This window comes from Microcebus murinus, chromosome 4 (genome assembly GCF_040939455.1).
Source record: "Microcebus murinus isolate Inina chromosome 4, M.murinus_Inina_mat1.0, whole genome shotgun sequence".
Classification (NCBI taxonomy): Eukaryota; Metazoa; Chordata; class Mammalia; order Primates; family Cheirogaleidae; genus Microcebus; species Microcebus murinus.
Window position 1 is genome coordinate 23,508,143 of NC_134107.1, and position 246,574 is coordinate 23,754,716.

Consider the following 246,574-nt stretch of genomic DNA (forward strand, 5'->3'; position numbering starts at 1 on the left):
CACGGCCCTGTCTCTCCAGGGACAGCGGGAACTCAGCTCTGTGCTGCTCCAGGTGCCACGTGGGCTTAGCCGCGTCCACACCTTGACACAATTAACTGGTCAGTCCGGAGGACGGGGATCCCCCATGGTGGCACCTGCTGCTTCAACTGCCCGGTTGCTTCTTCCCTTGTGGTGACAGATTAAAGCAGTTTGAATTTGGTTTCTGCCACTTGCAACCAAGAGAATTACGGAGATACCTCTTCCCTGTTAGCCAAACAAGGGGTCTGGGCTCTGGCATCGCCTGGGTTCTTTCCTCCCTGACAGCCGCCCCCCGCCCAGTTCCCCCCAGAACAGTCTCCAATGATTGACAGCCCACTGCCCCCAATCCTCGGCTCCCTTCCAGCTCGGGCCTCAGGCTGCAGAGCCCTGGCGCGGAGTCCCAGGCTCCCAGACTTCGGGAGTCCTTCTCAAGCAACTTCCAGCCGTGGTGATGACTGGGCAGGGGACTCGGGGCAGCGGCTGCCCGGGCTTCTGAAACCCGGACCTTAGGAAACCTAAGCCAGAGGCAAGATGCTTCTCTATTGGCTGTAGGGGAAATTTTCTTTTACATAGAATCATGGAATCTTCATTTTTTCAAAATGCCAACATATCATCTATTTTTTTTTTTACTTTGCCAACTGTGAATTTTGTGAAAAGATGGGCATTTTTGTACATTGTTTTAGTTCAGCTTCTCCTTTTGCCCGGCATGGAGATATTTTGAAAGCCAAACATAGAGGTAGATTGGGGCCTGGGGGCTGAAGGGGAGGCAGAGAGACACTCCAGGGAGAAAGGAGGAGCAGTCCCCGGCCTGCCTGATGCAGGCGCTCCAAGTCATGGGTGGCCTGGCCGTGCTGGAACGCTTCCGCCCCCCAGTCCTCAGCTCCACCCCCGGACCCACCCGGCCGCCATCACCAGCTCCACGGTGCTTCCCTCGCTATCTGGGACAGGTTTAGACTCAGTGCAGGCCAGCAAGATTGAGGAGAAAACTTCTGGGGCTCCCAGGAAGGGTTTCTCTACTGATTTACAAAAAGAGCAACAAGGAAGAGACAACCCTCTTATTCACTGGCTGGTGTCATGTCTGCCTGCGGTGCCTGGAAATGCTACAGCCACTTCAGCCACCATGGGGGGACCCATCTGGAGGAGAAGCCGGCACTCTGAGGATGCACAGCTCACTCATTCCACTCCAAGCAATGTCCTGCCCCAGGGCCTTTGCACATGCAGTTCCCTCCGCTCTCACCTGGCTCTTTCCTCCCTTCATAAAGGTCTCTGCTCAAGTGTCAGCTCCTTAGAAGGACTTCTCTGACTTCTCTGCCCTCTGCCCCTCACCATCCCCTGGCTTTGTTTGCTTAGCTCCTAACCGACATTATGTTTTATATATACGTACATATATATATTATATATAATAGACATAAATTGTGTGTGAGGTACACACACTGTGCATATATATAATAAATATATATGTGTATGTATATATTATACAGGTTCAGTACTCCTTATCTGAAATGTTTGGGACCAGAACTGTTTGAGATTTTGGATTTTTTTCAGATTTTGGAATATTTGTGTATATATAAAGAGATATCTTGAATGGGACCCAAGTCTAAAGACAAAATTCATTTATGTTTCATATATACCTTATACTCATAGCCTGAGGACAATTTTCTTTTTCCTTTGGGAACGCCGAATAAACTGTGTGTTGCGCACCTGTGTTTTTACTGCGATCCATCAGATAAGATCAGGTGTGGAATTTTCCATTTGTGGCATCATGTTGATGTTCAAAAAGTTTGGATTGTGAAGCATTTCAGATTAGGGATGCTCAACCTATATACAGTCTATACATGCTATATATACATATTGTATATAATATATATTTCCAGTGTACATGAACATGTGTGTTTATTATCAGTCATTCCCACAGGAATGCAAGCTGCATGAAGGCAAGGACTTTGCTCTTTTACCACTGCAACCCCAGGGCTCAGGAGTGTGCCTGGCACATAGAAGGTGCCCAGTAATATCTGATGGATGGAAGGCAGGAAGGAAGGAGACCTGTTATCTTTTTTTTTTTTTTTGAGACAGAGTCTCACTTTGTTGCCCAGGCTAGAGTGAGTGCCATGGCGTCAGCCTAGCTCACAGCAACCTCAAACTCCTGGGCTCAGGCAATCCTCCTGCCTCAGCCTCCCGAGTAGCTGGGACTACAGGCATGCGCCACCAGGCCTGGCTAATTTTTTCTTTATATATTAGTTGGCCAATTAATTTCTTTCTATTTATAGTAGAGACGGGGTCTCGCTCTTGCTCAGGCTGGTTTCGAACTCCTGACCTCGAGCAATCCGCCTGCCTCGGCCTCCCAGGAGACCTGTGATCTTGATGACACTGTGGAGCCTCCCAATTAAGTAGCCCTTGTGACTTCTTGTTGCTGGCGATAATAGAAATTCCTTATATGAGTGTAAGCCGGTTGATGGGGTTGCGTTCTCAGCTGAAAGCTCCCTATTTCACATACCTGTGCAGTCCCCGCTATCTCAGAAGCCCTTCCCCGACAAGTCTCCCTGCCGGCGCCCCAACATCCAAGCTCAGAGCGCCGGGGGGTGGGGGGGAAGGAATGAGAAGGACGGGGTGTGGTAGGAGCCAATCTAGGGGTCAGATCCCCGAGCTCTGCCACTCAGAGGCTGATGGGACTCCTCTGCAAGCTCCTTGGCAAGCTCCTCTGAGCTTCAGTCCCCTCAACAGTAAGACTGGATCCACAGTGACACCACCCACCTTGGGGACATATCGTAAGCATTCAGCAAGACAATAGGAGGGTTTCAGAGTCGGGCGGGTTTGGGTAGAAGACCCAGCGTGGCCACTTTCCAACAGCGTGGTCTTGAGCAGGAGACTTCTCCTAACTGTTCGCTTAGCTCCTCATCTGTCATTTGGAGACAACGGCGGTGCCGACATAAATGATAAAGGAGGTGCTAAGTGTGGGTTGCTTAGCACTGTGCTTACCAAGATACTCAGTGTGTGTAGGGACCCCCATAAACATTCCCTCTCAGGGACCCTCTCAGGGACCCTCTCAGGGACGTGGGGGCCACAGGACCCAGCTGCTGCCCTCAAGAGGCCACAGAGGATGGGTCCAAAGAGGTGGGGGGCGGGGAGCAGCTTTGGTGGGGCGGACCAAGGTGTCTGGGTGTGCCCACAGGGTTAATTTCTGGCCCTCGCAGGTGGGGTCAGCCTCATCCACCCCTGGAAGCAGTTTGCACAAGGCGAGCATCTCACCTAGGTGGGGGGCCCGTGAGCCCCTTGGCACTGACCTTGCGAATTTCAGCCCCAGGTCAGCGCCCTCCACCGCCCACAGGAAGTGGCAGAGGCCGCTGGCTCATCCCTCTGCCCTGCTGGCTTTAAACTGGAGGCATTAGGCTCCCTAATCGCCTGTAATCACCTTGTTTGAATTAGCATGGCAAGTGCTTCCGACTAAACGGTCTGTTATTCCAAATAACCCTCAGTGGTTTTAATTACGTCCCCTGGAATGCGTGGCCTCCTGGCCCTCTGCTTTATTAGGGAGAGGTCCTGCTAACCTCGGGGCGGGGCGTGATTCCTGACCTGCCCTCCGCAGACCCGTAATAAGGAGAAGCAGGAGAGGGTCTCTGCCCGTCCACACTCTCCCTTAGCTCTATTTTTAAACCCGACACAGGATGGAGGGATGACCCCCCCCCGCCCCCACTCTTGGGTTCCATCTGCTTCCAGCAACCAACAGAGCCGTGGCCCTCCGTCCCTTTCTGTTCGGCTTTGGAACGTGCCATCCTGACGCTTTCCATCCTGACTCAATTTCCTCGTTCTGTGTGGCCCATGCCAAGGCTGGGCGGTCGTTATTATACTAGTGACAGCGCCCCAACCTGCAGCTGAAGAAACAGGCCCAGGGAACCAGCAACGAGCTCAGGGGCAGGTGGTGGAGCAGCCACTCCAACCTGGACGTGCCTGCAAAGCCGGGGACCGTGGCAAAATGCGGAGTTTGTCTGGACGGGTCTGGGGTGGAGCCCGGGAGTCTCCATTTCTAACCAGCTCGAGGGGCCGAGGACCACACTTCAAGTAACCAGGCTGCTGTCATGCGGGGCAAGCCCTGTCTTCGCCGGGCGCCATGTCACAAGCGTTACAATCCTTGCTCCCATTTCCTACCTGGTCTACACCCGGGATGGAGGCATATGGATCCCCACTATCTCACCTGAGAGGTGCAGGCAGTGACGGGGGAGGCCAGGAGCAGGTGGCTCACCCAGCAGGCCCTGGAGGTTGGGGGTGTGGGCGTGGATGGGGTAGGGGACAGGGAAGGAAGAACTGATGCCCGTTTCCTGAGAGAGGCGGGCTGCTGAGGGCAGAGCTGAGCCCAGAATTCAGAACTCCTTGTTTTCTGAGGCTTCCTGCTCCAGGTCCTGTGTCCCACCCACGGTGTCTGAGTTGCTTGGCAGGGGCCCGTTCCACCCAGGGCTTGGCCCTGCAGAATGGGGTCGGGGCGGGCGGGGAGGAAGAAAACATTCATTCAACAGGCATGTCTCAGAAACTGGGAGCGGTAGTAAATTGCCTGTAGTCCCAGCTACTCTGACTGCTTGAGTCTAGGAGTGAGTGCACTATGATCACGCCTGTTAATAGCCACTGCACTCCAGCCTGGGCAACATAGCAAGACCCCATCTCTAAAAAAATAAAAAAAATCTGTCTCGAGCTCAGGTCCTGGCACATGGGAGGCCTTCAATAAATGCTTCCTATATGCAGGTCTGTGCGAGATGCTGGAAATGCCCTAGTGAGCAGAACAGACACTGTGCCTGCCCTGTGGGGTGTACAGTCTGGAGAAAGTTGAGCAGAGTACCAGGGCTTGAACTGAGGGCGTATCAGGTCCAGGCCCTGTGCCCCTTGTCTTTATCCCATTGAACCCTCATAACCACCAAGTGAAGTGGGTATCGGTGTCCTCATAATGGAGGCAACTGAGGGCCAGCGTGGGTGAGCCATTTGCTCAAGATCACACAGCGCTGGTTAAATGGCAGAGCCAGAGTTTGAAGCTGGGCCTCTGAATCCACAGCCCACCCCCTCAGTGCAGCCATCAGAATCATGCTGGGGAGGGAAGGATCCCAAAGTCTTCCCAGTAGAGCTGCCACAAAGGAATGGTTTTATTTAATGGCACGGGAGAGGGGTACGTTTTCCCTGTCCCACCCTGACGACACCACGGTGAACCTTGAACTGCTAAATTGAGCGAGATGGGGCAGGGCAAAAGGTGAAGGGAGCCTGCTCACAGCCCACGGGTCTGGGAAATGAGCTAATTAGGATCTTTCAGCCATGCCGGCCCACAGCTGGGCAGCCCAGCTGGTTCTGGGTGGACAGAGTCCTCCCTGGCCCTGAGTTCAGAGGGTCAGCCCTGCCTTGGGAGCAGGATGGCTCTGTCCTTGCCTGTCCCCCACCCCCCACCCCCAAACCCTCAGGTGCTGCAGCCAGGAAAAGGAGCCAGACTCATGCACCCCTGTGACGGACAGCTAATGTATATCCACGTCTTTACCTTGGAGATGGCGGCTTTCAGGCAGCGTCTGGCAGGGAGGCTTGTACCCTTGGCCTTGTGCCCACTAATTTATTGGACTGAACAATGAGCTCCAGGACGCGGGAATGAATCTGTCCAGTTCGCCACTGGCTCCCCAGCACCCAGCACCCAGTACCTAGCACCTAGCACCCAGCACCTAGCACCCAGCACTTAGCACCCAGCACCCAGCACCCAGTACAAGGCCTGGCACCACAGTGAGTGCTCAACAAATATTTTTTGAGTGAATTAAGAAAGAAATTGGCTGCGTGTATCCCAAGGGTGTATACCAGCCTTTTCTGGCCAGTGTAGGGGTTGATTTGGGGTTGATTTGGTTTTGTTTTAGCAGGATTCATTCAAGCAGCACTTGCTGGTGACTGTGTCTGGACCAAAGCTTCCATGAGCCCCTGGGGAGCTGCAGCCCAATGAGCAAGACTCACAGTTATGTCTAGATATCTAAGTCTGTGGTAGAGCCTGTGCTCACAATTATTTTTAAATATCTAAGCCTATGACAGGGAGTCAAAGAAGGCTTCTTGAGGAGGCGACATGGGAGCGCATCTCTAAGGAGTGAGGTTGGTCAGGTGGAGAAGAGGGGGTGGCCCCTGAATGTGCAGTCAGCAGCAGCAGCACGGACACAGGGATTGTGCTCGTTGCAGTCAGGAGAGAATGTCCCTGCATGGCTCAAATGTCTGTAAAATGGGCATAAAATCCCTGTGCAATGGCCTCTACTGCTAGTGCTGATACAGGGTTCTCTGGGAAGCAAGGGGAGCTCTGATTTAATTCAGAAAAGGGACCCAAGGGAGATGGGAGCTGGACGCTGATGTTGTCGAGTACCTAGGTAGGCCCTGGAGAAATAGTGAGAGTGGAAGCACATACAGCCCTGGCTCTCTGGGAGCTGGCAGTGGGGAAGAGTGATGTCAACCGCTCACACAGCACCCAGTAGACACAAACAGGGTGGGAGCTGTGAAGAGAAGACACCTGCTATATGGCAAGGGAGTTGGCCCTGCCAGTGGGGTAGGTGTGGGAGTAGGGGAGCCTTCCGGAATATCTGGTGTCTAAGTTTTCACATTTACTCTTGTGCCTAGCGCTCAGGACAGCGCCCAGCCTAGCAAAGCTCAGTGAATGCTGCCACGTACAATGTCGCTAGGAACTCACTTCCTCTAGACCATCATCCTGCGAGGAAGGTTCCATGATGATCCCCATTCTCCAGATGAGGAAATTGAGGACCAGAGGTGTGAAGCCACTTGCCCAGGGTCCCAGTGCAGGCGTGGGATGGAGCTGGGATTTGAACCCGGGCAAGTCTGCCCGGCTCTCCTCCGCAGCACGCTGCCTTCTGTTCCGCAGCACTTAATCTGGAGAAGGGAGTGGGGAAGAGTCGGTCGCTCGGTCTCCCTCATGGAGAACCGAATCAATTTACCAACAGATCATTCCGTTCTTTAAACACACAGTGCACGAGGAAGCACCCAGCACGGGCCAAACCCAACAAATCGGACTGTCACAACTCTCAGGACCAGAGGGGCCTTAAAAAAGAAAGTGGCACAATAAGGAATTATTCTTGTCATCTCTTGGAAACACTTTTTATTTTTCTAAGGCAATCCGCTATTAAAGAGATGGGTAAGAACACAGGTTAAAGTAAAGAAAAAATGTTCTAATCATAATTTTAATAATCACTGTTCTTGTTTGCAAACCTTGCGCTAAGTCTGTGTGATAAAGACCTGGGAACACAGCTATGGAAAGGACTCTGGTCCTCACGAAAGTCACATTCCCAGCTGAGGAGACACACAGGAATGTCTGGATGTCTGGAAGGCTAAATAACAATACAAACAACAAGGGGCAATTTGGGAAAGCCACATTACCCCATTAATTGTAAACGGAGTGCCCCAGGTGGATGACTCTGAGGCCGGAGCCACCACGGAGGGGGGCAGGTAGAGGAAGGTTTCCCATGGGTGGAGGGGCGTTGCTAGGTCTTGAAGAATGGGGGGAGCTTGATTAGACAGGGATGGGGCCTGGGTCGGGAGAGCCATCCTGTTGTTTCCTGTCATCCTTGAAATAAATCCCTTTTGGGGTGTAGCAGCCTGCATCAGCTCTCCTAAGAACAAGACAGATTTTGATTAAGGAAGAAAAATCCCATTTGGGGTCAGTGGCCAGCCTGGCAGCACCTTCCCCAGTGAAAGCTGACACGGCTCGTCCATTCAGAAAGTGGCACGTCCAGACTCCGGAGAAGGTGGCCCCACCAGCAGGAAGGACAAGTGGGCCCCAGGCCTGGTCTCATGGAGCAGAAATGCCAAAACTGGCCAAAAAATTTTAAAGTGGGAGTTTTCCATGTAGAACAGTTGGAAAAACCTAGAACTTGGGGAGCAGTGCGGCTCCTCTCGGGACTGGATCGTGCCTTGTCCTGTAAGAGTGACGCAGATTGTGGCTCTTATGATGGCTGGCACGCTCTGCACTCTGCAGGCACCGGGTTCCCAGGAGTGTCCCTCTGCCCCTCTTCAAGGTCACGAGCTCAAGCTCTTGTCCCGACTCCCTTCATCAGGGAAGAAGCAAGGCAGATTGAAAGAGCCCTGTCTGGCGGGCTCCCCCGCCACGCTGAGTCCCGCCGCGGGCGTGGGGCATGGGACAGGGCGCGGGGAGCTGGCCATCTGCCCTGCCTGTCCCCTCTCTGTAGCAATCAGGCCCAACGAGGCAGCACAGGCCGACAGGGCGGCGTTTGAGTCAAACCCTCGCATATCAGTTTTGATTTCAACTGGAATCGCCTCCGTCGGTTGGATTTCAAAAGACAGCGTTACTAATGAGAAACACACAAGTTCTTGAAATGAAGTTAACTTCTTAAAAAGAAGGGGGGGCGCTTTTCTTTGGCTCTGTTGGTATATATTAGAACCACATTGTCTAGGGGGGGAGGAAAAAAGGCCGTTCTGCTTCTGAACAGAAATACAGGAGTCCTTGTACTTTGGAAGATGCAGGGAGCCCGGTGTCCTGGCCTGTCATATCTCTCCAGACTTGGAGGGGGTTTTGTATTTTTTTTTTTTTTAAGGCACTGGGAATTTGCAACTTCGATTTAAAACAGCAAAAAGGGGGAGAACGACATAGAGTATCTGGAGTGGGCAAACAGGAATACCGAGGAGCAGTTAGGATTTTCTTAAAGAACACATTTGTTTTCAAGAGAAGCAGCAGGTATGGACTCAAGGGCAGGCTGGGCTTGATAGTCTGTCCCACGCCCTTCCACTGCCCGGCTCTGTGCATCTGGGCAAGTCACGTCCCGCTACGTGACTCTGTTTCTTCCGTTTGTCTGTGGAGGGAACCCTGAAACGCCCCCCTCGCAGGGCGGCCGGGAGGACTCAAGGTTACCTGCCAGGGTGTGTCTGGCATGCGGGACACGCAGTCCCTGCTCAGAGAATGGCGCCTGCGTTGGGGGCGTCATTGTCCTCTGGGAGCGGTTAGATCCAGAGAGCCCTGATTTAGGGCCTGGCTCTTTCGGGACGCTTCTGTGGAGTGCTCCCTGGAGCCCCCCGGGGATCTGATAGCTTCTTCTAAGGAAAACATTCTCATTTCAGAGCTGACAGAGGAGGAAAGGAGGGGGACCCCTCACCTGTGCTCCCGACAGGCAGAGCCAGCAAGACTTGAGGAGGGGAGGGACTCCTGTCCTTGGGAAGCCTGAGGCAGGGAGGCCGTCCCGGAACATCCAGAGCGTGTGGGCCCCGCTGTCCACCACAGCCCCATTCTCGTCGGCTCATCCCCAGAAAGGCAGCGGGGCCCGCTGGAAGCTCTCCAGTCCCTGACTGGGCAGTGCCTCAGTTTACCCATCTGTGCCAAAAGGAAGTTCGATGGGATGACCCCGAGGTCCCTGTCAGTGTGGGTTATTTGCCAGTCTGTGAAGGGCTGAGACACCCTCTGGACTGGCAGACACATTCAGAGGGTCAAGGGGGAGCCCCAGGGGCTGGCATCCCCATCCGAGACCCCACCCCAACCCCGCCCCCGCCAGCTCACGGCCTTCAGTATCTTCAGCGACTTCCCAGTGTAGCTGGGTCCCTACAAACACTGACGTCGGCCGGAGACAGGGGCTCCTTCTTCACCCTGGAGTGGCCTCGGGGGCTGAAAGGTGCATTTGTCTGCACACCCAGCCATTGCTTCCCTGCCGAGGAAAGCCAGGCTCCCCAAGGGAGCAAAGCGGGTTCCATGTATCCCAGAACACACCGCAGGGGCCTTTCTTTTGGAGGGACGAAGGCCAGTGGTGATGAAATCCGGCTGGGATAGGGAGTAGGGGTCCCACCATGATCAGGGCCTGGTCGTGGCTCCATGTGGCTTTGATCTGTTCCTTTAGCCTCCCTGGGCATTAGATCTGAAAAAGAGGACCTTTGCCTCTCGCAAAAGCGTCCTGGGGACAACCGACGGGCGCTCTTCACCCCTCCGCTCTGCCCTCCCCGCGCCAGGTCCCGGGCCTTTGGGGCTTCTCCTGGCGTGGAAGGGAGCGGACGGGGGCGTCATAAATCACACAGGGTTTCTTTCTCTGAGATCAGAAACCTGCGCTCAGCCCTGGTTCTCTCGCAGCCAAGTGGCTTCAGGCCTCACCCTTTCAGAGCCTCAGTTTCCCCAGCTGTGGAGGGGGATGCCTGCCTGTCGGGGCTGTTGTGAGGACGAGCTCCGTGCTTGGCTTTCTCTCATCGGGAGGATCCCTGACTCAGTTGCCTGTCGGATGTCCTGCAGTCTTTGAAAGTCTAGAAATCATCTAGAGGCAGAGGCAGGAGAGGAGCAAGGAGTCTCTCGAGAAGCCCAGGCTAGCACTCCCGCCTTGGCGGGTTCCTCCTCCACGTCAGAGCCTGGGCCCAGCACGTGCCATCTGGGTCAGCCGGCTGCCTCCAGCAGGGACACACATGAAGTCGGAGGCAGGCGGGGAGGAGCGGGCGGAATCTTTGCAAACTGAGGCCAGGGCAGCCCCAGCCCCTCAAGATTTGCTGGCCCCGGAACCTCACAGCTGCCCCATTCCAGGTGTGGCTTCGGAGTCGGGCGTCTTTGGGGGTTGGTGGCCCCTACAAGGGCCAGGTCAGCTGGGCCTGCACCAGGCTCCTCCCTGCAGCGGAACCGCGCCCGGCCCCTCAGCATCTGGGGGACTTGTTTTCAGCCAAAGCCAGACCCTGACCCAACAAGCCCCAAACCCTTGCAGTCACCTTGAACGGGGAATGTTTTTTTCATTAACATCCTATTCCTCTGCTCCCCTCCTCGGCCCCCCAAAGAGGCCCCCAAGCTTGAGCTTCCTCTCCCTGTCTCTGCAACCTCATAATATCCCCAGGCAGCTGGAAGGGGGAAGGCAGTGATCTCAGCTGACAGCCACGCGCTGAGCCCTGCCGCCCACCCCGACCCCTCGGCAACAAGCTGTTTTCCTTCCCGTCGCCCACGGTGGAGACAGCTCCGCGCCCAGAAGACTCCTCCCTGCAAGGTCTCCCGGGAGCTTCTACCCCAGAGACAAGCTCTGACACAGGAAGGGCAACCGCCCTTTTACTTGCCAGATGTCTTCTCGGACACTGTCTTGTTTAATCGTGCTTGCCCCCATTTGACAGATGAGGAAACTGAGGTGTCTTGTTCTGGCGACTCTCCGCGGGGGCAGATATTCTCGGCGGAGGTGGGTGGGGCTGGCTGCGGGCTCTCTGGACACCCCCTTGGCTACTCCGAGGGGCCCAGGGCCCTTCGCCGCCTGCGTGTGCTCCTCGCCAGCTGTCCCCGGCTGTGCTGACCCAGCACTCCGCCCGCCTCTGCTCCCCTCCTCCGCCGTCCCCATTCCTTCCTTCAAAAGTGCTGACCGCAGCTGATAACAGGAACTGTTCTCTGGAGGACACTGACGAGCCCGTGGCCTAAGGAGTCATGAGCGGGGCACATTTGACTTTAAAACAGAAAAACCTGGAGACACTTTGGCTTTTAGAGTCATTTACAAGACATCTTGGTTCAAATTCCAGCTCTGCCACTCACGGGGTGTGTGGCCCTTGGCAAGTCACTTCCCAGAAGGCGGCTTCTGTTAAGCGGGTATATTAGGAAAAGTACCTACAGCCAAGCGTCTGGGGGAGACGTGGGAATCGTTCAGTGCTCAGCAAATGCTGGCTGCGACGACGATGAAGGAGAAGAGAAAGGACGGAGAGGAGGAGGAGGAGGAGGAATTTGTGAAGGCTCTTCTTGATACCTGTTGCAAATTGCAGTCAACTACGCTAATGTGCTACAAATTTCCTCCTGCCAAGGTCAGGGATGAGAGAGAGGTGGCCAAGCGAGAGGGTTTACAGTTGTGCCGTCCAAGAGAGCGGCCACTAGCCGCACGTGGCTATTTACATGAAAATTAAATAAAATTAAAAATTCAGTTTCTCGGTTGTACTAGCCACGCCGTAAGCACTCAGCAGCCACGGGGGAGCCGAGATCGGACAGCACAGCTAAGCCCTAAAGTGCTGGGCAAGAGCATAAGTCCCCACGACAGGCCGCCTGGATTCAGATCTTGGCTTTCCCCCACTTTGTAGCCATGGGACTCTAGGCAAGTTACTTTGTTTCCATCTGCCTCCGTTTCTCCACCTGCAACCCGGGGATGATAGTAGTACACACCAGCTAAAGTTGTCATGAAGATTAAATGAATTAGTATTCGTAAAGCCCTTAGCACTTAGCACATCATACGGGCTGTTAACTAAATGATAACCATTTAGAAATTATGAAATTCTATGCCCCTGTGTATAAATGTCAGGAAGGGCTGCCCCTCCCCCAACACACAAACACCTCAGTACTTACCAGACTCCATACCAAGTGAGTCATCCTGCATAATAGTGTCTTTAATTTTAAGGCTTATATATAATTTGAGTGACAAATCGGCTCAAAGGAAATGTGAAAAGAGAAATGTGTCAGAAGCCAGAGATCTGAAAGATACAGCAACTGAACACTGGGTTTTTACCCAGAGCTTCCTGGCAGCCAAGGTAAAAAGGAAAACATGGCAGATGGTTTCATTCTTACCTGATGATCAGATGAGATCATGTGTTTTCTCCTACCCAAGATCTGATCAAAAAGGTAATCTTGATACATATGTGTGTCAACAACGTAGTTGGTTTTAGATTTATGATTAGCCCTCTTTTCAGGCAAATCCCTAAATTTCAAAGCTCCTACGCACGGCTAAGAGATGTAAACCCCACCAGTGTCAGATTTTGTTTCCCCAGAGCCTCTGCCCTAAAGAGTGTTGTCAGTTCTCATGCCCCAGAGTGTTCTAATAACCTCTGAAGTGTCTCCACTGGACCCAGATCCTGACCCCCAACCCCTCTTTCATGAAGCAAGTACTGTGGCCTTCAGCTAAACCACAACCTGGCATGCATCTGTTCCGGGCACAGAAATCACCAGGGAGGCTCACAGACCTTTGTCGTGGGATCCTACAGCACTGCCCATTTCACAGCCCGAGAAAACAGGGCCACAGACACCCAAGTGTCTTGCCCTTAGCAGAGCAGGTCAGTTGCTGGGCCAGCGAGAGGCGGCAGGGATGCCCGGGGCAGCGTCTCTGAGGTCCAGGGATCGGAGCCAACCCTGGGCCTCACTCCTGCCTGGCCTGCCTCTGCCCGGGAACGGGCATCAGGCAAGGGGGTGGAGAGGAGCCTCAGAGACACGGGACATGGCTGCTAACGGGATTAGCCTGCAGCTAACACCATCCTGCCCGGCCCCACGGGACGTCTGCCAGTCTGCCCGTCTCACCAAAACAGCGTCTTCTCCCCGGTGTCCCACACCCGAGGCTGGCAGCCCAGCGAGCTGGGAACAGCAGTGGCATCTAGAAGCCTGCAACGTGGCAAAGGCAGGGCTGAAGAGACCCTGCAGGAGTGGCTGGGCCCAGGCCCGGCCACAGGGCCATTGTAACACAGGAGACGTGTGTAGGCTCTGCGGTGGCTGGACATCAGCCCTGGTTAGCGAGCTTCTCCCCCACCCCCAATCTGGAGCCCGTCCCAGGGACTCCGCTAATCTCTGTTTTCGCGTGTGAGGCTCCACCCTAGAGATCGGCCTCTTTGCAAAGAGAAGTCCTGGAGCCCAAAATACCTTCAAGGCCCGAGCGAGGGAACTATCATTACGAGTGGCGGGCACAGGAGTGCACTGGGTTCATGCCCCTGTTGTAAGCCGGATTGCAGCCCCCGGAGTCACATGGTGACGTCCTAACACCCAGTTCACAGAACATGCCTGTATTTGGAGACGGGGTCTTTTAAGAGGTGATTAAGGTAAAATGAGGTCATATGGGTGGGACTTAATCCAGTGTGACTGGTGTCCTTATACGAAAAGATTAGGAGACGTACACACAGCAAAGGCCATGTGAGGGGACAGGGAGAAGGTGGCCGTCCACAAAGACGGAGGCCTCAGTAGAAGCCAACCCTGCCAGCGCCTTGATCTCAGGCTTCAGGCCTCCAGAACTGTTAGAAAATAAACTTCTATTGCTTAAGCCACCCAGTCTGCGGAACTTTGTTATGGCCTAGAAAACTAACACAGGCTCTGGTTAGTCTCCCAATAAATTGAGCTGCACACCCCAAACAAGGCTGCCGAGTCGTTCTCGTCACTCAGGTAGGAGAGAGAGAGAGAAAGAGCATGCATTGAAGGCCACCGTGTGCCAGAGACAGCACACGGAACCCTCTCGACTCTGCCAGGCAACTGAGGACACTAAGAGCCCCCCGAACGGGAGCTCCTCTGAGCTGCGTCTAAACTCACGTGTCCGATTTCAAAGCCTGGGCCTGTTTCATCAATTATACTAACAGGTAAAGGGCTTCCTTAGCCAGAACACGAATAGAAGCTGGGTGGTCATGGGGCCACTGGGTAACAGAGGGATTCCTGGGGGTGTCTAACCACAGGCATTCATGAGCTCTAGGCACCACGCTGGGGGGCAGCCACCCAAAAAGCAGCCCAAAGCATTCCGTTGCTTGCTGCTTGCAGGGAAAGAGGGCCTGGGAGAAAGAATAAAAGGAGAGAACGCCAGACAAAAGGGATTCAAGATGAGGACACAGAGGTGGGTCCAAGACCAGAGGAATGCTCTGTCCACACTGGGAAATGTTCCCTAAAGCTCCTCCCGCACCCCCAAATCCTGCCAGCCCCCCCACTGAAGTAATGACCCACACAGATGAAGTTACTGCGAGCCGGGAGCCCTGCTCCATGCGGACCCCCCTCACTGCACCCTCTCTCCCGCTCGGGCTTCTCCCAAACGCAGATGGGGGAGCCAGGCACTGAGGGCTAAACCATTTGCCCAAGGACCCGCAGTTCGTCGGTGAAGAGGTAGGACTTCAATCCTGATATCTGCAGCCGGAGCCCCACTCTCAACCACTGCCCTGCACCTGGGGAGGGACCAATTTAGAAGTTTCCTTGTTTTCACTATAAGAAAAAATACCGTGCATCCCACTGCAGGCAGAACGCTGTAGGCTACCTGTCATTAATGACCTCGCACGAGAATGCATTCCCTTTCGTTGGGAGGGGCAGAGCAAGAGAGAGCTGAAAAATCCTACTTAGAGCAACAGGCCCAGAGCTTGGCCCAGGCCAGTCTGCACAAGGCATGAGGGCCTTGACCGCACAAGCACCCACCCAGCTGCTCACTGGAGGGGCCGTTCCCCAGCGTGCTTCTGGGGGTCTCTCCCTGCGTGGTGAGACGCAGCTCGTTTGCCTAATTAAAGTGAACTTCCCGAGTTAATCTGTGGCCTAGAGCAGCGGTAATCGTGGAAAAACGCCTGAGATTTATCAACCAACAAAATATTGCATGAGAGAGGTGCATCGTAATGGCCCCATTACGTTAAAATTGTACCTGTATTATAAATATACACATCTATGACTATATTATAATGAACATCCATTCACCTTTCTCTTGGTATCTCACAGTATCTCAATTTTTCTCTGGGCACACCCCTTCCCCACTCTCGGGCAAGGTGCTTTTTGAGTCGGTCTCAATTACATACAGCTAAGTGGATACATCTTCCGTGTCGAGTCTATACATTTTTACACACATATCTGCCTGTGTAGCCACCCCCAGATCAATGTCCCCCTGGGGACATAGTTTGAGCCCCTAGATCAAGCTGCAGCCACATGAGCCAATAAAATCTCTTTTGCTTAAGCCATTCTGCTAAAGAATATGCACCCCCCCCATAATCAGAAAGAATAGATATCAATTGTAAATTTAATCATACCCACCTTATTTAAAAGTTTATGGCTTCCTTTGCTCTTAAGGTAAAGACCCCCAAATCTTACCATGGTCTTTACAGCCCTGACCCAAATGCCTCCTGCAGCCTTGCTATGCACTAACTCCTCCTTTCACACAGATCTGCTCCCTTCTGCCACAGGACCTTTGCACAGGCTGGTCTCATCCTTGAACACTCTTCACTCCTATCTTCATATATATTTAATAGATCCCAACTCCATTTTAACTCCTTCAACAAACCGTCCCTGAGCTCCTTGTCAAGGTCTCTCTTCCTAATTTTATGTCTTCATATCTCTCTTTTTTAATGTAAAACACAGTTGAATTTTCGCAATTTGTGTGATTTCATATCTCTTCCAACTGTGAGCCCCATGAGGGCACAAACATCTGTGTCTGTTCACTGTTGCCCCAGCATCTAAAACAGAACCTGGCACTAAGTAGGTTTGAAAACAAATTAGTATTAACCATGCTTGAAAACAGGTGTGGTGGCTCACACCTGTAATCCCAGCTACTTGGGAGGCTGAAGCAGAAGGATCACGTAATCCTGGGAGTTCAAGGCCAGCCTGGGCAACATAGACCTCATCTCTAAAAAAATAAAAGTTTTAACTGTGGTTATTGAAACATTTTCTAAGTTATGTAGATTTCTATAAAGTTCTACTTTTTCAGAAGTACCTATTTCTTTTATAATCAGAAAACAAATTAAAGATTTATTTTTATTTATTTTGTTTGTTTTTTAATTTCCAAATTTTATGTGGGTACAACTGTTTAGTTTACACAGATTGCATTTGCACCAAAATTATGGGTCTTCTTTTCCCCATAGAGATCTCATTGGCCAGAGGTATTTATTCTGTCATCGAAACGTATAAGAAATGGTCCTTTTAATTTTTTTTATATTCACACACCATTATGCTAATGGACAGAATTATTTCTCTTTTTAAGTTTTGCTCCCACAAATTTTCCTACAAATTTTGGTGCCTTCTACCATGTATCTCCTAAGGAGCTCCTCTGGGCAATAACATAAACGAACGAGTAGCCAATGAACGCGAACTGAGAGACTCAAAGGGAAGTTAGTTTCTGGGCTGGGATGTCCCCCCACGTACATGCACTCAACGTAGGGGCACTTGCTACACGCCTCCAGGAAGTCGTGTCTCCTGCTAGTAAAATGGTTCCTGATTCCCATAGTGGGATTAAGGCGTGGTGATCCCCGGAGCTTCTCCGTGAGCTCCAGGACACCCAGGTGCCCCGCCACCTGGTCACAGCTGAGAGCATGGCACCATTCGCTGCCAAGGCCACACAGAGCAGGCTGGGAGTCAAGAGACCAGTGTGCGGGTGCCAGCCCTGTCGCTGTCTCCATCTGCGACCCTGGGCAAGTACCTCTGCTCTCTGGGCCTCAGTTTCCCCAAATGGGGAGGAGGAGTTTGATCAGACCAGCCGTTTCCCAAACTGATTTTGGCTGGAGGTCTTATTTCTTTTCAAACAAAGTCAGAAGCATAAATTCCATAGATAAACAGATAAAAGCAGAACTGCTCTGTTTGGAGGAGAATGGGATTTGTCCCTTTGCCATTCTTTTCGCTGCCTGGCCCCCACCCGCAGCACCTGCGTGTGTGTATGTGTACATGCACACACGTGTGCACACACATGTACACACATGCACACACACATACATGTGCACATGCACAGCAGCAGCCTTCATGACACCTCCGCAGAGGCGCAAGGGAGCACGTTCTGCAAGTTAAGGACCAGACTGTCCCCAAGCCCCTCCCAGCTCTGGCATGTCATAGACTCTGTGATTGTGTTTATTTCGATATTAACTGTGCCTGGTGCCTGGCTTCCCCCAACTGCTTTTTACTTCACTCGTTTCCTCATCAGACACTTACAGGTCCGCCGAGGCAGCGAGCGGTCAGTGGGAAGGACGACACGCCAGGCGTTATGCTGGGGACAGTGGCGCCCAAGGTGGGCACAGCCCTGCCCTCGCAGAGCTCTCGGTCCTGGGGGGGGGGGGAATTAATAGTAAACCAGCAACAGCGCAGGTTGTGCTTGACTCTAGGGGCAGGCGCCTTGCGGAGAAACTCCACCTTCTAGAGATCACGTGACCCCAGGGCCGGGCTGGGCAGAGGCAGGCAAGTGACACTCCAGTGGAGACCTAAAGGACGAGGAGGCTAGGAGAAAAGGGAGGACATACGGAGAACGGGAACAGCACGTGCAAGAGCCCTGAGGCCAGAGCGCAGCACATCTGGGCTAGGAAAGAGGGCAGGGTTGCTACAGCCTCCTGCAGGGGACCACGGGCAGAGTTGACAGGGAGGGGTCCAGGAGGCTGGCCTTCCTCCTGAGAGAAAAGCAAAGCCCTGAAAGAGGTAGGGACCTGGGATTGACAAACATTCAGCAACATTTATCGAGCTCCCACTGTGTGCAGCCACTGTTCTGGACCCTGGGGATAGAACAGGTGGAAAAAAAAAAAAGACAAAAACCTCTGCCCTTATGGAGTTCACAATTTAATGGTAGACGGAGAGACATAACAAAGTAAAAACAGGTAAGTTGCCCGGTGCAGAGGCAGCAGATCCAGGCTTTAGCAGAGCCTGAAGCTCATTCATTCGTACAATTTGGGGTTAAGGGGGATGGACCCTTTAAGATAAAGAAGGATAAAAAGGTATCAGTATCAGTTTAGGTATAGAGCCTTGGAACCTACCAGCGAGGGGCCCTGAAGCTTAGGAATCGGGGGGGGGGTCGTGGGGGCACGTTGGGAGTGTTGGGGGAGGGGCTGCAACTGAAAAGGGGTTGACAGACAAAGTCTCATTGAGAAGGTGACCTTGGGAAAGCCTGGAGGAGGTGACGGAGCCACCTGGGTATTTAGGGGAAGGGCGTTCCAGGCAGAGGGAACAGCATACGCAAAGGCGCTGAGTGAGAAGCGCTCCTGGGGGAGGTCAGTGTGGACGGAACGGAAGGGCGAGGTGGGAGAGGGAATAAGATGGTCTGAGAGGTAGCCTGGGCCCCTGCGGCCAGGATGGCATTGCTACAAGGCACTCCTGAGCACCCTGAGGACGCAGGGGACAGGTGTGGAAGCCCAGAGACCAGGCACCAGCCAGGCTCATTTCAGTGAGAGACGCTGCCCCAGAGCCTGGGACATAGGTTGGCCACAGAAACAGAGAGAGACACGGGCACATTTCAAGAGCTCTTGGAGCCCAGGCATGGTGGCTCGCTCAAATCATAGCAGTTTGGGAGGCCGAGGCGGGAGGATCGCTTGAGCTCAGGAGTTTGAGACCAGCCTGAGCAAGAGTGAGACCCAGTCTCTACAAAAGATAGAAAACTTAGCCAGGCGTGGTGGCACGCACCTGTCTGTAGCCCCAGCTACTTGGAAGGCTGAGGCAGGAGGATCGCTATAGCCCAGGAGTTTGAGGCTGCAGTGAGCTATGATGATGCCACTGCACTCTAGCCCGGGTGGCAGAGCCAGACTCTGTCTCATAAAAGCAAAAACAAAAACAAAAATGAGCTATTGGAGGGTTGATTCAGTGGGACCCGTCGGCACAGCTAAGGGGTGGCTGGCTGGAGGGAAGTAGGAGCAGAAATCTCTGAGTGCAGGGAGGAGGGGACAGAAATCTTCCTGCATTATTTTACTCCCACCCAAAGGAAAACAAATCATGAAAGGAAACAAAAATGCTTTCTGACACGTTAAATTGTGATCTTCTCTATGCAAATGTGACTCTCTCCGCAAAGGTTGTTTATCATCTTCCAAGATGGCAGGGCTTTTGGGCATCGGCCACAAAGAGCCCATCTGTGCCCCCACCGTGATACGCCCAGGCCTGTAAAGCCCCCAAGGGGGCCGCAGAGGGGAGGAGCGGCAGATCCTTTTTGAAGACAGCAAAGTAAACCTGACGCTGGCGACACCAGGGAACACAGGGCCATTGACCGACCTGGGCCTGATTTCCCCTCTGCCAGGGAAGGAGGGAGGCGGGGGGTGGCCAGGAGGGGAGCGTGTGGCTGTCGTCCTGAGGCTGGCGGTTTGGGTGTCAGAACAGACCTGGGGATTGAGCAGGGCCCCGTGAGGGTTGGACAGGCGCCTCCAACACAGCCCCAGGCCGTTCTGCCCCTAACAGCTCACCTTTCACGGCTCCTCCTGAGCGGGCCACGGTGACCAGCCCAGTGATGCCGCCAGCCATTCACGTCTTCCAAAGCCGGGGTGGGTGGCTGGCTGGGGAGTTCCTCACCCTCCCTATTCCAGATGGGGAGCAGCTCCAGGGAGATTTGGGGTCACCAGGCAATGGAGGCCAAGGGGTCCTGGGGACACCAGTCCTCCCTTGTCCTAATCTCTGCACCATATTTGGAAGCAGAATGGATGGTTCACCTGGCTCTGTGTCCCAGCTCTGCAACTGTTAGCTGTTGTGGACTTGGGCATGGTACTTAACTTCTCTGAGCCTCAGTAACCTCATCTGTAAAATGGGCATTGTACTAATAATGCCATCTCCCGGGGCAGCTGTGAGGATTGGGTAAGTGCCCAGAACAGGAAAGTACTCAATCATTCCAGGCCGGTATTATTATTTGCAGATCAAACTTCAAGGCTGACACTCACAGAGGGACAATGGCACTGAGGGTTTAAAACCATAGCTGGGGCCGGGCGCAGTGGCTCACTCCCATAATCCTAGCGCTCTGGGAGGCCAAGGCGGGTGGATTGCTCGAGGTCAGGAGTTCGAAACCAGCCTGAGCAAGACCCCGTCTCTACTAAAAATAGAAAGAAATTAATTGGTCAACTAAAATATATATATACAAAAAATTAGCCGGGCATGGTGGCGCATGCCTGTAGTCCCAGCTACTTGGGAGGCTGAGGCAGGAGGATCGCCTGAGCCCAGGAGTTTGAGGTTGCTGTGAGCTAGGCTGACGCCATGGCACTCACTCTAGCCTGGGCAACAAAGTGAGACTCTGTCTCAAAAAAAAAAATAAAAATAAAAAATAAATAAAACTGTAGCTGGAAATCTGGGACACACAATGCTCCACCGAGGGGCCTCAAGCTCTAGCACGCTGATGCAAAAATCGAAAACCCGAAGACTGTGGGAACTCCGTGTGACTGGGAAAGTCTGGCCTCGCCAGCCCTGGGAAGACGGAAATGGATCCAGTCAGTTCAGAGGCAGGAGGCGATCGGGCTTGGCAGGCACGGGGAGCGCCCTTGGGAGGCGACCAGATGCTAGTGTCCACTGCGGGGAAACCTCTGCGCCCAGACACAAGGGCTCCTTGCAGAGCAAGCTGGGGCAGGTCAGGACTCCGGCTCAGAGCTCCAACGGCAGGACAGAGACTTGACATTAAAACTGGCAGGAGTCACCGTGAAGCCAAGTCCCATGTGGCATCTGAGTAGGCCTCGTTGAACCGGAGCCAAGCATTGTGCTAAGTTGGGAAGAACATGAGTAACGAGGCATAGCCCTGTCTTTGTAAAAGCTCAAGAAAACTAATATATTCTGACCTCCTCTGTGAGTTGCTGCAAACATTATCCCCTTTAATCCTCAGACCCGCCTTGGGAAGAGGCGTGAGGATACTGGAGCTCAGAGAGGTTAAGGAGCTACCCCGAGTCACCCAGCAGGTGTGTGGTGGACGCAGCCTCCAGGCAGAGACCCGGCTGCTCACCACCCCACGGTGTCTTCCAGCCCCGGCTCTGTCACCGTGCATTCCCCCAAAATCACCTCTCGGGCTGTCCGTGAAAATCGCATCCAGGCATGCGCTGTGATAAGGAGTTTGAGGGGAGAGCAAATTCCCCGCCTCCCAGTCCCCAAAACAGCCCCAGGCCCCTCCCCTGGACCTTGGCCCGGGCCAGCCCTGCCAGCGGGGCACACCCGGGCATCCCTCACTCAGACCCACGAGACTGAGCAGAGGCCTCGCTCGGAGCCACCCAGCCGCCACTGCCATCAAGCACGCAAATCAAACCCAACTGTGACCCCAAACCACAGTGATTTTCTGAACCTTGAAATGAACACAAACCTTCCTGCATTACAGAAGCTCAAACCCAGTCGGAGGTTCACACCTCCCGAAGGCAAAGCCAGCCAACAAACAGAAAACGTCCCGACAGATCCAAACCCAAACATTTGCTCCCAGAAGAGTGTCAGGCCAAAGCCAATGCCCCCAAACTTCTGGTCATGGTTTTGAGCCTTTGAACGTGAGAAGGAGGGTGCTGGGAAGTTGGACCACACGAGGACTGAGGCCAAGGGCTTGGCAGGAGCCGGGGGAGCCGTGACATGGAAAGGTACCAGGTGCAGGAAGGAACCAGGACAAGGCCTTTCTCAGCCTCGGGGGCCTGTGATGGCGATTCCCCAGGTGGAAACAGGTAAGGGTGGTTCCGCCCCCAAGGAGGCTGCCGGTTACCACAGGAGCCCCTGGGAGGGGAGAGAGACACAGTGAGGTAGGCTGTGGCTGAGACCTTCCTGGCAACGTGAAGTCACCTCCTCACGAGGCTTGGTGTATGGTGGGGGCAGGGCCTGGGCCACCATCTTGCAACCCCTCTTCTCTGTCCCCCCAGGCAGCAAAGGGCCCTCCCCTAAGGACAGGAGGCAGCGGTGCAGGGTTGGAGGCCTTTACCCCAGGTAGCACTGAGGCCCCAGCCTCAAGGACTCTGGCTGGGTCTGGCCCAGCTTTGACACCTGGTGAAACAGAGCCAGGAGCGGCCATGGACTTGGCAAAATGGGAGGTAGCCGGTCAGCACTGCAGGCCCTCGAGTCTCCTGAGGGTGCATTTACAGTGAGACCGGTCAGCGTGGTGGCGTGGTGTGCTTTCCAGCCACCTTAGCCAAGCAGGACAGGTGCAGAGGAGACAGGAGCAGGGAGACCAGCGATTGAAGTCACTGGAGTTGGGTGGGCCCTTACAGCCCAGAGGCTGGGGGAGGAGGGACATGCAGAAGTTGCCAGGTGCAGAAATCACCAAGCCGGTCCCCAAAATGAGGGGCCTGCCCCACTCGACCAGACCCTGGGCTCATGGCTGGAAGCTGAGAAACTCTGCACTGAGTGGGGACTTTCCCAGGGCTGTCCCTTCCCACAGGGAGCCAGGCTGCTTCCCTGCTGGGGCCTGCCGGGAGGCTGGAGCTGGGGGTGGTGGGCAGATACTGGGAGCTCGGTGGGCCATGGAAGGGGAGTGGGGGACAAAACCCACTTCATAGATCCTCACAGTGGCAAGAGGGTATTGGGGGGGGTTAAATCCACAAGGATCCCAGAAACTGACAGAGCTGGCAGTCTCTGCTACCAAGCGCTCTGCCAACTTAGGTCACCTCAGTCCAGGCTCAGCCCTTTCCCTGAGACAATGAGCCATTTTCTGGGTGAGAAAACCTTCCAGAATGTTCCTGACAAAAAGTAGATAGTGTGGAGCAAGCCATGAGGATACAGAAAGAGATAAATTTAAGTCCTCACTTTAATCCTGGGCTGGCCCGTTATTTAACCTCTCAGTTCTTCTTCAGTGTCCCAATCTGTAAAATGGGGACAAGCACGCATGGTTGGTAGCACTGGTGTGAGGACTATAGCATGGACAAGGCGCCAGGCACATAGTAGGAGCTCTAAACAGTTGAGGTCTGGAGGGCGTGGTTGCCCCACACTGCCCGGAGGGACTTGGCGTCCTGAAACACCCACCCACCCTCTCAAACAGCACAGCCGGCCTGCTCTGGGTAGGGCTCAGCCCTGCCCAGTGCCCGGTGCCTGGTGCCAGCCGAAGGAGGACATTCCCCAGTCGCCAGTTTCTGATGGTCGAGCCCCTCCACGGAAAAACTTGGATGGGCTGGAAAATCCCAACTACAGTTACATTTTCAGACCTTCTCACAATCCAAATGTCAACACCAATCGAAACAATATGTTTATTTTCAGACCTCCTGCCAGACCGGATTAATTTCTACAGGCTCAAAGCCCATTTTGGAACTGTAATGTCTCAATTTTACAGATGAGAGGAGGGAAGGGAAAAAAAGCCAAGCCCTTCCCTGCCTTCTTGACTCGGGAAGTACGGGGGAAGCTAGCACTGAGCAGGTTTTGTGGTCAGCCGTGTCACCCAGAGACAGCACCTGGGGGCCCATCTCTCCCGCCACTCTCATCTGCAAACACCTCTCTTCTCCCTGCCTCCGCCCCAGGGTCCCCTCTGCCTTGACTCTTGCAGGTCACCAATGCCTCTGCTTGTTGGGGTCTGCAGGGGTGGCAGGTGGGGGCAGGGTGCATTCATCCAGGGGTGGGTGGACGAAAGCCAAGCGGAGGGATGAAATTCCTCTGGAGCCCCGGGGTTCACGTGGGCCCCAGATGGGCCAGAACCTGGCCGTGTGGCTTGGGATAGGAGAATGATGTCTTGAGTCCAGACACTGGGCCCAGCTGGCAGAGGACCCAGCCCTGCCTCAGACATCCTGGCATGTGCTAGGCATTAAGTGGGCGCTTTGCACCATCTGGAATCCTCATAGCAGCTCAGCAAGGTGGGCATTGATTGCCGTGATACCCATTTTACTGGCAAAGAAACTGAGGCTCACCCAATAGCACCAGCATGCACGTGACAGAGGCAGGGTCGGAAGCCTGTCTTTTCAAAAATCTTGTTCTTTTCAGCAGCAGGGCCCCTAGCAGTGGAAAAGTAGGGTCTTCTGGGGAAGTTCTCTTGGGGTGACCTTCATGCTCCCCCTCCCTGAAGCTGAAGGGGCAACCAGTTCTTGGAAGGGAAGGTGCAGCTCTAACATGGGGGAAAGACTTTCTTCTCGTTTCTCATATTCTTACTGAAGAATCATTTCAAGGGTGGCCGGGCACGGTGGCTCACGCCTGTAATCCTAGCACTCTGGGAGGCTGAGGCGGGCGGATTGCTCGAGGTCAGGAGTTCAAAACCAGCCTGAGCAAGAGCGAGACCCTGTCTCTACTATAAATAGAAAGAAATTAATTGGCCAACTAACATATATAGAAAAAATTAGCTGGGCATGGTGGCACATGCCTGTAGTCCCAGCTACTCGGGAGACTGAGGCAGTAGGATCACTTGAGCCCAGGAGTTTGAGGTTGCTGTGAGCTAGGCTGATGCCTCGGCACTCACTCTATCCTGGACAACAAAGTAAGACTCTGTCTCTAAATGAATGAATGAATGAATGAATGAATCATTTCAAGGGTGTTATGTGCCAGGCACTGTTCTTCTAAGTATCGTACAAATATTCACTCACTCATTTCATTTACTTTAAAAATACTTCTATAGAGTTTTAGTTTCTTACCAGGTGTCTGTGTTACTTTTGTAATTAGAAGTGAGTTTATCTGCATCCATTGAAGAACATAAAAAAATAAAGGCCAAAACAAGATAAAAATGAATTTAAATGCACACATGTAATGAACGGCTCTCCATGTCAAATAATATCCACTTACATATCACTTTTACAAGCCGCCCAGAGTTTTCCATTGCTCGGGGTCGCGGGCCAGGCCTATTTAAAGGACAAGTCCAGGAAGGACAAGGCCAGACGCACCTGCTGCCTTGAAGAGGCGCAGATGCCAAGAGAGAGACACGCCCCATGCGGGCAGCCGGGGCTCTACACGTTTCCCGGCAGAAACTCTTCTCTGCCCTTGAACCAAACCAGGTGGCAGACAAAAGGCCAGACAAGCCATGTCCACTTCTTAAACTTCAAACCAAAATGACCCTAATCATAATTCTCTTTAAAAAAACAAAATGTCACTGGAACCAGAGCTATTTCCCTAAAAGCCCTGGGGGGCCGGCTCGAAGTGGGACCAGTGCTCTGTCTTTTCTTAAGCAATTTAATTAGACCACTCCTCAAGTGTTTGTCTTCGAAGATCTATTTCAGCCTCTCAGGGGCCTGCTTTTTAATCAGCTTAAGGACACCCTAGAGCATCTTACATAGAGGTAGGGCTAAAAGTTCAGGCCCAAAAAGCCAGGGTTCTTGGTGACCTTGAAGGAGTTATAAACTGCTCTGCGTCCCCGAATCCTACTTCCTAGGGCTGACAGGGCATTAAGCAGCCCTAGGAAGGGAGCTGAGGCCATGGAGTGGACTCCAGCCCTGTGGTGAAGGCCCAGGTCATTCTGAGGCTAAGCCACAGACCCGCTGGAGTAGCTGAAGGCCTCAGACAGCACCCCAAAGCCCTGTCCCTCAGGCCTCCTCCAAGCCTCTCGGAAGCCTCCTGTTCTGGGCCCCGAATGGCACAGGTTGAGGGGACAGTGGCAATGCCCCCAGCTGTCCTGCCCTCTGAGGCCACACCTGCTCCAAGCTGCCCATTCCAGATTGCAGGCTCGGTCTAGGTGATAGTAGCACCAAGGTCACCCGTCCGCTGGGAGAGAGGACCTCACCGAACAAAAACAGGCCGTGACGCTTGGCCTGGGGAGCCCCCCTCCCCCCCCGCACCCACACATGCGCACTCACACACTGCCCGTCTGCTCGCATTGAACCCTAGTGGGGGCAGCCCCCCACGCCCGCACATGCGCACTCACACACCGCCCGTCTGCTCGCATTGAACCCTAGTGTGGGCAGCTGCCGCTGTGACAGCCTGCAAGTCGCTGCTTCTGCACCGACTGCTTGCACCACCCCTCCGCCCCGACCAGGAGAAGGCTTAGCAGAGCTGTGGGAAGAGGGGCTGAAAACTCTGTGCTCTGGTGCCCCAGAACCCTACCAAGGGGAAGCGGCTCAGACCTTCTTAGAGGGAACAGAGACTCCCAAGGGAGGAGAGCTCCCAAACGTGCCCCGAGCCCACACAAGAGCCCCGGCACCCCAGCAGCGAGCTCACCCGGCAGCCCAAGGCTCTCCCCCTCTCCCAGCCACGGGAGAAGGAGGAGCTTGAGCAGCATCTTCTAAAAAGGTGTTTGTTTTTACCAGGCTTCCAGACAGCATGGGTCACCCCTGGGAGGGCGGAGCAGTCATAATCCAGGCCCAGCTGTCTGCGTGGAGGGAAAAAATAGTTCTGCAGAACAAACCAGCACCGTAGCCTCTCCTCTTTCGGTGTTGCTTTCAGTTAAACATTAGAACGAGAGCTGACCCCGAGTCAGGTCCGCCTCCACAGCTAAGCCTGGAGAGAGGGGTCAGGGCCGGGGCCCCTGTCTCAGGCACCAGGCCTCATCACCTGGAACTGTTGTGACAGCTCAGGAAAGGGCTTTTACCTGAAACACGGTCCCAATACTCAGGGAAGACTTTGATCGCTGGCAACGCCCAGTGAAAACCCTCTTTATACCCCCAGGAGACTCCGTGTCCCCATCAACTGACAGGACACAGGCCCTCCAAGGAAGGTTCCGGAACTCAGAATGCTCCCACAGAGTCCCAGCTGGCAAAGGAGTCACAGAGAAGTGCCATGCACAGTTGTCGAAGCAGAAGCGGCAATGGTAACACCGTAACACCATCACAGCCCCCACCCCCTCCATCCCAGCTCAGGCTGCAAATACTTCGCATTCTTCCAAATTAGAATGGCCAGTCCCTATTTCGACCAAGATGCAATTTAAGACTAAAATCCCCCCAGTCAAAAGGAGGCACCCCACCCCAGCCCAGGCCTCTGGGAAGACAGCACTGAGCTCTCTGCCAGCTTTGTTTAGCGTCTCTCTCACCAGCTTCGGTTTGCTGGGGGTGCTTGTGGGGGCCTGTAAGTACCAATAATATAATAACTACTCAGAGAAATAAGTGCTACCTGGACCTTGCTCACCAACCTGCAATTTAGGGCCGTTGATTTCTGGGCTAGGCAAATACAAAGAATGTACTCGCTGCAGCCTTGCCATCAATCTACACAGCAGACATGAGTTTTGTTGCTGAACACAAATGCAACTGTCGAGCCCGGGCTTGGGTCTACTCTAAAATGCATACACAATTCATAATGATGCATTTGATTAATGGTAAATGAGCATGGAATTCTGAGGGCCAACCCCATGTGACGGCCACATTAACACCAGATGAAACTGTCATGTAGGGTGATGTGACAAAAAAACCAAGAGCAAGTGACTGTGATTGCGGGACCCTGGCTGCACGGGAGGAGAAGACCAAAATTTTCTACAATTTCTTTTTTTCTTCTTCTTCTTCTTTGTAAGAGGGGAAGGCAGAAGAGTCATCCACAAATGAACGTAAAGGAAAAAAATGAATCCAACTTTGCCCTTCAAAACGGAAAAGTGAGATTCCAATGTCCAAGGTTGATTTCTTTTTCTCTGCTATCAACAGTTCGGCTCATAAAATGCAAAGCCATCATACTTGGTAAACGGTCTCTTGTGGTTCTCTGATAAGCCCAGCTCTGACTGATGGTCAGGGAACTATTTGGAAAAAAAAGAACAGAGCTCTTAAAACCAGTTTGGCGATGAAAACAGTGCCGGAAAATGGAGCCATGGTGAGCACAGAGCCACGGGCAGCTGCCTGGCCTGTGGCCGTCCTGGCCGGCCGGCTCCGTGGCCAGGGGCTCGGCAGCAGCGCTGCTTTCAAACGCCTGCGCTTTGCCGGGTGTGGAATGTCTCGAACTTCAGCCCCTGAGAGTCTTATTGAAAACATTATCTTTTCCATCAATAATACCTCGAAGTTCTTTATTAGCAAACTCACTGGCAAAAGCTGACATATTTACAGCGCGCAGTAAACTTTACGTATCTGCAACAATATTAAAGGAGAGGGGGTGAAAGCCCTCACTCAGTGACCACGACAAATCATTCCGTCTTAAAATGATCAAGCAGGAGGCTAATTGTCCTGAAGAGAAGGGCTCCTGACGACTGCCGTCCCATCCACCGGCCAGCAGGAACATTAACAGAGATGAAAAAAGTATGTTTGAGGATTGGAAACATAAGAATACATATTAAAAAAAAAAAAAAGAAAGAAAGAAAGAAAAGAAAAGAAAACCCAACTGATATCACCATCTAGGCTGAAGGAGAAACCTGATCTTGAGATGGAATGGTTAACATTTGGGGTTGTTTGCAGAGAATTGCTCCAAGCTGTTTTTGTTCAAAATGTATAGATTTAAGGTAAGAAGTGCGGTGTAGGCGGTGCAGGTCATAACCACTTTGGAACAAGTTCCCCATTACTTTTCAACTGACAAAGGTAGGGACGAATTTTGTTTTTCCCTTTCTCTAACCGGGTAGCTTCCTGGATTTTCGCTTGGAAGCGTGCTAGGAAAATGTTTACTTGTCTCGTTCTGTTTTATCACTCTGCCAATGTTTCCTCCTTTTGGGTTGTGTCTTTCTCGAGGCTTCTCTTCTCCTTCTTCCTTCTTGCCTTCAGGCCAATAAAGTATTGACCCAGGGCCTCGACTTTCTCTCTGCCAGCCCAGGGCTCCCTAGAGAAAGAACGCCAGCTCGGTGGGCATTGTCCTGTTTTCTCCCTCATTGGACCGGACAATTTTATACATACGTGTGCCCAGTGCAATCGCTGGATTCCCAATGGAGAGCACTTAAGAAGTGAGGGCCCTCCTCTGCTTCCCAAACTTGTAGCCACAGAGAAAATTATTTGTTTTGATGAAAATGGACCTAGATGCATGTTTTGGGGGAGGAATCACATCAACAGTCTTATGGGAAGTATTCGATTTTTAGTTGTTATTTGCAAATCCAAACAGAGAATTGGGTACCCAGTGAAAGCTTCTGTTTTCCATCCATGTTGTTAAATGAGTTTCTCTTCCCCTTAAACTCTACATTAAACCGTTTTCCTCAAGGAAAAAAAAAATAGAAGAAGAAGAAGAGAATATTTTCAACTCTAAAAGCATAAATATTTCTTTAGAAGAAAATATCAAAGGTATCTTAGGGAGGAAATGAAAATAATTGTGTTATAGAAGGATAGTTTTTAGAAGGGTTTTGGGCTCTGCATTTGAACAGAAAGACTTTGGAAACTTGTATTAATAAACTGGCTTCCCTGGGGCTGTTCATTTGCAAGGATCGGCTCCTACCGTCAGCATTTTTAAACCCCTCTTCGAAATATCTGCATTCTTTTCCAGCTTCACAAATGGATTGTCACATGCCTCTACCATTCACAAAAAAAAAAAAAAAAAAAAAAAAAAATAGGGGAATAGGGTATATTTAAGCCAGAAAATTTATCCTCAGGTGAAAACTTTTAGGAAATAAATCTATATTCAGAGCTCTGTTTTTAAAGGCAGTGGTTGGGGCAGATTAAAACACAAATTGGTGACAATAAAATGTCATCAGATTCTTATGCTTTTGCTGTACAAAACACCATCAAAGTTGCCCCATATGTTAACATGCTTTTTATATATCTTTTGGATGTGGCATCAATTTAATTTTTATCAACAATGACAGTCCCAATCTCCAAATATTTGTGTCAGGGGCAGGAAAGGGATACACACCCAAAAATACCCTCAAAATTATATACTGATGTCAACACTGCTCTCTAGAGCTGTTATGTTTTTGTGGTTTTTCTTTTGTAAAAACATCTTCTCCACGAGCTTTTTGTCCATACCGTATCTATATAATTTTTTTTTTTTCTTGCAGTAATGGGGACCACGGCTTTAGGCTGCTCCAATACCAATATCTTTTAATTTGTTCTTTCAACCTCGGTGAAGCCATGCTATTTCTTTTTCGGTTGATCTGTGCTGGAAATGAATTCCACAATTTGCAGTCCCAGGCATCCCTGATCCCAGAACAATACGAGATGTGGAAAATGTGCTTAAGATTGAAAATCGCATTTTGAAAATCCAAGTGTTTCTCTTTTTGGTCTTTTGCTAAGCAGCTTATTGTACAAATCCAGGTATTGCTTAAATATCTCTAGGGGTAAAAATAAAATAAAATAAAATAAAAAGCATGATGTACTATTTATTATATTTCATTAGATAAACCTCAAAAAAGTAAACATTTTCCCCCTCGATTCACCCACTGCCTGTTTCAGATTTTAATGCAATGATATGTTTTTTCAGGATCTCGAATATTTATATTTCAAAACTTAAATATCTTTATTTAAACCATACAGTCTCGATCTGCAAAACCCCGGATTTTTAATATTTTGGCGACTGAAACCTGGCATGGTGGAAGGTTCGCCTCCCTGCAGAAGTCTCTGGTTATCCGAAGTAGAAAAACAAACCAGGGGCAGATTATAAACTGCCCGACGCTGGCTGCTAGCGCAGCGAAAACACTGCCTTCGACCCCCGTTATGCCCTGCCCTGGGGACAACCACTTTCTTAATAATAAATAGGGAAAATGTAAAATGTTTTCTTTAAATTAAAAATCGAAACGAATTGTTTTAATGAATATCTCTGGTTATGAGGGTAGCGCATGCCTTCGTGTGTACACTTTCTGAAGAAAAATTTCCTGTGTGGTTTTCCCTGTGAGATCAAAAGGAACTAATTAACTTTTCTATAAGGTAAACAAAACTTTAACTTGAAATATCCCCATGAAGTATGAGGGAAGTAAGCTTTTGTGCGGGTGAACGCAGGAGGGAGGGAGGAAGGAAGGGAGTTGGGTTTAATTTTATATTCAAAATCATCTCATGCTCAGAAGGTATTGGAAACTCTTCCCCGAGAGTCAGCCTTCTTTTTTCTACCCCATTACCAAAACGATATTTAAATCAAAGGCTGAAATGTTGCCAAGTTCAAATCCCTCGTAAGATTAATAGGGCATTGTTCTGCTCATGGAAAATGCGTTCTTCTTAGAGCCCCTTTAAGGAGAACTGGGTGTGTGAAGGAGCATTTGGGAAAGAGTGTGGGAAAGGGAAAGATTTGGAAAACGGGCCCTGGGAGTGTGGGAGGGGGAGAGAATCTTCAAGGGGACAGACAACCGCTGCCCCACCCCAGCCAGAAGTGACTGGGGTCGAGGGACCAGGCCCCCGGCTGGAACCCCATCTCCCCAGGACGCTGCTCTCGTTTTCTCAGGTTTCTGGGATGAAGGAACGAAAGGGGGGGAGGAGGCAGCTCTGAGAGGTCTGGAGGTCTCTGGGGTTGTGTCCCCCCTCCGGGCGCGGACCCCTGGGCGGCCGGGGCTGTGTGTGAAGAGGCTGTGAGAAGCTCCTGCCTGCCCCTCCCAAGAGCAGCAGCTGCAGCCCGGGGCCTGTCCCCTCCCAGGACAGCCAGTCCTGGGCCTGTTTCGGGCGAGCCGCCTGGGGTCAGGGGCCCCCTGGCTGGGCCTCTTCTTTGCCCTTGCCAGGGTGGAGACGGGCGGCCAGCCCGAAGGACAGAGATTGGAGGAGGCGGCGTGTGTGGGAGGGGAAGGCTTCGCTGGACGGCTCAGCAAGGCAGCACGCTGTGTCTGTACCTTCCCTCGGCCTGGCGTCCCCAGACCCGGGCCACCGGGCACACACGCCACCCAGACACACACCGCGCGTGGGCAGCCCCTCAGCCCGGAAGGCTGCCCCGGTGATGCCGGCCGTTGCTGTAACAGCTCACATGGACTCCTCGCCTCGCAGGGGCCAGGCTCGGCGCTGTACCTGCTGTATGTAAAACCTTACAGCAAATGTGTCAGGTACTGCTACGGCCTTCGTCCAAGCAAAGAAGGAACCGGGGCAAGAGAGCTGAAGTAATGTGCCCAAGGACACCCAGGCTCTTACACTCAAAGTCACTAAGCTACTAAGAACCAAGCTACCTGCCCAGACTCTTGGCCACTAAGCTGGGATGGGAGTCAGGGGACACACCAGCGTGAGGTCCCTGGGGACAGCCTCACCCCACCCACCCCATCGGCACAGGCTCGGTCCCCCTATACGGCCTGTCTGGATCAGTCCTCAGCTGTGTGTCAATTATGCAATCAGTGATAAGACACCCACTTGGTTTATTTGTTCATTACCCAGCACCTAAGTTCGCAAATAATCTGCTTCCATGTCGGCTGGCGGGGACTAGAGGTCACCCCTGCAAACCAGCCCTCTCGCTCACAGCAGCATCCAGGGAGCTCTCCCTGAGAGGACGAGGAAGGGCGGGCACCTAGGGGCCGAGGGGCGCATCACCCGAAGCCCATGCTGTCTCTGATGTAGTCAGAAAAGGCTAGAACCAACTCCACTCTTCCTAGATGGCGTGCCAGAGGGGGAAAATTCCAAATTTTTGCATGCCCCAAATGTACCCTTTTTTCTATAGAGAATAATTAAATCCTTACATTAAAAAAAGTAGACGGGGAGGAGGACAGGCAATAGCTATTACACTAGATTCGGTTGCAAGACCAGAGGGATTTTCCCTAAGATCGTGTAAGGGAGTTGAGTCAGACCAGTGTTGCACATCCTGGCTGTGTGACCTTGAGCAAGTCGCTTTACCTCTCTGAACCTCAGATTTCTTCATCTGTTAAATTGAGATAATTCTAGCTATCTATCATGGAGTAAAGTGCATCCAGTCCCTAGAGGTACGTCTTCATGGTGGCTTAAAGAGAGATTGTTCCCTTCCCTCCCCAACCCCAGCCCTTAACTGCTTTCCTGTATCTAAAACCAATTTCTGTGTTTAAGCTTTCACTCTTTTAAAATTGTTTCATTATTGTAGGAGGTGTCCTTGAGTGGAGCCCCTTTGTCACAGCCAAATCCCACTCCTTTTCAGTTTACCCCGCAGCTAACTCCTGCTCCTTGCTGGCTTGGGACCCTCCCTTCTCCCCCAAGACCCTGCTTTGGCTTTGATGACTTATCGGGAGAATTCTCCGTCTACCAGGGCAGAAAACACGTCACTCGGTGCCCTCGCAGTCACTAACACCCAGAGCTCTGTCTTAGGGCCCCTAAGTCATCCATTCTGGCAGCAAGCACCTGCTACACAGAGTGCCTACTGTGTGCACGTTACTGCACTGATTACTGGGACTTCAGGTGTGGACCCACAAGAGCTCAGGGCAGACAAAGACCCCGCAAACGTGCACACGTGGCGCAAGGCAGGGTGGGGGGAGGAGCTGCCTTATTTCTCCCGCAGGGAATCCACTCTGAATAGGGGATGTGTGTGCACACAAACCCCGCTCCACTGCCTGCCGACCGCAGACAAGGCCCTTCACCTCACTAAGCCTCCGTGTTCAATATTCTATGGAGGGTCCCCCATGGGGCGGGCTCTGCTGGAGTCTAGGGATAGGGCGGCCGGTAGGACCCAGCAGCCCCTCCTGGAGCCTGGCAGGGAAGTCAGGGGATGAACACATCACTTCGGTTGTAAGGGGTGGGAATCTGTCCTCCTTCTCACAGGGCCACCCCCAGGGTGCCCTGACTTTGTCTCACCTGGCCTGGCCCCATCGGGAACAGAAGTGCCATTGAGGAGGAGGTGGGAGCTCACAGGACAGCAGGAGCCTGCAGGGGTCTGGTCCACCTGTTTCCAGGAGCAGGGTGGGAGGCAGGGGCAGGTGGCAGAGGCCCCCAGATGCTCCTGTTCTCAGACACTGCTTCATTCAATGTCTCCACCATGACAGGGACAGTGACAGTCTGGGTGCAACTGACCTGAAGGGCTGGTAGCCCCAAGCTTGACCCTGTTTGCATTGGAGGGGACCCGAGGCCTTCCTCCCACACCCCGAAGTCAGCTCTGTGCCCCTCCCCCGTTTCCCACCTCTCTCACTGGGTGCTGGGTTCGCTGCCAGGCTTCGGTCTGCCTCCCAGCCCCGGGGGCCGGGAGCGTGCCCCACAGCAGTGCTTACTCTCGTCGTCCACAGCCCGGTCGGCTTCTGGTGTGATCAGCTACGTGTATATGTTTATTTATGGACAAACACATTATCCTCTGTATCGGTACACATGCATATATGCACACATGCCCAGATAGAGCAAACACTGAATAAATATTTGCTGGATGGAATTGTCGAAGAGAGATATATGTATGCATCTGTTACGAATCTATAGGTATCCAATGTGCATAGAGAGACACATATGGTTTTATATACAAGGACAGAGATCGGTTTATGTGAGTGTATACACATACATAACTTTATTTCCAGTTGGCACCAGGCAGACAGCTGGCATCTGGTACAAACTAACTGTTCATTCGGTTGGCGCAGCGTGTAATCTGTGTGTGCCCAGAGTGAAAAATATGACCGGTCTTTTCTTTGTCTTCAAAATGTTGAATATACAACTTGTGATATTTTGAATAGAGATGACATAAATACGATCAACTTTTAACCTAATTGTTAACTTGGATTTCTAAAATTAACCATAAAAATATAACATGGGGCTGTCTTTCTCTCCGTAAACAATTGGTGAGCCCAACCCTAAAGAATTATGTATTTAAACATACTGGAGTTAAATTCCACTGCCATTTACCAAGTCGCTCCTTGTTTGTATACATCATTTCATTTAATTCGTGCAACACCCTGTGAACGAGGTACTACTATCCTCACTGTAAGACAAGCAAACCGAGACTTGGAGAAGCTAGTGACTTCTCCAAGCGCATCCAGCCCGTAAGCGATGCCATCACAAAGCCCCACAAACAAGGTGGCTGGAACCAACAGAAACTTACTCTCTCATGGTTCTGGAGTGCAGCATCAAGGTGTCAACATTCTCTGTCTCTAGGGAAAGAATCCTCCTCCTAGCTCCTGGTGTTTGCCGGCTATCCATGGCATGCCTTGGCATGTAACTGCATCACTCCAGACTCTGCCTCCATCTTCACGTGGCATTCTTCCTTGTGTGTCTGTGTCCCAATGTCCCCCTATTCTTTCTGAGACAGAGTCTTGCTCTTTTGTCCCAAGTAGAGGGCAGTGGCATCGTCATAGCTCATTGCAACCTCAAACTCCTGGGCTCAAGGGGATCCTCTTGCCTCAGCCTCCCAAGAAGCTGGGACTATAGGTAGGCACCACCATGCTTGGCTAATCTTTCTTTTTCTTTTTTTTTTTTTTTTTCAGTAGAAACAGGGTCTCACTCTTGCTCAAGCTGGTCTCAAACTCCTGAGCTCAAGCGATCCTCCTGCCTCAGCCTCCTAGAGTTCTAGGATGACAGGCGTGAGCCACCATGCTCAGCCCAAATGTCCCCCTTCTAATAAGGATGCCAGTAGTTAGATGAGAGTGCAATCTCATCCTGTGTGACCTCATCTTAACTAATTACACCTGCAAGGACTACACCCAAGTAAGATCGCATTGGCAAGTTCCAGGTAGACATGAGTTTGGGGGAACACTATTCCACCCAGGGCAGCAGGGATTTGAACTGGTCTGTATGACTCCAGTGCTCCTGCACTTCCAGTATAGCCCGGGCCCAAGTCCTCCGTTTGCAGGGTGGGGGCAGCAGCTGTGCCCTCTGGCTGTCCCTGCCTCTGGGCAGGGTTATACACGAGCACAGGGTACTACTCTTTCCTTGGAGCTGTGTCCAAGTTGCATGGGAGGACATTTATGCGTGTCAAACTCTGACAGAGGGACAGGGAGGAGGCATAGGACCCTTGGTGGCAGCTGACCCTGAGGCATCCTCTCAGACTTCTGCCACTGCGCCAGCCTCAGTCTGATATCCCTGCAGGTCCCAGGAAGCCGGCTCCCTCTCCTCCTTCCCGCTGCTCCCTGCCATCTCAGACACTCGGCCCCTCCCCCCAGGACCACACCCGGGGAGCTGCGGTGGGGGCCCCACAGCTTCAGGAGTTGGACCAACAGGTGGGACAGACTCCGCAAGTGGGCCTGGGCTCGTCTAGGGAAAGCTCATGACCCCGGCCACAGCTGCCACCTGGGAACAGAAAAGTGAAAACTAGGCAGGCCCCATCCGTGGGTAGCCCACAGAGGACGTTCCTGGGGCTGCCCCACAGGTTCCTTAGGCGACAGCCATTGGCCCCCGGAGGTGCCTGCTCTACTCCTCTAGTTATATGTGGCCTCATCACATTTGCTGTTAGTGCTACTGCTCTAGCAATGAGGGGCGGGTGTTCCTGAGCTGACTGCTGGCGTCTGACGCTGGTGCTTACTAGCTGGGTGACCTTTGACCTCTCAGCCTCGGTTTCCTCTTCTATAGAATGGTCTTAACAACAGTATCTATCTCCCAGGGTGGTGAGGGTTGGGCATGTCTCTGCACATATGACCTGTGGCAGGGTAACAGGTCTGTGGTGACAGCCCTCACATGTCCGTGTGAGCCGTCACGACCGTCACCACCACGCGACAGAGCTAATCACAGTGAACCGACCCGCAGCCGGCCTGGGGAACGAGACTCATATGCTGGGTCGCACAGCTATCACGGTTTCCATATGCAGATTTGTTCTTGCAGAATTAGATTTTTATAGCTGGAGTATATGGTCAAGCCACCAAGGCTCATCCTCAGCGCCCCCCGCTCTGCCCCGCGTGAGCTGCGTGGTGGCTCGGGCGAGTCGGCGGGCCCCTGAGCCTCCGTTTTCTTGTCTGTACAGCGGTTCCTTCAGGGACTGCGGTCTGGAAGACGGGAGAGTGTAGCTAGTGTTGCCCTCTGTGACTGTCAGCCCCCGAGCTCCAGCCGAGTGGCGTCACCCGCCCGGCCCCCCAGCTCCTCCCACGCCACGGGACTGCAGGTAGAATTGGAGACGGGGAGCTTGTGAGTGTCCGGCACGCGGTGGACATACAGTGAACGATGGTGCATATTGTTCAGGATCCGCTCACCTTCTGGGGTAAAGAGTGGGGGCTCCAGGGAGCGGCCTCGGGGAGCAGGGGATTCTGGCTGGGGACTTAAGGGGAGGCTGGAGTGTCACCCACGCCCCACCCCTGCCCCCGGCCTCTGTCAGTGTCTCTAACGGGGTGGTGCCAGAGTGGGACCGGGACCAGGCACCAAGGCCCTGAAGGAAGTGGGAGGAGGCAAGGAAGCAGGCCCGCAAGGGTGAGTGCTCATAAATTCATTGGCGAGTAATTTATGGCAGCCAAGTATAACACCTACTGCCTGCCAGTGTGAGAGGTTAATAGGGGAGGTTAAGGAGCACAGGCCGGCTGATTTATGGGCCTGGCCAGCCACTTTCATCCCCGCCAGGGCTCTGGCTCTGGGGCAGGCCTGGCCGGAGGGGCTGGAGGGGCGGGAGGCAGGGTCCAGAGGAGAAGTGGGATGAGAGGCGGGGGAGGGAAGAGCATAGAAAAAAAGGCAGGAAGGAGCCAGGAATGCAGTGGCCTTGCTGGGAACTGCCCACTTAGAGATCCCGGAGGGTTGTCTTGTCTGCGGCCTTTGGTGGGTTTCCAAAGGGTCTGCATCCATCAGCATGGCCAGAAACACAAAATTTAACATGTGCATTCAGTGGTGTAAATGGGGGCAAGATTTATGCTTGCAAGGAGTGAGGCAAGCGACAGATACTGTCATCATCAGCATAGCATTACTATATGGTCTGCGGCTGAGACCAGCTAGGAGCTAGAAGGCTTTGGGACAGTCTCCTGGCGCTGCCACCTACCAGCTGAGTGTTTTGAATCTCAGTTTCCTCACCTATAAATGGCGATGTGATGCCTGCCACCACCAGCGCCTCTGTGCGTTCACGGAGGTCTCATGGGTGAGGACACCTGCCAAGGTGTGTCTGTCCTGGAGAGGGCAAGATGCAAGAGTCGGGTCTGAGGGGACACCCGGGGCAGCCTTTATAAGGTGACACTGAAAAGAGCAACGAGCAGCCGGCATAGCCACCCGTCACTCCCTGGCACTGCAGAAGCCGTCCCAGGGTGTTTGGACAGGCAACCAGGCTGGCCTCCTGGATCAAGCATTAGGCTGACGTTGCCAAATTCAGAATGATTAAGTACAAGGAAATTCATGTTGAGAGGATTCTTTAGATGATCTTACAGATAACTGGCACCCTATGTCCTGCCCACTGGACCCAGACTCCCCTGCGGGCCCAGGACGGGGTCATAATGACGGCGGTTGCCGGAAGAAACCCAGAGAGCACTCACAGAGTGCACTTCCCAGCCGCCAGCCCTCCCAGTCCTCCCGGCCTCCCTCTGCGTGAGTGAAACCCAGGAAGCTGGGCTCAGAGGGGCCAAGTGCCTTGCCCAAGGTTGCACAGCCAGTGACTGAGTGCAGAGCCAGGAGGACACGGAGGTTTCTCGGCTCTGGGCTTAGGGCTTTCTCCTGTGCCCAGCGCCTTAGCTGCATAGCGCCATGTGCTTCACTGTGTTTTCCCAGAGGGCCTCAGCTGCCACCACGAGTCCTGGGAGGTCAGGGCAGGGAGGAAGACAAGGACAGACTAGCTGGACACACCTCCAGAGTCTTCCACTCTGACCCCAAGAATTATCACCCCCTTGCCGGGCTCCGACCCTCTCTGCTCTCTCTGTCTCTCCTAAATGGCCACTAGGGGCCAATTCGTGTTTTCTGCCCCTGCCAGTGTCTTCCCCACATCCTGTCCCACCCCATACAAACAGCAGGCCCCCAAAGGTGGAGGTGGGGGAGCTTTTCCTGATTCAAACCTTTTGGACAGGGCCGGGTTCACAGTGTTGGGCTGGGCTGTCAGTACCCACCAGCCCAACACACACACACACACACACACACACACACACACACACACGCACGCACCCCTACCTTCAGTGAGCGCAACCTCCTACATGCACATGAACACACACGTGGGCACACATGTGCACCCAGGTAGAAGACACACATGCACACAACTTAATCCTTAAAAGCCTTGCAGTGTGTGGCCCCTGCAGACACAAGCCACAATCCAACAAACAGCATCCAGAAGTCACTTGAAATTCCATTAAAATGTTCATTGCAGACTCACAAGAAAAGGGAGATCATATTCATGTGTTCCTTACATATTGCAATTCATATATTCATATGTAAATAACACGGAGAAACGCCTTGGCAACACTCCCTCTGCCCCTAGCCCCTAGGGCGGCGGCCCCACCCGAGCTTCCCTCTCTCTGACTCCAGATCCTTGAACCCCCACTCTCCCAACCCCATTTTCCTACTTCTCGTGAGCTCTGCAGCCCCTGCCACACCGGAGTTTTTTGGCTTCTCTGCCCTCCCCCTTGCTCCACGGTTACTCTAAGGCACAGTGGGTTGGGTGGCGTAGACTGAGAGGCTATGAATGCTCAGGCCTGGGCATTTTACACACACGCGTGTGCACGGGCACGCACCCAGGGGCTTAGAGGACCCCTCCCACCTTGCTCACTCCTGGCCTTCGGGCCAACCAGCCCCGTGTTCAGTCAGGGCCCTCACACCTTCCTCCTGCCCACCAGGCTTCCCGTGCCTGTGAGGCCAGATGTGCGCAGCCTTTCCAGCCAGATCCAGACAGAATGCAGGCTCTCCCACTGACTTCCTTGCTGTGTGTCTTTAGGCAAGAGCTCAACCTCTCTGAGCTTTAATTTCTTTATTATATTTAATAAAATGATGTATGATGATAACAACCAGACTGGTTGCTGTAAGAATTAAGGAAAATACAATATTGTAGGATTGTGAATATACGTATATGGGAAATGTTTCTTCAAACACAAGAAAGGCTGCAAGTTTCCAATTTTGAAGAGACCTTCTGTTTCCAACAGAGTAGTCGCCTTAAGGGAAGCCAGGTAGGTGAGATGAGGTGGGGTGGAGTAGGAGAACATCACAGATGTCAGCAAATGTTCAGAGTTAGAATTCTAGCTCTGCCCTTCCTGTGTGCCCTTTGTCAAGGCTCCTGGCCTTTTCTCTGCCTCAGTTGCCTTATCTGTAAAATGGGGGTGATCGTAGTACGCCTATAAGATCGCTCTGAAGATTTCCATTTATTCAGGCAAGAAATAACCTATTCACTGAGCACCTGCTCTGTGCCAAGCACTTCTCCAGGCCCTGGGGACAGAGCACAGGTTCCTCACGTTGTAATGTGGGAGACAGACAGCAGACAAGGAACGACATAAGCAGACCAGATAACTGCAGCTGGCGCTAAGTGCTCTGAAGAATTAAAGCAAGATGTGCGACAGCCAGTCCCCGTGGCGGGGGCTAACTTGGACTGGGTCGCCCAGGAAGGGGGATCTGCAGGACAAGCCCAGCATCGTGTCTGTCTCATAATAGCTGCTCAGTAAATGGTACAAAGGGGTGACCGTTATTACTAAGGACCAGACACACAGCTTGAACAAGAAGTTCAAGTTTGCCTGACAGAGCAGGCCTAGCCTTCTCCGTTTGAGGGGTGGCATGGCCGGGGTGAGGGCCTGGCTTGCTGCAGCTGCCACGCTGTTTCTGGAAGCTCCTGCGCCCGCCGCCTCCTCCAGCCTCCATCCGGCTTTCATTTCCTAGGGCGGAGGCTGAGTGCCAGCCCCCGCTGCTGGCCTGGACCGCACATCAGAGACCCGGACCATTTGCCGCGGGTTTCACGGGGTGCAAAGTGCTCAGCACCCATTAAAGCTAGTGGGGTTGCAGGGTGGGGGCTGGGATCCTGCCTAAAAGGCTCAGAAACACTTTAGAAAGAGCCAAGATCTGCCCTGATCCCCGGCTTTGCCCTGGAACTGTTTATCTCGGCTTTCAAATGTCACGGGCCTGGCTGAGAGCTTGTAAAAGGGAAAAATGCATATTGTCCTCGTGGAGCTGGGGCGAGTGAAGTGGGCTCTCTCTGAGAGCTCCCCAGTACAGACAATGCAGCTTCTCAACAGCCCATCCACCCAGAGCAGCTATTAGGCACCATCTGTGTGTAGGCCCTAAAAGAGACACTAGAGCATCAGATCAGACATAGTACTTGCTTGTCAGGTACTTGGGAAAAGGGGGGTAAGAAAAGAACATGTGTAGGTGCCTACTGTGTACCAGGCCTTCCCTCATCTCTTTCAGTCCTCACAACAACATATCAGGGCCCGTATTATCATCTTCATTTATCAAATAAGAAAATAGAGGCCCAGAGAGGTTAAGTAACTCCCCTGAGGTTTCACAGCTAATAAGTGGCAGTGGCAAAATTCAAACGCTTGGTAGAAGAACTGTTTTCCTCCACAGAGAAGATGGAGTAAAGCAGTTTGAAAGAAGTTATTTCTCCCTTCTAAGGAAGGGCATGGGGTTGAGGTGGGGGGAGGGAGGGAGGAGACCCCATGGATCAGGGAGTGACAGGTGTACAGCCAGGTCCCCCCCCATCCTGGGTAGTGACAGTGGAGCACTTACCTATGCCAAGCACTTCCCATGAACCTTCTCAAATAACCCTTCTTCCCCCACCCTTCTACCCCCCCACCCAATTAATAAAGTTATTCCCAATGTACAGATGAGAAAACTGAGGTCCTGTCCTATCAGTGGCAGAGCCCAAATCATGCTGACTCCAGTGTCTGACCCACTCACTACCCATGTGACCCACACTCATTGTGTTAAGTGCCACCCTCCAAGTCCAAGGCACTTTGCAATTTTCAAGTATTTTTTCCGGTCATTTTCTCCACTGACGATTTGAGCGAGCCTTGGTGTCGTCCCCCAGAACTCAGGCTTTTAGCGGTGGCCCCGAGGAAAGACAAGCAGAAGGACTGTGAGTCCCTAAACAGGAGAGGCCGGTGGCAGGAGGGTACTAGGGATGCCCCACAGCCAGGGATGGGGAGACTGAGCCCCAACCATCATGGAAACCCTAACCCTCAACTCCGCAGGAAGCAGCCCCCACACCTGTGACACTTTGGAGTAGCCTCCCGCCCTTCCTTTCTACCTGGAGGCAAAGGAATCCACTCGGTGACCTAAATGACCTCTCTTCTGGCCTGTGCCCTTGGTGTGCCAACACTGGAATATGGGGCCTGAGAGTGAGAAGTGGCTTGTGAACCGGTTTCCATCTGATTTTAAACTATTCAGGTCCGTTTGTAAACAGGGAAAACAATTAACCGTTCCCCAAACAGCTGCTGTCAAGGCAATAACTCTGATTCAGTGGAAGGGAATTCTCCAACCAGTTCCATTTAGTTCATTTGTTCATTCATTCATTCCTACATTCAACATTTCCTGCCTGAGCCATTCGGGCCAAGGAACGGGCGACAAGTGGCTAGCATGAATGCTGTTCAGGGCAGGGGCACATAGCTGCAGTAGAGAAGGGTATGGGAAACTTCCAGAAGATGAGGCTTGAGCTACGCCTCAGAAGCTGCTGGGGAGAAGGCAGAAGGACATTGCAGGCATAACACACAGCATGGGTGATGGAGAAATTCCAGAAACCCTCTGGGGACCCATACCCAGCCAGAACCTCACCCCAGCTACTTCCTAGAGCTGAGGCCACTACCCCTTCCTGATAAGGTGTCATGATTTCCCTCCTTCCTTTCCAAGTGTTGGCTCCCTAATTTGTGGGGACTTTATTAAAAACACACAGTTAATGGTTAGGAAAGAGGAGTCATTTTTGCCTTCTCTTTCCCTACCCCTCCCCACCCTAGCCCCCACTCCAGCTGGAATGTAGCCATCAAAATAAACATTAAATGCAAAATGCCAGAGCTGAGTTATTACTTGTGAGGGTGCTGGGAGAAAAATTTATAGCAACATTACAGTGTTTTGTTAAAAATCTCTTAATGCACCAAAATGGGAAGGTGTGTGTGTTTTTTATTAAAATGTTACACTCTATAAATCCGATCTGCAGGAAGGACACAGGTGGTGACCCAGGGACTCAGCTGAGGAAGCTGTCACTTCTATCTTTGGAGCCGCCCTGTTCTTTGGCTATGGAAGTAGCCTCTTCCCAGCCCCAATCTCTCTCCTCCTCCACACCAGCTTCCCTGCACTGGAAAAGAGCTTGCTCCCGCTCCCCACCACAGGAGGACAAGCCAGGAAAGGGTGTGACCATCTTTGTGCGACTTCCCGATACCCTCAGGGTCTGGCTGAAAGTTGCAATTTTCTTAAAAAGCCTCTCTGAGTGGTAGAGCCCCCACAGAGCCCTTATGAAGTCTGTCTGAAGTGGGGTGAAATTTCCTGTTGATCCATTTTCACAAATTTAGATTCTGGCTGATGCTGCATTTTTCAAGGGCTTCTTTAGAAAAAGGCAACCAGTTTCTGTCTCTAGTCTTCTGTTCTGGAATGTCCTTGCTCAATATGGCGCATGATATCACTGGGGCAGGAGAATGGGACCCTTTTCTCCTCTTAAAGAAGGGGTGTCTTTCTTTAAAAGAGGAGAACTACAGAAATTTGGATTTACATACAGGGGCAGTTGTTTTTCTCTCCACCTTACAAACTGTGATGTCGAAGGATTCCTTAGTGACATTAAAACAGAGACTCCTAGCTTGGACAGGAGCCTGAGAGCCCCTCATGTTGCATGTGCAATTGAGAGTATGCGCCTGTAGTGAGTCGAATGCTATCCCCAAAATGATATTTCCAATTCCTAACTCCCAGTACCTTCAAATGTGACCGTATTTGGGAAAATGGTATTTACAGTTTAATTGAATTTAAGGGTCTCGAGATGAAATGATGCAAGATTATCTCGGTGGGCTTTAAATCCAATGACCAGTATCCTCATAGGAACCAGAAGAGGAGGAAACAGAGGAAGGCTAAGTGAAAATGAAGGCAAACACTGGAGTAACGAAGCCACAAGGAAATCCTGGAGCCACCAAAGGCTGGACCAGGCGAGGAGAGATGCTCCTTGGAGGGTAGCCTGGCCCTGCAGACACCTTCAGTCTACACTTCTTGCTTCCAGAGCTGTGAGGGAATCCATTTCGGTCCTTGTAAACCACCAGGATGGTGGTAACTTGTTAAGGAATCTCTAGGAAACTAATACAGCAACTATTAATATCTGCATCTGATGTAGAATGTTTACGTGAAATTATACATACAGTATTTGTGGAGTCGTCCCTCCGGCTGGATGGGAACTGTGCCTATAATTTGGAAGGCAGAGTCACCAAAGACCCTTAACCTGGGCCAGGTGTCAGAAATCTCTGTCCCATATATAGTCCCTTCCCACTCCCCTCCCTACTGTTTCTCTCCCGGTGATTCTGTGGGTTCTGAACAAGCATCCTATCCGACTTGCTCAGTTCCCAAGTCCTCTGAGACCCACCCTGCAAGTCATCTGGGAAACAGCTCTTTCTAAAGGCATCGAAAGGCCAGTTGGTAGGGGGTGGGGTGGAGCCCTGGCATCTACGTTGTCTGCTTGCCCAGCAACCTAGCTCTGAGGGTCAGCAGCCCTTAAAAAGGAAAAGAGATCCTTTGAGGGTGATGCAAATGTTTTGGAACCTACCTAGACAGAGGTGGTGTTTGCACCCCACTGCAAATGCACTAAATGCCACTGAACTGTTCACTGTAAAATGGCTAATTTTATGTGATGTGAATTTCACCTAAAAAAGAGGAGTGAGGGGAATAGGCTTCAATTGCTTTTCTAGGTGCAAAAATTATAATAGCAAAGCTCCCCACCAAGAGGTTGAAATGGGCCAGTTAGCTTGGCAAAGGAAAGGGCGAGGCCAGTGAATGATTTTAAAGGAGACCAATCCTGAAAGAACTCAGCTGGGAGCAGAGAGTCATCAAAGAGCAGGTCAGTGGTCCTGGGGACAAGGGGGGAGGACAATTGCGACTTCCTCCAAGCAATCTACAACCATCTACAACCAATCTACAACCATCACTAACAAGAACAAGAACTAGAGTTCAGGGAGCGCCTACATGTGATTGCTAATCCTAACAGCTTTCCTGGGAGATAGAAACAATCACCTCCATTTCGCAGGTGAGGAAACTGAGGCACAGAGAGAAGTGACTTGCCCAAGATCACACAATGGCAGATCAGGGATAAGCAACCAGCTCTGCCTGGCTGTAGAGCTTGCAGGGTTTTCAGTTATCCCTTGAAAAACCGGACCTGGACCTGGAAACGAGTGCGATTTACAGAAAGCAGCCAGGAATTTCTGCGCTCCCTCCCCAGCACGGCAGAGCAGCTGCAGAAAATAGGTTGAGAAAGAGGAAGTTCGGCGCCCCAGGCCCTGCAGTGTGTCACTGCGCAGATGTAGCCAGGATACCAGAGGTTGGCGCCCCAGCCAGAGCTCGTTCCACCGCCAACTCCGCAGGGGTTGCATTTTCCTGGGTGTTTCAGCGGGCGGCTCCTCCTCGTTTACTGGCACTGCCTCTTTCAGACTCCAGGACCCTGGGTGAGGACAGAGGGAGAATGCGTTACGCAGATCAGCTGCGGTGCTCGGTGTTCGGGGCTCCGAACTAGCACCGAGGAAACAGCAAAGACAGCTTCTGCATGCAAATCTGCTCTTCCAGACCTTGCTTCTGTCCCCTGGGAGTGGCCCGGGCAGGACTCGAGGCCATGGATTTGGCAATTTTTTTTTATCCCGCCGGCTGCCTGTTTTGGTTTTGCAAGTCCATTTGCTCTGGTCCCCAAAGACCCTGGAGAGTGCGCCATAGGTTCCCCCACGGGCTAGGAGTGGGAACCACACTGCCGTGCTGCACTTCTGCCCTTAGATGGGCAATCAAGGCCCTTGGACCACCGCTCTGGAAGGAGCAGTCAACTCGAGGAGAAGTGTCCTCAGTCTTTCCCCAGCTGCGTGCTCTGGGCCCGCTCCTGGCGTGCAGGGGGAGCCTGGAGAGGCCAGGTGTGTGCCCACGGGTCCTGGGCAAGGAAGGGCATCAGGCGGGACGGGAGAGAAGGTTGAGGTCGGCCACTGGAGTTGGAGGGACTGGGGGACAGCTAATGAGAGCAGAAGGCAATATAAATATAATAACCATCACCATTTACTAAGCACCTACTATGTGCCAGGCACTGTGCCAAGTGTTGTTTGTGGTAGTCTCTCTCCTTCTGTCTGTTTCCTTCAGTGGCTAAGGTTACCCAAGTATTTCTCCTGGGCACTCCCCTGGGCTCGGGCCTCCCCTCCTTCCAGCCCTCCTCCCTGCCAGTCTCAAGCCTCAGGATTATGTGATCAGAATGTGTGCTCCGGCTGCCTCCTGCGACAGGTGCTAGGGCCAGGACCCCTCCCTCTGGAGGCTGCAGCCAGCGGAGGTCGGGGAGGTTGCAGGGAGGGGGTGCTAACGCCAGATGCCTGCCCCCTGTCTGTGAGGCCTCAGGGCACAGTGGCTGCCAGGACAAAGATACCAGGCCTGGGAGCCCAGAGCCCTGAGCTCCAGGGTCAACCTCACCTCCTGCTGGTGGGGTACTTCCCGCAAGGGGCACTGCCGCTCTGGGCTTCGGTTTCCCTAGCTGTGAAACAGGGACAAGGCAGTGATGAGCTTACACAGCAAATCAACAATGGAGGTGAAACACTACTTAGAGTGCCAGGTGGGGTGGAGCTGGAGCAAGGGGACAGCATCGACCCTCCTCCCCTAAAACCTCCTCCCCTCCAGCACACACCCTCCACCTAAGGGGTGCACAAATTGACTGGAAGGGCAGGATCCAGGGAGCTATGAATTCCTTTTGCCTGCTCACTTCTGGTGCTTTGAAAGGACCCTGACCCAGGCCGGAGCTGGGGCAGAAGAGGAGTATGCACATGACCTATTTTCCCAACTGTTGAAGTGCAGGACCCCTAATGATCACTCAGGGGCTTAAGGTTGGGCTACGGGTCCAAAATAGCAGAGTCTCCAATGTGTAAAGACGTGCCGGATGCTGTTACTAGAAAGTATCTGAAGTGAATGTGATCTCATGTAATCCTTGCAGCTATCCTATGCATTAAGTACTGTACTATTAGCCCCATTTTACAGAAGAGGAAACGGAGGCTCGTGAAGACAGTCACTTAGCAGACATCAGCACAACTGGGATTCCAACCTGAGTCTAAAGCTGGGCTCTGGAGCATGCATGCAGTTGACCTTCAGGACGTTAAGCTGCCTCCTTCCTTTCCACCTTCAGCAGTCCCAGAGGCCTGCCACTGTCACAGAGTGCTCAGCCCAGCTCTGTCCCAGAGGGACGCCCCCCCACCATCCATGAGGACCACACTGGGGGCGGAAGGAGGGTTGAAACTGGAGTCAACACAGCTGCAGCTGGCTGCCCACCAACTCCCAGGCCAGGGGGTGAGGGCAAGTGGACAGATAATGGAACCTTGGAGGAGAAGGACTTTTGGGGGCCAGGCTTGTGGGGGAGGAGAAAATGGAATTAAGGTCCATGTGCCTCCTGTAAGTGAGGCAGGGGTGCTAAGATTGCACAATGGGCACTGCAGATTGGAGGAGAGGAGGAGGGGTGGGGGGAGGAGAGGAAGGAGGGTGGACCCAGGCGGAGCTCAAGGATGCCAGAGACAGGCAGGAAGCCAGCCCTCTCCTGTACCCCTGAAGCCTGTCCCTTCGTCCCTCCCTAGTTCCAGCTTGGTTTTCTGGGTGGTGAGATGGGAAAACCACCCCTTAGAGGCAGAAGTGCCGTAGACCTCAGAAGGGCCCCCTAGGCTGTCAAATGCACCCTCCCAGGCTGGCCTGGGATGCTGGCCTGGGTTGCTGAGTGCAATGGAGGAGGGGTTGGAGGTGAGGTCCCAGTCTGAGGGAACAGAGAGGACTCTGGGGACAGGCTGCTTTGTTCCAAAGGGTCAGCTCTGCCCAGACCAGTGGAGCTTAACCTTCTGGGGGTCGTGGGCTCCTTGGAGACTGTATGGAATGATTTGAACACCCCCTCCCCCACCAGGCACATGCAGACACGCAGTATGAGGGGGTCTTTGGATCCCTCTGGCTGTGGACACTCCTTTCTCTCCCCATTACTGAAGCCTCCACTTCCCCAGCTGGGAAATGGGTAGAAAGTTCCTACCTGCTTCCCTGGAACTAAGGCGGAACAAAGGCAGATCCACCGCCCCACCTCCCCCACCCAGGGCAAGCTCCTCAAGAAACTTCGACCTCGCTTCTTCGGCCTGGAGGTGCCTGGGGACGCTGTACACGTTGAGATGGTGCATTTGGTCTGATCTCCCACCCCCAATCTTTTGAAGCCACATTTTGAAACCTTAGAGGACCAGCTTCCAGAAGAAGAGGACAGAGGAGAAGACAGGAAGGCACAAGGGACTTCAGGCCAAACACCTGGCCGGGGATTTGGCTAACGACATTTGGGAATTATTTGTGGATTTAAATTATCTGTTCTCCTCTGCTGTAACCGATACGCAAAGGGTGGACAGGCTCAGACCCCAGGGGCGGACTTCCGGTTCCAATAACTTCTTCTCTGGGTTGAGAAGAATTTAGGTGGTCCAGGGCATTGCAGAGACTTGGTCTCTCGCGCTTGCCAGCCAGGTTTTCCGCGGGGCCCACGGGCCCCCTCCTGCTCCCTGTGCTCCCAGCGCTGGCCCAGCCTGCGTCGCGCAGCCCCAGCCCCCAGCAGAAAAGCACGGGCGCCCGGCGCCCCGAGAGCAGGGACGCAGAGCCCTGAAGCGAATATGGGTGGAAAGGTGCGCGCCTCCAGGGCGTGGGGACTGAGGGGTTGCTCATTTTTGTTTTTTAAATCTTGGTGGTCTCTGCTTTGCACTTCTTAAACGCTGGAGATGGAATGGCATGTGAGCGCTGGAACTCTCTGGAACGGTTTGCTAATCCAGCACCTCGGGAATTCACGCTATTCCAGATAATTGAAGATGTGCCCCTGAGTGCTGGCTTCCTTTACGACCCCCGTGCTCCCCTGCCTTGTCCCACGCGATACTCGGGAGCCAGGAGAGCGGCGGATGCTCCCAGCGCCTAGTCCCTAAACGTTCACTAGTCCGAGTTCCGGAAACGGCTAAACGCCTAGGCCCCCGGAATGCAGGGCCCAGGGCGAGGTGGGTGAGGACAAGGGTGGGCATCGCGGGGCTCCTGGTCCCGCGCCTCCTTCCCCTAGGTCTGGCTCAAAGCGCCCAGACGACCCGCGCCTCCTAGGCAGGGGAGCGGGCGCTCACCGGCCGCGGCCTCAGGGCGCAGGGAGAGCATGGTGGGGTGCAGTGCTTTCCTCCCCATCGGACTGGGGCGCGCGGCGGGAGGGTGCGGCGATTCCTGGGAGATCGGGTCGGGGCTGGGGCGGCTGGGGCCCGGTGGCGGGCGCCCCACGGAGGGCACAGTGAGTCGCCAGGGCTGCGGGGGCTGACGAGCGCGCCAAGTACCCGCGCGGACTCGCTGCTCCTGCGCCGGCTCCAGCAGCACTGGGGTAGCGGGAGCTTTTCTGCGCGCCCTGCAGGCCCGGAGGGGTTAGGGACCGTCCCATCGGCTGGCCCCCAGCCGGTTTGGCTCGGGGGATCTCTCAGAGAACGCGCAGTGGTTAAGAGCGTGAGTTCCCACGTCAGAACCCTTACGTTGGAACCCCATGTCCTCTGCTTTGCCATATGTAGACGCTGAGCAATTACTGCACTTCTCTGTGCTTCGGTTTTGTAATCATTGTAAAATGAGAATAATAGTACCACCCTAAGGCTATGGTGAGGATTGCAAAGATCTCGATGTGCAGGAGCTCACATGTAACGTAGCAGTTGTCCAGTACACGGTTGCTGTTATGTTATTTCTAGAGTGTGAAATTTGTGCACGGGGGCTCCGGGACAGGAGGGGACGCAAGATTTTTAAGCTTCTGGGCTTCATGTCTTGACTCTTCCCGTGTCTTCTGCGGGTTTCCAAGATGTCCTTTCAACTGCCCCAAACTTCTGAGCAGTCTTCATGCCCTCCTGCCATTTGCAGAGAGGCAACTTTAAGCCAAGTAGTATGCACGGCTGGGGTGGGTATGGTCCCCATTTTGCTCACAGGAAGCTGAGGCTTGAGGCAGTCAGGCAAAGTTTCATAGAAGGTAAGTGCCAATCAGGCTCTGAAGCTGGGGTACCCCTCTCCTCAGTGCCACTGTCCGCCCAGTCAGGGTGGGAGTGCGTGGAGCACTGGGGAGTGGGGGCAGCTTGGACTAAACGGGGCGGGCGGCTCCACATCTGTCCTGCTCTTCGAAAGAAAGTAGTGTCTGCTGCGCCCTCCCCCCATCAGGGACCCTCTAACCAACTCAGCCCTCCACTCCTGGGCTCTGCCTTGACAGCTCAGCCTCTAGCCACAGGGACCCGGCAGTTACGCTCCAGCCTGGGGTAGTGCTCTCTGCTGTTCATTCGTTCATTCATTCGTTCAATCACCCATTTGGCAGATATTTTCTGAGCAGCGCTGTGTGCCAAATACCGTGCTCAGCACCGGGGTGACATGACGATGGCCATGGACTCGCATTCTAGCAGGAAGACAAACAAAGCAAGTAAATTCACAAATGTGGGAGATAATGCCAGATCACAATCGCTGTTACGGAGGGACAGGCAGAGGTGACAGGGGTTAGCTAGGGTGGTGAAGGAAGCCCCCCTCCCCCCCACAGGTGACATCTATCTAGCACTAAGGTTGAGGAAGCAAGACATTTCTTCCCCACTTCCCACCCCCGCTGTCCTGTGCAGAGCCCCCAGAAGGGGCAAGCTGCTTCCTGGAGGGCTGCCTGGGAGAAGCAAAAGAGGAGGGAGGAGAGGGTAGCCAGGGGGCAGTGGGGGGCAGGACCTGAAGCAGAGGGCCCCACGGATCCCCAGGGTTTCCAGTACACAGCCAAGAAACCAGGTGTGCAGCGACACTGCCTGGCGTGTTAGGGACCTGGTGGGAGGCAGACAGTACGCCAGGGCGAGCCTTAGCTTCGGGAGAAACAACACACCTGCAGAGCAGAGGCCTGGCCAGAACCGCACTCGGCACTCTCCCTGTGGGCACAAGGCTGGAAGGGCGCCCTGCACCCTTGCTGAGGAACCGGTGGGAGCCGCTCAGCCTTCAGCTATGGAGAGAGGGATGGCTGGATGGACCAACAGATGAACAAATGTCTGGGCACACACAGAATGACCAGCTACACTTCTTAGCATGGTGTTTCGGAAGGAACCAGGAGAGGGGGGTGATGGAGGTTTGCTTGAGGGCTTCAGGTCACACACTCATCCAGAATGTTGTCACACAGACTTGGCCAAATCTCCAGGCACTTTCTGACTCCAAATGCACACACTCATTCTTCCTGGGTCCGTCTAGAGGGTAGAGGGCCCTAGTTCTACGGGTGCAGGGTCTCTTCCAAGGATGCAGGGTCTGGGGAGAAGGAGAGGTACTGGCTGAGAGCACGAAATGCTGTGCCAGCCATGAGTGCTCTGGTTTGAATCCAAGGGTGGCTGGGAAGAGATTGAATAATGAAGCAGTAATTAAACAGGTAAAAAAAAAAAAACTCAGGGTGAGCAGGTGGTGAGAAGTGGTGCTCAAAAAAGCTTCCTAGAATATGGCAGATTTTTGTGTTGCACGGGCCTGGCTTGGAGGTTACTAGGACTATTGTGTAATTGCAATTGTCCTTGGCCTGGGTCACTCCCCCGCCCTACCACACCCACTGCACCACAACTCACCTCTCATAGCCTCCCCCTGTTTCTAGGCCAGGAATGGAGGTGGGGGGAGGAGGAGTGGGTTACTGCCACCATCTGCATGCCTGCAGACAGCTGGTGGGCAAAAGGGACCAGAGCAGCCAGCTCACTTGAAACTCCATGACAAAGATGGATCTCTAAGCCCCTGGGACCACAGGAGATTTTCATTCATTCCTTCAACACACGTTTTATGAGCACCAAGTCCTGTAATGAACAAGACAGACCTGGCCCCTGCCACGAGAGGACTGACTATTCTCCAATCACCCATCCAGGAGGGGCCAGCACACTGTTCATTTTGTCACTTGGTTCTCCAAGAGGGAGTGGGTGGGCGACCTGTTGTCCTCAGCTAGGGGAAACCAAAGACTCAGAACTTGGTGCTGCACTGAGCAGTTGAAAGGAACCATAGGCTAGAGTCCTACAGACCTGGGTTTAATCTTTTATTTTAAAAATTATAAATATTTGTGGGGGCACCAGGCATGTAGGACCTGGGGGAGCCACCGACCAGTGGGGTTGAGACGCACAGGTAGCCAGGCAACCGACAACCAGGAAGCCTGGGACAGAGACGAGGCAAATGGACACATCAGCCTGGCCAGGGAGAGATGGGAAGGCTCCCAAGAGGAAGGTACCCTAGACTGAGCTCTGAGTCATTAGCCACATGCAGGTGCAGAGGTGAGGTTGGGGAATGACAGGTGGAAGGAGCCACCTATGCTGTGCTGCAGTGGTCCCCAACCTTTTTGGCACCAGGGACCGGCTTCATGGAAGACAGTTTTTCCACTGACAGGGGCAGGCAGAGCTCAGGCGGTGATGTGAGTGACGGGGAGTGGTGTAAATACAGATGAAACTTCCCTGGCTCTGCCGCTCACCTCCTGCTGTGCACACCCCCTTTCCTAAGTTTCACAGAAGATGATTTTTCCACGGAGGGGGGTGTGGGTGCAGTGGAGTTCTGCCACCCAGTCCCTACCAAGCCACAGACCAGCCAGGTTGGGGACAGCAGCTATGGTGCACAAGCCAGAGAACCTGGCAGGGTTCTAGGAACTGAGAGAAACTTCCGCTGGACTGGAGCATTTAGGATGATGGCAGGCTCACCCACCTTTTGCTATTTGACGTTGAAAAATAATCTTACTGCTTTGAGTCTCACTCTACCCATATGCAAAATGGGTATGATAAGGCATGTGTGGCCAGATTGTTGGCACAACAGGCACTCAGTAAATATAGAACCCTCACAGTTCCCAACTGGTGGCGGGGGAGGGGTTCGGGCCGTGTTCTCCTGGCTGCATTTGCGGAATATCTTTATTAACGAGCACTTCAAGGTAAGCCCACGATGGAAACCATATGTGGGATCTCGCAGTTGGCCTCGGAGCAAAGACCACAGATACCAAGGAGTGGGGTGGGGGCAAGGATTAGCCCAGATAAGATTGGGGGTAGAAGCACTACCGCCCCCCAGATATTTTTTCTTTGGGGGACCTTAGGTGCAGGAAATTGACATCTGATCCACATTCCTGGGTTTAGGTCCTGTTCATTTTACTTCGCCCTTTCACCTCTCACCCCACTCCCAGACACCCTGGATGTCCGTGCTCCATCTATGGATTTTCCATTCGGTTCCAGGACGGCTGCTCCAACTGGGTTCCTTCTATATGAGCCATTCTGCAGCCAGAGGCCGGTTTTCTCTTTGTGCCTTCCCTGTAGGCATCGCTTTGTCAGGTCCGGGGAGGGACTAGCCTAACTAAGCATAAGTTATAAGGCCAACGCTGCTACTTCTCAGCTGTGTGACCTTGTCCAGGTGACCACACCTCTCTGAGCTTCGGTTTGCTCATCGGAAAATTGAGGACCCCAGTCGCTATCACTCACGGTTGTTGCGAAGCGAAATGGAAGATTAGCCATGTGGAAGGGGCTCCACGCACAAAGTGCTTTCCCCTTGCTATGGCAGGCCGTGGGGTCCTGAGGCGCACGTGGGTGGGGAAAGCATAACCCATCAAATCTAAGCCCTTCGTTTTGCTCTGGGGCAGTGAGGCCAGAGAGGGAAGAGACTGCCTCACCATCTCCTCCCGAAAACAAAGAGCAAGTAACAGCGCGACAGTCTGGCGAGGCCAGCGGGTCTCCGGACTCCTCACACTCAGCTTTGCCTGCCAGAAAGCCCCCCGGGCTGGGCGCAGACAACTAGCGCGAGCGTCTGGGCCTCGGGAAGGGAGCGGAGGGGGCCGCGCTCACCGCTTCTAAAGCCCGACCCAGCCGAGGGCTTCTCCGGGGGTCGAGTGAAAACAGACCCCGCCGCCTCCCAGCCCAGCGCCCTTCCAGGGAAGGGAAATAGTTAACAAGACGTGAAAGTGACCGTGCACAGGATGACTACGGCTTGCGAGTGTTAATCTCCCGGAGGAACCGGGAATGGGAAGGAGGGGTGGGAAACCCGACGAAAAGGTACCCGCGGGAAGGCCCGCAGCTGCACCTCCAAGTTCACGCGCGCGCGTCCAAACCACTTGCCTGCAGCCGCAGGCCAGCGGTCCCTCTGACTCCGAACGTCAAAACCTGTTAAGTTTGTTTTTTGGTGTCTTTTTTTTAAAAAAGCCCTGTCATTAAAATTTGCATTCCCCCGTCCCAAGCTCGGACTACCCGCCAATTCGCAGCCTAGCCTCGGGAGCCCTGGGGGTCCTGGCACCTCTCCAGCCCCGCCTCGAATCCGAAAGGCCCTCGGGCGCCTCCGGGTTGAACCCGCGCTAGCGAGTTGGTAGCATCTCCTGAAGAGAGGAAAGGAGGAAGGGAGGGGCAGGGGCTGGTGGAAGGGGAATAGGGAGCGAGGAGGAGGGGAAGAAGGAGGGGAGAAGGAAGGAGCAAGTCAGGGGGAAAAAAAAATCAATCTTTTTTTTTCCGCTTCAAAACCTTAAGAGGGTTTGGGAGATCTGGTCAACTTTCCGAAACATCTGAATCTTTTTACAGCCCTCGGTTCTTTCCCTGGGCCAGCTGTGGGGAGAAGACGGGGGAGGAGGGGAGGGAGAGAGAGAAAGAGAGAGAGAGAAGCGGTGTTCAGGGGGAGGAGGGGAGCGAGCGGGCCGCGCGCGGAGTGCAGGGCCACCGCCTCCTCGCCTCTCCAAACTCCCAGCCTAGGCGCGCGGTGGCGTCCTCGCGCCCTCGCTCGCGCCCCCGCCCGTCGCCCGCGCGAGCCAGGCATGAATGTTGAGACTTGCGTCTCTTACTGCGAGTTGCCGGCCACTGCCATGGACGCCTACTACAGCCCGGTGTCGCAGAGCCGGGAGGGCTCCTCGCCTTTTAGGGCATTCCCCAGCGGCGACAAGTTCGGCACAACTTTCCTGTCGGCCGCCGCCAAAGGACAGGGATTCGGGGACGCCAAAAGCCGGGCCCGCTACGGCGCGGGGCAGCAGGACCTGGCGGCACCCCTGGAGAGTGGCGCCGGGGCGCGGGGCTCCTTTAACAAGTTCCAGCCGCAGCCGCCGACCCCGCAGCCCCCGCCGCCGCCGCCGCCGCAGCCGCAGCCGCCCGCGCAACAACCGCATCTTTACTTGCAGCGCGGCGCCTGCAAGACGCCCCCGGACGGCAGCCTCAAACTCCAGGAAGGCGGCAGCGGCCACAACGCGGCCTTGCAGGTTCCCTGCTACGGTGAGTGCACGTGCGGGTCACCGGGGGCTGGGGACCTCGGGATCCGCGGCTTCGGCAGCCCCCGAAACCTACTCGGCTCGCGGGAGGTAGGAGTTGGCGGGCAGGGGAGGCGCGGGACAAGCGGCGGGTGACTCCAGGATGGAAAATGAAGATCGACTGCGCCGAGGGGGCCGAGGGATCCGTTCTGCCTCCTTCCGGCCTAGGCGCGGAGCGTTTTGGCTCCTAAGTGAAATCTGGAGCTTGTTTCTCCTGGTCTCTTCGGCGTTTCCCAGACCGCCCCTCTGCTCTGCCCGCGGGGCCGGGTTGGAAGCGAATGCTTGGTACCAGCTCCGGGCGAGCGGCGGGACGGAGTCTCCGCGCAGCGCTGCGGGCGCCGGGCCCCGGGCTGCGGAGGCCTCGCTCCTCGCCGGCCTGGAGGCTCCTCGGGCGGCGCCGCAGGTGAGAGCGCCGCAGGTGCGGAGCACGGCTGGGAGCCCGGGGCGCAGCTGGTGGAGCGCGTGTGGGAAGCCAAGGCACAGCCGCGTGACCCAAGTGTGGGTCCGGAGACCCTGGGGTCGCAGAAGACCCCGGGATCCCGGGACCCAGGGCGCTGCTTGCGGCGCGGATTCGGGCAGGCCTGACTTTCCCGGCGCTTCTCCCTCGGCCATCCTTGGAGGCGGCCGGCCTGGGAACAATGGTTTAGAGCCAAACGGGAGGAGAGGTAGGAAGCCGCGGAGCCCCAGGTGGCCCAGGGCTGTGGGGAGAGAGAAAGGTGTAGATCCCGATTTGGGCCCACAGGTAACCCGAGGGAGGTGGCCTAAATGACCTCCAAGCCCTCTTGAACGCGGCTGCAGAACGCAGGCCTGGGTCCCCGAGCGCGCAGCACTCACTGCGCGGGGAGAGCCTCAAGGGCATTCCGAAGCCACAACGGTTTCGGAGTTAGGCCTGCTTTTCCTCCACAACGTTGGGCTTGGCGGTCCCCAAACTGGAAGGAAGGGCAACTGAGAAGGGAGGGAAAAGCCTTTTCAGGGCCAGGAGCCCTTGGTCCTCACTCTCCCCTGAGCCCTTGGCCTTCAGGCAGGGCCCTGGTGAGATGAGGGTGGTGACAGAGCAATGAATTCCACTGTGCCAATGCAGGCAGGATGGAGAGGCGCTGGGCCTGGGGACAGAGGAGGGACATGGCGGAGGCCTTGGTGGCTAAATAACCTTAGGAAAACATCCCACGGCAAATGCTTTCTCATATTCAAACTCACTCCCTCATGGGCTCAGAACTAGTTCATAGATGTACATACATGTACGCAGTCATACACTTGCCTACACTTGCATTTTACACACACACACAACCTCCTGTTTATGAGCAAACATGATCACACTCTAAAAACACACTCATGTGGCCCCATACAAGGCACACACTCCCAAACCCGAAGGACAGGACTGCGAGGAAATTCAGAAAGATCCAGTGGCCTTTTCCCACCTCCTCCACCTTTCCCCTCCACGCCAGTTGCAATGAGGTCAGATCACACGCACCACACAGGTGCTCCTTTCCGAGCTCAGGCCGATGGGGACTCGGCCCTTTCCACACACGCCGGCCTTCCAGGCCCTGGCTCAGGCCCCTCCTCACCCCTGCCATGCAGGACTGTTGGGTGAGAGCAGGTCACTGGCCTGTGGGACCCCTGGAGGTTCGTTGTGCACAGCGTGGAGACTCACATGTTTTCTCTCCCACCGCTCTGGTTTTCCTATTTTAAGGAAATTCACCAAGGAGGCCTCTGAGGAAGCTGAGACGTTAGGCAAGAGGAGAGGCCACGGAGCTCCCAGCCTCTTGGGTATAAGATGCAGTCAGATCCAGAGAGCAGGGGACAGGGCTGGCCCCCTCTGAACACCCTCTTTGTGCCCTGCTGGGCCCCCACAGCCAGCCTGCCCCTTCCTCTACTTAGGGAAGGGGCCAGCCACTTGACCTGGGACCCCCCCATAACCCACCGTGTGCCCTGAGAGCAAGTACCTTGTCTAAGCCCCGTATGCATCATGGGCAATAGTAGGAAGGCTTCACTGGGTCGTAAATGTCCCCTCATGGGGAGAGCAACAGCCTCCCTCCTCCACATTTTGGCCAGATCTTTGCGCTGTTTGGAACCTAAGAGCATGCAATTCTGAGGACAGGGCAAGCCCTTGCCGCTGCTCGGGCAAAGTCGAAAGCTGCAGGTTGGGACCAAAGGCAGCCCTCTACCCAGGGACAGGGCCCCACGCCCACGCAGCCTAAGATGGAGGCACTGCTCGGGCAAAGCCACCCACAGCCAACAGCAGGTCACTGTTGTACTTGGCCCTCAGCAGCTGCGTCCCCCTGGCCAGGAGATTTCTGGTCCTTGTAGGAAAGAGATTGGGCACATTAGGTCTAAGATGGGAAAAGCGAGTCTCCCAGAGGCAGGGCTCTACCTTCTTTACAGAGGTAGCCAGGAGGAGGGTCCCTGGACTGGGCTCTCTAAACTGCCAGCAAGCAGGGAAACCGAGGCACACGCTGACAATTGTTTTTCCCCACGCTGTGAGAGTGTATACTCCAGAGCGGAGAAATGGGGTTCAAGGGAAAATCCTCTGGGGTTTCCAGGAGCTTGGGGAAAGTCAGAGGCAGAGAGGGCCTTGGTGCCAGGCCTGGCCTCGGCTGGTCCTAGACCCTGAGACCTTCTCCGGCTCTGGGGGTCCCTGGCAGAAACAGAGGGGAACAGAGGGGAGTCTCTGCCGGCTCGGTCCGAGTTGCCCACAGAGGAGGTGAGAGAAGTCCTCCCTGGCTGCCAGCGTCCTTTCCCATCTGGGCCCTTCGTTTTCCCACCAGTACTAAAAGGATGATCATTCCTGGGACTCGGAAGTCTCCTCGGGGTGCAGAGACATCTGCGTTTGTATAAAAGAGCCCGCGGAGTCCTCCTGCAATCCCGACCCGGCCAGGCTCCTGGTCCACACTTTGGCCCCCCGCAGTCCCTGCCCGAGCGCAGGGCAGGCCCGCGGGCCCCGGGCAGGCGTCGGGTTGGAGACCTGACGTTTCTCAGCGACGCGAAGATCCCCTCTGTCGCCAGGACGGGGCTGGGCGCCTCGCCGTCGCCGTCGCCGCAGACCTCCAGCCCAGTCCTAGAGCCGCAGTCGGCGGGACGCCGGGACGCGGGGCGGCTGCGGGAACTGCCCTGCCGCCTCCTTCCCTTTCGCTTTCGATTCGGTGCACGCAGGTTTTTGTGGAGAGCAGACTGCTACCCTCCCCACGGACCCGCTCCCAAAGGCAGCGCTCTCGGCGCCGAGGGCTGGGGACGGGCCTGGATGGAGCCCCGGTGCCTCCGAAGGGCCCATCCCGACCTTTCGAATTGGATGCGGTGTCTAAATGCTGTTTCCCCTGCGCTGACACAGTGCACACAGCGCGTGGATTCCGCTGGGGCCCTATTGGAATGTAGTCGAAGAACCGGGGTGTATTTTCGCATTTGAGGGAAGACCTCAAAAAGACAGGGAGAAACGGAGACTGGGGCAGAAGCGGCGAGAACGCGCGGACGGTTGCGCGGTGATGGAGGGAAAGCTCGAGCCTGGGAGCTGACGCCTGGTCGGGAAGGGAGCGATCCCTGGTCAGTTTTGGAGAAACGGGGAAGGAAGATTCTTTTAATTTTTCACTTTGTTAATTTCCATAGCCGCCAGCCTGTTCTTAAATAGAAAAACAGAAGGCCTGGATTAAAGGTCGAGTATTATTTTTAAATCAATAGACTTGCACAAATTTTCCTTTATTGTAGTTTACATACGTTGAAGCACACAGCTCGTACATACGTGGAAATTGAGAGGAATTGTCCCGTATGTGCACCCTGGTAGAACTACCGTCTGGGTCGAGACAGAGACCGTTTACGTGTTGTAAACGCGCACGAATACTTTTGAGGAAGAAAAACTCTTTGTAAATTGTTTTAAGAAAATTTCAAAAGAGACTTCAGGGCGCCAGGGACCCTGTCTGGTTGCGGACGGTGGCGTTTCTTGAGTAGGGTGACCTGGTCCTCCCTGGCATCCCCGCGGTCCCTCTTGTGACGCGAGGTTAGAACCCGCTGCGCCGGGACCGTCGCCTGGGCCGCCGGGCTGTCCAGGGGTCACCGACGCCCCAGCCGTGCGCGCTGCGATGCCGGGTCGCGGCAGGAAAACAAGTTAAAATACCGAACATGAAATTTCGCCCAGGTCCCTGAGGACTTCCGTTTCGAAGAGCAGCTGAGCGCACGTTCCCGGGACGTACCTTCATCTGGGCCTCAGCCCCTTTCTTTCTGCCCGCAGCTGCGCGCGGCTTCGTTTCGGTGGCAAATCGAAATATGAAATGGAGACAAGTCGGCCTTCGCAGCTGCCGGGGGTGGGGGGAGGTTGGCGTTCCGGGGCGTTCGTCCCGGGTTCTGGCTTCTCTGCTGACCCCCTGCACCCAGGTGCCGGAGGCAGTAGGCCAGGGGAGGAGGGACAGTTGCCAGAGCCCGGGAGGCTCCGGGGATTTGGAGCGGGGAGTGGGGAGCCGCGCCCGGCGGTGCGCTCCAGCGCTAGGATTGGAGAGGTGGTGGGTAGGGGAGTGTGTGCTCCAGGGGGGAAAGAACCCCGGACCGGAGAGACCTCCCTGCACCCGGAGCCTGGGCGTCCTCAGCCCCGAACACCCCTGCTCAGGAAGCCGAAGGACCTGGCGCTGTTTGGGGTGGGGTGGTGAGAGCGGCTGTCCCGCGTGCAGAGGGACGTCGCCCGCTGCGCGCCACCTGACCACAGGCCTCCCAGCTGCGGGCGTCTCCAGCCGCAGCTACACGTCCTCACCGAGGTAACAAGGAAGGTCATCGGATTGGAAACCAAAACTGCGAGGACCTGGCTACGTGATGCCACCGTCCAGCGAATGCACAGTAGAGGTCAACCGTTCCGCGGTGCCACTAGCCAAGTGAAACAAGGCCATTCTTCCAAACAGGGCCCTTAGGGGGAAGGAGGAGACACCTCTCTCCACCCAGCAAACCCTCCCAGCTCTTTTTTCCTCGGAGAGCAGAGTTCCTGGTGGCCTCCCAGGACCGCCCCATCCAGAGGTGCAGCCCTGCACACCTCTCATCTACAGATGTATAGATGGGAGACACCCCCATCTGCATTAGAGATGCTCCTTCCTCACCCAGGGCAGGGGTGCTGCCCTGAAGCCGGTCCCATCAGGAAGGCTGACAAAGATTGAGTGGTGCGACAGAAGCCTCCAGCGTTTCCAGGAAAGTACTGTGTGGTCCCCAGTCACCCACGAGAGCCATTCTCTCCATCAGTCAGCGCATCCTGTCACCTTAACAAAGACTCCGTTCTCCACCCATCTCCCTCGCACCTGCCAGCACCTAAGGGGAGAGGGGGGAGTGGAAAGGAGCTGATGCTCAGCGGAGAGAAGACACACGCAAAGGGACCGTTTGGCAAGCGTGGCGTGGAGCTGCTGGCAGGCTCGGAGGCGGACGCCAGAGGCAGCTGGCAGGGTCACCGCTGCGCTCCGTGGCCCCCAGAGTGCCCTTTTGGACAGAGCTGGCAACTAGGAGATGCCGGCAGGGGTGAGAGGGGCCTCTGCCTGCCAAGTACCTGTCCCTCCTGGTGACCTCCCCACGTGTACTTGGGACCCCAGGGTCATCACTGCCCTGCGTGGCTGCCCCTGGCGCGCGTTCAATAGCGAGAGGGAGCCCATGCGATCTTCCTCAGATTCTTAAAGCAGATTCTTTTAGGGTGAAATCTCATTGTGAACTGGGGGCCACAGAGCGTGGGTGTTGGCCCCACGTACAAATTACAGGGACAGGACCAGGCGACCCTGCTTGGAACGGAGCAGCTGGTTCTCCGTGCGCTCCGAAGGCCGAAACCGGGAAGGTGGGGAGGCTGTGGGCAGTTTGGGCCCGACGCTAACGTCTGGCTTGGCGCACAGCCCGGTGTAATTCGCGACAGGGCTCCACCGTGTGTTCTCTGCTCCCTGCATGGCCTTGGAGAGGTCCTCTCTGTTTCTGGGTCTGCATTTTAGCTCTGTGCAGTGTGGCAGTTTGGACAGTTTCCAGTTGAAACCTTCTCAGGGTTTCTGCGTTTGTGCCAGTCTGGGCCCACCTCTGCCGCCTTTCCCTCCCCTCCCATACACTTTTGTCTGGGAGAAATCAGGGTAGCGTGGGTGGAAAAGGCTTCCCTAAAAGCCCAAGCAGGTCCTGAGTGGGCAGCAGTCCCAGGGCACAAAGAGGGCTGGGTCTGGAGGGTACATTGAACGCAGCGTCTAGGCTCATGTCTGGTGTGTAAATGTGGAGAGAAATGAGCCACCCACGTCCCTGGTCCCACATGTGACCAGGCTCACGCTGAGGCCCCCAGATCCCTGGCTCCTCTGGGCTGCTCACGCCCTCGTCTCCACTCAAGTCTCCATCTCTGCGTTGTTGGAGCACCTAGTATGGGCCAGGCCTTCTAGAACAAACCCAGCACCTCCCTCACGCGCTGGAGCTTGCATCCATCCTTCCAAGCGTATTACATAGCTGGGCTTAATGAATGAATGTTCACCGGCTGGAAGGACAGATGAAGAGCTGGTGTCTCGAGCAGTGTTGCTCCCAGCATGGTTAAGTGCATCCGGCAGCCTATCCCAGCACCCTGGGCTGTGTGAGTGTGGACCTGGGGACTTGTGTGAGTGCGTGCACAGCGTGGATGTGGGCAGCTGTGTGCCCCACACAGCTCACTGGGTCCACACTCACTGGGTCATACTCACTGGGTCCACATGCTGCAGTCTGAGTGTGTTCCGGGCTGTGGCTGAGAGTACTAATTTGTGTGCACGCTTGTGTGAAAGATGTACAAGTCTCCCAGTACTTGTGCCTGTGTACCTTAGTGTGTGAGTCACATACGTGCAAGGGTGAGCACCTGCACACAGCCCACAGGCCCCTCCAGGCCTGCGTGTGGCATGGCCTCTGCCTCCAGAGTTGTGTGCCCAGGGAGACAGTGACTAAGAGCCCTTGCATCACAGCCTGTGGCCTTCCTGCTGCTGGTCTCCACTCCCAGGGGAGGCTGACTCATTGACTGGCAGGCAGAATCTCCCTGTGGCCAGTCCCCGGTCCCCAGCGTCACCCTGGGGCCCTCAGGCATGGACCATTCGGCCCACCCACAAAACAGGGGGGCCTTCCCCTAACCCGCCCACTCTGGAATGTACGCTCGGTCCTGCATGGCTCACTGTGGAAGAGAGGCCATCCTCAGCAACATCTTTATGCATGCTGCAGACCCTGTTTATCATCTGGACAATGGCGCCCCATAGCTGGGTTAGTGGGAGGACGGACCCCACTGAGTTCTCCTCCTTCCACTGCTGGGGCTGGGAGGCAGAAGCGGTTGGGAAAGATCTGCTGAGGCTCGCCTACTCAGGCTTCCATCCAAGTCACACACTCTGTGCATCCAATAGGACAGATGCTTGTAGTCCACCTCTGTCTCCTTAGAAGTAAAGCAGACTCCACCATGAGTTCCTGGGGCTTAGAGGGCCAACAGGAGAGCACCCGGGGAGTTCCCGGTGGGATTGCAGGGACCTGGCTTGCACGTAGCCCTGCCGGTCTGGGACTCCTGCTCTCTGCCAAGCTGCCTTTTCTTCCCTACGTTCATGAAAACCACACGCCAAGGTTAGCTGAGGCCAGATGACCAACTTACTCCATTGCACGTGACTGTCCGCCAGGCCCGAGGGCCTCTGGTTGCATCCAGGAACCCAGTACCCACCCCCTGCCCTGCAACATGCACGACGGGTCATGGCATGACGGTGGGGTCCCGCCCAGTGCTGGAAGAGATGGCAGTCATCTGCTGGCCCAAATGTCCTGTGTCACAGACGAGGGGACTGAGATGCCTGATTCCACTTACTCATCACCCACCAAACTTTGCCTGTCGCTGTGCCAAGCCTTGTGGGGGATTCTGAGAAGCTCTGGACACAGCCCCTGCCTTCAGGTCCGGAGGCAGTGACAGAGGGCTGACCTTGAAATTCCAGTTCAGTGGGACCAGGGCCTGGATGGGGGAAGCCCTGACTCAGGCCCTGCAGGGAAGGCCGGGTTGGCTTGCCCTGGGGTGTGCAAGTGGCAGGAAGGACACCCCCAGGGCTTTGTGGCTCACTGGAAGCCGCTTAAGGGGAGGGCTCAGGGAAGTTGGGAGTTGCCCAGACCGATGACTCTTCTCTGGTGACTGGAAATCTCGTGGAAATCTCTTCTTAGCTTTCTCCATTCCTCCCACCATGCTTTCTCTGCAGGTCAGGAGATCTGGGTTCGAGTCTTGACTTTTCCAAGGCAACAGCCATGTGTCTTTGGCACAACGGTCCCCTCACCTCTCTAGTGCCACTCAGTTTCTTCATTTGTGTGACAGAGCCATTTGGGTCTGTCCTGCCGGCGAGGGCAGTGCGAGGAGGGTGTGATCACGGGGGTGGGGGGTGTGGGCAGTGTGCCCGCAGGTGCGTCCTGCACTGCCAAGCGCTCTTCCCCGCCCCTCTCGCTGTACCCTGCGAGGGTGCTGGGATATTGCACTTGGTGGTGGCGGGGGTCGGATCAGGTGTCAGAGTGGGGATGGAGACTTTGGGGTCCTCCAGGGTATGTGAGCCCCCTCGATATCCAGGGCTCTACCTGGACACGTGGGTTCACTCACTTCCGGTTCCCGTCCCAGCACTGAGCTGGGACAACTCCAACTCCGCGGCCTCTGCTTTCGGGGAAGGAGCTCACCCTCACACAGGGTGGGACACAGGGAAGACAAAGTACGTGCGGCTCGGCTGCATGGGTCCTCTTTGGGGCCTCAGTCTCTCTGTCTGTGAAACCCCAGCATGGGATGGTTTCAGAGGCCTGGGGGTCCTGGGCTATTCCAGTCATGGGATCGAGGCACCCAGAGAGGTGGATGGGTCCTTGGGAGGCCCCCACCCTTCTGCCTGATTCGTTTTATCGAGGGAGGGAGAAGCTTGGTCCAACTTGCCAAAGGGTAAGGATCTGGCGGGCCTCGCCCGGCTCCTTGCCTCGGTTTTCCCATCTGCAGGACAGAGATGATGACTGGGTGCGAGGCAAAGGAGGATTGGAGCTGGCAGGGCCAGACCTCTGCTGCTGCTGAACCCTGAGATCGCCCCGATGTCCCGGGCACTCCTGCCTGGGCACCAGGCCGTGTACCAAGGATTTCTTGTGTATCGTTTCGTGTAATCCCCATGACAACCCTATGAGATGGATACTGATATCCACCCTATTGCATGGATGAAAATAAACTCATAGAGGATATGTAACTTGTCCAAAGGTGGGCAGCTAGGAAGGAAAAAGGCAAATTTTTGATGGCCAAAGGCTCCACAAACCTCAAAGGCATGCTTTTTCAGGATGATGCTAACTAGACTTGAGGTCACCCCAGTCCTATCCTAGATGATGGGGAGATGAAGGATGGGGTCTTACAAACAGGCCCCACAGAGCTCTTCTCAGCTTCACAGCTGGGGTGCGGTGGGGGTGAAGGTGTGCTAAGGGCTGCTTTGGCGGGTTGAAGTTCTGATCCTGAATCTGTGACCTCAGGCACAGCTTCTCCACCTGTGCCAGGTGAGAACAGGTTGCCAGACCCGGCATGGGGCCTCCTAACTGGAGTGAGGGGTTACTGCGTGAATTTCCAGAGGCCCCAGGAACATGCCAGCACCTCTGGTCAAGGTAGGCTGGCGCCGAGGAACACCTGTGGGACCCGACAGGGGGGAGACCATATCTTCCCCCTAGGGAAGATGAGGACTGCGTGAGGGTTTGTCTGTTTGCTTTCAAACTGGGTCTCCAGGGCTGGGAGAAGGGCTTTGTGTATGTAGTAGGTGCTCAATAGATTTTTGTTAAGGAGTAAATGAATGAATGGACGGTATGGGAAGTGAACATGCTAGGAACTCTGTATCTTTCCATCCTCTCTTCCTTCATCCTTCTCCTGAATGGAGGCCTGGGCTGAGGACCTGATTCATTCTCTTGCACCCTGGTGGGAAATGATTTCCTCCCTGTGGGGGTGGGGGGATCCCTGTGTGTGTGTGTGGGGGTGGGACAGGCAGGCCTTGGGCAGCCCTGTTTTGCATAAACCTTGGTCCTCTCAGACTCTGGCAGTTGGAAGAGTGTCCCTTTTCCCCACTGCTCCCTGCTCAAGTCTCACTCCTGAGGTCACAGGCCTGGGGTCTGGCGGCCACACCCGGGGCTGGCTGCAGTCAAGTGGCGATCTCTCCCCCCATCCCGGACTCCCTCCTCAGGCCTCCCCCATTCCCTGCAGGGAGTTCCAGGTCCTTCCTGCCTGCAGTCCCATTCCGGGCCCCTTGCTCCTCCCTGCTGCCCGCCCAGTGGGGCTGCCTCTCCGGGCACCCCATCTACTCAGCCACCACCTGGGGTTCCGAGATCCACCTGCAAGGGATGCCGCCCTGTGGTCTGGCCAGGACGCCCTCACCAGCCTCCCCGGGTCTCCCAGCGGTGCCTCCCGCTCTGCACTCTCAGCCCCTGGGTACTTGAGTCTCACCAAAGGCCTGTTTGGGAGGAACTGTACCCCCATTTTCAGATCCACACCAAGGCTCCGAGAGGTGGAGCGGCTCTTAACAAACACACTCACGTGGGGTGCACACCGGCATCGTGCCGCCCAGCCACCTGGGTGTGCGTCCCTGCCCCGCACTCAGGAACTGTGTGACTTTGGCCACATTTCGTGCCCTCTCAGAGCTTCAGTGCCCTCACTTGTAGGAACAAAGTGAAATTATTCGCGTGAAGCATTTGGAGCTGAGCCTGGGGTGTAGTCAGCGCTCAGGGGGTGATGGCCACTATTACAGAGAACCAGGCACTTGGGGGATGCATGGACAGAGAGGCAGAAGAGACCCTTCTGGAAGGGCTCCCTCCTCCCTCTTTAGGTAGACAATTAGGCACAGATCAAGTGGAGAGAAACGCCACGGCAAGAGCTTCTCCTCCTACCCAACCCGAGAGACCCCTCCGCGTTGCACCCCTGTGTCAAGCAGGGGCCGAGCGAGCGTTTGGCAGTGAATGAGCTGCTCGTGCCCGCAGAGAGCCAACAGCCTTGTTAGAATGTGCTGCACGTGCTGGCAGTCCCCAGGGAAGTGCAAATGGACTGGGGCTTCCTGAGCATGGATATTTGAAGTGGACCTCTGAGCTTGAATAGGAGCTCGTCAGCTGAGGGAGCTGGGCACGGCCCTGTGGACTCAGGCTGCAGCACAAACGGAAGCTTCGAGCCCGGGAAGAACGTGCAGCGAACGTGTGGCTGCAGGAACATGGTGGACGCTGGGAGGTGGGCTGAGGAACGGGAGGGCAGGAGCACAGCCGGGAGGGCCGTTCGTTTTCTGCCAAGGGGTTCAGACTTTGGGGAAGCTGCTGCAGAACTCTGAGCAGTGGGAGAGAGGCAAGCCCCCAAGTTGAGTGTTCTTTGCTCTGCTCAGTGTGGCCTTTATGTTTTTTTAAAGTGAAAAATCTTTATTTTAAGTAGGAATGAACTATTTATTGTGGTAAAATATATACAACATAAAATTTACCATTTCCACATTTATGCATGTATAATTTAGTGTCATTAATACATCCACAATGTTGTGTAACCATCACTGCTATTGCCAGAACTTGTTCATCATGCCAGACAGAACTCCTGTCCCCAATAAGCAGTAGCTCCCACCCCCTGCTCCCCACGGCCCATGGGAGCCTCTGTTCTACCCTCTGTCCCCATGAATTTTCCTTCTCTAGGTGCCTCATATAGGAGGAATCACACAGTATTTGTCCTTTGGGATCCAGCCATTTGTATATATCTTTGAAGAAATGTCTATGCAAGCCCTTTGCTCATTTTTGATTTTGGTTATTGTTTATTTTTTTGTTGTTGAGTTGTAGGAATTTTGTTATATCTTCTGGATATTAATCCCATATCAAACATATATTAATAATTTGCACATATTTTCTCTCATCCTGTGGGTTGTCTTTTGCTGTCTGGATAGTGTCCTTTGATGCACAAAAGTTTTCAATTTTGATGAAGTCCAATTTATCCATTTCTTCTTTTATTGCCTGTGCTTTTGGTGTCATATCCAAGAACTGATAACGCCAATGCCCTGAAGATTTCCCCCTATGTTTTCTTCTAAGAGGTTTAGAGTTTTAGCTCTTGGGTTTAGGTCTTTGATCCATTTTGAGTCAGTTTTTGGACATGGCATAAGAGAAGGCTCTAACTTTATTCTTCCACACTCAGATATCCACTTTTCCCTGCACCATGTGTGGGAAAGACTGCCCTTTTCCCTGAATGGTCCTGGCACCTCTGTTGGAAATCAACTGACCATACATTTGAGAGTTTGCTTCTGGGCTGTCCATGCTGTTGCATTTGTCTGTCCCTGCAGCTGACCGTCCTATGAGGACATGGCCTTTGGGGAGGATTCTCATGTGCTCTTAGGGTCCACACACCCGTCCCTCAAGACGCCTAAATCTGGGACCACTCCCTTCTTCAGGATGATTCCAGAATCCTCTCCCGGTGGAGCTAGGAGGAGCTCCAGGAGGGAAACCCGCTGTCCATTTCTGTTTGGTTCCCACAAGAGGCACTTGCAGCTCCCTGTTTCCACCCTGGGCCAGCCAGTGAGCAGCACAGCCAGGGGCTAGGGCTCTGGGGTGGGGGAAGGGGCAGCTGCAGAGAAGCAGCTGTCCCCCATTTCCCGCCTTGGGGCCCCCCAGCCCATGTTCCTAAACAGAGGCGTGGTTGAGCCTGGCCTCCCAGCCGGGTGCCCCAAGGCAAGTAACAGGCACAGTTTCCAGAGTTCCTGGAAAGTCACAGAGGCTGTGCTCACCCCACAGCTGGGCTGCGCAGGCTGCCTGAGGCTTCAGATGCCTGTTGTCTGGGGAAGCCTGGTAGCTCAGGACCTGCAGGCAGATTGCAGCCTGGACAGCTGAGTGACCTTGGGCAAACTACTTGACTCCTTTGCCTCAGTTCCCTTATCTGTAAAGTGGGGATAAGAATAATATCTACCTTTTAGGAATATGGTGAGGCTTTGATAGGGTAAAGTAGGTAAAGAGTTTAGAACTTCCCTGGAGCAGAGTAAATGCTCAGGAAACATAAGTTATTATGGTTAAGATTTTGCTAGAACCCTGCGTTGGACTAGCCAGAAACCTTGAGAGGCAGTTACAGTTGACTTGGATGCATAAAATTGGAAAATCGGCCAGGGGAGGTGGGCTCATGCCTGTAATCCTAGCAGTCTGGGAGGCCGAGGCAGGAGGATCGATTGGGCTGAGGAGTTCAAGACCAGCCTGAGCAAGAGCAAGACCCCGTCTCTACTAAAATGGTGTGGTGGCATGTACCTATAATCCCAGCTACCCAAGAGGCTGAGGTGGGAGGATCGTTCGAGCCCTGGAGTTTGAGGTTGTAGTGAGCTATGATGACACTACTGCACAGTAGCCCAGGTGACAGAGTGAGAGTCTGTCTCAAAAAATAAATAGATAAAATAAAATAAAATTGGAAAATGAACAAATGATTACTGAGTCTGCTATTACCCTGTGGTTGACAATGTCTTTTATAATATGGATTAGTGATGGAAGGGATGGGGGCTGGCTATCTACATGGCAGGAGGGAAGAAGGGCACCCACACCCCTCCCCGCCTCCCCCCATGTCGCCCCAGGCTGCTGCACCTTACACCAGGCGTCATGAGCTGGGGCATAACTTGCCCCCTTCCCCTGCTGAATGTCTGTTCTCTGCATTTACCTGACCCAAAGCTTCAGGCCAGGAGGTCCCCAAGGGTGGGGCTTGTGCTATGTGCATGTCTGATGGGCACGGGGCTGGGCACAGAGAATCGGGCTCAGCAGTGCCAGGGAGGCTCTGTGCCCGCTCCGGGCCCCAGGTGGCTTGTCTGCAATTGAGGAAGCACCCGGCGAGCGTCACCCTGGGCCAGCCCTGGACTGGGATCTTTCACTCAAACCTGTTGGGAGATATTAGTGTCCTCAATTCACAGGTAGGGAGGTGAGGCTCAGAGAGGGGCAGGGACTTGCCTGAGTGTCCTGCTGAGAATCGAACCTAGATCTCCTGAAGCCAAAGGGCCTTTTTCCTCTTCACTGCTCTGCCCCGGGGCTAATGCCGGGCCTGTGCGCCCACCGGACAGCGCCCGTGTGTGCGAGCGCTCTGTACATCCCAGAGGGGCGCACGTGGGAGGGGATCTCAGGACACAGCACGCCGGACACGGGCCGCACGTCTTCCCCTCCCCCACGGGAACGTTGAACACGTGCCCGACCACCCACTCTCTCCCCGCTCCAGAGCCATCCTCAGAGCCGGCCCAGGACCCCCGCTGCGGGGGCAGCCCCATGGGTGAGGAAGGGGGCCCTGACTTACCTTTCCCTAAGCCGTGCAGCAGGGGGACCGTGAGGGTCCCGCTTCCTTCACGAGCACACATGCCTGGCCCTTGTTTGCCTAATGAGGCTGCAGGATTCGGCTGAGAGAGGAGATTCCACAGAACCCAGCCTTGTGCCACGCAAAGTACATTCTTTGGCTTCAGGAGATTCCCCACCCCCAGAAGGACTAGCAGGTTGAAAAGAGATGTATTTCTTTCTCATCACTGTGCACTAAAGTTTTCTGGGTAGATGGTACACGTCGTGTGTTTTGAAGCAGAGATGTATTTGAATTTTGTTTCAGTCCAGATGAGCAGAAGTCCAGGAAAGAACCATTTTCAACCAACACATTGAGAATACTAAAGTACTAAATGTTGTTTACATATATAGACTGACTACATGTGATGGGCAAAATGCTTGGAACCCAAGTCTCAGCCATTCACACAGAAACTCTAACAAAAGCTTACATATAACTGTCCTTCAGAAATTCTGAATTTTAAACCACTTTATAGCTATAAATGTGAGATTTTTAAAAAGCAAATACTGAATGATCCTTTCCATCCTAGTCAACCTCACAAAACTTTAACTATTAAGTAGCAGCCTTATAATTAATTCAAGCATTATTTTATCCTCCTTGTTCAAGGGGAGAAAAGTCTTCACGTTTTTTCAGTTTGTAAATGATCGTTTAGGTTAGAATAAACACGTCTGAGAGAGAAAACACTCGATGTTGGTGAAAGAAGCAAATTCTTGCCCGGCTGATGTGCTACTTCTGCAGGCTGAGAAATTCAGTTGCTCAAGATGAGTTCGATTCAGCAGCTATCTGTCGGCAGACACTGGCCGGGGTGAGGGGCTGCGTTGCCTGGTAACGCATCTTCCCTGGCCTGAGTGAGGCTACTAAGGGCAGAGGCTGTCACAAACTCATTCTTTCAAAGCATACATAACAGAATAAATTTATAGGTCACATCTGATTTTTACAACACTTTTGCACGTTTCACCCCATTTACAGTCTTTGTTACTTGTATGTGGAATGGGCCCTAAATCGAAGGGGACCCTGGGAGCTACTTTGGACAGAGGTTTGTGGTTCGCAAATGCCATGCTGGGCAGCTGGAGCTGGGGAGCTTGAATGCACCCGGGGAAGGAAGGGGGGATGACACGTTTGCAGGCTGAGTGACTTTGCCTTTGCTTTGCCACCGCCCTGGCCGAGCTCGTCCCCAAATAATGACTGCATTCATATATGACGGAGCCGTGCTGTGGGCAGCTGTGTGCGTGTTGGGCAGGGCATGTGCGTTCATGCAGTCTGCTTCATTCGGACCTGGTAGCCATTTTGGGCGGTGGGTATTTTCCATCTCCCTTTACAGATGGGGAAACTGAGGCACAAAAAGGCCACGTCACTTTTCCAAGGATACCTTTCTGGGGCAGAGCCACGGAGTGGCTTGGGAGCCTCCTTCATAATCTCTGTTAGTTTCTCCCTGTATCTTTGATGGGGAAAACCGGCATCTGCTAGTCTTGGCTACAGTGCTGGCTAAACACGGCTTCGACAGGTCTCTCCAACCGCATCACTGCCTCCAGGCCCCTCCTAGAGGGGGGCTGGAGTTGCCCCTGGAAGCACATGTCCCTGCTCTGCCCACCACCCTGCCTCCCTCAGCAAGGAGAACCTTTGGAGGGGAGGGGCCGTGTTTTATTGGGCTTCCTGTTTTCACCACCTGGAACTTTGCCCAGCACATAGCTGGTGCTCCAGAAATGTTGCTGAATGAATGAATGAGTGAATGCATGATGCAAATAAGTGGCAGAATCAGGGGTCAAACCCAGGCCTGTCCTACTCCAAAGACTTTTCATTCGTTGCATTTCAGCTCGTGCAGGATTTAAGCTTCTCTGTCTCACCTGGCTCGGGCAGGAAAGGACACTACAGTGTCTCCGTGGGGTGGTGGGGTGCAGGGTTTCTGCCTGTGCAGGGGAAAGGTGGAGGCTCGGGGAATTAAGAGATGGGAATTGGGAATTAAGAGATGTTTGGGAGCACATCAAGGGTCACATGGTGTGGTGGAGTTGGGAGGGGCAAACAGACCAGAGGGTTGGACGTGGGAAGTGCCGGGTTCGAGTCCCCATCCCTCCACTATCAGGCCGTGTGACCTCTCTCTGGCTCTCTGTACCTCGCTTGCAAAGGGGAGGGGCTGGCCCGGTGTGGTCTTGGGCCCCAGTGCTGATTGCTGGATGAGGGGAGAGTGCGGGAGGCTCTTTCCGCTTCTCTGATGTTGGACCCGGCTGGGGCCACTATCGTGGGCAGCCACCTGAGCCATGAGATGGCACCCAGGGACAAGACCTGGGCTGGGCCCTGCAGCTGGGGACCTGAGAAACTTCTAGTCTCCTAGAGAGCAGCTAACGGGGGTGCTTCGAGTCCTGACTGAGTCAAAGCCCCATCCCACCCCAGGAAGCTTCGGGAGGTGAGCTCCAAGTGCTAGATCGTCAACAGGGCTGCTCTTGGTGACTCAGTTTACACTAGTCCTCTGAGATAGAAATGACACCTGTGGCTCAACGGTGCCTCCCTAGGACAAGATGAAGCCTGCCCATGCTCCTCCCATGCTCCTCCTCCTCCTCCTTGAGCTTGTCTATGTAAGAAAAAACCTTATCACTGCCTTGAGAGGCAGTGGGCTTGGAGCAGGACCATCTGGGTTCAAACCCCAGCTTTGCCCTCCTAGCTACGTGATCTTGAGCAAGTTATTAAACTTCTCTGGACCTAAGTTTTCTCATCTGTAAAATGGGCATGGTAATATTGACCTTAAGGGATCTGGAGAGGATCCAATGAAATAGTGGATGGGATCACATTACTGTCGTTGTCTTTGTCACCTGCCCTGGTTGGAGACCCCCTGTCTCAGGCTTCTCACTTGGTAATTTAGGACTTGCACAATTTGGGGGTGGCAGTGAGGTGGGGGTGGTGTCTTGTTGGACCGTAGAATGAAATATGCCTTGCCAAGACTTTCCTTGGCCTTCAATGCTCAGTTCAGGAGCCACTGTGCTACAGAAGCCTTCTCTAACCTTTTCAGCCGAAACCACTGCCCCTTTCTACAGGCCCCACCATGTCTGGAACATAGCACGCTTATCCCATCCATCCCGTACCACTTAACCATGCTTGTTCCTTGTTCTTCCCTTCCACGGACTGAGATTCTGGTGGGGAAGCTCTGAGGAGGTGCCCAATGAATGAATAAATGAGACAAGACCCAGGGTTGGGGGAGAGCAAGACAGACAGGCACGAGCTGGGGGCTGGAGGGGGACCCAGGGCTGCACGGAGGGGCCATGGGGCTGAAGGCAGGACACAGGCCCTGAAGATGGTCCTTCCTTTAGACCATGTTTTCAGACACAAGGAAACCTTACTCGGTTGGACTAATTGAAGGACATTTGAAATTATAGTAGATTTAAAAAAAAAAATAAAGTACTTTTTAAACTTTTAAGTTCCAACAGTAGCTTGACCTTGACCTCCTATAGGTCTCAGAAGAGCTGTTTAAAGCAACCACATGTTCTGATCGGGGCACAGTTGCTTCCACAGAAGGGAGGGTTTCCGGAGGGCTGGGGAGGCAGGCTGTTCCCGGAGCTGGCCTGGCCTGGCCATGCTGACTCCAGCGGGCAGGCCACTTGCAGGGGCCGGGGCGGGCGGCGCTGAGCGGGACGGCAGGGAGGTTGCCAGCTAAACTCCACCCAGGGTCCCCTGCAAATGGTTGCAAACGCCAGCTTCACAAGAGGGGTTCCTGGAGAAGGTGGTGGCTTCCCGTGAGTCCACATACTTTTTCTCTTTAAAAACTTTGTATTTTGATGTAATATCAGATTGAGAGAAAAGTTTCTAATACAAGAAATTCCCAGACCCCCTTTATGACGACTCCCCAAATGGTGATGTTTGACTGTATTTGCATTGTCATTCTCAGTCTCTCTCTGTCTCTTTCCGCGGGCACCCGTTGCATGTAGGTATTGCTATGTTGCATACAGACATAGACATATTTTTTTTTTCTGAGCTGTTTAAGAGTAAGCTGCAGACATATGCCTCTTTGCCTCTAAGTACTTCAATGTGTCGGTCCTAAAACAAGGCATTGGTCCACATTTGTGGTCCCAGATGTTCAGTGAACCTTGTCTTAGGTCAGGTGGTTTTATCAGCCCTGGGTGCAACGGGGCTGATCTTAGAGGCAGCTGAGAGGAGCCATTCTCCTGTGACTGCATCTTCTTCCCTTCCTCCTTGACCTTGTCTCCTGCCTGCCTGTCCCTGGCCCATCCAAGGCACCCGCCCCAGGAGGGCCCAGTGGAAGTGCCCCAGGCCTAGGGTTCAAATCTTAGCTCTACCTCTTAATCCACTGTTTATTCTTAGACAAGTCATTTACCCCTCTGGCTTCATTTTCAGGGGCTGTAAAATGGGGATATTTTACATGGTGGTTGTAAAGAGACAATAACCCTAGTGGCGGCATAATACGTGCCCTAGAACTTTGTGAAGTACGCAGCACAGTTCCAGGTTTTTCGTGAAAGCTCAGTGTCAATCTCTTTTCCTTCCTTGCTCTGGGAAGCCCACTCCACCTCCAGACCAGGAGAAAGACCCTCCCCTCCCCTCCATTGTGGGGAGAACGGAGAGAACTTGTCTAAGGGTGGAGCCATGGAGAAGGGGGTGTCAGCCCCTGCCTCTGCCGGGGGCCCCTCCACGAACCCAGCAAGTCTGCCAGGCACACAGAGAGCCACTGGGCGGGGCAGCGGGGCTGTCTCGGGAGTTTTGCCAGGCTCAGTCGTTTGCACGTTAGTCCCGTTTCCCGAACACCTACTGTGTGCCAGTGCAGCCGGAGGGCCGAGGAATCCCCAGGGCTCTCCACCAGGAGAGGCAACTCTGGGAAATGAAAATGGGCTCAGTTGCCGGCAACATGGGCTGGATCCCTCCTCTCGAGCCTCAGATTGTTTTGCCCATCTGTAAACTGAGGATGCTAATAAGGGCCACCTTATGAGAATCCAGAGGGGATTGGAATGAGCCAAGAATGTTCCAAAAATATTCCCAAAAATGGGAAGAAAGAGCTTTGCAAGGAAGAGCAGGAACCTGCCTCAGCGTCTGGGCCCCTTTAAGTGCTGGGACAATGGCAGGCGCATAGTAGGGCTGAATAACTGCCTGGTTGGCAGATCCTTCCAGGTGGGGCCTGGGTCTCCAACCAGACTTCTGGAAACCTCCCTGGGCACTGGGCTCCCCCCAGGGCGCCACCTTCAGCCCAGACTTTGTTGGAACTACAGTGCCTCCTGGTGGCCAGTGTGAGCAACTGCAGCCTTGGTCTTGGCCCGCTGGGAGCTGGGTCCTAGAACCTAAACGCCCAGGCCCAGGAACCAGCCCTTTGAGCCAGCAGCCAGGGCTGGTGACTTCTCCTCAGTCTTGGCTTCCCACAGGGCTGTGCCCCTCCATAACCTCCGCCCATCCCTTCCCTGGCAGGAATTCACTTAGCGTTGCTGAACTGAGGAAACGGAAGCCAAGAGGTTTGTCCAGGGCCACAGAGCTGCAGGGTCACCTTTAGTCCTTCATGCCCTGCCCTGTGGCTGGTTTCCTGGAGCCCCCTCATCCTGCAAGGCCCATCCTCCCGCCCGTCCCGGCCGCACCAAAGGCAGAAGGAGCCCCAGAAGTCTCCGCCCGCCCAGGTGCACGCGTGCGTTTGCACTGACTCCAGGGCACAGTCTGAGCACCTGCTCCCCCGAGGCCCGGGCTCACCCTGACCTGCTCAGGAGGGGACAGGCCGGGAAGCCAGTGCTTTAAAGTGGGGGATTCAGTGTCTAGGAGGTGAGCCCAGCCTGGGGTCGAGCAGGAAGAAGGGGGACCCTTGGCTGAGTCTTGGAAGCCCAGGAGATGCCATTCACAGCAGAAGAAATACAAACGATGGAAGGTTTCACTGTATTAGAAACAGAAAAATGTAAACTAAGACAGGGTCTCGCTTTCACCCAGCACACTGGCAAAGGCCTTGAAAACACTACGATGACTGGGGTTGGTCCTGAGATGGGGGTGGCTGAGGAAGTTGGCACCGTTCTAGAAGAGAACGTGGCCACGTCTATCAGAGGCCTTAAGCTGTGTGCGTGATTTATCTCAGTAATTCTAGTTCTTGGAGCTTCTTCTAAGGGAATTACCATGAATGTATCAAGAGATTTAACTACGAGGATGTTCATCACAGACCCGCTATGATTTCAACAACAGAAACCCATGTACCCGACAGGGGAGGATTGACTCAACAAAACAGAGCCTGTCCGCACGCTGGAATACGAGGTAGCCATTGAAAACGGTCTGACAGAATACAGAACAGCATGGGAAGGTGGACAGGACATAGTACTCGATTGGGAAAAAAAACGTTTTGCATAAAAATGTGTTCTGTGTGTGTGTGTGTGTGTGTGTGTGTGTCTGATAGTTTTCTTTTTGTCTTGATTTTTAAAATTTTTCTATAGAGAACATAGATTATTACTTGTAATGATTTTGGAAAGCCACAAAATTCGCAGAGAAAAAGAAAGCTATCGTAGTAGCTGGCCACAGGTAGGAGAGGTGAAGGACGTGTGGGTAGAAGGAAGGGTCCAAGGGAGGGTGGACACAGGTCTGTGGGGCTCAGGCGAGGGGGGGGCTGGGTGTGAGTCAGTGAGGCAGGAGAGACCCCGAATGCCACATAAGCTCGATTTGTAGGGGTGACAGATTTAGCAAAAAGCAAGCAAACAAACAACAGAGCCAGGACACTCAGTCAAATCTGAATTACAAATAAACAATGGATATTTTTTAGTGTAAGTATTTCCCATGCTTTAAGTATTTGGGATATACTTATGTTTAAAAAGTATTAACTGCTTATCTGAAATGCCAATTTCATGAGCCGCCTGTATATTATCTGGCCATCCTATGGAGGGCTCGGAGAGCCAGTGAGAGCCTTGGGAGAGGTCCTGACGGCTCACGTGTGTGTGTTTTCCACCCTCGCTGGTTGTGTTGGAGGGTGGTGAGCCTGAAGGTGGAGACACCAGCTGGGTCTGGACTGGAGCCTGAGCTCTGGGGGTCACCAGGATCCCAGAGGCCTGAGTCACGGGGGTCCAGTTTGTAGGGACAGTGGCCAATCCCTACCACAAAAGGGCCTTCCTTTCGCTGCAGCTTCCTTAGCCTCCTCCACCCCACTCCGAATGGTGCGGGGGCCACACTTCCCACAGTCCCCCCGGCGCGGAGCCCAGCGCCCCATCGGGGGATGCACCATCCGGGACTCTAATCAGCACTCTCAGATGAACTTCAGATAGCATTTCAGCCTGTCAGGAGAGAACAAACAGAAAATTAATTCAGACCAGCAAAATAAATAAATAAATAAAAGAGAGAGAGAGAGAGAGAACAAAATCAATCCACATTATCTATGTTCCTACTTCTGGAAACTGGAAACTTCTAGTATTTTCTAAGGACAGAAACTCCACACCCTCTCCCCTTTTCTTGTCAAAATAAGATTTACTTAAGTCGAACATCTTTCCATGTATTAAAATGCTATTCTTTCATAACATCAATTTCATTCATTTGTCCCTCAAACGTTTATTGAGCACATACTGTGCACCAGCTATAATACCAGGCACTGGCAGAAGGGGCAAACCAAGTAAATATATCCAGATATCTTCCCTGATATGTGAGAGGGAGAGAGAAACAATAAACAAAGGGAAAACAAAAAAGCCAAATAAATACATAATAACATATGTTAACTTCCAAGAAAGAAACAGTGTGCGGAATACAGAACTGTGAGGAAGGATCTCCCATTTATGGATCTATCACCCTTTATTTAAGCAACCCGATATTGCCAGATATTTTGGTTGTTTTCAGTTTTTCTATATATGAAACAATGCCACGATGAACTTTGTCTCTAGTTAACTCTTTGACCCATCATTCATCATTTCTTTACAATAAATTCCTCGAAGTGAGCTTGCTGAGTAAAGGCTCATAAACTTTTTTTTTTAGTTTTCTTTCTTATATTTGAACACAACTTTGTGTTTTCTCTTTAGGGAAAAAAATATACGTATTTTTAAATTAACATGCTATAATTTAAAGTTACAATTTAAAGCTTAAAGTTTAAGTTTTTGGGTCTGTAGTTTTATGAGGTTTGACACATTCCCGTTTCATGTACTCGTCACCACCACCAGGACACAGAATGGTTCCATGACACCCGTGCAAACCCTTTGCCAACAAACCTTCCCCTCCTCCAGCCCCTGGCAGCCAGCGATCTGTTCTCTGTCCCCATAGTTTTGCCTTTTCCAGAATGTTCTATGATAACTAAGTGGGGTCATACTTCACGTAAATGTTGAGACTGGCTTGTTTTACAGATCACAGTGCCACCTTGGAGGTTCACCCGCGTCACCGTGTCACCGTGTCACTAGTTCACTGCTGAGTCGGTCCTAGCACGTGGCTGTCCCCACCTTGCTCAGCCATGCACCTGTCAAAGGACACTCGGGTTGTTTCCAGGTTGGGGTGATTATGAACAAAGCTTCTGTAAACATTCGCATACAGGTTTGGGTTCCCCTCTCCTGAAAATAAGTCTTTATTTCTTTGGGGCAAACGCCTAGGAGTGGGATTGCCGGGTATGAGGTCCGCGTAGGTTTAATCACGAAAGACACTGCCCAGCTGTCACCGTGATGCCCGAGGGTTCAGCTGCCGCTCACGCCCACTCTGACGGGACACCGGCAGGTGTCCTCACATCTGCTGTGATAGGTGCGCGGCCGTCGCGCTGTGGTTTCCATCTGCCTTCCCGTGGCGGGTCATGATGCTGGGCACGTTCTCACGCTTACTTGCTGCCTGTGTATCTTCTTTGGTGAAGCGTCTGTTCAAATGTTTTGCCCACCTTTTTTTAAACATTACTGTTAACTAAACTCCACACTTTATTTGGATTTCGCTAGTTTCCCCCTGACGTCCCATCCCCCTGATGCCTCCAGGATGGGACAGTCCGCACGTCTCCCCTGCCCTCTGTGCTCTGTGGCAGCTTCTCAGACTTTCCCTGTTGGGGAGCGTGTTAGGGGCTTGGTCAGGGGGTCTGGGTGGGCGGGGGCCCCTGTGCCGCCTTCCCGGTGGCTGGCCTGAGGACCGGCGCTGCCCCTCTAGCCCGTACTCTGCGATTGGCAGCCCTCGAGGGCGGGACACTGTCCGTGTCTGTCCGGTGCACACGGCTATGCTCCACGCACGTGTGCTGAAATGCCCCCCCCCCCCGTCACCGCTGACCCTTCGGCATTATTTATTGGGCCCGAAGCTACATTAGGGACATCCAAGTTGAGCTCTGGACAGAGCCCAGTGGCAGATGAGGTGGGGTGGGGACGTGATCAATGGCTAACCTTTGACCCCCGCCCCACCCCCACACGACTGTTTGGACAGCAGCGGGTTTAGTCAGTGCCCTTTAAATAGCATGCAGGGGCCCGGCTGGCGTGTTTTGTTTGAGGAGATTACATCGGTGCTGTGCGCTCCGCCACGGGCGTGTGGGGCCAGCTCGCCGGGAACAGAGCGGGCGGCATGTGCCCCACAGAGCAGATGTTTGCAGGGAAAAGAGATGTAATCAAAACCACGGAGGATAAAGTTACGGAGACCCTGAGCCCTACACGCCACATGCACGGGCCGCACACCGCTCCGCGCAGACACACGCCACCGCCAGCATGGGGGGGGGGGTGGGACACGCACCCACACGCAACTGTGGGCACACCCTTGGGCACACGCATCCCACTGCGTGCCTGCGCTTGACACTCCACAGACCCACCCGCGAGCATCTACACGCGTGTTCCCGTGCCCACTTACGACGGCAGACCCGGCCACACGCCCTCGGGTGCCCGTCCGTGCTCGCAGACGCTGCCCGCACCCTTCCCCAAATGGCTTCAGAAGTTCGTTCTCTTTAAACCGTCACTTTCGGAAACCTCTCAAGGCTTTCATGTTTAAAAAAGGTGAAAGTAGATCAGAGCGATGCCACTGGCTGAACCGGGACCGTGGGGAGAGGTTGAGGGATGCCGGCAGGTTTTCCATTTCTTGCATTTCTTCCGCTGCAGTGCGACAGCCAGGGTGCCCAGCACGGGGGGGGGGGGGGGGGGGGGGTGGCTCTCACAGTGGGGGGCTCGGCCCTGGTGGGGTCCCGGCAGAGGTCGACGGGCCCTCTGTGGCTCCTGATTAAAAATGTAACCTTGAACCAAATGCCTCCCACTTCATCAGAAGCCATGTATGGAAATGATGTTGGCCTAGGGTTGTGTGAAGGCCATTCAGTGCCACAGTGGCCACTGTCCAGCACGCACCTTCTGCGGGGCAGGCGCTGCTCTTGGCGAAGTGTGTGCATTACTCGACAATTCTGAGTAGTCTGGGGTTTATTTCCAGGTTAAGACTGGGGAAGCCGCACATTGGGAGGACCTTGTTTTGGCCTCCAAAGCCTGGGCCCGGGGACAAACCCCTCCAAGGGATCCCCTCCCCACCAGGGCAGGGCCACCAACATACAGCCTTTCCAGATCCACACGGAGCCACTCCCGGGAGGGTGGGGAGAAGGCGGACCTGCAGGCAGGTGGTCTGGACCCAGGCTGGGTCCCTACGGGTGAGCTGAGACTTCCCCTGCGGCCTTTTCTCTCCCCAGCGTGGCATCAGGGGCGGGACATGGAGCCAGTTCCCGGCAGAGCCTGGAGCCGCTTTCCTGGACATTGGCTCCAATCCTCGAGCCTCCCATATCAATCTTGTCCCTTCTTCTTCTGTCTCCCTGGCCCTCCTCGTTTCTGTCCTGCTCCCTGCGTGGAGACGTCCCTCAAAGTCTGCCTTGGTCTGTCCTCTCCCCTCTCCTTCAGCCATCTCCGCCACTCGTGCCGGCAGCCTCCGCGGTGGCATTGCTGCTGTGCGCCTCTTTCAGTGCCTCCCCCCGCCCCTGCCTTGCCGTGTAGCGGGATGAGTTGGCTCACGCATTTGCCCCGCAGACACATTCTGCACGTGCTCCACAGGGGACCAGAGCAGCGCAGACGCACGGATAGCTGGGCAGGGCAAGAGCCCAGCAATGTTTGTTTCTTCGAAGTCGTTCATTTATTCTTCAGCAACCTCTTACCACATTTCTGCTGCCTGCCCTGTCCTCGGCTCAGCCCCGGGCTGAGAAGGGACAAATGGCATGAGGTGCCATCCCCTGGGGAACTGACATTCTGTAAGAGGATCTGGCCCTTTAGAGCTTGATTAGAGACCAGGCAGCAAACAGGCGCTAATTGGAGAGAGGGAGCAGAAGACAGAGGATGGTTGCAGTCTGGGAGGGCTCCCTGGAGGAGCTGGTGCTTTACTGGATCTTGGAGGTCAGCTGGAAAGGAGGGGACATTCCAGGCAGGTGGCAGGAGGCAGGGGAAGAAGGGGACCAAGGAGGTCAGTGGTTTCCTTTGGTCAGGAGTAACCCAGCCTGAGTTGTGGGACCTCTGCTGTCAGCACCCGTCCCGTTGAGGACACTGCAGGGTGAGCTGGATTCTGACCAGCACCCAGGCCCCGGGCCACCTCGCTGGAGAGCACTCTGCTGGCCTCGCCCCGGCCTGGCCCCACCCAGACAGGCTCGGTGGACTCCGGGCCGCCTGAGGAACAGCAGTGGGGATGGAAGACTCAGAGAGGGAGGCGTGGCCCCCGCATTCACATGGCCATCTGGGGAAGGGGCACCAGTGAGCCAGACCGGCAGGAGACGGGCACGGCCGGACCTAAGGGCGAACAGTCCAGTTGTCCTGCGGGCAGTGAGCTCCCTGTCACCCAAGGCTGACGGCAGCACTTGGCGAAGATGCCGCAGGGTGGAAGGAGTGGAAATAGCTGAGCTGAGGCTGGGATCGTAGGCCTGAGGATTCTGAGCGGTCAAGTGCAGCCACAGAACTTTCTGGAGTTTGCCTGTGTTGTCTAAATTAGGAACCCAGCCTCAGAATTCAAAGCAAGATGACTGATGACCCAGACTGAGGCTGGAAGGACCCAGGAGCATCCTTCCCCAGGTCCCCCCGTCTGCAGCATAGACACGCCCCTCCCCCCACCCCAGGTCCTACGTGGGGGGGGCCTGCAGGTGAGTGGTGGGGGGACACACCCGGCTAGGGCCACAACAACCACGGCTGCAGGCTCTCCCCGGAGGCAACTGGGTCATCTGGAGTCACGGGTGGAGTGGGCAGTGCAGGCGCTGACAGCCGGGCTCCCAGCTCTCGGGCTGGTGGCCTTTGTGTGCCCTGTGCTGTGTCCACTTCTCCCCAGTGGCTTGCTCCCAGTGGGTGGCTGGAGGTGGGCAAAACTGGATTCTCACTGGTCACCATGGACGCCTGGACGTTCCACTGCCTACCCTGCTAAGCTGAGCCACTCAGTGCCGAGGGGCCCTCTGAGGGCCACGTCCTTGCTCCCGCGGACTCAGGGCTGGTCCTTCTCCCCACGGGATGAACAGGACAGGACTCTGTGGTCATGTGAGGCCCCTGGACTCCTTCTGTCACTACCTTTCTCCCTGGGAATAGGCCCCAAGGCCATGGAGGGCAGGGAGCAGAGGACGGGCCCTCTGTCCATAATTAGGGCGGGTTCCCTTCTCTCTCTGGCCTCAGTTTCCCCTCCAGTTAAAACTAGGAATCGGGGCAGGTCCCCACCAACCCTCTGCTTCTATAGCGCGGTGCACCCCTTGCCAGCCCCAGACCTCCTCTTGTGGGGCGGTCCCAACCCTCACCCGATGCAGAAGGGTGCTGTAAGGGTCCATGGGCGATGAGATGGGGCCTGGGGGTTTGTGCCGGGGCAGGAGGGGGCAGGGGCTGCCTCCCCCCCGGCCTGGCCTCCAGGAAGTTGCATAACTGGGATGTTTATTTTTGGTGAGGCTGGGTGGGATTTCTTTCCTAAAAAAATCCCAAAAAAACAAAAAAATAAAACAAAACCAAAAAAAAAACCCCAAACATAAAATTTGTCTGCCAGGAAGATAAATATCTTTGCTGAAAGCTCTTGGCCTGGCTGCCAGCTGCAGTTTGCATAATGCTGTCACTGAAGCCGTGGCTGTCCGCCTGTGCCTGGGCTCACATGGGTGTCATGCGTGATGCCTCTGGGCTGGTCCGCCACCCCCATGGCGTCTGCACGCTCAGTGGCCCCCAGGAACAGGCTCTGGAAGCTGCTTCCAGGCCTACTCTGGGCACTCACCTCTGTTCCCTTTCCTTGGTGCCTTGGAGAGGAAGGTGAGAATGACAGAGGCAAGATGTCCCTCTCAGCTTCCCCCGTGTGTGCACAAAGCAGGGATGAGCTCGAATCTGAAGCCTCAGCCCCCAGGATCTGGATGGAGTCAGAAGACCTGGGCTAGCGCATCATCCTGCCCCTTAATGCCTGTCGCTTGGACCTATTTCCAGAAGAAGAAACCGAGGGTCAGAGTGGTTGATGCTCATACCTACTGCACATGCTTGTTGTGGTGATCAAAGCCTGTGCATGTAAAAGGTCTTGTCAAATGTCCCCTCCCACGTCTTATTAATCATGTACATTCTTTCACTCAACAAGGTTCCTGTTCTCTAAGTCACAGACCAGGGAATGTGCCTAAAGAGGTTCACACCCACATCTCCAGACACCCGTTGGATGCCCTTCCCAAAGTGTCTGCGCATGCTCCTGCCCGAGCCTGTGCACTCAGGGCCTTCACACTTGGAGGACTTTTCCAGGGTCGGAATCCTCTAATCCTATCAGGCCCTTTGGGCTTGCAAGTCTGGACCAGCAATGTGGATAATGATAATGGGCAAACCCTACATAGCCAGCACTGTGCCGAGTGCTTTCCACGCGAGACTCTTTATTTCCCACAGCTACCCCACGAGGAAGATCTACAAGTATCTTCACACCCATTTTATAGAGGGGGAAACTGAGGCACAAAGAGGTTAAGTCAACTGTCCAAAGCACAGAGCTGCAGAGTCACAGGTGCAGGATTCGGAGCTGAGTGCCTGGCTACAGAGTCCACGCTCTAAACCCTCTATCGGGAGGCGAGTGTGTCTGCCAAGGGTGCTAACTGGGCTCTTTAGACTTGGACAAGCTACTTCCCACCCCACCCTCCCATCCTGGCCTCCCCCTCCTCCCCCTCCTCCTCCATCCTTGCCGGTTCTGAGCTCCTGGGAGTTGGCCCGTGAGCCCCGTTCTGGCAGAGGACAGAGGCTGTGGGCCCGGGCTGTGAGCTGTGTCCATGTAGGTCTCCCAGGCCCAGATGTCAGCACGCTGACAGTGACAACGTCCGTAAGCAGTGGGCAGGACGCTGCGTGTAAAAGGAAATGTGGCCCCTGCCTCAGGCATGCCCACCCCCAGGGGAGAAAGACCCCTCTGTTGGCCAATAAGTGAGACTGCTGTGGAGGGTGGGGTGACAGGCATGGAGAAGTGACCCCTCCGCACTGGGTTCTTGGGGCAGAGTCTCCAGGGCTTCTGCTGAAAGAAGGGACATTCCTCTCTGCCACGGTGCTGGCCCCTCCACCTCGCTCCCAAGCCTCCCAACCCAGACATGGGTTTTCGCTTCCACCCAGGGCCAGCATTCTTCATGCCCTAAAGTCTTGACAAAGGGACTCTCTCTAGAGAGAGGTGCTCAGGGTCAGAGAGGTGAGGATTAAAGGGCATAGAGGTCAAATTGGCTGGCCCAGGGCCCATAACATTGGTGCTGGAAGGGACCCATTAAGATGAAGAGGCTCAGAGAGGGGAGGGGACTTGCCCACGGCCACGCAGTATGGTAATGCCAAGCCAGGATGAGAACCCGAGTGTCCTGACCTCGCATCTAATGAGCCTCTGAGTGGGGAGGGCAGATGGTCCCCGACTGCCCCCCTCCTCTGTTGCTTGGTTCAGCCATTGGTTTCTGACTTTGTTTCCTCCTCCTCCAGCCAAAGAGAGCTCCCTGGGAGAGCCAGAGTTGCCGCCCGACTCTGACACCGTGGCGATGGACAGCAGCTACCTCAGTGTCAAGGAGGCTGGGGTGAAGGGGCCCCAGGACCGGGCCGGCTCCGACCTCCCCAGCCCGCTGGAGAAGGCCGACTCGGAGAGCAACAAGGGCAAGAAGCGGCGCAACCGGACCACGTTCACCAGCTACCAGCTGGAGGAGCTGGAGAAGGTCTTCCAGAAGACCCACTACCCCGACGTGTACGCGCGGGAGCAGCTGGCCATGAGGACGGACCTGACCGAGGCCCGCGTGCAGGTGAGTGAGCGAGGCCGTCTGCGCGTGGGCAGGGGGGTCTCCTGACCGTCCAGCAGCCACGCCAGGGCTTTCTCCACCTCGGTCCACGGAGCGCTGAGACAGGTGGGCGCTCAGCCTGCCCCTCATGCCCTGGCCTGCCCAGAGCAGCTCTGCTGTTATCCACGATCGTATCAGGCTTCTGTGTCACCGGTGGGGGGGGGGAAGGGCCCCCAGTGCAGGGACAGGACAGCTGCTGCAGGCTGCTGGGCTTGACACGGTATGAGAGTCCAGACCCTTTCACACCGGGAAGGACAATGGGTCCCTGCTCTGGAAGGCACGTCTGTTAGACGGGAAACAGTACAAACACAAAGGTCCACAGTAATCCAGTGGGCAGAAACAGAGAACAATCCAGCTCTTCCTTCAGCCTGGGATGGCTGCCCCTCCTCCACCTTTCAGGTCCCAACTCAACATTCCTCCTCTGAGAAGTCCTCCTGACCACCGTGGCTAAAGCAGTAGCCCCCTACTGCCACCCAATCACCAAAACACCCAACACAACACAACATAATGGAACCCAACACACTCGATCCAACTCAACCCAACATAACCTAACTCCATGCAACACAACACAACACAGCCCAATAGAACCCAACACAACCCAACTCAACTCAACCCTACACAACTCAACCCAACACAACCCAACTCAACCCAACACAACCCAACTCAACCCAACCCAACACAACTCAACTCAACCCAATATAACACAACTCAACTCAACACAACACAACACAACTCAATTCAACCCAACCCAACACAACTCAACTCAACCCAGCCCAACCCAACGTAATTCACACCAATACAACACAACCAAACCAGGTCACCTTCTACCCATTGTCCCATTTTATCTTCTTTATAGAATATATGACTGGCTTAAGTTACTTTATTTTCTCTTGCTACTGGAATGTTAGCCCCTTGAGGTCAGGTGCAGCCTGAATGTTTGTCACTGTATTCCCACCAATCAGAGAAGGCCAAACTCAGCAACAAAAGCAAAAAATAAAGATTTGTGTCAACCTCCTTTGTCCAGAGAGGTGTGTGACCCCCACCCCCTACACACATGAAATCATAACAAAGAAAGAACCAGAAAGAAAGCAAAGACCTCGGAGTAGCCAAAACACATGCACTAAAGTTCAAACTTCAATTAACCACAAAATAAACGTCATGCTCAGCCTGCTTTTCCAACCAAACCATGTTAGAAACAGCAAATGCAGTGTTGTCATGTAGCAGTTTTCTCTCCTCCGGTGGGCAGAGAAATCAACGGATTGAGAGCAAAGAGGGATTTTTAAAAAGTCAGCACAGTGCAGCGATCTGGGCCACTCAGTGCCAGGACAGAGAGGCCTTGCCCTCCCCGGCAGGCCCCACGGGCGCAGCTGCGTTAGTTCATGAAAGAATCTAAGCAGCGTGCTTCTAAGGCGTCAATAAAAGGTTCTTCAGTTTCAGCCACATTCTGTCCAATAAGGCAGAGGCATTGGCAATGCTGAGAAAGGACTGACGGTCACTGGTAAATATGCAGCGTCTGGGAAGGGCAGCTGCCCGAGGTGGGGCTGGAGCGTGCCTGGTGGTGGCCGAGGAAGGCCGCAGGGCAGCGGGGGCTCTCCTGTGCCCCAGAAGCCCTGGCACACGCACGCTGTCATCTGAGTTGGGGTGACCAGCCGCCCACGTGGCCTCACATGCCAGAATCCGGACAGGAACCCAGAACCAGCCTGGGCTCCAGCAGCGGGTCTGGGAGGATCTGCAGGGGAAGGGGCGCGGCAGGCTGGGCACACCCTGTGGGTGCTGTGTTGCTAGGGGGATAAACCGCTTCGGTTTCTGTTCAGTGCGAGTGTGCATAGGTGTGCGCCTATGTGTGTTGCACACGTGCTTCCTAACAAACATACGAGCGCCCGGGAGTGGAGTTCCCCGAGTATTGAAAGAAAGGTGGCCCTTTCAGTACAAGACATGGACGTGACACCGAGGCACGCAGATCATTTTTCAGTCACCTTGCAGCTAAACCGGAGTGTTCTCTCTGAACACACATACGCGTGTGCACACACACACACACACACACACACACTCATATTTATGCCTACTGCCCAAATAGAGTTGGGCAGCTTACAATTAAAGATGTATCATTTCAATTTAAGAAAAAGAATCACAGCATGAAATGGGGAGGTAATTTGGTAAAAATTTAGGCTAAGGATCGTAATTGCCATTGAGCACAAACTTCAAGCCTGAGCTTCCTGGCAGCCAAGGCAGAAAAGGAAACCCTGATATGTTGCATATCTTATCATGAATTGGGAGGGTCATAGAATTATAGAATGGTAGTGCTTGATAGATGAGGAAGAAGAGGCCCAGAGATGGGAAGTGATCACCTGAAGTTACCAGCAGTGGCTCAGTAGCAATGCTGAGACTAGAGTCTAGGAGTGCTTCTGTGACTTTGGCTTGCTGTACCAGGACGCATGCCAGATTGTTCAGAGGCTTTTCTTTGTATACAGGCAGCAGGGTGGGTGGGATCTTCATGTGCGTCAGACCTCTGGGTTGAGCCCTGAGCCTGGCAGTGCCCTCAGGGGGTGAGGGGGCTGCAGTGGAACCCCCTGCCTGTCTCTGCTGCGTTTGTTCAGGGCGCGTACTCAGCTGGTGGCCAGCCAGGTGCCTGGCGTAGAGCGGCAGTGGGGACAGGGTGGGGGGCGATGGGAGCCCCAAGATGGACTTTTCCTGGGAAGAAGCCTGGGGTCTGGCCCTGCTCCAGGGGCTGCAGGGGCCTCTCTGCTGTCTGGGATTCCAATCTCCGCAGCTGGTGTCTGAAGACAATAAGACAGAGGCCTCCCCGCCCTGGGCCACCCCGCCCTGGCCCCAGATGGGCTGCGGTTAGCGAGGCCTCCGCCAAGACAGTTGGTTCCTTGCACAGCCCCGTCCTCGGGAGAGGCCTGTGCTGAGCAGGCCCAGGCCAGGGTGGGCCCGGGACCGGGGTGGTCCTGGGGTGCGACGTTCAGGACGGGAGAGCGGCCGGCGGGGACCTTGCGGTTGGCTGTCCTCCCCGGGGCTGTGCCCTTGCGGTTGGCTGTCCTCCCTGGGGCTGTGCTGCAAGACTGCTGCGGCTGCAGAGCCTGAGGCACCGAGCGGCGGTGGGGCTGTGTGGCCTCTGGAGGGGAGGTCTCAGGGCCCCGGGCTCCAGGGCTCAGAAATGGAAGGGTACCCCTGCCACATTTATGGGGCAGGATACTGAGGACCAGCAATGCTAACTGAGCTTAAGTCTCAATTTGGGCAGAAAAGCCGGAGCCAGGGCTACTGCCTCGTGCACAGGGTAAGGCCAGGACAAAGGAACCCCCGCAGGAGGAGGTGGCAGCGAACTCCCACCCCCATCAGCGGCTCTCCCACCTCCCTTATCTCCACCTTCAGCCCTCCCTTAACCCCGAGCCTGACCCTCTTCCACTCCCGTGCCAAAGACAGCTCTCTCTGCTGCTCTCCCCCGCCTGGTCATTCGGTCATTCGTCTTCCCCAGATAACCGCCTCCTCCTCCCTCACACCAGCCCCGCCCGCCGCGTTCTATCCCCACTGCTCCCCTCCCGCCAGCCCCCTTGCCAGACACAGGCCACCTCCTTCTCCCCTCGGGGTCCCTCCCAGCCCACCCCTGGGTCCCCTGTTCCAGAGCCTGCAGGGACACCTCCCACCCCGACGGGGACCTGGGACCCATAGGGGCACAAGGGGACCCCCGGCAGGGGCAGCAACATGAAGAAGAGAGGGAAGCCATTTATCTCTGTGCCTCTAGTGGGCTCTCCCCTCCCCCTGGCTTCTCCCGCAGAAAACCCTGGGAGGCTGAGGAAGGAGCGGAAAGACGGAGCTAAGCCTGCAGGAAATTAAACATGAAATGAAAACAAGCTCCTCTGATTCATTCTCTCATCCTGGCCCCGTCTCCCATCCCAGGCCGCTGATAAAGGGGGATCCCGTTTCAGCAGCGCAGAGCAGAGACCCCACCTGCCCCCGGCTCCCAGTGGGAGGCCTGGGCCTGGACCCCAGGGGCCCTGGAGGAGGACGGCCCTGGGAGGCCCGGGGCAGGGCCGAGGCCCCAGGCTGCGGAGAGGGCCTGTCTCTAGGGAAGACACAGGAAGAGCGCTTCTCCTACACTGCAGGCAGCATGTACACACGCACACGTGCACACACGCGTGGGCACACTCGTGCACACACATATACTTGGGCTCAGGCAGGGGGGAGCGAGTTGAAGCAGGAGCGGAGAACGCACCCATGTCCCGCCCAGCCCCAGCTCAGCCCACCTCTGTTGACCTCGCCCCCTAGCAAAAGACAGCCAGAAATGTCAGGGCTATAAATAAGCAGACGTGGTGAGACGCTCTGAACCTCCCTGATTCGTCTCCTGTCTGTGTCGCCTGCCGCTCCTACGAGGCACCATTCCTGAGAGGACGTAGGGGCAGACGGGGCCCCATCTTCCAGGTGCAGAGACTGAGGCCTCGGCCAAGCCGGCGCGCCCGTGGGCCCTTCTGTTGGCAGCCCTGTGGGCACCTGTCCACACCCCTGGCCGGCGCGTCTCCCCTCCCCACAGCGAGGAAGCTCAGGTGCTCTCAGGCAGAGAAACTTCCAGCAACGACTCCTCCTAGCTAGCTTGGCAGCCATGAGCTAGGGAAAAAGTGTTTCCAGCCGGAGGGCAGGGACGGTTCCTCGGCTTTCTCAGTGTCTGCGCCCAGAAGAGCCTGGCAAGACCCTGCTGGGGCTGCTGTCTGGGGGGCGGCCCTTGCGTGGGAGTCTGCAACGCCCGCCCGCAGGCAGTCACCTCGAGCCGGCAGGAGGGCCCTCGAGAGGAGGCTGAGCTCTGCCTTTGACTCGGCCAGACGCCATTGCTGGCCTGCAGGCTGACCCCTCCCTCCTCTCCCCGCGCCCTCACCCCTCCCCAAACCCCACGTCAGGGGCCAGGGGTTGCAGGCCCCAAGGTGGGCCCTTGCCTGCGAGCCCTGGGAGAGTTCTCCCTCTCCCAGAAATGCTCCTGCAAAGGGAAAGCACCCACCCCTGCCCCCGACCAAAGACGCTGGTGTGCACATCTGGCTCAGAGACCTCTCCTCCCCAGTCGAGCCAACGTCCCACCCACCCATGCTCAGTGACAGGTGGCCCTCCACTCCTTCCCAGCATCAAGCCTCTGCTCTGTGCAGATTTTGTAGCGGCCAGCTCTGTGGACAGCACTGAGGCAATGCCCTTCACTCGGCATTCGAGGCCCTCCATAATCTGACTCCAGCTTCCGTGCTTCTGTCTTTCCCACCCTGTGCCTCAAACTGGCCTCCTCAGGTCTTCTGAATGTGCCTTGCTGTTTCTAAACTCAGGCCTGGGCTTTCCTCCTTCCAGCCAACCACCCTAGGCCCAGCTCCCGTCCTCTCCTCCAGGAAGCCTTCCCTGATTGCCTCTGTTGCCTGGCAGAGCTCTTCCTATCCCACAAGGCCTCACCCACTTTAACACATGGGTGCTGTGAGCTGGGAGACTTTGTTTCCTACAAGAAGGGTGCAGAGGGAGAGGATGCATGGAGGTAGGAATTCTGAGCCATGAGCCTTTTGGAGAACTGGCAGAACTATGTGTGATAGTCTAGAATGAATTTCTGGAGGAGCATTCGTACTTTTTACCAGATTCTCCATGTGAGTCTGTAACCCATAGAGGGTTAGATGGCTACTAAGATGACCTGTGACTTGTTTCGTGGGTGGGCTACATTTGCCTGCTCTAGATTCTGAAGCTTAGGAAAATGAAGCTACCGACCCCAAATCACAGCCCTGGCTAGCTGGGGGTGAGCTACCTTCCCACTCAGTCGATGATTCTAGACAGTAAACTCTTGAGGACAAACCGAGGCTGACACTTACCTGTGGCCTCCTGGCTCCCACGTGCTCCTCCACTGGTGGGTCTCAAGGAACAGTTTGCAGTGCCTGCTGGTGAGGCCTCCAGGTTGGCGTCTGACCCTTGTGACAACTGCTCTGTCCTGCAGGTTTGGTTCCAGAACCGGAGGGCCAAGTGGAGGAAGAGGGAGCGTTTTGGGCAGATGCAGCAAGTTCGAACCCACTTCTCCACTGCCTACGAGCTGCCCCTCCTTGCCCGAGCTGAGAACTACGCCCAGGTACGTCCCACCCCAAGCTGCCCCCTGTGACGCCTAGCCCCTGGCACTCTGAGAATGGGCCCCTTGGAGGACAGCCCAGGTCCCCTGCGACAACACTCAGGGCCCCAGGCTGCCCATCAGTCCCACGCTGGGGGGGGGGGTGCCTGTCTATACCAGAATGTGGGAGGCGCAGGGCTATTTCGGGCCAAGCAGTCGTTGATCCAGGCTTGGCTGGACTTTGGGAAAGGAAGCCTGGAGCGGTGAGAGCAGCTCTTTCCTCTGCTGCTTCGGCCCCTTGTGCTGTGGCAGCATTGGGACCGAGGCAGGAGGAGCCAGGGGTCTCCAGGCCATCAGAGATCACTGAGAGTGTCCCCTCTGCAAGGGCGTTCTGGGGCCTGGAGGACTCGTGGCCAGGTTGGATTGAGCAGGGCTGCTCAATCCCAGACCCAGGTCCCAGACCCAGGATGCCTTCCCAGCTCCGAGTCTTTCTCACTTCAGGCGAGGCCCGAGCTCTCTGAGCTTCATTTTCACCTGGAAATTGGACATGAGAAAAGTATCTGCCCAAGGCTTTTACAAGGCTGCTGTAAGGTCCAAATCAGATCACGCAAAAGTGCTTGGTGAATTGCACAGTGTAAAAACGTCTGTGCGCCTGCGCTCGGTGCTCCCAGGCTCTGTCCCCACTTCTGCCTTCCCCGAGAGCAGCTTCCTGGACGTCTGGTTCTAGTATCATTAGTGAGGTGCAAAGGGACGGAGGCATAGTGAGCAGTGTCAGGCACCCAGGACGCAGGAAGAGGAGTGTTTCTGGCCGAGTCTGCTGCAGACGCCCTCCGCCTGTCCCGCAGAGGTAGCCGCTCCCTCCCTGCTCATCCTGGGTGGCCTCTGCCTCAGCTCCAACCCTGGCCTCGCCCAATGGCCAGCAGTGACACGGCATTCCCGAGTCTCCTTTCCTCCTCCCTGCTCTGGCACCATGCTGGCAAGCGGTCTCGGGGCTCCCCACCCTGACCAGCGCTGTGCCCGCCCCGCAGGATTCATGGGTGGGGCAGGCCTGGAGGGGACACTGAGGAATGTGGGGGTCTCACGCGTGCCATCTGCATCAGCTCCCGCTGTGTCCTTTCATTCTCTTTATGCCCCTCTCCCTCCCCACACCCAGCCTTCCTCTGTCCCCCAGGATGGAACGCTGGTGGCTCTGCTGCCTGGCTTTGATCTCTGCTGCCAGAGCCACCAGCTGGGGGGAGAAAGCCCACCCAGGGCCCCGCTCACCCTCTCCCCGCAGCACCACCTAGCGCACGCCCAGGCCTCTTCCAAGAGCGGGCGTTGTGATGCCCACCAGCTCCCCATCACCCGACCAGCGGGGAGGAGTGTGGCACGCCAGGCTGCACACAGCCCTTGCTGCCATTAGGAAGCCCGTGGGATCTGGGATCTGGGGCCAAGCCCCCTCTCCACTCTGCTTTTGAACACCTCCCCTGGGCGCACTCCAAACACTCAGGGAGGGCAGGGCGGGCCGGCAGAAGCCTGCTGGGGAATACTGACATTCCCGTGCGCAAAAGCTGAGGGGAGCACGGGTCTCCTCCTCCCAGCTGCTCCCCCACACCCCATAAATGCTTAGGGGGCAGAGGAAGATGGAAGCCCTGAGGTGGAAGCTGGGGAGGGAAAAGAAGTACAGTGGCACAGATGGAGGACGAGACGTCCGAGGACGAGACGTCCAGTGCACCCCTGTGCCTGAGCACCCTCTGCAGCTCGTGGCACATGGGTATCCAGCCCCAGCTCCCACTGTCCACTCCTGCGGCAGCTCCTTCCATCCCAAGTTATTCTGACACCTCAAGAGTTTGGTCTGGAACCTCAGCCACTGACCTTGGCTTCTGGGAGGATTCAGACCTCTGCTTCCTGCCCCCACCCCTCCAGCCCTGCAACCTGGAAGCCCCCTGCCCCCACCCCTCCACCCCTGCAACCTGCAAGCCCCCTGCCCCCACCCCTGCAACCTGCAAGCCCACTGCCCCCACCCCTCCACCCCTGCAACCTGCAAGCCCAGAAGCTGTGTGCCCAACGCCAAAGCTCTCTGAATTGAGGCCAGCTCACCTTGGTCAGGTACCTGCAGACGTGCCAGGCCTGTGGCAGAGTCAGAGGTGAATAAGACACAGTTGCTGTCCACAGATGGAGCGACAGAGCCCACAACTGTGTCTAAAATTAGGAAGCCAGCTGGGCTGAGGGGATGCCGTGCCCCCAGGGGAGCCCTTTCCTGGCCCCTTGATGGAGCCGGAAGTCAGTCCTGACCTCTGAATGTCTATCCGCTGCTCGCCTGGCCCTACGAACAAGGCTCCAAAGCATAAAACCCAGCCCCCCGGGCAGTCTGGACATCCATCACGGTTAGACTCTCAGGAAGGGTTTCATTGTCATCGTGGACTCAGGAGGGGCAGAGGTCATGTGAGGGGCGAGGCCCCTCCCATGCCATCCCTCCACCAGCCTGTGACACCCGTCCCTTCCCTCTCCCCAGATTCAGAACCCGTCCTGGATCGGCAACAATGGGGCTGCCTCGCCAGTGCCCGCCTGCGTGGTCCCCTGTGACCCGGTGCCTGCCTGCATGTCCCCGCACGCCCACCCGCCCGGCTCTGGGGCCAGCACCGACTTCCTGAGCGTCTCTGGGGCCGGCAGTCACGTGGGCCAGACACACATGAGCAGCCTGTTCGGAGCGGCCGGCCTCGGCCCAGGCCTCAACGGCTACGAGCTCAACGGTGAGCCGGACCGCAAGACCTCGAGCATTGCGGCCCTGCGCATGAAGGCCAAGGAGCACAGCGCGGCCATCTCCTGGGCCACATGACAGGGCTCCTCCTGCCCCGTCCCTACCCACCCGGGGCCCTGGCCACGCCCGTGCTCTCCAGGCCCCCAGCCCCCACTCGACTCTCCTCTTAGGAACCTGGCCTGGGCCGGGGGCCTGACCCGCAGCACTTTCAGCCGCCCCAAGTCCGAGGCCCCGTGGACTGCGGGGAGGGAGGGCGGCAGGCCCTGAGGCCATGACCCCTGCTCCTGGCCACAGGCCATGGAAAAAGCCAGGTGGCCAAGCTTTGTGGCTTCGAGTCCATTCTGAGCTGAAGGCCCTTTCTCCCCCCTCACCGCCTGCTCCTCCACCCCGCCTAGTTTGACCTTGAGTCAAAGTTAGAGTCCTGTCTAGACCCCGCCGCACCAACAGTCCAGCCTTGTCCATCCTCCCCCTTCCTGAGGGATCCCTCGTCGCCAGGCTGATGGCTGTGTCTGCAGAACAGCTGCCCTGCAGAGCCCTTCTCCTGCCCTTGCGTCTTCCTCTCCCAGAGAGCACGTGGAATCCGACCTCCTGGGCCAAGCCCTTGCCTTGCCCTCACCCTGAATGGTGGCAGGTCTGACAGCACCTTGCCTGCGGCATCCTGGCTGTCCCCTGTGCTGGACACAGCTGGAGGGAGTGGGCAGAGGAGGAGGCCAGTCCCCAGGGGAGACATGCCAGCCCCTGCACCCCGGAGACCCTGGTTCTGGCTGGACCTGCACGGGAGGGGCCGGATCCAGGGAAGCTGAGAACACAGGTTCCTGGAGGGCCACCATGGTGCTGGAAGAAGAAAAGCTTCTGGGGAAAGGGAGGGCTGCAGGGAGGCGACCACGTGGGGGTGGAGGCTTGGCAGCCCTTCGGCTCTCCTGGCAGCGGGACGGTGGGAGGTCCGGGCAGCTTCATTCTCTATCCAGTCAGTGCTGGAGTCCAGTCAGGGCCCCTCCAGGTGGACCTGGAGATGCCTGTCCCTTCCCATCCCACCCTGGTCACTCATGGGGCTGAAGTGGGAGGACTTACAACTGGGACACATAAGCTCGGGCTTGGGGCTGTGGCGGCAGAGGGCAGGAGCAGCGGGCGGGCTTTGCTAGGAGGCGTGTGGCTGTGCCCGGACTCCAGGTCCTGCCACGGTCTCAGACTGACTGCCTCACCTGCCACCTCCTCCGGCACGGTGATCGCCGCCCAGAGCCGTCCACAGCAGGTGGGGCTCCGCGCTCCTCCAGGCACAGGGACAGCCTGCTCTTCTCCTCTCCGCCTTCCGGCTCTCAGAGAGCCTGCCCCGCCTCACACCTGTCCCCTAGGGCATCGGGACTCCCAGACCCTCTCTCTGGCCTTGGGAAGAGTTCGTGGGGCTGAGCGCCTCTGGGTGGCTTGCTCTGTGGCAGTGGGGTGCCAGGGTGCCCTCGGGAAGGCAGGCGCCCCACCTGTGGGAAGGGGGCTCCCTGCCCGCTAGACCTGACACCTGCAGCCCGGGTTTGGCGCCAGGGCCGGCCTGCACCTCAGCCTGCAGAACACCACGGCCTGTCCTTGAGGCAGGCGGGGCAGACGCAGGAGGCCCCTCTGGCAGGAGCCCCCGGGGAGAAGCACCTGCCTTTCCTACCTGCTACTTCCAAGCCTGTCACTGAGGAGGGCCGGGCCCTCCAGGCTCAGCGGCCTGGACACAAAACGGCCTCTTGGGTTGGGCCGAGGGAACCTTGGCGTTGAGGAGCGAGAGCAGCTGCCCGGGCTGCCCAGGGCTGGGTGGGGAGCGCAGCCTGGCGTCCTCCGCTGCTGGAAGCAGGGCCGGGAAGGATCTGGCTTTGGCCTCCCGTAAAACGTCCAGACCTCTTTGTGAACCGTAGCTCTATGATTGATCTTACAGAGGTGAAAGGGTCTCAGACATTGAATTAAATGTTCTTGAAGCCTTGGCTTTAAGTGTTTCAAATATTTAAGGATCTTGGAGTGACTCTCGGGAAGCTTTTTTCCAGTTCTGAGGCCCACTGAAATAACTCAGGCTCCCCGAAATGTAGCAGAGGAAAGGAAGAACTTAAAGCTGGGAACAGTCCCGTTTCCCTCAGAAATGCGCTCCTGGCTGAGGAAGGTCAGGTCGAACTTTCAGCACGGGTCTCCCCTCCCCCGTGAGAGAATCCAGAATCCGAAGATGTGGGGGAAACCAGGACAGGCCCAGAGAGGAGGGAGGGAGAGAAAGGCCTTTGGGTGGGTTCTTCTGAAGGGGACGCCTGGCCGCCCTTCCTCCATGTGTCTGCATTCTGGCTGGGCTAGACCCAAATCAGGCAAATTTCAACCCAAAAGCTTGAGAAGAGAAAGCCTTGATTAGAAGAAGGCCTGTCCCAACAGCACAGCCAAGAAGTGTCTGTGACTGAGCATGTCAGTGTGGACATCCCTGTCCCTCTCTCCAAAGCTGGCTGCTTACCCCAGGCCTGTCTTCTGGGCCCTATCCCAGCCCTCTAGGGCCACCTAATCACGCTAAGGATCACGGAACCGAGTTGGAAGGGAGCTTAGAAACCCTCTAGCTAGTCCAGCCCCTTCACAACAGAGAAGACCCGGCCCGAGAGGAGAAGTGGCTGCCCTGTCCTTTGCCCTGTGGCAAGGCTGAGAGAGAACATGCTGCCTGGGGTGCGAGGGTCTCGGCCTCGCCTGGCACCGAGGGTGGCCGGTGCTGTGTGGAGCTCCCCTTGCCTCACCTGCATCTACTCAGCAGCTCGGTTCTCTGCAAGAGAACCTTGGGGGCCCTGGTTCCTTCCCAGCTGGGTGGCTGGGCCCGGCCTTCCGCACTGTGGGCTCCTTGGCTGACTAAGCAGGTTTGGGCAGCTCTCCTCGGCCACCTGGTTTCCTCAGGAGCTAGGTCTCAGGAAGGCAGGAGGAGAGGAGAATCCACCTGCTGTGTGGTTCACTGCTAAGTGAACAAGCTAAGAGAGGTGAGGGTCTCCTTTGGCTGTTTGCCTAAGATCTCAACAGAAAGGGCAACTTAAACATGGAGGATGGGCAGCTGGCAGATGAGTGGGTGGCCTCCCAGCATTGACAGCCTCGAGCCCCGGCCGGGAACGGGTCTCGGCGCGCCCGGGCTCAACACTAAGGTGCTGCTACCTCCCTCCAGGTGCCGTCGCTGCTCCCAGGGTGTGGGAGCAGACGGATCTGGGGGGCACACAGAGAGGCTTGTCTCCAGGTCTAAAACGGCACTTGGAGCACACAGGCTTTTACCACTTTCCTTGAATCCTTTTAACTATACTTGATTCTCAGCTCTCACCACTGAGCCTCCAGCTCCGGGAAGCGTGGTGGCCAGGTTAGTTCAGAGACACTGCCAGGGGACCGGGGCTGCCAGAGCGGGGTGGGTCCCCTCAGCGCGTGCTGCTGTGACCACACTGGACCCAGCCCTGTGCTTCCCCCCACCCTGTCATTTCGGCCGGGTAGACGAGAGGCACGTTTCCATGACAACTCCCACATACCCTGCTTACATAGTCCGTCACCCTCTGGGCTGCACGGTGGGGAGACCCTCTTCGAGGACTCGAGAGACACTTGGGGGCTCCTGGTCTGTTTGGTGGCCCTGGTGTCTGGCGCAAAGACAGACAGGCCTCGCTGGGGGAGGATGTTGGCAAACTGGCCCCCAGGATAATGATCTGTGACCATCCCCACAAAAATGAGAAGGCGACAAGGACCCATCACCCGCACTTCACTTCTTTCAGGATGCCGCAGGGAGAAGAGGCGCTTCCGCTGGACAGTAGCCACGGCATTGAACCAACAGGACCTAACCCTGCCCTCTCCTTTCCTCCCCCTTCACTTACATACATAGAGCTAGGCCTTTATACTACTGATTTTGAAGGACAGTTTTCAATGTCTAATACTCTGTTTGGGTGTGCAGTGGTTGAAATAAGAGCTGAGTGCTAGAAGGAACATGGACCTCAACCAATACTTACTGTTCTCATTGTAAGATATTTTAACCCTGTATAAATGCAACTTTTCCTTTAGCTTAATGGCCTGGGGTGGAATATTAAAAATATATATGTTAAAAATACACTAAAAATCCAGAAAAATGTAAAAAAAAAAATGAGGTCAGTTCCATAAAGTTTTACTGCCTATACCACCATGTAACTACATTATAGCAAAATATTAAAAGAAATGTTCTTGCCTTTTAAAGTAAGTTATTGCACTTACATGTTTTTTGGGAGGGGAGGAATGTTGGTGACAAGGAGACTTAGGGGCCCAGGCATGGGGCAGAATGGAGAGCGGAGCCAGCCGGACGCTACCCGGACACCCTTTGCTGGGCACAGCCCGAACTGTCTGTTTGGTTGTTGTTGTTGTTTGCAATAAACTCCTTCTCCTTCCTCCTCTCAACTGGAATCTGTCCGTTTTGTTCCTGACTTGTGACAGATGAAATGTGATCAGAGGGGCCTCTGAAATCTCACGTTAATTGAAGTCGGCAAAAAATACTAACAGTGCCCTTTTGAACTGCTGACACAGTACAGAATGGATTACCGGGGCTAGATTAACAACAGGTGGCCGGCTGATGCTCCTGCACAAAGAGGGGGTGCGTGGCCTTCAAGGGTCTGGGCCATACCCCCGTTTGTCCCAGAGGACCTGCCTGCACAGCAGACAAACTAGCGGGGGTAAGGGGGGTGCCAGGGCCCACTTCTGAGGCAGCAGGAGGGGTCACAGCAGCAGCCTGTGCCTCCCTGCATCTGGGGTGTGCTGGGGACAGGCTGTGCCTTTGCAACCAGGCTGCCAGCCCCTCGATGTCACCGTGCACGCTTCTCTTTCCAGCGTCTGTTCTGAAAGCAGGAGGAGCGCCAGAGCTTGGAGGCCCAGGCTGCTTGGCACCAAGAGCACAGGGCAGGCCTCCAGGACAGGCAGGTCCCAGTCCTGGCTCTGCCACTCGGTGGCTGGGGGAACTTTCCCTGCAGGAGGTATGGCCAGATGATTTTTAAAGCCAAGCTCTAAAGACAAAATATGAAGCAGGAGGGGCCCAGGTTCTGCTGCAGAATAGGTGCTTCCGTGCGTCCCAGTGTGAGGGTGGCCCAGGGAGAGGCAGCTAGCGTCCAAGGGACCCCGTGGGGGGGGGGGGGAGTCGTTTCTGTTGACCAAACCAGCTGACTCTCAGTCCTCACACCAAAAGGATAGAAATAACCCCCGTCCCTGCTTAGCTTACCAACGTGGGGGAAGGATCAAATGGACAAAGTACGTGCACGGGCTCTGCAGGCCAATGTAGCATAGTGACAAAAAGGACAATGATTATTCATTCCTGAGGGAAAGGCCTCTCTCCCTCTGGCTCCCAGCTGCAAGTCTGGTAGGAAACGCCTTTGCTTTCTCCAATTATTTGAACGTTCTTTTTTGGAGCCACATCTCAGATTTGATAGCTGGGAGGGCGGGGGAGGAAGGTCACATTCAGCATAGACCCAGCTGGGTTTTAGGTTGGCTTGGGTGGGGGGACTTGTCTTTTAAAAACAGCACTTGTCATCTATTAGGGCTCAGGATCATGGTAGCACTTGGCCTCTCCACACCAGATCACTGCGGAGTCACAGGGCAGGAGAGAAGCAGAGAGAGGGAAAGCAAAGTGCAAACCACACGGGATGCCATCCGTCCCTCGTGCCCCGACTTTTTCCTGTGGGAGCTGGGAACACCCGAATCCCCGAGTGCAGGTGAGTGCCCTGGTAAAGGGGAAGACTGGCCCGACGGGGCGTGCCACTGGTGACTCAGGTGGCCCATCCCTGGGGCCCGTGCTTCTGAGCAGTCTCTGGGGAGGAGAAGGCCAGCAGGGCCTCCTCCGACTGGTGCCCATGCCTCCCCCGTGCACTGTCGGGTTGCCCGGAACAGCTCATTGTCCCCAAAGCCATGTGGGACTTTCCACTTGTCCCCACTTGTCCCCATCACTGGACTTACTGTCTCTTCTGCTGAAAGAGCCTGTATCTCCTCCCCAGCTCCTCTCCACCAGGCGGGCTCCTCGTCATTCTGTAAGGCTTCCTCCGGACGGTAACAGCCTCTGTGAAGCTTTCTTAACCCCATGCTCCCACCCCAACCTCCACCCCAGTAACCCGCCGCCCCATGCTTGCACCGAACTGTCCGTACACTGTAACACACACAGCATGGGATACTGCATATGGTGTCTATCTATCTGCCCGACTTCCCCACAAGCCTAAAAAGCTCTAAGAGGAGACTGGCTGCACTGACGTCCAAATGCCTCAGAGAATAAGAACGTCGAGGAATGGACTGAGCGAACGGCAAGGTGGGAATGCTGAGATGTTCTGTTCTGATGCAGGGTGGGAGGAGGAAGGTCAGAGGAGACTCAGGGACTCATTTTAAAGAGAACTGGATGCTGACTCAGGTCACTGGAGATCAGCCTGGAGTGAACTTGGAGCCTCTGCTTGACCAGGGACCCTGCCCACCCTGTTCTTCTAGGGCTCATGTGCATTTGCGACGAGTCATGGCCAAGACAGGAAGGCCGGCCGCTTGACTTAGTGTTGCTTGGGTTGGGCCAGCACAAAGCCAGCTCCCCAGGATGGTGCAAGAGGTCCTGTGTCCAACAGTCCTCATGTTGGAGCTTCTCCACCTTGCCTTGGGCTCAAATCCCGCTTTGTCCCGGTCATCCCTAGCCAATCCTTGTGCCCCTAAACCCTCCACTCAACCCCTGCTTCAGGGGCAGTCTGCAGATGGCTCTTTCTCACCTTGGTGCCAAACCCAGCATAAACTGCTCTCGCCTTCCCCTGATCACTGATCCCATTGTCCCAGGTCTTGGGACAGCAGTCCTCAACTTGACCAGTGGGAGTGCAGTGGTGGTGGCACTTCCCCCTCCACAGCTCCAGATGTGCACACTCAGCAGCTAAGGAACAATAGGCCCTCCACAAATAGCTGGTTCCCCAAAATAGAGCTGACTGCAAACTGTCTCTGTGTTCACAAGTGAGAAGATGCAAGCTAGTGCCAAAAGACAATGGGGTGTGAGAGTTGAAATTTTCCCAGGAATTCTGTGTGATTCCAAACAGATTCTTTTTTTTTTTTTTTTTTTTGAGCTCAACACAGACCAACAGGCTTGAGTAAGGGCAAACTTCCACAAGGAGCTTCAGTTTATAAGCATGTGCACACCATGTGTTAAGGTGCTGCCTTCACTAGTTGGGAGCAAACCCACTGTGATGCCTGCATGAGATCTCCCCGGAGCCTCAGGCAGGACGTAGTTCTTAGATGTGCAGGCGGTTTTCTTGCATTGCCTCTTGGGATTTCTCTTTTGGGTGCATTTCAAGCCCTCTCCACATCCTTCTGTCCTCTACCCACAAAGTATCTCTGTCATTTCCAGGGTCTTTGGGCAGGGAAGGGCTCCTTGTGGCTGTGACAGTAGGGCCAAGCTATCCCATGGGGGGAGAATGAAAATAAACGTGTGTTGGGAGGACGAGGGAAGGGGATAAGAGCGTAAGGAAGGATGAAACACAAAGGCAGACCATACCTCCTCTCCAAGGTAGGTTTGGACAGAAAGCTCTGCCCAGAAAAAAACATGGAAACGCAGTGCCCAGGAATCCATGCGGTGAAGTGAGAGGCAGGAGACCTGAGTTTAAGAACTGACTTTGCAACTTACTAAGTAAGCTCTGTTACTTTAGGCAAGCCACTAAAATGCTTTCATTTTCAATGCTTTCATCTGAAAAATGGGGATAACCAGCTGTTTCCTGATTGTTTCGCAAGGCAGTTGTAAGTCCAAAAGAGTTAAAATATTTGAAAGTAGTGAAGAGAGTTGTACAAAGGAGGAATGGTGCACAGTGGAGGAGTTTGGGAGGGGCCAAAGGGGCTGACTTCCATCCAAGTGGCCAAAGGCAGGAGGGTGCTAAAGGCTGGGGTCCTATGACACAAGCGTGACAGCACACGGTGGAGCACTGGGAACCCCTGGTGTTATATTTATAGGTTGGTGTGGGCTGGGGGGCGGCGAGCAGTGTGTTAGCCTATTCAGGCTGCCATAACAAAATACCACACGCTAAGTGGCTTAAACAGCAGACATGTATTTTCTCACAGTTCTCGAGGCCAGAAGTCCATGGTCAAGACTCTGGCAAACCTAGTTTCTGGCGAGGTCTCTTTCTCTGGCTAGTGGATGACCACTTTCTCTGCGTCCTCACACGTCCCTTCCTTTGTGCATGCACAGAGACAGCTCTGGTGTCTCTTCCTCTTCTTATAAGGACACTGGTCCTACTGAATTAAGAACCAACCCTTGTGACCTCATTTAACTGTATTCCTCTTTATAGGCCCTATCTCCAAACACAGTTCACTGGGGGTTAGGGCTTTCATATGTGAATTTGGGGGGCACAATTCAATCCGCAAGAAGCAGTGTGGCTGGTATGTGTTGTACGGGGGTCAGGGAAGCACAGAAACAGATGGGTGGTGGCTCTTCTCATCCCCATATCCCAAAGGGTCTCCATGGTTCCCAGCAAGTTCCCAAATGGGCCCAGGAATCATGGTGGTTCAGTGCCTTGTCACTTCCTATCAAGGCTTTAGCTAAGTGGTCACATCCCATTCCTAGCCTCTCCCTGCTCCACTCCATCAACAATTGGGATGCCAAGACAGCTCTGATCACATCATTAAGCAGAACATTAACCTAAAAACCCACATGCTGTCTACAGATGACAACTCCAGCTCTTTCATTTAGCCCTAAACTCCTGCCTAGCCTCCTCATTTCTAATTCCTCAACCTGGACTTGGCGCTCCTATAAATTGAGGACATCTGTTATACTTTTCCATCTTCTCATTTCCTTTCACTCCACTCAGGTTAAAATGCCTACCTCAACCTCCCAACACACCCCTGTCCCCCCCAATGCTCGTCTCCACTCACTAACTCTCCATAGCCCATTTCAAATGCCATCTCCTGCACCAAGTCAGAAGCAATCGTACTCTCCTTCCAGGGGAGGGAACGTGTGCAATGCATTCTGTGTCATGCACTGCCTTATACAGCAGAGAGGACCACAAGTGATTAATCTCCTGTAGTAAGTCAATGATAAGCTCCTTGAAGGCAGAAATGGGGTCTCCTTCACCTGTTTATTTTAAGCTTCTGGCATAGCATCTTTCAAAGCATTTAGTAAATGTCAGCTGGATAGCTGGCAAGTCTGCATTCTATACCAAGAACACGACAGAAAACACTAGGTTGAGACAATGAGACTAGAGGCATCCTAGATCCTGAAGCCCTAAGCAAACATGCACGTTAAGGAGAGAATGGGATACTGGCCATGACAAAACTAAGGAACTATGAAAGATGACAGTTTTTAGCCATGAGTTTCCTTTTTTTTAAATCAACACCTCATACATATGTGTCTGGCTTTTTTTGCTCACTTAGTTTGGAAACTTACCCATGTTGTGTAGATAGATCGGTATTTTTATTGCTGAGTTATAGTCTACTGTATGGACATGCCAGAATTTGTCAATTCATTCATATGTTGTGGAACATTTATTTATGTTTTTTGGCTATTATGAATAAAGCTGCTATGAACATTTGTGTGTAAGTCTTTGTGTGGGTATATGTTTTCTATGTTTTTTTTTTTTTAATGATGAATGGGTGTGGAATTTTGTCAAATGCTTTTTCTACATCTAGCGAGATAATAATATGGTTATTCTTTTATTCTATTGTGAATTATATTGATTTTCAAATGTTAGACCAACTTTGTTTTCTTTAGTCATGTTGCATTATCCTTTTCATGTATTGCTGGATGCAATCTGCTAATATTTTTTAAAGAACTTTGCATCTATTTCAGGAAGGCTATATGTCTACAGTTTTCTTTTCTTGTGATGTTTTTGTCTAGCTTTGGTATCAGGGTAATAGTGGTTGCTTAAAATGAGTTGAGATATACTTCCTCCCCTTATATTTTCTGAAAATAGTTTGAATAAGCTTGGTATTATTTCTTCCTTAACTGTTTGATAATTCACTGGTTAAACTATGTGGACGTGGATATTTCTTTGCAGGACATTTTAAATGACAGATTCTTTAATAGATACAATACTATTCAGATTTTCTATTTCTTCTTCAGGCAGTTTTGTCAATTTGGATTGTGTCCATTTTATCTAAGTTGCAGACTTTATTGGTATAACGTTCACATTTCTGTCTCAATCTGTTCAGACTGCTATAACAGCCCCAAAATATCTTAGACTAGGTAATTTGTAAATAATAGAAATTTACTGCACACAGTTCTGGAGGCTGGGAAATCCAAGATCAGGACACCAGCAGATTCCGTGTCTGGTGAGGGCCCATTTCTCATAGATGGCACCTTCTATATCTGCCCTCACATGGCGGAAGCACAAGTGAGCTCTCTCAGGCCTTTTATATAAGGGCTCTAATCCAGATGCCCCACCTGCCAACACCGCTGCAGTGGGGATTAAGTTCCAATTTATGAAGTTTTGGGGAACACAAACATTCGAACCATGGCAATGTATTCCCTTTTAATATGTCTAGAATCTGTATCAATGTCCCCTCTTTGATTCCTGCTATTGGTAATTTGTATCTTAGCTTTTTTCCCTTGAATAGTCTTGAGCAGTTAGTTTATTTTTTTTTTCAAACAACCAGTTTTTAATTGACTTTGTCCACTGTTTCCAATTTTCCATTTCATTTATTTCTGCTTATTCTTTCCTTTTCTCCTACTGACTTTGGGTTTATTTTGTTCTTTTTTCTAGTTTCTTAAGATGGAAGCTCAGATCATTTTAGTCCTTTCATCTTTTCCAATTTAAGCATTTCAAGCTATAGATATCCCTCTAAGTACTCTATCCCACACATTTTGATACACTGTTTTAATTTTTACTCAGTTCAAGATATTTTCTAATTTCTGTTGTGTCTTTATTAGTCCATGTATTATTTAGAAGTAGGTAATTTAATTTTTAACTCTATTGGAGATTTTCTCAGATATGTTTTTGACTTCTGATTTCATTTCATTGTAATCAGAGAACCTATTTTTTGTTTTCAATTCTTCTAAAATTATTGAGATTTAATTTTGGTGCAACACATTTGTGGTGAATGTTATAAGTGTACTTAAGAAGAATGTGTGTTCAGCTAGGTGGATGAAATGTTCTATAACTATCAATTAAGCCAAGGTGGTTGATAGGGTTATTCAGGTCATCTATGTTTTCCTATCAACTTGTTACATTGATTACTAAGACAGGAGTGTTGAAACATATATAATTGAGGGTTTTCTATTTCTCTTTTGGTTATTAGTTTTTGCTTTACATATTTTGAGTCACTGTTATTCAACACACTCACATTTAGGATTCCCCTGTTCTGTCTTCTTGAGTTGACTCCTTTATCACTATGAAATATCCCTCTTTCTCCCTGGCAATATAATCACTTTCACTTTCTTATGACTGATATTTGCATAATACATCTTTTCTACCCTTTTACTTTTTAAACTTAACTATCTTACAGTGTTTTCCTAGCAGGTAACATATAATTGCTCTTGCTGTTTAGTTCAGTCTGATAATCTCTGCCCTTTAATTACAGTGTTTAGGCCATTCACATTTAACGTAATTAGTGATATATTTGGGTTTACATCTATTTTCTTTCTATTTGTTCCACTTATTTTTTGTTTACTCTTTATTCTTTTCCTGCCTTCTTTTTGATATTTTTAGTATTCCATCCCCAGAATTGCCTTATTGGCTACGTTTCATTTAAAAATGTTTTAGTGGTTGCTCTAGAGTTTATAATATGCATTTTAAATTTATCACAACCTATCATAGACACCTTCCTTTCTTCCTAATTCACTGGTAAGTCCTTAGTCTCCTTTGCTGGTTCTTTCTTTTCTTCTCCATCCCATCTTTATATCTTCTTTACCCACCTTGACTCTCTGGGTAATCTCATCTAGTCCTGTGGTTTTAAGTCTCATCTTTATTTTTAGTCCCAACTTTTACCCTAGCTCTAGCTATCCAACTGTGTAAATGACACTAAACGTTAGATGTCCAAGAGACATCCTAAACTTAACACGTCTGAAGTAGAGCTCTTGACTTTCCCTCTCAACACTTCCCTGCCCTCTCTGCTCAGTCTGCCATATTTTAATTAATGGTATCACTCAGAGTTGTTCAGGACAAAACCTAGGAGTTAGCTGTGAATCCTCTATTGTTTTCTTCTCTGATATTCAATTTATCAGTAAATCCAATAGACTCTATGCACCAACTCTGCTGCTACCATTGGAGTTTAAGCCACCACTGTCTCTTACTTGGGCTCCCTAAAACAGTGTCCTGATTTTCTTTCTTTCACTCTTGCTTCCTGCAGCCTATTCTCCACACAGTGAAGAATGATCTTTGAAAAAATTCCATTCATATGTGTCACTCCCCTGCTTAAAACCTCTCAGTGTCTTTCCACCACACTCCAACAAGAATCTAGAATCCTTTTGGCCTACATGGTCCTAATAGAGTTTGGGCCTGCCCTACCTTTCTAGCTTCATATTCTATCATGCTCTTCACACTCAACACACTATAGTCACTGTTCTTACTGTTCTCACAATAAGCTAATCTTTTTCCTGCCTGGGGGCCTTTATACCCTTCTGTCTGCCTGGTATCCTCACAGCTCAGTCCTTCTCAACATTAACATCTGTGCTTAAATGTCACCACTGACCAACTTATCCAAAATACCTTCTCACACTCAAGTCACTATCTGTAGCACTCTGCTTTATTTTCTACATAGAATTTATTGACTTTTCACATTGTATTCATTTACTTGTTTTCACTGTCTTCCTTCTTATAATGTGAACTCGATGAAAGCAGGCACGTTATTTTGTACGATGCAGCATCCTCACACCAACGACGGTATCTAGCACATACTAAGTGCTCAATAAGTATCTGTTGATCAAATGAATCCATTGCATCAGTCTTTTTATTTTTTAAGGGAAAAGAATCTTTTGGAATCAATCAACAGACTAAAAACACAGGTGAAATTTTACTTTTTCCTGGTCCTTTCTCTGAAAGTGAATTAAATCTTCTTGTTGGATACAATTCTCTTCAGCCTTCATGTTCAGGTTGTGACCATAAAAAGATTTCTTTACTGAGTGACTTACCAGGCTAATCCATCCTGAGAAATAGATAATGGTTGTTAGCCCAAGTTCTGACAGACAATGCTGTATCCCACTCATGGTTTCCTGGGATACTTTTGGTATGTTATGAAAGCCTGAAGGAGCCAACAATCACTCTTTAGGAAGTCCTCACTCAGAAATCTCCTGCTTCCAAGACTTCCACCCAGCATACATACAATATACTGCACTGGGCTTCCAGATGTTTCCTTTCAATCCCAACAATGCCCCAGATCATCTTCTCCATTGAGAAAGTACAGATGACATGAGACTAAAAGGAGGCTCAATCTGTTATTTATGGATGTACATCTCTACAGATTCCAAGGATGGGCCAAGGTACAATTGGCAAGTAGAAGGTGCTATGAAAAGAGGAAAAAAAAACAACACTTCAAATCTTCCATGCATTGCAGAAGATGAAGTTAATGGAATCCTCATTTGCCCAAGTTGTCAAGATACCAAACTACACTGGTAATAAGAACAAGGCTGTTAGAAGAGAAATTATTGGGACTATAATCAGAAAACGAGGACAGAGTATTTGGCACAAGGTAGGCAGAAGGGAGGAGGTGAAGGTAAGCTCCTCAGGATCTACTAGAGAAAGACTGACTATTGGAAATCCTATAGGAACTGCTGCCACCAATACACAATTTTCGTTAATTATCTCAATTGTGGCTGTTATCCCCTTAATGAGAAACACAACTTCACTTCTAAGCAGGCAGTGAGGCTGGCAGAAAGCTGAAACCTGAAAATCAGCAGACACAGGGTTGCATACAGCCCTTTCCATTGAAATTAAGCCACATCCAAAACACAGGGAGAGGACTCCAAATAGCTTCAGACAGCAGCCAGCCAGGCAGGGCCCTCACCAGGCACCGAAGAGACGCTCTCTGGACTCGTCAAAAGAGGCCCAAATCACAAGTGCTCATTTCAATAACATAAGAAAATAAACATGGGGCTTATTTATAGCACAGGAAAGGGACTGGGGCAAAAGAACTGCTCATTTGGTAATCCAGCCTGACGGGGCCAGATAGGATCCAGACCCCCAGGCTCTCTGGTAACAGGGTAAGTAGAAATAGGGGCCGGAAGAGGGCTGGCTGCCAGCATCACCAGGTACAATCTGGTAAAAGTCCTGGTTAAGAGAAGGGGAAGAGATCTGATACATCATTCCATCTCATCACCCCAGGTCTAAGAGCTCTTGCTACCTCTAATTCCTGGTTGAGGAAACTAAGGCATGGGAGTGGACTCCCTTAAGGTCCAGAAAGAGCCAGAGTACAACTCAAGAGAAGTTGCTAGGAGAAAAGGAAATTGAAAAACTCCTTGCATTCTCCACATTGGAGAAGATGGGGTTAATGGAATCCTCATTTACAGCTGGGACTAAAACATCATGTTTGGAGTCCTAGGTCACTGATGGCCTCACTCCATCTCACAGAGCTCAAACACCCCTGCTGGAATTGGAGCTCCTCAAGGACAGGACAGCATCTTAGTCAACTCTGTATCACCTGGGCCTGGCACACTGCCTGGCCAAGAGTACATTCGGATGGATGGATGGATGGATGGATGGATGGATGGATGGATGGATGGATGGATGGATGGATGGACAAATGCTCTCTTTCCTTACCTGGATCAGTAAATAGTTGTTTTTCAGCTGTGCTCTCCAGAAAACCAAATGTCCCTTGAACTTATGCTTGTGTGTAGTAGCCAATGATATAAGTTTGTAGCTATAAATAAAAACCAAAATAAGCATATTTTGAAGGGAAGGCTCTCTATGGTGGCAAGGCCTGACTGGTGGCTTTGGTCTAAGACATATGGATCCCTACTCTGTTGGCAGCTCCCACTCCAAATGCGGTTCCTGAGAGGGCGTGGACAGGACAGGGCTTTGCTAAGGGAGCCTCTAGCAGACACAGCTGCCCGGCCCCTCCTGAGAGCCGCCCTATCTTCTGCCTGATGGCTCTGTGCCTTTAGAGGCAGTGGGAAGAGATGCAAACAGGGGTCCAACCCCTGAGAGCAGAAGAAAGGCAAAAGCTCTACCCTGACAAGGCTGCAAATTTGAGGAAACCAAATGCCAGACACAGATCCTGGTGACTCAACTATGTCTTGAAAAAGAAAGAGGCCTGGAAAGCTGGGAAAGGGGGCCGAGCCTTCCCTAGTCATCTTCCCCTGTTGCCAGTAATGGTGAGCCAGAAATGGAAAAGCCACAGCACAAGGTTGCCTACACAGCCCCACACCCCCTTCCAGGGAACCTGGGACCCACACACACCTGTGGCTCCCTGAGAGTCCATTTAGTGGAGGTGGGAGAGGCTGTGGGTTGAGTTTAGAATGCTCTGACCTGGTCTTCAGATGAACGCACAGCTCTCACCCTAAAGAGAGGGGAAAACCTTAAAATTTGGAGTGGGTCCTGCCTGTCTGACTTTCCTCCACCAAGAGAAGCTCGGCGAAGCCTGTTCACAGATGGTCAGGCCACGCAGGGTTGGTATAATGGGGCCAAACACCGTCCTGGTTTTACTCAGCAGTAGGAAATGGGTGAGTACCAGACACAGGGCTCAGTCAGAGCTCTGGGGTGGGGTGGGTAGGGACAGGCCCCACAGGTTTCATATGCTCCCAGGCCCTGCAGTGGAAAGCTCGAGTTGCTTCCAAAGTCTTCCTGGATGGAAGTTGCCTGCCAATATGGTTAGCACTCCTGCCAGAACTGCCTCTCAGGAAGAGGCGAGAGGAGGTTTGGGGCCAGTTAAGTATTCTCTGTCTCTGCCTCTCCATGCCAGAGCTGCTTGGGAAACTGCCTGCTGTGGCTTCTCTTACTGCAACAGAAGACTACCTGGGCCAGGAGAAATGGAAAAAGCAGCCTGACCCAAGAGAAGCTACAAAGCAAACGAAGCCCATCACCAAATTCAAGACGGGTGGCTGATGGGAAACCTCCAACCCCCAAAGCCTCTGCTCTGTCCGCTGGGCCCTCACAGCGACTTCTGACTGCAGAGCCAGGAAGACTCTTCCCAGAACCCGCCCACTTCCCAAACCCCGTCTCTGCTTCTTCTACTTCTTGATGACTACCTTGGCTGAAAACCACCGAGGGTTCTTGGATTTTAACCCAAACTCACAACTTCAGGACCCATGGCTAGAAACCTGCTGTCTTTCAGTGATAAGGACACCCCGTCTCCTTGCTGGTTTGGTGCCTGTCAGAGACCATTATCCTGAAGAAGCGAGGATCTCAGAGTTATTAGCAACTCCTTCAGCCAATGCGAGCACACAGGGAGCCTGCCCCTCCGGCTCCCAGTCCTGGTCAGCAAAGCCAGTATGATGGTCACTTTTTCCAAAAACAGCAGAGAAACCAGCACTTAAAAGCCAGGCATTCAAAGCACAGTTGGAAGTTCACGAGGCTTGGCAGAGAAGCCAGAGTAGTCAGTTTTGAGCTTGGCGGCACTGAGTAAGGAGAGGAGACGGCAGAGTATCACCGGCAGGAAACAACCAGAGATTTTGAAAACTGAAGTTGCTATTTTCCTCTTTAGTTCTCTTAGAAAAGGTTTTTACCTAACGTGTGAGGCTTAGTAAAATACAAGAGATAAAAATATTAACTGTCTAATGGTAATCAGTAAAAAAGTATTTCCAACCGTGGCATTACAAGTGGGCCCATCCCAGTTATGTCCCTGGGGGCGAAGGCAGTGGCTCAGGGCACACACTTGGGCCAGGGCCAGTACGAGTTCATCTTCCCTATAGGCCAAGTAGTATGCAATTTCTTTAAAAAGATTTCTTAATCTAAACCCAGCTGTTGTCTGCTGTAGGCCAGAACATTTTAATTAGCTTTATTGTTCCGCTTCTGAAACTAGGCCCTGTGGCATCCCAAGGGCAGATGATCCTGACCCACACTTAGGGGTGAAGCTTGCTGGTTAGCAGCTCAGAAATACACTAGCAAGGCAGTGGAGTCCCCAGGTCCCTCTGCACCCGTGGATCATGATCGCCGCTATATTCCTGTCCTGAATTTCTAGTGACTATACTATTTATCTGTTCATAAGGTAGAAACTTTGAGGTTTGTTTCAAGTGCCTAGGATATAAAACTTCTATAATATAAATTGTTTTATGCTATGTTGCAAGATGTTTCTGGGAGAAGTGAGGTACTTGGAGTGGCATTTTAATGCCTTTCAATTCCAATGAATCCTAAGAAGACAACAAAGTCACACAGCTCTTTAGAGCTACCAATGATCTCAAATGAAAGAGTTCTTTTTCCAAAATCAAAGGGCTAATAAGGTTTCTTTAAAAAAAAGTTAAGAAATGGGAGGGAAACTGGATCAGAAACCAGCCATAAGGCAGTACATTCGGTGATGAGCCAAAGAACAGAAATATCTGAAGCAGCTAGGGTGACAGGACACATACATAATGCTAGCACAGTTCGTGGCTTTCAGCAGGGAGTTAAACGTGAGGCCTTCACCTGAACCTGCTCCACATCTTGGAAAATAAACTAGAGAACCCCTGGACAGGTCAGAAGTACTCATTGTTCTTGTCAGTTTCTGGTATCTGGAAGGCAGCAGAGAAATCCCTTTCTCTTGCTTTCAATCATACCATCCCCAGTATTACGAGACCAAAATACTTTCCAGTATCGCCCACTGACCAGTGCATATTATCCCAGTGAAAAGTATTTATTGAGCACCTGTGTTTGCAGCTGTCATATACTGGACAAATCACGGCTTCCGTGTCTGCATCTGCAAAAAGAACTGGACAAGAGGATCCCTTATCCCTTCGGGCAATAACAGTCCATGATTCTGTCACTCCTTAAATATGAAAAAAGATGAAACCCTCGTGATTTCCACTTTCAGTTTTGCTACTTCTGAAATTTTTCTTTGACTTCTCAAAGTCTATGGAACACATCTGAAGTGGCTCTTGAGGAGACTACAGCATACTACTCACTTACCTTCATGGCACACAGGAGGACAATGGTTGGTGTATGAGTGACTTCGACTGGCATACAACTAGGTTTCAGTAATGACATCCATATTCTAAGCAAATTGTTATGTATTTTGTGTTCTGGGGACATATGTTATGGCTAAAGCCCAAACTGTGGCTAATCTTAATATTAGAGCCAGATAAATCTGTTTCGAATCCATAACATTTAACATTTGCCAGAGTAGATTTGTTCATCAACTGGGCTTAAAGAGGTATAATTCACACATGTGCAGTATTAGTAAATGCTGAAATTTAATGATTTAAATATACCGGCAACTGTTGCAAAGCCGTTGTTATAGCAGCATTTAACGTTAGCCAGAACCTTCCTGGCTAATGTTAAGTTTATACCAAAAGAATGAAGGAAATTTTGGCATCCCCTTGGGGTAGGGGTCACAACTCCCTCGACTTTCACAACAGGTACCAGCTAAAGTGACTCAGTGTATGGCTATTAGAAACCCTCTGTTTTTCCCCCAAGAACATCTACAAAACATTGACTGGATCTAATCAGGAACCGAATGGATTCCTCTGGAGGTTTTTGGAGTCATCTGCTCTTAGAATGTTTATGATTTGGGACCTTCCTTATGCTCAATGTACATGGTACCAGATATTCCTCCTGGCTATGTATTTTCCCAGATATGGGCAGAAGGCAGAGTTAAATTACACAAAAGAAGAAAGATGGTTCCCTGGACTATCAAGAATCAGTATTTCAGACACAGTAGAAAAAGGAATAAAAAATAATTTTAATCATATCAAAAGGCCAAACCAATGAGGACTAGTTCATGGAACTGACAGATCCTGACTCAGCAGCTGGTGCTCTTCTTCTGCACGAGCTCAGCATCCCCGGTTCTCAGGCATCCATCAAATCCCACCAAGATGTTCGGGTTTTACACCAAATTCTGGGCTTGGCTATTTCTCCAGGAAACTCAGTGATGTGAAATAAAGCGAGGTATGGTACCTTGTACGTGACTCTCTGACTCTAAAAGGAGTCAAGAGGTTTCTCTTCTCCAGCAGTCCTACAGTCAGTGAAGTTTCCTTTCCGATTGTTATACTGGAACGGAAAACAAAGGGAGCCTTGAGCTCGATTTAAATCTGGACGATGCCACAAGGGCTTCCATTTGGCATTTTCAAAAAGAACCCATCGGAGATTCTAAGAAACACAATTTAGAGGCTGCACAGCTTGAGGGACTTAGATATTCCTTCCAGGTTCCTGCTCTTGAGAAAGTAGGTTAGGTGGGTACATGCCAAGGTCCAGGAGGTCACCTTCCACCCTAAACCCCCTACCCCGGTATCAGCGTGCTGGGAGGTCTTGTTCCCTTCTTCTGTCTAAGCCTCACGTTCAGACCTCCACCAACACCACGTTTCATAAGCTGCCAATGTTGGGGAAGCTCTTCAGTTTCTCAGGAAAGTCGTCTTTGTACAGGACAGGATCGGCCCGGTGTTCCACCACCTTGAGAGGCATGGTCCCGAAGACTGAAGCAAACTTGTTGATGCACTCAGACCTGTAGGGTTTGGGGAGGGGAGTTGGGCAGAATGAGAGGGATGGGGGCAGACAGAAAAGAGAAAATGTTCAAGAGGCTGAAAGATGACAGCAAAATACATAATGTTCAACATCAACAAAGAACCTCAAAGTCCTAGTCTGCTCCCAGGTTCTGAAAAAGGTGGAAAGGAGTGAATAAAAGAGGTGATCTAGGGGTAGGTACCTTAACTACTAGTTCAGTGGGAGCAAGTGAACAGGAGATGCAGTTTGAAGGCCATGGGCCTGCAGAGGTCAGAATATCTTTTCCCCTCCCCCTCAAATTCCAGTCATTCTTCCCGCTCAGTATGAGCAGGCCTCAAACCAAGGTGGATTAGCTGCCAACAATTCTTAACCCCATCTCTGCCAGCTACAGAGAAGGCGAAGGATGGAAAGGAAAAAGCTATTTTGGACCTCAGCATCAGCTTATTGAAGTTTAAATGGCAGAAGGGAAGACCTTATTCATGTAGTAATGGAAGGCAAAGGAAGATGATGGGGCAGTGAACCCAAATTTTACGCACTAAACACTTCATTCCACTAACATTTATGGAGAGCCTGTAAGTGGCAGTCTCTGGGAGTTAGCGGTCAACGTGCACAAGCTCTTCTGTGAGAGCTACGGCTCACACAGGACCGCCTTCATAATTTCTTGTCAGTCCCACACAGCTTAGTGGCAGAATAGCATGGCACGCTGGAGGAGGGGAGGGCCCGTCTCCTCACCTCCACTCCACCCGCAAAGCCCAGCGAGCCACCTCCTCAGAGGCGACCGGTCAGGCGCCTTTGTGGAAAGGTTCTGGTCAGTCAGGCCAGCTGAGCGTGACAGCTGGTAACGAGGACGGTGAGCACCAGGCCAGAGGAGAAGAGCCTGGAAAAGCTGCTTTTGAAGTCAAGGGGACCTCAAGGATGCATTTCAGAAAGGTCAATACCCTCCCTGTCCTCAGGCCCAGGGCTCCTGAGAGAGCTACAATGAGAACAAACTAGTCAGAGGCTGAGCCATTGACCAAGCCGGAGCTGAATTTCGAGATACAGACAACAAGAAGTCTCTCTGTCTTCAGACATCTTGCAAGTATTATTGCCAATTATTTTAATCAACAAGTTTTTATTCAAGTGCTTTGGGCTTTAGGAAGCCCAAACCTTCCTAAATTAATAGGGAAGAGTGCTATCAATTCTTTTCTCTTGGTCATTATGTTTCTAAAAAAGTTTGTTACCATTTCATTTTGGGCTTTTAGCTAATAACATCACTGTACCCACCAATACCACAAATCAACAACAGCTACTATTATTATATGTTCCAACATATTATATATCAATAACTCACTTAATCCTCACAACCACCCTATGGGGCAGGTCCTACTATTACTCCCATTTTACAGTGGGAAAACAGAGAGAGAGAGGCCCAATAACACGTCCAAAGGTCAAAAAACTAGGAAGAGCCAGAGCCAAGCACAGGCATTCTAACTCCTGAGGCTGAAGTCTTAATTATGAGATGACTCAAATTTATTTAGTAACATAGTTGTAGGGTGCAATGGGAGCGACTGGAAATCAACAGCTGTTGGATAATTTACATACATATCTCACGGATTCCTTAAAGTACGCCTCTCCCATCCTCACCCTTCTTGCCCAAAGGTTGGGTTTATAGTAGCTTCACATTATGGATTAGGAAGTTAAGGTTCAAGAGGTAAAGAAACTTGTCTAAGGACTCTGAGCTAGAAAGTGGTGGAACTGGCTTAAAAACTCAGGCTAGCATTGGTGATAGAGACTTTGCTCCTTGTTGGACACTCTACCGTAACTCGATAGTTCCTAAGTTTCCCTCCTGCTGGACTCAGAGGGTGGTGCTCCCAGGTTCCAAATTGAGGGGAGATTGGGGAAAAGACTAATGATGGGTTTTAACAGAATAATACAGATCAAGCATTGGACAATAGCTTCCCTCACTTCAAAAGACGGTGTCAAAGAAGTGGCAGACAAAGTCAAATCTCTTCAAGGTTTTACTTTTAACAGTTGTTCTGCCTGTAAACATGGACAGATTATTCTAGTTTCCAGTTATTATGCATGCGGACTCTGGCCAGCAAAGCTCAACTGTGCCCAGTGCAGGTACTAGTGAGTATGTACAAAAGAAGAATCTGGCTCCTGGCAGAGGACAGTGGCTCCACAGCCTCACGAGAGTACTGAGGACAATGTCTCCTTTGTTTTTGTTTTTTGGGGGGCGTTCCTACAGAAGTCTCTGCCACATTTTACGTTATTTTCCAGTACTGTTTAACAGTTTTTACAAAGAGATGAAAAAACCCACAAGGATATAAAATTTTAAATAAAATAAAATGAATAAAATAAACTTTGGAGCAGGCTTATTCCCTTTCCCTATCTTAAGCTGAATGAGATGGAACAGCCCAGGAAATTTAGGCAAGGCAAGGTCATGAAGAAAGAAGTCTTCCTGATCCTTGTGTGGTCTAAAGAAAGACAGCAGGCACCATTTTTCCTTCTCTTGAGAGCAGAGAGGGTGGGAAAGAGCTGGAGAACCCAGAACATCCCATGTTCCCCTCCCTGCCCTGCCGATAAGGAGGTGAATGACCGCCTGCTACTCCAGAGCCTCAGTTTCCCCACTTGCCAAAGGGGTATGAGAATAGTTTCTCGATTAGATATAATCTAAGTTAAACATTACCTGACCAGCCATAAATTGTTCTTTGAAAACATGGCTTTCTCCCTTGGAGACTCAAGGCTGTCCTTTCACTGTATTTAGCCCCTCCCTAAATCAATATTTTCTGAATCAACTGGGCTCTAACCCCGAAGGACAACCCAGCCCTGCTCTAAGGGGCTTTCTGACCATCTAGGGGAGAGGTACAGGTCATTTTTTGCTCCAGGCTGAAGGAGAGGTACAGCTTTCTCAGCCCACTTCCCACATACAGTCAGTCCTGGCTCCGTTCATTCATGAAAAGTACTGGGGCCTCCCAAGCCAGGGAAGGGTCGGCTGAGTCTAGAGTCGCGCAGGACGTTCCAAAGGAGCAGCTGGGGTTCGCACTGCAGCCAGCTCCACTGGAGAGAAACCGGGGCTCAGAGACAGTCACAGAGAGCAGCCACCTACGCATGCGCCATCCTTTGTAACCAGACGTGCAGACGAGCCATGGGCCACCGGCAGGAAGCCACGCCGGCTCAGGCCAGCTCGATTTGTTGACAGCTGCCCCTGGCTAACCCAGGTCTAGTGAGTACTTCTTTTTCCTTGCACCGCCATGCACTGGAGAAGTGGCAGGCCCCTTCTCCATGGTCCAGGTCCTTAACTCTCCTGCCAGGTGATGACGGTGTTTCCTACCTTCTTTTCACACAGGGGATCTGGGCTGGGGAACAGGTTAAGGTAGATAATGAGTTTGTCTGGTTGCTGGTGGCCCACCTGAGTGGTTCTGTCAGGGGTCCAGCTACCCTTTCAGTAACTGTTCTCCAAGGCTGTTTCCCAATCAAGTACAAACACACTAAGAACTGCCGATGTCTATCTCTGAGGTAATGAAAGTGTCTAGGGAGGAAAGGATTATAAGTTTTCTATTTTCCTTTCAAACACATACTATTACTTAAAGGAATCAGGAGCCTTTAAGACGAATGCCAGGGAACCTAGAAAGGAAGCGAACACGGCCAGGCACCGTGTGACAGGGTTTTGGGGATCATTACTTCATTCATCCTTGGCATATGACAGTTTGGTACAAATATGCTCAATCAATACTTGTTGAACCTGTGAATGGACATCACGATTTGATAGATATTAATATCCTTATTTTAAGAGATAAAAAGACGGAAGTTCAGATAAGGTAAATCAACTTCCTTAGGAAAGACAGCCAATAAGTAGCAAATTCATAATTTGAACAGAGAGTGGCCTAAATCAACACTGTTCTTTTTCTGAAATCAGGGCTGTCTGCCTGATGGCCCTGACCTTGGGGAAGACACTGGTCAAAATGACAGCTACAAATTCTTCTGGCACTTAAAGAACTACCTACCAGTGCTGGAAATGGATGCTGGGTAGTAAAAGCTACTCTCTTATGCAACTGACATTTCTGACCCCAAACCACAAATATAGGACTAAATAATCTCACTGAACCACAAAACCCAACACAAGGTCATACTTGTGAAGTGGTTAATGCTTTCACTGCTTTGTGTAACTGTGTCTTCTGTAAAGGAAACTATTAAAAGCCAAAACAAACAAAAAATTCTATAGTTGTAATCTCTTTGTCTACCCAAGATAGCTTAAATCATGTCTTCCTCCCTCCCAATATGAATACCTCATTTAATAATTCAGTGACTCAATCTTTAATCCAATAGTTTCGCTCCCAGTTGCTATTTCAGGATTTATTTCTATCTATTCCCTATTAAATTTCTCACAAGGGTAATTTAATTCACTAACTGTATTTCTTCACCACTGACTCATGCTCTATGACCCTTTGGCTTCATCACTCTATGCTATTATGATTATTATTATCATTATTATTATTACTATTTTCGAGATGGGTCTCACTCTGTTGCTCATGCTGAAGTACAGTGGTGAGATCACATCTCTCTGCAACCTCAAACTTCTGGGCTCAAGCGATTCTCCTGCCTCAGCCTTCTGAGTGGCTGGGACTACAGGTGCATGTTGCCATACCTGGCTATTATTTTTTTTAAAGGTCCCTAATAACCATTTAATTCAAAGACCTGCTCTCAGTTTGCATGTTTCTCATTCCTCCCTTGCTTCTGAGCACTGTATCTGCCAGTTTTTCTCTTGGCTTCTCCAGTGGTTGCTTCTCTCTTTCTGTCTTCAAAATATCAGAATTTCTCAAGATTCTGCCCTTTGCTTTCTTTAGTCAACTGCTGTCTCTGGGCAGATGACTTCCAAATACAGTTGGCCGTCCATATCTGTGGGTTCTGCATCTGTGGATTCAACCTACTGTGGATCAAAAATATTTGTGGGAAAAAACTGCATTTGCACTGAACATGTATAGACTTTTTTTTCATTATTCCCTAAACAATACAGTATAACAACTATGTACATTGTATTAGGTATTATAAGTAATCTAGTGATGATTTAAAGTATATAGAAGAATGTGCAAAAGTCATGTGCAAAGCCTGTGACATTTTATATAAGGGACTTGAGCATCTGTGAATTTGGGTATCCTTGAAAAGTCCTGAAACCAATCCCCTATAGACACCAAACTTCTTTGTAAAGTTCTAGCTCCACATCTCAGTATACTCATCTCATACACAGAAGTCAAGACCCACAAATCACCTACCTTATTGTTCTCCAATTTTACCATCAAGATCTCTTCCTGTTCTCATTAATTACACTGTCTTAACAAACCTTCCCCTAATTAGCATCTCCTCCTAACTATATCATTTACACTTTTAAAGGTACTACATTCCTCTTAACTCAAAATCTAAGAGTTATCTCTGCCAACTCCTCCAACTCCTCCATAACCTTCCCACATCTACTCAATTGGAAACCAAGTTCTGACATATCTTCCCTTGGAAAACAAATCTCTTATAATTTAATTTATTCCTTCCCTTCCACACTGAGCTTAGTTCAATGGTCTCCTTTCTCCAATCTCTTTATCCTTCATTCCATCCTTTGAAGTATTTCCAAATTAATCAGAAAGAGATACTTTGATCAAGCTAGTTTCCTGTTCACAAACCTTTCATGGGTTACCAGAGGCTGAAGGAAAAAGTTCAAGCTCCTTAAATGGGGACTCAAAGCCCTTTGCAGCCTGGTACTAACAGGCCCGCAGCATTCTAGGCTCTAGTCAAGTTGGACTTCTTATTGCTTGCCAAATGAACTTTGAACTTGTTTATCAGGCACCTTTGACCCATCTTCCAGTTGTCCCTGCCTAGAATCCCCTCTTCTTGCCCAGAGTTTTACTGGCTGGGATACTAGTTATTTTTGAAGGTTCACTTCAAATGTCACCTCTTTTACAAAGTTATTCTTAATAATCAATCTAGCAAGACGTTAATTCTCTTTCACCTGATCCATTATAACCCTTTGAACCTCCCTCAGGACACTTATCATGAATAGCTTTGGATTATGATTTTTTATATGTATATAAATGTATGTTTGTGTATGTACATATATGCATATGTTGTTGTTATTGATAATTACAAACTGACATAATCTGATTCAAGCCTAACAACATCTAGGTAGTTGTCTATTCTATTTTCTTTCTTTTTTTTTTTTTTTGAGACAGAGTCTCACTCTGTTGCCCAGGCTAAAGTGAGTGCCGTGTGTCAGCCTAGGTCATAGCAACCTCCAACTCCTAGGCTCAAGTGATCCTACTGCCTCAGTCTCCCGAATAGCTGGGACTACAGGCATGCACCACCATGCCTGGCTAATTTTTTCTATATATAGTAGTTGGCCAATTAATTTCTTTCTATTTTTAGTAGAGACGGGGTCTCGCTCTTGCTCAGGCTGGTTTCGAACTCCTGACCTCGAGCAATCCGCCCACCTCAGCCTCCCAGAGTGCTAGGATTATAGGTGTGAGCCACTGCGCCCTGCGTATTCTATTTTCATAAGTCTCTTCCAAAGAGGAAGCCTCCGTATCTCCCTTAGTTATTTTCTTCAGTGTTTGATAATAATTATATCTAAGTTAAATCTCCCTCACTGACTTTTAAACCTCTTTAAATTTATTTTAATCTCAGTGGTGCTAGAGAAGAGTTGTTTAGCATCACCATGAACTTGAAGGTCATTATCAGGTTGACTTTTCTCCCTACACCTCCTTTCCTGGACCCCTAGCATTTTAACTAACCACTTGGCTTGCTGTTACGAATTCTCCCCAAATACAGAGAATGGGGGAGGTTTAAATAAAAATTTCATGTACTCCAACAGAGGTACAAGTAGGGTCCTCTCCCAAATGAGCCATGACAGTTAATGTGACTGCCCTTAACTGTGTGAAACATATGACACTAGGGGCAGTGGCAGATATTTCCAAAATCGTTATAGTGTATTATTTCACACTGACAGTTGGTAAAAGTCATGCCATTTGGGTAAGATGTTTATATATGAAAGAGATAAAAAAGATTATTTAGGGAGTAAGAAGGAATGAAACATGATAGAAGAATCCATGCCAATCGAAACAACTTTCTGTACAAAAAATCCTCCAGGCTTGAAGGATTTTAATATAGCAGATATATTTTAGAAATAAATTCTGCAAGTAGATGCATATGACATCTATGGAACTTGAACTAGGTATCTCATTCTGAAGGTCTGCTATAACATTCTCTTAGTGCATTTTGGTCTCTTGACAACAGTGCTACTGGGATGTCAGAGCTTGCTGCCTGTGTAAGGAGCTGCCATTGGAAAGAATTAGATTTGATTCAGACACTTTGAACCTTGGGGTCCTTCTTGGGTACAGGTGAGAGCTATTAGGTCTAGTACAAGGTTATGAGTCTTAAGGGAAGACACACATCTCCCACCCCTTTTTATACTCACCTACGAGGCCTAGGATTACATGCCACACAAAGGTGTGCTTGTTGAGTAACTGACTGAATCGAAGTAAAGGTAGTATTTCAGACTGCCCTGTCCCTCTCTCTGTAACATAAAGAGTTTTGCTTTCGATCCTGTTCTTGGCAGGCGTTTCAGTAGTGTCAGCAAAGGTAATTTGTCTCTGGTGGGTTTGGTTTAATTCTTTCTAATCAAGCTTTTACTATAACATGGAGATATTATCCTGAAAGCCAATCCAGTATTTCCTTGGAATTAACTAGCTTCCACTCAAATGACTGTAGATGGTTAACTGCTTAGTCCACACAGAGATCTGGCTTCTGGAGCTTAAGGCCAGCTATATTTTTAAGACCCTTCCAGCCATTACAAATTGAGTGAGTAGCATTCCAAATTAATTCTTTGGGTGACCTGGGCTTGAACTAACCCAATTCCCACAGTGCAAATGGAGGTGACTATGGCTGCCAGCTGCTGTCCTTATATCTCCCACAAAGTCCCATAAACAGGCCCACGGCAGGAAATGGAGATCAGAGGCTAGGGTGAACTTTTAGTTGGAGGCTCACCCACCTCTCCACCATGTGTGTCTGGTCTAGTGAAAGCCCATCAATGGCTGTGCACTCAGGACACTTGAATTTCTTTCGTGGAGTTACCTGCCAGAAGAAGACAAAAATATACCTGGATGTCAGTGCCAAGGACAATAAAATCATGCTGTGACACCACCTTGGATGCTTGTGCTGTAAGCTGAGATGTTGCACACACGTGAGTATACACACACACACACACACACACACCTCGCCATTCCTCCATTCAATTCTGTCTGGCTCAGCCAACGGCAGAACTCACAAGGGCCCAATAAAAAAGGCTTGGAGGGGTTTTGCCTTCTGTAACTGGAAAGAAGTGGTGATGACAAGCTCCTTAATTCCTGCTTAATGACTGTTTTCTCACTGCCAAGGTCCTTGTATAAACACCATTTGTTCTTGCAGCCATAAGGGCGATGAAATACAGCTTCCCATAACTTTCGCCGTAACCTTAGTTCCAACAGGCACTCTTTCTCCTCCTTCCAGCTAATGGCACATGCTATGCGCAGCACCATGCTCTTGAAGATGCCGGCTTATTCTGCAATCCCTTGAGTCAGGAAAAAATTCCAGTGGTTCTTCTGAATACTTTTCCCTGACTTCCCACCACCCTCCCAAGCCCTCAATGTCTAGTGATCTTTCTAGCAAACTCAGGGGAGGCTGCTATCCAATAGTGAAGGGATGGGGGGAAAGAAAGCTAGACAACTAAGGCCAGGCTGAGAAGCAAAGAGACACTGGGAATTACTGTCCAGGGTACATAGCCACAGCTAAAGACATGTTGAAAAACAAATTTGGGATTTGGGGGATGGGGGGTCCCTTAAAAACAACCCTCACAATTTACATCCTTTAATTTTCCTTGCAGTCAGCTGTTTACTGAATTATTTAGAGAGCTGGGGGATAGGGTGGAGATTGGGGAAAGTTTGGTGAACATGGATAGTGGTTTTTCCTCTTCTCTTACTCAATCTGGCTTCTCTCATCAATTAACAGCATGAGTAATCAGCGGGCAATGCCATATCATGCTTCCAGTGTAAACTCCCCTAGGAATCTAGCTTTTCTAGGCAGATTCATACAGGAATCTGGCATTGCCCATTTTTCCACATGGAATTCTAATCTACAAGAAAAAAAGGTCAAGATGATTCTATCCCTATAAAGAAGCATACTTTCTCTACATATCTAGGGATCTTATTGAGATCTTTTACAGATATAAATACCTCCCATAGGATTTTTATATATTCTCAGCTTTTAAAATGTACTTTTAAAAACTGGTAATTGGCATTTAAAAATAATGTTTAGGACAACTGTAGTTACATAATTATACAAGGCATACTACCTTCTCAACATAAAACAACAACAACAACAACAACAAAAAACTCCTGCTACCTTACGAAATATATAAACTGCATCCTTTAGCTAACAGAACTAGATTCCAAATCAGCTTTGAAAATAAAATTAAATGTTTTCTTAAAACATGATTTATAGATTGATCATTGTCACCTTTATTTCTGATGCTGTAGGTTAAAAACTATAACTAAAGAAACTGTATAAAAAAAGAAAACTGTTTAAATTGTCAAAGCCTAACTTCAATTTTCTAATATGACAGCGTCATTCACAGAAAGGGAGCTTAAAGTTCATCTAGTCCAATACTTCATTTATAGTTACAAGAGCTTCTCACAGAGGATCACAGAGTAGAGACCTGCCCCAAAATTACAAAGCAAGTGAGTGGCAGAGACCCCTACCTTGATGACTGCTTTCCCTGTGACGTTAGCCACCAGGAAATTCATGGCAATGTCTTCACAATTCATATGAGCATCCACCCAGTTCTTAATATCCCCAGGCATTTTGTAGGTATACAGGTAATTAAAATACTGTCAGGTGAGACAAAAAGAAGAAACATTTAAATAGTAGTTCCCTTTGGCTAATATATAAGAGGCAATGTAGCCACGGCACAGGGACTAGCTTTCTCCCTTAAGACTAATCACTGTATCAGAGCTGTATCAATAGAAAGGGCAAAAGGAAGTATTAGAATGCTGTTGGTCAAGTGACTAAGCATCTTTTATATGGTCATTCTTTTTCAAGGGCATGTACTTTTCAAAGTAGAACAAAAATGAGGCAATTCTGAAACTACCACAACCTACATGGATGAAATAGTATAGAAATTAATGGGTCAAAAAAATAAAATGTATACGACCTTTAAATTCCAAGAATTAAAAACCTTAGCTTTTGGGAATTTTTTTTACTAAGAACAAAAACCCATTTCTGGATCTGGACCATCGAAAAACATGAGGGCAGCAGTGCTGAGCTGACAACAAGCAATCAATATAAATATAGATAAACTAAATTAACTGTGCTGAGTTGAACAGACCTTTCTCCTGACATCAGTTCCTTATGTTACTGCTGACAACGAATAAGTTGTTGTTTGATTAAACCATGCACTACCAGGGTGCACTCTATCATCACACTGAATATTTTAAAATCAAATACATATTATCCAATCTCTCCCTAATTAAAAAAAGAGTCAAAAATATGAAGGAATGATTCGTAGAAGAGAGGAAGTACAAAAGGCTAATAAACATACAAAAGAATTTCAACCTTACTCATAATCAAATGAAAGTTTAAACAATAAGATTCACTTTTACTTTTCAGAATAGCAAAGTTTAATGTTCTTAAATATATATATATTTCATGCAAGAAACGGTATGGTAAAAGAGTCAGTTTTTTATTTTGCTGGTTAGAGTGTAAACTGGCACAAAGAATACTGAAACCAAAATATGTATCTCAAAAAACCAAAATGTTAGTTTCCTTTGATATAATAATTCTTCCTCTAGGACTCTATAACACAATGGTCAAGAGTACAAACAGTTATAAAAATGGGCATTAATCACTATTTAAGTATTAGATATTAAGCATTATCTAAAATAGCAAAACATTAGAAACTTAAATATCCAATGATAGAGAAATAGTTATACATGATTTATGGAATGTGAATATAATGGTATTTTAATAATTATGCTAAGAAGTAATGGTTTATGAAGAAATGTTAATGACATGAGAAAATGCTTACAATCTAACACATGAAAAAAGGAGGCTGATGAGAATATTTACAACTGCCTGTGTATAGGTATGAATAAGTAAATAAATAAAAGGCAAGCTGAAAAAACAACTAAACAATAATAATGGCTATCTCTATGTGACAGGATTACAAATAACTTTTCTTCTTAATTTTATTGTTATAAATGTTCATATTTTCTACTATGAGAATGTATTACTTTAATAATTAGAAAAACAAAAGCTTTATTTTTAAAGGAATATCACACCACCTGGCTTTTCTAAGCCATCTGAGTAGAACATTTTTCCTAAACCCAGTAGCAGGTATGGAAAATTAAACTGGGTCAAAATTAAATGTGTGTCATGCTCTCAGCTTTGTCAGCCCAGACCCACCTGCCCCAGCCTGCCCCACCCCTTACCTTGTGATAAAAAGCTGCTCCTGTGAGCACCATGGACACCTCATTAGTCCACTCAGACTCATACTTCCACTTACTCATCTCATGGTCCCAGAGATGCAGACGACCTGGGTAACCCACCAAGCGGTCAGGAAATTCCCGCCAGACCTAAGGACAGAAGCACATTAATAATCCATTGCCAAATCAGACAACAACCAATCACAGTGCTGAGTTACCCAAATAGATATCAACATACTCCCAAGGTTTAAATCGTTATAACTTAGGAGGGTCATAATGGGCTTCCGAAGATGTTTGATTAAACATGTGCTAGTTATTTCACCAATATTCAAAGACAGATGTTGATTCTGATTTCCTCCAAATCTTCCTGTGCATGCTTGGAAATTTCAAGTAGTGTGGAGTAATAGCTTATTGAGTTGGGCCAAAGTGAATGATCTCTTAACATATGATTAATGAAATAGGTTTGATTCTTAATGAATGAACAAATGAAGAATAAATGGAACCCTGCAACAATTGCCCTGATTTGTATTAAATTGGTGGTTACAAAAATTTATAATCTCCATTTCCTTAAAAAAGCATCTATTTCTCCTGAGCACACACCCATTCTTATGACGTACTGGAAGCCTAAAGTATAGAGGACTTCTCTGATTCTATCTGCAACATAATGAAAATAAACACTTTATTTCCATATTTGGAAAGGTTCTTAGATACAGTTTTATTGGATTAAACAGAAGAATTGGGTATACTGGGGATGAGGCACCTCCAATACCTTTTCCCATGTATTTGTGTATAATTTAGTTATACACAAACCTGCTCAAAAGTGAGCAGGTCCATAACACTAGTGAGTATTGACAATCTGCTGTTGTTCATGGTGCCTCCTCTCCCTCTCTCTTGCTGGTTCTCACCTTACTAGACTTCTAAATAATGAAGTTCCTGAGGGTTCATGCTGAGGCCCTATTCCCCTCATGAAACTCTTTCTTTTTAAGTAATCTCATCTAGTTACCATCACATTAAATAACACCTATAATCTGGTGATCTCTAAATTTATGTTTAGCCTTGAACATTCCTGAGATAACCAACCACTTACTTAATATCTCCACCTGGATAAACGACAGGCACCTCAAACCTAACATGTCTAAAACACAATTCTTGATTCTATATCCCTGCAGAAGTCATTCTCCCAATTCTTTCCATCTCAATAAATCATCCAGCCAATTGCTCAAACCCCAAAGGCTAGGAGTCAGCCTTTATTCCTTCCTTTCCTCTCACCAATCCATTAGCAAGTCCTGCTGGCTCTATTTTGACTATCTCTTCCCATCTCTAATGCCACTCCCTCCAGCTCTGCACCATCACCTCTCACCAAGACCACTGTGCTAGCCTTCTAACTTGTCTCCTTGGTGCTACTCTTGCCCTTCCAAACCATTACTTGCATAGCATCCCTAAAAGGACCATTCCTAAAAGAATATTAGGGTATTTTGCAGAGGATATTTTAACCAGTGGGCTCTATTCTATTTTGTATATTTTTTATTACAATTATTTTCATCATATATTTATCTAAACACACACACATATACACATGCATATATATATATACATACATATATATATATACATATATATATATATATATATATATATATATATATATATATATATATATATATATGTCATATGGTCATATGCCAGAACAACTTGTGGTTTCCACAACCCACAAGTGTCGCTAGGTCCAGAGAGGACACTTCATTATCATTCCCCATGGATCCTCCTCTACCTTTTAAGTTTCCTAGGACTGTTATTAACAAAGAACCACAAACTGGGGGGCTAACTTGAGGATAGAAGTCTGAAATGAAGGTATTATTAGGGCTGTGGTCCCTCTGAAACCTGTAGGGGGAGAATCTTTCCTTGCCCTTCCTAGCTTCTGGCAGTTGGCTGTCAGTCTCTGGCATTCCTTGGCTTGTAGATGCATCACTCCAATCTGCCATCTTCCCCTAGTGCAGGTCTGTGTCCAAATTTCCCCTTTTCATAACGACATCAATTATATTGAATTAGAGCCTACCCTGATGACCTCATTTTAACTTGATAACCTCTGAAAAGACCTCATTTCCAAATAAAGTTACATTCTGAGGTATTGAGGATCAGGACTTCAACATATCTTCCTTGGAGGACACAATTCAATCCATAACATCCCCCCAACAATCTTTAGGTCATGTCCCACCCTTAGAAAATGGCTTCCTAGCACACTAATAATAAAATCTGAACTCACTCATGTGTCCTAGAGGGTCTGCCTACTCTTCACCTCTTCTCCTACCGTGCTCCCCACGCTCCAGTGGCCTTTCTGTTCTTCAACTACTACTAGATCTCAAGCCCTCTGCACTTGCTATTTCTTCTGGCTAAAATGTTCTCCCAGTTCTTCCAAAGTCTGGGTCATCTCATCAGTCAGGTCTCTGCTTAAATATCAACTGCTTCGAGAGGCTTCTCAGACCTTCCTAGCTGAGGCAAACACTGTCCCCAACCAGCCACTCATCACATCCCTTAGTCCCATGCTTTTCTTTTACCAAACGCTCACTTTTTGCAATTGTTAATATTTCGGTTATTATTTATTTATATATTACCTATTTTCCTCCTACAGAATTTAAACATGAAGTGGACAGAGACTGTCTGATTCATGCGGTATCCCGAGCACAGAGAACAGTGCCTGGCACATGATGGCACTGCACCCACACTTGCTGACTGCATGCGTGGGCAGACCCTTAGCATATAAAAAGCTCGGAATAATAGGGGACCAAAGATCCTTTTCTCTTCTTCACAGCCAGAGCCAGTATGCTCTCTAATTCGAGAAGGAAGCCTGTGCAACAATATTGATCAAGCATTACCACTAATAATAACGTCATATCCTTTGTGTGTGAAGAGCTTCATACTCATTCGCCACCACCAGAGCACGTTTTAAATTGCTCTTCCAGAAGCGGGTCAGCGGGTGTTTGCTGAGTCATCACACTGTCTTGCCTAGTCCTCCTGGTGATCATCTCCATGCTCTTACGGGACGTCTGACCTGTGTCGGCGTGGCCTGGGACAAAAGAGCTTTCGTTTGCGTAAAACCAGCTCACCTAACAGGACTCTCCAACCCACAGCCTTGGCCTCATTAACACCATGTCATAACCAACAGAGTTAATCGGCCACAGGCATCGTCATCATAGCTGCAGACAAATGGATCCATGTCAAACATTTTCTCAGATGTGCAATGCTGCTGCTGTAGCCTCTCTGCTCTGAGGTTTGTATTTCAGCAGCTTAAAATAATATGATACGATTACAGTTTTATAGAGCCCAGAGCAGCAAACACAGTATGTGAGCCGTAGCTTCTGTCTGGTTTGTGGGCCTGGGCAGATGCCATTCGGTGCACTGCCAGCTTCCTTTTCTCAGCACCAAGCACCTGCCTGTTCTAGTCACACAAATGCCACGATCACTGATTCGCCTCAGTGGAGTAAAGAGATTTCTGAAGGGACCAAAGCTCACATAACCAAATGGCAGGGACAGGCAAGGTGGAGGGAAAGGGGCAGGGCCCGGGGAGGGCAACTTCCAATTCAGCTGGCGCTGCCTCTGAAGATGGAAGTTGCATTTTTCCGCATTTACTTTGAGTCAATACATCTCTCTACTCCATGCGAAGGAAGTTCAAACCACTTTCCCAAGGGACACTTCTTTGTAAGCCCCCTGTTTGCAGCCATATTATCATTATTGTTATTATTGTTAGCTCAATTTTTAGGGTCAAATGCTGTTAGGATTTCAGTCCTCTTACTGTTAGCTGAAGTCACTTACTAGACTTCTCTCAGGGACTAAATCTGGCGACACTGGGTCATAGAATGCTAAACTATGCTGCTTTAAAAGGCATCAGAGGTGTCCTGAACTTCAGATTCCTCTGGAGCCTTTAGAGAGCGCCGCTCCCTACGTGGGGCCTCTCTGCCCTTGACTGATTCCAAGCAGCTGGATACAATCAAGGCACCATCCTTGTCACTTCATCTATAACTCCGCAGCTGACTATGGGATCAAAACGGAGTGAAAGAGAACGGGATGGGCCCTCGCTAATCGAGCCCTAGTGTAGCACGAAGTCGATTATGTATATAGTAAAGCATTTTCCCAGCCAGAAGAGCAAGAACTCAAACTTCACCCCCTCTCCTCATGGTTATCCACCTTTCACTCTAATTCAATGTTTTTTTCTTTTTACCTCAGAGAAATGCTCTGAGGTCAGCCTTTTGTCATTACTACCAGATGCTTTTATATATTGTGGTGTGGGCATTTGAAATTTCACATGACCTCCCTGGAGTTCTAGTACTAGTGCTGCCATAGCTATATTTGAATCACAAGGTCATTGTTAAATTGTTTGTCTACACCATCGAAGTCCTTCATGTATAGTGTCCTCATCTATTTTTAATCACACGCATCTTCGAGGACAGAAGCCTATCTCTGTTATAATAAACTCTATGCCTTGTTTAGGGACCTAGCGACAACTTGGACAGTCCTTCCATTTCGGGCTACTCCACACCATTATTTGAATGGGCTGTAATAATGTAACACTATGCTCCAAGTGTTTCTGTCCTCTTTGCATTCTAATTTTTATAATCTTGGTCCTAAACCCTTCTTACCTGATTCTGGGAAATTTTCTCTCTTCTGGACTCCCAGTTGTGCCTACTTGGCCATTTTCAAAGTTGTTTTCTTTTTTTTTAAACTTCTGGAGGTCTTTTGTGGCTTCTCATTACTATAGGATCAAACTAAGAGCTCCTGCCTTTGTTTGAAAGCCCACAGGAGGCAGCCTAGACGGACTCTTATACCCCACAGAAAGTACATCGGGGGGCGCCTGGCTAAAGGAGATCCAGGACTAGCTCTGTCACTAATGAGATGTGCAAGGACCTATTCAAGGTGTCCTGCTTCTATTTTTCCATCTGCAAAATGAGGAGTTGGATTAAGTGACTTCTAAAATTCTTTTAGAGCTAAAATCTTACATCTTCTTCCTCACTGACCTGTTCCCAAAAAACTAACCCATCAACTGTGATCTGTTTCAAGTTGTAACTTTCTAAACAGCATGGCCTGCATTATTTAACTATGTTTAAAATGCCATACACATATGGGCACCCAATAAATGCTCCTAAAAAGAGGATAATGCACTACATGCTAAGCCAGCTTAGAGAGTGCATTTTAAACTCAAGGTGTGTGCTAACCGCAGTCAGACTCAGGAAACAGTCTGGGGGGAGTAGGGGGAAGGTGTAACAACAGGTGGTGCCCATCTGGGATGTACAATTATGAAATCACAGGTCAGCACTAGGAGGAAAGTCACTCTCTGAAGTGGCTGCTACGGTTGTTGCACTTTCAAAGGCAGATCTTCACAGGGATATTAGCTAGTGGGTGAGCAACCTATCAGGACTTGTGAGCCAAGAGATGGACTAAGAAGTGGTGAGGGAAATGGGCAGTACATGGATCCAAGGTGCATGAAACTGGGCAATGGTTTCATTTCTTTGTTTGCACACCCGTCCCCTGAGTTTGGTCAATCCTTCACCATCAAAGAGGGGCAGAACTCTGAACCAGCTCAAAACCTGTGGTCACATGCCTGGGCCAGTCAAGATAGAGCTGTGAGGAACCCAACATGCAAGCATCTTTGAAATAGTGGCCCTTTCCCCCTCAGGCTCTGTCTTGCATGCTGCCCAGATGGGAAAGGGACAGCTGGCTGGCTTCCAATTCTGAACTAGTTTCCCCAGACAGCAAGTTACAGGAGTCACTCGTAGCCCTCTGGGAACATAGCTCCCCTTTTACATTTAGAATTTCCTGAAATGAAGTGGAATGCAGAGACTGGCTTCATTTTCACCTTATGATTTTAATTGCATTGGTAGTTGGCAGTTTTTGTCAAGGGGGTCCTTTACAAAAAGCCAAAGAGCCTTCATTTGCCCCTGTGACACAATTAAATGCTGATGCTAAATATCTAGAGCAGAGGAGGTCAGAAATCATCACCTGGTTTCCTAATGCTGACTGGCTTTGACAAATACATGGGCAAGCTGTGTTATGTGTTAAGATCTACCTGTTAGATCACTTCAATCTGCCTGAGGGACCTTTCCAACCCAAGGTGGGATTCTGCTTAAAATAAGCCAAGTGGGAAGATCAGTAACGTGGGGAGGCTTTTGGGGTGTGGGCAGCATTCCTGTTTGCTCCATTCTGGCTTGAGGTTGGGGCCCTGGTGCTGGGCACCTGATCTCTATTCCTTTCAAGTTCTTTCCTCAGGCCAGGGGCAGTGATGAGGCAAAGAGACAGACTGGGGCTGGCCACAGTTGATAGAGGAATGTGTGCCATTAAATCTTTCAGTGGTTACCACTATTGAAGACACTACCAAAGAAGGTGGCTTTAAAACACGTGTCTCACCCTTATGTCTGTACCAGCTCATCAGATGGCACAGCCCAGTGCCTTCTGTGGGCGGCAAGGAAAAGACTCACACTTTAGCAGTGGGAGCTGATTAAGCCGTGCATAAGCTATCTCAAACATTTGCAACCTCAGAGATAATTTAGAAGGCAGAGATCATTCTATCCAATTCCCTCACTGTACAGATGAGAAAACTGAGACCTGGACAGGAAGTGGCTCTCCCAAGGTCACACTACTAGGTCGAAACTAGATTGGTCCTAACTCCATAGTTCAGTCCTCTGTCATATGAGAAATCTCATCTGGCCAAGCTCAGTGCCTCACCTGTAAAACAAAGAAGTCACATCATGGTGTCTAAAATCACATTCAGGGTCAGTGTTGTTTAGCTCTGTGGTGCCAACGCTGGATACGGTAGGAGCCACAGGTGCCCACTGAGAGACCAGGCTGGGACTAGGACGGGTTGGGAGAGGAAGTGGGGAGCATGACAAAGCCCTTTGCTCCCATTAGTCCTCTTCTAAAAGCTAGAGGCTCTCTGTGAATGTGGTTTCCATTTAGCAAAGAAAGCCACATGCTCACATCATTAAAAGAAGGAACTCCCATCAGCTGTGCGGCAAGCTAGTGAGATTCCACATCTGACGTCTGAGGGCCTACTGGAACCTCGTAATCTGTGAGGCTCTGGGGCAGAGGAGGAAACGCAAGCAAAAAGCAGCTAAGTGAAAGATTAAACCCAACTACTATTTTTCATGAGACAATGAATCTCTTGGGAAATAATAAGGAAGGGAAGGAGAGATGTCAGTCTGAGGGGACGAAAGGAGGAAGAGATGGGCCAGGATCAGGTCATGGGTTTTCTAATTTTGTGCTCCTTAAGACCCACTAAACATGAAATCATTTTTATTTCCATGACCTCAACTCCAGTGTGGGTCGTACTATTTTTAAGTCTGATCTCAGGAGATTGTTTAATGAAGTTAAAAGAAGAAGAGTGATCATAAGCCAAACAGCTATTCGCTTTAAATCCTGCACAACAAGTGGAAACAGAGACTCTAGATTCTTATAAATAACCATTATTGAGCCTTCAAATTTTTAAGTTGATTTTGGTAAGGCTCAGTTTAAATGACTAAGGATCAAAGAGATTAGCTCTGTCCAGCAAGGGGGAAATAAACTCTCCTTACTTTAAGCAGCTGCCCTCGTGACTTCCATCACTTGTAGTCAGGGATGCTACTGCAAAACTGGCCAATCCCCTTTATTTTCTTCTTACTATGCAAAGATAGGAAATGGCCTTAACCATAAACTCTGCAATCCTGGCTAACGTCAAAGCATAAATCTGGTTCCAAACAATTATCTAAAGAGCGAATTCATGCTAGTGCTCTATAGTGTGTGTTTAAACCCCATGATCTCTTTGTGGAGAATAAAGCAGCACAGAGACTTTCAAATTACTTATATATTAATCTATCCCCTCTATTTCCAAAAAGCGACTTGGGTTGGCTTACAATAAAAGGCAAAGCTAGAATGATGTCCAAACTGTCACAACAAATGTACTCAACAGCATTAAAAATATATATCCAGAGATATTCCATCTACCTTTAAAATCTTAATCATGATATCAAGTTCTAGAAAGACAATTCAATATCAAGTTGAAGTCATACAAGATTAGAGATGGAGAGATTTGAGTATTCTTACTTTAACTCATTTATGAATTTAACTCACAGATACTTATTGAGCTCCCAATATTTTTTAAATTAAACAATTTATTTTGAGATAATTGTAAATAATTGTAGATTCAAATGCGGTTGTGAGAAAGAATGCAGAGATCCTGTGTACCCTTCACCCGGTTTCCCCCAATGGCAACATCTTGCAAAACCATGCTATGATACCACAACATGATATTGGCATTGATGCAATCAAGGTACAAAGCATTTCCATAACCAGGAGGGTCCCTCCTGTTAATGTTTTAAGACACAACTGCCCTGGCTCCCTATTCCTGACTCCTGGCAACCACCCATCTGTTCTCCCATTTCAATAATTTTGTCACTTCAAGGAGGTTATATAAACGGAATCATATAGTATATAACTTTTTGGGAGTGACTTTTTTCACTTGTCATAATTCCCTGGAGATTCTTCCAGGCTGTTGTGTATCAATAGTTTGTGCCTTTTTATTGGTGAGTAGTATTCACAGTACGCATGTATCACGCAGTCACCCACTGAAGGACACTTGGGCTGATTTCACTTTTTGGCAATTACAAATAAAGCTGCCTGCAAACATTCACATACAGGTTTTCATGTAAGCATAAAATTTTATTCCTCTGGGATAAATGCCCAAGGATGCAATTGCTGGGTCATATGGTAGTTGTATGTTTAATTTTATAAGAAACCACCAAAACTGTCTTCTAGAGTGGCTATACCATTTTACGTTCCCTGCAACAATGTATAAGTGATCCAGTTTCTCTGTATCCTCACCAGCATTTGCTATTGTCATTATTTTTATTTTATTTTTTTAGCCATTCTGACAGGTGTGTAATGATATTTCATTGTGGTTTTGTTTTGCATTTCCTTAATGGTTAATGACGTTGAACAAGGTTTTCATGTGCTTATTTGCCATCTGTATATCTTCATCAGTGAAAAATCGACTCATGTCCTTTGTCCATTTTCTAACTAGATTATAGGTTTTTTACTGTTGAGTTTTGAGAGTTTTAAAAAATATATTCTAGATCTTTAGTCCTTTGTTGGATGTGTGGTTTGCAAACATTATTTCTCAGTCTGTAGATTATCTTTTCATTCTCTTTACAAGGTCTTTCTCGGAGCAAAAGTTTTTAATTTTGATGATGTTCAATTTATCAGTTTTTCCTTTCATGAATAGTGCTTTTTGAGTCAAGTCTAAGAACTCTTTGCCTACTCCTACATCCTGAAGATTTTCTTCTCCTTAAGTCTCTTCCTAAAAGTTTTATGGTTTTATGTTTTGCATTTAAGTCTGTGATTCACTCTCAGTTTTTGTACGGGGTGTGAAGTTCAGGTCAAGACTAAATGTTTGCCTACGAATGTGCAATCTTTTGGCACCATCTGCTGAAGAGGACAGCAAGGAGAAGACCAGGACTCTGTAAGGAATACAGAATCATTTTACTTTGAACTCCTTATAATTCTACTCACAGGAAATATACATTTATAAAACTAAGTTCAGTGTCCAAACATATCAAATTCATTCAGTGAATAAATACTTATTGAGCATCTACTACGTGTTAAGTACTTAGGCATACAGTAGTAAACAGGCAGATACAATGCCTGTCTGCACAGATCACACTAGAGGGGATTTTTTCAATCAAACCCAGATTTCTGACATGGATGTAATTAGTGGTCCTGGTTGTGAGAAGTTAGCCTCTTCCTTTCCTCTCTAAGAGCAGAGTGTCAACATGTGGTCGTGACCTCTGCCCAACCCCTCAAATCTTCAGCCCAACCCAAAGGCTGGTTGGGAATCTAGAAATATTACTTGTAAAGTTTGCCAACTCTTGATCTAAACCAGCCAACAGACAGTAGCAAATACACTGCAATCATGATTAATGTGAACACTAGGCACTGATTTTCAAACACCAAGAATAATGTGATCTGTGCGATGAGCTATAAATCCACATTGATTAGTTCATCTTGCTTACTAGAGACTCATTTCATAGTTGTTAACATTTCTATGGTCAGGGACTACTCTGACCCTTCAAGTTTTCTCTCTTTTTCAAGTTTTCTCTCTTTTCTCCCCAAATGTGGAATCTCTATATCTAGTGCAATAGCAATCACAAACACTCGATTTTGCAAGGAGTTGTACCATTTTGCAATGCGTGTTCAGAAGCAATGACACCGAGCTTTCCTCTGAAACCTACAGGAGCTGCCCTTCTGCGGGGACTGGGGAGTTCAGCCTGGGTGCTGCTCTGTCCTCTGTTTCCCCTGGCCCTGTGCCAAGCCCTGCCCACACACCTCCTCTGAGCATCTCTGTCATAATCAAGGCAGACAAGCAGCCCATGATGGGAAATTCCCCCTATCCCCAAACCATAAGCCAAATTCTGAAGCTCTGAATTCCTGAAGCAGCCAAAGTTCCCCTGTAATCAATCCCAACGAGACAACAGGCAGCTTTTGGAACAATAACCCTCAGACATATGGATCCTTTCAGGGTTGGAATATCAGTGCAGATATCTCCTTTTGAATTGGCGGGGAGGGGGAGGAAAGTACACATTCTTTAAACTATCAAATGTACCAACACCTCTTTAAAATAACTACCCCATATTATGAGCACTGGCTCTCGAGGCACAGCGGTACAAAGCCAGGTGGCCTGGATGGTGCGGCAGACAGGAAAGATGCCCAGGCGTGGTGAGGAGAGGCGGGGTGGGGCACCCAGGGCTGGCCGTGGGAAGGTCAGGAGGCGCTTTCTTACCAGGGCTGCCTGGCACAAAACGAGCTCTCATGGAAAACATACTGAAACCAACCGACTGGCCTTGCTTGGGATGGAAGTCCGTGAAGACTGACCCTCCGACGGGCAGGTGTGCCAGCGGGCAGCACGCGCCCTCCTCTGCGGGGCGGGGAGCCGCTAGTCCTATATGGATGTCTCATTGACGGCTATGTAAACAAATTCTGGACTTGCTGTTTTAATTTGCTCAGTGGGGAAGAAAAACGTGCCACTCTATTGTAATTCCCAACTGGGTGCTTTTTTCAACGATCAGATGTTATTTCAATGTTCAGCATACATATTCGATTTCCTTCCCTTAATATTTGTTTGACTTATTCTCCAATGGGGACTGGGTGCTTTAGAAAAGCTCCGAGAGGTCAGACTTCACCGCAGCTTCCCTCAGCACCTCCCTGGCTTCTGGCAGGCTACCCCGGATCTTCTTTCAGCAGCGCTTGCCGCCGCCACGGTACACATGGACTATTTTCCCTCCAGGTCCCGTGAGTCTTCAGGGTGTAAATCAATGCAAGCTGGAGATAGGACAGACCTAACAGATTATTCAGTTCTCCTACAGGCTGAGAAACAGAGAGCCTGAAGCAATGTAGAAAATGCCCCAGGGAGATGATCCTCTAAGAAAGAATGACTCACCTCTGACCGCGGTCTTCCTCGTGTCTCCTCTGGGAAGCCCTGCCTGTACCTTACAGGTGGAAACACTCAGAAATGAGCTGTTTGGCCATTCTCTCTTCTGAAGACAACAGTCTCTATAATGGCAACTCTTCACGTACTTCAAAAAAGTGAAAAACGGAAGAGACAGACAGACAGATGTCCTTTTCAATATGGTACTGACATTACTGCCAGGCTCAGGAAAGGAACTCAGGGGGAACTGTCCCTCACTCAGATATATACACATGGCTCAAAGAAGCTTACAGCCATCAATTTCTTTAGACATTTAACGAAGAGGGCACACCATAAGGCCTAAGAAAGTTACAGTTTTCGAAAAGTTCAGCTTCAGCAAAACGGTTTGAGTTACAGCATAAAGCTTTAGTGTCAGACCTAGCACAAAAGCTGACCCCGAATACCTCTGGCAAGGTCTGACTTTGTACACGCCCAAACGGGTCTGGCTCACTGTGGTCTGAGCGCCTGCAACACACCAGTAGCCACGTGAACTGACTAGTGGATCCACAGTGCGCTCCAGGTGTAGCCATTGTCCAGATAAAAGACAGAAAGACTCTACTTCCAATCTTCCCAGTCACTACCAGTTCAGACCCTGTGAATGCTCAAGGACCTGAGTCACCTAAGAGGTCAAGGGATGTAAACCTAAGGTGCTGGTACTCACTGAAGGCTGACATACTTCCAATAATGATATTACGCACCCACTGCAGATATGTGTCTTGCGTTTCAGCTCCCCCATTACGATGCTCCCATTTTATTAGTCTTGGCCATGTAAGACCTGAGTCTCTCAGTACCCTAGATGAATTCAAGGGTGGGCTTGCCCTGGAACCCATGCAGGATGAGATAGGTGATTTCATGTAAAATCCTTCTGCAGAGACCCTCCTGGATTCCTAACAAATCTGGGCACATTTTCATATTTAGGACTCTGGGGCTTAAATCTAGAGACGTAAGCAATTAATTCCCTGTTAGAAGGATCATAACCACAAGACTGTGAGAAGCAAGTTCGAAGCTTGTTTGACATTTATTTGTTCCCCAGACCCAGTATTTATAGCACCTCCATTGGCAGAAGGTTTGGGGATGGCTGAACTGAAGGACAGGGATAGACTATTCTTTTTTTAAGTTCTCTACTAGTTTTTAAAGGAGGTTATTATAAAGTCTAATTCTAGGATGGGTTGTTTCTTTCAGACATCATAGTGAAAAGAAAAAAAAGGAGATACTTTATTTAGAATTGCAGATTATATCATCTCTCCTGCTCTCCCTGGATACACATATAGACAGCTATAAATTTTACTAATTATGTTTAAAATGTAAATATTATATGTAGAGTCTCAGCTCTGGAATTCTCTAACTAGCCACGCTTGGCCTCTCAGCCTGTCCATTAGCTGGCCCTCTGTTGCCTGACCAACCTGGCCCCCACTGCTCACCAAAACCACAGCCCACCCTAGTCACACCCATCAGCTGGCGACTCCCCCGTGCAACCACACGCACCAAGCTCATCCTCCCGCTGGTGCCCAGCCTCTTGGTGCTTCTATCAGGAAAACCCATCAAAGATGATTTTCTGTTCTCATGAAAAATTGGGGCATTCCATGCTACTATGCTGTCTTCCCATGACTCTTTGAGAGCATATACTGCTACTACCTTGGGGAGCTGTGTAACAAAATAATACAGATAAATTCTCACAATCTGTTAGCACCCAAGAGGTTTGACCAATGCTACCAGCTACAGCAGGGGTCCCCAACCTGCGGTGAGCTGTATAATTATTTCATTGTATATTACAGTGTAATAATAATAGAAATAAAGTGCACAATGAACATAATGCTCTTGAATCATCCCCAAACCATCCTTCCCCTGCTCCCCAATCCGTGGAAAAATTATCTTAAATGAAAACGGTCCTTGGTGCCCAAAAGGCTGGGGACCACTGACCTATAGGATACCCAGGTTGTAAAAGGAAGAGCACCAGCATTTTGTGTGCCTCTCAGCACACAGGTAAGCTCTTAGTGGATTCCCATTCTCACATGAAGTACTGACTTTATAAAGAAGATTACTAGCCAAGAGCACTTCACATCTCTCAGGTGAAAAATGTTCCAACACTTAAGTGCTACTAATAATTTTTATGGTTGGAAATGAGGATCAAAGTAGGAAAGGAAAAATAAATTCACGGGTTCATACATTCAGCCAACTCTCCACGGCTCATTTTCTGCCACATGTTTTAAACTGTCTCTCTCAAAGGTGGGGGAGGGGAGGAAGAATAAGTTGCTTTTTATTTTCCAGCTCCTTAGGTCTGAAATAAAAGCAGACAGACGTGGGGGGAAAAAAAATCAAACATTCGAGTAACACTATACATTGCTACTGTTCCCCTAGGAGTTCCCCGCAAATGAGTATCAAGAACTCAATAGATACTTTCCTGGTAAAATACATAAACAGATAAATAAATTATCCCAGGCTGAAAAGAATTTCCACATCTGGTAGCTCACTAGAGCTTGTCAAACAAGTCAGAAACACGCAGGGCCAGAGAAGATCATTCCTAGCTCCTGATTTCAGGGCTGGAGAGGGGATGGAACATTTCCCAAAGCCCTTTGCCTTCCAACAGGGAATATGACCCATCTAGATAGACAAATAACCTCTCTGTTTTCTTCCAATTAAATAAATAATGACATCCAGTATGAGGTCCAAAATGTCTGTGTGCTCAAGTCACAGACATTGGGGAAAAAAGGCCTTCCCTACAGATCTAGCCTTTCATTCCCAAGAGCTTGCTATGGTGCACCTTTAAGGGTTATATTTGATGTACATTTAACACTTTAAAGAACTAACTTAGCCTCTTTGCAGTTACCTCAGCAAGAAAGCCTGAAGTGACAAGACGATCTCTAAGGTCCCTTCACATTCCAACACTGTGTTTCTTTTTAAAAGAGCGTCCCAACTGGGGTGCTAGGAATGGGTTACAGGCGTGCGGAGATCTGACCCTCTTACTGGATCAGCCGTGAGGCCTGGCGGTGGGTCACACCTAGCGTGGGAGCCGCCTTGCCTGTGTATCCAGTGCAGACTATTAACACCACCTGTTTGTGCTATGGTTTGACCAAGGCTGGACAAAGCACTGCTGTGGCTCTAATAACTTCCTCCAAGAAAGGGATTCTAGACTTTACCATCAATTTTCAAGCTAATATTCCAGGTATTTACCTTACATCTCTTACCTCTTAGATTAGGCCCAAATTTCTTTCTCGTAACTTTGGTAAGTGTGTAATCTGTGAGCTGGCCTTTAGCCTCTGCTCTATGTTCCTTAAGCAAGCCCTGGGGCCTGTTTCTCTAAAATGGTCTCTGTAAATCAATTCTTCCAGCCCTTTAACACAAGCACTGCCTCAGGATGCCTTCGCACTGGAGAAAACTGCGCTGGAACGCTGGGGCCTGAATCTACATGTTACACCTCAGCAAAAGTGTCATCAGGAGCATGAACACAATAGACCCTGGTTCACCATATTCTGCTCCTGCTCCTCCATGAAAATAACTTCTGTAGTCTCCTCTCAGTCTCTAACATGCTGCTGGCTCTCGCCTACAAATATCCCCAGATCCTTGCACATGTAATCTGTGTTTCACAACAAAGGGAAGGAATTTGACACTTTTTATGCACACAAGTTTGGTACTTTTCCCACAAGGAATCGCATCTCATGGGTTTGCCTGTAATTCTGATCCCTTGGAATCATAACACCCAAAGGGCTCTCAAGGAAGTCATTTGGTCTATTCTCCTGTCTCCACGTAGAACTAGCAAAACCACTCTAGATGCCAGAGGATGGCTTTCCTCTTCTAAAAATTTCCCAAATGGGAGACTCCTCTGTTCCTCCAGGTTTCTCTAAAAATTCTTTGCAGCAACAATTAAAAAGATCTGTTGGCCGGGCGCGGTGGCTCACGCCTGTAATCCTAGCTCTCTGGGAGGCCGAGCCGGGCGGATCGTTTGAGTTCAGGAGTTCGAAACCAACCTGAGCAAGAGCGAGACCCCGTCTCTACTATAAATAGAAAAATTAATTGGCCAACTAATATATATAGAAAAAATTAGCCGGGCATGGTGGCGCATGCCTGTAGTCCCAGCTACTCGGGAGGCTGAGGCAGGAGGATTGCTTGAGCCCAGGAGTTTGAGGTTGCTGTGAGCTAGGCTGACGCCACAGCACTCACTCTAGCCTGGGCAACAAAGCGAGACTCTGTCTCAAAAAAAAAAAAAAAAAAAAAAAAAGATCTGTTGCATGGTTTCTCTTTGATTCTCACATAATACGTTGTTTAAACAACTTTTTAATTTTAACTAGGATAATGAATCTATTACAGAAATGATAAAAGCTATAGAAAAAATAGAAGAAACGGAAATGCTTATTTCAGAGAAAAGCAACCAGGGGGATATCTGTATTATGTTAAAAGTGCTGAGGTAGCTAACCTTACCTCATTGACATAGTAAGAGCATTAAATCTACAACTACAAAAATGTGCCCTCTTTTAAGGTGCACATAGAACATTTACCAAAATAGACTTTTTATGGGGCCATACAGTCTTAACACATTTCAAAATAATAAAAATCATACAAAGCATATTTTCTGAACACACAGTAGAATCAAACCAAAAATTAGTAAGAAAAAGATTTAAAAATTTGACAAAAGCTATGTACTTTTATATAACTATGGATCAAAAAAGATATTACAATTGAAATTCTTTCTTTCAGCTTTGTAAAATATTTGTTATTGACTAATAATGATTGTATATATCTATGGGGTACAATGTGATACTTCAATACATGTATACATTGTAGAAGAGCAAATCAGGCTAATTAACATATCCATCACCCGGACACCTTGAAGCTCTTACTCGAGGGGGGAGAGGGACATGGGCAATATGTGTAACCTTAACACTTGTACTCCCATAATATGCTTAAAAAAAAAAAAAAAGACAAAAAAAAAAAAGGGAGATGAGCTTGTAGCTTTGACTTGGGAGGTGCAAAGGCAATTTATATGACTAAAGCATTTGTATCCCCGTAATATTCTAAAATAAAAATAATAAATGAATACAAAAAAATATCCATCACCCAACATACTTATCATTTCTTCATGGTGAGAATATCTAAAATTCACTCTTTTAGCAATTTTGAGATATACATTAACTACGTTCCCCTTACTGTACAATAGATCACCAGAATTTATTCCTCCTAACTGAAAGTTTGTGCCTTTTGACCAACATTTCCCCTTTCCCTGCCTACCTCCCCAGCCTCTGGTAACCACCATTCTACTCTCTGCTTCTGTGAATTCAAACTTTTAGATTCCACATATAAGTGAAATCATGAGATATTTGTCTTTCTGTGCCTGTCTTATTTTAGTTATCACAATGTCCTCTAGAATCATCCATGTTGCCACAAATGACAGAATTTCATTCTTATTTTACGGTTGAATAGTATTTCATTGTGAACCACCACATGTATCACATTTTCTTTATCAATGCATCTGTTTATGGATAATTAGGTTGATTCCATATCTTGGCTACTGTGAATAGTGCTACAATGAACACGTGGGTGTAGATATCTCTTGGCCATACTGACTTCAAACCCATAACCAGAAGTGGGATTGCTGAATCGTATGGTAGACCTATTTTTATTTTTTTGAAGAACCTCTACACTGTTTTCCAACATAGCTATATTATTAGGTTGGTGCAACAGTAATTGTGGCTTTGGACCTTGAATTTTATTAATAAATCATTATAACTAGGCTCCAACACATCTTTATTAATCAAAATAGGAACCACTACAATTAACACATTTGCGCCAAAGAGAAATAAGTTTGTTTATTCCTGTAGCATAAAAATCCGCGCTTTGGGATTCCATAAACTCTTGAAAAGCATTTTCTGCATCATGCTGGTTGTGGAAGTGTTTTCCCTGCAAAACATTGTTGAGATGCTTGAAGAAGTGGCAGTTGGTTGGTGAGAGGTCAGGTGAATATGGCGGATGAGGCAAAACTTCGTAGCTCAATCCGTTCAGCTTTTGAAGTGTTGGTTGTGCGGCATGCGGTCAGGCGTTGTCGTGGAGAAGAAGTGGGCCCTTTCTGTTGACCAACGCCAGCTGCAGGTGTTGCAGTTTTCAGTGCACCTCATAGATGTGCTGAGAAGATTTCTCAGATGGAATGGCTTCGCAGGGATTCAGAAAGCTGTAGTGGATCAGACCGGCAGCAGACCAGCCAATAGTGACCATGACCTTTCTTTGGCGCAGGTTTGGCTTTGGGAAGTGCTTTGGAGCCTCTTCTCAGTCCAACCACTGAGCTGGTCATCGCTGGTTGTCGTATAGAGTCCACTTTTCATCACGTCACAATCCAATTGAAAAATGGTTTGTTTTTCCAAACGAGAAGAGAAGAGGACGACTTCAAAACAACAGTTTTGTTGATTTTCTGTCAGCTCATGAGGCACCCACTTATCAAGCTTTTTCACCTTTCCAATTTGCTTCAAATGCTGAATGACCACAGAATGGTCCATGTTGAGTTCTTCGGCAACTTCTCGTGTAGTTGTAAGAGGGTCAGCTTTGATGACTGCTCTCAATTGGTCGTCGCCAACTTCCGATAGCCGGCCACTGCGCTCCTCGTCTTCAAGGCTCTCGTCTCCTTTGCAAAAGTTCTTGGACCACCACCGCATTGTACGTTAGTAGTTCCTGGGCCAAATGCGTTGTTGATGTTGTGAGTTGTCTCTGCTGCTTTACGACTCATTTTGAACTTAAATAAGAATTTGCTTTTTGTCTAACATCATTTCCATAGTCTAAAATAAACATCAAATAAACAGCAAGTAATAACTCATTAGCAAAAAAACACAGCAGGAAATGCACATTAAAATGATGTATAACATAACCACATTTATTTAAGAATGTATTTCAATATCAAAAGGCAAATCTCAACAGTGCTAAAACCACAATTACTTTTGTACCAACATAATACATTTCTACCAACAGTGTATAAGGGTTGGCTTTTCTTCACATCCTTGCCACTTATTTTTTCATCTATTTGACAGTAGCCATCGTAAAAGATATGAGGTGATATCTCATTGTGGTTTTAACTTGCATTTCCCTGATGGTTAGTGATGTTGAGAATTTTTCACATATATGTTGGCTTTTTGTATGTCTTTTTTTGAGAATTATCTATTCAGGTCCTTTGCTCATTTTTTATTGACTAGTTTGAGTTCCTTACATATTTTGGATACAAGCCCCTTATCTGATGTATGATTTGCAAATATTTTCTCCCAATCTGTGGGTTGTCTCTTCTTTATTGTTTCCTTTACTGTGCAGAAAGTTTTTAGTTTGATGCAATCCCATTTGTATATTTTTGCTTTTGCTGCTCTATATCTTCTTTTCTGAAGTAAATGCTCAAATATTTTGTTCAATTTTAATCAGCTTGTTTTCTATTTATTGAGTTGTGAGAGTTCTTTATATATTTTGGATACGAGTCCTTTATTTATAGATGTTTTGAAAATATTTTCCCCAGTCTACGACTTATGTTTTTATTTTCCTAGAAATGTTTTCTTCCCCAAGTGGTATTAATTTTGATGAAGTCCAACTTATCCATTTGTTTCTAAGTCATACAATTTGTTTCCCATCTAAGAATTATTACCTAACCTAACCACACTAAGATTTTTCCCTTGTGTTTTCTTCAAGAAGTTTTATAATTCTAGCTCTTGCTAATACTTCAACTTTTTTCAATAACATTTTGTAGTTTCACCGAACTTATCTGGTACATATTTTGTTACATTTTCCAGTATTTCATATTTTATACTATTGCCAGAATATGACTTTTTAAATAGATTTTTGGAAATATAGTTGATACGTAAAAAACTGAACTTAAAGTGCATAATTTGATATGTTTTGACATCTGTATATCCCAATCAAGATGAAGAACATGTACATTTCCACTGAAAGTTTTTTTTCTTCTGGCCCTTTGTTATTGTTCCCTCCTGCCCTTCACAGTCTTACCCTCCCCCCACTCCTAATCTAGGCAACCACTGAGCTTTCATCACTAGGAGTAGTTAGCATTTTCTAGAATTTATATATATATATATATATATATATATATATATATATATATATATACATACATATGTATATATATATATGGAATCATAAAGAATATTCTTTTTCAGCTTGCTTCATTAACTCACCATAACTATTTTGAAAAAATGTCCATGTTGTTGCATGTATCAATAGCTTATTCTTATTTATTGCTGAGTCATGTTCTACTATATGGATGTACCACAATTTGTTTACCCATTCAATTGCTGATAGACTGGAGTGTTTTTCCCTCCAGTTTTTGGCTATTACAATATTTACAATATTTATGGATGCCATAAATATTAATATTAGTGTACAAGTATTTGTGTAAACATATGTTCTTATTTCTCTAGGGTACATTCCCTTGGGAAGAATGGCTGGGTCATATGGTAGATGTATGTTTAACATTTCAAACTCCAAACTTTTCCAACATGGTTGTATCCAGATTAAGGATCACAGTAAAGCTGAAGGGCATGCAGGTCAGAATAATCTGTTCCATATCTTTCATATGCATGTTGGTAATGGAGATTTATTCATTCATCAAGTATTACTGAGTAACTGCCAAATGCAGTTACACAATGAACTGGGTTAGGCACAGAGGATATGGCAATGAACAAGACAGCCATGGTTCCTGCCCTATGGTGCTTATATTCTTGGAAAAAGCAGACATTAAACAACGAAGTTCACAATGAATTATTTTTTCACAAAGAGGTACCGAGTGCTCCGAATCTATTCTAGACTGGGGACTTTCTGAAAACTTCTTTGAGAGAGCAACAGCTGGGCTGAGTGCTGAAGGCTAAGCAGGGATTAATTAAACAGATACAACCCCAAGAGACTGTGATAAGTGCCACAAAGTAGTAAGTTCTGGGTTCCAGTATAACTCCCCTAGGAAATGCAAATTTTTATTAACAGATTTATTTATTTATTCACTAAATCAGTCAAGCCTATCCCAATTTCTGCATGAAAATTAATCATAGTCTTTGGCATAAAAAACAGAATTTTAGGAGCACTACCATCTTTGTCTCCTGAAACAACACTCGATTTGAGTACCCTCTCCAGGAGAGAAATATCCCTTCTGAATAATGAAAATGACAAGCAATCTCTCTCATGTATAACAGATTCATGAATAGAATAATGAAAATAGCAGTAGTAGTCATGATAATAATAGTAGCAGCAGCTAACGTGGCATCTGTAAAGTACATAATCCACTGTCCATCTCATATGTGTACTTACTGAGTGTTTTCCATGTGGTAGGTACTAGGTAATTTTACCCAATGAACTTGATAACTTCATGAAGTAGATATTATTTTGTTACCATTTTACATAGGAATAAACTAAGATCCAGAGAGATTAAATAACAGTACAGTTATTTAATCTTGTGACAGTACAGAAACTTGTGACAGTACAGAAATCTGGGCCCAGAGCCATCCTAACTTATCCATTATAGTAATTATTACACAAGAAATAACTTTACAAAGACCCTAAAGCACCAATGGTAGGAGGACCTGAAAAATTTGTTTGCCTTAGCATCAAAATAATATAGCAATGGATAAACGATATGCTGATAGCTGTTTAAGTACTACTTTTAAGGACCAGTGGTCTCTGACAAACACCATTTCTGGTAAAAATCCTCAGGGAAGATAGCATGGTATCAGGCAAACTTAGATTTAAATCCTAATTCTTCCCTTTATTAGCTTCGTGACTTTAGGCAAGTTATTTACCTTTGCTTCGTCTTGATATAAAATGAGAAAAACAATCCCTTCCTTGTAGGTTTGGGGAAAGATCTCAGGGAATGCACGTAAACACTTAGGACACTGACAGGAACATTATACATTACATATAGAAGGCAGTTAAGAAAGTTGCTCATTGCACAGCATCTGGAGATGCTGATTAATGGACAGGAGGCAGCTTTCTGATATCACCCCTCTAATAAAGATAATATGGAATCAAACACAAGTAATCAGAGGAAAGAGGTAAAGATTCGAGCTCATTGGCATTCTTTGCCGCTTGAAACAAACTCAAGGTTGGAAGAAATCCCAGGGATACATTTAATCCACCTTTCTTTTATTAGACCTCTTTTAGACCAACTGAAAATACTGAAGTGACAGTACTCTGCCCATCTTGGCCAGATCAGTACTCTGCCCATCTTGGCCAGATCATTTTGAACATTCCCTTTCCCCACCTTACTTTTGCCACAAAGATAAACACACAGGTAGAGTCTGAAGCCATTATTTGCAAAGAAGAGAGAAAACACTGACAGAAAAAATTAGCCTTTTTGCCATGACTTGGCTAGAGAAACAAGCAGGCAATTTGCTTTTTTTAAAAATGGAAAGGATCATATATTAAATATCATCCAACACCCTAGAGGCTATGATGTAAAAAGTCATCTCCTAAGACTGAAAATAAATCCAAAAGAGATGAATGTATGTTTTATTAGCTATTCTTATGCCTTTCATTAGCCCATAACTGTATCAACCAGGGCATCAGACATCAATCTATTTCATAATGATTTCTTTTACATTCAAATGAAGCTATGCATTTTTGAAAACCTGGGAAAACTTGAGCCTTTAATTGCTGTTGGTTGTGATGGTAGTAGGAGGGGGGATTCCTATTGCTTTCCCTTAAAATCTGGCTTTAATTAAGGATTTGGAAATAAATTTCTACAATAAATATATGCACCAAATAGGGCTTCATTTAATAAAATTTTACGATTTCTTAAAAACCCCCAAATCTACAAATCTTGAGTTAACTAAAGAAAATGGTTACTTCTCTCCTAAAAGCAGGGTGACCACAGGGATAAATTTTGCCCTTTTCCCCTGTGCCAGCTGTAGCTAACCGACTCGTACACTCTGCGTGCTTAGGTCCGATACCACCTTTGCCCGCAGCCACGGGCCCTGCCTGTGGCCATCATGCATCTCACGTACACCCTGACAGGGCCCATCAATTCCTATTGCTTTTCACCAGGCCTGGGCTCTGCCACTTTCCCCTGGGAAGACCTTTACTGGTCTCCATACTTAACCCCTGAACCCAGCCTAATCCATCAGCCACATTGAATGAACGGTGATAGGGAATGTTTCTCCCTAAAGACAGGCAGCCGGCCTCTCCACTTAAAACTCAGAAAGAAAGCCATCAACAGGGTCTGCTCTGTTTGTCAGTGTCGCCAGCTTCTTCACTTACTGATGTTTTTATTGTTGCGGTGCCCAGCTGCTTGAGTCAAGAGAAGTGCTACTCAGGGAGACATCAATTAAGGGCTTGTTAAATGCTATAAGATGGTCTTTTGAAAATATCCCCTGGGACTCTCCTTGGGAGTTCCCCAAGCCAGTGGCGGGCACAGTCGTCATTGTGCAACAGAGTTTCCCCAAGGTTTTAAAGAGCAGCTTATAGCTTCTGGACTCCACTGGGAGACTTTGAGAAGTTTTGACTTTAGAGAATGAAATATAATACTTCTTTAGGAAAGATAAGCAATAATAGACAGTAAATATCCAACAAAAGAATATATTGTTTAAAACCTCCTTACCTCATAGCCAAACTGCAGCTCGTCGGAGGTCAGCATGATGATGTCATCGTCAATGGCCAGGACGGCCTCTGTCTCGATCTCATCGTACGGGAAGAAACGGTTACTCAACTTGTTTTCAGCAGTCCTCACAACTTTTAATGGAACCCGGATTTTGGGCCAAAGAGAATCTGGCAAAAGATAAAGCAAGGTATTTACTAATCCCCTAACTCTCGTGAAGAGAGAAAGTGGTGAAAGTGTCTTATCACAAATGAGACTGAAGAATCAACTTATATCCATGGCTCTCTTCAAATCCAAAGGCACGACTGTGCAAGGGGAGATTCTTACAGATATATTTCTATTATAATAAAAATGTACGTACACATACATACACCACACAATACAGATATACAGCACGTACACACATACACATATATAACGTCTCTAGATCCTTACAACACTACTAACTCTCAGTACTGTCTTAATTAGAACGAACAAACTGGCTTCAATTCACAATTGAGAGGCAGAGGGGCAAAATGACTTGACCAAGGTCACAACAACAGAAAGAGAAGTAGAGTCTGGATTGCCTTATTCTCAGGACCATGGCTTTAATATCAGACCTCTACCACCTCTAGTAAATACTCTGCAAAATACTTTCCCAGCTCAAAACTTGCCTGTAGCTATGCTACAAAACACAGTGCATGCGTGAAGATGTCTGCCTTGATGTGCCCACCGCCACAATGCAATCACAGACAGCTATCAGTTCTGCTGAAGTCCACCCCTCACCAAAGTATGCCTCACTGCAAGAGTGTGGCTTTCTTAACTCAGCACTCGCAAACCCCTCTCCCTGACTCACTAGGTTTGGTTTCTCATCATGACCAATTTAGACACTAAATATCAAATTTCTAGGTCCAATTATGTGGGATTTTCTAGTATGCTGAAGAAACACCGACCCATGATTTGCCTTACGTTTTTTTCCCATTCTACTTTGAAATGATTGGAGTAATTCAACCATAGTTTTATTTTAAAATGCTGCATTTAGCATAGCATGAAATTAATACTCCTTTGATGCAGTACCCATGTCCATAGACCTCAGAGGGCAGTTTGTTCTTGATACATTTGTCAAATGAGAATAGCAAACCAAGGCATCATACTGCTCTCAAAAAGTCCATCATGAAATTGTGGGAAGATCTCATTTTTGTGGGTCTGGAAGCCCCCAAAATCCCATGGCCGCTCCAAAGTCACTACACTGAAGAAGAAGTATGACAGGGGGAAAACTGGAAGAGAAAAAGGCTGTCTTATCTAACTGCAAATAAAATGTCTTACTTCTGCACATTTCATAATATAAACATATAACAAATTGTTGGGCCACCCCCAGGGCCTTGGAAGGGTCCTGTGCAAATAAGAGGCCCTGTAGGTGAGGAAGGTAGTCTTAAAATAAGCCCGTGGCACAGAGCCTAAAAAAGAGCAGTCAAATCCAAAAGCAGCATTGGAAAAGGGCTGAACCAGAGACAAAAGAAATGATCCTATGGGCCACTGCCTTTTCATCAAAAGCAATAGTTAATTATAGTTCCATTCCTGGTCCATAATCAATAAATATCTTTAGAATAAATGCATGGACACATGAGCGAGATATTAGAAATTTGAATTTTGCACTAGCTATTGGATCTTAAGCAAGTACCTTTTTCTCAGGATAAGAACAAGCAGAGAGAGAGACAGAGACAGAGAGAGAAGGGGACCTTTATTAAGCAGCTAGTATATGCCAGATGCTCTATAGAGACACTGTCATTCAATCCTCCTGACAACATTATGGGGCAGAAATTACTTACAAAGTAGTACTTGCCCAGTGATACACAGTTAATGAAAGATAAGGGTAGTATTTGAACCTAAGTCTGTTTAGCATCAAAGACCAAACAGGAGCTGTACCATATCCACTGCAGCCTCAGAATCCTGTGTTTCTATAGGCCTGGAACACAACTAAGAAGGTTCAATAACTTTCTCTAGCAATCACCCGTATTCTCGCTTGCTTCTCTCTCCCTACTACAGACAAATAAAATCTCTGTCATACATCTACTCTTCCTAAATCCTTATGAAACATGAATGGACTGTAATATCTAAAATGAAAGAGGTTATAGCCTCACCTACTAGACCAGTGGTTCTCAAACTTTTTGGTCTCAGAATCCCTTTATGCTCTTAAAAATTATTGAGAATCCCAAAGAGGTTTTGTGTATATAGGATGGGGATACACACACACACACACACACACACACACACACAAACACACACATTCTCTCACTAATTACCGTATTAGAAATTAAAACTGAGGAAATGTTAAAACATGATAATATACAACACAAGTTCTATTAAGCTGTGAGAGTGATAATGTAACTCATGCCATATAGACTCTGGAAAACGCCACTAAACATTTGTGAGAGAATAAAAGAATAAGAAAGGGAAAGAACAACTTAGTCTTATGATGAAAATACTACTACTAAAGGATCTCAGGGATGCCCAGGGTACCTGGATCACACTTTGAGAACTGCTGTGCTAGACTCTGAGTTCAGATTTAGGTACCTCAACATAAGAAGTACCAGGAGTAAGGAAGGCAGTGCAAGCATTTGAATCCAGAATTTCTATAGAATGCTTAAAGAAACTAAGTGTGTCAGTTATCAATTTATTGCCTCTCAATTTCAAACTTAGTCTTCATTGTCCTATTTGCAATATTAGAACTGGACCCTCTAAACATGTCTCCTTTGCCAGAAGGCATGATGTTAAGCTTTGCCAGTAGAGGGCACTGAAGAGTCACTGCAGGAGGATGGGGCTTTTCTCCCTGGTTCTGGTGTGTCTTTTTAATTTCCTGCTCCTGCAGTGTTTGGCCAGTAGGCAGGCAGTGGCACTTACCTCCAGGAAGTATAAGTGGCGCCCCTGGGGGCAGTTTCCCAGTGAATTTAACACACTGCAGGCAGCTTCCCAGCAAGTTCTGTGGAAGCCCCACCAGCAACTTAGCCAAGGTTATGCCCATGGGTGGTTCCAGGTGAGCTCTACTAAAGCCCCGGCCAGTTTCCCAGCAAGTTCAGTGAGACCCCCTGGGAAGCTTCCTGCTGAATTCTGTGGGTATCCACGTGGGTGGTTGACTTCCTGCTTGTCAGCCTTAGCCTGTGGCACCTCAGCAAACTTCACCATCCAGTGGGCTACAACCCTACCCTCCAAGCAAGGTCTGAGATTCAGACTTAGCTGGGGAAGGGGCTCTTCCGAGTTTATTTCCTGTAATCTTTAGAGTTCTCTTTAGCTTTTAGTAGATAAATCCTGACTAGCTAATAATTTTTTATATTCAATTTTTCCTATTCAAATTACTGTGTGGTTTCTGTCTCCTAAGTGAACCTTGACTAATATGCTTGGGATATCAGAAAGCTTATCAGATGAAAAGTGAATTGTTCCCTATGACCTCTACAGTTAGAACCATAACCCATGCATGGGTGAAAGTTACAGAGAAACTGATTTCGAGTCAAAATAGGTAAAAACTTCCTGATCGTGTAAACTGTTTTAAGATGGAATGAAATGCCTTCAGCACTGGTGGCTCACATCTGTAATCTTAGCACTCTGGGAGGCTGAGGTGGGAGGAGAACTTGAGCTCAGGAATTCAAGACCAGCCCGAGCAAGGGCAAGACCTCATCTCTACCAAAAATAGAAAAAAATTATCTGGGTGTGGTGGCACATGCCTGTAGTCCCAATTACTTGGGAAGCTGAGGCAGGAGGATTGTTTGAGCCCAGAAATTTGAGGTTGCAGTGAGCTATGATGATGCCACTGTACTTTACCCAGGGAGACAGAGCGAGACCTTGTCTTACAAAAACAAGAAAGAAAAAGAAAAAGAAAAAAGGAAATGCCTTCAGCAACACATTATGCCCTTTTCCTTGAAATGCTCTAACTTAAGTCAGATTTCTACTTGACATCAGGTGAGACTAAACAAGATGCATCTGAGGTCTTAGGATTCCATTAGGCAGTAAGAAATCACAGAAATAACACAGTCTTTGGCAACAGCTTGAGATTCCAGGTCTACCACTTACTAGCCAAGTGACCTTGAATGAGTCAATCACTTTGAACCTGCTTTTTTGACTTTGAAGAAGAAATAACACCACTGTCTTGACTTGATTGACGGTGAGGATGAATGTGAATGCATTTAGCAATGCAATGTCTGGCACATGGCAGACAATCACTAAATGTTAGCTGTGCTTTCCCTGGAAAGTCTGTGCCTAATTACAGAACCAGAGAATTTTTTTTTTTTTAACCGTAAGTAGTGGTGGCAAAGTGGTACATCTGAGATCCGGTACATATCCCTGACAACCCAGTGGCACACACAACCCAGCTCATGCCTTCCACACCCACTTTTAGAGAAGCAGGATCCCTGCTATTAATCCTCTCAACTGAGAACATCTCACCCACTAACAAAACAAAAGAATAGGGAACTTTGGCCATGTTAACTCCATAAGGCTCCTCTTTTTCCACTATGTATAGAAAACAGGCTAGCTGCTTTGGTTAAGCATAAATATGCCTTGAAACTAAATAGAATCTGGACTTTCACTTGGGGAGTATACACAGCACGTACAACCTGTAGACAGCTTCCCACACTCTTCACCTCCATATATCCAAAAAATTACTTGAGACGATGTCCATGAAGAACTAACTTGCCCCTGTAAAGTTTTTGATGGGGAAGTTTTAGAGAGTGATGAAGGCTAAGGAGGCTGATATGGGATGCAGATGGAAATGTAGAATGAATCATGGCTTTTTCAGAACTATGATTACTTTTCCCTGTTCTAAGTTAGGTGTGGGTAGCCAAAAGTTAGCTTTAGCAAAAGGAGTCTCTCTTTCACTGTCTATGGACCATCACTACCACCAAACAGGACTCTACAGGAATTCCGTTTCTTGTTTTCACTTTGTCAAATGAGATGGCCCTCCATAAGGGAAGAACCATTTTCACAGGCTTCTGATAGCACCCCTTCTGTGGAGGGCAGGGATGAGAGGGCAGCAAGCAAAGAGTAAGCCTTATAATTACACCTTGCCCTTAAAATAGATAATCCTAATATGGAATTTGGATCCTGGATAGGTTACCTTTAAAAAAATTAAGACTGGAGCGGTAGAGGGAAAAGGGAGTATGAGGTGGTAAAGAAGAATTTATGTGAGAAAGAAATGGGTGCTGTTCCTTCACATTAGTATTTTAGGAAAAATAGATATACTTTTCTTCCCTGAGTCCCTGACAAGGATCTGTTTCTTCTGCATAATCCCAAATCAGAACACTGACAAAGCATGATGATTTTTCTACAGCTAAATGGTAATCTAAATAGACACACTGAGGCGTAGTGCAAAGGGCAAAGGGCATGAGCTCTGGATCCAGAGAGACCTGTGCTTATTTCTCACTGTGCTACTTGCAGCTTTATAGCAAGTTATTCTGCTAATCCAAGTTTCATTTTTCTTGTTTTTGTAAAATGGGGATAACAGCTTCCTTGCAAGCTTGTCACAAAGACTTGAGATACTATATGTAAAGCACTTGGCACAGTTCCTATTTTTAGGATTAAAAAGGTATATAATAAATGGCTATAATAACATCATATCATTATCGTTTTCACAAATGGATTCTTGTAGAGTCCTATGAACCCCACTTCTATACTGATACCCTGAAGAGGTACAGAAGGATATGGGGATGACCCATAAGGACTGCAGACAAAAACAGTGTCATAGCAAGAAACCTTCAGGCCCCAATTCTGTTGCTACGCTGAAATGGAGTCTCTTTTCCTTACAACTTTAAATTCTAAGTGAAACAGCAGGCTCTTGTATCTTGTGTCTCATCCTGTAAATCTGCAGCAGACAAAATAGTAATGTCACTTCTATTCACACAAAGTAACCTGAAAAATAGGATTTTTCAAACACATTACTGAATTTATGAAAAACAAACAGCTGAACCAGGTGACCTGATAACTTCTCAGTATGAGCTTTAGTCCAGCTCAAAGGAGAAAAAGAATTCCTTGTTGTTAAGAAATTTTTTTTTAAAAAAAATATACTGATTAACGACTTTCTCCATGTTGTATGCCAATAGAGACGTGAGCAAAGAGATTTTTCTCCAACTTGGCAAAGTTACTGCAAAACGTTCAGGTTGACTTTAGATGACCCCAAGCCCATCCTGCCGATCACTATCATAAATACAACCACAGATCCACAAAATAAATTATCAGATTATCCCCATACAAACCTTGAGCCCACTTCAGAAGTGCCCAAGGTGCATGGAGTATAGCTGGTCCCCATGATCCTAATTCCCCACAGCCGCAGAAGTCAGCTCCAAAGGAAGGTGGCTGCTGCTTCTACCCCGTTAACCCTCCCTTGTGGGTTGGCCATCCTGACACACCCAGCCAACCTCACCCTGCCTACTAAGGACTATGCAAGTCACACTCTGAAGCTGGGGGGCTCCTAATGTCAGTTCAAATTTAAAACTGAAATCTGTGAAAACAGGAAGCTGAGTTACCCCTACCTGAAATGCACAGTGCAACAACCTGCTCTAGACTGAGGCCAGGGGCCAAGCCAAATAACCTGTGTATCCATCAAGTTTGGAAATTAAAGAATTGAGGAGGGGGAAGGCAGTGGCCTGCCTTTTCTTCTGACAGAGCTCAAAACCAACGTGATGAAAGCTCACTGGAAATTTCTATTGCCTAGTCTAAGTATTTATTTAAACTTCAAACCAAGCAATTTAGACTTCAATGTAACCAAAAGAAAAAAATATTTGGTTGGAGAATGAGAAAAAAAAAAAAAACAACAAAAAAAGAAAAATGGAAAAGGGGTAGATTTCTGCCTACACTAATCCTCCCAGCAGCAGACATGGTAACCACAATATTTATTTTAGTAAATGTAGAGAAAGGGAAAAACATCACTTTTGCCTCTAATATTTCAAAGCCTTGGACTTGCTTTTTTTTTTTTTTTTAATATATATGTTACTAATGCTGTACATGAAAAATCAGATGTGTTTGCTGGCATGAGGACCAGAACTGACAGCCCCATTTACCAAGTGAACAAACACCCCACAGAAGATTAAACATGGTTCATGTTCTCCCCAGACAACCACATGGCCAGAACTGGAGCCCTGACCTAAAAACCACTGTTAGCAAAAAGCCAGTCCAGTTGCTAAGCGTGTCAAAATTAGGGCCTCGTCAGTTAAGGGCTCTCTTTCCTCTCTAGAGTCAAAATATTTTAAAAATAAACTAAACTCTTGGTCATAAAATTAACCACTACATTTTAGTAGGGTCTACCAAAAATTAAAACTGAACACCCAGCTCCAAAACCTGGGCTCATGCTACTGCCTTTAGTTATGCCAGTGTAGAGGCTTAGACCAAGAAGGAAAAAAATTTTTTTTTTCTTTCTCATAGTTTACAATGATACCTGCCCAAAAGAAGTGATTCAAATTCATGATAAATAGTCACGCCCAAGTGGCTAACCAGGGTTTATAAACACAGGCCCCTTTTGAACTTAGTGCTAGAATATGCAACTATGCCCTTCTGGGCAGAACTGCAGAAGGTGGCTGAGAGGCTGTCTTTGAAAGCTGGTGGCCTTTGTACACAGGCAATACATGCCTGTGAATGCAGCGTGACACAGCAGGCTGTCCCAGACCTGAGGAGAGGCGCACAGCCTTCCTTCTTAAAATGTGACACATGTTTTAAGGGACTAGTTAGCAACTCAGGACCATCCAGTTCACTCCACTCCGGAGAAAGCCAACTTGTACTGATGAGTCCAAGTCAACTGGCATAGGCCCTCTCCAAGGTCCCTCCCTACAGAGCTCCCTAAAATTTTCTCTACCTTCTCCTTTCTGTCTTCTCATCTCTTATTTTTCTTTTACCCTTTTCCTTCTCCTTTATTAAGAGTTAAACAAACAAAACAAAACAAAAATCCAGGACACTGGCCATGTTATAGTGTTGAGAGAGAGAGAGAGAGAGAGAGAGAAGACTTGGCATAAAAAGCTAATTAAAAAAAAAAAAGCACTTATGCTTCAGGTTATAATATGGGACCTTAATTTAAACTAGCTACTTTATTTACTCAAACCGTGGCTCCCTAAATCTAAAACGAAAATATGACTCTTTCAGAGAACAAAAAATCCCATGAAGTAAATTTTTTAAATGTCTCAGGAGGAACTGAAGAATTTTCTTGAGGCAAATTCTTACCTGCCTTTAAGAGACAGAAATATAGTCTTCTTCTAGCCTAGACCATAGATCGACTACTGGTAGCTTCCAGGGTCGACTGTCCCGACTTCAGTATAGCCAATTAAAAGGGACTAGCCATAAAAAGTGCAGATACTACTGTCAGGCAATAAACTAGTAGACCTTATCGGTGACAGTGGTGCACATTACAAACTTCAAACTCATTCCTTGCTCTAATCCATCAGAAACTTCCTGGCTTTAATAGGCTATAAATGGCAGGAGCTTTGAAGTCCCTGGGATTAGGATCAGTAATAGAGAGACTGAATGAGAAACTAAATGCAGGTGGAACATACTCTATGCATCCCGAATTAAAAACAAATCCAATTAATCAAACAGTCCTCAACCCTAGCTGCCAGCCAGCAGATTGTAGGGGTGGCCAAGGCAAGGAACAAAGTGATTCAGGATGAACCAATGGGAGAGTCTAGTGATTGCTCACTTTAAGGATTTGATTTGAAGTCTGGACAGGGTAGCTTTGCCGCTGACTGTCCCAATCAGAGGTGAGGCCATCCTGTTTTTCTTTTTTGAAGGAGAGCACAGTATCAGAATAGAGATAAGAAAAGAGGAAACTAATGCCTTTTAAACTGAGTTTTCATGTAAACAAATCAGCTGAGAGGGCTGAGGGAAGCTGAGATCTGTTTTCCCAAGGCTGATAGCCTTTGATCCTACTGATTTCTAAGCCCTCAAACACTTGTGGCTACAGAGCATGCCAGGGCTCAGAGTTAAATGGGCCACCCTAGAACAAGAACGAGATGACTGAGAAATTAGGGCCATGCTGCTTTAGAAATGGCATTGCTGTTGAGGAAGCAGGAAAAGTCATTTAAAACAAAGGATGTGAATAATTTGGCCATCCAAAATCAATCCAGCCAAGAGTTGCACCAAAGCCCAAACTCGGCCTCTCCTGAACACACAACTTTCTCACTCTTCTTACCTTCTGGGGGGTTTTTATTCTGATTATTCCAGACAACTAGCAGCTTGGATAGACTGGGCACCTTGGACACTTCAGTGATGACCCGGAAGAGGCTCTCCACTCGGTCATAGGTGAGGACGATGGCGGTGAAGCCTTGGGACTGTGGTGGGATCAGCGGGAGGAAGAGTGGGTTGCTCACGCTGCTCCACTTCTGCAAAAGGACAGGTTAACGTGGGTCAGAGAGGGAGCTGCGACAATGGGGCTGACCCAGCATCGGCAGTAAACCCGACCATGGCAGGTTTGGTGGCTTTTACCATGACCAACCCCAGAGCTCAGCAACTGCTCCAAGTCTTCTGTTCCTCAAAACTTAAGTTTGACACAGACGCCATTGAAAAAGGAGCAGAGAACTTTTGCAGCTAAGAAATTTGTAGTTAAACATGACAATTAACAGTATGCACTTATCTCCATTCCTTCCCCAAACCTACTAAAATGGCAGTTGATTAATATAAAAGAATATAAATCTACAAGGACAAAGAGATGGAAGAAGAGACACCAGCCAATGAGCCATACTAACTTATCTCTGAAAGACTGACCGGGCTAGGGAAGGAGCAGCAGGGCAGAAGTGAGCGTGGAGACCTGGGCACCTACCAGGAGAGCAGCCAGCCAGGGCACGCCCCTGGGAACCCACAAAGGCTCCAGAGTTAAATTCACCTGGGTCTTTGTGAGGTAAGGTCCCTCACAAGGTGGGGTGGCGGGGGGGGGGGGGGGGCAGGGTTGAGAACAGGAAAACTGGTTAAAAATCTGGATAAGGAGCAGTTAGAGACTCAGATTCACAAACCCTCCCTTTACCCCAGCTAGAAAGCCACTCTTCTTCCCTCTTCCCAGTTGGTGAAGCCAGGTTTATTCTCCGAGGCAATTGAAGCTCTACACGTGGAAACACAGGCACAGAGGAGAGGAAAACACAGGTTAAAAATCTACATTCTGAATGATGGGCCCAGTAGCCTTCTTCCCTCTTCGGTTCCCAGAGCACGGGCAACCATGTGGCTAGCTGGGCACCCTGTCATTGCACAGTGACGCCTCCAGGCAGTAAGCTGACCCTCACACAAAGAACTGCTGATCAGCTTTCTACTGCCTCTTTCTTAATCATGAGCAGATTCTAGAATCACAGACATTTCAAGAGCATCTTCAGCATGAACGACAGAAACCAATTAAGAAAGGAACTCAGAGGTTACAGAGACGATATAGAGGCAGCAGAAGGAAATTAAAACAACATCAACAATAAACTGGATCTTCAGGGAAATAAGATTTCCCATTCATAAAATAAGAATTGCTATTTTTATTTGAAAAGATCTATCAGAGAACAGAAATACCTCTTGAACATTAAGAACATGAGTTTTGAAATTTTTTAAAAGGGCAGGATTAAAAGATAAAGATGATAAAATAGTGCAGACTAGTGAACAAAAAGACACAGAGGAAAAATAGGACAGAAAAGATGGGAAAATCCAGGAGGTCCAACATCCATTCAATAGGAGGTTTCAGAAAAAGAAAACAGAATATGGGAGAAATGAATTTATCCAAGAAATTAAACAAGTTCTCGGTACAGAAGAGATGAGAGGCATGAACTTTCAGACTGCAAGGGAACCATAAGTAGCCAGCACAGTGAATTAAAAAAAAGACAAAACAAAACAATTAAACAAAACCCACGGCCATATCAAAGAAATCGTTTCTGAACACAGGGATGTGTGAGCATAGGGGATGAGCATGTGAATTCACTGTGCAATTCTTGAAAATTCTGTGTGAGATTTTTTTCGAAATAAAGTTTAAAAAGTGATTTTAATGCAGCAATGTAAGCAAAAATATTTTTGTACTGATAATAAGCAAAGATTATTCGAATGTTCTTACACTTTTTTAACAGCTTTATTGGGATATAATTCACTACCATACAATCCACTCACTTAAAGTATACAATGGTTTTGATATATAGCACTGTTAATTTTTTTAAATTATGGTAACATATATATATAATATGAAACTTACCATTTTAACCATTTTTAACTGTACAATTCAGTGCCATTAATTACATTCACATTTACATGTTACCATGTGAAAAGGCCAGGACTGAACTCCATTTCCACTAGAAGGTGGCTCAATATGAAATGTCCCATTATTCTGGCTGCCTTACACTTCCCTAAAGTCTTTTATACTTTGGGATTCCCAAGGTCCCCTATCAGTCTCATCCATATCACTGATGGACACCCATCACCACATACATGACAACAGCTGTTTGCCAGATGTGACGGTGTGGAATAGGAAATGTACACAAACACGTGGAATACACATGGGATAGGAACTGAAGGAGATTGAATGGGATTCCTGAAGTCCTAATGTAATCAGGATATTAAAGCCAAAATGCCCACAACATGCCATAATTAGATCTCACAATCACAAGGCACAATAGGAAAGGCCATCTTCTCCTGTTGACCTTCTGTTTCCATGAATCACACTTTCACATTAAACTACAGTCTTAGGAAGGTCTGGATTTTAGGATTTGTACCCTACTATCTGATTACATTTCTAAGAACCCCTTCTGAGTTTTCTACCCCAAGCCTTATTCTTAATGTCTTCCTGACTTTTATGGAAACTGAAGTCAGTAAGCAGTCCTATACTCAAGTCACAATTAATCCCCAAGGAACAATTCTGGTCTATCTGCATCACTATCCCTAACCCACTCACCTGTTCCTCTTGACACAATACTCACTAATGCCCACTTGAAAACACCATTTTAAATGAAAAAGAAACAAAAAAGATTCCTTTTAAAAAATGTATAAAATAATTTAATGTGTGATATTGAAACAGTCAAGATTTATTGAATACTTACTAAGTGCTAGACACTGTGCTTTACACATATTTTCTCATTTGAAACTCACAACAACTCTCATTTACAGATGATGAAACTGCAGGATTAGAAACAGCCAACGATGTTCAAAGCTATACGACCTGAAAGTGATGGAACTGAGATACAGCCCAGGCAGTCTGATTCCAGAACACCAGATAGTGACAGTTCACAGCCCTTCCCCAGGTCCCCTACAAACATACTCAGACCGAGCCTGGGGCAAGCATCACCACGTTATAGACTTTGCAAAGCGGAAGTGTGGGGAACTGCAGCGTTTACTTCTTCTAACTCTTCTCTAAGACAAAAATCCTAAAAGTTCTTGATCCTTGTTAACCACATTTGGGCCAATAAGCTCCCCAAACACTATAGTTTCAGAGAGTACATGGAATAAAAACACACCAAACATGTAACACTGACATAAAGTGAGCACATAAATTAAAAAAGGTAAAACACACCACACACACAGAAGGAAAAACTATTAGAACTACAACAAAATGAGGTCTGTTCTCTGGGAGAAGGTAGGAGAATGCCAACACACTTAAATGCCTTTACAACGTTAAGAGGACAGGAAAAAAATTCCCTGAGAGATGCAAGGCTTGGATTCAGAAAACGAATGCCTTGGCATTTAAACTGAGGGACCCCCGAAAGGAATCACAGCTCTGATTTCAAGGCACTGCCAGGGAGAAGGAGCTGGAGTCTCTGGTAAGACAACAGATCTGGTCTCATCTGTATGCCAGCTCCACTGGGGAAGTGGATGGATAGGGAAGGGGAGAGGGCAGTAAGGAATGGCTGGCTGGAGGGGACAGTGCTTTTTCTGGTGTTCAATTTTTCCACATGGCCTGCTTATATCCCAAATCGGGCTTGAGAACTGAAGTGGAGGAGGCAGCCCGTGGGGAGACAGAGCATGGAAGGGAGCATGGGGAGGACAGAAACCTTGCTAACACTTTCTCACGAAACACAGACACTCGGATAACACGGGAGGCAGCACACGCGCTCCTGGGCACATATTTACTCTGATAAGGACACACCACCATCGTTGATGCAAATGACTTCAAAAGTGAGTTAGCATGCTTACAGCCAGTTTTGGACTCATGAGTCCTTAATCTGAATGCAGGTTCTTTCCCTTCCAGCTATGTAACCTGGGCAAAGTACTTAACCTCTCCTATACCTCAGAGCTTCTCCATCTATGAAATCGTGATGGTAGTATTACCTAACATAAATGAGAAGTACCTGGCATACAAAAGCATTCGATAAATGGTAGCAAATGGTTGATCTTCAGTGAGTAACAGCTTCTCTGGGCTTTACTTTCTGCATGTCTCAAAAGTGGGGGGGGGGTAGCCTAAGCAATCGTGAGGTCTCTTTCAGCATAAAAATTCTAAGTGGAATCCTTCTTCCTCTCTCTCTGTACCTTATCATTGCTTCAAGGTCCTGGTTTACTTAGATTCTCTACCTCTACCTTCTTCCTCTCCAAATATACTGCTTTTATTTCCATAATTTTCTCTTTTCATTTCTCTTCTTTGTTTTAGCTATCTGAAAGCTCCATGGAAGCAGCAGCCTTAACACCTAGTACCTAGTACAGTGCCTAGTGCTACTCTGTAAAAACTTGTTTAAAAAAAAAGAGTTAAGTTAAACACAAACGATACAGGCCATGTTCTTTCTGTCCTCTTTATGTATAGATATGAATAGTTGATGTATGATCAAATAAATGTACACTCAAAATCATTACAAGTTTTTCTTTTTTTTTTTTTTTTGACACAGGGTCTCACTCTGTTGCCCAGGCTGGAGTGCAATGGCCTCATTATAGCTCACTGCAACCTCGAACTCCTGGGCTCAAGCGATCCTCCTGCCTCAGCTACCTAAGTAGCTGGGACTACAGGTACACACCACCATGCCCAGCTAATTTTTCTATTTTTTGTAGAGATGGGGTCTTGCTCTTGCTCAGGCTGGTGTGGAACTCCTGGCCTCAAGCAATCCTCCCACCTTGGCCTCCCAGAGTGCTGGGATTACAGGCATGAGCCACCATGATCAGCCTCACTAAAAGTTTTGAAATCATTTTCAACCTAGTTCATTCATTTGATAAATACTTACCAAGAATCTTACTGTGCTAAGTGTTCTGAAGTGTTAGGATTTTACAGGGACATTTACTTAATAGAGGGTTTGAATCTGGGCCTGACCATTTACTAGTGATGTGTAATGTTACTTCTGTGACATCAGTTTCCTCATCTGTACTATAGGAATCATGATAGTATCTGTCTTCTAGGGTAATGATGATTAAAGGAGATTATATACTTAAATGCTTAGCAGAGGACTCAACAAGGAACTCCATGAACAGTAGTTCAAAAGAAACACGAAATAATTCTTTCACAATTTAAGCTTGGAATAGTGTTAAAGGTGCAAAGATGAACACATTCTTACCTCTCAAAATACACGTAATCTGGTGGGGAAGACATCTAGGTAAAAAGATAAATTCTAACACGAACTAAATATTATAGTAAAATAAGGTATTATGGTATTCCACAGGTGGAAAAATAGAGATTTTTACACAATCATCTCTCCTCACCTGGAGGAGATGAGGGGGTAAGCCTTGAGTAGTCTTTAAAGACAAGCAGGAGAGGGTGGCCAAAGAAGCCAAGGGCAAACCGAGCAGCTCGTGCAAAGATCTGCTCAGGAGACAAGGAAAGCTCCAGTAACAGGGCGGGGCACAGAGTGCTGGGAGCAAGAAGTGAGAGGAGCACTGAGACAGGCAGGCTAAAGCCCTATCATGAAAAGCCCTGAATGCTGAAAAAAGTTTTTTCTAGTCACACTGTTAGCTTTTTCATTTCTATTGAAACTTTATTTTCCTGAGTATTGTTTCACTGGCAAATTAACGTAGCTACCTTTATGTTCTATTTCCAACAGTCACAGGAAGGAGACGCTGATCTGCAACTAGGCTTCTGTGTCAACTGCTCTCCCCTCCTCAAACACAGCCCCCCGTTTGCCTGTGGAGCTCAGTGACGGCGTGGAGAAAGGCGGCTGTAATTGGGGTGTGTACCCCTTCACACAGACACGCCACTCCGCTAGGGTAAGGTCAACAAACTAACCCCCAGAGAAAAAAAGCTCACTGGAGAGGGATATTTAAAAAATGGCATTTAGTCACCTCTGAAATACCTCTAAGAACTGACCCCCTGCTGGCTGACCAAAGAGAGTGTCTACAGTCTGGGACCTCTTGACCCCACTTTCTGCAGGAAATCAAGCAAATTTAAACCTCCATAATTTACTCAAGACTCTGGCTTCTGCCAGGGAAAAGGCAAACAATGTTGGCAATTAACTCCGTTGCCCGACTCAGTCTCCATGATGGCAAGACAGGGCTCGAAATCAGGCATCCAGCAATAGAGAGCTGAAAGAGGCACAGCCCACCTATGGCTGCTGCACCTTTGCCATCTTGGCTATCAATGCAATTTTTAAATATACTCAATAAACTGTTTACTGACAGATGGGAGGAGATACCAAAAGAGGAAGTGTGTATTATTCGGACAAAATAATGGCCTTTGGCCAAAATGTCTTGTTCATCTCTCTCCCATCCGCCCACCCTTCATTTCTCACTCCTATAACAAATATTCACTCTAGAAGCCCCAGTGAGAAATCCTACTTTGTTAAACTGCAATCACATAAAAGTAATCCCTAATAGTGACGGTAACTGTCAGGTCACAATGCCAGCTGTAGAAGAATTCTTTCGCATCCCTTATTCTGGAAAGCCCCGGTACAAGAGCTGGTAGTGAGCAGACAAACCGCCAGTAGTGAGAGGCAGTTGTGGGCTCAGGTTTCAGGATGCCTTGAAGGAAAGGCCATGGGAGACTAAGCTTGAAGTCAACTACCAGTTCAAAGGGGTTCCTCCTTCAGAAAAGAGATTCAAACTCTAGCAACTAGTTCTGCCTTTGGCAATCCCAGACAAAGGAACTTGCCTGGGCCCTTCCTGCAAACCTGTTTTGCTTCCTTGTAGTTGACAGATCAGGGTAGCCCAATACAAGTCTAACCAAAACCATTCTAGCCAGGTTTACCATACAGAAAATAGAGGAAGAGTGGCCTTTGCTAGGCATTCTGAGATGTTCTTTTTGAAGTTACTCGGGGATTGTAAAATCAAGAGTGAGAAAAACTATGTATTTCATTACTAAACTAATGGACTCTTTCTACCTAAACCAAACCAACTGCAGCACAGGAGAAATCAAGCTGCAAAAGAGAATGGTCCCAATATCGAAGATTTTTTTACTGTGTATAGCTTCATGTGAAAATAGGAGACTTCAGCATATATTTGAGTCAATCATATTTGATTTAAATGAAGGTATTTTGCCTTATCAGAAAAGAGGTGAGAGAAGAAAGGAAGAGAGGAGGATGGGCCTGTTATACAGGAGCTTTTGAGCCCACAGTAATGAGGAGCCTCACCTATTCCTACCTTGATAGAAGGGGCAGTTTTCCTGGTTGTTTTGAAGTTATCAACTCTTACCTCAATGTGGTTTCAATTATGAATTACCAGACTAAAAGGGGAAAAAAAGCTTTGATTTATTCTTTTTTGCTCCAATTATGCATGATGTGTTTCCACTGAAGACTTTGGAAAGTATTTCATCATGCCTCTCATCCTGAAGTGGTCAAAGGGCAAAACCAAAAGGAGTTAACCCTTTCATTTCTCCTCTAGGTTCAAAGAGACTCCCTATCAATGGACATAGGTCGAGGCCTTTGAAACAGAGCAATGAAAGGGTTAAGCATTAGCATCATATTACTAACGTGCATAAGGGTGGTGTCCCTTGTCCAAAATGGTGAGATGATATTTATGTTAATGGTTACTGGGAGATTTGAAAGGGGCCATCAGTAATGTGGCCCATGTTGCCTTAACCATTAAATCTCTACAGCCCCAGCTACCCACGGCACGGCATCTACCAGGCATGCGCTGACATGGGGGACGGGAGAATTACAGAGACCTAACAGTGTCTTCAAGCAGGATCTCTTAGCTCAGGAGAGAAAAGATTTGGGGACAAGTCTGAAGTCTACCTGCTGCAACATGTCTTTAATTCATTCCACTCTCAATAAATAACTGATTGTTCTGAAAAACAAGAACAACACTGAAGGCCAAATCTCACTGACTACCCAGTAAAGAGACATGTGCAAGATGAAGAAAATCAAAGGCTAGAAATCCTCTTAGGGCTTCCGATTCAACTAAGTGAGACAACAAGTTATCAACTTAGGATTCCTGCAACCTATTTAAAGTAATTTGTTCATAAATGAGTTTTCTCTGTGGTGACACTCCACTCTGGGTGCACTGAAGTAACAGGTACTGTGACTCTCTGCTGTCTGGAGAAGCCAAGCCATAGACATGAACTCGGCCACAACAGCAGGACAAAGATTTCCACCATCATTCTCTCTTTCCTCCAGATGCTTTTAAGATTTTCTCTTTTTCTTTGGTTTTCTGCAGTTTCTTTATAATTACCTACCTATGGATTTGCTTTTACTTATCCTGCTTGTGGTTCATTGGTCTTCCTGGATCTCAGGCCTACTGTCACTTGACAATTCTGGAAAATTCTCAGCTCTGATTCTTTCAAAAGGGCCCATTTCCATTCCTTTCCTTTTCTCCTTCTGGAACTCAGACTAGACACATGTTGGATCTTCTCCCGCTATTCCCCACATCACTTTCCTTCTTCTCTGTGTTTTCTATCTCTTTGTCTCTTTTGGCTGCACGCTGAACAACTTCTTTGAAATCTAATAATCTAATCTAATTGCAAGTCCTTGCAGGTTTGTTTCTGCTGGTTCTCACTCATGATACTGACTATATCTTTACAGTTTTTGACTATAAGCTGCTAATTTTCCATAGACACTTAATTTGTATGAATTATTTGTGAGTTGGATTGAAAATAAGTTCCTCAAGACAGGGTTTGGGTCTGCTTCTGATGGTTCCTTTCAATTCAGGGCCACTTTCAATTAAATTCCCTTCTTAAGATTTATTTGGATCATAACTGTAGTATGAACTTGGATCAGGACCCATGGGGGGCTGGCTTGTGATTGCAGTTCTCAGCACTAGAGTCAATATAGACAGGTTTATTTCTTCTTTACCCTTTCACTGTAGATATAATCTTTTATTTTCCTGGCTTCATCAAGGAAGTCCTTGTGAGATTCCCCAACTTGGACAGGTCACAGGCTTTAAATCCTGCTCCCTGTCCCCTACTTCAGAGAGGTATCAGGTCAAAGCTCCAGACGATTAAGCTCAGCAAAAATCTCCACAGCACACGCTGACTCTGGCTCCCACGCCTCCCAGGATACCTAGTTCCACTTTGATTTGGGGGGGTCAGCAAATACCTTTCTTTCATGCCAGCTCAGCAACAGGTGAAAATGGCTTTATAATACTTCATTTAGTATTTTAGTTGTTCAGTTAGGAAGGTCACTTAGCATATCTAATCTATCATAACGCCAGGGGTAAAAGTGTTTTATATTTACACTGTCAATCTACTTAAGTGCCACTGTGGTCCCCATATAACTTGAGGGCCAAGTTTGGGGGTAAGATGAAAACAGTTATATGAAAATATGGCAGAATAACAGATGGAACAATGGGTACAGAGCCTCTACATTAGATAAGTTACCATACTTCTTCAGACCGCCACTTCCTCATTTAAAAAAGGAGGTGATAAGGAGATGCATCTTGAAGCAAATGCCTCACTTCTTTCATCTGTGAGAATGGAGCTAACAGAATGCTACTCTTGGGGTTATAAGGATTAAACAACAGAAAATACATAATAGGATCTTTATGGGCACAAAGAATGCCCTCCTGTAAATTTCAATTTTCCTCTCCAGAATCCCATCCAATTCTAAAATTTATGTTTCCATGTGATAAAGCATTATACTAGCCGCTTTATCATTAACGTTATCATTTTCATAGCACTACACCACTTACAAGATGCTTCCACAAATATCACATCGTTAATGTCTCAGAACAATTCTGTGAAATAAGTATTAGTCCCATTTTACAGATAAGGATAATGAGATAAGAAACTTGAACATGGTCAAGCTAATAAATGATCTTGAACTCAGGTTTGATTTCAAAATATCCTTTTCAATGGCCTTGATTAGCAAATCAGTTGCAAATTGTTACACTATTCTTCTGAAGCTATTATTGTTGCTAAACCCAGTCCTACAGATGAGTGAATTATTGCAAAGAGAAATTTGGTAAGTAACCTCGAGTCACTCATATCAACAGGAAAGAAGGGATTAAAACATGCAGTTTAAGAATTTCTAGGCTACAGTTAGCTTACTGAAGGCTCACAGGTTAAACCCATCTGAATGCTTCCTGAAAATTCCTGTTATTATCTGAATTTTAGCTACTTCAATTTTTTCTTTACATAGCACTGAAATTCATATTTGGCTAAATGCCCAACCTTCTTCTCTAAAGCCAAACTACTGTCAAGAAAAGCGGGAAGGGTTGCCACTGATTGCTTTTCAGGTAGTAGAGGAAAAAGTTGACATTTCATACTCCTCTTGCTTGGAAAGAAAGCCAATCATTTATAAGAACCCTCATCTGGCTGTGGCTTCCATCAGTGGGATGGACAGAAGCCAGTTAAATGGTTCAACATAAGCCATATTAAAAGAATTTGGAATGAGGAAAGAGAGGGTTCCATATGCTGATACTTTTAATAATTCATGAGTTATATCAGTCTGCAAGTAATAAATTTCACTATATATATATATATATACACACACACACACACAGTATGATTGCTTAAGATACTGGCAAAGATAACATACCATTGATTTTATTGGTTTATAATTTGATATACCAAAAATAACAGTTCAGCTGTTTAACAGTGCAAAAGATTTGGATTATTCTGAGAACATGGTCTTTAAACATGCAATCATCCCTGGATCTATTACTTTGTAAGTATACTAAAAACACTTAAAAGAAAGGTTTCAGTGAAAAACTAGTAACTTATTTGATTTAAACAAATAAGGCTGATCTACAAACCAAAGATAAAGTATTGAAGACTATTAATGATGGCTTAAACTACTACCTCTCGTGAAAAATAAAATAAATTTACAATTTCATCTGCCTCTCCCATAGTTGAAATGCTCTGACAGTTTGAAAGAGCAGCTCATTCTCTGGCCCAGGCATAAAAATGTTTATTGGCAGCCCATGACTATATTAGAGAGGTCAGCTATGGTATGGAGGAAGACTTCACTGGCTTGGTAAACAGGAACTCTTGGGAATGATTAAATACAGAATATGGCATCCAAGCTCAAAACACCAATAGTTATGACCAAGAAAATCAAAATTTTTGTACAGTTTTGAACTAATAGGAGCTTAACACCACCATTAAAGTTGATCCAGAGTAGAAAGAACAACCCCTATAATGTAGTCATTTCTTAACTCATAATTGCTCTGGAATTCCAATAAGATATATGTTTTGTCACTATGTTTTATCTCTGCTTCTTCCTGAAAAAAGGCATGAACACACAAAGGCAAAAAGAACCTTTTTCTGGGGACAACAATGGAGTAAAAGGATATTCACATGATTTCAAAGTAATTCCCCACAGGGCACATAATAAAAGGCAAAATAGTAACTTGGCATTGGAGAAGCCCAAGTTATCACCAGTAATGGGACAAATACACCAAGAACATATTACTTTTATGATATTCCTGTCAAAAATGCATAATTTGAATCTAAACTGCAAAAACATCAGACAAACCCAAATCAAGGGACATCTTACAAAATAACTAACATGTTCTCTTCAAAAATGCCTATTTCGTGCAAGGTAGAGAATGACAAAGAAATTGTTCTAGACTAAAGGAGGCTAAAGAGACATGACGATTGAATGCTTTTGCTATAATGGACATTATTAAGATAACTGACAAAATCTAAACAAGGTCCATAGAGTAGATATTATATCAATGTTTATTTCCTGATGATTTTGCTAGCTATTATAATTCTGTATGAGAATTATTTAGAGATAAAAGTTCATCATATCTGCAACTTCTAAAAGGTTCAAGAAAAAAAACATATACACACATACACAGAGAAAAAGAAATAAAGCAACTGTGATAAAATATTAACATTTGAGGAATCTGGGTGAAGGGTGTACAGAAACTCTCTACTAGTTTTAGAATTCTAATTCTGAACTGCATCAAGATAAAAAGTTAAAATAAAAAATAGAGATCTTTAAGTCTGGTTAAGTAAACAAAATGTAGATAGATGAACAAAGCAAAAAAAGCTAAACCTTCCAAGGATAATGATAATAAGACTCAGAAATTAAAGTACACAGTATCCTGGAAGAAGGGGCTCTGAGAACAAGAATGAGGGACAGTTGGTCCCAGAACCCCTTATACTCCCACACAGACAACCTTCTCCCTGCCACCCCACCCCTCAGCCTTTGCAGGAGAAGGCAGACTTATATTCTGGAGAAAATGAATAAGAGACAATCTAGACTCAGAGATACCAGACACAGAAGGCAGGGTGAGGCACCAGAACAAATACGGATTGATACAGAGGATAAAAACAATTGTGAAAACACATCATATGCTCATGGATCAGCAGAATCAACATTGTTAAAATGGCCATACTATCCAAAGTGATTTACAAATTCAATGCAATCCCCATCAAGTTACCAAAGTCATATTTCACAGATCTAGAAAAAATAACTCTACACTTTGTTTGGAAGCAGAAAAGAGCCTGAATACCCAAAGCAATCTTAAGCAAAAAGAACAAATCTGGATGCATCACATTACCAGACTTCAAACTATACTATAAGGCTATGTTAAATAAAACAACATGGTGTTAGTACAAAAATAGAGACATAAACCAATGGAACAGAACAGAGAACCCAGATATAAAACCATCTACCCACAACCAACCGTTCCTTGACAAAGCAGACAACAATGTACACTGGGGAAAAGAAGCCCTATTCAATAAATGGTGCTGGGAAAATTGGATAGCCACATGCAGAACAATGAAATAGGATCCCTACTTCTCGCTACTCACAAAAATTAACTTAAGATTGGTAAAAGACTTAGATTGAAGGCACAAAACCATAAGAATTCTAGAGGAAAATATAGGAAAAACTCTTTTAGATATCAGCCTAGGAAAATAATTTATGACTTAAGACCCCAATATCTTGCATTGGCAACAACAAAAATTAATAAATAGGATTTGATTAAACTAAAAAGCTTCAGCATAGATAAGGAAACAACCAACAGAGCAAATAGACAACCTAAAGAATGGGAGAAAATATTCGCAAGATACACATGCAAGAAAGGGCTAATAACCAGAATTTACAAAGAACTCAAGCAAATCACCAAAAAAAAAAAAAAAAGCAAACAACCTTATTAAAAAGTGCGCAAAAGACATGAACAGCAGCTTGTCAAAAGAAGAAAGACAAATGGCCAATAAGCATATGAAAAAATGCTCAACATCACTAATCATCAGGGAAATGCAAATTAAAACCACAATGAGATATCACCTTGCCCCAGTTAGAATGGCTTTTATTAAAAAGTCCAAAAACAACAGATGCTGGTGTGGATGCAGAGAGAAAGGAGCACTTATATGCTGTTGGTGGGACTGCAAATTAGTACAATCTTTTTGGAAAATAGCATGGAGATTCCTCAAAGAACTAAAAGTAAACCTACCATTTGATCCAGCAATGCCATTATTGGCATGCCTTACCCAAAGGAGAAGCCCTTTCATCAAAACAATACCTACACTCGAATGTTTATTGCAGCACAATTCACAACTGCAAAGATATGGAATCAACCCAAGTGCCCAGCAGTTCATGAGTGGATTAATAAAATGTGGTATATGTATAACATGGAGTACTACTGAGCCATAACAAGAGAGGAATTAATACCTTTTGGAACAATCTCGATGGAACTAGAGACCATTCTTCTAAGTGAAGTATCTCAAGAATGGAAAAACAAACACCTAATGTACTCACTATTAAACTGGCACTAACCAATGAGCACACACATGCACAGAGGGAAGTAAAATTCAGTGGGAATCAACTGGGGGGTGGTGAGGAAGAAGAGAGGAATAAAACAACATAACAAGTACTATGAACACTATTTGGGTGACAGGCACACATAGCAGGGTCTCAAGCATTACAAAAATGATCCATGTAACCTAAAACACTTGTACCCCCTTAATATTCTGAAATAAAAAAGGACAAATAAAGATTGAGTAATAATCTGTAAAACAAAGGACGTGAACCCATCTCCTCCCTCAAGCTCCCAAAATACTTGCAGCCTAGACTTAATATCTACCCTCTCCCCAACCCTGAAAGAAAGATTATTCTCTGGATCAATGAACCAGTCCAAGAGAAACAGTCCATGGATACCAACATTTGGACAAACAATCAGGTCCCCATCCTCTTCTAAATAAAGCCTGTAACTTGACAAGGCCTTATCCATGTACACAGAGCTTCCAATCAGCTTTCAGTGCCTCATTCTCAAATAAGAGCAGATTGCCAGGAATCATCAGGCATTTAAAGAAAGCTTCTACTATGAAAGACAGCAAGTACAAAACTAAAAAAGGAATTCAAAAGACCTAAATAACAAACGGAGCTAAGAAAAATAAAAACAAAAAAAATAATATCTTCAGAGAGAGAAAATATTGCATCATTAAAATAAGAATAGGAAGCTATAAAAAGAAATTAATTAGAAGAAAAAAGGCTCTTAAATATTAAAAGTTAATAAAAATTTAAAAATCAAAAACAGGGGCTCTGAAAAAAACACAAGATTGAGGAAATATCTGAAAAATTCGAACAAAAAGACCAAGAGATGTTAAAATAAGAAAAATAAGGATCAATCTAGCACATTCATGATCTAGGTAACAGAAGTTCCATAACAAGAGAAAAGAGAAAACAGAGGAAGATAACCAAAGAAATAAAAGAAAAAAATTTCTCAGAACTGAAAGACAAGGATTTCCACTTTTAAAAAGGCCCAAATCGGTACCCAGTTAGCAAAAAACGTCCATCCCAGGGCATTTCATCATAAAACTTTTTAGAACATAGAATTTGCCAGGAGAAAAAAAAAAGTCACATAAAAGTATCAGGAATTAGATTGACATCTCACCTTTTGAGATTAAGATGGGAAGCTTAGAAGATAACGGAGCAATACTTTCAAATTCTGAAGAAAATCTACCTCAGCCAGAATTCTGCAGTATCCCAGCTATTAATGAAATGTGAAACAGAATAAATACACTTTCAGGCATGCAAGGTAACAGACAGTTTATGTACCATAGTCCATTTCTCAAGAAGCTATTGGAAAACATAAGCCACAAAAGAGGATGTTAGAAGATGGACATGAGGAATCCAACAAAGCATAGAGAAAAAGGGAATCCCCAGCATTACGGCCACTGTATGGGAGACCTAGACAGTGACCACTCCAGACTGGAACAGAAGATGGGGGCTACAGAAGACATGACTCCAAAAAGAAAGAGAAAGAAAAATCCTGTGCTTTACTTATACTTGGCCACTTTATTATTTTTTTGGAGAATCTAGTAAAAACTAATTAGTGATAGGAACATGGAAAACTAAGGGGAAAAAACGAGTTAGTTATTAACTCCCTGGAAAATAAAAAGTTGTACAAGAAAGGAAACATAATCCTTGTTTACAACTTTGGTTCAACTGAAAACAGCACTTATATAGTCCTAATAATGTGTATAATAAACACTGCTTTAATGAAAAATGATGGCACAGCCCTACTGGTAAGATGGGAGAGCAGAAAGGGAAGGGGAGAGAACAGGAGAAAAAGGGCTAATTCAAAGGAAATTTAAAATGGTCCCTGAATAAGAAATAAAAAACAGCACTTTATGGGGAAAAAGGAAGAAAATATCAGAGGAAAGTTAAAAGAGTTGAAAAAGCAGCTGCTCCTTGGGAATAGGCCCTAATTTTCCTTATATGCTTTATTTTACTATTTGAATTTTTAAGCCATATATGTGTTAAGTCATACTATTTTGTAAAACATAAAATTAAGAAATGTAGCTGAGGAAGAAAAGGCTAAAAATAAAGAATCAATCTCTAGTTGAAGCAATGTATACATTTTTCTAATCTGCAGCTGTAATGGCCTATTTATTAAAAAATTACACTCAAATATTAATGAACTGGGAGATACATAAAAAGGATAGGATATTAGAAATGGAAACAAAATTCATCATCCTAAGGTTATCATACTCGACCACCACATTGTCCTGGTAATTTCTGTTACAGAATCATTCAAGCAGACCTTGAGGGAGAATCAAATGGCCTCTGAAACAAGAGGAAAGGGAACTTGATGTGCTGCTTTAAGTGATAGCTGGTGCATGAAAGATAACTTTGCCCAAACATTCAGTATGTTCTTAATTAACCTACTGCCAGATCAGGCTCCCCCAGACTCTGAAAAGCAATGCTACTCACTACCCTCCCACAAGCTGTGTGACGTAAGAAAGCCAGAGCCATAGAAGTGGACTGTAAGAAGGCGGCAGAGGAAGGACCGCGCCCAAGGAAACAGTGTGTATGGACCCATCCAGCACCATCACTGAGGCCGCCATGCAGGTATGTTACAGTCTCTCTCTACTACGAAGGGTCACGCAAAAGATCTGGCTGCCATGACCATCGAGCAACATCTCCAAGTTTGTCTTTTCATATTCCTTATCTATCCTCCCTGTCTGGATCCGGCTGTGACCCAATCTTTTTCATTTTCTATCTGACCATCAGAATCAGCCAAGTTCTTTGCTTGGGGCCCCACCAGATTATGCTCTCTGGATCTTCTTGCATCTCTCCATCTGGAGACCCAGCTCTGCTTTCCTTATCCCCTGAATGCTGATGTCCTGAGACTTTCTATTAATAGCTTGTTTCCAAAGAAGTAAAAGGTATTCAAGGAAAGGTTTGGAATTTAGGGTAGGATACGGGATCACTTGTGCAAATGTGGTCCTATAAATGCAATACCTATAAAAACAGTAGACTTCAAAAAGCTTAAATTTACCTAAAATTCAAGCTAATATTTCTGAATTCCATACATATTTTTATCATATCTAGGCAGTGGGAGGAAGGAGGAGAGAATAAGCCAAGAAGACCTCCTGGGGGGCAGGGTAGGCTTTCAAATTCCAGAGAAACATTCCACAAATTAAAGGGCGCTGAGTTGAGTTAAACAGACTGTTAACCTGCTATCTTTTCAACTTAGCGTTCTGCTTCATACATCTGAGCTGGCACTTCTTCAGCTTGCAGAGTGATATATTGCTTGTTAGTATTTACAGCTGAGTGATATTTTCAGCTGCTTGTGCAACCACAACCTTTGTGAGCGAGGGCCGCCGTCTGGACATCTAAGTACAGGCAGCCCTGAGTGCTTCATGTACCTCAGAGGCTGGTCTGAAAGCAGCCTCTGGATGCTTCTAATCCAAGCCTTGGAGGTCAAGAACAGCAACCGGATGGGGAGAGAGGGAGAGCCACCTCCAGTCAGTGAGTTAGGACACACACATGAATCGAATCCCACATCATAATACGGGCCCCACACCAGCAGCATCAATACCCAAGACTTGGGAACTTGGTAGAAACGTGCATTCTAGGCTCCCACCTCAGACCTACCCAATCTGAATCTTGGGGTGCAGTGGCAGCACTCTGGTTTTAAGAAGCCTTTCTAGAGATTCTGATGCATATGAGAGTCTGAGAGCCACTGCCCCATAGCAAGCTCTACCATGTCTTGCCCACAACTCTGATTCCTGATCCTTAGGGGTGATGCTTACCAATCAAGTGCTCTTATGCAATATTCTCATCTGGCTGATCCCTTTCTAAATCTCCAAAAACTAGACTTAGACTGAGGCTTATAGGAAGTCCAGGTAAGTATATAATCCTCATCTGAGGCTTTGGTTACAGCAAAGTCGCCACTCTGGCTAGATTTCACAGAAACAAGCTATTGTTTTTTAACCTCATTCTTATTCTAGGTACAATAATCTATTTTAAGTCACTTCCCCATTTTTTTCATTAATTTTTTTATCAATGGCCATGGGGACCCCTACTGTCTCCCCTTCTCTGTTTTAGGTCTAATACGGTAAATGAGGAAAAGAAAAAAAAATCTGGAGTATATTTATTAGTGTTATCTATGATAGCAAACTTGGAAAAAAGTGTCTATAAAAAGAGTAAATAAAATTATAACATACTGATAAGAGGGGGTATAATCTTTCAAATCATACTGTAGAAAAATAACATGGGAAAATACTACATTCTACATAATTTTAAGACTGCATTATGTTTAGCTTTTAAAAAATTGTCACTGAGGAAACAAGATGGCAGGCTCACGGCGAGGAGCTGTCAAGGGATGAAAATTGGTGTGCCCAGAAACAGATTTTAAAAGCAGTTCTTCTTCAGAACATCTTTTTCATACTCCCTGATAAGCATCTTGATCACCATGGCCGCAGCAGCAGTAAAATGGGTGATATCAAAGAGACCTATCTTGAAACATTTATTTCCAATCCAAAATGGAGCTTTATCTTGTGTTTGTCATAAATCTACATATTCTTCTCTACCAGATGACTATAATTGCAAAGTTGAGCTTGCTTTGACATCTGATGGCAGGACGATAGTCTGCTACCACCCTTCGGTGGACATTCCATATGAACACACAAAACCTATCCCTCGACCAGATCCTGTGCATAATAATGAAGAAACACATGATCACATGCTGAAAACCAGATTAGCAGAAAAAAGTGAAAACCTTGAGCAAGGACCCATGATAAAACAACTTAGCAAAATGTTCTTTACTACTAAGCACCGTTGGTATCCTCGTGGACAGTGTCACACTTGTAAGAAACTGAATCCTCCAAAGGACAGATAATATTGAGGTTCTCCAGGGAATCAGAGAGAAATGCCCCTCATTTGCCATTTGAGGAAATGTAATCTGGTGTATTCACTAATATGTTATACAGTAAAATGGTAATAATAAAATGTCTTTTCATATATTAGAATGTGCATTTCTTTATATTAAGTCTGGATTTGACATTCTCCTTAAGAGAAACCTATTTCATCTTTTTTTTTTTTGCAATATTAAAGTCTTTCATTTACAGATGGAAAAAAAAATTGTCAATGAGAGGATATGGTTTTGAGAGCACATGCCAGAAATCCAAAATTCACAGTTTAAAGTTCACAGTCTCAGTCCTCCTACATGTGTTCCTATCTGCCAGAGAACCACAGGTAAGACAAGGGAGAGAGCGTCCGAGGAGGTCCCCAGCTACAGAGGCTCTTCCCAGTGTTAGGGATGAAGGTCTGCCAAGAGGCAATGCCAGAAATGGCACTGTAGTTGGAAGTGATACAGGATAGAGTATGTAGGGAGATGATAAAGATTTGCTTAATTGTACAAAAAGAGAAAAAAATAAAAGCATGGAGAGACAGACTTGGTAAAATATTTAGGCAGCCTTGACATGAGGAGCTAAGAAAATTAATGATGAAAACATGCAGTCTTCCCTTATATAGACCCTTAACTTGGTGAGAAATTCCTTTCACAGAGATTCAAATCAAAGTGCCAATCTCCCCCATCCAGACAGATCTGCTACTTTAAGTTATATTCAAGAATCACTGTGTCGAACTCTTTCAAGTTTTGAGGGTGTGGCACAATGTGGTTAAATATAATCCGCCTCATTTTTACAGATAAGAATGGCAGAGCACCTAGTGACAGGAATATTCTGCAAGGCCAGCCCTCACTGTCTTCATCATTCACACACATAGACCTTTTCTATGTTAAATTAAGTCAGTTGCATCTGGCCAAAATATGACTCTTGACTCTCACCTCTTGCTCTCCAGTCTGAGCAAGCTCAGTGCACGGCCAGAGGCCATGACAGTGGCATATCTTTGAAAAACCCAGACCATTCCTTGATTTACTGACCAAGATCCATAGCTACTCTTACGTCAGGGTGTCTGACATTGTAAATTTGACGGAATCTAGAGAAGAGACTCCCCTGCAGGTTGGGCTCATAGTAATCTCATCTAGAGTAGGTTAAATATTTCTGAAGGGGAGGGGAGAACTAAACTATAAATAAATCATGGCTCCTCAGGCCCCTTGTCAGTTGCTTTCACTGAAGAGGCAGAATGTATAACCTACTGCTTTAAATCAGGGCTCTCATCACCTAAGCTCTTAGTAAGGACTATTTAAGAAAGAGTTAAAGAAAAAATATAGAATACATTTTCTAGTTGTATGCCTAGATTTATGCTATTATGATTAAGTTCTTTACCAAATTGATAAGAATTCAGTACTTTGATCATTTTGTTCTAAACTGAAACATACCTATTTCAAAGCTGCAAAATTTCATATTCTATTTTCTCCTCATCTATATTCTTATAAAAGAGAACTAAAATCCCAACCCTTTATTCTTATTAAACATCTCTTAGAGCTTTAGATATAAGTGCAGGATAAGGTCCCACTATTTCCACACTTTCATTCTGGGTCATAGCCATCCACCTATATGAATTCTCCTGCTTGGAACAGATGCAATATTCTTCATCTCAAATTTGTACCATTTGAACAACTGGGTCTGACTGACATCTACAGGACATTCTACCCAAAACCCACTGAATATATGTTCTTCTCATCAGCTCACGGGACATTCTCTAAGATTGACCATATTCTAGGACACAAAGTAAATCTCAAGAAATTTAAAAAAAATAGAAATCATACCATGTACCTTCTCAGATCACAGTGGAATAAAAGTAGAAATCAACCCTAACAGAAACTCAAATTTCTACACAAAAACGTGGAAATTAAACAACCTCCTACTAAATGATTACTTCATAAATGAAGAAATCAAGATGGAAATAAAAAAATTCTATACTCCTACACTGCTGGTGGGACTGCAAATTAGTTCAACCTCTGTGGAAAGCAATATGGAGATACCTTAAAGCAATACAAGTGAATCTACCATTTGATCCAGCAATCCCATTGCTGGGCATCTACCCAAAAGATCCAATGACACTCTACAAAAAAGACACCTGCACTTGAATGTTTATAGCAGCACAATTCATAATTGCAAGGCTGTGGAAACAGCCCAAGTGCCCATCAATCCAAGAATGGATTAATAAAATGTGGTATATGTATACCATGGAGTACTATTCAGCTCTAAGAAACAATGGTGATATAGTACATCTTATATTTTCCTGGTTAGAGCTGGAACCCATACTATTAAGTGAAGTTTCCCAAGAATGGAAAAACAAGCACCACATATACTCACCAGCAAATTGGTATTAACTGAACAGCACCTAAGTGGTCACATAGGTACTACAGTAATAGGGTATTGGGCAGGGGGGAGGGGGGCGGGTATATACATATATAATGAGTGAGATGTGCACCATCTGGGGGATGGTCATGCTGGAGACTCAGACTTGTGGGGGGAGGGGGGGAAATGGGCATTTATTGAAACCTTAAAATCTATACCCCCATAATATGCCAAAATTAAAAAAAATAAAAGAAATAAATTTAAAAAAAAAATTTGTACCATTTGCTTGGAACAGTAGTAATATTCAGAGGAGGCTCAAGGGTTCCTATATAATTCCATAGATAACTTGCAGGTAGAAGACCTGGGTTTGCGTGTTTACATAACTTGCCAAACATGACTTTAGACAAGTCTTTAGGCACTATGAGTCTCATTATGACTGCTTTACAGATGGGAAAGGATCTATAACTTTCCCTACCTTCCCAGCAGGGTGAGGGTCAAATAAAACAATGGCTGTCACATCAACATGTCATTAAGTCTTGCTTGAATGGCTCAAGTCCTAGGGACCCACTCTTCCTCTCTCCCTTTCTCCTTCCCTCCTTCCTTCTTTCATATATATATATATATATATATATATATATCTCAAGGACCTCCTGTCTAAATTGTTCTAGGTATTCTTAGGAGAATAGTGAGATAAGTCAGAAATGTCCTTAAGGTGCCTAAAACTTCACAGGAAATTATACTTTTATACATGGTAAGTGCTAGGAAAGGAATAAAGATAACATGCTCTAATAGTTACGAGGAGAAAAAGGGAGTCAGGAAAACCTCCAAGAGACAGGAGTATATGAGTAGGCCACGGAAGCATGGATAAAATATAGACATTTAGAGTTTATGGAGTAGAAAGGCATGCCAAGGAAAGGACCAAGACTTAATCACATGTTGATGTGACAGCCATTGTTTTATTTGACCCTCACCTGGACATTGTATATACCAGAAAGACAAATCTTTCTTCCAGACAGCAAGACCCATTGCAATGTAAGCTCCCCAAAGGTATGGATCTTTTTATGCTTTGTTCACTAATACAGTCAAAGTACCAAAACCATTGCTTAGAACATAACAGGTATTCGATAAATGGCTACTGTCAATAAATGCCTACTGAACAAATAAATGCCTAAAACAATGCAAAAATTCAATATAATATCAATAAAAATACAAACAGGATTATGTGGAAAAGCCTGACAAAGATATCAACCTTCCACTTGAAAAAATATATACAAAAGATCATTTTTCACCTGGTAGATGAGCAAAAATTCAAGTATTCAGGGTTAATGAAGGCATGAAGAACAAGAACACACAAAATGTTATTTGTGCAACTATATATGGGTATGGTGTTTTGAAAGGAGAATTTGTTAATATCTATCAATATTTAAAATGTGTCCTTTCTTTAGGCAATTTCTCAGCTGGAATTAAGTCTATATAGTCACACATTTATGCACAAACATATATGAGAGTATGTCCCTTGTATTCCCGTTAGAAAATAGAAAAAAAAAAGAAAGTCTAAACATCTATCAATAATAGACCTATTACATAAAATATACCCAAATAATGGAATACTATACAGCCATCCTAAAATACTGAAGTGGACCTATATAGAAAGAAATGGAAATAGGTCCGTGATCTATTGTTACAGTAAAAAAGGCAAGGTGCAGAAAAATATGTACAGTATGATCCTATTTGTGTTTTAAAATTATATCATTATGCTATATATGAACAGAAACATTCTGGAAGGTTATCTTTAGCAATGGATTCAAGGAGATAGAAGAAAACCTCACCTCAAGCAAAACAGAAAGATGTTTGTTGTTGTTGTTACCATAAGCATATACTGACATTTAGAGAAGGCAAAATCAGGAGACAAGAAGGGCTGGCCAGAAAGAGAACAATAATTAGAATGAAGAATGGAGAAGAGTCTAGTTCTTGTGCATAAAAGCCTTGAGGGCTGCGAGCTGGACAGCCAAGTACACTTGCAGCTAGGAAGCAATAACTGCCAGCGCCAGGGCTTTAGGCATTTTCAGCGAGAAAGAAGGTGTGGCTGGAAGCCACTGCCACAATCCCTACAATGCCACAAGTGCCTTGTGGCTTCTTCAGGCAAGGAAGAAGTCCTGAAAGCAGTTTTGGACCACTCCATCTCTTTTCAGGAAGAGCCAAAGGCCTCCGCCACAGTCTCGAGCAAGTGACTGTAGCAATCCATAATGCCTCTAGATCACTTTTGTTTACTGTTTCCCTTAGAGTGTTGGAAATATTAATTGGAATAAAAGTAAAGCACTTAGCACAGTCTCTGGCAGAGAGTAAGCACACAAAATATAAGCTATTATTAAGTTGCTTACAGAACTTTTTCAATAGTTCTAAGCACTACAACTGCAAAAGTCATCAAGAAGTCTTTGATTTCCAACAAGACCCATGCTTCCCCATTTATTTCTGCAATAAATAAACACACTGTCTTCCTAAGCACATTTCAAACAAACTGGAAGCTGCTGCTTCAGTGTTTCTTACTTTTGTCAGCATTTCAAAATTAAACTGCCTTTTTCAGGCCCAAGTATAAAAAGCACACTTAAGTCTTAGAAAGCTAGAATTTAAATAACCTTTACAATTGTAGTACATTTTCCTTTCTCCTATCCTGACAGCTGGACCATGCCTCACATGGCTAGCAATTGAATTCACTTACCACAGCAGGAGGGTCATTCCATTCTTCATAGGAGATGGCTGCGTACGGATAGATCCGGTCATTGATAATCTGCAGGGTAGCCAAGGCAATGGCTTTAATTGACTGGAAGTATGCTTCCCAGAACCACCGTGCCTATAAAGAAAACAACATTCTTTTAAGCGAACAAGTGAGACAGAGTGGAAGACCTCGATACTCTATCATTGTCAACTCTGGACCTAGGTTATTTCTTTATTCCCAAAAAGGGAGTGCCTAGGGCAAATGCCCCCTGCTGTCCAAGCCAGCTCCATCTGAAGTGTGTATGTATCAAATGCAGTCAAAACAGAATGTTAGCAAATGAAATGCACACTGGATTCAGTTTAGATATAAGAGAAACTCTGTGATGATGACACTACCAATGTATTATACCAAAGCAAGTTTATAGTATTTTTCCTTAGATGTAACATACAAGGTAAAGTATATAAATCTTAAACATATAGCTCAACAAATTTTTACATATGCACGTATTCTTACAACTACTACCCAGATGAAGTATATATTATAGAACATTCCAGCACTGCATGCTACTTCCCAGTCAGTATCTCCCCCCTCTTAAGAATAACCATTATTCTGATTTCTACTGTACCCACCTTAAATTTCACATAAATGGAATCAAACAGTATTTACTCCTTTGTGTCTGACTTCTTTGGTTCAACAGTTATGATATCTAAATCAGGTTTTGGTATCAAGGTTATCTTGGCCTTATAAAATGAGTTAGAAAGTGTTCCCTCTTTTTCTATTCTTTAAAAAATTGTATGCAAGATCAGTACTATTTCTTCCATGAAAGGTTTTAGAGGAATTCGTCAAAGAAGCCATCTGGGCTAGGTGTTTTTTTTAATGTTTGAAAGTTTTAAATTCTGGATTAATATTCTTTCACAGATATAAGATTATATATATTTTTCTCTGTGTGTTAGTTTCATAAGTAGTGTTTTTCTTAGGAATATGCTAGTGCATCTAAATTGTTAAATTTATTGGAATAAAATTGTGCATTAACATCTGCTTAATATTTATAGAATCTGTAGTATTATACCTCTTTTCATTACTCATATTGTTAACTATATTTTCTCTTTGTACTTGATCAGTCTTACTAGAGCTTCATCAGTTTTATTAATCTTTTTCAAAAAATCACCTTCTGGTTTTCTACATCACACTTTTTTTTTGTTGTTTTGTTCATTTCTGTTCTTACTTTTTATTATTTCCTTCCTTCTATTTTGGAGGAATTTAATTAATATTGCTTTTAGTTTCTTAAGATTGGCATTTAGATCACTGATTTCAACCTTTCTTCATTTCTAATATATGCATTTAGAGATTTAAGTTTCATTCTATGTACTATTTTAAATGCACTCCACACATTTATATATCATATTTATTATCATTTAGGTAAAAAAAATTTGATTTCCATTGTGATATCTTCCTTAACTCGTGGGTTATTTAGCAGTATACTGTTTAATTTCCAAACATTTTGGATTTTTCTATTTATCTGTTACTGATTTCTATTTTGATCATACTTTGATTACACTGTGGTCAGAAAACATATATCTGATTTCAATACTTTGCCATCTATTTAAACAATTTATGGCCCAGTACGTTGTTCATTTTTATAAATGATCTATAAATGCCTAAAAATGTGTATTCTGTAGTTCATGAGTGTAATGTTTAAAGCTTCTATATCCTTGTTGATTTTTGTCTCCCTGTGTGTGTGCATGTATGTATATATGTACTGGGATGTGTGTATTTTATATATCTGTGTGTGTGTGTGTGTGTGTATACATATTTCTCAAACTTTTACTTTCAAATTTGTGCCCTCTTCAAAGCTTGTTCCAAGATGTCTCTTATAAAAAACATACATGTTGGGCCGGGCGCGGTGGCTCACGCCTGTAATCCTAGCTCTTGGGAGGCCGAGGCGGGCGGATTGCTCAAGGTCAGGAGTTCAAAACCAGCCTGAGCAAGAGCGAGACCCCGTCTCTACTATAAATAGAAAGAAATTAATTGGCCAACTGATATATATATAAAAAATTAGCCGGGCATGGTGGCTCATGCCTGTAGTCCCAGCTACTCGGGAGGCTGAGGCAGAAGGATTGCTCGAGCCCAGGAGTTTGAGGTTGCTGTGAGCTAGGCTGACGCCACGGCACTCACTCTAGCCTGGACAACAAAGCGAGACTCTGTCTCAAAAAAAAAAAAAAAAAAAACAAAAAACATACATGTTAAGCACCCCAAATCCAAAAATCCAAAATCAAAACTGCTCCAAAATCCAAAATCTTTTGAGCATTTCAGATGTTCAAATTCGAGATGCTCCTCAGTAAGTAAAATGCAAATATTCTGAAATCTGAAAAAAAAATCCAAAATCCAAAACACTTCTGTACCCAAGCATTTTGGATAAGTGATACTCAACATGCAATTAGGTTTTAATGTTTTATTCTATCCCAAAATCTTTGTCTCTTAATTATAAATAGAGTCCATTTACACTTAATGTAATTACTGATATGGCTAAGTTAAATGTATGATCCTTCTATTTGTTTTCTATTTGTTTTATCTGCTCTTTGTTCTTTTAGTTTTCCTTTCTCACCTTTAGCACTGGTCAAAGACTTTTTTATTTTTATTCCATGTTTTTCTTCTTCATTAGGATGCTAATTAGTTTTGTTATTGTTTTAGTAGCCATCCTAACAATTAAAGTAAGCATTATTGATTTATTATAGCTCAAATTTGCAATTCTGTCACTTATCATACAATGAAAGAACCTCCATTTACCATCTCCCATCTGCTGTATTATTATTGTCAATTATCTACATATTTTAAATCCCACAAGACATTGTTTTTAAAAGTAAATTTTCACTTATATTTACCATATATTTGCCATTTCTTTTATACATATCTGAGCTTCCATCTCAAATTATCTTCCTGCTGCTTGAAGAAATTATTTTTTCTTTCACTATAGGTCAGCTGATAACAAATACTCTCAGTTTTTACTTGTTTGAAAGCTTTGTTTTACCCAATTAATTCTGGAAGGAGATATTTTTGCTGGGTAGAGAATTCTAAGTTAGCAATTATTTTCTTTCAGAATATTCAAGATATAGTTCCATTGTCTTCTGTCTTTACTGATAAATCATCTTTCAGTCTTACTGATATACCTTTGAAAATAATATGCCTTTTATCTCTGACTGCATTTAAGCTTTTCTCTGTCTTTGCCTTATAGTAATTTAACTATGAAGCACCTCGGTGTGTCTCTTTGTATTTATCCTGCCTAGGACTGTAGAGCTTCTTCGATTTGTGGTTTCATGTTATTCAGGGATTTTAGAAAACTCTGCCAGTATTTCTTTTAAATATTATTTCTGTCACACTCTCCTCTCCTGGGACTCCAAATATACATATATGTGAAATATATTTCACAATGTTTTCACTATGTCCCATATGTCTCTTATTCTCTTTTTTGTATTTTTTCTCTCTGTGTTTCAATCTGGGTGTTTTCTACTAACTATTCCCCTGGCTCAATAATCTTCTATTCCTTTTTCTTTGGTGACTAAACTGCTACTAATCCCATGTACTGATTCTTAATTTATTTTTTTTCTAACTGAATGCTTAATTTCATTTCCTATATTTTTCAGAATTCCCATTTGATCTTTTAAAAAGATTACATATCTTTGTTGAAATTCTCCTTTTCTTCTATGTTCTTGAACATAGTAAGTTCCTGACTGATAACGCCAATATCTGAATCACCTGTGGATATCTTTCTACTGTGTTTTTCTCTTCATTTGGGTTATTTGATTTCAATTTCTAGCATGCTTCTTAATTTTTTATTGGATGGCAGACATTCTGTTTAAAAAACTTAAGAGGTTCTAAATGATCCAGATTTTCTTCCTCCTAAGAATGTAACATATTCTTCTGGAAGGCACAGAGAGTGCAGTCAGACCACTTTAATCCTGTCAGAGATTGGCTTTAAGTTGCATTGGGGCTAGCTTATTTCGGCTTTCCCCTATTCTTAAGGTTTGGTGCTTCTGTGGACTCCAAGTAAAGCCTGAGGGATTTGCCAGGACCCTTCTACCTTGGCAGGCCTTGAACACCAACCTTTATCTCATCAGCACTATATACCAACAAAGTATTTGCACTGCTCATTAAACCCCCAACCATTGCTTTCCACAGGGATTCTTGAAGTCTTGCTCTGATCATGTGCACCTTTAGAGTTGGCAAACACCTCAAGGGAAGACTGTAGGCACATTTTTTGCTTTCTTCCCTGTGGTTTTCTCTTTCCTGAGAGTTGTCTGACAAATCCCAGAGACTTTGGTAGCTCCTAACTTTAAACTCTGAGCCCTGTAGGACTGCTGCTCTCTGCTAGGGTTCTATACCATTGGACTGTGAATTAGAAAGTATCCTCAGGGAAAAAGCCAGAGTAAATATGTAGCCTACTTCCATGTGCTTCCTTTCTCTCAGGAAACATGTTCCCTCAAGTACTGACTGCACTGGTTGCTCTACAATGCCTCTAAACAGTTATTTTATCTATTCTAGTAAGCTTTTATACTTTTTTTTGTTTTGTTTTGTTTTTTTGGCAGGAGGGTTATTCCAGTATCAGTTACTCTGCCATGGTCCAATATAGTCTTTTGAAAGAAGACCATTTCTTATCCAAGTGGAGGTTAAACCCAGTTCCTCACAAAAGCAGGATGATCTAGATGATCTCTTTAGCTTCATCAGATCTATAATTCTAGTCAAAATCAGAGGCTATTAGGATTTATTCAAGGGAGTGACCATATGAAATTTTAACATGGAAAAATTGGAAGGATAACCAAAAAAGATGAAGGGAAAGGATACTTTCTAGTCTAGCTTTGCCAACTTTCATTCTGTTTCCTGGGAAAATGTTCTACCCATGAGTTAAAAGCCAAGGGTAACTTGAGTTATATGACTACTATTCTCTCCACTAACTATAAAAAGAAGGCAAAGTATCACAATGAGAATTTCTCCTGCTCAAAGGAAAGCGAAAATACAGATTTAGTTTTCAAGGGCATCTAGCTTACTCAAGCTGTCCAGTAGTTGGCCCTCTGGGTACAGTTGGCTGGCTGCCTGCTACTGCTTCTCAGATATGCCCTACTCACTCCCATCTCATTCCTGCTGAAATTCATTTGCTGCTTTCTTACCCATCAACCAGCCAAAATATTTACATTTTATGGGACCTGAAAAAAACTACCTTCCCTGAGAAATCTTTACCGATCGTCCCTACTATCGGCAGTCTCCCCTTACTATGAAATCCCTCAGCACTTAGAGCTTTTACTATACAGGTTAGTTCTGTTATATACTGTTCTATAACTGGTTTTCTGTTGTTTCAGATAATCACTTTTTTCTAGATTGTGAGCTCCTTTGGCATAGAGAACAGCTAGATTGTGAGTTCCTTTGGCATAGAGATTGCCATTTTTGAAACTAGCATCCTTGCAAATGTTAGAATGTTTTACCTGCAACAAAGCACTGTTATATTGATGATCTCATCTGCTCTTCATAACCAGCTTGTCACTTACTTGGGACAGATACAAGTTTCATTTTACATGTGAGAAAACTGAGATACAAAGATGTTAACTAGTAGAATTACAATTCAAATCCACGACTCCTAACTCGAAATTCAGACCTTCTCCCCCCCCCCATTCTAGAGTATTAAGAGTACCAGCACACAGTAAGGATTAGAAAATGGTCCTTTTCCAAGAAACTGAAGGGTATAAAAACATACTAAGAAGCATAAATGCACACACGTACACATATATTCCTGAATATTTACCTCCTTTTCTGCCAAACGGGTCTATCATCATATATTCTTTCATTTGAAATCATATTCAAATTAAACCACATTCCAATTTAAACAATGCAAAGCTTTATGCTCATGTGTGATCACAGTGGAAACAGCAGCCTTTGGGATTTATAGAAAACAATGATTGGTAAGAAATTCACCTAGAACACCAGCCAAAGGCACAACTGTGCAAGAGAGCTTCTAATTTAAGATGTCTCAAATCATATCACCCTGTCCACCAAATTGCAATCCACTCAAAAAGGAAGCAAGTTTTGCCAATAATCATAGCTCAAGTGTCTCAGTCTGAGGATAAGTTAACTTCTCAGGCTTAATTGTTTCTGCAGGAACTCTGTAATACCTCGAAATGTTCAGAAGGCATTATAATTTACAACCCCTCTAGGACTTAGTGTCAGCCATTTGTCCACAGAGAGGAAGGAGTTTTCAGCTATGCTGGCAATGTACGAAAGCACCACTGTTCTCATCCAGAGAGTAAACGTGCATAAATGCTTATGGTTTTTCCCCCCTAAAATATGGGCCACATTTATATCTATCTGAAAAGTGTGAATGACGGATTCTTCAGTAACTATGCAAATTCCCCAGTTACTCTAAACTGTGGAAGCTACACGGTTGAAAAGTTAAGTCACATATATAAGTCATACCAATATAACCTTGAACAAAGTATTTAACCTTTCTTGATTAAACAGATACCACTGTGATTTTATAAAATATGTAGATTTTATAGCATAAGAACTACAAAAATTCCTATGACTCTTTCAAACGTGAGACTTATAAAGCTCCTAGAGGGCAGGGACTGGGCCAGTTAAAACTACTATAAGCAAACAGAGACCTCACATTGAATCTGCTATTTCAGTTTACACATCAATTAAATGTAATTAATTCCTTATTTTTAAGTAACATAAAACCAACAGGATTGACAATAACAAATGTTTAAGGGAAGCCAGTGTGACATGGTGGATAGAACAGCAGTGATGGAGCATCTTGTGCAATTTTAAGTTACTTTATATCTGTTTTGTAAATCTTTAAGATGAAGATCATACCACCTATCTCATGGAGCTGTGAAGATTCAATGAGATGAGGTTTGCAGAGCTCCTCACTCACTGCTAGTGCAGAATAGACAATCGGCAAATGGTAGCTCTCTCCCCAACATTTACAACCATCCTGTCCCCTTAGGGTCCTTGTCACTTTCATTAGAATACATTCAACGCTTGGTAGCACTGTTTTGGGGTGAGAATGGGCAAAGGGGAGGAATAGAGATGGAATGGGATCCCAACTTTACACTCCATTCATCCCAATTCCTGAAGACAGTGAAGAAATCCAACCTGAGAGTCAGAAATAATAGAAATACATCAAGTGGGAGTGTGATAGCACTTTATATTGAAAAGTACAGCAATCAATAACATGTTCCTTCTAGATTAGTAATGAGGCACCCAAGAAAAGAAGACCTCCAGAAACTCCATGAGAGGGGGAATATGTCTGGTTTTGCTTACCACTGAACTCCCAGCATCTAGCCCAGTACCTGTTAAAGAGCAGACAGCAAAACATTTGTTGAAAGAACAAATCCATCTAACAAAAATCCTTCACAGGCATGAGGTGTCATAGGTACCACCAGCATCCCATAGAACTTAACCAAATATTTTAAGTACCAATCCATGAAGTTTAACCAAATATTTTAAGTACCAATCCATGAAGTTTAAAGGGGGAACCGTCCTTTAATAATGAAATTGCATCTTGTATACCAAATTTTAAAAGGTGGAAGACTAGGGGAGTGGATCTGAGGGACAACGAGGAAAATCTGTTCCTGAATGGAATAGCAAGACAGAAATGGGACTAGGAATGTCCTCTACGGTATGTGTGTATAGACGACAAAAGAGATAAACAGTTTTTAAAACTATGCCATGTTAAGCGTGCTGCCTAAAGTGGTCAGGTTATCTGTCTAACAGTACAAAGGGTATATACCAACCCCACCTACCCTAACGTAGCCCAAGAGCATCTGCATCCAATGATGGCTTTCAATGCCCTTTAGTGAACCAGTCACCTTTGGACTGCCCTTTTAATCAGAACCTCCTGAGTGTGACCCAGGTCAGTGGGCTTCATTTAGGTATATTAAAGGATTTTTCTAATGAAACCCAAAAAATAAAATGATAAACCAGGCAGGTAGCCTTTGTCCCAATTTCCAAGTGCTAATATTATCCACTACCTGACAATGGCATGTTAACTATGGATAAGTACTTGCTTGAATACTGCTCTATTTCCCCTCTTCCAACCCACTGGTTGGTCATAACACAAAGGATATCCTTCTGCTTAGGAATGAGAAAGCCACAAGAGAACGTGGAATCCACAATGACAATGAGAAAAAAACCCACCAATATCCCACAAACATCATGGCTTTTCTTGGGCCCATCGGAGAGCTGTAGTCATAAGGCAGTCTAACTCTCCCCACTTGTTGGACTTTTTGTCATTCAAAGCAAAAGCCTCAAGTGCTGGGGGAGGAGAAGGAAGCCTTACCACCCCCAAGATCCAGGCAAAGATCCACTGCCTCTGGGAAAGGAGCAGAAAGGCAGTTTGTCACTGAAGAAGGAGTAGGAAGCCTTCCAGCCCCCAGTACACAAACATGAGGGAGCAGTCGAAGCAAAAGCCCTCTGCTCCCCAGGGAGGGCAAGAAACTCTCCGGACCCCCACCGTAAGCCATGTAAGAAGTCTACTTCTGTGAGAGAGGCAGGACACTCTCCCACCACCAATCCCAAGCAAACATACACTTGTGTGGTGGGAGGAGTAGAAGCAAAAGTCATCTGCCAGGAAACGTGGGAACACTGGCTCAGATAAGGGTCCTTCACTGACACAAGCAGAGGTGAGGTTTACTACCACTAAGGGAAGGACAAGAAACTCTAGTCTAAGACTGTCCACAGACAAGGAGCAGAATAAGCCATCACTGGAAGAAGGAGCAGGAATGCTGAGAAAGACTCACCCTCAACTCCCCAGCAAAAGCACCTGAGACTGAGGTTATTAGATCAGGGGAATGGAGAGTCCCCCAGCCCCCACCGTGAGCCAAGCACCAAGCATAAGCACCAGCAGTCTACCACTGGGGATGGTCAGGGTGTGGAGTAAGGTGGCAAGCAGGGCCTACTGAAAGCTCAAGTCCAGGCAGAAACTCTGAGAAGAACTCCAGTGGTCTGGGCCCCACACTAAGTATGGGGCAGCAACAGTCAACCACTGGGAGCACTGGAGGTCTGTGGCCTGCCGATGGTAACCCTAGCCACAGAACAACCCAAACCCACCTCAATTACTAAGTAAATTGAGTCAGCCTTCTACACCAATGGCCTGAGAGAAGAAAAGGTTTGCCCGTTTCTGAACATGCTTACCTTGGTCTCGTCTGTCTTTGTATGTACAATGTCCATCATTCAATCAAAATTTACCCAAAACAAAAACCAAAACAATCCATTGTCATAAAATAAAGCTGTCCATAGAACCAGACCTAAAGATGACCAAGATGTTGGAACTATTAGAAGGGACTTTAACTATAGAAGCTAATGAAAAAGGTGGACAACTTGCATGAACATATGGGACTTTTTAGTAGATGGAAAATATAAAATATTGTCAAGTAAAAATGCTAGAAACAAAAAAACACAGTATCAGAGATGAAGAATTCTTTCAACAGGCTTATCAGCACACTAGACACAGCTGAGGAAAGAAAGAGTGAACTTGAAAATAGAACCACAGAGATTATCCAAACTGAAATGCAAAGAGAAAAAAGAATGGGGAAAAAAACCCAAACAGAACAGACCATTCAAGAACTGTAGGACGATATTAAATACTATAACATTCCTGTAATTAGAGTCTCAGAAGAGGAGAGAATGGGGACAGAGACTAAGGCAGTAGATATATTTATAGGAATTAACAGCTAAGAATTTTCCAAAATTAATGAAAAATAACAAAACACAGCCCCAAGAACCTCAGAGAATTGAGGCAGATTAAATAAAGCTTGCACTTTCTTCCTCAAGAAGTTTAAGAAACAGGTGCACTGCTGAAATGCAAAAGTCCCTTCTCCCTCTGGGCAAACTGGGAGATTCAAGAGATCCTAGTTACAGGAAACTCTCTTAATACTCTAACATTGACAGACCACTCCTCTCAGTTGAAGGGCTAGAAAATATTTCCATGCTTCATGCATTTATTTTTCAAAGCTGTATTTGAAGATGAACCTGAAAACTTCCAAAGGTATTCTAAGTCTTTCCAAACACATATACTCATTATCTTCTCTTTGTTTGTTTTCCCTTTCCTGGATAAACTCAGGACAGTCGGGGAGGTCCCAGAGATAGGCTCTAATAATCTTTATCTAGCAGCCAAAAAACCTCAATGATGAGGTCAAATTATAATTCAAGTATCCTTATTTTTGGTTGAGAATTACTATTAAGAAGAATTTTTGTTTATTCTTTTGCTTATACCATTTTTACAAACATAAGTGTTACATGACAACTTACTTAAAATTACAGAGGGTCGGCCGGGCTCACGCCTGTAATCCTAGCACTCTGGGAGGCCGAGGCGGGCAGATTGCTCGAGGTCAGGAGTTCGAAACCAGCCTGAGCAAGAGCGAGACCCCGTCTCTACTATAAATACAAAGAAATTAATTGACCGACTAATACATATAGAAAAAATTAGCCGGGCATGGTGGCGCATGCCTGTAGTCCCAGCTACTCGGGAGGCTGAGGCAGGAGGATCACTTGAGCCCAGGAGTTTGAGGTTGCTGTGAGCGAGGCTGACGCCACGGCACTCACTCTAGCCTGGGCAACAAAGTGAGATTGTGTCTCAAAAAAAAAAAAAAAAGAAAAAAAAATTACAGAGGGTTAAAATACCAACAAAACCCCTCAGAGGCACTTCTCGTGGTCTGCAGGTTTTGTAATCACGTACTCTGCCCCTGTCACCAGCTTTTCTAGAGAGGTAGAGGAAGCTCACAAACATCTGGTATACCATTAACTCAGGGGTCTAATAAACAACAATGAATAGAATTTACCTTCTTTAAAATAAAAAGGGATTTCTGAAGCAACAAAGGTTAATATACCTAGGATTTATAAGCAAACCATATTTTTTCTTTATAAAATATTTATTTTGTTAATTTGGTTACATTTCAAATACCTTACCACGTAAAATATGAGAATGCTTTTTTCATTTTTTTTCATGAAGCTATTTTATTTGCCTTTTCCATATACACCTTTGGAAAAGTCTCTATATCCTTAGAAGCACTTTTCTTTTATACAGCACAGTTTTCCCAGCCCCACCATCTTCACCTCTCAACTATTTGAACACGGTGCTTTAGGAACCCACATGAATGGCATTCATTGGAGATTTACGCTAGGCCACAGCCGTCGGTTCACCTAACAGTAGCAGAGTTCATTTTATAACTTTTTGGTAGTGCAAATTTTTTTTATTTCTTCACCATGCACAGTGGTAACTGCTTTCTTTCTAACTTTCTATTTTTGGAATACTTTTAGAATTAGAGTTCCTGAATATTACAAATACTCCTTACAGAGCTTCCCCTAATGTTAATACCATATATCACCATAGCACAATTATCAAAACTAAGAGTTAACATCAGTACAGTTCTATTATCTGAACTACAGACTTTTTTTTTCTACTCCAGATTTCCCCAGCTTTCTTATAAGGTCCTTTTTCTGTTCCAAGATCTAATCCAGGACAATACACTGCATTTACTTGTCATGTCTGTTTAGTCTCCTCCATTTGGTGACAGTTTCTCAGTCTTTCCTTGTCTTTCATGACTTTGACACTTTTGATTTAGTACTGATAAGTTAACTCATATAATGTCCCTCAATTTGGGTTTGATGTTTTCTAATTATTAGATTGAGGTTATATATTTTGGAGACTACTACAGAGGTAATATACACTTTTCTTCACATAGTGTCAGGAGATACATGCTATCGATATGATGTCAAAGGTAATGTTAACCTTGCTCACATGGTTAAGGTGATGTAGAGGACTGACATATATTTTCCTAGTTTAAGAATTAAAGTTAGTGAGTAATGTTCATGTTCTGCCCAGAGCGTCTGAAAGTAATCTGTTCCGGACAGGCTCCCTGTGATAAACAAAGGTGTTGCCTAGAGGCATAACAAAACTATAAGACTTCTAGAAGATAACATGGGAGAAAACCTAGATAATCTGTTATGGCGATGACTTTTTAGGTACAACATCAAAGGCATATTCTATGAAAGAAATAATTGATAAGCTGGACTTCTTTGAAATTAAAAACTGCTCTGCAAAAGACAACGTCAAGAGATTGAGAAGACAAGCAACAGAGAGAAAATATTTGAAAAAGACACTGATAAAGGACTGTTATCCAAAATATATGAAGAACTTGTAAAACTCAACAATAAGAAAATGAACAGCCAGATTAAAAACTGGTAAAAGACCTGAACAGACACCTCACCAAAAAAAGATATACAGATGGCAAGTATGCATATGAAAATATGTTCAATATCATAAGTCATTAAGGAATTATAAAATATGATAACAATAAGACCCCAATACACACCTATAAGAATGGCAAAAATCCAAAGTACTGACAATATCAGATGCTGGAGAGAATGTGGAGCAACAGGAACTCTGTTTCATTCCTGGTGGGAATGCAAAATGGTACAGCCACTTTGGAAGACAGTTTGGGAGGTTTCTATAAAGCTAAACATATTCTTACCATACAATCTAGCAATTGTGCCCCTTGGTATTTATCCAAATATACTGAAAATTTATGTCCACACAAAAACTGCACACAGATATTTACATCATCTTTATTTATATGTAAAACTTGGAAGCAACCAAGATGCCCTTCGGTAGGTGAATAGATAAATAAACTATGGTACATCCACATAATGGGATATTATTTGGCGCCAAAAAGAAATGAGCTATCAAGCCATGAAAAAACAGAAAGGAAACAAATACATATTACAAAGGGGAAGAAATCAATCCAAAAAGACTACACACTATATGATTCCAACTATGTAACTTCAAGAAAAGGCAAAATTATGAAGAGAGTAAAAAGATTGGTGGTTGCCAGGAGTTGGGGGAAGGAAGGGATGAATTAGCAGAACAGACAGGATTTTTAGGGCAATAAAACTATTCTGTATGTTATTACAATGGTGGATACATGTCATTATACATTTGTCTTAGTCCATAAAATGTACAATACCAAGAGAGAACACTAATGTAAATAATGGACAAAATGATGTACCAGTGTAGGTTCATGAACTGTACGAAATGTAAATATACCACTGTGGTGGGTGATATCAATAGTGGGGGAGATTGTACACCTGTGGGGACAGGGTGTATATAGGAACTCTCTGCACTTTATGCTCAATTTGGCTGTGAACATAAAACTCCCCCCCCAAAATAAATTTATTAATTTCAAAAATCCTATCTATATTTTAATGTCCATCTCCTCCTTAAAACTATCCTGGGGCCCTTCTTTTCTAATTCACCTGACCCTTAATTTTTCACAATAATGAGTATCTATTCTTTTCGCTACTGTTATTTTATGGGGGAAAAAACTTATCTTCCCAGATTGACCAAAAGTCCCACAATGCTAAATAAGCAAAATTTATTAGTCCCTACCTACAGGCAAGAATTCAAGAAATCAGTGATAAATATTACACCTTTAGGATGGTGGGATTCTGTGAGTTCTCGTAGCTGCTTTACACTGGGATCCTGAACTTCCTCTAGAACAAGGCGCATGGGTCCCAGGAAATTGGAATGGATTAAGGAGACAGAACTCCATCCTCAATGTCACAATTAATTCTTCCCAGTAGCAGCAAAGCAGGACTAGACTTGGCTTAGCCAGTAGAGATTATTCTAAACTGTGCTGCCCCAGGGGAAAAGGTGAGAAATGCAGCCACTGCCCAGCGCAATATCTCATGTATTTAGTGAATATGTATCTGCTCTTCTCCTAGGACCTCATATAGAGCCCAATGATTCTTTTTTTTTTTCTTTTTTTTTTTTAATTATTTTTTTATTTTGGCATATTATGGGGGTACAGATTTTAAGGTTTCAATAAATGCCCATTTCCCCCCCTCCCCCCAAAAGTCTGAGTCTCCATCATGACCATCCCCCAGATGGTGCACATCTCACTCACTATGTATGTATATACCCGCCCCCCTCCCACCTGCCCAATACCCTATTACTGTAGCACCTATGTGTCCACTTAGGTGCTACTCAGTTAATACCAGTTTGCTGGAGAATATATCTGGTGCTTGTTTTTCCATTCTTGGGATACTTCACTTAGTAGTATGGGTTCCAGCTCTAACCAGGAAAATATAAGGTGTGCTATATCACCATTGTTTCTTAGAGCTGAATAGTACTCCATGGTGTACATATACCACATTTTATTAATCCATTCTTTGATTGATGGGCACTTGGGCTGTTTCCACAGCCTTGCAATTATGAATTGTGCTGCTATAAACATTCGAGTGCAGGTGTCTTTTTTGTAGAGTGTCACTGGATCATTTAAGAGCCCAATAATTCTTGCTAGGAATTAATCTCTCCTACGATTTAATCTCAACTTTCTTTTTATCTTATCCCACATTTTCATCTTTCTAAAATATATTAGAATTTCAACTCAATAGTGGGTTGTTATAACTGCTGTTCTGTCTTTTCAAAAACAGTCTCGGCTGCGTGTGGTGACTCATGCCTATAATCCTAGCACTTGGGAGGTGGAGGCAGGAAGATCACTTGAGGCCAGGAGTTGAAGACCAGCCTAAGCAAGAGTGAGACCCCATGGTGGCACACGCCTGTAGTTCCAGCTACTGGGGAGGCTGAGGCGGGAGGATCACTTAAGCCCAGGAGTTTGAGGTTGCAGTGAGCTATGATGACAGACACCATTGCACTCTAGCCTGGGCAACAGAGCAAGACCCTGTCTCAAAAAAAAAAAAAAAAAGTCTCTACCCAGTTGGCACACAGGCAGTGAAAAGAAAAAAAATCCACCTTAATATTTAAAAATACAGTTGTGAAACTCCATGCCATCTTAAATGAACCTTTTTTTTTTGTCTTTCTCACCCTCCTGAGGACTTTGAGAACTTGCTCATAACCTTACTCTTTGGCTGGCTGCAGCAAGCTTGATCCTTTAAATCGAACTTTCTCCACTCCTAGCACTTTTGTTAAAACATCTCTTAACCTCCCCCAGTTGAATCCCATTTTCCTGGTGCTGAGATGAAAAAGGCTTTACAGAGTCTCACCATGTCTCTCTGGCCTGCTCCAAAGAATTCCTGAAGAAGTCTCAACATCAGCAACGGCAGCCCCATGCACATATGAAAAGTTTAACATACAACAATTTCCCCTTTGTGTAGACTAATTTCTAGGAGTTCTAGATCTTTTTCTTACATCCAAAACTATGAGTCATTCGAAGGTTAGGAAAACAAGAAAATACATGGACCAGTACTCAAATCCTACTCTCAAACAGAGCTGCCTGGAAAATTCCCAAAGGCCCATATATAATCACATGTCATCCATCTTGAAGCAAAGTACTCCTTCCTTTCATCTCCAGTCTCAGTATTTATATGTATGGGGGGGGGTGATTAAAGAATTAACATGCAGTTGGTTCCACAAGAGAAAATGGCTACAGCATCTATTACTTAATAATCACAAAAACGTAGGGAAGAGGTGTGAATAATGAAGTCTGGGCAACACTTTCTGATAGCAAAATAGTGAACCTGCTTAACTTCACAAGAGTTTTTAATTAGACAAGCTGTTTTTATCAAAGACCAATACATATTTACAAGCTCTTTACAAGCTTACATGGCATCCGATCACATGGTTGATTCCTATAAAGAGTTCAGAAAACACAGTTATCATCAGAGAAAGGACACAGAGAAAGAACTAGAACATGGGACACAGAGCGACAAGTGAAGAATGGGATTCCAAACTCTTTTCTTTCTCTAAGCCATGCAACAGAGTTTGGAATGGGAGAAGTCAATTTGCAATTAGAAGGAAAACAGAAAATGAAGGCAAAGACAAGCAACCTACAAACCACCTTCGACACAGGCATGCCCCAAGAGACGTATTTACCTCAGTGTAAAAGGCAAATGGCCCTGGAGAGAGAGTGAAACAGTGAACTTAATACTCACAGTTAATTCTGTTTCCAATATCTGCGACCTCAGACAATGAGGATGCTCCTCATCACCAACGTCATCATCCCCTAATACTTAGTCCTCCAGAGGAACGTAAGCTCCACGCAGGCAGCAAGCTTAGTCTGTTTTGTTACTGGTGCACCCCCAGCACCCAGACCTGTGCCCATCACAAAGCAGGAGTTCAGTAAGTATCTGTTGGTTAAACTGAGCACTTACTATGTACCAGGCACTGTTTTAAGTGCTTTACCTGTACTGATTTAATTCTCACAAACCAAGGAAATTATCCCTATTTTATGATGAGAAAATTGAGCCACTGACAGGTTTACTGGTCCTGCCTTTCTCTAGCCTTCCCGATTTAACTCAGGTACACTGGAGCATGTGCTGAGCTGTGGTCCTGCACAGCTTGCTAAAGAAATCAACCAACAACTTCAAGACTCCTAATGTCAGCTCTAGGAAGTTCAACTTTTCGAGAAGCTTCGCTTTCCCATTCATGGTCCTGTGTGCTCTCAGCTAATTTAAAAGAAGCATTGAACAATCCTGGCCCCACACAGTGGCAAGGACTGTCACGGGTCCACCGCGAGTGATACTGGAACACCCTTCTGAGAATAACGATATCCAAAAAGCTTCCTCAACATTTAGGGAGCAGTTGTCTAGGAATGTAATACTCAGCCCACCCTTGATCTCTTTCTTCTATGGTTATTATAATATACCTGGGAACTAGTCCTTACTAGGGAATATAAAAACAAACTGATGATGAAATGGAGACAGTGAAGGCAAATGACTTGTTCAAAGTCATGCATTAAGAATCTAGCAAGGGACAAGATGAAAGCAGACACACACGAGATGGCCATCCACTGCCTCTCATGCCACTGTTAGTGCTCAGACATGCCCTGCTCCAAGCTTGATGCTCATCACCTGATAATAGTAGCTTAGCTGTGCAGATAAAAGAAACTACTTCATTAAAGATAAATCTCATCTCTCGGGTTCAAAAATACAAAACATGAAATGTCTCAATGATATTAACAAATTTGCTACAAAAAAACAATGCAGAGTACCAGGAAAAAAACAGTCCATAAAAACATAGATATCTCCCTGCCCGGGCCTGGTCCATTAATAATTAATGCATATATAATGGCTTGCTATTAAAGGAGTGTGGTATTAGTAAACTCTGCTTTATTAATGGATCCATGGATCAATAGAAAAAACTTTAGATTATTTACATGTTTTAAAGAAGATAAACTCTGCACCTCCTTAATTTTCTATATAACTTGTGCCCTAACTATTGCCATTAGCCAAGAGGAATCCAATGCTCTGAAAAACATACAAATGAAAAAGGTAAGGCTATGAATTTATCTTGGCAAAGAAGATCAGATTTCTGTCATTAAAAAAAAAAAAGTTTTTTTAAAAATTGCTCAAAAGATTTCTTCTTCATTAAAATTCACTACTAAATTACAGACAGCCAACCTGACTGATCCAGAGGGCTGGGATATACAAGAATGTGTTAGGGTGGGTTGATCCAATTGATCCATCTAGGTGAGGCAACAAGCAGAAGTCACACATGGTTACAAAGATAAATTAATACTCTCTCTCTCTCTCTAGGGATAGGCATATATTATTTTCATGTATCTATTTCCTCCACTACCCTCCCTGTCCAACCCATCTCCCAAATCAACCACTGAGTGAATAAGCTTAAGAATGAAGAATTGCTTTTATCACGAGAGCTTTTCTGTGTTATTTCTTTTTAAAATTCTCAAACATTTCTCAAAGGCCTGAAGCTCTCAATCTAGTATACAATCCTGTACCTTCAACCTTCCCTTTCTTACATTAAAACAGGAACTGTGATATTTAATATTTCAATGAAAAAAAAAACCCTCACCTCTAAGAATCTTTCCATTGATACAAGAAAACAAAAAATGAGCTATTCTTAGGCTTCATAAACTCTTTTAATAATATACTTGTCATCCTGTTGTGAACAGGCACCATGCTACAAGTCCCGCCTCCCTGGAGGAGGTATCCAGGAACGAGACTCCTTGCAGATTCTGAATTTAGCCCAACAGGCCACTTCTCCGTGTATAAATGTGCAATGGAATGAGGTGGTACTTACAGTGTACCTCTTTACCCACTCCTATCTCCTTTTTGGTCTTACGCTATTGCTCCTGCTTCTACCTGGTAAAGAGCTAAGAATGGGGTTAGGAGAAAACACCTCTCTGTAGACTCCACAGAGATGAGCAAAAAATTCTTTCTCAATTTAGCCACTAACCCGCACTCCCTCAGAATGTAACTGTTATTTGGAGAAAGGGCCTTTAAAGAAGTGACTGAGCTAAAAACGATAAATAGAGCTTTATAAATAAACTTCATACTTTTTAATCACATGCCACAAATTCTTCCCAAACCCAAGGCTGCCACTTAAGCTTTGTAGCCTCAGGCTATCTACTCAGCCTCTAAGGTATGCTTTCCTATTTTATAAAAATGAGAATGACAGTTACCTCATCAGGTTTTCATGGAAACTCCTAATGCAGTACCAGACATAGTATTAAATAGTTAACACAAAGGTTAATCCTCCCTTTCCCCTTGCAAACTGGGAAATGTGAGCTCAGGACCATACTCATGACCACAGAACAAGACAGTGGCTATATCAAGCCTAGCTTTAGATACCTGGGTCCCTGCTAAAAACTTAACTGTGCTCTAAGGCAGAAAGAGACTTTGCCAGACTGTTCTTTCTGCTAAAGATAATGTTAGCATCAACAATATTCTATGTGAAGTCTAGAAAAGCCAAGGACCTCAACAGAGGTCATTTGTTCCTTTTCTGCACTGAGAGCATAATGATTGGAAGAGGCAGTTCCTACTCAATATTTTTAGAATGAGAAGTTTGATTTCTTGCCAAAGAAGCTATATTGAAGTCATCTAATATCCACGGTCCCTGGATTTTCCTCTAAATACCAAAACTTTCACTCTGGCTCCTCAGGCAAGAACTCAAGAAGACGTGGGAGGGCAAGCCAAGCTATTTCCATGTATTCTTGCAAGATCTGGTTTTTTCTGACAGTGGAATGGAAGCAAGGCAGTGAAGAGTGCAGCTGGGCTATCTCGCAACCTAGGGCTTAGATGATCTGGGAGTATTAGGACTGAACACAAGAGCCCCAGGATACTTTTACTATGCCATCTTCACCATTAACTATGCTCCCAGACACCAAAGATGGCTTGTGATTTATATGTGTTTGCCCTATTCAAAAAAAAAAAAAAAAAACCTTTCAAAATAGATAGTGCTTGGAGAAAGTTACAATAATAAAGGGTGAAAGAGCTTGAAGGTAAGAGAGGACTTTGTGAATACTCTTAGGAAACGCTCCCATGCTATGACCTGCCATGACCTCCTGTCCTCTGGGAAACAAGAAGGAGTCGAGAAGGAAAAAGGGGAAGCCCAAGTCATGTTTCTTGACATGTGACAGACAGCTCCTGAAATAGAAAGCCATAGGTTTCAAGTCTCAGGGGTATCACCTTCAAATATGTCAATGTTCTAAGGGTAGATCAGTTTTCCCAACTGCTGAAATCCTGCTGTGAAGTGAGGTCCCCAGCAAAACACAAGCCTCTGACTGGGAGCCTTTGAGGTGGCAGGAGCCATGAGGAGTTCAAAGGCAAGGCCGGCCAGGGACTTGCACCTCCAAGAGCCACAGGGGTGAAAGGTTACTAAAGCAGGAGCCACTGACCAATAAAACTGTGTTTGGTCAAGCCTTCTCAGCAAAAGTTCATTTCTGCCATGCCCGGGTTTCTGAGTCACCCACCCTCTGAATCCCACTGTTCCCTAGGCTGGATCGGGGGCTTCTTGAGTGATTAACAGCTGACCAGCTCTCTCTCCTGGCTGGCTCCATAGAAGAGCTGAAAGGTGGACTAGAAACCCTTAATCAAGATGTGTCATTAAAAATAAATAAATAAGAGCACAACTTGGGTCAGCTAGCTATAAAGGAATCTGCCTGGGGTGAGATTTCCCATGTTTGCTATGCTAAAAACCAGGAGAAAGAAAGCATAAGTTTGTTTGATTAGATAAGGAAAATACAAAACAAGGCTCACTCCAACCAGGCACACTTGAAAGGCCTGCCCTTTTTAATTAAAACACACGCGTAAACACAACATGTAAGGGACTAAGAGGGCAGAGCTCAAAAGCTTACTTCATCCCAAAAGGCTACCGTGACAGCCACATTTAGGTGATATTCTCTTCTCTGTTCGCTTTTCCATGCAGTAACACTTCCAGAGAATACCAAGGAGATACTCTTTGGCTCCTTTTTTTTTCTTGGCCGTGAATACCAACTCAGCAGTCAGGTGGCACAGCAGCCCTTTCCACTGTTACTACACATTCCCGGGAAAAAAAAGAAATTGAGAATCGTGTGGGTGCAATGCCATGTTTCACTGTTCCACCTGACCGGAGGCCATGAGTCCTCTACAAATGGCTTGCTGTTGGAAAGCCCCACATTCTGATACGGATTATTGAGATAAGCTCTGCTGGTGATCTTGAGGGGAAACTCCAGTGGGCGCTCCCCAAATTGGGACTCTGAATGGAGGGAGAAGTTTGATACAGCTACACTGGCTATGTCAGTGGTTCTCACTTTTTTCCCCTTTCCCTTCTTACCTGAAGGATGACGTACACCTATGAGTAATGTGGCTCACTAGGGCAGGGACTCTCAAGAGAGATCCATGCCCCCCACATCCAAGCCCAGAAAGCCTATCAGAGGGGGAGAAGGAGTGGTATGTGAAGTTTGAAAATCCCCCCAGGGAATTCTGATCCTTCCTTCATCTCATAGTTAAAAACCACTGTGATAGCTGATTAGACAGTTGAAATCCTTCTCCTCTATCGTTTCCAACCTACAAAGAATTCCAAAGATTATACTTCCTGATATGTCATATGTAAAGTTACCCACAGCTTCCAGGCAAAGAGACTGAGGGAATAACGACATTCAGCTATTCTAAGCTAAAGGGAGTGAGTCAGGTCTGTTGCTCCCTGTGCACCATCACGGTCCTGCTGCGTGCCACTGGCCTGCTAATGGCCCCATGTCACCAGCTTCTAGGTCTTCTAACTCCCATGAAATGCCAAAACGTCCCACTGCTGCACTCAAGTTTCAGTCCACAGCTTAGAACCAAAAGGAAAACTTAAAGGTCTTTCTAAAATATAAATCATACCAATACAAGATCATCAAGTCCTGATCAAATTAATCTGAAAACTTAAAAACATTTCAATACACACCTGAACTTCAAACACTTAAAAAGAAACCACTTGCTCCTTTTAATAAAAATATACTGGAATCAGAAAGAACAAGTGAACTGTTTTCCTACTATTAAAGTCCTTATCAAAATGGGCAGTATGTACACATTTAAGTATAACAATTTAGCCTTTAAATTACCAGGAGAGAGATAACTATATTGCCAGAAGTGGTTTACATGGAGCTACTTTTGTACTATCCTCATCTGATTTAGTATTAATGAACTTTAAGAGAAGAAAATGAAATAAATATATGCCACTGTTGTCTTACACGCCCAAGAACAGTAGTACAGAATTGTAAGATTAATTGTGCTATTGTTCAACTACAAATTATGCCACAGCAAAAATAATCAGGCAACTCCAAATTCTCTCAGCCTCTGCACTGCTGAGGGAGACAGAATATATATATATAATAAGTTATCTTACTATTTATAAATATAGACAGAAATCCTATATATTTTTGCCAATGTCTATAGCATGTTATGGCATCAACATACTAAGTTGTATAAATAAACAAAATGGCTTATTTTATGAATCAGTTCAACTCTTATTCAAGACTTGAAAACAGTGTGTTCTCTACCAAATGTATCAACACTTGAGAATTTACAAGTTATTGTTTTGTAAACCTAGATGTTTTCTTAAGTGGGCATATAATAAACTCACAAAACTTATGCTGCATTTCCTGTAATGAGCAATTATTTCTCAGAAATGCTTGGCAAATAGTCCCTTGCAGTGGGAAATCAGCCCCAAAGAGTCAGACAATTACTGTACAGGCTGTAAATGAATATTTAACACTTTTATTAGGAAGGCCATTTCCTGAAGCAATGCCCCATATTGAGGACTTATAACAAGGGATTAACTGATGATTAACTCCAGAGACAGGTCTCCAACCAATGCCCAAGGAGAAAACTGGCCATGTCACCCACTCTGACCCCGCTAAAAAGGCTGTATGAAGAATGTTCAAGACCATATATTCACTGACAACTTCCAATATACTTAGTCAAAATTATACTATAAACAATAATGCCCAATTCATCACCCTAAATTAAACTTCTTAACTAATTAGAGGATATCAATTTTGTCATCAGAAGAATATGAAAAAATAATTTTACCATTTTTGAGTTTGGGGCATTTTGTTTTGTTTTATTGCTTGTTTAGTTTTTTTTTTTTACCTAATTATAGTCAATCTTCTGTGGATTCAACCAATAGAGGATTGAAAATATTCAGGAAAAAAAATTACATCTGTACTGAATGTGTATAGACTTTTTTTTCTTGTCATTATTCTCTAAACAATATAACAACTATTTATACAGCATCCACATTGTATTAGGTGTTATGGGAAATCTAGAGATGATTTAAAGCTGCAGTCCCCAATCCCCGGGGTCCAGCCACGGACCAGTATTAGTCTGTGGCCTACTACCAACCAGGCCGCAGCGGCTCCCATCACGGCCTGAGCTCCGCCTCTCTCCCCTCACCCGGACTCCTCCATCACCCCGGGAAAATTTTCTTCCATGAAATAGGTCTATGGTGCCAAAAAGGTTGGGGGCCACTGATTTAAAGTATACGGGAGGATATGTGTAGGTTATGTGCAAATACGATGCCATTTTATACAAAGTACTTACGCATCCATGGATTTTGGTATTCCTAGGAGGTCCTGGAACTAATCCCTCTCTGATACCAAGGGACAACTACTTTCCCCTCAGTATTAATGAACTTACTACACAAGTAACTACACAAGTGACATTTAAACTGAATCAGTATTTTTTATTGTTTGCTCAATGACAATCCTGGATCAACAGCCATATATGTTTGACTAACTCACTACAATTCCTTGCTTTTGCCGCAACCTCAAGTTAAATGACTATTGTAAATTGGACACACTTGTAAAATTGCCTATGTCCAAAGCTACTTGAAAAAGGAAAAATAATGTTTGTACCAAAAAGAGGTGTAGTTAAAAAATATATATATCCATTGGATTGGGTTTATCACTACTAACCTCTTCCCACGAGCTTTAGTCAGAAGAGCAGGAAGATATAAAGCACAGTCTGAGGACATATTCTGCCCACCCTACCCCTTTGGAAGCCAAAGCTGGAAAGCTGAAAGGAGAAGGAGAGTAAGGATGCTCTTTTTATAATAAAATGCCTGGAAAAACATTCTGGGCAAGAGATGCCAAAGATTTTGAAGCGCCCATCAAGCCACTGGCCTTGATCCAGGTAATGGTTTTTCCTTCCCCTCAGATGTCTGCTGCAGGAGTTTTCCAGCAAAGAAAGAAAGGAAAAGTGGTAGGGGAGAGGGAGGAGCAGCTTTCAGTGCATTTCTGCGTAACTCAGAGGGTAAAAAGGGGCAAAGACTGCAGGCTGACATTTATGGAGGGCCTGGTGTTTCCATGAAGCACTCTGGGAGGATTATTGAGGGTTAACAATCTGGTCTAAAAAGGGCAGCAAAGCAGACTGATGAAAGTCCCTTTAAATTTGATAACAGTGATTCTGTGGACCCAAAGACAGCAGTCTAGAGCTGGCAAAGACGTGTGGGCCTGGATCTAGCCAGACAGACTGCCTTTAGGAAAAAGATAGATTGCAAATCTGGCCACCTTAACCCTTCAGGGTTGCCAACTCACTTGCTGAAGCATGAAAGCACAAACTGCTGTGGGATGGAATTTCTAATCATGGGAGAAAAAAAAAAACTTTGGAAAACCCTCTCTTGCCTAATCTTCCCTGCCCTGCCCCTACCAAGGGCCAATGGCGAGGTTCCATACCTGCAGAGGTTAATTATCCTGCTAGTCTCTCCCTCCACATCACTGCTCTACCAGCCGGTCCCTTCTGCCTGGCATTTTTCTTCGATTTTAATATCAGAAGTTTCACACGCCTGCCTGAGCTCCTGGACTCAGCAGAAAGGCCCATATAGCTGTCAGCAAACTGATAAGAACTTTAAAATGACTCCACAGGGCCTCTTTATAAAGAAGAGCCAAAGAAGCCCATAAAGAAAGAGGGCAGGGGCCACGGAAACCAGCCGCTCACACTGTTTTAACGTGGCATTAAAATGAGCTGCAGATTTATGGGAGTGTTTTAGCCCCTGGCCCAAATCATGTGGGGGATGAAGCTCGTCTCTGAGCTCCAGCGGGATTTCAAATATGGGATGGAGCTGGCTAGAAAGGAATGGGGGAAGGGAGGCAGAGGTAGCAGAAAGAGGAAAAGGGAAGCAGCAGAGAGCGGCATGAAATTTATGTATTAGAAACCACTCTCCTGTAAGTAGGATGTGAACAACAGCTATTTCTAAAAGGTATGTGACCAGTCCTCTTATATTCACATAAAAATTTCCTTTATTTTTAGCTGTGCCCAGTAGACTAGTTCTTTCAGCTGTTCACCACCCAAACATCTATTCTAACTTCCCTTTAAGTTTACTTATTTTTTGATTTAGCAGAGAACAGAATAAATCAGGGGGGGGAAAGGTTCAGTATAAAATTTTTCTCCACTGGAAAGGGGCAAAAGAATAATAATACTTTATGTAGATGTGCCACTGAATTAAAAAAAAAAAAAAAGGCTAGAGAATCACTGGTTTTTATCTCCTTATAAGCCATTTTGATCCTAACAAAAAAACAAGAGAGGTGAACCTCGTTCCATGCCAAGATGTAAAAAGAATACTCAAACCTACGGGAATACATTTTATTTCAAGTTTCGAAGCCCAGAAGCAAATGCATAACACATCACGGTGGTAACTTGCTGTGGTTCCTTAACACGGTTCTCCCTAGCAGAGGCTCCTTCCGATATTCAAATGCAGACCCATAGGCACTCTCCTAATGATGGCCAGCCTGGAGCAAGGGGACCAGAGCCTACATGCTGAGTAAATGATCTCATTTCATCCACACCACTACTCCACAGTATTATTAGCCCCGAGTTTTAGGTAAGAAACGGAAGCTTGGGATGTTAAGTAACTTGCCCATAGTCACAAAGCTGGCACACAGACGGCAGATCTCAGAATTCGAATTCAGGCGTCTCCAACTCAAGGGCGCGTGGGTTTTCCACTACCAACATTTTCCAAACTTTTTGGACTGGGACCCACAGTAAAAAACACATAAATACATTTTATGTGACAACTCGCTACTGAAACAAAGGTTTCAGGAAATATTTGCTCTTACTGTGTATTATGCTCTGATAATTTCCTATTATATTTCATGTTTTAAAGAAAATAAAATGCCAGCTGTGACCCAATGAATTGACTTCATGGCCTACTAATGAATCATTACCCTCAGTCTGGAAAACACTGCAGTACACTGTGAAAAGAGATCACCAGACTGGCAGTCAGGAGACGTGGGTTCCAGGTCCACTCCGCTCTAACAATGCATTCTCTAGATCACTCCAATTCTAGGGCTCACTTGTCATTTGTAAAACACCAGGAATGGGTTGAATACTTTCTAAGGTTCCTTCCAGCTGTTTAATATTTTCCCCCAAATCTCTTCAAAGCTTTCCCCCTTGCCCTACACATCTTTTCATTCCTCTCCACTTCTGAGCTACCCTGCATCCTTCCAGTTCTCTACCAAGTTCTCTGCTGCTGGTCTTCAAAGTCCTCCCTGGGCCTGCTCCATCTTGCCCCCTCTTACCTGCTGGTCTTTTTCCACAGGTGCAAACCTCCCGGTGGAAGTCAGTGCCCTGACAGCTCACCTTCTCTCCCAGCTCACCGAGATCACTCAGTTGTGAAAATTCCTTTCACCTCCTCCTCGACTCTGATCTTGGGGTCATTCCCGACTCCCCTTAGCGCAGCTGAATACACAGCACTCCTGGCCTTGTAATTTATGTTACTGAAGTACTCTTCCCAGCAACCTGAGGGCCTTTCTTAAAGATAGGATCTGTGTCCCCCTTTTAAAAATCTTCCTCAACATGCCAACATAATACTGGGAACAAAGCAGGTGCTTAACACATATTTATTTAGTTGGTTTGCATCATGAAGTCAAGGATCCTAATTTCCTAAATTTGGAGAAAGCTTAGGTGGGCTCCTCTAGAAAAAGTCAACAAACCAATGAATACTTGTATCACAAAAATATAAGTGCCTATCAGACTAAATAACTACTTAGTCATATTTGCCCCTGGACAAGACAGACCAAGTCTGCCAGGGAAAGTAGCTTTATGGCCTCTCCATCTGGACTATGCGGATTTAAATCTCAGAAGCTATACAAAACAACTGCAAATCAGCCCAAACCTTAAAGACAGGAAAATTTATTTACAGGCCCTAGTGCACTATAAATTTGAGACAGTTCTATTAAAATGCTTTTCTTGGCTTCCCATCAGATACTTGGTAAGTCTTTTTCCAACAAGGTTCTTAATACCAAAGCTGAAAAAAAAAGTTAGACACATAAAAATGCTCTTCCTTAAGGGTTCCAATTAAATGAGTCCTCATTTTATCCTGCTTTAAACAACACACATTGACCACTCTCCTTCACAATATAGATTTATACACACAGGGAAAAATCAAACAGTGCTACCCAAAAAAATTTATGAAATTTAAAATATTCTACAAAATGATTATATCCATCACCAAGGCTCTCCCATTGGCCAAAGAGCCTCACCTTGTATCAGAAACACGCTTGTCTGTTTCTCAGGAAGAACTCCAGGGACCAGACCAGTGTGTTCTGTTTAAGAGGAAGTGAGCCAGTAGTTTTTTAAGGGCAAGTAGGAAAGCAGAGACTGGGAAACACAGCCCACAGTGGCACATAACTGGAGAGTAAGGTAGAGGGGAAGCGGGGAATATTGGTATTGTTTTAAAAAAAACCTGAGAGTCCAGTTTATAGATATAAAAAATTCTCAATTTCACAATTACAGGGTTGGGGGACATGAGGGGTGACACGTGGATAAGAATGACAGACCTTACGATACCAATCCTGAAAATTAGAAGTGAAACCTCTTCCACATTCCTCATATTTCCAGAAATGTGTCCAGTCCTAAATGTCTCAGGCAACCACTTTTCCAAAAGGACTACTCAATAGGCAGTTAGCCTGAACTGTTAGCAAGTTCATCCTGATTTTCCCCCTTAATCCAGGCCATAGAGCTCTGTGGTTTGAACAAAGTTGTAGGCAGCAGAACAGAGTGTGCTCCCTGCCTGTCCCTCACATGCTGTGTGGTCTCGGGAGGATTACTTCACGTCTCTTTATCCTTCGTTTCTTCACATAAAAAAATTCAGATCACTAGTCTAATGGCCTATCTCACTACTCTGTTGAAAGGGTCTGCTTTGTAAATTGGTGCATGTTGGGGGTGGGGGAATGAGGGAGAAACGGACACAGACTGCTATATAACTGTCACGGACATAACAGTCAAGCCGGCAGCACAGGAACGCTCAGATAATACATCAGTATGAGTTGCTGAGCGTTGCAGACATCTGAGGGTCTCCTTTATGCAAATCACAAAATACTTTTTAAAAACAAAAATGTAAACATTTTAAACAGAAAACTTTATGAAACATATTATACAAGATCCAATATTTTAAAAATATATATGCTAAGCAAAATTAAATATTAGCTTAAAGATTCGGGGGCATCACCAGCAATAGCAATTTCAGTATTTCCACAATTTTAAGATGCCCCATCAATAACAATTTGGTGAGAAGAAACAGAAACTACATTCAGTGTTCGAATTGATGTAAGATTCATTTGCATGTCAGAAATTCAAACTATGAAAAGCAAATACACATGTACTTCTTTGAATTGAGGAATTCTGTCATCTTACAATGATACATCCAGGATATAGCAGAGCCTTGCAAAACTGTCCTTACAGCTGATATACTGAGAGTTTTTTTTTTTTTAAATAGCTTTTCCTCCTTCTCTATTCATATCAGATTGGCAGATGACTTATCTTAGAGACCTTCGCTTGTCTTTCTCCCCTTCAAATTTGTGACTTCTAAGGTACTGTGGCTATGAAAACCAAATAATTCAATGTGTTTTAAGTTGTGTATAAATAAGATATGAGCCCCCTTGTAGGGGCTCTCCTATGAAGCCCATGAACCTCAGTGTATGCACATAGATTTTGCTGTTTTGTGGCCTCTTCTGCTCTCTTCTTGATCCTAGTAGGTCAGGGCACCACATGCCTGGGGTTTTATTTTCTTAAACAGACATGTTTTGGCTTTTTCCTAATCAGCCCACTATATCTTCAAGTATTTCTCAGCAGCACAAATATTTGGTATGCTTAATAGGAATATATGAAGGCACATTGATCAGTGTAACAGACTGAAAAGATATTTTAATGTACCCCGAGTGTTAAAGGATAGAGAGAAAAGAAGATGCTGAATGTTTCTGCCACCTCAAAGGCTCCCAGTCAATTGAGTACAAAGAAGAGTTCAAAGGCAAGGCAGGCTCCTGACTTCCACCTCCTAGTGTGGCTGAGGTTAGAGGTCACTGCTGATGGAGCCACTGACCAATAAAAGAATGTTTGGAAATTCTACTCAACAGATAAACTGGGGATCTATTTACACCTTCCTCCCTATCCACACAAACATTTCTAACGGTATAGTCTAGTGTCTATCCAGTCATCCGAGACCCCAGACTATATACTTTTTCTTTGTGATTCAAGGGAGACTAGGGATATGAATGTTCCATTTGACTACAAAAAAATATTTAGTTGCATATATCTTCCTGCCTTTCAATGTAAGAAAGACGGTTGATGGAACTCCCATTTTTAAGGCCTACCTCAAATGCTACGTCTCCAATAAATCCAGGCTGACAACTTTAACCCAAACTTTCTCCCTCCTGCTTCAGACCCCTTACGCAGTTTGGAAAGTTGGCACCATCTTCTCAACTTTCGTTATGCTTATACCTATACATCCCCAAGACAACTATTAGCCTTTTGTGGGTGAGGATCACAGATGTCTCATTATCTCTCATAATCTCTCCCTGAAAAGCACCAATTAGGGCTTCAATAAATTAATTAACTAGTTAATTAGCTCATAGGACAATAAAAAGCCAACTGATAAGTTAGTGTTACACTGTTTTTTAACTTACCCACAAAAAACCCTATAAGCCCCCACTAACCTGTCCAATGCCACGTGTGCCAGCACTGCTCACTGGTAGTCTTCCGGAGTAGATGCCAGAGACACAGGTTGCACTGTTCTTCAAAAATCTTAGCTTAACTGCAGCTCTTACTTACTTTAGGCTCTAGCCTTGTATTGAACTTTATGGCTGCTCCACTATCACAACTGAGGTCAAGAGAAGAATTTCACTTCCTTATTAGGCAGAAGTCTTTCTCCCTCTAAATTTGAATTTAGTATATTCAAATTCCCAAGTCATGACACAGACTGTCACCACTACAGACATCAGATTGTAGCCTTTCTGATCCTAAATTCTAAGCTGCAATACCTTCCTCACCAAAACCCACATTTCTGAGGTCAATTCAGAAACTTAATCTCTATCTCATGTAGGGAAAACACAATCCTGTGCTGAGCACTATTTCTTCTTCATCTGAAAGAACTGGTCTCTAGAGAGCAGCTATGAGGACAATGTCAGTGTGAAGCATGAGAGTGGCTCATAGCATTTAGGATTTCTTGGAAAGATTTAAATACTCAGAAGGAAAATGAGTCACTTAAAAGTGGATGGAGACCTCTGCTGGCTACAACTGTCCATGCAACTCCCTTAAGCTAGCTCAGAGGTTCTCAGCACACAAATCAGACCCTCGCTTCATTCTGACATATTATCTACAGGGTATCAACTACTGATGCAACAGGCTTTCCCCTAAAAGTTTATGCCTGTCTTATAAAAAGACCCACATCTGACCTCCCTCAAGATAATTCATTAATGTGTAAGAACTTTTCAGAATCAGATGTATGCTATTTTTTTTAGTTACTCCTATCAAGGTCAGGTTAAATCAATGGATGGTAAACAGAAGGCAAAATGAAAAGCATATTTTGGAAAGAGCATATTTTGTTATAAAAAAAAAGAACTCTCGAATCTTAAGAGAGATGAGACATCAACAGAACAGTGGTTCTCAATCAAAACAATTTTTCCCACAGCTGGGGCAGGGGGTGCTACTAGTACCTATTAGTTGGTAGTCATCCTTTATATCTAACTGAGAATGACTTCAACCAGATAATCTCGCATCTAGTTGAGATCAGTCCAGTCTAGAAATACGAAATTGAGAGAAGAAAAGAAGTCATTTTCGGAACATAGACTAGAGAAAGGGAAGCAGGACTAATGAGGCACTGCAGAGGAGAGCCTTAGAGAGCAGAAGAGGGGGTTAGAAAGGGGGCAGGGAAGTGCCAAGACTGCCTCTCTTTTGCAAGCTGGCGTAGTGGAGAGCATTCACCACCAGAGGAGGTGAGTGGCCCTGTGACTAGAGCTGTTCAGGGGGAGAACAGACAGCCACTTAATTATTAATGTTGTCAAGAACAATAATATTCTTGCTGAGCATAAGAGTTTCACACAGTTTTTAACCACTGCGTGGAACATGAGAGATGATTTAGCCAACCCCTTCATTTCAGAAATGAGAAAATGAAAGCTGGGGAAGCTTTGGTGACTTTTCATGGTCATACAATTCATAAGGACAGAGCCAGGGCTCAAACCCAAGTCTTTTGACTCTAAATGTGTGTCTCTGCACCCAAATAACCAAGAGGTATGCTGTTTTAAATTGACCCACATTCATTACATCTCTGCTGTTCTATGATTCTGAGTCTGCCACTGAAAATGACCTGCCACACCTGTCTCAGAGCTATGGCTCCCACGCGGTGCTCCTGTGGGACAACAGCATTCTGCGAGCTGGCAGTCGGTGCCCTACTCTGAAAACCAAATGATTCCCTTTCCCAACTGCAGGATGGAGGGGTGGAGAAGGAGAATTTGCTCATTTTTACCACCCTAGTTTTTTCTCAACCTTTCTAGACTACAATCTAGTATAAAATAGTATCTGATTTAGCATATGATGATTCTATATTTAGTTATGTTGATAAATCAAGTAAAAAGTAACACAAAGAGCACAAACACTATGGCTCTTCATGGTGCATTTTCTTCTATACAATTTTTTTTTCTTTATTTTTTTTTTTCTATTTTCAGTTGGCCAATTAACTTTTTTTATTTTTAGTAGAGACGGGGTCTCGCTCTTGCTCAGGCTGGTCTCGAACTCCTGAGCTCAAACGATCCACCTGCCTCGGCCTCCCAGAGAGCTAGGATTACAGGAGTGAGCCACCACGCCCAGCCTTCTATACAAGTTTTAAAAACCATAGGTTTATATTGAAAATCTAGAGATCTCTAGACTCATTTTCTAATTCGCTGAAAAGATGTGATCAGCAGTGAAGTAACAATTGGGAAATCCAGAAACTTAAAATCATCATGAGGATGCCATGAAGAAAGTGCAGGGAGGCTAAATTCAACCTAGGCTTTGTGTTCACATCAGAATGCCAACATGCTGTACAGCTGAGTTTCTTGAGGCCCAGAGAAGGCACAGACTTTGTATCCCACAGGACTGACATTCAACCCAGGTGATCTGAGGTAAGAACCTACAGACTTAATCATTGCACGGTAAGAAGTTCAGTATCATGATAAAAGAGAGTGGACTGAACACATCCACTAATTTTTACTCTCTCCTAAAACCCTAAAATGGCAAGTGAGGGAACTTTCTAAAAATAAGGTATAAACACCCTCAGATAAAAGAATGGGAGAAAAGATAACAGCAACAAAATGTGGAAGCTGAAAAGTAGAGGGAGAAGTGGTAACTGTCACTAGAGGCCCCAGAAAGCTGCATCTTAAATCAGCTGAGAAAAACCTGAGTCGCACTCGCAGAACCGCAAGTGGGGGGAAGGTGGGGTTAAAGCAGGAGGAAGACTGAAAATGTGTTTAAGAAGCAACCAGAACACCCGGCCCCCTCCCCAATCCACACAGCCAGGCAACAGCCCTGCTCTCATCCAGGCAGAAGCCTGCAGCTCCTTCTCTGTCTCTGCCTGCAGGTGGGGGTGCCAAGGTACAGTGCCACTTGATCGCCCACTGAATGCTGAGACTCCACCAAGCCTCTTCCCCTGTTCCTCTTCTACATAGATAATTTTTTCACCTTGTTTGACATTTAAGCCCAACTAAATCTCAGGAGAAAGAACAGGAACCAGGACTATATGGGACACCCAGGGGAGTACTTCAGAGAGCTGGGGAGCAGCCCAGGAAAAGGGAGTATCAGAATATGGAAGAGAGATTTGGAAGCGGAGGCAGGAAAATGGCAAATGCTCAAGAGGACAAAAGAAGACCCCTTAAATACAAAGGCCATCTGAACTGGGAACCTCAGCCAGCTGGTCCAGCAACATTCTCGTGGTTGACAGCCACACAGAAGCATTGCCCTAAAATGGTCCAGCCTCCATGGCTGTTGTAGTCACTAAGACTGTCACCTGCTGTGGCTACAAACCTTCCAAAGAGTTTCAGCTTTGCATCCTGAAGATATCGCTACAGTAAGACCTTAAAATCACAGTAGGCTTACCTCAGCAGTGTTCTAAAATCTCTGATGGTTAATATTGCAAACCAAGTAAGATGCAACTCACTCAAATACTGCTATCCTATCATTTAAGTCTAATTAGTTGATCTGGTGGAGGAAGACGATCAGCTGCTGTCCCCTGTATCCACGCAGTCAAGGCGACCATCCTGGCACCCATGTCACCTCCCCAACAGGGCTGCTTGGACTTGGCCTCTTACCTGTCTCTGCATTTCTTCGATCTGTCTCTGTGGGATGCTCTGCAAAATACTGTACACATCTGACATCTTTTCTTCTGGCACAACCACAGAAGCTCTGCAGACAATAGCAAAACAATTTACTTACGTACAGCCCTTTACAGAAAGTCCCTCTACATATAGTCTTGCTTCATTCTCATAAGCAGAAACAATACCCTGAAGCTCCTTCAGCCCCACATCCCTTGCATTCTCTCTCTCCCCACTCCTTTTCTCATAGCCAACCTTCTAAAAAGTTATCTTACCAATGCCATCTTTTCGCCTCCCACTCACTACTCCATTTATCTTTCATCCTGCCTCTGCTCCACTGGTGTGCTCAAGCCACACTGGTATTCTTTCAGTCGCCTGAACATTACACGCTCTGCCGCAGGGCCTTTGCATGTGAAATTCCATTGACATGGTACACTCTTCTTTACTGCCTTTCTAAGTTAACAAATACTTTTCTCCTTTAGCTATCTACTCAAATCTAATCATTTATTCAGCATATAATTATGGAAGCCCTATTATTAAAACATGTGCTAGGCCCTGTTAACACAACAGTGAACAAATCAGACAAGGAAGGTGAGGAAGTGAGCCGGCCATGAGAATGCCTGAGGAAAGAGCACTCCAGGCAGAAGGATTAACAAATGAACAGCCCTGAAGAAGCAGCATGGCAGCTATGTTCCAGGAACAGCAAGGAGGCCACTGTGGCTGGAACAGAGTAAATTAACAAGAGGTAAGGAGAAACAGGGCAGAGTCACAGAACCCTTACAAAGGGCACCTTGTAGGCCGTATAAGGACATGAGCCTTTACTCTGAGACGGAAACCCATTAGAAAGTTTTGGCCAAAGATATGCTATGATCTAATTATGTTCTAACACGATCTTCTGTCTAAAGTGTTAGAACAAATTACAAGAAAGCAAGAGTAAGAGCAGGGAGAACAGCTGGAGACTACTGTAAACGCAGGCAAGAGACACTGATGAGAGAGGAACCAATGAAAGAGATGAGAGGGCAGAGCCCACAGGATCTGAGATGAGATACGGTGGGCAAGAGAAAGAGAAGACTCAACAATCACTTTTCCCTCATGACACTTAGCAGAGTTAGCAATTACATTTGTATAAATTAACTTAATAAAATCTAAACCCCATGTCTGCCAACTGGGCTGATCCATTAGGACAGAAAGCATGCCTGCCTCTAGTCACTAGTGATTCCTCAGCACCTGGTATATTACTGTCTAGCATACTGTTAGCATTTGACAAACATTTGTTACATAAGTAAATGATTTCTTTCATATAGATGTGAAAGCTGAGGCCCAAAATAAGGTTAAATGATGGGCCAAGATCACAAAGCTGGCCAGTTACAGAGCTGGTTATCTGAACCTAGGCCTTCTGACTTCAAACCCAAAGCCCTTCCACCACTCATCCATAAACTACCACTAATCAATCAGATCCAGATTCTCATAGAAATGTCCTCTTAGACTCAGCTGGGAATCACTGCCCCTGAGAAGCCCTCACCAATCCCACTGACAACACCACCATGTGTCTCCCTCTCCCTCTTCTCCTACCATCCCTGCATGGCTGCATCTCATCACAGGATCTGGCAATTGCTGTTTTACTTGTCTATGTTCCTCCACTAAACCATGAGCCTTCTAGAAGAATGGTTTGGCCTCGATCATCTTTGTCTCCCTGTACCTGACACAGTGCCTAGCAGATAAAAGGTACTCAATAAACACTTTCATAAGTGGATAAATGCTGGGCGTGGCTCATCAGAAATGCTTTCATAGGTGGATAAATTCGCGAAGGTGCTCATCACTCCTCTAAGGTCTAAAGAAGCACCGCATACTGTCCTCTTTCAAGCTGAGTTAGGCTCCCTCCTCTCTTCTGGGCTGCCACGACCCCCTGCACACATCTACTATGGCATTTACCACACAGTATTAGAATCGTGAGATTAATTAATTAATTAGTGCTATTTAAATTGTACAAATGTGGTGATTGGACTTAAAATATCAAAAAAGTTGGCAGAGAATAAAGCAATTAACCATTTGAGAAAAGGACCAGACTGAGAGATAGACAAATGGAATTAATTTTCAGTAATCTTCAACCTCCAAAGTCTTGAAAAAATGAAACACGAGAATCGAGGGCTATCCCATTAATTACAGTATTAACAGCTAACACCAAGCAGGATCTATTTTGGTCCACCTGTACACTGGGAATGTTCCTAAGCTTTCATCCACAAAGAGGCTCTCTACTTCCAGCTAGTATATTATGCAAACTTGACAGAGATTTTAGAATAGTGGTTCTCAACTGTGGCTAAAGATCAAAATTACCTGGGAGTTTTCACATTCAGAATCCCCAGGGATAAGGTCAGACGTTTTTATTTTTATTTATTTTTTTTTTTTAATTTTTTTTTTTAAAGCTCACCAGGTGCATCTACTCTGCAGTCATAGTTGGAAGCCGCTGTTCTGGGCTAGGGGTGTAATCGTTTTCTGTTAAGGGGCAGACAGTCATACTTTAGGCCAGGAGTCCTCAAACTTTTTAAACAGGGCCAGTTCACTGTCCCTCAGACCACTGGAGGGCCGGACTATAGTTTAAAAAAAACTATGAACAAATTTCTATGCACATTACACATATCTTATTTTGAAGTAAAAAAACAAATGGGCAAAAACACCCGCGCATGTGCCCCACAAGCCATAGTTTCAGGATGCCTGCTTTAGGCTTTGCAGGCCACACAATCTCTGTTGTACTATAATTGCTCAACTCTGTCAACGTGGCAGGACAACAGCCAGCCAATATGCAAATGAAAGGGCACGGTTGTGTTTCAATAATACTTTGTCTACAAAAACAGCCAACCTGCAAATTTGGCCCACAGGTCTCAGTTTGTGAACTGCTCTAGGCCAATATACCAACTCTCCTGACGGAAAATAAAGCAATACAGTCTAAAGTAGTAGTTCTCAAACCTTGGTATACATTACAATTACCTGAGGGGCTTTTTGTTTCTAATACACATAGAACCACTGGTCTAGCGTTTACTAGAAGGTAATACCCACCTCTTCCAGTCAAGAACTTCAGAGAAAGGCAAAACATAGGAGTCTGCAATGACCACTGGGACACAGCCAGCCTGTAACACATCACTCAGTACCGCCTGGCCCAGCCGAGCCCCACGAAGGACCACACAGAAAGTAGCCTCCTACAGGAATATGAAGAAAGGTTGGGGATTACAAAACAGTTTTGTTGATCCACTTGCTTTGATCTGGCAGACCTTCAACTTCCCAATACTGGGGCATCTTGACACAAAAATGCCAAAGATAACCACACCTCACACCTGTAAAATTTGAAAAGCTTAACTGGTTGCAATGTTTTGTATTTCCACTCTTCAGTGTTACTTCAATGCCACCACTATTGGCATTCTGAAAATGTTCAAAACCAATGTGAAAGTCTTCTCCCAGACATTCAACAATGTGACGTCCTGCATACGGGTTTCTTTTAGCCCTAGTATACACACCATGGCGCACTGTCTGAACATCGCTTACCGTTCTTGCCTCAGCCTACCTTGGAATGGAGTTATTTTGTCTAGGAATTTTGGGCTCTCTAGGAGACCCCCTAAAGGGAAGGTATCAAATCTCTTTTCATCTCTCTACTCCCCATAGCAGCTAGCAGTGTGCTCTGTATATAGAAGATACTCATTTCATGAATGCAATGCATTTGAAAAGAGATTAAGACTGAAATGTTCTATTTAGAAACAAATCTAATAAAAGCAAAATCTCAAAAAAATTTCTTCTTTGTTCACTCCCTCAAACCCCCTCCATGTGGGGAATACTTGGGACAAGGAGCGGTGTCCAGGAGAAAATAGTTGCAATAGGTAAACCAAAACATAGAGAGACTCTAATTCTCCAACACTCAGGTTCTCCCTGTCTTCCCCTCTTCAGAAGAATTTTTAAAATGGTTTTAAGAAAAACCACTATCTAATCTGTAAATCTAGAGAAAAGGAAAATTCAGAAAAAACTACAAAGAAACTCAATATTCCAAACTCCTCCGGGACGAATGAGAAAAGCAGCAGGAGAGGAAGAAGAGACCCCGCCACGGCCCTGGAGGCGCAGGTGGACAGCTCTGCCTGGCCTCGAGAGTTGGCATCCAGATGTGGACGCACATTCTGATAACCGCTTTTCCTGTCTAGACAAAGGTTACTATAAATACTCCTGCTCACATCACCACTGTTATCAGTCAGACATTCCACAGGAGACGCAGAACTTTTTGAGAGAAAGTATTTTAACAATCTCAGTATGGGCTAGCTCTCTGGAGATCAAAAAAAAAAAGTCACACCAGCTCCTTGATATTTCTTCTCAAACTAACCTGTGTTTGAAATATTGATATGAACAAAGCTCAATTTCTCCTTTCCTAGCCCCCATAGCCTTGAAATGTCAAATATCCTGCTTATAAAATATCCTCAAAGGGACTGCTTTGCCTATGATTATGGAAGTACAGCCATTCCTCCCATGATGTAAGTAAAGGACTGGTAGGACATGCTAAGGGTGGTAAGAACTCCCAAAATCAAAATGATATAAATAACAAAAAAAAACCCTCCACTCCCAAGGAAAGCTAACTGTGGCCTTGTGGGCCAGCATGGCCAGGAGATGCAAGTTGTCACCTAAAAGAAGTAAATTTCTCTGGACTAGCTTATCAATACAGGGGTAAAAGCAAGATATGAATACATTTGCCTGCGGCTTTGTCTACATAGCTTCTTTGTAAATCTACCTGATTTGCATTTTTGAAGTATAATGCATATTTGAAAGGAGTACGAACTCTCATAGACCAAGCAGCTTTGCAGAACACAATACACCACATATCCAAGCACCTGAAGGTCTATATATCCAGCGAAGAGCAGTACTACATTTTCTTCCCCCTTTGGTAATTCTAGCTGCATGTAGAAAACAACTCAGTTTGTTGGGGTCAATTTTACCCTGTAGAAACGACCTCTACTGAGCCTTGAGAGAGAGAATAAATGACACTCACCTGCAGCACCTGGGGGTAATCGAAGACCTGGTGCTTGTGGCAGCGCTTACGCACAGAAAGGACGCCCTCTGAGAGGTTGGTGCACTTATCGAGTACTAATACCGACTCTCCATGTTTGGCCTGGAGGGCTTCGAGGTCCTCTCTGTACTCAGGGTGGAGACCCGTCTGAGATGACAAGAGGAAGTGTCGCCGAGGACTATAAGGGAGAAAAACAAGTGACTTGAAAATTGCAGCTGGTATGTTAGTCAAGGTGAGACAAACTTTGATATTAAACTTAGGGCAGGTAAGTGTTTCCTTACCAGTCTTGACATCCACTGATTATTTTTTTGACATTACACTCTGTGGCACTAGTAAATATTTGACATATTACATACTGTAAGAAAGTAAGGTATGATTCACTCATGTTGAAATACTATGCAATCATCAAAAACTGTATTTAGGAAGAGCTCCTAATTTTGTGAGGAAATGCTCACAATATGCCACGCTTAAAAGTATGCTATAAATACGTTTGTGTATAGAGAAAGAGAGAACCTGATGAGTTGATTAGTAATTTGCAAAGAACATCAAAACATTATCTTTAGTTACAGCTCAGTCTCTGATCTGAAAAGGAGCCGAGAGCTGGCTGCATTCCTCAAACAGGGATAGAAGGAAGTCTGACCGGAAGTGCTGGCCGTCCAATCCAAACAGTTTTGTGAAAGACTGCTTCTGGCTGTCAAAAGGCATCCCTGTGCTAGGGAGAAGCTCCAGGGAAAGAGTCCCCATCATGGAGCCCACATCAAAAGGCAGAAGACTGAATTGGTAGTTGAAAACAAGGAGAAAAAACTCTTCACCAAAGCATGAAACATCTTAACATCTGGACAGCAAGGACACGTAAAAGAAAATGGAAGAAAGAAAGGATTCCCAAGGGTCTAGCACCATGTGGATCTCCATAGGAGACAAAATGTGAACAACACAGTTAGTAAGCTTGAAGTCAAGGAGTAGATTTTAGGGAGACCAGATGGAAGTAAGTCCCTCCTTGAAGGCAAGACTCTCAGAAGCAGAGAGGGTACACAGCATAAAGGCTACACAGGTTGAGCATCCCAAATCCAAAACTCTGAAATCCAAAAAGCTCCAAAATCCAAAGCTTTTGAGTGCCAAATTATGCTCAAAGGAAATGTTCATTGGAGCATTTTGGATTTCTGATTCCCAGATTTGGGATGCCCAACCAAGAGTATAACACAAATACTCCAAAATCCAAAAAAATCTAAAATCCGAAACATTTCTAGATCCAAGCATTTTAGATAAGGGATACCCAACCTGTATGGGCTGAGAGACCACTAGAAATCACTGTCAAAGAGAAGAATCATATAAAGCAGGTTCCAGGAAGAAATGAAATGCTTATCAGACCCAGAAGCAGTAGTCACTTAAATCCAGCTCAAACTGGTGCAGGCCAGGGAAAATACTAGCGATGTATCTCACAGGCAATGCCACTAGGCGAGCCAGTATCAGGCTGTGCATGAGAAAGGACCAAAACCCTAGAGTTTGTGAACCCATCTTTCTCTCTCCTTTTTGGCTTTGAAGAGAAAGGAAGGGTAATTGTTACTTTTCCTTAGTTACTTGGACTTATCTGGAGGTTCCAGCTGGGGAACACCTTATGTGATCTTGCCATTTCACAGCCATATACCCACAGCCAAAGAATACTTATTCCCTGAGAAGATCATCTCCAGAGCATTAAGCTTCAGGTCCAAAACACATAAAGCAATGAATGAAGAAGCTGAACACCCACCTAGCCAGCCAGACAGCAAAATAAACTCCAGAGAACAGAGCAACAGGTACCACAGCCAGATTGCTATGAAACCCTCAGGACCATTTCTTCTGGAGATTTCTTTATTCAGCTGAACTAAGGGCAAAAAGGTATTTGCCACGTCACGGTTCAGAATAAAAGGGACCAGCAGATTCCCTAGAACTTTATGTCCAATAGCAATTAGCCACATGAGGCCACTTGAATTTAAACTAAATATGAAATAAAATTAAAAGCTCGGTTCCTCTGTCACTCTAGCCCCATTTCCAATGCTCAATAGCCACATGTGGCTAGTGGCTACCAGACAACACAAATGGAGCCCCTGTCCTCACCACAGAAAGTTCTATTTGATGGAGCTGCCCCAGGAGGTGGCTGAGATACAGAGCCAGAGCCAGGGGAAGGGTAAGTGAAGATAAGAAAGATGTGGAACAACAACCCCAGTCCATCAGGGAACAGTTAGGATCAGCCGTGCAGACCGGTTTCTCCTTCCTGGCCAATTTCCTCCTAAATTACAATCTATTAAATAATATGTTGAGTATTTACAGCCAAAAGTACTCCTTCTAGACATTGAAACAGACTTTTAGATTCTACTCCCTGCCCTGGGCCTCAATAATTTTTCTTTTGTAAAAGTATTAATTTTTAGAAGTATGACTTAGTGATGGCAAGATCATATACCGGGAGCACTCTCAGCTCACCTCAAAGTGAACACTGTCACCATTCAAATTATTTCTGAATCAAACTTGTCTGTTTAATAAGAGGAAGATTTACAGTCAAACTCACAATACAAGCAGGGAAACTACTTTAACAATTAAGACTATTTGAAAATGAAATGGACTGTCTTGTGAGGTGGTGAGTTTTTCAACATACATCAGAAAAATTCATTAAAAAGTTATAGTGAAAAGTCATACATCAAGTTAGAGATAAATGGTCTCAAAAGGTCTTTCCAATTCACAAGACCCTGGTTGCATGATGGAACTCATGGATGTTTCTGGAGCCTTTCTGTTAATATTTAAGTAGAGCTGATAGCACAAAGCTAGAGCTCTCCGTTGGCAAGAATGATAGACATGTGAGAATCCAAGAAGGGTGAAGAGGGCACCCGTGCAGGAGGGCGTTGAGTGTTGGAGCCCCAGGCAGAAGACGGCATTTCTGCATGGAGGGGGTGGGGGAGAAGACGGGACACATGGAATGTCAAAGCCCTAGTGGAGCGGGAGCTTCTGCTTGGGGGAAGAGCAGGGAGATGGACTGGTGCTAGGTTTCAGAGCCCTAGAAGGGTGAAGAAGGTTTCTGCGCCATGGACAAGCATATCGGGTAGCTGTGGCAACCCAGCATGGGATGCTGGAGACCAGGTGAGGTTAGGAGGGCATCTGGGCAGCCCAGAACAGAGGGCTAGAGCCTGGGCAGGCTGAGAAGGATGCCCAAGTTGTGGGAGGATGACAGCATCACCCCAGTGCTGGAACCCAAGAAGTGTGAGGAGGGTATCTGTGCTGGGGGTGGGGTGAGACAGCAGCACAGTGTGGGGGTCAGAGTCTGAATGGGGATAAGGAGGGCATCTGTGCAGTGGGGGGGGGCAGTGGCGGCAATAGAAGTTTGATTACATATAAGAAAAGAGTTGATCGAATAAGATATTGAGGATAAGGGGAGCCAGATTTCTCACGGTCAGAGAAGGCAGTTACAAATATAGGAAGAGAGAAAACCAGAATGTCCCTGCAGTGTTGGACGGAAGTAGAGATACTGATATGAATGCATGGTTTTCAATATACATAAATAGATAGATATCTGTCTTATAGATAGAGAAATAAATACAGATGTTAATGTGTGGTGTTCAGAGAAACTCCTGAGTAAAGAAAGACTCTGGGTTAGATTTCACTGTTAAGAAATAAAGTTCTATTTCAGACATTCAGTTACCAGAATCACTGGATCCCCATGCTTCCGCTGCTCCGTTTCAACATAAGCGTGCAGATGTAAATGAGTCTAAAAACATTCACCCTGCTGCATGCTGTCTCTCCCTGACCTGACAGACGGTTCATGGAGTATGGCCATCTTAGATTTAAGCAAACAAAATTTTAAGATTGATTTGTTTTTCTTTCAAAGACTAAAATTACTAGCGCTGACTTTCATGTTTCCTCCCAGCAGCGTTGACATCTAAGTTTAAGCAAAACCATGCTGAGAACTTGAAGTCTCCCTCAATAGTAACAGTTGTAAACTCCCAATTTTAGTTCCTTTTAGAAGGAAAATGACAAGAATTCCAGCTGAGGCCAACACAGTTGTGAGAAGAAGCTATCAATAGCAACAATCCTCAGCTTCCCATTGAAAAAGACTGAGAGAGATTTAAAATAAAAATAAAAACAAAGCTCTCGCTATTCTGTGTAGCCCTCAAGAGATGTGGGAATTCCCTTAAACAGCAACTCTCACAAAGAGCAACAAACCCAAAATGCTGCCATGAGGTGGCCCACCCTGCCTTCTCCCAAGTTCCTAGAAGAATATCAAGTCTGAAACTTGTCTTTACCTTTTTTTTTTCTTTTGGGGGAAAGGTGTGGGGATGGGGACTCTCTCTAAAAGTAACACACAAGTGCAATGCCAGACTGCAAGCTGGCAGGGAGACGGAGGGCCGAGCTGTAGAAATGCGTCCACCGGCCAGCAGACGTAGGACCACGCCCAATGCTGCCTTCACCTTTCTGTGCTACCCTGAAGATAAACCAGACACTTACAGGGTAATTGAATCACAGAACTTTAGAAACTAACGAAAACCTTACAGGATCTAGTTAAAGATCTTCATTTGAAATTATCTATAAAAATTGGAAAGATCTAAATTACCAAGAAAATACCACCAATATAGCAGTTCAAATCTCTGAAACTAAATTATTTGAAAATGATTTTTACTGTTCAGAGAGGTTTGTTCTCCTTTGTTTCACTTTTACTAAATCCATTCTTTTCAGTGTTTTCTTCCCTGGATTAAATCTGAAGGGAATTAAGACTCATAAACCAACATAAGAGAGCTAGCTTATATTTGCAAGAATACATAATAGAGAGTTTAGTTTAATGGTCTCAAGAAAGATGCGCTGAGAAAGACAGAGGCCCAGAGGCAGCGAGCTGTCCCAACAGACTGACTGTTCCTCACCTGCTCACTCTCTGCCTCACCCAGGGTTTCTCGGCCACAGCACTGCTGACATTTGGACCCCGTATTTCGGGGTTATGGGGGACTGCACTGTGCAGAACACAGTTAACACAGCAGGCCTGACTGCTGTCCTTTGAATGGCCTGCTTCTAAGTTTGGCCCTTGGCTGGCATCTGGAAACCTGGATTTGGGGAGGGCTTCCAGCATCCCTAGAACTGATAAGAGTAGCTCACCTCATCTCATAAGTGTCCATTAAAAAAAAAAAAAAAAAAAAAAAAAAAGAGTAGCTCACTGTGCCCAAACTGTTCACACAATGTGGTTTATGCTGCACACATGCTTTCCTTCTGGGAGTATGGAAGTCTGGCATGTGCCAAGCAAAGACAGCCTAAACAATCAGCTCCCAAGAAAACTCCTGGGCACTGAGTCTCTGACAAGCTTCCCTGGTTGACAACGTCTCACAAGTGTTGTCACAACTTGCTGCTGGGGGAATCAAGCATGTCCTGTGTGACTCCACTGGAAGAAGGCCCTTGGAAGCTTGCCCCTGGTTTCCCTGGACTTCCTCCATGCACCTTTGACCTCTCCTGACTGTGTTTTGCATCCTTCCGCTGTAATAAATCAGAGCCATGAGTACAATTATACGCTGAGTCCTGTGGGTCCTCCTGGCAAACCATAATACTGGAGGTAATCTTGGGGAGACCCTCACACACACCCCTACAATCATAACAGTCAACAATGTCTATATATTGCCAAATGTCCTGTAGAGGAAAAAATCATTCTCCCATTGAGAACCTCCAACCTAGCCCAATACCTGGTCCAAATAGGCCTTCAGTAAAAGCTCAACTTGAAGTGAATTGAACTAAGTAATTTCCAGAACAACTTCAGAAAAAAAAAGAGTAAAGAAAAATTTTAATCACATAACTGACTTAACACATTAACTGCCATGTGAGTTGTATTTAACTCACACTAGTTTTGAGCCCAGGGCCTCATGAAGCATACGTAACTCACGTCTCTTCACCTTGGGAGCTGTGAGAACTATTTTCCAAGTTGCATATAACCCATGCACAGAAAACAATAAAAAATAACAAATTTTTCATTAAATTAGAAAGGATTATTTTGTTTTCCAAGTTTTTATTCTACTTTTATGATAAATACCATGGCCCCAAGGAAAAAACTTTTTTCTTAGTGTGGCAGTCAATGTGTCAAATCTAAGTAAATGCTCACAGAAGCAGCAAGCAGAGAAGTAATTCTTTCCTTACTTACTACAGTTATTTACATCTCATGATACATAAATACGCCAAATTAAGATCCTATGCACATGACAGAAACTTGTACTACCCCAACTTGTACTACCCCAGTTGGGCTCACACAGATCACCCCTTCTCAGTTTATAAAAATCTAACTTCAAAACAGGGCATTGAACTACATCAGTTTCTCTAGTCTATGAATTCTCCATAAGAATTATTTTTGCATTTTCATTTGATGGTAATCAAAAAAATTAGTCTAGGCATATTTTTGCTCACATTTAATGACAAACAGTGCTAAAAAAAATTCAGTGTCCAAATATGCATTTTGTGGGCTAATGATATGAAAGGAAGACAAAATGTAAATCATATAAAGCAAGTGCAATAAAATGCAAATACAATCTAGGTGGTGAGTATGCATAATGTTCACTATAAAAGTTTTTAAACCTTGTTGTCTGCTTGGAAATTTTCATAATAACATGTTGAGAAAAATATGAGTGATGCATCTGTACCATATGAAGATAAATGATGTCACAATATGCTATATAAAGGGAAGCTTCCTAGTGGTTCAAATTGAAAATATGGTAAAGAAAAGTACTTATCACCCAGTATGCAACAGTATAAGCATGCCAATCCTAATGAATCCAATTAACTCCATATTCACCTTAAAGATATAATTCCATTTCAAAGAAATAGCCTCAGCTATCGAGTGTAATTATGCTAATCTGAATATTAGTTTTGTAGATGTTTGTATTGAATTTGTAAATGTGTTTCAGTTTTGTAGTTGTATAAGCACAAGGAGTTGAGTTTTTTTTATTTCTACTTACTGAAGGTTACATTATAACAAAAATAATTAAACTGTAAGGGGCCTTGAATAGTCAGAAAAACCTTGAAAAAGAAGAATAAAGTTGGAGGACGCACATTTACCTATTTCAAAACTTAATACAAAGCTACAATAATCAAGACAGTGTGGTATTGGCACAGAATGGATATATAGAACAATGAATTATAATTGAAAATCCAAAAATATACCCATTTATTTATGGTCAGTTGATTTTGAACAAGGGTGCCAACATAATGGAAGAAGAATAGTCTTTTCAATAAATGGTGCTGAGACAACTGGACAGTCACAAGCAAAAGAATGAATTTGGACCCTCCCTTATACTGCATACAAAAATTAACTCAACATGAACCATAAATCTAAATGTAAGAGCTAAAACTATAAAACTCTTAGAAGAAAAGATAAGCATAAATCTTCATGTCCTTGGATTAGGCAATGGTTTCCTAAATATGACACTAAAAGTGCAAGCAACCAAAGGAAAAATAGATAAATTTGTCTTCATCAAAATTAGGAGCTTTTGTGCACCAGAGGACACTATCAAGAAAATGAAAAGAAATCAATAGAATAGGAAAAAATATCTGCAAGTCATATATTTGATGAAGGTCTAACATCTGGGATATATAGAGAATTTTTACAGCTCTACAATAAAAAGACAACCCAATTTAAAAATAGGCAAATGATCTTAATAGACATTACTCCAAAGAAGTTGTACAAATGGCCAATAAGCACATAAAAAGATACTCAACATTAGTCATTAGGTAAATGAGATACTATTAATACTTCACATCTACTAGGATGGCTAGAATCAAAGACATAGACAATAACAAGTGTTGACGAGGAAGTGGAGAAATTAGAACCCTCATACATTGCTGGTGGGAACGGTGCTACCACTTTGGAAAAGTCTGGCAGTTCCTCAAAATGTTAAACATAGAATTACCATATGACCCAAGCAATTCTACTAACTAGGCATATACTCAAGAGGACTGAAAACACAGGTTTACACAAAAACTTGTACAAGAAAGTTCATAGCAGCATTATTCATAATAGCTAAAAAGTGGAAATAACCCAAATTTCTATCAACTAATGAATAGATGAACACAATGTGGTATATCCATGGATGAAATATTACTCAGCCAAGAAAGAACTGAAGTACTGACTTTATGCTACATCATGGATAAACCTTGAAAATGTTAAGTGAAAGAAGACAAATACAAAAGGCCACTTATTGTATGATTATATTTATAGGTAATGTCCAGAACAGGAAAATCTATACAGACAGAAAGTGGATTAATAATTGTTGCTAGGAGCAGAGATTAAGAGTGACTGCTAATGTGTACTAGGTTTATTTGTGGAGTAATACAACATTCTGGAATTAGGTAGTAATGCTGATGATAGCTGCACAACTTTGTGAATACACTAAAAACCGCTAAATTGTACACATTACGAGAGTAAATTTTATGGTTTATAAATTAATGTTAATTAAAAAATAAAATAAATTAAGTCGACTCTGGGAGTCTACTAGAAAGAAAAATCTAAGATGATCTAATTAACAAGTTCATGAGCCATTCAGTCTTTCTTTGCACTTGCCTAAGGGTAGAGAAAAAAATGTCTCAAATTCACCTGGATTTTATACATTGTCTAAATAACAAAATTTGCTAAACAAATGGCTAATCTAAGTTTCAGAATTTGGTCCCAGGCCACATGGTAGAACATATACATAGCAGAGAGATTTCTCCTCCTAGGAAAAGTTCCATAAAGGTTTCTAAGGGGAAGTCTGGGATGATTACAGAATGGTTCGAATGTTCTTGAAGCCAACTATTTCCATGGGACTAATTTCTGAGACCAAATAATATGTGTGGGCTTTTAAATCTCACGTGATATGACATTCTGTGTGTTGCAATTTACAAATCAGTCACCTTTGTCTCTGAGTACATCTCAAACAGGTAAAGAATGCTTTTATTATCATTATGTTCATTCGAAGCTCACTGAGATTCCCACCATGAAATAGCACAATTTTATAATAGACTACAGCAAAAAAGGTTAGACAAAAGGTCTTCCATTTCCATGCTATCAGCCCTGTTTATTTACTCCCTCACATATTAAAATATGAGTCAATTATGTGCCAGGCACTAAGGGTACGGCAGTTAAAAAACAGCCAGGTGCAGTGGTTCATTCCTGTAGTGCCAGGTACTCGGGAGGTGAGGCAGGAAGATTGCTTGAGCCCAGGAGTTCAAGGTCATCCTAGGCAACATATGAGACCATGTCACTTAAAAGAAACAAACAAACAAACAAACAAAACCACTTGGCCTCAGCATCACTGCACTTAACCAAATCCAAAGAAGATAGGATTTGAGCAAGTCATTACAACAAGGCATATTAATGTCATACAAGGAGACATGCAGCCTGCTTGGGAGCATAAAGCAGAAGAACTGGTCCAGGGGCCAAGACAGTAACTCCACCCCACCCTGAGTAGGTGGTTCCAAGTGAAGACCTAAGGGACGAGCAGGAATGTTAGACTGACAGAGATGAGGAAAATGATCTGCAGGCAGTGGAAGGTGTGTTTGCAGCCCAGAAAAATTGAAAGAGCAAAACTTGTTCTATGAACTGAAAGAAATAAAAAGTTCTCACAGAAAAGGATAGGGATGGAGATGGTGGTCAGATGATAGACTTGAAGGACAACTTAGGTGGCCAGGCACAGTGGCTCATGCCTGTAATCCTAGCACTTTGGGAGGCCAAGGCAGGAGTATAGCTTGAGCTCAGGAGTTCGAGACCAGCCTGAGCAAGAGACCTTTTTAGTAGAGACCTTGTCTCTACTAAAAATAGAAAACTTAGCCAGGCATGGTGGCACATGCCTGTAGTCCCAGCTACTCGGGAATCTAAGGCAGAGGATCGCTTAAGCCCAGGAGTTAGAAGTTGCTTTGAGCTAGGTTGACACCACAGCACTCTAGCCCAGCTAACAGAGTGAGACTCTGTCTCAAAAAAAAGAAGACATTTTAGGGAGTGTGGGCTTTATCCTAAGGGCAATGTGAAACCAACAGCAGACAAGAGAGTAGCAAGGCTAGAGGCAGAGAAACCAAATAGTATGCCATTTCTACAATCCAATGGAGAGATGACAGTCACCTGGCCTAGAGCAGAGGTAGAGGAGACAGGGAGCAGACAGATGTAAGAAATATTTAGAATATAGAATCAATAGGACTTATTATTTTGATATAGGAAGTAAAGAAGAGGAAGGAGTTAAGAATGCCACATAGATTTCTGGTTTGGAAAACTTGGTAGACAGCACTGTGAACTTACTGAGATAGAGAATGCTACAGGATAAACAAGACTGGATTGGGGGTGGGAAAAATGGGAGCCTCGAGGACCCTGGCCTGTAACTGAAGTTCAACTGCTGCGATACCCACCACACTAAACCTCACAGCACCTAACAGAGTCTGTAAAGGCACAGCTGGCTGTGCTGAATGCACCTTACCCTGGTCCCTTCTCTGGAAGATCCGCCTCAGCTGACAGTGGACTATAGACAGGAATGCTGACATCGTAGCCTTGCCGGTAAGTCCAGGTAGAAAAGCCGCCACCAGCCAACAGGGCCCTGGAAGCAAAGGATTTTGTCAAACAATGAGAAAGAAAGAAGGTCCTATCACAGAACCTTGCACAGAAGGTTCTCTGCAAAGTGAATTATTGAATCTTAATCATAATATCAACAACAGCTAATGTTACTGAGTCACTTTTCTATAAAGACACGGTGCTAAATATTTTACACTCACATCTCCTGGACATCAGCTGCATTCTATCCCTGGATTACCAGCCTTCCCCAGGTCCTAAATAGTCTTTCCTTACTTCCAAATTTTTAAAACACATCATAGCCCAGGAGACACTCTATATTCAGCCCCTCTGCTACCTCATTCAGATCCCATTCACCTCTTCCAAGTCATACCTCATCCTTAAACACATTTACAATAACAGGAATAGTAATAGGTTTGCATACCAGGACTAGCCTGGGGCAGTCATTTAGCAACCCAGTGACTGAAATCTCAGGAGGCAATGGGCTGGGAAGTATCACATCTCACATCTCATACCACAGCCTCTCTCCAATCCTTGCCCCAAGCAGTTCTTTCCACTGTTGTCCCAGAGCTACATGTCAATCACAGCCTCTACCAGCTCTCACTGTCCAATCCAGCTACACAGTCTTATTAACTTAATTCCCTATACAGGAAGCAGAATCCAGAATTGGACCTTTTGTGCTTCTCTTGCAGTTTGTTTGCACTAGATTTTATTCTCCTTAATTAGAAAACAGTGACCACACTGGTTTAATTGGATCCAGCAAGTAGTACAACAACACTTCATCAGAGAAAAGAAGCAGGTGTGTATCATACCGACTTTTACTGCTATTCTGTCCCTGGGGCCCCAAACCCATCGAAATCACTTTCTGAGGCAAGTTGTGCCAGTTGCACACACTGTACAGTCTCAGCCAAAATGTCTGAACTGAGAAACCACATTTTTTGCAATATTGATTGCTACCAATCCCATCCCTACCCTGATGACAACCTACATTCCCTTCTAACATGACTAGTTTAAGTTCAAAGATTTTCAAACCACTCCTGGAAATCCCACTCTGTTTGTTTAAGCTTTATGAAACCAAGAACTGGTAAGTGAGGTAATGTGCAGGCTAAAAACTTCTCCAGCTGCCAGTGTACTCTGTAAAATGTAATGATTATCCTTAGCACCAACACACGGTTTTATTTTTCCTGATTAGCATGCAGCACTGAATCCATCCAGCATGAATTTGGGTGGGTTCCATGACCATGATGGCGAGCAGACTCTGTATGGGCGCCATGGCCTGTGTGTGGAGCAGCAGACGTGGATCCCATATATAGGCACCACGCAGTCCAGGCAAGCCAGCGTCATGAGTGATTAGGCTATTACACCCAAAGCCCCAGAGGACAAGGGTGTGTGTATGTATGTAAAGAGAAAGGAAGCAGGTGTATCTCACACCAACTTTTACTATTATTCTGTCCCTGGGGCCCCAAGCTTGTTATTCTATTCTGGATGGGGTGTAAGGTGGATGTTCTGCAGTGGCAGCGGGAAAGCAGCAATCTGAAGCGCACAGAAAATCATACACGTGCAATCTCCATTGGCAATCTCAGAAAGAACCATGACTGCAATTAGCCAAACTGCAAAGTGGTCTCACCACCCACCCTGCTACTGCCAGGACTTCAACTTTAAGTCACTGTATCTTCTCCCGCTGAGGTTTCCATTACATTATAAGGGAGAAAATGTTGCAAGCATCCCTTGCTTTACAGAACACGTGTTTTACATTGACTGAAAAGTGAATTTCTGAGCAGCACATTCTGTTTTCCCATTATGTATCCCCAAATCAGAGGTCAGTTCCAAAGTTGCGAGAGACTGCATAGAAAACTTGCAGCTAAAAAAGCATTAATATGATGATCAGATCGTGCCAGACCAAGTACTATATCACTCAAAGTGATCGCCAGCATTTTTAGCACTTTGCAGGACTTCCTGACTCCAGGACACCTCAGTCACCCAGCCTTCCTCCCCGTGGCCTCTCCACCATCCTACCCAACTCTTCTCACATCTTCTCACAGAGCTCACCCTTCTGCTGCCTGAGCATTCGCAGTGCCCAAACACAGTAATGCTGCAAGTTTATCCTTCGCTTTCCTTTACCATGCATGTTATCAGGCCTGCAAATTCCTCAAATATAAAACTTCAGTTTTTGCAAAAAACAAAACAAAAAAAGAGCTGACCAATTCTATTTGCCATCCTCATTTGTTTACTGAGGCAAACAAACTGTAAAATGATATTTATGAGACAGGTAAATTTGAACAATGGCTAGATATCTGGTGAATATTTGGTGACATTAAAGAAAATCACTGTTAATTTTCTTGGGTCTGATGATAGTATTGTAGTTAGTTATGTTTTTTAAAAAGCCATCATGCAGAGAGTCACATAGCAATATTTACAGATATAATGATACAATGTCTGGGATTTGTTTTTAGATAATTTAGTGAGGGTGGGGAGTGGATCAGAATACAGATGAAATGAGACTGGCTTCAAGTGATAATTACTGAAGTTGGACCATTGGTACACAGGGTTCACTGTACTAGTCTCTCTTCTTTGTATAGGTTTGAAATTTTCTATAGCAAGTTTAAATAAATAAATATACACACCTACACAAAAGTAGAAAATTTTTTTTTATTTCAAAATCTTAACGGGGTTCAAAAGTTTTTGTTACATGGACACACTCTATAATGCTGAAGTCAGAGCTTTCAGCGTATCTGCCACCAGGACAGTGTTCACTGTACCCACAAAAGTAGAAATTTGTGAGAGATGTGCAAGAAAGGATAAAAATCCAAGGTGGTGACAGTATTACAGAACATATCTGAGGAAACTGACATCAGTTAAGTAAGGCATTAAAGAGGTATAACATGCTCCCCACCTAAGTTAAATTAAGATGTGTATGTATGTGTGTGTGTTTGTGTCTAACTCCACAGGAAAAAGACCAGAAAAATACACAGTATTTTAACAGTAAGTATCTCTTGGTAAGGGAGTAAAGACAGAAGAGGAGATGAAAGCATATTGTTACATTTTACTTTTTATACACTTGCCTACTATTCAACTCTTGTACCAAGAATATATATGCACATCATATGTATGATTTTTGAAAATTGAAAGAGAAATAAAAACAGATTTAAGCAGCATGAAAAACAGATTCACTGAGCAGACATTTCCCTTCAGTCTGGGTCCTTGCATTTCCTTGAGTAAAATAATGTTTAAGTAATCACTCCTATGACTTTAGATTTGGGAGATCTTAAAGTAGTCTAATCTAGCCCACCTGTTTTCTGATTTCTAAACAATCTGACTTGCAGTTCCTGCTAAAATTATTCTACATTCATAGTTCTTGCCTCCTGTGAACCCAGGAGCAAGGACAAAGGATAAGAAAAATTAACAAACAAATCTACTATTCCTTACCCCAACCAGAAGGCCACCTAGGTTTCAAAATGAAATTTCCCACATGCAAAGATAAAGGAGGACTATATGGTGATTCATTACTTGCTACAGGATTGCCTATAATCACTTACAAAAATACGTGAATAGGAAAAACAATTTAACCTTCCTGATCCTTAACACCTAAACACTAGCAAGAATCAAACCTTCTCCTGTCTACTTGACACCTTCCTACAGAGAAATGAAACCCCATTTAACATGTGCACTTGATAAAAATGAAATCATTTCCCATGCAGATGCATATGCCAAAATGTCAGCAAAAAGTGAAATGCCCCAATCAGAAAGAAGCCCTTCTGAAAAGAAACCCAGAACAGGAGGTGAAGACATTGCATTCCTAACAGCTCCTTTCCTTCCCTTCTCTGTTCTCTCAGGTATTTAACTTCCCCAGAACAACCAAATCCATAAAAAGTAGCCTACTCCGAAACAAACACACCTTCACTGGGCCTGAGAGCCACCAAATCCAGGTTCGCCCTGTGTTTATCTGTTTCCTAAAGCATTTGTGCAGCTAGACTGCCCTCTATTGTCCACAATGGTTTCTATACCAACATTGAGAGGTGGTCCAGGGGTGTTTGTTTCTTCTACTGATAATTGTATTTCCAGATAGAAACTCAGAACTGACTCTAGATAATCACTTAAAGCAAAGAGGGTTTAAGTTTAATCTTCTGTGGAAAAAACTACTAAGTGTAGATTTTCATAAATGGCAATGTTAGCCTCTAACAAGTTGAGAACACAGCTGTTCTCACGCTGATACCTTAGGCTGTTACCTTTTTCAGTAAAATGATTTCAGTTTAACATCAGCTGTAATGAGACTAGCGATAAACGAGTTCATACTCTTTTAACAATCCTATACCTTGAGTCCTGCCCAGGACCCTTATCTTGAACCCAAACTTTCTGCTTTCCTCAAAGCCTTGAACCAAGGTCCCTTAAATAGTACCTCATTCCAGAGCTTTCCAAGAAGCCTCTGGCCAAAGTGGTTCAGTCAGTGTATGAAAGGTCAGATAAATATAGTAAGTAAACTCAAACTCACAATCATGCAATCATAGCCATCCCAAACCACATCTGCCTATTTGGTAGGTTTTACTAAAAGGAAAGAAGGGAGCAGGAAGGGGGCTGAGGGACAGGGAGGAGAAAAGCTCTTAAGGAAGGCAGGGAAGGATGGAGGGAAGGAAGAACAGAAAGGAAGCACCCTACTGACTGAGACAACAGAGAGTAAATGATCATCAGAGTGCCTTCATTTCCCCCTACGTTATAGGCTTTAGGTATCATTTTGACATATCCATTCCCTCTTCCCTCAGCAACCTGTGGGTCTACTTTCAGCAAATGCTCCTAAATTCAGAGAGACCTGACACAAGTCAGTCCTGAACCACTCCTTGGAGACTGGGAATGTTATACTTAGAAGCACACAGCCCAAACTAAGAAAACAGTTTTTTTAGAGGCTATGATAGGACATAAGCTTTTAACTGGTATCCCAAAACAGATTTAAGCAGATCTGAACAATTCTATGTCTTAAGGAGGGAAATACCTAGGACAATTTTCTAGTTTAAACAATTCCTATTACAATTGTAATAAACAATTCCTATTACAAAGTATGTCTCAGTAGGCTTAGGAATATATCACATGAACGAAAGGATCTTGCATTTACTTAATCCTCAGGGACAGCCCCAAATATGCCTACCTGTCTCTGGGGACATCCAGGGCCGTGTTATAATCTGGGGGACCTCCAGGCAACATGTTGAACAGCAGGTGATTTGTACCTCGATCCCACCTATCAAGAAATTAAACATGTAAGAGAATTCTCATGTCAGCAAAGAAGAAACAAGAGTCAATCAGTAGACAAGAAGTAGCAAGTATCCCTGACCCCAAATAGGGCCACTTCTCAGGTATGCAAAGTAAATTCCTGGAAATCCCAACATACATCAGATACTAGATACTAGTCTGGCTCCTTGAAAGAAAAAAGTGAATGAATATGTACTTCAAGCTTGTCCAGTACAGAACTGTTCCTAATAATAACAAACTGAAAACTACCTAAATGTTCACCATTTGGTTAAAGAAACAAAAAAAAAATAAATAAAATATAGAAGGCTGGCTAAATATATTATGGAACATACACAAAATGGAATACTATACAATCCTTAAAATTATATAGTAAAAGGACATGAAATTATTCAGAAATATATTCATGATACAGTAAGGGAAAAAGCAGGCAGAGCATGTACTATGTGATTCTGTTCTTGCCAAAAAAGTTTACATACATGCAAGTGTATGTATATATATTTTTTATACAAAAATGACTGAAAACTGGCTGGGTGCAGTGGCTCATGCCTGTAATCCTAGCACTCTGGGAGGCCGAGGCGGGCAGATTGCTCGAAGTCAGGAGTTCAAAACCACCCTGAGCAAGAGCCAGACCCCGTCTCTACTATAAATCGATAGAAATTAATTGGCCAACTAAAAAAAAATATATATATATATAGAAAAAATTAGCTGGGCGTGGTGGCGCATGCCTATAGTCCCAGCTACTCGGGAGGCTGAGGCAGAAGGATTGCTTGAGCCCAGAAGTTTGAGGTTGCTGTGAGCTAGGCTGACGCTACAGCACTCTAGCCTAGGCAACAGAGTGAGACTGTCTCAAAAAAAAAAAGACTGAAAACCAACATCAAAATATCAATAATGTTTATCTCTTATAGGTAGGACTTCAGAATAAATCTTACATTCTTCTTTTTGTCTACCTGTATTTTCAGACTTTTTTTTTTTTTTTTTTTTTTTTTTTTGAGACAGAGTCTCACTTTGTTGTCCAGGCTAGAGTGAGTGCCGTGGCGTCAGCCTAGCTCACAGCAACCTCAAACTCCTGGGCTCAGGCAATCCTTCTGCCTCAGCCTCCCGGGTAGCTGGGACTACAGGCATGCGCCACCATGCCCGGCTAATTTTTTATATATATATCAGTTGGCCAATTAATTTCTTTCTATTTATAGTAGAGACGGGGTCTCGCTCTTGCTCAGGCTGGTTTTGAACTCCTGACCTTGAGCAATCCGCCCGCCTCGGCCTCCCAAGAGCTAGGATTACAGGCGTGAGCCACAGCGCCCGGCCTGTATTTTCAGACTTTTTACAGTGAACATATTACATGAGTAATAAGAGGAGGGCCACCCTTATTTTGGGCCACCCTTATTTTGTAAATTCTACGAAGTCGGGAAGCCAGAGCAGTAGCACCAGAGACAGCGGACTTCACGGGTACAGAGCCCAGATGCTCACACACAGGCCCCGTGCTACAAGTGAGTTGCTCGTACATACCCCCTCCTATCGGGAAGCCAGCTCAAAAGGGGAAACAGTCCTATCTTTCTCCTTCCCTTTAGTTCCCTGAAGGGCCATTCAAACATCGCTGGGGCTCTGTGTAAGCGTGAGGTACCTAGAGAGCTGGGCCAACGCCTGCGCTGTCTCCTTGATGCGGAGTGTGTTCTGGTTGAGCACGTCGATGGAGGGCACAAACAGGCAGGCCCGGCTGATGTCGTCAGTGTAGTAGTCGCTGTCTGAGATGGCTGTGAGCAGTTCATTATACTCCCGGGAGATGGTGTTGCTGACTGGGACACCGAGGTCATCCACGTACTTTTTCAGAGAATAGATATACACCTTTATTTTGTTCTTCGGGTTGAAGCCACAGCGGTAGACATCAAAACACGTGTGCATTCTGCAGCTGAGATCCCCCCGCTCCGGGATGGGGCTGTCGGCCGGCAGCCTGACCACGGGCACGTCGCGGACGCTGCGCTTCTCCGCGTTCCAGTCGCTCGAGGACTCGATGGAATGGGGCCAGAACTGGAACATGCCAGTGGCAATGAGGCCCAGGAGGACAATGGAAAAGAGGGTGATGTAGTAGATTCGGTGCTTGGTCTTCATTCTTGGGATGAGGGCAGGACCCCGGATATTATACTTGACCGACGCACACATAATGACACAGACAGCCTCTTCCTCACACTCCTGGTCATCAAGGAGAGAAACAAGAAAAATCAAGTATTCAGGGTGGCAAATGATGCTTGAGAAAGGACTTTCGACTCTTAATCTACCTATTTCTTTCCCGTAAGTGGTTTGATGGAATAACAAAAAGGGATTGTTGACATTTCTTATAAATATATACAGATATATATTAATAATGTACTTCTACACAGGAATATATATGGCATGACACAATTTAATATTTAATACTAAGTAAAATATTTAATGTAAATATTGATATATTACATAAAATATAATTGTACCCTATAAATATATATTCTCTTAAAGCATAAGCTGGCAAATGTGGGGGTCTGGGAAGAGAGTCACCAACAAAGGAAGGAAAATCAAAGTGGAATAGCTAAAGATAGTTATTTTGTTTTTATTTTGAAACATGTGCCTAACATAAAATGATGATTTATCTGGCCAAAATGATGCCTGGTTATTCTAAAATCTGTTTTCATTCATTGATTCATTCAAACCATTACTGAGCATCTACCATACATGGTGAAGGAAACAAAGAGGAAAGCAAAGACCCTACTCAGAGGAACTTACATTCTAATGAGGGAGAGAAGACAGACAAAAGCATAGCAAAACGTAGAATGTAAAAAACACCACTAGGAAAATATAAAAAAAATGTGAACAGATATCAATAAGAAAAGATATTTCTTTAATCTTAAATAAAATATATATTGGTGCTTTATAATGAAGGTTATAGTTGGCAAATTGAGATGGAAGGAAAAAGGAATGGGGCAGGAGAGACAAAGGGAGGTAGGAAGGGAAAAGAGGAGAAGGAAGGAGGAAGGAAAAGGGCCAGTGTGGTAAAACCATTTCCAAAGATGAATACCAGCAATTCTCCCCATCCATGAATGTGCATGATACTTTTCAAATTAAAAGACAGAATCTACATCTCTTCCCTCTGAACCTGGGTTAGCTTTGTGATTTGCTCTGATCAGGACAATGTAGTTGAAGCAACATTCCGGGACTTTTGAGCCCAGGCCTTGAGAGACCCTATAGCTTCTGCCCTGGTCCTCTTAGAAGCCAGCTGCCATGCTGTAAGGACACTGCGCTCCCAGTGGAAGGGAATCTCAGGGAGACTCCAGTCAAAACCACTGGTGCAGAGACGAGCCATCCCCAAAAAGCTCCACATAGATTGCAGAATCACCAGCAAATAAATGATACATTGTCGTCTTTTTAAGCCACTATGTTTGGGGATGGTTTGTTACAGCACAATAGATAAATGAAATAGCCATAAGCATCACTAACTGAGAAATTTTTAAAAATGTTTAGTTCTCATCTGAAAATGTAGAGTTCCCATGTAGACCACAATTTAAGATCCCTTTTCAAACAAACCTCCGCCACCTGATACCTAGACGCTGTGTGGGGAGGGCAGAGCCCTGAGTGTGGTTGCATCATCTGTCACAGACTTACCAAGTCACTGCAACAGCAACTCTGGCATTCCACATGTCAACGTCCCAATCTACACAACAGTCTCATTCTACTCACTGATCTTTCAGGAAAGCTATTAACCACTTCGGGACCAGCGTCGACTACAGTCCATAGCCACAGATGAACACTCACAGCCGAGCGTCGACTACAGTCCATAGCCACAGATGAACACGCACAGCCAAGAGTCGACTGTAGTCGACAGCCACAGATGAATGCACACAGCGACTTTAGCCGACAGCCATGATATGACTTTTCTAATTTTTCATTTATCAAAATAAAATTGTGAACGTTTAAAAATAACATAATGAAAACATATATGTATATGTTACCTATTCTGATTTACATTACAAGTAAAGCTGCCTGTAAAGTAAAACAAGCTTTCAGTGCATTAAAGCTTTCCTCATCACACAACAGCAAAACGGATTCGTCGTCAATGCACAGCACAAACTATCGTGCAGACTATGAGTGCCGGCTGTGGGCAAGGTTTCACAGCCGGTGAGCGCCACACCGAAGTGGTTAAAATAAAGGGAAGTAACTGAAAAGCTCATAGCCCATTGTACGGTTTATCAACCATCTTCACTTCAGATAAATGGAGCTCTCCCCACCACTACCCACAAGGTACAACTGCTTCTTGCCCAGTTAGCTAAGTACAACCAAGTCTTGAATGTTACTATCACTGTCAGCTTTTTGGGTAAAACGTGCTGAACTGTCATCAATAATTTCAAGTTGTATATCTCTGAGACCACGAACTGGAACATCTCAAGGAATTTGCTTGTCACTGACTCACATATGAAAGTTCATACATTTTTACCTTAAAGATTACCACCTTTGGGGTACACACATCAGCCACTCAATATATGCTAATAGATCTATGACAGAAATGCGGGCATGCAAGCTATTTCACTCTGTGTACATTCCGACAGCCAGCAGAAAGCTCCCACGTGCTCCCACCCCCTACCACCTCCAGGCTTCAAGATTCACTCCCTCACCAGTTGCCCCAGTTCCTACCGGTCCACATTAGCCAGGTCCTACAACTCTTTCAGGGATTGCGCTTCCCCTCTCAGGCAATGCAGAGATCTAAGGCGAGGTGGAGACAGACCTTGAGGAGGACAAGCATCACCTTGCGAGCCACCTGCCTCAACTGAGGGCTTTGAGTAGTGTCCTGCAAAGAGAGGCTGCTCTCCTCTACAACAGAGAAGTGGATACTTCTGCGTCCTAGAGGATCTAAGGAAACCTCAGAGCTCAAAGTTCTCAGTGCCTCCATCCAAATATCTTCACCCCAGGCCTCAGGGTCTCACTTCTTCCTATCGTTGCCCTGACTTTAGGCAACCTGTCAAGACTATGCATTTAGCTCCCTCTGCAGTTCTGCCACAATTATGATTAAATTCTGGGCCTGATCTTCAACACAATCTGCCTTCAGCTGCAAGAGATGCTCCCATGAAGCATTTGGTCTTTCACAGTGTGCCCTGAATTGATGTCTGGCTGATCTGAGCCTGGCATTCTCTAAATGCTTCTAACAAGAGCCAGCCAACTCCACTGTCTTCATCATCACCATCATCCATACACACTGCTCAAGTGCTAGAGCTTCTATACTAACCAATGCTTTCCCTTCTACCTGAATCGCATCCCAACCTACTAACTGTGACGCTAGAAAGTACCAGGAGTTATCAACACCTCACTTAACACTAGCAAAGGGGTCCTTACTGCCAACTGAGGTGAGTGATGCCAGTTTCATAATATCATTCTCGGGGCCTGATTTCCAGAGCTACTTCTAGCACCAACTGTCTTAGTTCACACTCTGTCAAATAAGAAAAATGATTTGGGTGCAGGTAGCTTGCAGAACGTGAATCCAGAAAGCCAGAGGTAGTACAGAGAGGAGTCAGGGAAGAATGGAAAGCCATTAGGGTGTGTAATTGAGCTGGTTACCAGACTGAGCTGGGCAAGCAGGGCTCAGTCCTGCTAAGATCCCCCTTGAGAACCACGTAGAACACACCTCAGAACTGTCCCTTTGAAGGACAGGCAGCTATGACATCCATCCACCAATGCTCACCCCCCACTGGTTGAGGGACATCCCCAGACACACAAACTCCTCCACACTTCTGAGGTATGCCCACACAGGCTAAGCAAACTCCCACGAGTCTGTATCTAATTCTGAGAAATAAAAGCTGAGAAACATGGCAAGCACTTGGTGTAGAATAAACACTCTTAATATAAGAAATGAGGGGCAAAGAAAAGGATGAGAAATGAAACGAAAAAAAGCTCCTTCCTAAGCAGTGTTTTAGAAACAGAGAATCTTCTCTGTGAACATCCACATCACCTTTTATGCACTTCATTGCAGCCCTTGCCACATTACATCAACTAACTTAATATTTGCAAGTCTGTCTCTTCAGCTGGTTGTGATTTTCTTGTAATCCAAGTTTTTCATCTCTGCTCAGTATTCCCAGCATCTAATACCAAGTCTAGAACACACTTAATATAAACATAAATGTTTACTGAATAAATGAATATCACTATCCTTCCCAGTTATATCAGTGCACGCATTTTTCAGCATGCAAGTTTTTTATTAGTTGTAGTACATGGCGATGACATCTGATTATTGTTTCTCCTGAACTGGAAGGAGTTTCCAAAGGGGGAAAAATGGCTAAATACATCCTCAGACTCTGAATTTTCTGTAACCTACCCCTGAACACCTTCCTTTCCCACCAGCCATCACACATGACACATCCAAAGAGCACCTTTACTCTACACACCCTTGCCTTTATACAAAACTGTACGCCTGTTGTAAAAATTCCAGCCTAGGCTGAACGGACACTGCTCCTGACTCTGGACACTGTGGCCTCGCCTTGGCACTACACAGAACCAGTCCTCCCAGAAGTTTTCACACAGTGAAGCACAGAAAGACAGATACCTCCCAACACCACCATCCACAGAAACAAGTAATAATCTTCCCATGACACTCCCTGCCAGCAAGAAGTTAAAAGTCCTGGAAGAGGCCAGACCAAAAGGAATCTTCTACTAATAAATGTTTATGTCATGCAACACCATAACCTGGATCAAAACAAGAATTTCAGGGCCGGGCGCTGTGGCTCACGCCTGTAATCCTAGCTCTTGGGAGGCCGAGGCGGGCGGATTGCTCAAGGTCAGGAGTTCAAAACCAGCCTGAGCAAGAGCGAGACCCCGTCTCTACTATAAATAGAAAGAAATTAATTGGCCAACGGATATATATATAAAAAAAAATTAGCCGGGCATGGTGGCGCATGCCTGTAGTCCCAGCTACTCGGGAGGCTGAGGCAGAAGGATCACTCGAGCCCAGGAGTTTGAGGTTGCTGTGAGCTAGGCTGACGCCACGGCACTCACTCTAGCCTGGGCAACAAAGCGAGACTCTGTCTCAAAAAAAAAAAAAAAAAACAAGAATTTCAGCGTTGCCTTCTTGAAACACATCAAACCTGTCCTTGCAAAACACTGGAATCATCTGGCTAGCTGTCAAGCACTGAGTCACTGGAAAAGTCTTTTAACCCCAATCTGTTATGAGGATGAGATGGATTTTCTGTTCCTGGAATTATTTATTCCTAAAATTTGCCTGAATAACCTTTCCTTGGTGCTTCAGGTTATATCAGATCCACTTAGTCCAATGTTTCAAGTCACAATTTCTTGTCTTCTTAACCTTTTTAGAGGAGCCCTCATAGCTGAACTCCCAGAGCCACTGCTACACTGGATCTTAACCGTTTCTGAAACAAAGGAACTAAATATTAGCAAAAGCAGAAAAATCCACAATTCACAATTCACTGCCTTACTTGATAGGATTCTTTATAATTAAAGTTACATTATAGCCAAACACCCCTAAAAATGGTTTTAAATTTAAAAAACTGTACCTTTTTAATTATGGGAATGATACTACGATTAATGCAACAAATCGCATTAAATAATAACTAAACTTCACTGAGCACTTACTACGTGCGCCAGGGTCTAAGTGTTATCTTATTTAATCCTTGTAACAGTGCTATGTGACACGCTATTATTACCGTCATTTTACAGATGGGGAAAGTACAACAGAAAGTAAGTAGCTGGCCCAATATTGCACAACTAGAGAATGTTAAAACTAGGATTCAGAGCATGGCAGAATGGCTCCAGACTTGACTATCCATTCATACCTTCGCATGCAACCACGAGGCTTAAGTCAGGGAAAGTGAGGAATGATGGAAACTGAATCACACACACTTCAGTATCGTGAATAACCTTTGAGCTCTGAACTTTACAAACCAGGTCCTGTTAAAGTACTGAGAGCGCTTAAACTTACACTAAGAAATAAAATGGACATATTTCTATTTCGAAACAACACCTTCAGACAAATAAGTCATGGGCCCTTCTAGACCAGCACTTCCCGGTAAGTTACACCAGGCAACTCTCCGAATCCCAAAACGGCATGCCTAGATCTGGTTCTCGCGGCCAGTGACGAGGCTCCCAAAGCCTCTGAGCTTCACGTCGATGTCCCCGGCCACTTTCCCCTACCAGTGCGGACCTGCCCGCGGCATCCGAGCGCAGAGGCGCCGGACATCGCTGTGGGAGGAAGCGGGTCCCCGTAGCTCGCGGGAAGGCGGCGGCAGGGAGGGCGGGTCGCGGCGGAGGGCGGGCGCTGCGGGAAACGGCAGCTGCCGGCCGGGCCCGGGGAAAGGAAGGAGCGGAGGGGGCCGCAGCGGCGAGAGGCACAGGTGGGAACCGGAGTGCTGGGGTGGGCGCGGGCCAGGGGAAGGGGAGGGCGTGCGGAGACCAAAGCGCTCGGAAAGCAGGAGACCACAGCGAGCGGCCCCGCGCGGCCCGGGGAGCCCAGAGCCCTGCCCTCGGCGCCGCTCACCTCGGCCACGGCTGCCTCCTGCTCGGCCCCGCGCTCGGTCACCGGCTCATGCCGCGGGGAGTCGGCCACGGCCGCCCGGGTCGGAGAGCGCCGAGTCGGCGGCCGCCGCCGTCAGGGCCGGGTCTGCGCGAGTCCGCCGCGAGCGCGGCGCCGGCCACGGGGCTCCGGGGCTCCAAGGCTCCGGGGCGGCTGACACCGAGCGCACTGCGCATGCGCGAGCGGCCGGCCCGCGCCCCCTGCTGGACAGGAGGAGTCGGGGCACCGCTGTAGGGTTGCTCCCCGGCGGGGGCGCGAAGCTGCGGCTCGGCGGAGGAACGCTCGAAGTGTCAGCCTCGTTCGCGATTAAAGAGGATGCAAACCCAAACAACGACGCGCCACGCTTCGCTTATAAAACGGACAGCAATGTAAACGTTTTATAATAATCAGTGCTGGCGAGCGGGAAACATTCCAGGAGGGCAATGTGGCACTATCCATCGAATGTAAAATGCCCATGCCCTTAGTTCCAACAACCCCTCCACGGAGTTTACCCTGTGGATATTTTCAACCACGTTTTTCAAAAATGTTTACGACAGCATTGTTTCTAATAATAGCAAAACGCTGCAAACAACCGAAACTAATTATGGAACGTGATTAAAAGGGAATAATGTGAGAATGCAATATATGTGGGTAAGGAAATATTTCAAAGACACGTAAATAGGAAAGCATAGTCCAAAACAGTGGGCAGGCATGCACGATCATTCTTAGGTGAAATAAGTATATGCAAAGACAGGAGAGAGAAAATATATAAGTAGATGCTTATATTCAGGCAGATATTTTTTTTCTGGCAGGAATGCAAGAAGCAATTAACAGTTTGGGGGTGGTGTAATTGCGGAGGCAGAAATAGAGGCATTTTCATTTGTTTCTTTCTGTGTTAGTAACATGATTCAGCCTTATACATGCACAGTAAAACTCCTGTCATAAGGCAGTAAGTGGAGTCTAGAAAACTAAATTAAAACGCAGAGTGCCTACAGCAACCTCGATTAGTAGCCGAGTCACGGCACCAAAAAGTAAAAAATAAAATAAAATAAAAAATAACATAGTGACGTTATTGACAGGTTATTGAAATGGCCCCCCCCCTTGGCCTGTGCCGTGGCTGGTAGAGCCAAATCGTTTCTGGTCCCAGGTGTACTTTAGCGCCATCTGGTGGAAGCTTTCAGGTACAGCTTAAATATTCAAGGAGTTGATTCCGAGACCGGTGACTTACTGAGACTTCGAGCAGCAAGAGCGACTCCAAGAATGTTTTTGAGTCAATGCTTGCTTGCCACAGATCTCAGGAGACTGGGAGCATTGAGTCTGGGAAACGCACATTTTACTTTTCCACATCCAAGAGAGCACTGCTGTGCTCTCCAAATCCAAATCCCCTGCAAAACGATAGAAAATTTAGAGCACATACACCCCATTTGACAACTGGATGGATGGGTGGAGAGCAGTGCCACCTTTTATAACCTTAACCTTGCACAATGTCTGGCAATTAGTAAGTCCTCAGTAACTACTGTTAAGTGAATAAAGAGTGGCCAGACACTAAGAGGAGCTAACTAGAAATAAGACAAATACATAAGTAAGATTACTCGAAGTGAGACGTGACATAGGAAAATATCAACAAAATGCTACAGAGCTCAAAAAAGGAAGAAGTCACATCCAGTTGGAAAGATCTAGGAAGATTTCAATGAAGAGTTGATATCTCTGGAGGGCATTTTAGGATTTGGTCAAGTAGGGAAAGTGAAAAGGGCATTCCAGGCAAAGGAAAAAAATCATGAGCAAAGCATGTGTTAAAGAAGGAAAAGCAGCCAGGCATGGTGGTTCATGCTTAGAATCCCAGCACTGTGGGAGGCAGAGGCAGATGATTGCCTGAGGCCAGGCATTCAAGACCAGCCTGGACAAGATAGAAATGTCCCTACAAAAAAAAAAAAATAGTAGGGCATGGTGGTGCATGCCTGTAGTCCCCGCCACTCGGGGAAGATCACTTGAGCCCAGGAGTTCGAGGTTACAGTGAGCTATGATAAGGCCACTGCACTCCAGCCCAAGCAACAGAGTGAGACCCAATCTCTAAAAGAAAAGACAAAAAAAAAAAAGCAAGTAGCAAGCATTTTTCAATCCAGTGTGGTTAAAATGGTATGGCTACATTTCTAGGGGTAGAAACCAAATGAGTAATTGGAATATAGAAGCTGTGATATTGAGAGATATGTGATGCCAAAATAGCCAGGAATGATTTCAGAAAGGAGTGGGAAAGAAGTAATTAGGAGCCAGGACCTGAAGTTTCTGAGAAAGTAGGAAAGTGTCTTAATTGTTGGTGGTTTAAAGAGAAGGCTGTAGAAAGAGGTTACACTGCTCACTTTGAAGCTATGGAGCAAAGATCGCACAGATACCTGCATACCCAGTGAGTCAAGAAATGTGAAAGGTGGAGTTAGAAAGGGAATGGTTTCAAGGAGAGTGGCATCTCAGGGGAAAGTGAGCATACAACTCTAAATACATCTGACCCTTGAACAACACAGGTTTGAACTACGTGGGTCTACTTATACAGGGATTTTTTTTTTTTCAATAAAAGTTACACTGAGCATGCCCACCTCTCCCACCTCCCTTTCCACCTCCTCTACCTCTGCTACCCCTGAGACAGCAGGACCAACCCCTCCTCTTCCTCCTCCTCAGCCTACTCAAAGCAAAGGCAATGAGGATGCACATACCCTATAAGCCAGCATGACTAGTCCTAAACATACATCTTTGATAAATGCCCATATTGGCATAAGGTGATATGTTTAAAAATATGACAATCATTTAAAACAATTGAAAGTAAAGGCCTATCAACAGAAGGATGGATACATAAATTTTGGTATATTGAAGGAAAGAAATAGCATTTAGCAGGTGGACAGAGCACAAAATATAATTTATTCCCTGCTTAAAATCCTTTGATGGCTTCCAATTTTCTATAAGTAATTCCTTAATGTGGCATACAAAATCCTCCAGACTCCTAGTGTCCTTGTATAGCTCATCTCAGAGTTCGCCTTTGACACTGTTTGTCCTTGCTCTACTCCGCACATGCACAGCCCATGCTATCTGTCTTCATGCCACACACAAGCTACCCTTTCCTCCCAGTGCCCTTTGGAACTCTCCCCGCCTCAATATCTACTGTCACATGGCTAATTACTGTCCATCAATTGAAACTTGGCTCCAGAATTAGGAGGAAGGTGTGGTAATTTCGCACTGGGTCAATTCAGCCAAACTGGAACTACATTTCATAGACTATTCTTCCCTGTATGGTCCTGGGTTAGGACCGGCCACATAAGAAATGTCCGTGAGACTTGGAAGGCAGAGGAAAAGCAGCAGCCACTGTGCCCTAAGGTTGGTGCAAGGCACAGGCCTCATCAGAGCTTGCACCTGGGACAGCTGGTCTCCTGGCTGACAGAATGCGGGGCCAAGGCCAGGCCCTCCACCCCCTGCCGATCTCCTCGGCATTTCCAAGTCCTGGGTGAAGCGTGTGTGCAACTCTGAACTAACAGCACGAAGGCAGTGGGCACCAGCTTGTCTGCTTTCACCGGCTTTATGTCAGCTTTTCTTCCTGACACACTGCCCTGTTGACCTATGACCTATTTCAGGCCAACCATCAGACAGAGAGGCAACAGCCCTCCGCAGACTTCTGCACCAGCTCCCCATCACTGTCCCTGCCTGGTGACTTTGCTCTCAGCCTCCCACCACCAAGCCTCTGTAGGCCTGTATTTCCCCAGCCTCTCCTGCAACCCGCTAAGGTCTAATCTCTGTAGCAGACACTTTGACATGTCCCGCAGAGAGGTCCTGCTTCTCTGATCAAACTCAAACTGGTAGAGCCAAGTAGCTGCCAATATAACCATCTACCCCTTTCCTTCTTTCCAACTGAACCACGAATACATCTGTTCTCCTCTAACTGGCCTTGGCTGCAAGGAGGCGGGAGCATGGGCTGAATCATGATTGGGCTCAGCCACATATGGTAATTTCATTGCCATGTTTAAGGGCTGAGAATTACTATTCTAAGGGATTTATTGGGATTAGCAACTCAAGGTTGACCAGATAACCATTGCTTAGTATGTTCTGCTAATGAGGAAGAAAAAGGCACAAGAATTATTCAGAGTGCTGTGGTCTGAATGTTTGCGTTCCCGTAAGATTCTTATGTTGAAACCTAAACCCCAGGGTGACAGTATTAAGAGGTGGAGCCTTTGAGCAGAGCCCTTATGAATGGGATTAGTGCCCTTATAAAAGAGACCTGAGGGAGTTTGTTTGCCCCTTCTACCATGTGAAGGCACAGCGAGAAGGCATCTATGAGAAACAGACCCTCACCAGACACTGAATCTGCTGG

General features: G+C 46.6%; 3 protein-coding genes across 4 annotated transcripts; 2 read left to right on the forward strand and 1 right to left on the reverse strand.

Moving 5' to 3' along the window:
- Window positions 1-54,483: 54,483 nt before the first annotated feature.
- ALX4 (ALX homeobox 4) lies at window positions 54,484-97,586 on the forward strand. The gene is made up of 4 exons (XM_012790407.3): window positions 54,484-55,064; window positions 84,080-84,390; window positions 90,374-90,502; window positions 92,973-97,586. The coding sequence occupies exons 1-4, from the start codon at window positions 54,617-54,619 to the stop codon at window positions 93,294-93,296; spliced, it is 1,212 nt and encodes a 403-aa protein (XP_012645861.1). The 5' UTR covers window positions 54,484-54,616; the 3' UTR covers window positions 93,297-97,586.
- Window positions 97,587-111,908: 14,322 nt separating this feature from the next.
- EXT2 (exostosin glycosyltransferase 2) lies at window positions 111,909-242,435 on the reverse strand. Of its 2 annotated transcripts, XM_012790422.3 has the most exons (14): window positions 242,212-242,435; window positions 235,333-235,898; window positions 233,611-233,700; window positions 228,385-228,501; window positions 217,940-218,135; window positions 215,977-216,116; window positions 212,920-213,013; window positions 180,104-180,235; window positions 156,337-156,526; window positions 147,201-147,367; window positions 124,171-124,314; window positions 122,443-122,571; window positions 120,699-120,781; window positions 111,909-112,688 (listed from the first exon to the last, which is right to left on the reverse strand). In XM_012790422.3, exons 2-14 carry the CDS (start codon window positions 235,866-235,868, stop codon window positions 112,550-112,552), a joined length of 2,157 nt encoding a protein of 718 aa, XP_012645876.1. In that variant the 5' UTR covers window positions 235,869-235,898; window positions 242,212-242,435; the 3' UTR covers window positions 111,909-112,549. The 2 variants fall into 2 exon arrangements, with proteins under 2 accessions (XP_012645876.1, XP_012645895.1); XM_012790441.2 differs by lacking the exon at window positions 242,212-242,435 and having other exon boundaries at window positions 235,333-235,904.
- LOC105885508 (large ribosomal subunit protein mL42) lies at window positions 174,591-175,120 on the forward strand. Its single transcript, XM_076002016.1, has one exon. It carries the CDS (start codon window positions 174,591-174,593, stop codon window positions 175,014-175,016), a length of 426 nt encoding a protein of 141 aa, XP_075858131.1. The 3' UTR covers window positions 175,017-175,120.
- Window positions 242,436-246,574: the final 4,139 nt, after the last annotated feature.

Bases quoted from the DNA above. Each gene is read 5' to 3' on its own strand.
- LOC105885508 (XM_076002016.1), top strand. From the start codon at position 174,591: ATGGCCGCAGCAGCAGTAAAATGGGTGATATCAAAGAGACCTATCTTG.
- ALX4 (XM_012790407.3), top strand. From the start codon at position 54,617: ATGAATGTTGAGACTTGCGTCTCTTACTGCGAGTTGCCGGCCACTGCC. The intron at 55,065-84,079 runs GTGAGTGCACGT...CTCCTCCTCCAG, and splicing joins CTTGCAGGTTCCCTGCTACG to CCAAAGAGAGCTCCCTGGGA. The intron at 84,391-90,373 runs GTGAGTGAGCGA...TCTGTCCTGCAG, and splicing joins TGACCGAGGCCCGCGTGCAG to GTTTGGTTCCAGAACCGGAG.
- EXT2 (XM_012790422.3), bottom strand. From the start codon at position 235,868: ATGTGTGCGTCGGTCAAGTATAATATCCGGGGTCCTGCCCTCATCCCA. The intron at 180,236-212,919 runs GTAAGAGGCCAA...TTTTCTTTATAG, and splicing joins TCGAAGAAATGCAGAGACAG to GCACGGTGGTTCTGGGAAGC. The intron at 122,572-124,170 runs GTAAGGGGTGGG...CTCACCTGACAG, and splicing joins GAGCAGCTTTTTATCACAAG to TATTTTAATTACCTGTATAC.